The following is a 288,358-nucleotide window of genomic DNA, read 5'->3' as shown; positions in this document are numbered from 1 at the left end:
GACGCTCACGCTAAAACACAGTACTTTTAATTAAACAAAACAGAACCATACAAAACAGACTTCAAAAGAAAGGAAACACGATAACTGAAAAACAAATCCCGACAGAGGAAACGAAACGAGGCAGACTAGACTTGGAAACGAAACGACGACGTGGAAAACAATGACGGAGAAACAGCGGAGACAGACAGACTTGATAACTTGACAGAAGTAACAACATGGACCGAAACAGTACAAATGACCGACACACGGAAGTGACACTGGGGAGCTTAAATACATTAATAGACGAGACACACCTGAAACAGATAACGAGGACGGCGAACAAGGAGGCGGAACAAAGGCGGGACAAGGGCGGAGACATGGACAACAACAAACAGAGCCATGTGCTGAGAGAGCACATGGCGGGGAAAACATCATCATGGGGGGGCGTGACATCATCAGGAAGGTTTAACATTTTGTTGTTGAATTTTATAGCTTCAGTTAGACAGAAGGAAACCTTTCTTTGCTGGTTAACAATACTTAAAATGTAGGATTTGTTAAGGTGAAGTGTTTACAAATGCAGTGTTTTGCTTTTGTCATAAAGCAAATCCCGAAATCTATTGTTCACCTATTTAGCATGCATTAAAAGAATGTTTACGATTGTGGGGAACTGCAGTTCTCTCTGGTTTGTTTACATTCAGAACAGATAAATTAATGTGGAATGGTATGTTTGAGGTGAAATATTACTGTTTGTACGTTTCTGAAGTCTGTGAAGTTTTATTCCATTATAATTACCACAGAAATTAATTTGTAACTTGAGTTGTTTAATTTTTTAGCACTTCAGTCTGTTTACTTTCATGCAGTAAGTGCTCTCCCGAATTTAGAGTCGTTTCCTAAATAAATAATCTGAAACAGCAAAAAAGCCAATATTATCTGCCTATGGAGCAAAAATTAGGTAACATTTTCATCTCTTTTCATGATTTTCAATATTTGGATGGCTCTATGCCATTTTTTCGCCATAAGCAGATAGAGAGAAAGCCTAGCATGTCTGACCCACTAGGGCTTTACAAACATATTTGACTGTTTTGTTTGACTGGAGGGGTAGCGAAACGGATTTTTGTTTACAAACGGGAACGTTGCCTTCAAAAGTAACTTCGAAGATTGTGGGGAAAGATTGTACTCTGATTTGTTTAAATTCAGAAGCTCCATGTCTTTTAAGGTCAAACAATAAGTTTGAAGAAAAAAAGACTATTGTTTTTATATAGCTGAAGTTTAACTTGTTTGTTTTTCTCACTGTTTGAATTACCACAGAAAAGTATTTGCAATTTGGGTTGTATAGGTTTGTAGCACTTTTGGTCTGTGTTTACTTTCATATGATCATCACTGTCCTGAACTTAGAATTAGTTCCACCTACAGCAAAAATAAGTCAATATTTCCCACCTATGGAGCAGGATTAGAGCAGTATCTTCATTTTGTTTTTTTCTTTTCAAAATGTGGAGGTTTATTCTTTGTGTAAAAAAACCCATATGCTGTTTCTTTGCTATGAGCAGAGAGAGATAAAGCCTAGCATATGCATCGTTCCTTTTGTTCCTTTTTTTTTTCTTTACCCATTTACAGATAATAGGACTTTGTAAACACATTAGACTGGTTTTGAGCATGCAACAGCCTGGAGAGCTAGTAAATTGTGAGGAAGTGACTTTACCTTTAAAACAATCATACAGTTTTGCAATGTTACTCAACTGCTGCCTTATAGACAGCTGAAGAAAAATTGGTCCAGTACAAGACATTTCACTTTTGAAATAATGTTCACTTTGGTGTTATAAGACCTTTATGTCTTATTAATAAAAATGTTGTGGTTTCATAACATGACTTTGTTTTGGGCAGTGGAGAAAAATCTAAAGAACAATTTTAGAGATGTTTGAATCTTTTTTTATTTTAAAAAGAGGTGGCAGATCATTTTCTGATTTGTGAAACAATTAGGAATTAACCGTACTAAATGTGACATGTAAAAACTTGCAGAGCCCTAATTGGCAAGAGAGTCTTGATTACACAAAGAAATGCAGACATCCTGCTCCACCTAGCAACTTGTAAAATCTCCAAGTCACAGCAACTGTCACATTTGTTTTTATCTGATTCAAAAAGGCAGCTCATAAATACACCGATGCCATGCAGTGGAAAAGCACCATAAGTTAGTATACTTAAAGCGAGTCATTCTGATTGGGTGCTACTTCTGTCAAGCTATCTGCTATCTGTTATAAACTGATCCACCTCCTCATCCAAGTGTCTTCAATCACAGCAATGGACCTGTGTTTATGTCAGAGTGCAAACACTAGAAGTATGGAGAAATAAAAGTACTCAGTGAAAATAAGAATAGGTAAGAAAGGGAAACAAGCAAAAAAAAAAAATCACTTAAAAAGACAATCAATCAATCAATCAATCAATCAATCAGTATATAAGTTAATCAAAAAAGCTTTTCTCCTTGTTCCTCACAAGATTCCAGAGCTGGTTTGGAAATGTATTTAAAGATGCAAACATGCACGATCACCAACGTGTTAAAACAGTATAATAAACAGTGTATAAATTACATTCTTTTAAAAAAAAGAAAGTTCTAAGCTTACTTCAAATCTTATAACAATCCACAGCGGTTTCTGTTCATTCGTCCACTGTAGAAAGATAACATTATTGGTTTGAAAAAATTTAAGTTTGGAGTTAAGTTTGGAGACATTTCAAACTGTAGACACAATACTGAAAATAATGTTATTTTTAGTTGCTGAAGTTTATTCACAGTGCTGAAATTGTAATTGATTTATTTAAGTATATGAAAGGTAGTCTCTTCCTGTACTGCATTCCTAAAAAATGCATTGTGTTGTCCAAGAGTTGAGAGCTGCAGTATATGGAATGGTTAGAATACTGTGTGACTGATAGGATTCTGATGTAATGTGCAGTCAAGATTTCCACTTTGGGATCCAGGCAGGTATGTGTATGTGTGTGTGTATGTGTGTGTGTGTGTGTGTGTGTGTGTGTGTGTGTACTGATTTTCTGCCCAGACTAGGCTACTGTTGGAGCATCTGCTGTGTGTGATCAGTAGGATGCATGTGCCTCTAGTTCAGTGAGTTTATTCTGGAATCACATTCTCCACAGAGACAACACTTCAGTGGTTTGCACATATGCTTTCCTCATCTCGCAACCTCTACTTGATCATATCAAGGGCCGTGAGAGGTTATTCATGCTAATGCACATACAAGATTCTTGAATCTAGTTATGACTGATCTAAAAATCTGTTAAACTGAACTAAATGTAGCCTAATGCAATTTTGTCCATCATACTTTTGGCGGGCAAAACTGCACATCTGTATTCTTGGATTTTTAGATTTAGACAATTTAGAGTTTTTCCTACCCTTGCACACATTATTCGACCTCATCACATGATCAACCTCTTATAATCAGAAGCCATTCTCAGCTCTGGATTTTTATCCTTAAACTAAAGTTTACTGTGTCCTTCCACAACTTGTGTTCGACTTTTTTATTTACAATTTGTCACATCATGTATCTTGAGCCTTGTAGCTTTCTCATCTGTGAAAAAGACAGATTGCTATCCAATTACTTCAAGAGGTGGACTGAACTGTACTGGAATTGTGCCAAGTTAATTTATCTGATCCTTTGTTATCTCTATTCAACCCAAACCAAAGTAAGTAATTAATGAATAAGAATCATGGAAAATATAAATAAATAAATAAAAATGCTGCAAACAACAACATACCTAAGTGCTGTTAAAATGTAAATAGAACTTCAGTGGTAGCAAACCATTTTTATTTATTCATCTTAAATAAATGAAACAATACAAAGCAAAGAAATGACCACAAGCATTTCTACATCAGTTCAAAATCAGTTCAAAATATAATACATTAATAAAAAAGTTAATCAAAAATAAATGCTATGTTTCACTTTTTAAAATGAATTAGACAAAATCCAAATGAGCATGAGATGGCCAATTTCTTTCACCAGTAACATCTCGTTAACAGCTACATGTCCCCTTCAGAGCCAGTGTTGTCTTCTCACAATGAAAACATGGAGAGATTTTTTTTTCTCCCAGACTTAAAGAAACAATGGAACTTGAAGTTCCCCTGTCTCTCACAGGTAAAAGTTTGAAAGATGAAAATTTATCTAATGAGACAAGAAAATTAATTTATCTACTAAGTCTTGAGGTTTTTATACCCAAAATACTGTTACACATTTTCCAGAACTGGTTATTATTGTGCTGTACAGTAGAACACACATTGTGAATATACTGTACTGTCTCATAACTATAACTATAAGAGCAAGCCTACTACAAGGTAGTATTCTAAGCTCATGTCATTTTTAATGTTTCCTGCTGAGATGAATGCTCACAGTGTTCTATTTCTGATTTTAAAAAGAAAAAAGGGAGATGGCTCCTTGCTGTAGCTGTTACTCAAATTGTCATTTGCTTTCCCTGAAGACTTTTTAATACCTGACAGCATCACCAGAGAGTGTGATAACACGTTGGATAAAAACATTGTCACTTCTGAAGACATAATAATGCTCTTCAGGGTTTTGGAAAGGGGAGGTCATGCAGTCATTTTCTGCAGACTACTAGCCATGATCATAACGCAGACTATAAAGAGAATGATCATTATTTGATCATCATCACTCTCTCACATCCCAAAGCATTACTCATGTACTCATCCATGAACACAGCAAGAAGCAAGTTTTCATTTTGTTTGTTTAGTCTTTTTCTTTAATCGCTGTTTTGATGCAAAGCACCTGATGAAACAAGCTTGTAACTCACTTGCTCACTCACTTTTAGCACACTATAGGTTCCACCAAGCCTATTAGCAGCCAGATAACTTTTAATGGTCCATAAGTGTAGTAAATTTTTTCAGCATCACAGATAACTCATCAGTGATTTTGTATTTTATTTTAAACAGTTCAGTCCCATCAATGACATACTTCTTGTCCATTTGCCTATTAGATTTTTCATCTTCATATAGAAGTATATTCATTGTAATATTGGTTAAATTTCAAAGGCGCGGCACGGTGGCGCAGCAGGTAGTGTTGCTGTCACACAGCTCTAGGATCCTGGGGTCATGGGTGGAGTCCCACTCCAACTGCCTGTGTGGAGTTTGGTGTTTTCTTCCCATGTCCGCGTCGCTTATCCACCTACCCACACAGGTTGATAAGTGGATAAGCAACTCAAAAGTGTCCATAGGAGTGAGTGAATGTTTAAGTGTATGTCGCTCTGCGAAAGACTGGCATCCCCCTCCAGGGTGTGTTCCTGCCTTGCGCCCAGAGATTCCAGGTAGGCTCCGGACCCACTGCAACCCTGAACTGGATAAACGGTTACAGACAATGATTCAAGTTCTGAGCCACAGTACATAACATAGCATTAATTGCATACAACACTCAACCAACCCTGCTGTTATTTTTAAGCTTAAAAACCCTTCAAAAGAAACTATTAATACCTTTATTTGATACTGGATTTAGATTTAAAATGTGCATTTGATAAACATATCCCTCATTCACCTAACTCAACTAACCTTATACCTGTATACCATTGAACATTACTGCACTAGTGGCCTTAAAATGACTAATTTGAGCCAAAGGTATGTTTCTGCTTTTCAATCTTAGAGCTATCCCTTTTTCATCCAACAGAAACAACTGATATTGTAAGCTCTTCATTTCCAGACTCAGGCATCAAATTTGGAATTAATATTCAACTCAGAGCACATTATTACAAATGCATTGAATTCACTGCTGATTGAATTTGCAAAGTATATCCAAAATGGTTCATATTTAAACAGCATTTTATACTACTAGAAACTACTTTACAGGGTTGCATTTTTATTTTACTATATTGCATAGAATCACGTACATTGCCACATTCAGTGAATTTTCAAGTAAAACACATCTTGCATTCTAAGATTTTAAGCAAGTCAAATCAAAGTAAGTTTCAAAACAGCTGGCTTTTGGGCCTCTGAACTTTCCTGATAGCTGTTTAAATATTCGACAGATTTGATCCAAAGCAATATTAAATGCCTTCGCTGTGTTGCCTATTAGCCCGCCTGCAATGCATGATCAATCACTAAGTTGGGGTATTGACAGGGGTTTAATTTAACACTGTGATGAGTGAAATAATTATTTGATTACACTGTGCACGAGAGCTTAGGCAAGTGAAAAGCTGCAACAGTAAACACAATTTTCTAACCTCCCAGTTGCTCCCATGTCAGTTTTAGATTTAATAAACTGCAAAGACACCTCCCTGCATTTCTTTTTTCTTTTTTTACTTTTAAACTTTTAAATCAAGAATGTAAAAAACTCAAGGCAGATGGTAGTGTGAGTTTTGCTTTGAGACTATACTGTAATACTGTTGATCCTTTTGGGAGAGCAGATCCCGAATTGTTAGAATCTGATAGTATTCTATTGGGGGGAAATGACATGAGCTGCTTATCTTGGTGGATAACGTTCTCCTGCTTTGACAAATTCATCTGTCTTTTAGAGTGCAGCAATGTATTCATTCGGGATGTGAACTCATTTTCTGCAAGTCACAAAAGCATACAGCTAAAAGTGCTATTTTGAAAATCTTTTCATTTATTTCTTTATTTTCCCCCAAGGTCCATTTATGATGTGTTTGTGGTTTCATGTTCAAAAACAGTCATAATTCATATTTACAGGAGCTTTTCCCACACTATTTTTATCCCAGGTTGCTGCTTTGATTTTAAGTATGATAAATGCAACTGATCTTTGCTTTGATAAAATACCCTCCCTTTAAAAACAATCCTAGAGCAGTAGACAGTATAATTTGATGTATGTAAATGTGCCTCTTTTTATGAAACCACACAAACAACACAGTCAAAATGTGTGATATTTGCAACTTTCCAATAATTCCAAACACTCAAACATTTTCAGGCTTAAAAGACTATTTGAATCATGAAAATTTCCTTCAGATTGATGGAAAGTGTTTTGTATATGTTTCCATATTATACCTTTTGAAAAAACCTTTTATACATCACCAATAAAGACTCTACTCTACATTACTAATGATGTCCATGTTGTAACAGAGAGAACCATTTTTAAGCTTCAATATGGAGCCATATAAAATGCATTTCCGTCAGTCTGAAGAATACTATAAGCATGCAAACTGTTCTTTCTTCTGATTGTTCATGGTGCCTAATAGAAACTATGATGTTTGAAGACCCCATGAAAAACTACAGTTTAAGAGATGATAAACAATTTTGTTCCTATAAGAACATTTAAATGGATGCTTCTTAAAGAAGGGATTTTTGGAAAAAAAACTTTAAATGAAGGACCCCAAATAACATAAAGGTTATTAGAAAGACTTTTTCAGTTCATTACTGATGATTATACATTTAAATTTTTCTGCACATATTCTCTCACAAAAATGATTCCACCCATTAAACCGGTTTTAAAAACACAGTTCTTTAAGGAACTATCCCCCAGCTGTATTGTTCAAACCATTTGTAGAAATTTGTCAAAAATCCCTTTGTCAAAAAGAAAAAAAAATAGGGCTGTGGAGCAAATGATCCTTTTTGAAACTGTAACAAAGTTTACACCTCTTCAAAAGCTGCTATTCTAAAAAGTAAATAAATAAAATAAAATCAGAACAAATTGGCACTTTAAAGCTACCAGAGCAAGAATTCTGATGCTCCGTTGCATTTAATCAATTCCATGACCAAGGGAAAAATATATTCTTGGCCAGAAGCTTGGCTTTGAAAGTGCAGGCATAGCTTAGGGATGTGTTTGTTGTGTTGATGTGTTTGTTTGGTTGTGAAGGCAGTGGTTCGCCTCATCTCCAGCCGACGTAAAACATAAAAGACATAAAACTTGATGAAGAGGTCAGTCAGTCTCTGATCTCCAGAGTGGACTGCAGTGGGTTGAAGTAAACAAAGCCTTCTCTTCCTCTTCTCTGAGGATGACTACGCTGTATTCTTCATATCCCCTCTTTTTCTTTCCCACTTCTGACCCCTCTTGCCTAAGAAAGGGAGTTTGGTGATGAAGTGCAGCTGTCAGCATTGTGACTAAATGACTCTCTGCCATCACCTAAGATTTATGTGACAGTCGATACAAAGCTTTGCACTGAATTATTTAAAGAACAAAGGAGGAGAAAGAAAAAAATGCACAAACACACAAAAATACACAAGCAGTGATGCATGAAAAAAAGGCAGTTTTTGCAATATACTATACGCTATATTCTGATTTATAGTCAACTATGGAATATCACATACTAACACACTGAACTTGCTGCTCAGCACACACCAGTCTCTTGATGTATCTGCTTGCCCTTCTATGCATTTTTTTGCTGGTTAGGGTGTCTGCCTTTTGGTCTGAGTAGCTGCCTGTCTGTCTGTATGTATGTACATTTATTTACAGGTGTGTGTATATGTATGTATGTATGTATGTATGTATGTATGTGTGTGTGTGTGTCTGCTTGCTTGTCTGAGTATCTGTGCATCAGTCCGCATGCAGGTGTTTCTCTGTCTGTGCCTCTGTGTGTCTATCTACCTGGCTGGGTCACTGACTGCATATCTGTATCTCTGTATTTGCTTCTGTTTGTGTGTCTACCTGGCTATGCTTCTGATGACATGTTTGTATTTCTGTATATTTGCCTGGCCTTTTTTTGTGTATACCTTCCTGCTGAGTCTGCCTCTTTGTGATTCTGCCTGTGTATATGCTTTTGCCTGTTTGGTGGCTACCTGCTTTTCTGTGCATTTGCATCAGTCTGCTTGTTTGTGCATTTGTCTGTCTGTTTGTTTGCTGCAGTCAGTGCTAACAGAGAGGTAACTGTTAATTGGAGAGATGAACCAATCAAACACTCTGGTCATTTAAGTTCAGAAAGCATTTGATTTATACTGTTTGAAGACAAGCTTATGAATGATACCATACATATAGCAACCCAGGCAACACAAACATTTTACGCATACTATATTCATTCATTCATTCATTCATTCATTCATTGTGTGAGACTGCTTAACCAGTTCAGGGTCGCGGTGGGTCCAGAGTCTACCCGGAATCACTGTGCGCAGGGCGGGAACACACCCTGGAGGGGGCACCAGACCTTCACATGGTGACACACACTCACACATTCACTCACACCTATGAGCACTATTGAGTAGCCAATCCACCTACCAATGTGTTCCTAAGGCATAAAGGACAGAACAATGGAAACTATAATTAAAATAAATCCACTAGAGCGTATTCTTTAAACACTGGTTTTTCAGCACATTCCAACACTAATTTTTAGTTGTACCACCTCCTCACCTGTGCATCTCCTACCACAGTACCAAACCCACTTATGTGAGAGTGCAAATGCAGGGTTAAACTATATACAGTAGATACAGTGAATGTGAGTAAATAGCAGAAACGAATAAAAATACCAATATAAAAGACCTTTTGTGCCAAGCTTCGTGTGGCTCAGTCACATTTAAAAGAACCAAGCATTCTGAACATGGCTATTTGGAAAGGGTAAGAATAGTTCTGTGGTGTTTGTTCCTTGTGATGTTTTTACCAATGCTTGTCACAGACATTTGTTTAAGAACCCAGCAAACTATGTTAACTTGCAGAAAAGGGATATGTAGTATGTCTTTTAACATGTATAATGCCCAGAGAAAATGGGTGAGAGGTTGGCCAAGTTTATTCTGGTATTTTTCATTTCCAACATAAAAGTGTAATATGTACTTTATTTCCGTGCTACATCTGTTTCCTACCTGCTGTTATAGAATCCACCCCAATTTCATGTGAATAATCATGTGAAAATGCAATGAAACCCAAGATCATAAGAAAAGAAGAAAAAAATATGAACTGTGATTATATATTTTTTTACTTTGTGTTTGTGTGCATGTAGTTAAGTCACATCATATGAAATAATGAAGACATCTCCTGTGATTGATTTATTAATATTAAAAAACAAAAAAACAAACATCTGTAAAAACAGGAAACAATTTTTTGCATTACAACAGGACAAGTATTTGTCCTGCAGTTGCTGTGAATCCTGCAGTGGCCGGTGCCATAACTGACCTTCACAGATTTGTGGACACATAGAGAGTAGTTTAGACTAACTGAATGCAGATCATAAAGGACATTCTATTTAAATTTCTGGATGTGGTCAATATGCACCTGTCCACCTCCAAATGAGGCTTCAGTGATATGATTATATTCAAATCATGTTACAATTTACACGTTGGACGTATCCTGCAGTTTAAATAGAAAAGCGGTCTGATCACTGATAAACACATTAATGTAAGTTGTTAACATTCTCAATTGTAAGATTGGTAAGATTAGGTTCTTCTATGGCAAAGCTGCAGGACTCATTGTAAGGGGTGGTGTCTAGCATTAATCAGATTTAATGGGTAAATCCAAGTAGGGAAACTTCAAATCTGTGTTAGACATCAGCCTTCTAGAATTAGAGTTTTGCATCACTCTATAGCATTAGTCCAAGGGACTCTTTTGTCATGATTAAGTTGTATTGATATGCCTGCCTTTTCTATATAGCTTTCTACGCTTGGTTATCATATACAGTATGTATCCTACTCATAGCTTTTGGTGAGCCTAATTGGTGGGGCATCAAACAGAAGACGATGGGATCTAGGTGAAAGTGTTTTTGTGTTGGGATGGTGAGAAGTGGGGTTGGGGGGGTGTCATTCCAGCCAATATAATTCATCATCATCCAGTGCAGCCCCATTGTCCCTAGGCATTCTGCCCTATTTTATTTATGGCACTTTGGTTGGGAGAGTCCCGGCAAGGTGTAAATGGGACATGGCAGGAGGGACTGGCGTGGTAATAGCAGCATAATGAACACAGAGGCACTTTTAATGGGAGTTGGCTGTACTGCCTTGGCCCACTGTCCTTCAAACAAGCCTCAGCCACTCAGAAATAAGAGCTTCAGGAGAACACATGCCCAGGTAACATAGACTAAAATAAACTTCAGCTTCTTGGTAATATAACAAACAACGCATAATCAAAATGCACCATCTGCAAAATAACAACTGTCAGTCAATTCATCTCCAAGTGTTACTTTCTCTGTCGAGTGTAAGTAATCAAGACAAACCTGCATTGGTAATAATTTAGTCAGAAATATTAGATTTCTGATGTTGATGAAAAATGTATAATTCAGACACATGATTCCTTGATCACTTAGAGTGTGGTGTTTTGTCATTGACATTTGTTTATATTTAAGTAAATTCTCAGACAAAACATGATTTTGTTAATATTTTAATTTTATTTTAATGAACATTCTATCAGAGCTCTGAGTGCTACCAGGTGTTTTAAAGCTTATATTTCAAAGACATAGCAACAGTCATAACAACCATTAAATTAAGACAGGCAGAACAAGTGTAAGTACGGAGGATACAGTCAGGGAAAACAGTTGCTAATTTTAACTCTGAAGAGGTCAATTAAAGTTGTAGAAGATAGTGATAGCTATAAAATTATTTTATAAAAGGTAAAGGACTGCTTTCAAAAGAATCATTTAGAGAGAGACCGTTGCTTTATTTACATTATGCTGACATTATGTGACATAATTATTGAACACCACAGTAAATAACTGATAGTACCCAACAAAGGCAGTTTCAATACAGAATGTATACGAGACACAGTGAAACAAACAGGGATGACTATATTGACCATATATCTGAAACCTGCTACCAATGGTCAGTATTACGTAATATTCTTATGCTGATTACTGGCTAATGGATTTATTGAAGGTGCTAATATTTTAATACAACTGTTTTATTTACATAAGTTTGGAAGGATAGCTTGCTGCAAGTTCAGGCTTTAGTGTCAAAAACTTGTGTGAAATACCTTAGATTTGCCATGTGTTCACATGATCTCCTTGGCCACTATTGGTTTACATACAGTTATACATAAATATTGATATTGAATATAGATTTTTTTTAAATGGAAAAAAGTTAACATTTCCTTATAGGTTAGGTTCCTTAAGGTTAGGGTCCAACTTAACCTTTTACTGAAATACCACTAGATACAAGAGTCAATATTCATTCTTAGAAAGGGAATACAAAACTAAATACAAGTGCAATAAAAGACAATATCAGTGTAGATTAAAATTTATAATTTATTTAATAATTTAAATTTATTCAAATGCAATGTGCAAATGTCCAAGCATTTTATTTTTGTAATATGCAATGGAAATGAATGCTGCAAATACATTGCTCAAACATTTTCTCAGACAAAGCTAAGAGAGAGCTATGAATTTTCTCAGGACTGACCTGACAGTGACACATGCACATTGTATGGTCAAAAATTTGAAGACATGCTTTCTAATAACTGGGATGAGTTAAAGTGTTTTTGTGATTCAGAACTAGTCATCCAATATCAGTATCTGACCTCACAAATACAGGTTTTGCTGAATGCCATCAAATCCTTACAGTATCTTGTGTAAATTCTTTTTAGAAGGAACCATAGGAAGGGGCTGTCTACAAATCTTTGGCCATATTTTGTAGCTCCTACACAGTGTAGAATGCATTAAAACATGTAATGTACAGTCCTAGACACATTCAGTAAATGTATAGTATTGTCTTATGCTTTTTAATAGCTGCTCACAATAAATGTTACCACTTAACCCTGCAAAGTCTATATTCACTGTCAATGAAGGGTATCTCTACTGTAAAAATTGACAAAGAGTTGTGCTACAGCAGTAGGTCTGTTATTTTGTGACTGTGGCAGTGTGGACAGCACATTCAGAGGCACAGGACATATCAGAGGTTTCAGATTTCTTTATAATAATAATAATAATAATAATAATAATAATAATAATAATAATACAGGGATTATAATACTGTTTTGAAGATAAATGCTGTGGGAATAAAATAAAAAAACACAAAATTTACAGTGTGTACATTTGAGACCACTCTTATTGGAGACCATCGCTTGGATTAGTATTGTATATTTGTCTAAGTTGCATTTTTAAATGCTGTAGGTAATCCATATCATGTAAAAGAACAAAGAAGGCACAAGAAAATGTTTCTCCTTTGAGGTTTTCCTCTCTTGGGGGCATGTATATGTGTGCCCTGTGTTCTCTGTGTTTTGACTGACTGTGAAAGAACCGAGGAAAGTTACAGTCAGTCAGCAAAGCCCCATCCAAACACAGATGAATAAACATGGCCTTGCAAGTGTGAGCAGAGAGAGAGAGTATAGAAAGTCTTTTCTCTCCATTGTTCAAAGGGGAAGTGAGATAAAAGGGATTTGGGTCTTTTTTGTGTTCTGAACAGTTGACCCTCCTACAACCAGATGTAGAATAACTGAGTATTTCAGCACAGAATGTGTCAGCAGTACTTTGGAGTGCACTGTATAATCATCCATAGGTGAAGAGATCCAATGTTATTTTCAAAGTTATTTTCACAGTTCCTTCTTCTTCCAAATGTTGTTGTACTCATACAAACCAGAGACATATATAGAGCTGAACATCAGATAAACACATTCAAGTGTCACATTCCAGCCTCAAGAAATTTGTTTATCACTCACACTTCTGATACAGGGCTACATTCAGTGCAGCAGGAGGTCACCTGTAAATGCATGAATGTTAAATAATGCCATATACAACGTATTCCTATTATGTAAAGATAGAAAAAAATATTTAGAAACTTAAAATATCACAGAGTTTTCAAATAATCATTCACTCAATTTTATAAATTGTTTCCTCATTTTAACAATGTAGTCCATATATTTTATAAATCATTTCCTCAGCTAAAGATAATGCCACAATTGGTTGAACCAGTTTAACAATGCTTCCCACAACAAAAAAAAAAAACAAAAAAACAAAACAAAACAAAACTAAACTAAAAAAAAAAAAAACAATTCCCCACTTTAACCAAGTGGCCCCAGAATAACGTCTCATTCCATTCATTTAATTGAATAAAATAAATTATTATATCAAGGGAGTTATTTAATGCATTGTGATGACACTTTACTTAAACTGAGCTCATGATTTCTTAAATTGAGGAAACAATGTTATACTCACATTGTTTATTAAGATGAACAATTGCGTGTTTTAAATTTGTAACTCTCCTGTCTTGACACTATATGTCCTCTGTCCAAATCCAGCCTGTAAGTAGTAATACAATATAAAACCCTGAGGTACACCTACCTCAATACAGTTCAGATGTCCCATAACCAACTTATGTGGTAGGTTCTGATTATGAATGGTGTAATTTGCCATAATTATTTGTAAAATACTGATATTCATAAAGTAGTTTTTATTATACAAAATTTTACTTTCATCATATCAGTTGATAAAGAAAGGGGAAAACCTATTCCTGAAAAGCATGATGATGCTTTTTTCTATTCATTGCTTTGCATATCAATTCTACAAGCATTGGCTTGAGTTTTTTGTACACCATGTCCAAAAGATCTTATATGTGATTTTTCCAACCATTTCTGATATATGTTTTTGACTGTGCACATAAAGTTTGTACAAATAATGGAATAGCAGCAGAACTGCACATTAGCCTGAGGTCACCATGCCCAGTGTCAAGCACTGGCTAGAGAGGTAAAAAGCCTCTCCTCCCAGCATCGGGCTGTGGAGTCTTGGAACTGTGTTTGCTGGAGTGACTAAGCACCATTCAATATTTCTGGGATGAGTTGCAGTGATGTTTATGATCCAGATTCAGTACCTGACCTGTTCAATGTTCTCATTGTTAAATATGACATAATTCTCGCTACAGTGTTTAACATTTAGTGCCCACTAAGACAAATAGAAGCTGTAACCACAACATAGAGGGAAAAACTACATAATAATGCCTTTGATTTTAGGGACAATATCAACCCTACAGATTTTAACAAACTTTTGGCCATATACTACATAATACTGATGTTTATGATAAACTTTAAAAAGTGAGTTACTTATGGCTATTGTAATTTGACAGTCTATCACACATTAGACATATTCTTTACATTATGTATGTTATGCTATGAATCATTCTAACAGTAAAATATTACCATTTCACAGTGTTGTCAAAGGAGATGTCCACACAATATATATTAATTAAACCACTTCAATACAAGACTAATTCTCCAAAAAGTAGGGCTGCAACAATTAATGGACAAAAAGGACAATGTTGATTTATAAAAAAAAAATGTCCACTCTCAATGGACCACTTGCACAATGTACAGTGATGTATGTCTGCTTTTTCCGAACAACACATCTGTTTACATCCACCTAACACCTATCAACTCTTACCCTTAAGATCTCCTCACCTGTTTCATTAGTTTACATAGATTTTGTACATAATCTCTTCATAACTAGCGTTTTTATTTTTGTAGTGTATTTTATAACATTTGTTGTTGTTGTTTAACTTGTTAACTTGTTTAAATATTTTATTGTTTTCCCAGAGTGACAGCACACTCAGTGTAGCACTAGCGTTGGCCTAACCGCTTAATCATCACTTTCAGCTAAAACCAGATCGACTACAACGGGCTCAGGGACTGTATAGTAGTTGTATTCACAAAATACGTCCATTTCAGCCTTGCCATTCACGTTGTCGTCTGTATGACCTGTGCAGGTAGGCAGTAAACTTTTCCTTCTCTCCTAAATTCTCAAACGTCAGTTAACTTGACACTCATTCCATTGTATCAGCACGAGTAAGGCCCTGTTTCTTAGATATTGTCCGCTTGGTGTTTCGATTAGATCTTTGGGGATAAAATTCCTGCTACACACCTTGGAACACTTGGTGATGGTGAATTTCTCCCTACGACTGATTAGTGTCCACTTTGCCCTGATCTCTTCATTGGCTGGAAAGAAGTGAAAAGCAAAGAGCTGACCTCTGTTGAGTTGACTGCCCTCTTCATAAACTTCACTGTGCTCTTTTTCATTTTTTCTTGCATAGCTTCCTTGCTAACGTCACTATAAAGGAATCAAATACAATTAAATATTTGAACACCAGTATATACAAAAGCAGTGTGTAAAACAGCAAACCCAACAACAAACTCTATAAAATACACTTCAATAATAAAAACACTAATTATAAAAAGACTATGTACAAAATCAACACAAACTAATGAAACAGGCAAGGAGATCCGAAGGATGGGTGTGTAAAGGTTGCTAGGCGGAAGTAAACAGGTATGTAGTTCAAAAAGCAAATATACGTCACTGTACATTGTGCGGTCCATTTCATAGTCAATGTATCATTAAACCCCTTCATGCAGAAACACCTTCTAATCAAAATTTATTGCTTGATAAGATCAAAAGTTCTTATCACAAAGTCTACTAAAATCTCTGGAAAAAACAAACCAAATGCACTTTTCTCTGTTCTGTTCTCTGTTCATATTTTTCACTTTAAAAATCACTTATAGTCACAAGTCTTGATAAAGCTCTGTATTTACTGGCTCACCATGCCATGGTAATGCAAAATTCTGGAGCTCTTAGCACCCAGGCTTTACTATCAACCATAAGCATTCTGCCCACAAGTTGACTGAGAGTCTAAGGCTGTTTCTCAATACAATATACATCAAGTTTGAACTGCCGTAATTGGTAGTACAAACTTGGCAATTTCGTCTCACGAGAACAAACTCCTGAGGACGGTACAATGTTGTATGGTTGTTCTGTAATTGGAATGCCAGCGTACTAGATGAGTCACCTTCTGGCGGGAAAAAAGCTTTAGTTCCCTCAGGCCCATACTATCAGCTATTATTCGAAGGGATCACCATAGAGCAGTATTATTTGGATCGTGAATCCTTCTCATCACCACTTTGACTGATGTGATGGCTGTGCCTGATCCTCTCAAACTAGAACAACACACACATACACACCACTACCACATCAGTGTCACTGCAGTGCTGAGAATGATCCACTATTATGCTTTCTCTTTGGTGGTACTGTGAGGGTCCTGACAAGAAATATGATTAACAAAGTATGCTGAGCAACAGACGGACTACTGTGTTATTAAAAAATATATATATTTAACCACTTTAATTGCTGGTCTAAGATGCCTGTTGACCAGATGTTATACAAATGTAAAGCAGGTGTAAGCAGAGACCAAACATTATCCTGTTTTATGATGTTGTCTTTGATAAGGTCTGCAATGGATTGTCATCTCTGGGCAGAATACTGATGTGGTGATGTTCTTAGTAAAATTCATTAGCCATGGCCTGGAAATGAGTGGACATCTCCGTTCATCTGTCTACATTAATCTATATTAGCACTTCATCTCATTTTTATTACAGCTGAGATTATGGAGAACAATTAACATGCATTTTATGAATTCTGAAAACATCCAGTAACATGTTGAACTATCTGGATCGTGCTGGTCTTGCCTATTCTAGTGCAAAAAAGAATATCAAAATCAATAGGAAACAAACAAGTTCCTTTTTGTCTTTAATTGCACCCTTAATAAAGAAAGGGTTAAGTTTATGAGTGTCATCACACTTGGATGGAAAATCAACTTATTGCTTCAGAAAAAGGATACAGGAAGAAGGACAGACTGAATGCTACTGCTTAATTGATGCTGATAATACTGAATGACAATCATTGTCTAAAAGTTTAAGGAATAAGTGGTTTGCTCCTGTCATTACAGGTGGACAAAAATGAGAAAAGGGCACTTCCCATTTGAATGTGAGTGAGTTATGTGCTACATGGGGCAGACTTTATTCTCTGGGATGGGCAGCTGGGCATAGGAACTGCGGTCACTCTGCTGTTCATCAGACTTTTGGGGTGCGTTCCTAGCAATGGGGATCCGGGCAGCGATGGCGGACATCTCTCCGGTGTTACTCTCTCCAGTCATTCCTGCTCTCTCTGTGATCTGGTTCACCTCCAGTGTGTTGTCACTGCAGCTGAACAGTTGGATCAGGCACTTCCTGAACTGCAGACAGGAAGAAACTTCTGGGTTTTAATGCACTGATCAGCATTGATGCTGTGAATGTGAAGTATGGAAAGGCTATATACCAATCTTACATAACATAAACATATCAGCATTTTGTAGCTTTCACAACAAAACATAAAAAATTAATGTCTTAGAAGTGGTATGTATACAAGTGACAAAAAGGCATTCTTATCAGGCATTATAATAAATTTAACATTCAATTCTATAATTCCTCTCAGTGTGTAGTTGGTATTGGTTGAGTACATATACGGTACTAGGCAAAAGTCTTAGGCACCTAAGATTATAATTATAATTATTATTATTTAATATTGATATTTTCTCAATAAGCCAAAATTACAGTTTAATTAAAAGGATTTTTCTTTTTCTAAAAAGTAGAACAAAGTGTTTTTCCATATATCCTCCTTGATCGTATGCATTTAAATCAGCAGCATACTTTTAACATAATTAAATATTTATTTACTGGTAAAACTATGTATTGTATGACAATATGATAATCTCAAATAATATTGGACTGTCATGACGAGAGATTTGGAAAAGGTTAAACCAACACATTCACACATAATATTACACACAATTATTGATTTTTATACTAATATTGGGGGTGAGGGTGGGAAGAACAATCACTGGATTATAAAAACTTGTCTTGTATCTATGCTCATTGTTCATTTTATTTGATCTGCCGACCATACAGGAGCAATTTGTAATTTTGGTGTTGTCCACCTATACTTCTGCATACTTTTTTTTTATCCCCGTTTCAACCTTCTCCTCAATGGTCAGGCCCACACAGGACTCTCATAGAAAGGTATGATTTGGGTGATGGATCATTCTTAGCACTGCAATGAAACGGACGTGAAAGTGATGTGTTTGTGCGTGGTGTGCTGGTATGAGTGGATCAGACAGTCCTCATTGGTCCAGCTCATAGATGTAAAGTCAGAGACAGTAGCTCATATGTTGTCCTTCATCAGTGGACACAGAACCAGGATTTATGTATGGTTGACTCTTCTTAGTGTCTCAGGGCTTTAAAAACTCCAGCGGCACTGCTATGACTGATCCAGCACAACACACAACCACAATATCAGTGTCACTGCAGCGCATCATACCTGCTCTGTGATGGTCTTTTGGGGGATCTGACCAATTAAGTGCAGTGTGTGTGTGTGTGTGTGTTTATTTAACAACCAAATAATTTTATCAGGAATGTGAGTTGTTCTTTTGCTACTTTTCAATTCATAGTATTTCAAAGCACCTCTTATTCAGATTCTTTCAGGACAAACTTTGCTATTCTGAGTAATTCAAGCAAGATCAGAAAGTATTATGTTTTATGTTGTATTTAGACACATTTTTCATGTCATCTATCACCTAATAAATTAACATTCTTGCCTGAACCCAAGATTCCCATGAGGGAACTACAAGACCTACTTTCTGAAGATCTGAAGGCAAAGCTAGAGGTTCTAATCTTGCAACTACATAAATAATGTAGGTTTATTCTGAAATTGATATTTCTCTTTAGCACTTCAGGGTCTCTCCTTACAAGGTGAGTCATTTTCCTCTTAGGGATGTACCTCTCTATAAGTGGCTCTCAAGACAAAAATGAAAGTTCACTTTCTTTCTTTATTTTAGAAACCAACACACCTCAATCAAAAGAACCCTTGAGAATCCTAAATACTCATTTCATGGAGGTAGGTTAGAGCGAAAACATGGACATCTGGTAGGACCCTGGGGGGAAATACTGTCCTTCAGAGTTTAATTGCAACTGTTTAATTTAGTGTAATTCACCTCTACTGATACAAAAAATGGAAGTCTTCCAGTCAATTAGCTGGATAATTAATGCTGGATTTGGACATTAATCCAGTAAATTACTTCTCCAGAATTCTTGGATTCTGACATCTTGAGTTTTCACATGCCCTGTGAAGGACTGGCGTCCCCTCCAGGGTGTATTCCCGCCTTGCGCCCAATGATTCCAGGTAGGCTCTGGACCCCCCGCGACCCTAAATTGGATAAGCGGTTACAGATAATGGATGGATGGATGGAGTTTTCACATATATATCTGCACCCAGAACTAAAATGTAATATAGAGATACTTGGTATATAGTGTTCAGTTAATTCTGTTTATTGTCCATAAACTGAAAATTCAGTACCAGAAATCTTGAGATTGTATTATGTTTGTTGATGATATTTTTAAAGAAAATTAACAGATTATTTTCCATTTCAGTGTATTGTATCTACATTTTTGTTCTCATTTGAACAAAATACATCATTTGAACGCAGCAGCTATCATTCATTTTTTGTGAAAAATTCATGATAAATGGACCAGTAGAAATGCTCCAAAATTAATTGGAATTACATTGACTTGCTTAATTGATTTACATTGAGTTCCATTGAATGTTAAGAAGGTTTTATTCTTTCTCCTATAAAGTTACTCTTTTGGCGATACAACACATAGTCCCCCTAGCAATATGTATCAAATCTAAAGAAACATTAACTTCATCCCCCAGTGTATGAAAAATATACTTAATTATTTAGTTAGATTATGTTTGAACACACACACACACAAAAGGAGACAAAACTGTATCAAAGCAAGAGAAACTCCAATCATATCCTGACTAGATCTGCATTTAAATAGCTTTTCAAACAAGCCAGGAAATCCATTTCTCATGTTGATATTGTACCTTTAAAAAGCTTTGTGAAAATGGGCCCAGACTCAGATCTAATCTACACTGCCTGATGTATTATTACTGTTGAGGATTCAGAGGTGCAACATTAAGCTCAGTACAACAAGCGGAGGGGTATGGGAGTGTTACATAACAGCACAGTAAAAGTTCCACAAGAGCTTCAGTCGATAAGAATGAGGTAATTAAACAAAGTAATCATTAATTGTTTCCACATTTTCCATCCTAAATCCCAGCTGACGTAACTCTGTCCGTTAACCTTGCGTGCAAACCTAGACCTAAAACTGTTTCCAAATAAAACCACACATCAAAGCCATTTTCTAAGTACTTTAACTTTTATTTCAGGTCAAAATGTAAGTTTAGGCATAGACTATTTCTCTATACCTGAAAAATGGAGTATACTATCAATGTCAATGCAAATATGCAAAGAAAAATAATCAACAAAAAATGTTTTAATTTGCATTTTTTTAGTTATTATAATTATTTTCATTTTATAATATATGATAAGGAATGTTCTTAGTTAAAAAAAAAAACATCTTAAACATACTCAAGTTTTATCAAATGTAATTTTTAAAAATGGCAAATCACTGCTTCTGTTTAGAACAATATAAATGTTTACTTTAATTGAATTATTGTTGTTTTCAATGACAATAATCATTCTTGGCTCAAATGAAGGCTCTGGCCATTACATATTTCTTACTTAAGATTAATGTGGGACTGAAACATGTATGAATGAATGTGTGCATGCCAGTTTTCCTGCTTGTTAGAATGAACTAATCAAAATAGTGAGGGTCCAGTACAAAGCACCGACTCCAGAACGCAATATTTATTCTGACCTAGCTCTATCTTCATCTCAGGGTCAGAGTTCAGCACTGTTGGGGTCCAACAGCAAAGGAGAACATACATCATCCATTATGCTAGGATGCTAGATGAGGGAAACAGAAGGTGAACATGAATAAAAGATAATAAACAAAGTCAAAGTGAGAAGAGGACATGCAAAACATGAAAGTTTTATCAGCTGAGGTAGTGGCTGAAATGCAAGCAGAGTGATTCCATCCTGTTCCTTTGTCAGTGTCATTCAGTTCCTGCCTTATCTTTTCTATCATTCTCTAATGGTGCTTTTTTTGCACTGCATGATCCCTACTCGACTCAACCTTGCAGAGTGCTGATTGGCCAGAGAGAGTTAACAATCATGACAAAATGCAAACACCTAGCACAAACAAACCATCTGTAAAATCTCCACCCTACAATAGATCACATTTATTTTTATCTAACACACAGTGGCAGCCATTAAAATAAACCATGATCTTTTGATAACATTCAAACACTCCTTGGATTGGTGCCTGACAAAAACTCCAGTGAGAGCTGAGAGGTGCAACTAAAATAAACTCTACCAATCTGTTTTACTGATGCATGGAGCGTTGTTCAATCTCATTCAGTCATTGTCTGTAATCGCTTTTCCAGTTCAGCGTTGCAGTGGGTCCAGATCCTACGCGTAATCACTGGGCGCAAGGCAGGAACACACCCTGTCCTACGCGTAATCACTGGGCGCAAGGCAGGAACACACCCTGGAGGGGGCACCAGTCCTTCACAGCGCGACACACACTCACACATTCACTCACCTATGGACACTTTTGAGTCAGTCGCCTGTCCACTTACCGTGTGTTTTTAGAGTGCTTTCTTACAACCTGAACACAGCTAAGATTAACATTCAGTAACTCAGATCCCCCTGTGTTTCCCTAACAGTTATCCATCCATTCATTATCTGTAACCGCTTATCCAATTTAGGGTCGCGGGGGGTCCAGAGCCTACCTGGAATCATCGGGCGCAAGGAGGGAATACACCCTGGAGGGGACGCCAGTCCTTCACAGGGCACCACACACACACACACACATGCACTCACACACTCACACCTACGGACACTTTTGAGTCGCCAATCCACCTGCAACGTGTGTTTTTTTGGACTGTGGGAGGAAACCGGAGCACCCGGAGGAAACCCACGCGGACACGGGGAGAACACACCAACTCCTCACAGACAGTCACCCGGAGCGGGAATCGAACCCACAACCTCCAGGCCCCTGGAGCTGTGTGACTGCGACACTACCTGCTGCGCCACCGTGCCGCCCTAACAGTTATTTAGTTAATTGTAATTAATTGTCATTGTTATCTGTTGTGCTCTTGTTACTGACCTCAAGCCCAGAGCTCGTAAAAACCAACGTTATAAACCAGACTCTGACGAGGTGAATCGGAGGCAAGTGAAGCTGATGATTGGAGCAGCTTTTTATTTGAACAGGACGCCTTAACGAAAGCTGAAAGAAGACCCATTCGCTGCTAAAACGTGGTAATCTCAGTGGTGCATTTTCAAAATAAAAGTTTGCAAATAAAAGCATATCTTGGTTCCAGGCAAGCTAGCTACATTTTTCTGGTCTCCTATTTAATGTTCTTTTATTATGTTTAAGGGCTATTAATGAATCCAATGTGAGTGGGTGCTTTTTACTGAGTAAACTGAGTAAACAGAAAGGCCTTAATAAAGACAGGCTCATTAGTAAAGAAATGCTCATTTTTTCAGATTCCATGCGCCACCCCTGCAATACCTACACACCCCACACTTTGAGAAACGCTGTGTTAGAGACAATGTTTTGTGACATTATCAGTTACATTTCCAGGGAAGATTTATAATGGAAAACCCACCAAGAACCAAGCAGGTCCGAGTAGGGTCAAGTGGTGAAACTGGCTATACATTGGCTCGTTTATCAGGAAATCAAATACAAGTTAAATCCTCAGTGCTGTTATTGCCATCTATGGCCATCATCATTCAGCAAAATGCAAGCAAATGTTAGATATACTGAATAGATAAATAAGCTAGATAACTACAGAATTTAGCAATTAGTTTCTCCTCCTGGCTAGTTAAACTATCTAGTTTCACTAGTATTGCAACTTCAGTGTGAAAAGGAGCACTGCATCAGGCTCTAGAGATTCACCCAGGATAGAGCGACAATCCATATCTGGGCAGACACACATTAATTCTTTCACTCACACACAGAGGCATTCATTCCCCCACATACTCATTGACTCACACCAGGAAAGTTATTAGAGAAGCCAATTCTCCTAACCTCTATGTTTTTGGGCTGTGGGAGAAAATCCACTATAGGATGAGTTAAAAAATGAATGGACTAAATGAGAAGTTAAAAAATTAGACATTCATGGTTGTCAAATTCAGTATTTTATTCCTAAAGTATAGTGTGTTAAAAATGGTTCTCTCTTTCAAAATAATTGTATTCCAGTGAAATAAAGCCACAGTATAGTGACCCTAATAGTCCAAATAGAAGACTGGTTCAATAATTTAAAAGCTTTTTCATGTAAATGCTGAACACTGATTGAAGAGTTCAGGAATTTTAGACAAATACAAAAGAGTGGATTAAATGTACACTTAAGATTTTTTGGGAATTTTGAATATTAAAGGAAGAACAAATAGATTTTAGACACTGTACATAATTCTTTGGAACAGGACACCCAGAGAAAGGGAATTTCCTCCAGACCCAGCTACAACCGTCTGCCTTTTTCCAAGGACATTTCAGGATATTTTTGTCCCTTGATGTGATCTCAGCTTTCATAAATACATTAACCCATTTATCAGCAGGGATCCTTAACTGGGGCAATCTTAACCACATGCCTTCCTAGCGTACTCCAATATATTTATTGCAGTTATATGAATAGGAGCCTGTAGCAGCATTTAAATAAATATTTTATTTTGTTTGTTTGGTTGGTTGTTATATACAAAACAGATTTATTTATATTTGAGGTTTTGTTTTATTGAAACTTTTGTAAAGACCATGTCATCAGCTGCTTGAAAGGCAACCATTCAATATATTTCTGATCTGTTATACATAAATATTTTTTACAACATAATTAACAAATGCATTTATGGCCAGATTCCTTTCCATTCAACATTTGGCCCTAAACAAAAAATAATAAACTAAAAAAAAGAATTTGTCTGTTACTGACAGTTTATGCTCAGGGAAAGCCTGTTTTTTTCTGCTCATACCATACTACACATCTGTATTGAAATGACATTCATGAGACTCACATTAGAAAACATGACAATGACAGAAAGATTACAATTTTAGTGATGTTTTTAACGTTACTAAAACCAAGCACTACATTTTATCAACCAGAAGATATTTAGTAAAGGAACAGGACATCGCCAGGATCCTGCAGTTTATGTAGATATGTATGTAATTCGTAGCCTTGTTCCTTGCTCTCTGATGTTCTGGCTTTAATAATTTGGAGATTTGAACTGTTTTCTTGTAAAGTTATAGCTAAACAAAAAGCTGTGGATGTGTAATTTACTTATAGGGACAGATGAGATTTTAGTTTTTTTTTTTAAAGTATTCATTCATTCATTATCTGTAACCGCTTAAGTTCAGGGTAGCAGTGGGTTCAGAAACCTACCTGGAATCACTGGGTGCAAGGTGGGAACACACCCTACCAACGTGTGTTGTTGGACTGTGGCAAGAAACCAGAGCACCCAGATGAAACCCACGCAGACACGGCAAGAACACAATAAACTGCTCACAGACAGTCACCCGGAGCGGTGTTTTAACCCACAGTCCCAGGACCCTGGAGTTGTGCGACAACGACTCTACATGTGGCGCCACCGTGCCGCCACTCACCTACAACAATGTTATCAAATATCTTCAAAGTGCACACTTCAAGGAAGGGATTCGGGCTCAGGGCAAGAATTGGGATGGGGGAAAGACTGCAAACAGCAAAATCCAGGATGTTTTTGGCGATTTAAATCCCAGCCGGATGCATATCAAATCTTTTGTAAACACATTCCCAAAACACACTCAAACTGTCTAGCTCTTCACTGACATAATACAGAGTTTGTCACTGAGGTTTTGATATAATATTGGCTTATTGTGAATAATAAAAATAAGTAGAATATTACTGGAGAGACAAATGATGCAGGCAGCCCGTTTACACAACTGTTGTATCCAAATCTTCTTCTCCCACGTAATCTGCTCTCCTACATATTCACATAGACATCTTAATATCTTCAGATGGAAATGTCAAGATTAACAGGTACTTATAAAATATATAACAGAAACTGTGAACATTAACTCTGATATTCATATTACTACATGACAAGTGAATGCACATGGGGAGGTGCTGACCACAATTTTCATCTAAACATTCAGTTCACAGTAAGTCTTAAACTAAACTAAGTAGATCCACCTGCACAAGCTTAATGGAGAACTGGAAACAGGTAAAATGGGGATTTACTTGTGGAAAAATTAAAGACGTACATTTTGGAATGGAAACTTGAACTGGTCAATTAAATGTGGGGTAATTGGATATTTATATTTTGACCAACCAGTTCCTTAAAGACAATAAGATTATAGAGTTCCAAGTAAACAAAAACAAAAAAACAAACAAAAAAAAAGGTCTGTCACATATGGATATAGCTTAGCTGCTTCAACCCAGTAATATACTGAGGAGCTTCTTCATGTTAGACACAGGTAGATCAGGGTCAAAAGTAAATGTGGGATTCTACCACTGCAGGGAGGGGATTTATAACAGTACTTTAATGCAGGACTCATTAGTTCTGCTCCTGGAAGGCTGGAGTCCAGCAGAGTTTAATGATATTTCTGCTCAAACATACCTGATTTCAGATGTAGTTTATATGTGAACCAGCAAACATCAAACTGTGCTGGACCTCCCAGAACAAAAACGGATGATCCCTGGTTTGCTAAGCATGCTACTCTTTGTGTCAAGACTCTACAACTTATGAAGGCATAATGGATCGTCATAATTGTCAAAAATGGACCATTCAAACTATGTGTTACCAGGAGGCTTAAACATTATCCTTTTGATCCCCCGTGTATAGTGAGTTTCGATTTGGGATCAAGCCACATTGAGACTACCTGTGGGACCTTTGGATCAATTTGGGAAACTTTCAATCGCAGAGCAACACAGACAGCAATGCACGAATATAAATGCTCACAATGGTGTAAGACTCTTCCGTCACAATTCGTATAGGCTCTGCGGACTCTGAGGATTTTAGCCTGCTGTTATTATGATGGACTCATATCATTTGCAAACTTCACTTTAAGTGATTTACATATTTCTTTGAAAAATAGCTCTGCATGTCCACCTTCTTTCTTGCTGCCATCCTCAATCCCTTTTGACACCCAGTCTTGCACAGTAATACTTGCTTATGACTAGAAAAACTACTCACGTGACAGCCAATCACACTAGTCATATGTTAAGGGGAGATAGGACTTGGGTAGAGAAGATGATTAAACTTTATCTGCACCTTAAGGTTAATGAGATGTTGACAGATCAAGTTTTTTTTTTTTTTTTTTTTTTTCGAGGGGATCAAATTATTGGTGGGGACAATACAAATAATCGCTGGATATTGATGGGACATGTGACCTCCGTCCTTGCTAATTCTATGCCATTGGTTGAGTCAAAGCAGAAGCATAAATCGGTCTTCAGGCCCTAAATAAGAGATTTTTTTGATCGTGGAGCAGTGAAAATCTGTGAAAATTGCTATCTGTCCTCAGCACAAGCTCATGACCATTTGAAGAAAATATAAAAAAAACTAGTCGGCATTTAATCCCCAAACAGGAATGGAGTTCTAAATCATAAGTGTCTATGCCAGGGGTCGGCAACCTTTACCACTCAAAGAGCCATTTGGACCCGTTTCACACAGTAAAGAAAACACTGGGAGCCGCAAAATCCTTTTCATGAAATAACACTGCATATTACAGGGTTTTTTTTTGTTTTTTGTTTTTTTTTTGCCTTTGTGCTATGTATAAACAAACTATACTGTGTTACATTTATGAAATCAATGAACGACTGCAGAAAAATTAAATAAAATTTCTGCATGCAACAAAACATTTTTAGCTGTAACTCCGAAAAAAAAAGACGTTGTGTTGACGGTAAGTAAAATACTCAATGTCTATTTGAGTCCTTGTAGTAATGGGGAAGAAAAACGCCAAACTTAAATTATCCACTGGCAGCAAACAAAAATGCTGTCCTCTCTCTGCGTGCCGTCATTATTTTACTGGCGCCGTGCAGTTAGCTGTCAAAAAGTTCAAGAAACCGACAAAATTAAGAGCGACAAAATATTTTAAATATTAAAATATTTTAGATGTTACAAGATCGCCATAATCTTCATAGAATTACATTTTGAAAATGAACGAACTAAAATAAAATACATTTTAATTAAATACTCAGTAATTATTTTCAAAAGCTGAGCCGCATCAGAGGGATCAAAGAGCCGCGGGTTGCCGAACCCTGGTCTATGCTCAGCTTGTTACTTTTAAAACTCAATCTCACAAAGAAAATGTGTTTTCAGGTTGGGTTTTTTACAACATCCTACCTACTCTATTGTACACTTATTTTATTCATTAACCTGTGTTTTATTGAAGAAGGGGCTAGCATCCAACAAGAACTGTCACAAAATAAAAAATAAATAAAAACCTGTCGACTGGAGCTCCTTCAGGATGTGATCTCACAGTAACCTGCTGTGATGTCTCTCATCCAGCTGTCAGACAACAGCTGGAATTCAACCTTCAGGAGTCTGCTCCTATATTGTAGTTTCTACTATCTATTATGTTCCTGCATTAATACAAATGCCGGATCCACACCATGACATAGTTTAATTAGTGCAAACAATGTAAGCAGGCTAGTTTATTATATTTATTAAGAACTGTCTATTTTATTTGTGTGTAAAATGTTCATTCACTGATATATTTTTGTTCATACAGTATTTTGGTATAATTTTACGATTTTTAATACTGCTATGAATCAGCATGTACAGTGTTCATTTAAAGGCAACATAGATAATTATGGAGAACCACTATTCTCACAGCAAAACAAACTCAAGGCAAAACAAAGCAGCAAAATTTACCTTGCTCAGGGTTTATGATTTTATTACCAAATTACCAAAGAAACCCATTTGTAATTGGAGCTGTTTAGTTTTTTATCATTTTGGTATGTACTAAACTAAGACACTTAGTTTCTTTCCCATTTACTGAGCAAGGGATATGTATAAACACTGGATAAACAAATATCACCTTTAGTCCAACAGGCAACAAATGTAATTTGTAAAAATTAACTCCTTCTTCTAACCATTTTTCTTCCTCCTATTCCAATTATTCTTTCTTCCCTTGTCCTCATTCTATATTATGTACTATTCTTTTTAACTTTATTCTTTCTTTTTCACTATTTTTCTTCAGAAACATAAATGTATTCTTACATTGCAAGCACCGTACTTCCTTTGAAAATACTTTAATTATTTTGAATATTTGAGACCATCCTCAAGTCTTACCTGTTTGTTCATGAAGACATAGATGACTGGGTTGTAGACTGCAGCGGTTTTAGCAAAGAAGGCGGGAACTGCAGCCAGTCTGGGGTCCATGTAAATGAAGGGATGGGCAGTGATAATGATGGAGAAAACAGCATACGGAGTCCAAGCCACCATGAAGGCCATGATCATCACCACCACCATCCTAGACACCTGCCGTTCAGGCTTCCTTGCATTCCCCAGTCGGCCATGAGTGTTAGACACCTGCACAGAGATGCTGCTGTGTGTCTTGAATACATAACATTAGAATGATTTAATATACGACATGATGCCATTTTCCATTAGACATCAAAAACCCTCATCTGTTAATGGTAGTGAAAACACACTGTAAACCTGCTCTGCCATTGGGAGGTGTAAACACTGTTATCATGAAAGTGGTAAATGGTAGTATATCACTGTTACACTATCACCTCTCAGAGCAAAGTATATCACTTCCTCATCATAAACTTTAATACTTTTTAGATAATAATAGCATGTGCTAAGCTTAGATAATGTATCTGACGGAGCAGATTAGTTCAGCAGACAGCACAGCGGTGGGAATTCTCTCAGTGCACCAGACTAACCTTCCTTAGCTTCCTCAGGAGTTTGCCATAGCAGACTATGATGACACCCAGAGGCAGAATGAAACAGGTGATGAAGAAAGTGATGATGAAGGTGTGATCATGAGGGTTTCCAGAGTACCTGTTGAGAAAGCAAATCAGTCTCCATATAGGGAAACTAGGGAAAAAGAAATATCTTCTGATATCTATAATGGACATGCCCAGGTTTTTTTTAAAAAAGCAGACTTAAAAGCAAAGGTAGCAGAAAATAAAAAAGGTTCTTTAGAGTGAGGCCATAAAATAACCTTTGAATGTACAGCGCTTTAAGATCCATATCAGTAAAACAGTAAGAGGTACCTTATTAACCCAGGGGTGGCACCACACCACCAAAAGCGGTGGGGCAATATTTATGCTACTGAAATAAAAAAATCATGTCCCTGTGGCATAAGTAGTTTGAAAGGTATTTATATGCATTTTAAAGTGAATTCATGTTGAAATTTTATTTCTAGTTCTTTCTTCATATCTCCAACATAGGAAAAACACAAAAGACACTGGTGGTTTAGGACAGGAAATAAAATGTGCTAAGAGTGGCTCTGGAGCAGTTCAAGGGAGTATTTTCTTTTCCCAGCGGCTGCTTAAATGGAATCAGAAATAGTGGGGTGTCATCCCTGGTGTTCAGCCAGCCATGTATTGACCCTTTCAAATTTAACCCATCACTGACAATCTAGTCTAGAGAACTTAATTCTGGTCTTTTAAAATCATTTAAATAATTTTGGTAACAAAATATATAAGCATTTGAAATCTGAGATTTCGCTGTTCTACAATATTCTCCATCACTATATGAAAAGTGCAGGATTCCTTTTTTCATTCAATGGCAAATCATTATTCATATATATATATATATATATATATATATATATATATACACTGTTAAAATACATATTAGGTATGATTTTCCTTTTTATTCATGTGCATTCTAAATCAAAAATGTTAAAACTGATAGGTTAAAATTTAAATTACTTCCATTTTTTTGACCAAATCAAGTTATTCCCAGAGGGATAAGGAAAAGCATGGGGGCTTTATGTTTAAAAGTGTATATTTGCAATTTGCCATAACAGCACTTTTTTCCTACCACTCAGCATAAATTTTGGAATTTCTGTAATATTTTTGGCTAAACAAGAGCAGAGGTTTTCTAAACAATCCGGGATGTCTTTTGTAGACACTTTAAAAGTGGAAGTCAGTGTTGGACTCAGTCCAAATGTGAACAGATCAAAGATAGAGATGAGGGGCTACAGGGCAAGGGCCACTAAGGAAAACAGACTGAGTGCTATGACCCATGGTTCTGAGAGATGGAGGAAAATTCCACTTGGACCACTCGCTCAATACAGTACCAGCATCTGGGACAGAGGCTTTCAAACAGATGTCAAAAACCCTGCCTATTGGATGTTATCCAGGGAACATAGGTCTGTTATCTCTATTATGTTGTAGATAGAGTCTGGCATTTATGTGAGTATAGGTTCTCAGCATGGGTTTTCACTTTAACATGGTGTGTTCAGCTAGTAGCAGCTGGCCCCATTGCATTACTATCACTCAAGTGTGTTTTTTTTTAACTAGAATCTCTCACACACTGTGAAACTGGAACTAAAGTTGCATAAATCACTGGCAATAACAAAAGCTTGGTGTAATTCAACATTATGTACACCCTTAAAAATGAAGGTTCTCCAAGTATTCTTTAGTAATTTTCTATATAGAACAATGAATACGTAAATATAAGGAAATATATGGAAGGTGTGCTAAAGGGTTCTAAACTGCACCAAAAGAGTGCTTCTATAGTTAAAACACAATGCTTGTTACAACAGAGAACCATTTTTCGTGCCATACAGAACCTTTTTCTAAAAGGTGCTAAATAGAACCATCTGTAGCACATTCTCTATCAAACAAAAGAACACTTAAACTGTGCAAAGAACCCTTTAACCATGCAAAGGTTAACCATGTTCAGGGTTCTATATGAAGAACCAAATTTTTCGTTCCATTCGTTGTCTGTAACTGCTTATCTAATTCAGGGTCATGGTGGGTCTGGGGCCTAACCGGAGTCACAAGACCCTTTTTTTGAGTCACCAATCCACCTAACAACATGGTGGTTTTTGAACCATGGGAGGAAACCAGAGCAACTGGAGGAAACCCACAGGGACACAGGGAGAACACACCTCACAGACAGTCACCCGGAGCGGGACTCATACCCATGACCTCCAGGTCCCTGGAGCTGTGTGACTGCTGCACCACCCTGCCACCCTCAATGTATATAGTATATCATTACTTTTTCTTCCATTTAAAAGCAGTAGAAAATCAAAAAGAAAAATGAAAAAGAAAAAATAACATTATATTGTAAATATTGTTAAGCACGTTTTATTTATTCGTTGTAAACTGCTTATTCGGTTCAGGGTTGCTGTGGGTTTGGAGCCTACCCAGAAACACTGTGCATAAGGCAGGAACACACCCTAGAAGGGGTGGCAGTTATTCTCAGGGCAACACACATTCACACATTCACTCACACATTTGCTTTGCCAGCTTTTGGACTGTGGAAGAAAACAAGAGCATCTGGGGGAAACCCCCACACAGAGAGAACACACCAAACACTTCTCAGACTGTTGCCCAAGTTATGGCTTGCACCCATAACCCCAGGACCCTGGAGCTGTGTGACAGTGAAACTGCCTGTTGCACCGCTCTGCAACCCCTAGATATTTTATTATTATGATTTGATATTAACAGTGTGGTGTTAAAGAAAGAAAAATCTTTTGTGCAAAAAAATATGCTGTGCACACTGTTTAAACAGAAAGGAAATAAAATGTTAATCTAATTTATTACTCTTCATTAAGTTACTCATAATTCAGTACATTCATGTAATTAAGTAAGTAAATATGCAATAGTGCATTGGTTTGTTTTTTTTCACAGAAATCTTCCAAATCTTTTTTGTCCATTTCCTTTCAGCCCAAACAACTCACAGACATTGAATTGACACTGTTTTGAATTGTGGGAGGAAACCGGAACACCTATACGAAATTCCTGTAGACACAGGCAGAACACACAAAACTTCTCGCGGTGGGGACTGAACCTACTGCCCCATGACCATGAAGCAGTGTGGCAGAGACACTAGCTGTTTTGCCAGTGTGTCACCCCTCTCAGAGATGAATGCTTTTAATATTGTTTAAGTTTTACATTTTTCTTGGTCTAGCAAGTGTCTCATAGTTGTTAGGTTCTTTTTTTATAACAGTATATTACAGTATCTTGGACTTCAGTACAGATTATTGGACTCCCCCCTTGCTTATGCAAGTGAGTTTCCTCACACCTAATCCCTTCAGAAATATTTTTAGAAAAGAAAATAAGTTGTTCTTGAGGGCAATTTCAATAGGGAATATAATAAATGGAGGGTGTTCTCTAACTTTCCATGCATTTTGGTGGCTGCATTTATCAAAGGGAAGCGCATGTGGGAGCCAAATACTGCATCAAATGTTTTTCAATGGAATATACTTTACTATTCAAAGATTGCTGCAGTACAGTGCACCTAATGTGTATGTGAGGACCTTCTGTAAATACTCACTTTGTGTGTGTGTGTGTACATGTGTAAAATATCTGAGAGAGAGAATGACAGAATGACAGCAAGGACAAAAAGGAATAGGCTACAGATATAGACAGAAGACAACACAGAGAAGCAAGATTCGTCTCACACTGTGGGGGTTGTGTTTCTTTGTTTGGTTTAATATAAAGCATGACTGTAGAAAGAAACATACCAGTTGGGTTCACAGGTGGTGCCGATTTTGCTGACAGTGTAGCTGCTCCAGCCCAGTACAGGAGGGATTGTCCAGACAAAAGAGAAGGTCCAGACAAACAGCAGTCCCAAAGCTGCATGTTTTCCTCGCAGTCGGATGTTTCCCAGGGGCCGGCAAATCACAAAGAAGCGCTCAAATGCAAGGATTGCCAGAGACCACAGAGCCACTATACCTGAGTAAGAGAAAACCAGCTTTAAATGACCCAAAGATTAAACAAACTTTGTAGTGGGAAAGGTTTTAATATTCTTCTCAGGACTACATAACCTACATAACACTACTTTTGTCTTAAAGATCTAAAATGTTGACAGATATATATATAGTGCAGCTTGAAAGTTTGTGAACCACCCAAACATGGTCATAAATGTAAATAATCTTATGAAATGGACATCCAAATCTCAATTTGTAAAGCAGACCTTCCAAATAAGGGAAGGTTTTGTTGTTATTTATACAACAAAAATAATTTATCTCTCAAAATACTGAAAATATGCTCAGTGCAAAAAGTATGTGAACTCTTTTAGTTAGTAGCTTGTGGCACCTCCTTTTGCAGTCATTACTTCAACCAAACATCTTCTGTAACCACAAACAAGTGTCTCACGTCTGCTTTTTTGAGATTTTTGCCCACTCCTCCTTGCAAAACTTGCGTCCACTTCAGACCTCGCCACAGCATTTCAATAGGAATGAGGTCCGGACATTGACTGGACCAATCCAGAGTGCAAAGCTTCTTTCTCTTAAGCCATTCCTTGGTAGTTTTGCTGAAATGCTTTGGGTCGTTGTCTTGATGCATAATCCATTTCTGTCCCAACTTCAATTCCCTGATTGATGGCTGGAGATTCTGGTCAAGAATTTGTTGAGAGACCTGGGAATTCCCTGGATAATGTGGAGTCATCCAGGTTCAGAGGCAGAAAAGCAGGACCAGACCTTCACATTTCCACCACCATGCTTCACTGTTGGGAGGAGGTTCGTCTCTTTATTTGCAGTTTTGACTTTTCTCCAAACATGTCGCCTGTGATTATGGCACAATTATGAACGACTTTCTTCTTTCTTGAGAACAGAGGGTTCCTCTACTGATTTTTCGCCTGATTGTAGACACATGTACATTTATCCCAGATGCTGCCAGTGAGGTCTGTAACTCTCTGGAGGTGATGTGTGGGTTGGCCTTTACCTGAATTATTATTTTTCTAGTGCTTCTTTGATGTATGTTTTGATGGCCGTCCACTTCTGGGCAGAATGGCGGTGATGCTGACAAATCATTTGTAAATTATTTGTTTTACAGTGGCTCATTTCATTAGTCTGCTAATTCGATTACATGAGCACTCACGTGTTTAACCTGAGTCTTTTAGCTCACCAACTCTACCAATGCAGCTGTGGTTCATTTACTTTTGCACATGCTCTGGTTCTATGTTGATGTAATCTGCTGGCAACTCACTCATTTCCCTCAAAACAAGTAAATGGAATTGATGAACAATAAACCCGACATTTCATATTCAAAAACTGTTGATGATAAAATAAGAGAATCATGGTAAAATAACAGAAAATTTAAACTACTCAAGGAGTTCACAAGGAAACTTATTATTAATATAAAACATGAAGTTACAGGCAATAAAATAATGAATTTGTTAAAGGCCTAAACAAAACTGGGCTAAAATTACAGGAAAACTGAAAGTAGGTATGACCATATTTATTGTTTTTTACACCACACAGACCCTCCTAAAAAATATCTGTACTCAATCTGGTCTTTACAAATACGCACAGGTTTAATACACTCATTTAAAACCTAAAAAAAAGGTAGCTGTTGGTTTAAAATGCAAAAACAGTCAAGACTTTTTGATCGAATAGGAAATGCTTTGCTATTTGAATATGGAACATATGAACCATGATCCCATTCACATGATTTATGCATTAGGATGAATTTATTTTTAAATATGGTGAATATATTTTAAGGCAGCCTGTTTAACTTGTAAATGTATCTGTTAACCAAATTTACATGGCCTAGGCAGAACGTTCTCTCCTCCAGAATGACTTCAATACCCATAAGCACTTTATTGAAAACACTACATGTTTTACCCTTTAAAATTATTATTGAATTTTATTACATTTGGCTTATAAAAGAGGCTGAATAATTACAGATTCATAATCCCAGTAATGTAAAATATGTAAACGCATACATGAATGTGTTTTTATGTATTTATTTATTTATTATTTTTTAAATGCAAAATATCCAGAAATAAATTGGTTTTAGAGGATTAATTTGAGGTGTAAATATACATTGATGAGGATTTTTTGCATGTGTACATTGGGGATTCTGAGGACTCTATTTTTGGACTCCACACCACTGCTGTTTTGTTAATTTGATCATTTACAGTTCACTGGGTGATCGGCCTGCAAGCTAGTTAATGTGCTTCCTAATGATCATTAATCGAGCCTTAAGCTTATCCAGGAATGCTATGGCTGGACTGCTGTATTTCCTCTTGGACACCATGACTCTGAAATAATAGAGCATGACCCTGGATATTTTTCAGTCCAAAATTATGAATATATAACCACAAGAAGCAAAAAGTAAATCAAAGTCAAAGGCTACCTCACACTGATCCATTCTACATTTATAGTGGACTACATATACTGAATGATTAGGAACACCTTCATTGTATCTACACTCGTCCATTTTTATCAGCTCCACTGACCATACAGGACCACACAGTAGTTCTACAATTACAGACTGTAGGTTCCCTGTTTCTCTGCATACTACTTCGATCCAATTTCACTCTGCTAATCAATGGTCAGTACCCCCACAGGACCACCACAGAGCAGGTATTATTTGGGTGGTAGACCATTCTCAGTGCTGCAGTGACACTAATGTGGAGGTGGTATGTTAGTGTGTGTTGTGCTGGTACAAGTGCATCAGACACAGTGGTGCTGCTAGAGTTTATGAACTCCTCAGTGTCACTACCAAAAATATCCAACCAACAGTGTCCTGTGGGCAGCATCCTGTGTCCACTGATGAAAGGCTAGAGGATTACCCACACAAAGTGTGCGGCAACAGATGAGATACTATCTCTAACTTTACATAACTTTACAAATTGGACCAATGAGGTAGGTCTGTCTAAGAGTGAACAGTGAGTGGGCACAGTGTTAAAAAGAAACTCTAGAAGCACTGCTGTGTCTGATCCACTTTTACCCGTGCAACACTCACTAACACACCACCACCATTTCAGTGTCACTACAGCACTGAGAATGATCCACCAGCCAAATCATACCTGCTCTGTGGTGGTCCTGTGGGCGTCCTAACACTAGCATAGCTGAGTGAAATTGATACAAGGTAGTGTGTGTATATATATATATATATATATATATATATATATATATATATATATTACACACACAGAGTTATTAAATGAATACATGATTTACCCAGTGCACCACACTGGGAACAGGAAGACACAAAGACTTCTTATGAAATAAACTAGTGCACACATTCCACCCAGTCCTGTAATATCGCTTTGAATTCATTACTGTTGTCATTTAACTCGGGAAGCTCTTCCATGCCAAGATTATTGGCCAGGTTTTTGATCCAAGAAGGAGTTATGAGATATTGACTTACAGCTAAATAAAAAAGAGATCATCAGAAGAGATCAGATGGCAGATTGGATTACATCAAATCCACTCATGTTGTGCTCAGTGTTCCTCTTTTAACTTTTACACCCTGGGCTTTGATACCAGACAAATCCTGTTCACAAGTGGCCCTCTTTAATCCTTCTCAATAAGCTACAACTGCATTAGCTTGTTCAGGAGTTTTTCCACACGTTTTTACCAAGTGAGCTTGCTGCACCATTTGTTAGTATTCCATCCATCAATCCATTATATACTGCTTATCCAGGTCCAGGTTGCAGGGGAAGCAGTCAGAGTAAAGAAACCCAGACCTCCCTCTCCCTAGCCACTTCTTCCAGCTCTTCCGGGGGATACCAAGGCGTTCCCAGGCCAGTCAAGACATGTAGTCTCTCCAGCATGTTCTGGGTCTTCCCCAGGGTCTCCTCCCCGTTGGACATGCCCGGAACACATCACCAAGTAGGTGTCCAGGAGGCATCCGGACCAGATGCCCAAACCACCTCAACTGGCTCCTCTCGACATGGAGGAGCAGTAGCTCCACTACGAGTCCACTACTAACCCTGCCTCTAAGGGAGAGTCCAGACACCCTACGGAACTCATTTCAGCCGCTTGTACCCGTGATCTCATTCTTTCGGTCACTACCCAAACCTCATGACAATAGGTGAGGGTTAGAGAGCTTTACGTATCTGCTCAGCTCTCTCTTTACCACAATCTCCCACTCCATTTTTCCCTCACTCGTGAGCAAGACCCAGAGATACTTCAACTCCTCCACTAGAGGCAGGAGCTCACTTCCAACCTGGAGAGAGCACTCCACCCTTTTCCGACTGAGTACCATGGACTCAGATTTGGAGGTGCTGATCCTCTTCCCTACCGCTTTACACTCTGCTGCAAACTGAAAAAAATTCAGAGACCACCAAACCGGACACCTTCCGCCACTTGGCTACGCGGAGAAATTCTATCCATAAAAATTATGAACAGAACCGGTGACAACGGGCAGCCCTGACGGAGTCCAACTCCAACTGGAGACCAGTCAGACTTACTGGCAACCTTACAAACCAAACTCCTGCTCTGTTTATACAGGACACTTAGAAAGAGCCCTATACTCACAGAGCACCCCCACAGGATATCCCCACAGGACACGGTTGAATGCCTTCTCCAGATCCACAAAACACATGTAGAATGGTTGAGCAAACTCCCACGCACCCTCCAGGATCCTATCGAGGGTAAAGAGCTTTTTTTGTTAATATTATATTTTATTTTATTTTATTTTTTAATAGAGTCTTGTAAATTTGTATTTTGTGGTTGTTTGCGGTTTATAAGCCTGTGTATAGCAGGAGGTAGGAAAGATCACAGAGGTAAACAGTGTCTAACTAGAATGTGTCAATAAGCTGCTAATAAAGTTTTTTTTTTTTTTTTGGTTAGTTGTCTATGAAGTAGGGCTGAACAATTAATCAAAACTGAATTGAAATTCAGAATTTCTAATCAACATAATCTTGCCTATATCAATTATATTCATTTTTCTTTTCATTCTGTTTATCCTTTTGTTAATGCTGTTAAAGTCACCCACCGTGTTCATGTACTGTCCCCTTAAAACCACACCACTGCACATGTAGTCAACCAATCTGCCATATAAAAGCAACATGGAGGAAAACCTTACCAGAGAGTCCAGCAGCTTGGACCAGAGAAAACTGCTGTGCCTGTTTTTGGTCATTTTTTTACTTTAGTGAAGATGACACTGAAGATACAGAAGTCAAATGTAAACACTGACAAAATAACAACTTGATCCTTGACCTGCACTGCTCTCAAAGTTAAAATACAAAATTTAAAAAAGGTAAAACACTCATCCATCAAGTCCAATATGTCTGTGCTTTAACAGAAAACTTAGAACTTAGAAGTAAGTTAGTTTTCTTTAGTCCTTAGAAGGAAATTTTGAGGCACTGACCTGAGGTACTAACCTCATGTTAAGCTCAAGTTAAAGGATGGGATGACAAATATACACTCTTTGGTCAGTGATGATTCTGAAGGTTAGTGTCACCTGCAATAGTGCTAACGCAGACATATAAAAACCCTCTCCATTTCATCATATAGCTAATAAAATGTAATGAGAGGACCCTGTATAAGTGGAGGTCATATCTCTGTTAACTGTGACACCATCTCAGCACTCTAAGTTAATCTTGGTTCTTTTATACACACATCTAGACACTTTTAGCACACGTGCTTAAGAAGCTGAAGGGAAGTACCTCCGTTCTATTGTGCAACTGCCACAGCTCAGTCTACACACCCCCAGAGACTTTAATCATGATTATTATCATTTCTACATTTATATAATTCTTCATGCTGTACCAGTTCCAAAGAAAATATTCGGCAGGTAAAAACTGGGTTTGCACTTAAAGAACAGAGCAGTGTAATCAAGCTTTATAATATCAAAGGAGTGAGTGACATCAAATTTCTTTTCCATTTCAACTTTGTAAAAGGCCTTTAGAAAAATCTCAAACAATACTTAAAGCCCAGCAACTTACCCAGGGCAAATGCTGCTCATGAGTAGCACCTTCCAGTTTTGATATCTTAAGTGAGTTGTGCAAAATCTCTTTAAATTTTTAACTCTTGTGGATTCTAAGGACTTTCTTGATTTTTGCATATCTTCACTATAAATGAGGTCCTTGTGACCTAGTACTGTGTAAAGAGACAATCTCACCCGAAAAATGAAAAATAGAAGGTAGATTTTCTCTTTGAAAGCAAACTTTAATCATGTGGAAAAAATGTTCACAAAAGTAGTGGAATGTATGAATAGTCTAAAATGTCTAAAATGAAATTTCCACAAGTCATTTTTGATCTCTCTCTGATGTTGACGTGGAGTACCTGAGTGATATCCTGATTTGTCAGAAAGTTATCGCCCACACTTTTAAAGAAAACGTCTTATACAGTTCTATAAAAATATATATTAATTACAGAAAAATATATTACATCTTTGTAATAAAAATATATAAACGAATATATATTTATTATAAAAATAAAATAGCTTTTGTTTATAATAAATATATATTTTTGTAAGACTTTTTTATTTCTTTAGCAGTGGGTGGGCAATCATTTTCTTACTTCATATGGAATATATATATATATATTTATTTTTTATTTTTTATTTTTTTTTTTTTTTTTTGCTTTATGCACCTTAAGGAATATTTAGCACTTGACTGATCAGAACACTGATCTAGGTCATAAGACTACATAACACCTACAGCATGAGAACATTAGCTGTCATGTTTCTAGTTTGAAAGTGCCTGAAAGAGCATTTATGACAAATGGCCCTTTGTGGACTAAGTTTTATTTCAATTCTCATGTGGCATATAGCCCTATGAACAATCACAGTAAAAACTACTGGATGTTCTGTACTGATGTATGAGTAGTTAAATAACTTGTAATATAAAGCCTGTTCATTTCCTTAGAAGTTAAGGGACCATATATAGTGTTCTGACCCTTTGTTTTTACACGTAGCCCCACTCTCGCGATCAAACACATCTAAACTAGCCTCCAAACTTTCACTCACCGAAAAAAGTGACCGCGAAGCCCTCGAGCACGCACGCCCACCTTCCCAGGAAGAAGTAGCCGTGGTAGTTAGTGGCAACGCTGATGGTCCCTCCGATCAGGGACACGAGGAAGTCGGCCAGTGACAGGTTGACGATGATGTAATTGAGAGGCTGCCGAAGTGGTTTGAACTTGTAGGTGACAAGCATGACCACAAAGTTCTCGGAGAGAGAAAGTGTCGTGACCACGAACATCCACGCGGCGAGCACTTTGAAGTTCCACTGCGGGATGGACTGCACAGGTCCTGCGAAAGGGTCTTCCGCGGGGTACACGTCGGCCACGTCCGTGTAGCTCACACCGTTCACTGCCGTCCCAAATGCATCCATGCTCCAAGTGCACACTTCGTTATGAGTTCACTACAACGATACTTGAATTACAGTAGCACGTGCTACACTTGCGAAAAAAACAAGTGTTTACAAAGCTATGCGTGCACTTTCCTTCAGAGAATCTGAATCCGGGTGATGCTTTGGACATGGGATGCTTTACTAACAAAGGCAGTTTTATTGTTATGCACGTGGCAAGAGTTTTCGCAGCGGTCGCCGCAAGTCCATCACGGCTCCTGTGTCTATGTAATCCATGCGAGTGCAGTCCTCAGTTTATGAAGGAAGCAGGCAGTTCCCATTTACTTGTTGAGTCTGCGCACTCGCGGCTCGAGCTGTAGTCTGAGCTGAAGTGGCGTGCGTTTCTGCTGACTGCTGCGCGTCTCCCGCCTCTTTATAGAGACTGTTAACGGGCGACCTCGCGACATCACTCGTGCTTTCGAGGAACAGCGACGTACACACACCCCCTCCTCTGGCTGGGGCGCGAGGAACGCCCGAACGGAATGACTGCGCGCGGAGTGCATACATTTGCAGAAGAGGAGTGCACATGGAATACACCAGGCAGTGCATTCAGTTATGCAAGGAGACTGAGGCGTCAAGTGCATGCAAAAACGCAGCTAGTGTGTGCAGAATGGGAACACAATAGAGCGCATGCAGCTGCGCAGGAACTGCATGCATTTACGCACGGAGCTGAGATTAAAAAAAAGTACATGCCACTTCAAGGAGTGTGTGCAGAACCACGCTTAAAATGTATGCCACCGTGGTGGGAATGCATGCAAATATACAGGGCGCGTGCACTAAAGAAACTCCGCATAGTTTGTGCTTCGTGAATTCATTCATTTTCGGCCAGGGCTGTTTCATTGTGTTTTAATAATGCAAATGCAGCCAAGTGAGTCCAAACCCTTTATTAAGTGCATGCCTTTTCTGCCACTCGTAAGCGCACATATGTGAATGATTTCTCTGAAATAAATACTTTATGGGTTATTAATTAATGCTCATCAACTTTGTATCAGCTGGACCGCAGCACGTGAGATCTAAATCAATTTGGCTCGGAGACGTGCAGATTCCAGTAACTCTGAATCATGTGGAGGCGAAGGGCGGAGAAATCGATTCAGTTTTATGAGTTTACAACTTAAACAACAGTACGTGGACTGACTGAAGAAAGTGAGATCTTGCACAGCCGGGTAGATGATGTTATTCCACCGATTACGCGCTGCTGGGGAGAGAGAGAGAGAGAGAGAGTCTGCAGTGTTTCCCAATGATGTCAGAACTAGAGATCTAAATAGTATTTTGTGCCGTTTGTCAGTATTATAGCTTTGCTGCTCTTTTGAGGTCAAGGCAAGGTTCTTGTGTAAAACATATATATATATATATATATATATATATATATATATATATATATATATATATATATATATAATCAAAACTGAATTACTTTATAGCATACTTGGCACTGAAAGAAAGGCAAGGAGAACATTCGGAAAACAGCCACCTGCAGCCTTTATTAAAGTTCAGGTACATGACAGAATCTCAGATCTTTTGGAGCTGCTCAGCAGATATTCTTGTTGTTTCTTATTGTTTTATACTGTTGTTATTTTGAGTGTTCTGCAGTACTGTAATGCTGTGTGGCTCAGCTCTTTGTCTACATCTGTAAAGTTTGAAACAATTGATCAAAATCTGTTCAGAGGCTTGTGGGTCAGCCTCTAGAAAGCCTGCATGAGGTTTATTATAACAACACGATGCGGCTGGCTAGAAACATTATTTCTGCTACTATTCATGTTTTGAACAGTGAATATGTACGTCTTCCATCTGGATGACGATACAGCGTTCCACTGGTTTATAAAGTTAGATTGAAACATTCTTTTGTACATCAGTCAATCCTTAAACTTTTTTGTATAATGTCTGATTTTTAATGTTAAATGTTGTGATATTAATATATTGTGTCTTAACAGAGCTTAACAGAGCAAATTTCAGATTTTGGATTTGACAATAAATTATCTAACCTAATCTAATCTAAGAATGTAATGCCACACAGCTCCAGGGACCCAGAGGTTGTGGGTTCAAGTCCTGCTCCTGGTGACTGTCTGTGAGGAGTGTGGTGTGTTCTCCCTGTGTCTGCGTGGGTTTCCTCCGGGTGCTCCAGTTTCCTTCCACAGTCCAAAAACACACGTCGATAGTTTGATTGGCGACTCAAATTTGTCCATACGTGTGAGTGGATGTGTGCGTGTGTTTTGCCCATGTCATTCATTCATTCATTATCTGTAACCGCTTATCCAATTCAGGGTCGCGGTGGGTCCAGAGCCTACCTGGAATCATTGGGCGCAAGGCGGGAACACACCCTGGAGGGGGCGCCAGTCCTTCACAGGGCAACACAGACAGACACACACACATTCACTCACACCTACAGACAATTTTGAGTCGCCAATCCACCTGCAACGTGTGTTTTTGGACTGTGGGAGGAAACCGGAGCACCCGGAGGAAACCCACGCAGAAACGGGGAGAACACACCAACTCCTAGCTACAGACTTAGTTTTTTTTAAATCTATTTTTTGTGGTGTAACAAAAATATATCTGCCCATTCAGCCTGCATTTTTATGCTTACACTTATGGTACACTTTTATGGTTACACTTTTTAGCTTTGTTCTCTTCATTCTATATTCTCATTTTTGCCATATTTAATAAGTACACATGCCTGTGTTTGTTAAGTTTTTTCTTAATATGTCCCCTTTAACAAAAACAGACTTTTTTATTCAAATGGGTAAAGAGAGATTGGAAAGTGATAATGTGAAAAGGAATTATGACAGTTTTTGGCACGGGCGTTCAAGCACAGGGGAAAGTGCAAGGAAAAAATGGGCTCTTTGAAGAATTGTTTTCCTGCTGGAAAAGCTGCCTCAGCTGATGCTGATCAGGGCTACCGGGATACTGACCACTCACATAATAACGGGTTACGCCTCCTGGTTTAATCTCGTGTTACTTTTCTTTAGCCCTTTTATTGGCATGCTACAGTGTAACTGCTTATGGGCTAGCTTTGCTATGACATGTTTACCTCACTTTGACCTTATTCTTACATCACCAGGGGCCCATAGCCTACATTTTTCAGATACACATATCTTACCTATCCCACAGCAACTGTGTCGCTTCTAAAGTGACCCATGGACAGAGTGGAGAGGGTTTTTGTCTTTGAGTGAGTTGTCCTCTCTACTTTTTGACCCCTAGTAGATTAAGCCTTCCACTAACTCTGAACATTTAAACAGATTCATTCTCAGCCACAGTCAGTTATTATGTATTCATGTTTGTTAATAATTGGTCAGGTTGACCACCTCTAACCAGCAAACAATATTTATAAAATTCATCCTTTTTCTATATATATTTTTAATGAAAATTGATTATATACATTAAATATGGAGATAGAGGTATAGTCCATAAAATAAACCAATTTATGCTCTACAAAGATTGCCCCCCCCCCCCCTTAACCTTGAGGCGTCAGTATACTGGTGAAGAGGAATTGTTTACAAAAGTAATTTATTGCTCCTTCAAATGGGACTGCCAGGTTACTTTAAAATAAAATAAAATAAATTTAATTTTGATAAATTAAGAATTATACAAACTGCAAGATGAAATGCAAGTGAGAAATGCAAATACTGCAAATTACATGCAAATGTGAAGCACTACTGGCACAGTTTCAGGAGCTGCTGGCCCACTGGGGGCAATGGCAAACTAACTGCATGTGAACCATTAGTGGCCCACATATTAAAATGTTCATTTGGCCCTTATGTCACAAAATAGATAAAGATGTGAGCAAAAAGTAGCTGGACAGCAATTTTGGCTTACAAGTGGAACTAATCTGAATATGGCAAGTGTGAACAGTCCGTTCCATGTGGTATGTGTGCCATGAAAATGTAGGAAGTAGGGCAGCCCTGGGCTAGAATAATTTTACTATTTGAGACTTGTCTATGGTTGTTTTTTTGACATCAAAATTTAGTATAACCTAGTCAAAGACTGAATGTTTGCGGACGTCTTACATATTGTAGTTTTACATATATTGGCATATCTGTTTTGATCAAATTATTCATTAAACCTTTAAACTACAACCACCAGCAAGTGGAAATTCTTGCAAGAAAATATTTATTTGTTATCAGTTGGTAGAAAAAAAAACCCACTCCTTCCAATTAGTTATTTCAGCTAATCTAAGTTGGTCTTAGTGCTGATATAGGAGATCACCAGCTTGACCTCCATAAAAAAAGCACTATTAACAAAATTGGGATGCTCTGAAGCCATTTGACATGAGCCTGAAGACATGATGCCCAAACCATGCATCAGTCTGATAGGTATAAAGCTCCCCAGGCACTGGGCTATGGAGCACTAGAACTATGTTCACTGGAGTGATGGTGCATTATCTAATACCTTTAGGATGAGTTGAACCGGTGTTTGCAATCCAGCAATAGTCTAAGATCATCAGTCTATTGTTCTTGTGGTTGAATGCAAACAAATTCACAAAAACATCTACTTAACAGTCTTCCCAGAAAAGCAGAAGCTGTTGCTGCAGCAAAAGAGTGTCATACTATATATATACACTTGATTTCAGATGAAACACTAGGTAAAACTGTATGTAAAAGTGTTTGTCTATTACATATATGATTATAACAACCTATTTTCTAAACAATTAAGCGTAACATATTGATTGTAGAAGCCTTAAATTGTAAGATTTATATTCCCCCATAGCATAAAGTGCTAAGGTTTTTGGCATCAGTTTCGTAGCCGTAAATAGTATTTAACAGATTACTAGTACAATGCAGGGATATAGAATGGAGCAGCCTGTCAATTGAGTCCAGCATTCCCAATCTGCCAGAATATATGCTGTGGGAGTCTTAGCCTTAACCTCTCCCAGGGATAATTCATCTTCTGTAGTTCAGAGAGCTCTAAGAAATACAAGTTATGATTATAAAGCACAGCACACTGTACAGCCCACTTATTCAGCAGCATGAAAATGCAAGATTTAACAAAAACAAGACAAAACAGATTGATTGATGGTCAGTTATCATGACGAATGAAGGGATGTGCCTCAAAGACCATAATTAATGACTGCCCAATATATATAATATATATATACAACAAGCTGCAGTAGATTTTATAAAAATAAAAAACATGATAAATATACAGTTTGTATAGAACATACTTCTTTGTATTCATAAATTATATATTTCTAGTCTAAAATGACATATGACAGTTGTCTCTGCAATTTGTTTACATAAGGGAATATCTGAACTATTGCATGCCAAAAACAGCTCATTAATCCATAAAGCATTGCTAGAAAAAAATAAAAAATATAAAAATAAGGTTTATGAGACGATTAGGTCTTTTTGAAAGGATAAAGTGACAGTGAAAGGATAAAGTGACAGAGGGAGAAACTCTGAAATTTTGAATTTGAATTTGAGGTGTGTGTGTCACTAGGTGAATGTGTGATGCTCTGTGATGGACTGGTGTTCCTGCCTTGCACCCAATGATTCCAGGTAGGCTCTGGACCTACCAAGACCCTGAACAGGATGAAGCTGTTACAAAAATGAATGGATGGTATGTGACTAACATAACGTAAACAGTATATGCCTAAAATAAGCCTGAGTTGGTAAAATGTTTTAGACATGTATATATGGTGTGTGACAATACATAAGCCTACTATGTCACAGCATTGGCAACCCAAAGAGTCTTTGGTACATTTAGTTAGGACACACAGTTTACCATACTGTATTGCAATCATGTATTTTTAAAGAATTGATTCCATTTATTTTTTTACTATAGGCATTTTATTTCTTCTGTGTTAATAAACTGTACAAATATACACTCCCCCCCTTTGAAAAGTGAATGAATGTAGTGTGATGTTAAGGTATGTAATTTCAGATTCAGTTCAAAAACAAATTGAATGCACTGTAACCTTTAAGTTACATAACTGGAATGTAGGACCATTGTTGTAGATTCGAGGACAAACTGAAACTGCTCTCACCAAAAAACTGTCCTCTTGAAACTGTACAGAAAATATTCAGGCTCAAGAAAAATGCTATTTTTGCACTGCAATGTCAGATATTCGCCCAACTATTAAATTAACTATACTAAGATTGCAGGCCTCATTTAACAGATTCTAAAGCTCTTTGGTTCCGGCCATCACCAAAGGACAGAAGGACACAGTACTTTTCCTGCCTTCATCCCTTTGTGGATGCTCGCTCTGGCCCTCTTTGATCCCGGCTCCCTGTCACAGCTCAGCACAGTTCAACAAAAATGAAGATTTATTGCCTCCGATGGCTCTGTGGTGCACACTGGCTCATTTGCAGGTGTTCAGTGTAACCTTTAAAAAGTTAACCGTGCTCAGTACTCTGCCACTGTTATAGAGGACACCATTGCATATTTAGTCATCATATAACATCTCATAAATTATAGTTGGAATACAGCTAATTTCTGTAATGTAATTCTGTTTTAGTCTACATGGCACTGCTTCACTCCCTGAAAAAACAGAAATAGTGGTTTACATGTAATATAAAGTTATAATTACAATCTGTAATACTGAACAGTTTAAACACCCAGTGGTGAAATATTCGTTCATTCATTCATTGTCTGTAACCACCTATCAAGTTCAGGGTTTTGGTGGGTCCAGAGCCTACCCGGAATCGCTGGGTGCAAAGTGGGAACAGACCCTGGAGGGGGCGCCAGTCAGGGTGACATACATACACAGTCACTCACACTCTCAGTATAAAAGGTACGATAGAGGTACATTATTGGTCACTAAATGTACAAGCCGTGTAAATGTACCTTTAAAAGTACAATTGTGTTCGCTAAAGGTACATTACATTGTCTTCTCCAGAAGGAGAGGTGAATATTTATAAGTTTTCATTATAGAACTGTGTCAAATAAAAAAAAATAAAAAAATAAAAACACGTGGACATGAAATGGGGTGAACGAAATCAAAACAATTTTAATCTACAGTTATAATAGAATAAGGTACAAGTATAAGAGTAAACCATCCCTTCACAAATGTTTGTAGAAACAGTCTGCATGCCTAGGTGCTTAGTTTTATACACCTGTTGGCATGGAAGTGATGGGAACACTTGAATCCAATGATTTGGAGGGGTAAGTAAATACTTTTGGCAATATAGTGTAGGTTCATCTAATATGAACTATTCAATATTGAACACCTCTGAATGATTTTATTTACATCTCACTGATTTATCTGGAATGTTTAAATTGCTCCTTAGTGAAAGATGAAAACATTATTTTTGTTTTTAATACAAGTGACTACTATCATGCAGGGTTAAGTGAAACAAAACACAAGGAAGACAGAAGTGCATATATGCTTTAGTAAAGTGAAGGACCAAGGAAAACAATCAGGAATGAGACAAAACAAGATGGCAAATTACAAGACACAAATATTACATAAAGTAAAACAACATCTAACAGTTAACTAAGATCAGTTACAGAATTAAAAAATAGAAAATCATGACTAATCTAGGACACAGACCAAATTTCTAAGCATGCAAATAAAAACAATTGGAGGGATTAATAAGAACACAGAAGGGAAAAAAGAGAAAAATTTATATTGTTTTTTAAAATGCTATGATGCAGTGTTCCCACAGAAATTAGCTTAAACCCAGAGCTCCTAATTTGAGCACAATTTTAATAGTCTGAAGAAATCAGACTATAAATGAACAACAAACACTCATGATAAATGAGTGGTATGACTGCGTCAAATGTAACATTCTGATTGAATGCAGACACATCACGGTATGATACATGCCCTTGGGTGATGTCCTTAATTTCTCACATTTCACAACTTCCTCTTTTTTAATTATTATATCCACCTGTACTTTGCAACAACTGGTGGTTTTATTATTAAAAAAGAGAAACAGTAGGGTACTTTCTTATTTGCACAGTTTGCTTTCACGCATTTGGTGGACCACATTCCAGTTCCACCCATCTGTCCATGTGTTCATTCCTCCATCAATCTTTCTACTCATCTATTAAAAAAAAAAACCTGCTGTGGAACACTAATGAATTTCACTCCATCCATGTCTCTTAAACAATAAGGAATATCACATGTCCCATGGCTCAGGGTCAAGGTCAGGGACTTTTCTGGTTTCTTTTATTGTTATAATAATTAATAAATGTATTAATTTAATTGGCTACAGTTGTCATATTAATCATTCACCTATTTCCAACTGCAGATCCCAAAACCAGTCCAATTGCTTGTGGTGTGGTCCATACACTGGACTGGACTGCTGTAGAGAGGCAGTAAAGATGCTGAGGTTGTGCTTGTAGAGAGGGAATTCGGTGCAAAGGCAGTGACCTGTAGAAATGGCTGATTCAGGACAAACCCAGGATTGGTATGAACTTCTGTGTTATGATGAACATGGGAAAAATGTCAAGATGGATAGATGGTGGGAGCTTGTTTATCTTCTGATTGTAATGTCAAACTCTCATCACCTGTAAGACAAGCAGCAAGCTTGTCTGGCAGAGACACTATTCCATACCCTCTCCCTCAGCAATGAAAGGTTACAGCAACCCTCAACATACTGACAGTTATGTCCAAAAATGTCTCAGGCAGGAAAAATGTTAGATGTTATCAATTTACAATTTCATAGCATCAATTTATATATTTTTGCCTTTTTCCATCTTCAGCAGTTTGGTCAAAAAATCGTTGGGCGTTTCTTCTCTACATATGCCTTCCTTTGTCCACACACCATATTCTGTATTACAAATTGGTCATTTATTTAGGATGCACCAAATTCTCTTCTAATTCAAATGTGATAACTAGCCAAACTTATCATGTGCTTGCAGTTAATACATTTAGAAATGCACTTTACAACCCTTTTCCCATCCAGATTCTAAAGTACACGTGTGATTATGTAGGCTAGTCCAACATCACCATCTCTCAAAAACACCTTACCAAAGATGGCACCTTTGAAAAGAACAATCAAATATAGAAAACTGGTACTTACCTGTGCCCTTTTTAGGCGTAGCACTGCACGGGTCACCCAGCTTTTATAGTCCTAAGTGGACTAGAGTAAATAGCTGGTCCAGGGGGAGCCAGTAAACCTGTAAATGGGATGAACATTGATTAATACATTGTTATATAATTGAATGACTATATTTACCTTTAAAATCTGGGATAGTATGCATGCATCAAGATCTAACCGGTTATCTTCAAACTTAACTGTGTTTATATTTAAATGTTCTTAGGAGTACACCCCTGGTGCTAAATACTCATTTTGGTTTAGTTCAGGGCGGGGCTAATGGGGTATATAAGGGGGTGGAAAACCAGAAAGGGAATGAAAGGAGTTTGTTTGCTTGGTTTCTGCATTACTGGAACTTAGTTACTGACTCGGGTAAAATATTACACCATCCAGTGTAACTAGTGGCAGCTAGATCCACCACCATTAGCTTTCCTTCCTGTAAAAATGTAATTAGTGTATATATTTTGTAAATAGCATAAATCTGACAACACCAGTAAAAAACCTCTCCATAACTTTATTTCTAACCAGAAGTTTCTCATCAAAAAATGTTTTCAGAAACTTGAAAATCAAGTTTTTCCTCAGTTTTCTAGTTAACCATACTGTCAGCCCATGTGGCAGGACTTTTGAGGTGAGCTTGAACTTCAGGTCAGTGATAGAGGGGTGGGTGGAGACAGAGGTGAGAACAAATTGCATATTTATAGATCTGTGCATACTGAATGAAGGCAAAGGTGTAGTGTTACATCGAAGCAACTTCTGAGACGTTAAGTTACATTTTCTTGGTAAAAACTTCTAAATTTGGAATTGTGATGAACAGAGATAGACATTCTTAAGGGTTACTCAATGGCCAGAGGGAGACTTTAATGACTTCATGCACTAGAGCTGAATGTAACCAAGAATTTGTGCAAAAGCCTCTGATGATTAGATGAAATCTTAACATGCCTTAGTTTATCATGTTTTAAATTTCCACACACATTCCATCATAAGTAAATTGACTTTCTTCGTATAGAAATAGGGTGGCACGGTGATGCAGCAGGTAGTGTCACACAGCTCCAGGGGCCTGGAGGTTGTGGGTTCGATTCCCGCTCTGGGTGACTGTCTGTGAGGAGTTGGTGTGTCCTCCCCGTGTCTGCGTGGGCTTCCTCCGGGTGCTCTGGTTTCCTCCCACAGTCCAAAACACACGATGCAGGTGGATTGGCGACTCAAAAAAGTGAATGTCTGTGTTGCCCTGTGAAGGACTGGCGCCCCCTCCAGGGTGTATTCCCGCCTTGCGCCCAAAGATTCCAGGTAGGCTCTGGACCCACTGTGACCCTGAATTGGATAAGCGCTTACAGATAATGAATGAATGAATTAATTAATGAATGTATAGAAATAAACAGGATGACTACTGCTATTAAAAATCTAACATGGTTAAAATGTAATTCACAAAAGAATAAAGTGCTCTTTGAATGCAGTGATTTTATTTTCTTTGATAAATTCTAATTTAACAAAATACATCATAGCTGTCCAATTAAAAACATGCATATCCAAACTAGGAATTTTACAGGAGAAGAAAAAACATTTTTATTGGTCCATTCATCATTAGGTGGTACGGTGACACAGCAGGTAGTGTTGCAATCACACAGCTACAGGGACCTGGAGGTTGTGGGTTCAAGTCCTGCTCTGGGTGACTGTCTGTGAGGAGTTTGGGGTAATCTCCGTGTCTGCATGGGGTTCCTCCATGGTTTTAAAACACACGCTGGTAGGTGTCCTCAAAAGTGTCTGTGTGTGAGTGTGTGTCACCCTGCGAAGGACTGGCACCCCTGTTCCCACCTTGTGCCCAATGATTCCGGGTAGGCTCTGGACCCACCACGACCCTGAACTGGATAAGTGGTTAAAGACAATTGTTAAATTATCACACAATTTGAAGGAGAGCTGCTGTGTATGATTTAGTAAGCTAAAAATCCACAAAAATGGAGATACATGTTTTTCATTGGACAGCAACGGTATAGTGAAATATATATGTAGACACTTTTAAATCCAACTAGTCCACTGAAATCAATGCTATTAAGCATGGTAGCAGCATGTTAAGATTATTAAACATGTCTTAAATTTAAATAATCAGTCACACAGTATAGCGAGAAGTGAAGCTTTGAAATGCTGTCAAGGGGCAGTGACCTAATAAGAATTGTGATGTACCAGAGCAGCAGGTCAGTATGGCCTTAAATGTGCATCAGTTGCTGAATTATAGGATGTTGGCCTCACTGACTCATCTGATGTTGTTACTATGGCTTGTTTCTGCATGAAATCAGAGAAGACTTCAGGTGGATGGCAGGCACTTTTTACAGTTGTAGATTAAAGCAAAATTATGTGCTGATTTTTTGCAGAGAATGTGCATCTGCTAAACACACATTTATACAGTCCTAAAAAATGTAACTAAAATCTAGCCTATAAAACTATAGATATTTCTAATTATGAGCTTGTTGGAATTATTATAAAAATATTCAACCTATATCTGGATGGTTTATATACGGTTTAATCCACTCATACAGTGCACCACCACATCAGTGTCATTGCAATGGCGAGAATGGTCTACAAACCAAATAATACCTGCCTCTAGTTGGTCCTCTGAGGGTCCTGACCTTTGAAGAACATAAATGAAAGGGGCCAAACAAAGCATGCACAGCAACAGATGGACTTTAACTACACAACTGCAAAGTGTTCCTCTATGATCAGTGGACAGTAAGTGTAGAAACAAGCAGCTGGTCATAATTTTATAGCTGATTCATGTATCAGTCACCAGAGATAATGGACCTGATGAGCAGGACGTAAGATGTACTGAAATGTAACATAAAAGTTCAGTCCAAAGTCCCAGCTATATCCACAGCACCAAACAAACCGTATTCTTTAACAGGATATTGATTACCTCATTTTAATTGCAGTCAATATTGTAATCTAATACTAATTAAGTTCTTATTCAGTGTCACAGGCTAATGGCAAGTGGGGAAACCTCGAGGAATTCAGCAACCATACTTACGTCTTTCACATGTCTACCGCTTGAAAGTAAATGTATTTGACTTTGTGAAGGGAACATCTCTGCGGGGTTGGACCTGAAAAGCACGCTTGATTATGTTCAGAGTTGAGCTAAAAAAATCCCCCTGAGACTCTCTGCTGCCTTCATCCTAAACACTGCAAATTTATCAACCACCCGCACAGCCCCCCTTACACACATAAAAACAAACTGGTTACCTCTCACTATCAAATTGTTGATATGGTTTAGGCGTCACAGAACAGTTCCCCTTAATGGGGGTGGCCATTTTAAACAAGTTTAGCACAAAACCTCTGATATATTTAGGCCACTACACTGTCGGGAAAAATGGTCACAGTGGTGATACCCTCAATGGTACATTCAGTACATTAAGTTAGGAAACATAATTGAACCATATTCTATATTAATTGTAAATTTTAAAATTGTTTTGATTTCATACACCCCGTTTCCTCTCCAGGACTTCTATTATGTTCTTTTAATTTACAAATGTCTATAATGAACACTTACAAATATCCCCCTCTCCTTCTGAAGAAAAGAATGTAATGTGCCTTTAGGGAACAAAACTGGTCTTTTAAACCACTGTTGTATCTTTAAAGGTCAATTTACATCTTTCTAACCTGTAGTCCTGATAATGTACCTGTAACATACCTTTAAATATAACAGTGTAGGAGTGCGTATAATGAACATTTATAACATGAAGCTGGCTCCTTGGAGAAAGTACAATTACACACTATACACTATTTGAGTTATACCTTCACTTTAAACTGTTCACTTCTCTTCTCTAAATTTCACTGTTTCAATCTTTTGTTTCATTTTTGGAAATCATATCATAATCATATCAGCCTCTTTTCAGTAGTTGATGGAGTTTTTTTTAAAAAAAAAGCATTACATCAATTGCATTAGGATTGTAAATCTCAAACCAAAATTCAGTTTCTTTGTGGCAAAGGATACTTCTCATAATCCAGTGAATACAATCTACTTAATTTTGACATATATTTTATCTTAAATTATTTTTTACTTGAGGGGAAAAAAAGTTTGTTTGTAAATTCTGGTAATTTTTCAAACAATTTTCTCAGAATTTGTAAAAACAAAAATGAGAAAAATGATAGCCATTTTACAATGTTAACAGCAAACTGAGCCATCTGTCTCACCTTAGTGGAGGTAGATTACAGAAATGTTATTTTCTCGGCCCAGCAGTTTAAGGAAACTCAGGCCTTTAATTGGAGCCTCTTGTGGCCATAATGATTAAAAAATCACAGTATATAGAATAGGGGAGTCTTGTGACATTTCCTGGTACTCCCTCAGCTAGCATTTCAGAAAGGTTAATCCCAGATGCATGCCATAGGTGCACGTGTTTTGGTCTGAACAACTGTGCTACATGCATTCTATAAAAATGAACAGTGTGGCACCCACACTCGGTTTTGGCATCATCATAAAGGTTACAGTGCTTTTTGTGTAATCATCATGTCATAGTGCACATGGAGTTATATAGATAATTAAAATAAAGTCATTATTGTGAATATAAATGGCCTATGTCTCAGTGGTGTAGATAAATAGTATTCAAATGCCACTGTTAAAAATTTGTATTGTTTAAAATAATCCAATTACTGCCTTTTTCAGAGAAAGATAACTTGAGAATGAGAATGAGCCTTGAAGTGTTGACAGTACAATAGCTATTTAAATATGTTATTGAAAAGGTCTTTTCTTCAGCACCATTAATTTATCGTTATGGGTAGGTAATGAGTGTCTCCTATCACGCTCTTGAAGGAACAGGTTGTAGTCTGTGTGTGTGTGTGTGTGTGTGTGTGTATGAGGACACTGAGGCTAGAAGGCGTTTGACTGTCTCATGTAGCACATTACAAATGTGCAAATAACCAGCAGTAGCATCTGTTGTGCAGGTAGGGGGGAAATGCTTAATATGAACCTGAGATGCCAATAATGACAAAGGCCAATCTGGATGGGGGACATCAGTATACACAGAAGCAAGCAAACTCTCTCTCTCTCTCTCTCTCTCTCTCTCTCTCTCTCTCTCTCTCTCTCTCACACACACACACACACACACACACACACACACACACACACGCACACACACATACAGAATTGTATCTACATGTGAGCAGGATGTTCCCCAAGCCTTCTCCAATTTATCAGTGTAATCAAATCAAAATGTATTCCCAATTTAGTCATTTACTCATTGTCAGTTTCACCCATTTACTATCCCCCATGCAGACACAGAAAACACATCCCTCACAGACCTGAAGTGAGGATCAAACCCATTTGCCATTAGATTTCGGCACAGTGTAGATGACATTTTCAAATTTATGTTAATGAAAATTCAATATATAAAGTTTCATTCCAAAACAAATGATCTAGTTTATTTAAGTCAAATCAATTGGGGAAGTGATTAGTTTTTGTACTTTCTCTACACTGGTTATTCTATGTTTTCCTTTTTTTTATGTACTCCAACATTCACTATGCTTCATGTGCAAAAAATAACTAAATACGTTTTTAAAAATAAAGGAAATAATATAAACGTATACAGTCCATTCATGGATTATTACATTCTTTCACATAATCACTCAAGTCTAAAATTTAAATGACCTAAATGGAAACACACACAATCTCACACACACACACACACACACATATTCTGCCTTGCTAATGATCATATAAAAGCAAGCGGTGAGATCAATTGCCTGAGGCTGGTGTGTGTGCACATTGCCATTTGTTCTGTAATAGGTCATCTTTGCAACACCTGCTCTGCAAGATGAATATCATTGTAATTAAACATCTTGTGGAAAATGTATTCCTTGAATTATCAATATATATTTAATCCATTTTTTGTTTCTGTATAAATTTCTAATTAAATATGCAGAGGGTGGCAACTCCCATACATCACGCAAATACAAATGTAATAGATGTCATATGTATGATTGCTATTCTTGTGCAAATTTTAAAAAGATTTTTTTCAAATTATGTGAATTTGTTTCATTTATAAAGTGCTATAAGGCAATATTTAATATATGGGATTTTACAATTCTTTTTAGCTCCAGTCAATGTGGTGTACATTTTAGGCCATCATTAAGAAAACATTTTCTGTGCTTTACGTCATATGCTCTGTGTCATATGCGATTCATTCAGTGCTCAGGGATAACAGGAAGTCTGCCTTTTTCTTTCAAAAGGTCAAATTATGCAAAGTTATTAGAGAGAAGATATTCATAATAATAAATGCCAAATTCAGTGCAATCCAGAATACAATACATAAACTTGCTCCAAAACCAGACAGGGAATAAGCCTAGTCCTGGACTACATGGCATTTTGTTTTTGTGATTTTCCATTGAATTAAAGAAAATAGTCCAGGACAAAGCTTAATCTGGGAAACCAACCTTTAAGTGACACAGGTTCCTGTTATAGCTATACATTAAAAAGCCTGGTGAAGGCGGACTAAACCATTTTGTGCAAGGGGTGAGGCCTGTCCTCAAACACTATATGAAGGCTAAGACACACAATTCAATCCAACAATCAACTGATTTATTTACCCAAATCATACAATGTACATTAGGTTAGCAACATTTATTGTGATCTTTAAATTATTTAAATATTTAAAGGAAAAATATTATTCCAGACTCCTCAAGGGCCCTCCCCTCATATGGGGCCCTGCTAACTCAGTCCCACTTTTCACCCCACTACGACGCCCCTGTGTTCATGATTGTGATCCAATATTTACTTGTTGTTTTGTGTAATTTTCTATTAGACTTGTCTTCAATTTTTTTTACTGGAGACGGTGAAAAAAAATGTATTGTGTACTTACAGAATTGAGAGGATAAATAAAATGGCAAGGCCTGTCACAATAATTACATTATCGACTTATCATAAAATATATTTCGTCAGTAAGTATTTCTAGACCTCAGTATCGTCCATTGTGTTTACAGTGTGTTTGTTTACATAAGAATGAATGTCACCAATAATTTTAACAACTATTATTATTATTTTTGTTTGCTTGTGTAAAATAATGTTATAGTGCAGTTCTTATATCTGAACATTATTTACAAAGTATGTTTTTGCTAGAGGGTTCATTGCTATTTAAAGGAGTGTATTTGCATAATTTTGCAAAATACTGTTGCATAAAATGGCTTTAAAATGAAAATAATACGGTTTATCTCAATTATGTCTGGGAAATTATATCAATCGCACACTAATTGACTATTGTGACAGGCCTTAAAATGGCAATCAATGATTTTGCACAAAATAATACCTGTGGTTCTATTATTCTGCTGCATACATCTGTTTATCTCCAACATTGTCAACCTCAGCCGAGTTTGTCAGAGAGCCAAGGCAGGACTGATGAGTGTCTGGTTTTAGCCTCTTCAGGGCTCGCTTGTATTCATTTTGGTTCCAGCTGGAATTTCCACAATCATTAGTGAAGCATCTATTAGCTTGTGTCTTCAGTATACATCCAGTCCCACTGGAGAACCCACAGAGAACAAAGTGAATTATATAGATTTTGGAGTGTTACTTATAAAGCTCTATGACTCCTAAGCTAATAAAGCTCAGTACTTGGGAATTCAGTGTCACAAAGCCCAGCTATATTTAACCATAATGAAACACCAGCATCAGTGAAGGCAAACAAGGAACAAGTGTTTGCAACACTATTTAATAACTTTTCCTCAATAAAACAGGCTAAAGGGACACTTAAATAAACCCTGGAACCATAATCTTAAAAGCAGCCACATGCCTCAAAACAACTGAGTCATAATCCAATTATTAACCATATGTGGAGCAATTATCATATTGTAATCTTGTTTGGTCCATGTAATGGTCATCTTTAGTGCTCAACGTGACTGCCCAAATATGATCCAAATTGTAAAGAAAATCTGGATCTGTTTTCAAATATTCATGAAACCTAGTACTGTGCAAAATCAGAGTGCACTCTTTGTTTTTATAAAACCTAAAAAGCCATTTAGTACAAGTTATTACTTTTTTCTCTACCAGGACAAAAAGAAAACATTGATAGACGATCATACAAAAGTCTCAACAACTAAATATGACATGATTTACTGTACCAGGCTTGACATATATATATATATATATATATATATATATATATATATATATATATATTTATATGATTAGTGTTCAGATTACTCCACGGCACTGTGACAGTTTTCCAGATGAAGTGTTTAATCCAGTTCTAAAGATATTAGCAGTTTCTTTAGTAGGAAATGTTCTACCTTGTAGCAATATGTAGCTGTCAATAATCTTCATACATTTTGTTTAGAAATCCCCTAAAAATGCCAACTGCCAAAATGTATTCTCAAGATAAAATCCAACAAAAGAAAATCTATGTGCCGGTGCAGAAATAGGTGCTGGTCATTGCAGTGTAGAATGTGTGTGAATTACATAAAATAGGAAAAGTTAGAAAGAGGAAGGAGAGAAACAGTGCTGAATATTTGACAAGTACATATATACTTCTCTCCAGGAATTCCTCATGCCAAGTGGACCTGCTGTCAGTCAACGTATGAAGCAGTACCTTATGAATATCATGTGATTGGTTAGTGTATGTGTGTGTGTGTGAAAGCCTTGACAGAGCAGAGACAACAGCATGAGAAGCAGAGCATAGGTTGGACACAACAAAAGTGAAAATCAACTTCATGCCTGAGAAAAAATAAAAAACGGAAACTATGAGCAGAAACTATTTTCCCTTTCAAAGGACAGAGTCTAGACAATTTAGGATAATAATTTGAAACTTCACATTAAATATTAATTTAACTGGTGTATTAAATTGCTGGCACTGTTCGTTGAGCCTCTTAAAATGTAGCTAGTAAACCATGCTGCAGATAAGCATGAAATAATTAGGGGTGTTCTTGAAAAGCATCACATGTGACAAGGAGGACCAAGTTCAATGCCTGGTTATAAAGACCACCAACACTAAGCAGTGGAGCAGGGGAATTGCACTGAACAAATAGGAAGTGCGTTCAACAAATAGAGGGACACTAGGATTCCATTGTGATGAGCTGGAGTGGCATTTCTGATATATAATCAAACATTGTCATGTCATTGTCTGTATCCTCATATCCAGTTCAGGGTCGCAGTGAGTCCAGAGACTACCTGGAATCACTGGGTGCAAGGCAGGATCACACCCTGGGCGCCAGTCCTTAACAGCGTGACACACACTCACACACACCTATGGACAATTTTTGAGTTGTCAATCTACCTACCAACAGGTGATTTTGGACCATGGGAGACAAACAGTGCACCTGGAGGAAACCCACACAGACAAAAAGAAAAAAAGCAGCCATAATGACTTTTTAAATCCTTTGGCTTTTTGTGAGGTCGTGAAAACTGAGCCCTGCCTCTATTAGTTCTCTTCATCTCAGTTGCAAGCAGTGTTTTGGTAGTTTACCTACATCTTAACGGAAGACATTCATTCATTCATTCATTGTCTGTAACCTCTTATCCAGTTCAGGGTCACGGTGGGTCCGAAGCCTACCCGGAAACACTGGGCACAAAGTGGGAACACTCTAGAGGGGGCGCCAGTCCTTCACAGGGCGACATGCACTCACACACACACACACACACACCTATGGACACTTTTGAGTGGCCAATCCACCTACCAACTTGTGTTTTTTGACCGTGGGTGGACACTGGGAGAACACACCAAACTCCTCACCGACAGTCACACGGAGTGGGACTTGAACCCACAGTCTCCAGGTCCCAGGAGTTATGTGACTGCGACACTACCTGCTGCTATTATCAAACATCTAAAGTCTATACCTAACTTCACAAAGCAATATTTCCAAATCTCATGTAGAAGCCTCCTAGGATGGCAGATATTGATGCAGCAAACTTGTACCAGATTTTGTTTTCAGAAAAAAATTCTTGAATGAGCAGCTTTCCATAAACGTTTTGCCATATAAAGTATGTTCAGTAAAATATCACTGCTGAGATGCTAAGATTTTTAAGCTTTCAACAAGTAAATATGTATCTTAGAAGTCCACTTGCCAAATTCCTGAAGAAATAAAAAACACAACAAAGTAAAATACAGTTCTCACCGGATATAGCAAATTTAATGTATTTTACTTTCACCTTTTATAGAAAATAGACTCTATACTGTAGTTACTCTATAATACATTATTCATTCATTGTCTGAAACCAAAATATCCAGTTCAGGTTTGCGCTGAGTCTGGAGTCTACCCAGAATCACTGAGCAGAAGGCAACACTCTAATGGTTAATTTTACATGGACAAACCACCAACCAGTGATTTGGACTGTGGGAAAACTGGAGCACCTGGTGAAAACCCACACAGATATGGGGAGAATGCACTAAACTTTTCAGAGACAGTTACTCGAGGTAGGGTTTGAACGCACAAACCCAGGACCCTGGAGCTCTGTGAAAACAAGGCTACCTATTGCACCACCATGTCACACCCTGTATTATACAACATCTGTTTATGTGTGTATATTTGCACTTCACAGATTCTCCTTTGTGAGTTACTTCTGTCTCTTGCTCCAGGTGTTATTCTTTGGCCCATCATAAAAGGCATCCAACTTCATGTCCAATCACACGATGAAAAGATATAAACTGCAAAGTATTTTCTGCAAATAATAGGGCTTTTTATATAACAGTTATTTTCAAAGACCACTGAGACCACTATGTGGCCAGAGAGATCATGTGGTGAATTCCAAGTTTACACACATACCTAAAAAACACCAGACATACAATGAGAATCACTGTGTGAGGACACCTATTTAGGTGAACATAGACATAAGAGAACAATCTGAGGAAGGCACCTACAAAGCCGTATTGCCTGCAAAGACAAATCAAAGATATGGCTGTGGTGAACAGGCATTTATTTCCCTTTTTCCTAATTGGACAGTACACACTAGGAGGATATAATGGTTCAACTTTACTTTACTAAAATAATTTTCTAAATGACCTGACAATACTTGTGCAAACAACATCCTGTTGTAGCTTGGGTAATAACACATCTAAATGCCCAAATGTCCTGCTATTGCTGCTTAGTCAGCATGTTCTCTTGTACACAGTCACCAGAGAGATTTATGCATTAGGGCTTGCAGCAACGCCAACCACAGGGTTGTGTGGAGAATAAATAGAGAAATGAATATTAGCTATTAATCCTGGTTTTACACTCATCTAAACTCCTCCTGGTACTCCAGTTTCCTCTGAGTCCAAAATCACACGTTGGTAGGTGGATTGACTTAAAAGTGTCCACAGGTGTGAGTGTGTGAATGAGTGTGTTGTCATGCGAAGGACTGGTGCTCCCCTCCATGGCGTGTTGCTGCCATGTGCATGTTGATTCTGGGTAGGCTCTGGACCTACTGTGACCCTGAATTGGATAAGCAATTACAGACAATGACTGAATGAATGAATGTTCAATTAATGGTTCCTTGTTTTTGAAAGCTTTTGCCTGAAGTCTTCTAGGTAAGTTACAAACATTGTATCAGCGGGATGAAAAACATCAGCACTGTGTGTGAAGCTAAATGTATGTAATCAAATCTCATGGTTTGGAATGCATATGAAGTGACTTGCTCACTTTGGCAGAAGGGAGGGAGAAATATGGCCTCAGTATCAGTCGGTATTCTTCAACTCAGCTAGCCCAAAGTAACTCATTATTTTAGAAGGTGTTAACGTTTGACTTTGCCAACTTCCTCCAATATATGGACCATAGTATGGACCAAAGATGGTGTTAAATCCTATTGGCAAAACAGATATTTCCCAACGTCTCTAATGGGGCATCTGACACAAATAACACTCCTTTTTAAAAACAGTGGCAAAGTCTTAAACTCATCAATGAGTTATAACTTACCAGGTCAGATATGTGCAGTCAGGAGAGACAGGTGAGTCAGCACCTCCCGTGTCATATTCCAATAAAAAACACACGTAAATAAATGTGAAATTTTTTAAACAATACATTTTCATCACCAATTCACCCATTTGCAGTTTGGCTTTAATTCCCAGCAGGCACAACATTAAGTGTGGCAGCTGAGATTGCCTCACCTCAAATCCTATTAAAACTGAATTGAGCGTAGGGAATAAGTGTGACTATTTGTGTGAATTTTACCAATATACTGATTGTAGACTTTGTATTAACTCAATAACTCAATCAATAATGAGGGCATGCAAAAGCAAGAGCCCAAGTACAAATTACAAGAACCCATTCTAAAACAAAGTTTCATATGTCTTTCACCAGAAGGAGAAGTTTATGGATTTGTAAATAAAGGTAGAATCATGTCATTTATATTTTTATTTGTTGAAGTGAATATCTAAACCTTATTGACAAAAAGTGCCACAGATGCAAGTCAGAGCAAATTTAACATGTTCTTTTTGGTCCATCTCTCTACCAATTGATAATCAAAATCATGCTTAGAACAATACACAGACCACACCAAAACCCAAAAACCTGCAAATAAAACACGGATAGTTTATGAGTTAATTAAATATGTGACATTACATAGGAAAAATACCATTGTCTTCATGTTGTTAGTGCCTGGATCAATTATAATATATTAGCTTAATTTGAAGTTGTTAAAATGCATTTTCCAGCACATTTGGGTTTCAGACGTTGTCACTACTAGAGTTTGGATGTTGTGCTATGCTGATGTACAGATTCATTATGTAATTTATGAATTTAGTTGTGCAGCCTGTTAATAAAGATCAATATACCTGATATTGATGTGATTATTTAAGTCTGTACATCTATTCACTTTCTTGCAGACCACAAACCAAAAACTCCTACCTGTTGTAGTAAATCCCCCCACAACAACTGGCGTGTTCAGATGAGACCTTCTTCAGCTTTTTTTTTTATTCCAGGTGAACCCTACACACCTTCATTACTAATTAATTGTACTACCGGTTTATGGCTTAGATCAAATTTACATCTTATACAAGACACAATAAACATATCTTGCTTGCATATATAATGCTTTATTTATGAGCTATTGTTGTACTGGACAGCTGGAGAAGGTCGCCTCAATGCAGCTCCGGCTTGCAGAAAGGAAAACTTTAACTGTTGTGTGTGTGCACATGCACCGAACAGCAGCTCAGAGTATTCTGCCCTCCTGGAGGTAGTGAGTGGAGTGCTAGAGAGGATTCCATTCACTGACTCTATTGTTTTGCTTGGGGACTTCAATGCTCACGTTGGCAATGACTGGGAAACCTGGAGAGGAGTGACTGGGGGGAACGGCCTGTCTGATGTGAACCCGATTGGTGTGATGTTGTTGGACTGCTGTGCTAGTCATAGTTTGTCCATAATGTACACCATGATCGAACATTAGGTTGCTCATAAGTGTACTGGCAGATGTTTTTGTCTGCATAGATTTTTAACTCTCGCCTCCAAGAGAACTTCTCGCATGTTCCGAAGAAGGTGGGGACTTCCATTTTGTAAGCGGATGCATATATCTGTGGTCAAAAACTTGCCGGTGCCTGTTATGGTGGCAACCCAAGAACCTTTGGTGGATACTAGGGGTGAAGCTGCCAAGCGGAAGAAGGAGGTTTTTGGGCTGGGTTGGCTCGGAGAACTTCCGATTCTGCGGATGGGTACCGGCAGGTGAAAAAGCTGCAGCTGTGGCAGTTGCTGAAGCAAAATCCAGAACATGGGAGGAGTTTGGAGAGGCCATGGAGAATCATTTCCAGCCTCAAAGACGTTCTGGAAAACACTCCGACAGCTCAGGAGGGGAAGGGGGGACACTGTCCAAGCTGTGCTCAGCAAGGATGGTGATACTCTGAACTCGACTGAGCATATTGTTGGGTGTTGAAAGGAGCCCCTTTTGAGGAACTCCTTAACTCGAGAGACATGCCTCCTGTGCAGGAGGTAGGGCCAGAAGTGTCTGGGGTGTCGATTTCATTTCCTTGGCCGAAGTCACTGAGGTGGCGAAAAAGCTTTGCAGTTGCAAAGCTCCAGGAGTGGATGAGATTCACACAGAGTTACTGAAGGCACTCGATACTGTGGGGCTGTCTTGAATGACATGCCTATACAATATTGCATGGATCTCAGGAGCGGTGTCTTTGGATTGGCAAACAGGGGTGGTGGTTCCTATTTTTAAAAAAAGGGACTGGAGAAAGTGTGCCAATTATCATGGCACCATACTTCTCAGCCTCGTTGGGAAAGTCTATGCCAAGGTGCTGGAAAGGAGAATCCCTCCGATAGTCCAATCTAGGATTTTAGAGGGACAATGCGGATTTCATCCTGGCTGTGAAACTATGGAACAACTGTTTACTTTTTCACAGATGATTGAGGGGGCATGGAAATTTGCTACTCCACTTTACACATGCTTTGTGGGTTTGGAGAAGGTGTATGACCATGTTCCCTGAGAAATTCTGTGGGAGGTGCTCCGGGAGTATGGGGTGCCAGGGTCACTCCAGCGAGTTTGAGTGGTGTTCGGATCCTTGGCAGTAAGTCAAGCTTGTTCAGTGTGGGCATTGGACTCTGTCAGGGCTATGCCTTGTCTCCACTCCTGTTTTTGATGTTCATGGACAGGGTGGCGAGGCGTAGCCTGGGACAGGAAGATTGAGAGGTGGCATCTCTGCTTTTTGCGGACGATGTTGTTCTTCTGGCTTTTTCGCAGGGAGGCCTTCAGCATTCACTTGAGCAGTTTGCTGCCGAGTGTGAAGCGGTCGGTATGTAATGCGGTCACTGTACCAGACCCTCATGGTGAAGAAAGAGCCGAGCTATAAAGCAAATCTCTCAATTTACTGGTCAGTCTACGAACCCACTCTCACCTATGGTCATGAGTTCTGGGTAATGACTGAAAAACGAGATCACTGATACAAGAGGCTGAACCCCTTTCTCTGACGGGTTGCTAGGTGTAATCTCCGTGATCAGGTGAGGAGCTCAGTAACTAGGGAATAGCTTGGAGTAGAGTCACTGCTCCTTCACATCAGTCAGTTGAGGTGGATCGGGCATCTGATGAGGATGCCTCCTGGACACAGCCCACTGAAGGTATACCAGGCATGACCACCTGGAAGGAGGCCCCGGGGTAAACCCAGGACATGCTAGAGAGATTATATCTCCCGGCTGGTCTGGGAATGCCTTGGGATCCCTCAGAAAGAGCTGGTGGATGTTGTGGGGGACAGAGACATTTGGGCTTCTTTGCTCACCCTCTTACCACCGCGACCCTGAAATGGACAAGCGGAAAAGATAATGATGATGATTATGATGATGTTGTACTGGTTGATTAATGCTGTGTCACAAACCACACCTGATTGAATATTATTGTCTATACTATTGAGTGCCCTTGTAATAATAATGCAGTACTGTTTTTATACCCTATATATTGCACTATGATACAGTTTGGGATAAAGCAAATGTAATGCAGTGGGAATCACATTTGTTCAGCTTTAATTTTCATTTTGTAGAGTAACACAGTCATTCAAATACAGACTATCGATGTGCAAAGCTGGAGAGAGGTATTATACATTATGCTTTTTCATGTGTATGAATCTGAACATTAAAACATGTATAACCACATCTCATTTTTACTTATTTCTTCTACTGTTTACTATTTATACTAGCCTGCCTCTTCTTCCTGTATAATTGTCAAATGAATGAATGAATTAATAAAAGATTATCTCTATATTAATACATATTTTTAATTAATTACAATTTTAATATCAAACTGATTTTTTTTTTATTTCCACAGAAATCACTGACCATACTGAAGAGGCTTGTCACCAGGAGAATCTTTAATTAATAATGTATTGCCACTGTCACATGGCTGTCACATGGTCTCTGGGGTTATGGGTTTAAGCCCCGCTCCGGGTAACTGTCTGTGAGGAGTTTGGTGTGTTCTCCCCATGTCCGCGTGGGTTTCCTCCGGGTGCTCTGGATTCCTCCCACGGTCCAAAAACACACTTTGGTAGGTGGATTGACGACTCAAAAGTGTCCACAGGTGTGAGTGTGTGAATGAATGTCACCCTGTGAAGGACAGGCGACCCCCCCAGGGTGTATTCCCGCCTTGCACCCAATGATTCCGGGTAGGCTCTGGACCCACTTCAACCCTGCATAAGCGATTACAGACAATGAAATAATGAATGAATGAATGAATGAATATATCTACAGAACCTTAATGTTCCTTGGGTTGTAGATAGCTGCAAATGAAATCAATGCTTTCTGTGAAGGATTATGTAATTCTGGAGGAACTGGTAAAATAATATCAGGAGCTAAATGTCAGTTCCAAAGTATATGTTTGCCATTGGTTTTAAAATTAAGGTCTTGTACTGAAAGGTATTTTGAGAGCACAACACAAGCATCTCAGTTTATTAGATCAGCACCCTGTGCAGTGTGTGTTTCTGCATTGCCTTCAATGATTCTGAATAGGCTCTGGACCCACTGCGACCCTGTTCACAACAAAGTGGGTACAGGATGCACAGTGAATGAACAAGAACATCTCAGAATGTGTTTAGAATGGTCCTGAGGCTTTCCCCTGCTGATGGGTAATTGTGTTACATGCTTTTACAGCATTGTGTTTACAAGGAATATTGTTTTGTCATCAATTTTAATTTGTAAGCTTAATTAGAACATGTAGTACTGTATAATTAAGCTTGTCCCTGCATAGATTGTAGCCACTTTATGTGAAGGGTAACACTAAATATAAAAGGAAGGCAGGAAGGGCCTATCTGAACTTGATTGATAAATAAATAAATAATATAGATAGATAGATAGATAGATAGATAGATAGATAGATAGATAGATAGATATTAGCTCTGTAGGATATAACTGCTCTCTGTATGGTGGGAACAATAAAACAACATGGTTTTCAGATACAAGATGAATCAACACAGCTGGTCTGGAAAGAAATGTATGTGCATACACCAAGCCTGTGACATGTTTATTCTGACTGTGGACCGATTGCATATTTCATGAGCAATAAACGTCAGTCTTTCCCAAGACAACGCAAGCTGAGGAATCTAGGGGATATTTTTACCTCTCTCAGAGAACTAATAAGTCTTCATTTCAAGGCTGAGTAGAAGAGGTGGCATGAGAGGCGTTCTCAGCACACCGCATTTCTAAATAATGAGTGAAATCAATTACTTTGGAGATGGAGGACATCCAGGTTCAGCCTTAGCCTGAGGTCCCAACGCTCACAGCTGGACAGCCATTGCGAAGGACCTGCAACGACCAGTTTTCTATTAAGGAACAAATGAGCCGTCGTCTGTGCAGAGAAGCGTCCAGATAGGGATGAATGGGATGTGATTCTTGGGCTGCCCTCTCCACCAGTCCAGGAGCTAACAGACACCACAGAAAGAGTGCGGTCTTCACTGCTGAGGCTTCTTAGCAAACAGATTACCTGGACACTAATGAGTCTCAAAACAACAACTGTGATGCAAGACATTAATTATAAACCAAGGCAGCACAAAGGAGTTAGCTAAAAATTAAACTGTTAATGGGAATGAACACACTACATAAATAGGCAGTTTAGGAGGAAAAGTGATGGAAAAGGAGGAAAAGGAAAAAATGGTTGTGCTGTCAAAAGTTTAGAACACCAGATGATTGTGTACTGGCTACAGCCTTTGTGCTATTCCACCCTGACTCACAGTTCTTAATGACAAACAAATGAGCCGTTTCCTTATAGTAGGGAATACTTCATATGTATTCATATACATCATGCACAGTTTGTGTTGGCTGTCCTCTAGTCCTTCATCAGTGGACACAGGACGCCACCCACAAGATGCTATTGGCTGGATATTTTCGGTTGGTGAACTATTCTCAGTCCAGCAATGGCACTGATGGATTTAAATACTTGAGCCATCCTGCTGTGTCTGATCCACTCATAGCAATGGAAAACACTAATAGAATACTACCACACCAGTGTCACCGCAGCACTGGGAATGGTCAACCACTAAAATAATATCTGCTTTGTGTTGGTCTTGTGGGGGTCCTGACCACTGAAGAACAGTGCAGCAGGATGCCAACAATTTATGCAGAGCATTAGATGGACTACAGTCTGCAATAATAGAGATACAAAGTGCTTCTGTATGGTCAGGGGAGCTGAGAGAATGGGCTGTGAGTGTGTAGAAAAAACGAGGTGGTCATAATGTTATGGCTGAATGTTGTAAATCTAAATCACAGCTAAGGAAATCTCCAAAAGACACTTCTTTTCCCAGTAGATCAGAAAATGCCATCCTTCATGGGTAAAATGGCTCCCATCTCACATCAATGTTGTATCAGAACCTAAAATGCAAAACATCCATTTTATCTTTTGTAGGAATTAAACAAATTATTTACATAAGAAAAAAAACAGTGTGTGGAATCATCTTACCTTCCATGAGTTACCCTAGGGTTTACAATAAAAAAATACATAAAGACAACATCCGTGACAACATATGATTTAAAAAAATATCCTAATCTCAATCGATACATCAACATGAATTTATTTAGTGCTTTTCACAGCTGCTGATGTCACTGAACACTTTTACAGATTTCCAGTAATCAGAACAAAACAAATGCAAAAGCCCCAAATGAGCAAGTCAAAGGTGACAATGGCAAAAAAAAAAAGGATGAGAGGAAGAAACTTGGAAGAACCAAGACTCACAATGGGGACCCATCCTCTGATCAAACCTCTGAAAGAAGTTAATAGTATTAGTACATACGTCATTATGCTCAAATGTACTGCTATAATCATAGTTGTGATGTCAGAATAATGAAAATAATGAATGTTTATACCGCGACCCTGAAATGGAGAAGCGGAGAAGAAAATGATGATGATGATGATGATGAATGTTTATGGTAATAGCTACAATAGTGATCTTGGCATCATTGAGGATATAATTAGAGAATAAATCTATTACCAAGAATGTTACTAATTAATGTACTATATAATATAAATACTAAATATATAAATACTAATTAATAGGCAAGTAGTCTGAGGCATGTAACAGCAGAGCGGAGACTCCAGTAGACAGTGTTCCATCAATGTCACACAGAAAGCGTGGGCAGTTATTTTCACAGAAAAAAAGTGTAGAGATGGAACTAGGTTAGATGGAGGTTAGTTGAGTGCAGAAAAAAACATATGTACATATTTTGTGTGAGCAAAATACTTAAGCAGAATCCTTCAAAAACAAGTGCATGTTCACAGCTGACCAGTATAAACACTCTAACTTAAACTCAACTGCAAATGGAAGGTACTTCAAGGACAATGTAAATAGCATATTTTCTCATAGCATGCTTTGATTTAGATCGAAGACATTAATAAAATACCAGAGAGCAATCCTAAACAATGCTGAAGAGAAAACAAAAAGAAAGAATGGAAAATAGCCAAGTGTGTTAGCAAGCCACTTAAAACAAAGCTGGCCTTCACACTCAGCTTCAAGATATCCATCACATGGACGTGTGCATGTCTGAACCTCATACTTACAAACAATGGCTGGCATACCCTTGATGTCTGCTTTACAGAATGCATTACATCCATCTTAGTGCCAATATTAGTATCCAATATTCATGCATTCTGAAGGCAGTGGAATAAAACTGCCTGGTCCTCGCCCTTGTTTTCTATATATATATATATATATATATTTTTTTTTTTTTTTTTTCAGGTTTAACGCATTGGCCAACCATGTTGTTTTGTTGGCAAAGATGAAAAAAGTAAATACCAAATTTGAAGTATGAGTACTGAGAGAACAATAGCATCAATACTTATTTCAGCAAATGATTTGCAACTTGATTACCCTCTGCCTTCTGAAACAGTGATTCACGTTGTTTGGATCCACCACTATTTTTCGTAGTGACTCAAAATGTAATTCTATACTCCTTACCCTTTTATACATAATTTACCTGTTCAGCCAGCCATTTTTGATCCAGATCATTTATGTATGAATATGATGTGTCTTTTGAATCATAGTAAGCAAAACAAACATGGGCAACATGTGCTTTTTTGAAGAGGCAATTCCAAATACATCACAACCACTATGGTTGCTCAAAGAACATCACAATGTTCAAAATGTGATAAAGACACTACACAACTAAACAGTAACATACTACAGAATAGAATACTTCCTGATGGACTCTATACAAGATGGGAATGACTTTGAGAGCCTGTGCCCCTGAAGCTCTTAGTGGGATCCCATGAAAATGCCACAATACATACAAACATAAGTACACTGCATGAAGAGAATGTCATGTAAACTACATGTCTGCTTTTGTCGGAGGTCATTTACTAACTGATATAATATTCACAAATATAGCCACATACTATATTTTCACAGAAATATCACATAAATCCTCAGTTTTTATGCCTATTAGATCATTAAAATAACAGAAAAGCATTACTGAGATTTGCATTACTGTAAACATAATTCACTTCTGTATTCTAATAAAAATAAAAAAGTGACCCACTAAAAATTACTGTAGTATAACAGCTACTGTCAGAGATTACTCTTGGGAAAATATTCAAACAGTATCTGCCATGTGACTCTTGTCTGACGTGCTGTTTTCTACTGATTCAGTAACAGCTGACAGGAGTAGGTGTTTAGGGTCCTCTTACAGCTAAAAGCACCCTAGTAATGTATCTCGACAAGAACATCTGTGGTTGTTCTTTCTGTACACTAAAGCAGTTTAGTTAAATAACAAGCAATTAATGCAAAGCAGGTCCTTAGCACCATTAAATACACTTTTTTTATAAAAAATAAAATGGTCTTCTAATATCTCATTAATATTTTAATGTCAATGCTAATTAGTTTAATGTAATATTGAACCATGTCTCTGTTATAATTATAGCAATTTTAAAAAATACTGATAATGATAGAGGTGAATGGCTATGTCAGATAAAAGAAGACAGGTGCATGTGCTATGTACACGTGTGTGTGTGTGTGTGTGTGTGTGTGTGTGTGTGTGTGTGTGTGTGTGTGTGTGTGTATGTAGAAGTGTAGACATCGACTTCTTAGATGGTAACTATTCAAAACTAATTATAAATGTATATAACTGAGGATTTCATATTGACATTTGTTGTGTTTCTAACCAACTTCACACTGGACAATTTGGGCTTGCATAAAGAATTAATAATAATAATTTTTAAAAATATTGCTCTGTATATATTTTTGCCCCCTTTCACCCTATTCTTTAACTGTCACCCTGTTCTTCATATGGTTTATTATATTTTATAAATATATGGACTTGTTTATATACTTAGCAATCGCTGGATGAAGAACACCTACCTTGTATTTACTTTCATTGTCCATTATCAGCTCCACTGACCAAACAGGAGCACTTCTTAATTTCCGCCTTTTTCTCTGCATACTCAATTTCACCCTGTTCTTCAATAGTCAGGTCTCCCACAGAGCAGGTTTAATTTGGGTGGTGGATCATCCTCATCACTGCAGTGACATTGATGTGGTGGTGGTGTGTCACTACGTGTTGTGCTGGTAAAAGTGGATCAGATACAGCTGTGCTTAAAAACTCCAGCAAAAACTTGTGTCTGATCCACTCGTATGAGCACAACACACACTAACACACCACTACCACATCATGGTAGAATGATCCACCAAGAAGTGTAGTGAGGTATATAGTGAATAGGGCACTGATTAATTTTGGGCACAACCCTGTATGGATACCTGGAGCAGCCAGAGCTGTGTAGAGAGAGCAGCTAGCGATCTGGTCAGTTTGACTAACGTAAACTTTGCAATGCTCTTTATTCTAAATTCTAATGCTCTTATTCTATACCTAAAATAAAACATCTAAAGACTGAAAAGTGAAAAATGTATTGAATTTTACATGAGCAGTGATAAAGCTGGTCTCTCTTTAAAATATCTGTGAGGGCAACTCAATGGCAATTTATTTGTTAATGACCACAGATGATTCACTGTAGAGGCAAAATAACTTTATTAAAGAAGACCTTTATAATGAACTCCGGGATAAAGCCCTCCACAAATACTATACAGTATGTAGACAAAGAGAAAACATAGTGGTTACTTGTGATATTTCTACATGAGTACATACCAACGTGTGTTTTTGGACCGTGGGAGGAAACCGGAGCACCCAGAGGACACCCACACAGACTCGGGGAGAACACACCAAACCCCTCACAGACAGCCACCTGGAGTGGGGCTTGGACCCATAATCCTAGCCCCAGGACACTGGAGCTGTGTGACAGCGACACTACCTGCTACGCCACTGTGCCGCCCAGTATGTATCAAATTTCATTACATATTTCCTGTTTGGCTTGCCATATCCATACAATAAAATATATTTTATTATATATAATAAAAATATATATAAAAACATGGACATATTAAAAATTATTCAGCCGAAATAATTATGCTTTATATATATATATATATATATATATGTATACATTTTTTTATGTACAATTATGGCCATATTTTGGACATTTCAGCATCAAGTAAAATGTGCTATTTTACAACTTGACCATTATATAGTGAATAGTTTCCACTGTCTAGTAATGGAAAACATGTGCTCCAGGAAATAGATACAAGAAAACTGGAGAAGAATGGAAGACAAAAACACAAAGCCAGTCAATAATGAAATTAACTTCCAAGATATATAGATCCATTCAGAAACAGCTGGCTTAGTAGTAGCTAATCCATGTTATTGCAGAGTATAGACAGATGTCAATGTGTTGTTTTCTTGAAGATGAAGTGATTCTGTTCACGCAGGCCAAAAGCATTTGTGTCTGACATGAATTTGACCATTTTCTAATTTGCACAACATTTCAAAAAGCAAAATTCAGTGCACATTCATGATAACATTTATATGATCAAACAAAAATATTTTGCATAGGAACCCTACATAATTTATGTTTTATCACTTGCTACATATGACAAACAACAAACTAAATATAAATATAACTAATAAATAAAATCAATCATTCATTCATTATCTGTAACCACTTATCCAGTTCAGGGTTGCGGTGGGTCTGGAGCCTACACAGAGTGTGAGGCAGGAATACACACTAAAGGGTGTGCCAGTCCTTCACAGGGCAACACAGACAAACACACGTTCACTTACACCTACGGACACTTTTGAGTTGCCAGTCCACCTACCAACGTGTGTTTTTTGGACCGTGGGAGGAAACCGGAGCACCCGGAGAACACATCAACTCCTCACAGACAGTTACCCGGAGTGGGCCTCAAACCTACAACCTCCAGGTCCCTGGAGCTGTGTGACTGCGACACTAACTGCTGCACCACTCTGCCGCCCTAAATAAAAATCAATACATGAACTGAATAACAGCATTAGATCATTAACAGAGGAAAAAAGGAGCTTTGATTTCAGTAAAGAGAAACATGTTTTAACACATAAGAAGAAGGCAGAAAATCACTTTCCAGGTTGGTTCTAGTGAAAGTGAGAATGGGCAGAGAATCTTGCATTTAGAGAAACTGCATTAGAGTATTAATCAACACAGGGGGGAGCTTTGAATTAAGCATACTGAAGCATCTTTTGACTGACAAGAAGACTACAGAATAACACTTTCCAAATTGTTTATATTGAATGCCAGAATGAACAGAGAGTCAGAATATGAGCTGAATAACTGAACTAAATCATTAAAAGCGGAAACAAGAGCTTTGATTTCAGCAAAGGGAAACATGTTTTAACACACAAGTTTCGGCTGCTTTTTCTTTTCATTTTTACATGACACTTATTAATTACTGGATGAAACATCATGTTTCTGCAAATAACAATGAAATTACATTATGTGGTGGGAATTACTCTTACAAAAAATAAGTTAATTTGTTTGTACTATTAATATACATCTTTTAAACCAAAATAATTTGGTATTGTTTCAGTTGACTTTTTATGTACTTATCAGTGATATACACAATTATACTTAAGTATACTTGACTTATACTGACAGGTATACAGAAATATTATATTCTGTGTATACTTGTACTTAACCTTTTGATTGAGGTACATTAAAGGAAAGTATAATTAAGTATTTTTGCCTTAAAATTTAAGTATATTCAGCTTGTAGTTTGGGGTGAAATAGGTGAAAGTAAATAGCACAACGGTGGAAGTGTACCCAATGTACACTGTGTTATTAATCAACACAATAACAGATAAAAAATTATCTGTTGTTATTGACAATATTCATCAAAATATTCAAGTTTGGGCAACACAACTTCCTGCGTAAAAATGTAAATAGACTGCTAAATAAACTACATCACCTACTAAAATATTGTGATTTGTACTTTGAGGACACTTTTCTTCATTATATTTTGTAGTCATTTTATGTTCATTAAATGAGCCCCCATCCATTGGAGGCGCTGTTTCACTGCATACACTCAAAATCTCTGTTGTTTACCAAAAGAGGAAGAATACCAGTAGAGTTATCTGTCAAGGATAAACATACAAAACACTGCTTTCTAACTTTCTGGACTCTGCATTTGAATCTTCAGGCAAAGTTTTAAAGTTAGGGTTAGGTTTACAGTTAGGCAAAGTTTGAAAGCTTCTTTTATCACCCTGGGTTGCCAGATATTCACATTCTTTCCTACACAATTTACAAACTTTACAGTCTCTTTGTAAAACATGTACAGTTTCTCCATGACAGGCTGACAGTATTGTAAAATGCTTAATTTATATTATAATAAATAACAGCTATAAGTGGGATAGAAATATATAAGCAGTGAAGTATACCTATACAGTAATATACTACAAGTAACATATACTTGTAGTAGGGTTGCAGTACCAAATAAAACATTTGCCCATGCAGTCTTGAACAGAGAAATGAACCCCTTCCCATCTTTACTTCTGAGATACTTAGCTGTTCTTTTTATGAATCATGTCCCTGACCTTTTGCCATTTAAGGTTTTTTGTTGTTGTTGTTGTTTTTTGCCACATTCTCATCTTCTGCTGGTATCAAATTTAAAATGAGCATTTATAAAAAACAACATTCACAGTCTCATCATTTGAAATATATGTTTGCAGTATTTGGACATCATTGTATTCTTTTGTTATTTACATCTTCCCAGCTTCTAGAAATGGGATTTGTATTTCATGGGCAATGACGCACCAGATACCATGACAGATACTGGGTTTTGTACGTTTTGCTGAAAATATTCTGGATGACCATTCTCTTCTATAAAAGGAGCTTTTCCAAACTATATAAGGCAATATTTATCACATTAGCATAACATTATATTCTTATGAAGGGCAATCTGAGGGTTTGAAAGTCATGCACATTCAACAGTGGATTCCAGTCTTGCTTTCCATAGACTAAGATTTCTCCAGATGAATCAAAAAGATTTTGAACTGTTTGACAATTCTCTCATAAAGTTTGGCATAAAATAAGAAGTAAAAACCCATCCTTGTTTGTAAAGACTAAGCAAAGACTAAGTCTTTTTTTTTCAGAATGAGTATAACATGAATATTCTATAAACTTTTCTTTCTTTCTGCTTAATGATCTGATGTGTTCTATGTTCTATTGTGAATATAATATGGGTCTATGAGATTTGCAAATAATTGCATTCCGTTTTTATTAACATTTATTTACATTTTTCAAAGCATCCCAACTATTTGGAATTGGGGTTATAGATGTCTCCAGCCAGCACACCTTATTTATGGTCATTCCACTGTCAATAGCTATTCTTAACTGATCCCAGAAGCTAAAAAGAAGGGAGTAACTAAAGCCCACTGGCCAAAGAAAAAGAAAACTTAAAAAGACTGAGAATATTAAATCTGTTCAGTAGTTTAATATTTACTAGCGCCTAAAATTATAGCAAAGGCTCTTGGTTCAGGAATTGGAAATATACCACTCCAGCCACCAAAAGTCATCACAATACCTGATCTTGGCTGGTCTCTGAAGCTAAGAAGAGCCTGCTCTGGTTAGTCTTTGGATAGAAAAACACAGAGAGAGTACCCATAGGCAACCTATGGATCATAAAAGGAGATATCTTACAATGTAGGGACCCTAGGTCCTGTAAGCTCTTCCCTAGGTAACAATTCCCTTAGACTTGCATTTAAAAGAGAGTAACCATAGAAGTATATTAACCGAAGAAGGAAATAATGTAAAACAATCAAATAAATACATTTAAAGGAATAAATAAAGAAAAAATGAATCTTGCACAAATGCCAAATATCTGCACAGTTCAATCGAGGACCAGAAGTGGAACAGCATCAGTGTTTTCAAGCCAGCATGCAAATATAGGATTGTTATCATGGGATATGTGGATCCAAATTAAGTGTTTAGATTTACTTAATTTGGTTAATGTGTATAGTGATTACTACATAACACTTTGTTCCTCTAATTATCTTGCAGGACCAGCTTGTGAAAACTTTTTTAATCTGCACTGCCAGATACACCAATAAGAAATAAATGTGTGAAAATAGTTTGATATTTGCTGCCATCAAGTGGCTGGCTTGGATATTTCTATGTCTAGGTAAGGGTTCTTCTAACACAACCTTGTTTTTTCCTGTTATTTAGTCCTGTGTTTGATTATTCGAGTAGAGAAAGAGTAGCTTTCAAGCACAAAACAGAAGCTGCACACTTTCACAGCCTATGTTTTAAGAGTTCACTCCCATCATTCAGTCTCTTTTCATTTAGCAACACGTTCACTAACAAATATTTGACTTTATTTGCTGTTTGAGAAGATTCAGCCACGGGCTCCTGATGGAGCAGACAGTAGAAGCAATAGATGAGAACTGAAAAGATGAGCTTTAACTTGTCTGTAAGTTTTTATTCACTGTTTGAATTACCACAGGAACTGATTTGTATCTCGAGTTATTTAGTTCTGTAGCATTTACATTAATGCAGTTAGCAGTCCCCCAGATTTGGAGTGATCCGAAACAACAAAATTATGTCAATTACTCACCTATGGAGCAGGAATAGAGCAATATCCTCATGTGGTTGGGCTGTTTTTCATGAGGGCTAGAGCTCTGTTCAATTTGGTTTCTGCACCTCTGTCAAGCCTGCTGTCTCACTGATGCCAAAATGAAATATATATATATATAAATTAAATGACAAATAAGTTATTGAAGAATCAGTGTATTGTATCCTCTCATTAATGTGGCAATCTGATCATTAATTAAAGCCCCATATTTAGAAGTTATTCCCAAGAAAAGAAAACCCCTAATGCCTTAAAAGCAGCTTAGATGTAACCATACACATTTGCCTTTGTTCAGTATGTTCAGACCTAATAAGCAAATAGCCCCTGCTTCTGTCTCTAATCACACTTCCACCATTCTCCTGAAGCCTGGCCAGCATGTTGAAGGGACTGGTTCCTTAGGTATATGACATTAGAGGCAACACTGCAACACTGAAATGCTGAGCCTTGGTTTTTACTGTATATTTTGCACATTATGTATATATATATAGCTGGTTTAATTCAGATTAGAAAATGGATTCATACAAAAAATAAATAAGTAGATGGGTTTTTTTCGCAGTCACACAGCTCCAGGGACATGGAGGTGGTGGGTTCAAGTCCCGCTCCAGGTGACTGTCTGGTGACTTGGCGTATTTGACTCCCCGTGTCTGCATCGGTTTCATCCGGGTGCTCCGGTTTCCTCCCATGAGCCAAAAACACACATTGATATGTGGATTGGTGACTTAAAGTGTCTGTAGGTTTGAACTTGTTTTGCCATGAAAGACTGGCGCCCTGTGTGTTCCTGTCTTGTACCCAATGATTCCAGGTAGGCTCCGGACCCACAACAACCCTGAACTGGATAAGCGGTTACAGAAAATGAATGAATGGATGAATTAATAATTAAATAACTTGGAAAGTTGTTTTGTATGTGGCGCAGCAGGTAGTGTCGCAGTCACACAGCTCCAGGGGCCTGGAGGTTGTGGGTTCTCCCCGTGTCCGCATGGGTTTGCTCCGGTTTCCTCCCACAGTCCAAAAACACACGTTGCAGGTGGATTGGCGACTCAAAAGTGTGTGTGTCTGTGTTGCCCTGTGAAGGACTGGCGCCCCCTCCAGGGTGTATTCCCGCCTTGTGCCCAATGATTTTAGGTTCAGGCTCTGGACCCCCGCGACCCTGAATTGGATAAGCGGTTACAGATAATGTATGAATTATTTAATGTTTGTTTGTTTTTTAATAAACCATGAAATAAACCATGCTAAATTTATAACATAATAAGAAAAATATGTAATTTTACTCACGTCACATGAGTACACTCACATGAATAGTTGAGTCTCTGACCTTGAGACTTTAACTGGTGTTTGTAAGTATAATATAACTGGTATTTGTAACTATAGCGAATGTGTTGAAAGTAGAAAAATAGTGCACATGCCCAGTCTGGCCACTGGATGTCACTCTTGTAAAAATTGTACTCGTGTCTAGGACTGTAGTAATCACTTTAATCTGTTAGAATGCAATAAAATAAAATAAAATAAAATAAAATAAAATAAAATGCAGGTCGTTTTATTAATTGAGTTTAGTAAATATATGATATATCCTCCTGGGATATATGACACTAAATCTACTTTGTAATTTCCATCTACCTCGGTACCTAATACACAAAAAATATTCAAGAAATCCAGAGAAACCACTGTTCCATCATCTGTACACAGCAGTCTTCATTTGGGTGAGAATGTCATTATAAGGGGACCAGTAGAAATGCTCTAAACTTACTTTGAATTGAATATTTTACTTTCTTCCTTTAAGCAATCCATGGTTATTTAAGCAAGGTCATGCCAGGCCCGATGCAAATATACTGCATGTGCTTGACTGGCCCTCCCTATAGGTCACTTTGTCAGATAAATAAAGGTTTTATTTTATTGTATTTTCAGACTATCCCCACTTTTCTGTAAACAGGATTTGTATGATTTTTTTTGTTAATTCATCATCTAAGCTAAATATAAACAATAGGATATCACTTTCAGTTCAACACTGACTAAAACAATTAGAATCAGGAAACTATCATGAGGCTAAAAGCCAAAGAACCAGCTCTTATCTCAAGCTTTTGGCAAATACCACATGATAGCCTATGCTTCACCTTCAGCACATTTCACGCAAGGTTAATCACACAAAACAGATTTCAATAGAATGTCTACTACAGCACTACATGACACAGTCTAAAATATTTGGACTTCCCCGTAAAATGCAAGAAAGAATAAGAATAAAAATAGACCTGTTTGTGTTTCTGTTCAGTGTACACACATTAATTAATTCTCTGTGAATCTAAACAGCCTTCTCAGCTGTATTTATGCAAATTTTTTTAGGGTATCCGCTTGTAAAAAAAAATAATAATAACAGGACATTGACTAAGATTCCTTATTTCCTGATTGCACGGTTTGTTCATGTTATTTATTTATTTGTTGGTTTGTTTGTTTGCATTTGCATTGGACTGCCTCTATTCCTAGAGTTGCCTCAGGCCTAGTATTCTGAAGTCCCCAAGGGTCATGACATTAAACAACTCTTGGGCCCTGGCCCCACTGGACAAGTCAATATACTATCCTTGAATTGGTGGGATATTGGAAGCTAAAATAAGGTGCATGGAGGGTCTGTTGGGTGTAACGTAAAGGATATGGAATCTACTGTTTACCTATTGAACAATTAAATTACGGTGAGTTGATTCATATTGTATGTGGTTTCTAAATTTCTTTGTTTCATATAATGGGAGTGAACCTTTTTGAAGGAAGGAATATTATTTATTTATTTTCCTCCAACTTTTGAAGTCAATTTTCCTCTTACTGAATGTTCCCAGCACTAATGTGAACAGAACCATTAACGTGTGCTAAAAGTTCTTTTAAATGTGGTGGTCTAAATAATCTGAAAATTACTAGAAAATCTAATTTAAAAAATGATAGGCTTCGGACATTTTAACGGTCCATGTCTTCAAGATTTTAAAATGACGTTAGTTAATCCACTTCAAATTACTCGCACTGCACACTCTTACAACTGGGGGGCTCCAAAAACCAAGAAATAACTTACAGTAAAACACTAAGGCACCAGTAAAAGCGCCTATCTGGAACATGATTTACAGGGAACTGCTAAAGTCAATAAAAGCCTTTGTTGTTTCAGCTTAAGACCATATAACTTATTTTCTGCACTTCAACTTTAAAATCACAATACATATGTTATTACTAATACAATGATTATTGTGGTGATCTATGACGATGACGATGATGATTGTTTGGCTGTTGTTAATAATAACTGTAAGAAGAAAGGCCATGTAGTTGTCACATTTGTTGGTATTAGATTTAGAGAGTTACACTATTGCAAAATTGCATACAATGTTTATGGTTTATAAATAATATTGTTCGGTGATATAACCTGTTAATAAAGGGTAATGCAACAGAGGCTTATACAGTCGTACACAAATACTTACTTACGGTGCACCGTATGTTGAGCGGGTGGAGTTAGAGCAGGGGCCCAACAAATTTACTGGAACACCGTGTGATGGGGCCCAACGTAACACATTTTCATGGTGCTCATGATGTCTGGTGGTTCTCCTACTGCTACTACTACTTCTACTACTAGTGCTACTGCTACTACTACTACTACTACTACTATTATTAAAAATAATAATAATAATAATAATAATAATAATAATAATAATAATAATGTCGTTAGTTAATTTACTTTAATCCAATTGAATTCAAATGGATTATTGAAGGAATAAATAAATAAATAAATAAATAAATAAACTGTTCAGGTGTGAATGATCAATTCAGGTGTCATTTTTCGACTCTTATCTGTGATGATCAAAATGTGATGTGAAATTGCAGAGTGAATAGAAAGTGTTTTGAGTGTTATGGGGCTCTATATTTTAATTAGTCTCGACATGTTTTCGTTAGACTCTTTATCATCGTCATGATCTTCATAGTCATTATGATAATTGTCTTCATTTTCAAGTTCATAAAACTCACCATGCGTAGGAATATAAAATCTGTGAAAATTCATTGAATTATATATATTTATATTTCTTTATAATGTATGCGCGCATCCTGTTTGTTTCACTGTTGAATTGTACCAGAGCAGATATAATAGATGCTTAATTATGAATCGTTCTACATGTCATCTCTCTCTCTCTCTCTCTCTCTCTCTCTCTCTCACACACACACACACACACACACACACACACACACACACAGAGACAGTATGTGTGTAAGTGTTTATCTGTGAGGCGTTAAAATAAAAGCTACAGTAACATAAGCACATATATATATCAAATATTATGGACGAACATATAACAAGTCGGATGAGTGAAAATGAATAAATCTTTATCATATTAATCTCACAGTTCACACCATTGATATTATATTGACTTTAAAAAAATCAACGGCGGAACAAATAAGCGAATCCAAATACAATGGAGTAAGCCCGTTAATTATTGTCATACTTCGGAAAGTAAATGCTCCTCTCTTTAAAGTTTAATGTATTTATAAATTATTTCTGGTTCGTTTAAATTCGCACGTGACCACATTTCACTCTTCTGTCAACTCAACTTCACAGAACGAGATTTCAGACAGCTGCCATAACAATAATAATAATTAATTAATTATTATTATTAGGATCATAATTATATTGTGCTGAAAGGAAAACACTAATGTTGTGCGTCAGTTGCTGCAGGGTGTTTGATCCCACTGTGATGAGGAGAATGAAATGTATATATAACATTTATTCTATTTTAAGTGTACGTGTCATATAAAACTCGTTGCTTTTCCTCGCAATGTCTTGCATGTACCTCTCTGCCATGGCTGGATTAAAATTAATCCCAATTCAGGTCAAACTTTTTCTTTAAACTATCGACCTTCAAGCAGGAATGAGGCTGCATCTCACTGATTTCCTCTGGTTCCACTCGCAACCGCTGTAAAGAATTCTGACACGGTCCAACAGAACGCGTTTCACGTTTAAACACCCTTTGTTTTGTTTAAACTTTATCCAGGTCATTACGCAGACATTTTGGAACATAATTTACAGCCCCTTTAAATGAGAATATTGTTGGTCCCAATCACTTTTGAAATGGTATTTTCATTAGAATAAGCGACAAACACGTGCATTTAATTCCAAATAACAAATAGAATATATTTTACTTCTTTGTCTAAACGAATTCTCTTCATTTGCTGAGGGGTGTCTTCTTTAAATGGTCAGATAAATGAACGGAAACTTCTCTGAACAGAGATGAACTCCACACTCTTTCTGTCTCCCTCACTTCATTAAAAACAATGAAACGGTCACACGGCGCGTTGGCGGCGAGGTTAATGTACTTACATTGTCAGCGGTAATGGCTCATAAAGTAAACCTATCTCTCTTTTTTTTTTTTTTTTTTTGGTTAAACCCTGAAACAGTGAGGTTTTCCAGCACCAGCCCGAACAAGCCGCGCTGACCGCTTGAGTGACGCGCATGCAAATCATCGCGCTTTCTATCAACCAATCAGAAGGCATGTAAAATGCAGTTGCGACCAATGGCAGGCGAGCGCTCTCGGCTGTGGCCAATTGGAGGCGGTTATCAACGCGAAAGAGAGAGAGTGAAACAGAATGGGAGAAGGGTCCGAAAGGAGAGAGAGTAGGAGATCTAGAGAGTGGGAGAGAGAGAGAAAGAGAGAGAGAGAGAGAGATTGTGTTAAATGCTCGCGGTTAAACAGAGAGTAAAAGCACAGGCTTGTTTCTCCTTCAGAGAGGACACGAACACCGGGCTTTTGAAACTTTTTCCTCCGGCTCATTGTTTCTTGGATGATCTCGAGAAGTTCTGCTGCATTCTCCGGTGTAGTTTCTGTTCGTTTGTTTGTTTGTTTACTTCTCCGCGTGCTCGCTCCGTGGCTCATGCTTACCAATGTTAGCGGTGGGGCAGATGGACGCTAACAGGCAGAGCGCTTTCGTTCTGGGCAGCACTCCGCTGGCGGCGCTACACAACATGACGGAGATGAAAAGCACTCTCTTCCCGTATGCGCTGCAGGGACCCGCCGCCTTTAAGGCTCCGGCGCTTGGCGCACAGATGGCGCTGGGGACGCCACACGGAATCAGCGACATTCTGGGCAGACCGGGCGTCGCAGGGGCTGCTGCCGGGACCGGGGCTCTGCTGGCGGGATTCCCGCGGCTCGGTGCTGTGGCGGGCTCCGCGGGGCTGTATCTGAACCCCGCCGCCGTTACCCGCTACCCTAAACCCCTCACACAGCTGCCCGGCAGAGCACCTGTCTTCTGGCCCGGAGTCATGCACAGTGGGCCCTGGAGCGACCACCGAATGCAATGCGCTTGTAAGACCTACACTACACTCTTCACACACTGACTAACAGCACATATTCACTTATTCTACAGCTCTTTCTGTTAGTCCTTTGAAAATAAAATTGTTCATCGGTTTAACCAAAGGAAACAAACCCCCGTTTTTGCTCAGACGAAACGACCCAAATATCAAGTGTTTGGGCTAAATATGTGAGAAAATGTTAAACTTCCAGAGCAATAACTAACTAGTGTTCCAGCGGAAATTATTTTACAATTAACTCGATGTTTATTTATTACTCTTCGTCGCCGCCTAAATCATAAACAACAGAAAATATCAGTTCTTCTTCTCAGTTATTTTTCTTCTCCATTTGAACACAAAAGCTGTTATTTACATCGTGGGAATTCTAATAGAATTCTCTCATTTTTTGGAATAATATCACTGTATCTTAGCTTACAACACACGTTTAACTTGAGATATTTTTTTGTCTGCTGTGAAGTCACAAATCTGGAGACAGCACTGATTGGTTATTAATAGGAATGTTTGTGTCGATGTGAAAATATATTTTATTTGAGGAAAGTTTAGGATTACGAAAATTCAACCTTCATTTTCTGAGGAAACTACTTTCTACAGGGACAATAACTTCTAGAGTTCACAAGTATGAAGCGTTTCTGTGGTCACTTTTATAAATCTCTTCAAGTGAATATTGCAAACCTTTTCACTTTCAGTGAGCTTTGACAAATCTTTTAAATAGATAATAATCATTTAAAAATAAATAAATAACCAAACTGAAGTTGAATTATTCTGAAGAGCTCTGAAAATTTGCTGCGCTCTGAAAATAACACACAGAACATGCACTTTGAAAAACCGTGGCCGTTTTAATAAAAATGATTATTAATCAAATTATTTTAATCCCAGGCAAATGGACACACACCTGCACAACTCAGATAAACACCTATTTAGAATGAACTTTGGTGTGAACTGATTAAAACCAGTTCAGTTACTTGTTGATACGTGAAGACCTTTCGTTAACTGTTTCGTTAACTTTACGAAGTGTATGTGTTGACTCTTGATTTGTTATTGCGTTGTTTTCTGTTTTAAATATGTTTAGAGCTCTGATAATAATATTCACAGAGCGGGGAAAAGTAGGGAATTGATTTCATTTGAAAGTTTATACATGAGTAAGACATTTCAACAGTGTTTTTCCCAAAGTAAAGTGAACGACAGTAATGCTTGTGATGGGATAGATGCTGTTCATGGGGGAACACTTGTATACATTTGTATCAAATCTATTGAAAGCAACATTTATTTTCAGTGTGCACTGGATACAGAGGAGACCTGACTTCTAGAGAGAACCATAGATTTTTAGAGAAACACAGGGACTACTTCGAATGTAAACAATACATTTTAATGGAAACAACAGGGAATGTGTGAACACTTTTCTACTTACTGAATAAAAATGCTTTAAACCACAGTGTGTATATCGGGAGAACTGGATTATACGTGCGTTTCGGTTGGGAACTGGGTTGAAATGGCGTGAGAATATTGGAGTAGAGTGATGTTTATATTTGTAGCATTTCAACGTGTGTCGCTGGTGGCGATTTTTATGGAACGTAATGATCCATTCACTAAAACTCGGTGTGCTTGCTCTCCTTCAGCTCAAGCGAACATAATGCTGGATAAAGACGGCAAAAAGAAGCATTCGAGACCCACGTTCTCAGGGCAACAGATCTTCGCGTTGGAGAAAACCTTCGAACAAACCAAGTACCTGGCCGGACCCGAGAGAGCGCGCCTCGCTTATTCACTGGGAATGACCGAGAGTCAAGTGAAGGTACAAGTCATTTACAGTCATTCCACATCAAATTAACGATATTATTCGTTTGAGAACGATAATTTATTCGTGACTATTTGGCTTTTTGTGACCAAGCTTTTTGGCTTTTTCTTAGCTCTTACCGTTGACATGTATTACTATTATTATTATTATAATTATTATAATTATTATTAATATTATTATCACCGAGTAGAAGTTCCAGTCTACCAGGCGTATTTACTGTGTTTGTTGCTTTTAAATAATAAAAATAAATAAAATAGAAAAAACAAAGCAATTATTTTTGATGTACTGCTGTTTTGTGTTAGATCTTTTATCGACGAAGTGTAAGCACTTCCAAGCACATTAAACGAACCCTTCTGCACGAGTTTCAGCTGTGGATTGGGCTGTAGGTTTAGTGCAGGTGGAAATGTGCAGAGCTGAATAGTAAGTAGATATATTATTGAGTGATATAACAGGTGTATTGAGTAAGGCATTCTAATATGTTAGTTGACTTGATCTCTGCTGTTTTGTGAATGGTAACACCAGTGAATTTGGAACTCTAGGCCTACTTTATTTTGACATAATCCAGAAGAATATAGAAGAATATTCTGGTATGTAGTAAGTCGTTTCACAGTAGTTCTGAATGCTACTCTTATTTTGTCCTTTTACCCTTTTACCACCTGTTCCTCTGTGTTGTGGTGTGTATTTGGGGAAACCCTGCTGCATTACCCTGTTTTCAGCTGTAGATAACTGAGGGTAACTTTCGCTCCTCTGTTCCAGGTGTGGTTTCAGAACCGCCGGACTAAGTGGAGGAAGAAGCATGCGGCAGAAATGGCCACAGCCAAGAAGAAGCATGACTCTGAGACGGAGAAGATGAAGGAGAGTTCGGACAACGAGGACGATGATGAGTACAACAAACCTCTAGATCCCAACTCAGACGACGAAAAAATCACGAGACTGCTCAAAAAGCACAAGGCCACGAGTGTGTCCCTCGTCAGCCCGTGCAGCAACAGCTCAGACGCATTGTGATTCACAGCTGAGCAGAGACTCTGATCCTGTCTGAGGCCGAAAAGCAGGACCTACACTGATCTCCGACTGTAAAGCGGGACATACACTGCAACTACGTGCAGGCCACGCTTTACTGCCCTGAAACAGAATATGCACTGCTGCTGATCTCGGCTCTCTCTCAGTAAAGCGAGGCATACACTCCTCGCCTACAGTAAAGCAGGACATGCTTTAGTGTCCATGTACAGAATATACGCTGCTAAATTTAAGCAGGGTATACGCTGCTCTCCTAACGAAAAGCAGGGTATACACTATAAAGTACAGCAGGGTGTACACTGATCTCCTATAGGAAAAACATGGCATGCTTTATTGTTCTAAAGCAGAATATGCAATGCTGATCTGAAGTAAAGCAGGGTCTGTGCTGTTTTCCAAGGGCAGAGTTTCCACTGCTGTTCTTGTAAATTGAAGCAGGGTATGAGCTGTTTTCCTAAGGCAGAATATCTACTGCCTAAATTAAAGAAAAGCAGAGTATCCATTGCTTGTGAGAATTAAAGCAGGGTATACTGCTTTCTTATAACAAAGTACGCACTGCTGATGTACAGTAAAGCAGATTATACACTGTTTGAAAAGTAAAGCAGAGTATCCACTGCTGGTGTACAGTAAAGCAGATTATACACTGTTTGAAAAGTAAAGCAGAGTATCCACTGCTGGTGTACAGTAAAGCAGGGTATGGACTGTTTTCCCTGCTCAAACAGGCGCTTGTCTGCTGGTGCCAATGCAATGTGTTGTACACATGCAAGTGTAAGTGAGATGTATATATTTTGTACGGAGTAAATTATGTTATTAAACCTCCAAAAACGGACATGGCGACTTTATCAGTCACACCACTGTCAGCAGTCTAATTTCGCGCTGTGGTCGAATAACGGAGCCTAACTACTTGGACAAGTTCCCCCTGTCTGTCCCCTCATGTCCAGTGTTGTATATGATGAATGTAAATAGCCTTTGTTTTAACTGTGTCCTCTACACCCGATTAGTTTCATTTTAAAGGACTTATGTTTTACCATCCTCCACAAAAAATAAAAAATAAATAAAAAATATAGATACAAATGGAGCGTTAAATATTGAAATAAGAGAATATTATTGCTTCCGTGCTTAAGGAAGAACACATTTGTATGATCAATAAATTATTTAACATATTTTAAATGTGTATTGGTAGATTTCATTTCATTATGTTTATATGTAAACATTTTCCCGGATATGCGACTGAATTGAATCTGCTAAAGTGGGTAAAATGACGCCTCAGTTTAACGAGGGTTAGCTATGAAGCTAAATCATTTTTGAAAATTATTAATTTTATAAAATGTGTAATACGTAAAAGGTCATACTTCATTTTAATCTACAAGTTCATTACAGGACATTTTGTGCAATGTGCGAATGGTTATTCTGTAAATTATTAAAAGAAAAATAAGATAATTGTGTGATGAAAGACCTACAGGCTAATTTTGCATGGAAAATACTTTACTTATTTCAGTAAATGGGTTTCATCTATATGTACAACACTTACAATGGAACATTTACGAAAAATCTTCTGCCATTTCCTTTAATGTTTAGTGATGATGCCATTCACAGCTTGACTAGCTTCTATTTTGAGTGCGTTTTTAGAGCACCGGAAACTTTGTGCAAGTTTAACCCGTTCACATCCATCAATTAAAATTAAATAAGTTACGAAACCGTTACGTAAATATCGTTGAGATTAATTGTTTTAGATTGTAAACCACGTTTATATTTCATCCCAAATTTTAAATAGTTTTGAATAACGAAATAATAATAAAAGCTGTGTAATTTCTCTATTTATAAGTTTGTTTTCGAGCTAGCTCAAAAGACATTAACTTTTTTTGTGTGAAAATAAGTTAGTTAATTACATGGACATCAGCCCTTGTTTATCAAATGTTCTCAAAATTAATTCAACATTGTATTATTGTTAAAACACGGTCTTAGAATACCAGACTGCTTGTTACATTGTAAACGTCACCTGGGCTAATAAAATTAACACTTTATACCACCGAATCTATGCATAGGAACGTTCAAAAACAAGGTCTCGTGAACACGTTATTCTGTGCTTCATAGTTCAGGAAGACGGTTAGCGTTTTCGTTTCCCACACAAAAAAATCGTTAGATCGATGATAAGCGATACAAAGTGCGCTTCACACATTACGCTGATTCCACACCGCGGATTAGTGACCGAGGGCACGGACTAGCCCTGGCTGGTCATGTTATTAGTCTGAACCGAGAGAAATCGGGACACCAGGCCTGCACACTGCTGTTATACGCCGCAGATTAGAGCACGTTCATTGCCCAGCAGTAATAAGACACATGCAGTCACTCAGGTCTAATGGGCTTTTATTGCTTGAGGAGGTCACGGCACCCACGGAGCTCCGTTTCTATGTGCTTTACAGGAGGCAGTGAGTAGAGGAAGAAAGAGCAACGCTTAACGAGAAGGTTCGTCTAAGTACATCACTGCCAAGACCACACAACATATTCTTCTCAACTCGTGGTGATTTAAAATGAGAAAGAGTAAAATAAAAACAACACAAAATCCATTATCAATAAAACGGCTCCACTGGATCCGTCATGTCTGTAGTGTAGTGAAGTGAAATCAATAGAAAGAAACGTGGCGGCCGTTTCCTCAGCAGTCTTCGCTACTCGGAGCACTAACAAGGCGATAATCTGAGAACTAGAGCAAGCCTGCGGCCTACACAGAACCCATAAAGCATCTCATCTATGTCTTTTCATCAGAGGTGGGTAGTAAATACTTACACGAACTCCCTCATTATGTTCTACTTCGATGGATTTGTATTTTCCTGAGTATTCTGCAATTCATAATACTTTACTTCTAAGTATATAGATGTGGAAAAGGATTCTTCCCCCTCTGTTTCACTTTAGCTATTAATATCCAGTTGCTAATTCTCTGAGTGTTTATTTTCATTCTATTTATGACAGCACGTGAACTTGCTTCTGATTTTAGGCCAAAGAGAATAATAGAGTCTGACAATCTTAATTTACTCTGCTTATATGCTCTACTAAGCAGTTCATCCGCAGCTCTTCAAGTTACTCAACAGTGTTTACAGAAGTTGTTTTGGTATATGATACTTAAACACACAAGTCTAAGTTGTATTACTTCTGTTTAGTCATTATTTGTAAACAGAAGTAACAATACTTTTACTTGAGTACAGATTTGGGCTGCTCTACCCACCTCTGACTTTCATTTAGAACCTTGTGCTCTTATCCCTCTGCACAAACAGCATGTTAATGCACACTAATATTTGTGTACAATACTTGGCACCATGACGCAGTAACAAAAAGAAGAAAAATAGGTACATTTTTTCAAGATACCCAAGCCTACCTAAAACATCACATTCAGAACCATAATATTATTACATAGAAATAAGTTAGAATAAGAATAATAATGAAATAACCAAGTGAGACTGCTATATGAAACAATATCTTATATACTTTGCATGGTCTTATGGCACTGGTTAAAATAGGTTTGATAGGCTAAATAAGTCACATGACTGAAAAAGGTGCACTTCAGATGACTGTTTTGCTTTTTTTTCCTTTCTTGATACAACTATTCTGTTGTGTTGGCTGACAGAACACCCAAAGCAGCTGTCTCCTATATGTATTTCAGCATAACAATTTTGGTAAGAATTATAAATTATCTCTTTAAAAATTACAGTATATAAAATGAGACTCTGTGGATATCAGAGGCATTGCAGGGTGTGTTATACACAGGAGTCAGCAACAAACCATCCCCAAAAAAAAAAAAAAAATAAAATAAAAAAAAAATAAAGCAGAAAAGAGAAAGGATATATAATTAATTCAAATGAACTGAAAAAAAAAAAAAAAAAAACGAAAAAAAACCACCGTATCTATTCTAACAGAGGGAGGCTGCAAAATCTGGTCACAGAGAAAGAAAAACAGCACTAAAAACCATCAACACCTCTATGTAATAATCCAATGTACAAATAACCCTAACACTATACACATACAACTTTTTTTTTTGCATTGCACTTTTTAAAACATCTTAAACATGATACGGAAGTAGCTTCTATAATGTAGAGGCATACCTAAAAATCGCAAGTATGGTCTTTAAAATATGTAGTACTTCTCAATTTCTATTAGAGTTTTGGCAACAAGGCTATGACATGTAAGAAGTGTTGTCCTTTGTGTTGTCTTGTTACTTTCAAAGAGGCCACTGGAGTTGGAGGGGATCGTTCGTCAAGAATGGGTCCCAAATTGAGAAAGGCATTAGAGAGTCTTGAGAGTGCATGATAGTGTCCATGTGTGTGTGATGTGAGTGTTTTTGATGATGGGTCTCGAAGAACGCGGCCATATATATAGGCATGACGGCATGCATTTGTTTCACGATGGCTGGTCAGCCCTGCTGAAATGTCTTATATGAGCCTTCTTTGATTGTGTGTGTGTGTGTGTGTCCGGCTGTCACAGGGGCGCTTGTCGTGAAATCCTCTCCACCCTTTGGCACCATTTCCCTGATCAATCACACAAACACAAACAGTGAGAACTCATGTCTTATTTAAAGTCTTATAAATGTAGTAGTATTAAGTGATCTTGAAAAAAATGAAATTAAAATTAAATAATAATAAAATAAAATATTTACCACATCACTGCACGACACAACACTTGTGCTTATTTGCATTAGGTTTACCTGCCCCCGTTGTTAATCGAAAGGACAGGAAAACAGGCTGTAAAACATACATACACATATTAAACATGAGTAATGTTACTTAGCTAAACCCAGACAGGTTGACAGATACACACCATCATTTCCCCACTTGTAAAACTGACATAACCCTTCTTCAGTGAGATACAGCCACTAGAAACAAAAATCTAAGGTACGACTTTGGTGTAGTCTGTTCTCAGTTGTGCCCAAAGTAGAATTAAACTATTTAAAATACTTAAAATACTATTTTCAAATGTAAAGAAAGGCTGGACTGTATGTACAGGAAGGACTGCATGGACCATCCTTTTTGTCTTGTTCTGCTTCTCTGTTATCAAATGTTATTTTGCATTACTGGAAAAATCAGGGGAACTTAAGGAAAACCCAGTTTGTTCTTCATAATTAAGGTATTGTGAGGGGAGTTCATTTGCACTCATCTTAATTATATCAAATACTGACAAGACTTGAAAAGCATCATAAAACCACTGTGAGCGCCCGCCCCTTTGATGTTTATTTTTTTTTTTAATACATATGCAATTACATTTCTACTGCATTTTTCTATATGTAATAATGAAATACAGATCTATTTGGACTTGCGTCTTGACGTCCAAATTATTTATATTTTTTAATTTCCTAAATTAATTGACTAGAAATCAACTAATGGTAAATGACTATAATGTTAAAATTACAACACATTCAAGTCAATCATAATCACATTTCTTGAAATTAGTGATTAAAGAATAACAATAATACTCAACAATATTCACCAGATGACATCTTTGGTAGCTACAACTCTGAATAAAACAGTGCACACATATAGACAAACTCTCTCACACACAAACACACAGCTACAAGACCCATCCACTCATAGTATTCCTTCCGATTCTGAATCCACCAATGAATACATCCATTTGCCCTGTCTGTGCTACACTAAATGTAAACAGCTAACTGTGTCATTGGTGGCTGTGCTTGGCTAATGCTATCTGCTGCTGAAGTCTCTCACGGTGCCCAGGTCTGTTCTCACACACACGTTACTGTTCAGCATCCTGAGAGCTCTCACAGCTGCCCAGCACACTCCTGGGTGATAAATAAAAGCTGATATAGGACCAGCTTTTCCTTTCGTGTAATCAATGCAGAGTCCAGCAGAGTTGGAACAATATTTCCTCCCTTTCCCAGCATGGATACTGAAACCTTTGGTATCAGCCAATACATTTTTGACACATTTCCACTTTAAAATTACTCAGCTTTTAGAAACCCTCTCGCTGTCTCAGTCTCTCCACTACACATTACACCAGCCAATCGTGCAGACAAGTATGTGCTTCGTCTGAGCTCTGTTATTTATTTATTTATTTATTTTTTGAAGTGCTGCTCACGCAACATCGTTTGGACAGCTGAACGAGCTTGGAAGAGAGCGTTGACTGCCCAATTCAGTGTATGCGACTTGGCAGATGCCCAGGTCTGGCGAGTATAGCTGTAGATGAGCAAAAAGAAAGAAACTAAACCATCCTCCCACCATTAGGACAACAGGGTCAGCCCGGCTCTTTTGGACTTTGTCATTCTCTCACACAGACTCACATATAAAGCACACAGAAATAGGGTATACATACCTTGTGGTCCCCCATACAGACATTGGATCCAATATTGTCATATGCTACTGATTTCTCATCAGTCTCTGGCTGTGAACAGTAAGAAAACCAGGTTGAAAATATGAAATAAAATGTGTCAGGTGTAAGTAGTAATTCAGGGATGAATAAATAAAGCACATCACCTATCATTTACACAGGGTTAAAAATTCACAGTCGAAACAACACAGAGTATATTTCCTTCCCTGGTAAAGTTGTGTTTTTGGAGTTTACAGTGATCTTAAAAATTTACAATATCATTGAAACTTGGTTTATTATATTTCTTATGTAACTCTGTGTGTATTACAATAGCTGAGAAAACAAATCTTGGTCGTGGAAAAAAAAATGAGGCACATTTAAAATACATTAGGCTTTATCGGGCAGTCTATCTATGACAGTAGATCTGGTTCTCCAAAATGAAATGAAAGAATGCTTGCATGGTCTAGATTGGGGTTTTCAAGCTGAACTAAAGGCTTTTTGAATACACACACGCTCAGAAAGCAGAGCCTTACCGCCGGCTGTCTGAGTTAGGTGAGGTGTGCTCTTGCTCAAAAGAAGTGATAAAAGACCAAGAGAGCTTCAAAAATGTTATGTTTCAGGTGTGAAAAATACTATCTGAATGAACTTCAAACCAATAACACGGAAACGCACAGGTCATCCTTGCGCACAAACCCACAGACTACCTTTCCATCTCAGGGTTACGTTTCAACTTCCCCATGTGTGCACGCCGTCCTGAGCCTCAGCCTCCCACAGCACAGATACATTCATCAAAAAGAGACTTGATAATTTACAAAGGCAGCATAAAATTGTGGATTTTCGGGCTGTGTAATCTTTAGACAGATAAACAAATGACAGCGGGGGCTGAGGCTGCGGCGGTGTGCGCTTGACTGAGCCTTCATTATGGTGTGGAGCGGGGAAGCTGCTCGGGCCGCCGCTGCTGGCAGACCTGCAGCGTGTTAGGGCTCGGCAAGCAGAAAATAACACGGCAGAAAGTTAACGGAGCACAGCATGATAGATAACGCTGTGCACAGCGCTGTTTACGGGCCCATGTCTCAACAATCTGTAATGCTTATGCATTAGAGAGGGAGGGAGGGCAAGCAAGAGAGAGAGAGAGAGAGAGAGAGAGGGAGAGACGCAGAGTCCCAGTCCACCGTAAGATTATTGAAGATATCCAAATGAAGTATTTAGGGAGTGTGTCCAGGTCCCTTAATGAGTGTTAAGAAAACAAAGTGTGGCATTAACTGGCTGGTACGTTCTGTGTTCCCGCGGTCTAAACCTCATTCCTTTTGGTAATATTGTGACAATACACACAACACACACCACCTCAGAGTATAATAAAGCTTATTTAATGAGGCTTAGCTGTCCTCTCTGCTCATTTAAAAGCTCTGTATCCAACTGATCCACTAATGACACCAATGCGGATTTATTTACCAAAAGCTGACATAACTATTTTTACAAGGCTACTACCCAACTTCACTCTAAGTAGCATTAAACAGGCTTTTTAAGCTATTGCATCTTCAGTTCAGGTGGCACGGTGATGCAGCAGGTAGTGTTGCAGTCACACAGCTCCAGGGACCTGGAGGTTGTGGGTTCAAGTCCTGCTCAGGGTGACAGTCTTTGAGGAGTTTGGTGTGTTTTCCCAGTGTCCACATGGATTTCCTCCCACGGTCAAAAAAACACAAGTTGGTAGGTGGATTGGTGACTCAAAAGTGTCCATAGGGGTGTGTGTGTGTGTGAGTGCATGTCGCCCTGGCGCCCCCTCTAGGGTGTGTTTCCACCTTGCGCCCAGTGTTTCCGGGTAGGATCCGGACTCACCGTGACCCTGAATTGGATAAGAGGTTACAGACAATGAATGAATGTCTTCCGTTAAGATGTAGGTAAACTAACAAAACACTGCTTGTAACTGTGATGGAGAGAACTAATAGAGGCAGGGTTCAGTTTTCATGACCTCACAAAAAGCCAAAGGATATAAAAAGTCATAATGGCGTTTTTTTTTTGTTTTTTTTACACAAGTGGACTGACATACATAATCATATGACGGCACTGCATACATATGGCATATGCATATATACATATGGCTTAATTAAAAAAAGTTAAAAGCTATGATTAATTCCACATTTGTTAAAACATTTATTTGTTTTTGTTTGATAAGAAATGTTTTAAATTACTTAATATAATAATAGAAATTTCATCAATATAACACATGACCCTACACACTCTTATAATGATACAAGGGAAAGTGAGAGCATAAGTGTGTGTGTGTGAGACAGAAAGAGAAAGAGAGAGAGAGGGGATAGATAAACAGACTGGAGTTTACTGTTCTGGAGAGGCTAAGAGCAGCCCTTGCCTGGAGAGAGCAGCCAGAGGGACACAGATCTGCCCAGCTCTATAGAGACTTATGAAGCTTTATAAAGCAGACATGCACGCCTGGCACTCTATAAGAGGAGGCCTGAATATACTGCCAGTGTGGACTATGAGCTTAGGATGGCAGATGAAAGCTTACACATACAGCACCAGCTCCATCTGGGAGCCTGGCACAGTATGGAAAACCAAAAATCGGAGTGTTTCTCTGTTGAGAAGAGTATGGAAAATCACAGGGATGCAATTAGAAAGAGCTGGAGGTTGGAGAGGTTGGAGGTGATGTTCTGACATATACTCACAAAACTACGCTCTGTAAAATCACCCCTAAAAGATACTTGAATTAATGTAAAAGCAGATGAGAAATGTAACCATGTTGTTAATGTCGGGTGTTAAGGCAAGAAATGTGTGGCCAGATTATTTTGTTAGGCATTATTTAGACGTATAGATGTATAAACTAAATGTAGAAATAAATGTATGTGATCCAGGTGTCAGAAACTCCCAAATATCTTAATATACTTAATATATATTTACATATGTTAAAAAAAACAATATTTACAATACTTTACTCATAATGACACATTTAAAATAAGTTAGTCAAAAGACAAACATGCATCTCCATTTTTGTTGATTTTTTAGTGGACAACATCATATGAAAAACGAAAGCTGCCCTTCACATTGTGTGAAAATTCTATGAATAAAACCTTTTTACATTGACTGCCATTGAAAGTTAAGGTTTTTATTTCCCCTTCTCCTATAAAGTTATTTTTTTGGGATTCATGTTTTACCTTGGACAGCAATGATATCCAGACCTGTATATGTGGTTCATTAAAATGAGAGTACAGTTGTGTTTGGATAGTTTGATAGGTTGCATTTATATAGCACCTTTATGATTATGCAAGTTCGCTTTACACAAGGAGACAAAAGTGAGTGAGTAAGAGACAGATGACATTTATACATGTGGAGAAGTGCAGAAGTACTGAGAGAAGAGGTAGGATTTTTTAGTATAGTTTTAGTATAACTAGTACGAGTGCATGTGTAATTCAGGGGACGTTTAGAATGGACTGACCTTTAAGACCAAATCTCTCGCTGAAGCTGACATGAGGATTCGGTCACACCAGGCAGGGCATCGCGTATTCATATATTGCTTCCCCTGGCTGCAGTCCTCACTGTATGGATAGCTGTGTAAGCACAGAGAACAGTGCTGTATGAATAACAGTAGAGACACAAACCACGGTGATCACAGATATCGGTGGACAAAGAAAAAAATGACTGTATGAATGCCATTTGCACAAGCCACAATGTAAAATATAATTCCCTTTTATGATAGGTAAGAATAAACAAAATTTTTGTTTTATTTTACTACATATTTAAGGGGTATTTCATTTAGAAATAAAATACTATTCTTCTGTCTGTTAATACAGTATTATAAAGAAATAAGAGTTAACAGGCAGGAAAAGAGTGAGATTTCCGGTTTGTAGCCAGCAGGGGGAAGTAAGTACAGGGACCAGTTGCTGTAGTTGAATTGGGGCAAAGTTTAGTCAGAGGAGAGCATTAGTTTGTTTTTTAGTCCTAAAGTCAACATTCATGATTTTAATAATAGTAAAATAAAAACTTAGAAAATTCAGATGATGTTCACCCATCCTCACCATTTGTTAGCTCTCCAGTCTGTTTGTGTGCTGGAAACTGATCTAATGTTTTTAGGAAGCCCAGGCTTTAAAAACAAAACAAAACAAAGAATCTCAGCCCAGTATGCTAGGCTTTCTCTGTCTCTCTATGCTCGCAGCAGAGAAAAGGCATCTGGAGTTAATTAGACAATGAAGAGCCTTCCAAATTTGGAAAAACATGAACTGAGATGAGGATATTTCACTATTCCTGCTCCATAGACAGGTCATATTGATGCATCCTTGCTGTTTCTTAAGGTGGAACAGACTCTAAATTCAGGAGACTGCTAACGTAAACACACTGCATTAAATTAAACACCGACCTAAAGTTCTACAAAACTAAACTTGAGTTACAAATGAGATTCTGTGTTAATTAAGACAGTGAATTAAAACTGTTAAAAGACATAAAAAAAATAAAATCTTTCCCAGAATCGTCAATGTTGCCTTTAAAAACATTTAGACCAACAGCCTTATACTTAAATGTTTAGTATTATACAGTGTCAATAGTATTAAATATAGTAATAGTAACAAAATGTAAGGAAAGCCTGATATATCACTATTAAAAAGGGATAGTTTATGAACTCTAATAGGGCAGTCTGGGTTTCTCTATGTGTAATTTATTACAAACATGTCTACCAGGACACTGAACCTCAGGATGTTGTGACCAATCTGCATTAAAATGCACCAAACATGAACAGCACCGACCAAAATATAAGCTAAAGTCTGTAAGCAGACCAATAATCCACTTGATTAGGCCAATTGGCTATAAAAGGCACACAATATCACACGGACAGCTACGTTAGCTAAAGCTCCTCATTTAACTAAAGGGAATCCTCTTCACAAACAGCGACCTGGCAACAGCTCATCTGCCGCAGCCAGGCTCCCCAACAGCTGCCGCTAACGCTCCGCAATGTTGGACAGCACCATGGAGATAGCAAACTCAAAAGGGTCAGGGGTTTGATGAAAGTAGAGACTGGTGGGAGGAGGCCTTGTTAGCCCACATCCGGCTAGCACACAGACCCCTGACTGGGTGACCAAACACAAGCCAGCGAGGGGGCTTTGCGGAAGGCCTGAGTGCAATTAGCATTGATGGCACTTTAAACATGTGGAAATGAAGGAGGGTTTTGGTATGTTAAGGAGCCAGCTAAAGAGATGATTCCCTGGATGAAAGACATGAGGAAGAAAGAGAGAGTGCATGATACAGAAGGATAGAGTGAGGGGAAAGGAGGATAAAAAGGGATAGAGATGCAGAGTGTTGGATTTGGCCTGTATGGGATGGGAGGGGGGGTCTTCAAAGTGACCATAGCACAGCCTTTCTTCAGGTTGGACCACACAACCTCCACAGGAAGTTTTAGCTGCGGTCACTGAGGCTGATCAAGTGCATCTCAGAAATGTTAAGGTTAAAGCTGAAATTCCATTTGCTGAAGGTATAATGACTGAGTTTGAAAAAAAAATAGTGTTGATTTCATGAATATGGAAAATTAATATGTAAAAATTATATTCAAATAAAATATTTTATTGTGAAATAAAAACAGGGGGTCCTCGACTTATGACGTTGATCCGTTCCTACGTCACGTCGTAAACCGATTATCGGTGTAAGTCGGAACATACGTACATACTGTACATAAATAACATACTGTAATCACTTATCCTATCCTAACACCTATCCTCCTCGGTCCCGAGCCGCGTAACCGTGTATTTTTCCGCCGCGCACACCTAACACGAAGTTCACGTTACGACGTTTACGACGCAAAACCACTTAAGTCGAAACAAGGCTTTATACAGTAAATGGGAGGTGTGTCGTAACCACGAAACATCGTAACTCGGGACTGAAGTAACCCGAGGACCTCCTGTATATTGCTACAAATTAAGTTTTAGATTAAGGTTTTTCAATAAAAAACTGTTATGATTTGAAGTTGTCAGTAAATCAATAGTTATGCAAAATTACAGTAAACTGTTATTTAACACTTGTTAGATTCGATTCAACAGTGGCACATATATTGGATGATGATAAATCTAAAAGCAAAAGTAAACACTTTCCAAAACTGTATCAGTTCAATAGGTACATCTATAAATGGATGTTTGTTTGTGTGTGTGTGTGTGTGTGTGTTGGAATTCTTATTATACTAGCTTGCTAGAAAGAGCTACACTGATTTGTAATGTAATACAAAAATGAAAAGAAAAAAAGTGCTTAAAAGTCAACAGGCCTTCAAATCAATAAAATAATCTGTATTCATACACTCCTTTATCAACAGTCTGTGGCAGCGTTTCCATTTGACTGTCCATTCATAGGCTGCCCTCTTGTCTTGCTTCTCTCTCTATCTCTCTCTCTTAAACACACACACACACACTCTGACAGAGCTGATCTAGATTACAGTTCTCTAATGCAACAGCAAACAGCAGTGTGTGGTGCAGCAGGGCGAGGTGATGGATGTGGGTGATTAGCACACACAAACGTATCTGCCAGAGTAAACTCCAAGCCTGGGCGTGCAAACCGGAGACCGTCAGCCGCTATCAGGCCCTTATTGCCCATGGCAAGACTAATCACGCTAATTAATGGGCTCGCTGCGATAAACTCAACAATCACCCACCTGTGTCTGTGGGGCTGACAGAAAGAGAGAGAGAAAGCAGACAGGGACAGAGATGTAGAATGTTATATGGAGCATCAATGTCTGCCAAAATACGCACAAGATCACATATTAGCTTTCAGCGCCTTTCCACCGCATGGTCCCTACTTGACCCGACTCGGCTCTTTTGCTTTACACTAGAACCGGAAACTTTTGTACATGATCACACATGGTCTGCAGGGAGCTTTGTAGGTACTGAACAAGACTGTTTATGTGGCGAAATGGAAACATCCATCAGAAAGTAGATGCTTGCAAAAATCTCCAAGGTAGAGAAGCGATCACATATGTTTTATCCAACTCACAATGGCAGTTTGTAAAAATTACGTTTAAGTAATCCATCCATCCATTATCTGTAACCGCTTATCCAATTTAGGGTCGCGGGGGGTCCAGAGCCTACCTGGAATCATCGGGCGCAAGGCGGGAATACACCCTGGAGGGGACGCCAGTCCTTCACAGGGCACGTTTAAGTAATTAAATTTTAAAATTAAGATTAAGTTTTTTTTGAAGAGGCTCAAATACTCATTGGATTGTTGGAGGATGAAAAACTAGTGAGAACACTGTTGATTTGTGAGAACTGGGGCAAAAAAAAAAAAAAAAAAAAAAGGGAAAACACTAGTTAACAGTGCTTAATATTGCTCCAGCCGTTATTGTAATTTTCAAAGCACATTGTTTTCGTAAGAGAAAGGGTTTAGCAACATTACTGGCTACATTTCACTGGAGGGTAGGTTGTGGTAGTGGAAAAGCAACCAGGGGAAAGCACGTTGAACAACGCCGTGCTGAGCCAATGCCATGCAATGGAAAAGCGCCATTATACATGGTCTGTTCTCCATACCAAATCAGAACAGATTTCCTTAGCTGATGAATGCCACCCTCAAAGATAAGGATACAGTCATGTCATGGAAAAGCCTCTTTCAGTTCCTCTAAGATCATTTCAATCACAGCTGAGCTTTTGAAGAACATCCAAGCTAACAGGTTCTTTAGGAATCCCATCTATAGAGGTCTCAAAATCGAGCACTTAAATCCAGTTTCTGGTCCTACAAGTTAAAGGCATAGTTCACGATTTTAATCAAAAGGCACTTTTTATAATATTCAGAAGATGTTTCCACAGAATTCGCTAGCCCTCCAATCTGTTTATGTGCTTGAAACTGGTCTAATGTGTTTACAAAGCCCCAGGGTCCGGTATGATAATTTTTGTCTCTCTCTCTTTCTGCTCACAGCATCTATGAGTTGTTTTACACAATGGAGAGAGAGAACTCCAAACATTGAAACGAATGAACCGAAATGAGGATCACTCTATTCCATTCTATGTGGTTAATATTAACTTATTTTGGCTGTTTCGGCTCTCTTAAGGTGGCTAACTGCATTACTGTAGGTTTTGTGGTAGGTTTTTACATAGTTTCTGTGGTAGTACAATGAATAAAAACTTACAGACAAGTTAAACTCCAGCCACTTACAAACAGTCATTATTCTACCTCAAACATACCATTCCATCTTAAAAGATGTGGAACTTAGAGCTGCGTTTTGCCACAATTGTAGACATTCCCTTTAATTAAAAGGTAAACTAGGTAAGATTGGGTATTTTTGCTCCTGAGCTCCCCCTACAGTTACAGAGAGTTATTCACTTTTACAGCACTGTCCTGAAATCGAGAAAGAAATGACTTCTTACCCTGCTCCAAGTAACACATTGCTTTTTTCTACAGTGCACAGCCTGGAGTACCACAGATAGAAGCTCTGTTCTCCATATTACAGGTAAGTGAAGAATCACAATGACTTTGAAGCTGTAATTTTAAGGTAAAAAAATAATAAACTAGTGTTCCTTTAAACTGATTTATAAAGCATTTAGGCTCATACTACTCCAATCCAAGTCCAGAAAATGAATTTTCTAATGCATATATCCACAATCCTTTTTCTTGCACCTTAAACACCTTTATGTGGTAGGTATGGATGTAACACAGCACGCATGTGTCCTAAGGGAACCAGTGTAACCCTACAAATATCTTCGGGCTTTCAGTCGCTAATGAGACCAAATTCTGGACAAAGAGGAGCCTCATCGTCTTCCCTCAGTCCCCAGAGCACTTAGTGATTCCTCCCTCACAGTGATTTTAATGTTTGACTGACTCCTGACATTATTCTCCAGATTTGCTCTTAATGTCACTGCCTTAGGCCTGCATGTCTGAGCAGCATGGGGATGAGGAGAGTCCTGTGAGAGTGTGCATGCCCGTTTGTGTGTATACACCTCCACAGCCTTTTCTGACGCTTTTGTCCCTCAAGCTCTGGTCATGTGACTTTGTCATGGTGACCAAGCCCCTGTCCCACATCTCCTATCAGAGTCCTGAGAGCTGTTATCTTGTTCTACATAATGACAAATAAGCGACAAGCCAAACACTGGCACATTGAGACAGGTTGTGTGTAATGAGGGCAATATAAACTGGTGAATACAGACAGGGGAAAGGGGGGACTGATAAGAGACAAGCTATTAATGAACCAAGGTCAGGGGTCATGAACTGTACTATGAGGCGGAAGTCACCTGATGAGTCTGTAGCATTGGGATTGGTGGGAATAACTAATGCTATAAATATAAATCAGTGCTGCAGGATGAGACTGGAACACAGTTTGTTTGCTATAGCCAGAGGAGTGAAGAGAAAATGGGAGGGTCATTGGGCAAATACTCACACATTCATTCATAAAAATGTCTGTGCTTTGTGTACCTGTCTGCAGAAGCATGTGAGAAAATACATCTACAAGGGGTGTTTCATAATTTCTTGGAATGGATATAAACTACTAATTCTGCAGGTAATTTTATAATTGTTCTAGGACATCACAATTTCTGTGGGTATGTAAAGGAAAACTTTATAAATCATTACTATTGCTGCAATATATTATCGCTGTCCAATCAAAAGCATGTATCTCAATTTTTTTTGTCAACCCTTAGTTTATTATATAATTTAAAAACCACAGCTATCCTTCACATAGAGCAAAATAGAAATGCGGTTTGACTTGGTTTTATGCTTCTCCTGTAAAGTCGCTTTTTTGGAGATACATGTTTTTCATTGGACAGTGATGATATACAAATACTAAAGCGTTATAAGTAACACAACTATGTGTGTTTCGAAAACTGAGCATTGTGCTGTGTATGACTGGGTTCCAAGACATTAGTCATCCATACTACAAACTGGACTTGGTCCAGAGTAATTTCTACTTGTATATTGTTGATGTGTATTGTATGATAAGTCAATAAAAGAATATTTTCGACAGGCCTAAATTATAATGGCTTTTTACCATTTACGTTTTACCATCGCTCCAAAGCCCAAAAACAAATATACCCTTTTTTCCTGGGTTTACCACAAATGTATCCAAGATATTCTTTAATTTTGCACAGTGCCTAAAGGCTAATATAGAAGACAAATATGGACACACATAGTCCCATGGGCTCCACAGTGGTAAAACTGTTTAAACACTGGTACTGTTTTTGAGAGACTGCAATTTTGAGCCTTGGTGATGCCTCAGTCATCAGAGGCTGGGAGTCCAGCTTAATTGCTTTGGGTCCCCATCTCTCACCATCACTCAGACACGCTAGGTGTCTGTTTGCTAACTGCCTACTTCTACTATGTTAGTGATCTCTTCCCAAGCAAGTACAGGGCATTGTGTTAGCAAACCTGGCTATACAGGCATCAGGAAAACCATGTTCTAGTTTTTGCCATCCCAGCAAGGTAGCAAGCCTGCTTAAGGATCCTACAACATTTTAATCAGTTCTGGATCTCACCATTTTTTTTCTTTTTTTGCAGTTGTCAGAGATACATCTAGACGGGTTAAGAATGCTGAAATGAGCTCCCATGGAATATTTTGATAATTGTATTAATAAACTAATGCATCTAAAGTCAATAAAATGTTTGGAAGAATTTTTCACAGACAAAGGTTTGTAGGGGTTTAGTACGGCGTAAGCATCTAAATCCATCCATCCATCCATCCATTATCTGTACCACTTATCCAATTTAGGGTCGCGGGGGGTCCAGAGCCTACCTGGAATCATTGGGCGCAAGGCGGGAATACACCCTGGAGGGGGCGCCAGTCCTTCACAGGGCAACACAGACACACAGACATTCACTCACACACTCATACCTACGGACACTTTCGAGTCGCCAATCCACCTGCAACGTGTGTTTTTGGACTGTGGGAGGAAACCGGAGCACCCGGAGGAAACCCACGCGGACACGGGGAGAGCATCTAAATCATAGTAATATTAAGGGTACAATAAGTTTTACAGCATAGAACATTATTTTAATAATAAAAAAAATTCTCCCACTCTTTTCTCAATTTGTATTTTGAATTACAAGTATTGGTTACACACACAAAGAAAAAGTTATTAAAAGTTTAAAATCAAGTATTTCTTAGTTAATTGACACACTTCTGATTACTCATAACACAGCTAGGCTCAGTGTGCTCTTCATTAACCCTCCCCCCATTTTCCACATGCTAGAAACAAAGGATGCCTTTCAGGGGTGTCAGTACAGAGAGGCAGATATAAATGGACTCGTGCCTATTTGACCCGACTTGCCATTGTAGAACTTATAGACGCCTTAATGTTTCATACTGACTGTAATGATTAACGTGATGGCACTTAGGATTCAGCGGTGTCACTCTGTGGTTGATGGCTTTCCAGCTGCACCGATACAGTAGTCCAGATCATATCTCGCCTCATTCTTTCTGCTGAGACAATACTTAAGCCACATCTAAACAGCTTCATTAAACAGCTGTGAGATCATTGCTCTTGAGTGAAAAGGAACATTGCAGTATATTGTGGGGAGACTAAATAGTCTAATTCAGGTCCCACACACCCATACAGGCAGACAGAGACAGAAACACTCCATCTAACACTCAGCACTGTAGAGAGCAGCCCATCTAAATGGTGACATCATTCAGTAGTGTAAGAAAGGGCCTGGAGGGAGGGGTAGGACAAAAAAAATAAATAAATAAAAAAATAAAAAAAGAGAGAGACTGATAGATGGAGCTTGGGATGTCACATGAACAGTGACCACCATCATGGTGACATCACCTCCCTCTGTGATCTTCCAGCATCAGAATTCACTGTAGCACATGGTAAGCAAACTATACAGACACATTCTGAATATATAATTGGAAATTACAGCATACAGTCTACATTCCTGATTTGTTCTGCTCATACCCACTAACATGCCACAAACCAAGTGTGCCCCTTTATCTACACTTTGATTCTGAACATAATTCTCTGATCTCAGCCCTGGAGTTTAGATTTAGCCCCTGTAACATTTCTTAGGATGTTATGTTAAAGTAAGTAGATGACTTTAGAGCTGTGTATAGCACAGAGACAACATGCTCTGTCAGGAATGTTGTTGGGCACTGACAAATTAGTAGAATGAAACACTTTTTAATTCTACAAATACAGATGGTTGTCCGCCAGTTTTTTTTTTTTTTACATACAAACCCCATTTCCCCCTGCTCTTCAATGTTCAGGACCCCTCCCAGATATGATTAGTGTTATGGATCATTCACAGCACTGCAGTGACACTGATGTGGTTGTGGTGTGTTGTGCTGGTATGAGAAGATCAGACACAGCAGTGCTCCTCGACTTTTTAAACACTGTGTCCATGCTGGTCCACCTTGTAGACGTAAAATCAGAGATAGTAGCTCATCTGTTGCTGCACCGTTTGTGTTAGTCATACTCTAGTCCTTCCTCAGTGGAAACAGGGCACTGCCCACAGGATGCTGTTGGCTGAATATTTTTGGTTGGTGGACTATTTTCAGTCCAGTAGTGGTATAGACTTTAGCAGCTCTGCTGTGTCTGATCCACTCGTACCAGCACAACATACACTAACTCACAACCACCATGTCTGCATCACTGCAGTGCTGAGAATGAACCACCACCCAAATCATATCTGCTCTGTCATGACCCTGACCACTGAAGAACAGGTCGAAATGTAGATCAAAATATGCAGAGAAAGAGGTGAACTACAGTCTGTAACTGTAGAACTACAAAGTGCTCCTGTGTGGTCAGTGGAGCTGATAAAATGAACAATGAGTGTAGATACAAGGTAGGTGTTTCTCTTCCAGTGATCAGTTTATAGTCGAATCCAAATATAAATATGAAATATGGTAAATATTCCCGTTATTGAAGAAATTAAGTTCTTCCCTAAAACTCCTAAAAAGAATGGAAACCAAAACCAAATTCTAGTCAGGAATACTCCAACTTCAGCATGCTCTGGTTCCTAGCATGAAGCCGTATCTAAGCCTGTACTGAGGTATGAGGATTGAAGGATTGCTGTCTCTTGCTGGTTCAGCAAGAGGCATTCCCTTACCATGGCAGCACACTCCACTCTGTTAACTACACATGTCTCTGCTCCTTTTATCCAGAGCAGAGTTACTCTCCAGCTCATCCTCATGGAGCTGAGCATTTTGGGAGATGTGCGCTAAAGTGTTGTCTTAACACTGACAGCACTTAAACCCATTTTCTTTATCAGCAAATTGTGAAGAGATAACAGTACGTCAACTCTGACCCCTCTGGTCTCACTTTGTGACCTCTAACCACCAACCCAAACCTTCCAGTCTAGACTTAGAAACACATACACACGTCTGGAGACTTTGGTTAGGTAAAAACACATTTTTCTTTCATTCTGTACATCTTTCTTAGTTTCTCTCTCTCTGTGAAGAGGCCTTCAAATTGGTAAAAAGCACCAGCCGCACCCACAGGTCAATGTTGATCATCTCTCTCTCTTTCTCCCTCATGTCCATTACCAGTAACTCAGTTAGTGTGAGAATAAATAGAAACTCCTTCCTCCAGTCTTTCATTGTCCTCTAAATTCCCACAGGCCAATTTTTCCATTCAATTTCACTATTGATTTTAAACAGAGAAAACAATAAAATCATACAACGTCTCAGCTAACAGCACTGCCTTTAGATCAATCAGAATATATCACTACCCGCCCAACAACACACTTATAAAAAGATAACATGCTCCACAACATTGGCAGTGCCTGAAACTCGTAATTCAGAAGACTTTTTGTTAATTATTCACCTTTTTTTATTGACTGATTTGTTTTGCAGGTGAGAGATATCATGATTCATTATCTCATCTGAATCCAAGGAACTCAACTAAGTATGGAGTGGAGCCACTATATCACCATCCATTTCCAGTGGGCGATGCCATGGCTTGGCACTTGTGGAGAATGATATACTAAATTATACTGTAATCAATGCGTGTTTTAGAGAGTGTGTCTACAGTCATTAAAGGACTTTTTAAAAGCCAGTTAAAATGTAATATAAGACCTATATGACCATGTGACATGAGGAGGAAAAATTTAAAAGTTTAATTTAAAAGTCATGCAAAGTGCAACATTTTCATGAATAAATTATTAAAACAAGGCTCTATTTTTGTTTATTGTGTCATGGTTGCCCACTCCTTTGATCCCTTTACTCCCTTCTCATCATTTATCATCATTATTCATTTCCTGCATTCTGAAGCAGTGAAATTAATGCCACTGTTCAATAACACTGCAGAATAAATGCTCAGAAAATATTGTATGAACTGTGACTTGTCAGCACATATATTAAATTCTTTAATGTTTAGCAACATCTATCATTTTTAATATGCATCATCTTAGATATGGCTGAATCATGTATAGTAAACTGTTAAAAACAGCAAGGAGATGTGTAACTTCTGAAATATATCCTGATCATCAGATAAATCAGATAATGTTATATTATATGATTTCTAATATATCAAAGAAGTCATTTCTTTTGTCAAATATCTTATATGTCAAATAAAAGTGGAACATTTACAATAAGATGATATATATATATATATATATATATATATATATATATATATATATACACACACACCATCTTACTGTGAATGTAAAAATATAATGTAATTCCAGACAAATTAATACCCTCAGGGTCATCCTGTGTGTATGGATATGTTTACAAGTGCGCAGCTGGTTAGTGCAGTCGGTCTGGCTCCAAGACCAATGTTGGCAAGTGGGGGCCAAATTTCACAGTCTCATGCCTTAGCGCTTAGCCTTGTCAAAAGCCGAACTCACACACACTATTCTGTAGTGCCGGGTCTGCGAATTTACAGCATGTAGCACATTCTTTAAACAAAAATCACACACAGTGTGTAAATGGAGGAAGACAAGAACACACATCTTATGGTCAGAGGTGTCAGTGCTATGAGGACAAGAGTATTCTTTGACCCAGAAATGGGTCACATTACTGAGATCTGACAGTGGATTGTTCAGCACCTAAACTTTTATTTGGGTAAGTAGTAGGAAGACTCCACTGATTAACGGTTCGTTTGAGCTGCATGGTATCTACACTACATTACATTATTTTTGGACCTGGTAAATGGTTTGTTTTACACTACGCAGTAGTGCCTGAAGTGTAGCTCTAAGAAATGTCTCTAAGAGAAAAAGTGTTGAAAACCAAAACAACAGCAGTGGTAATGTAAGCATTGTTTACACATTGTGTGTTAGGACTGAACACTGTTCCATGCATCAGTTCAAACAGAACAGTATGGATTTTTGGTAACATTTTACAATAATGGTACATTTATTAATGGTATTTAAGACAGTATTAAGCAATGAGACAGCAATGAATATTATTAAACGATTAAGTAAAGTCACAGTTAATCATTATGTAATGACAGAAACATGAACTACCCTTATTTTAGGTAGTTAAAAGAATGCATCCTAAAAGAATTCTAGTTCATGCTAGTTCCTGTTTCTTATCATTATTTAATTATTAATTTTGACATTACCTTATCATTTAGTAAGGCTTATTATTGTCTTAAGTATAATGAATTAATGTACACCTATTGAAAATTGTTACCATTTTTACATCCCTTGCACTGTCCATGGTGACAAATCCAAGGAACATTATTACTTATTCAAAAGTACACAGCATAATTTTATGAGTTGCTATTGTGAGTGGGAGTAAACAAATATGATTGCTACACTTTCAGAAAAAAAGGCACTGTACAGGTATATTATTTCCACTAAATGTAACAGTGTGTATATAACTTTAAAGGAACAACAGTGGTTTTAAAATGTTTCATAATGGTACATTACAACTTCTCCAGAAGGAGAGGTGAACATTTGCAATGTTTCCCTATAGAACGATGTAAAATAAAAGAACATAATATACAGGTGCATCCCAATAAACTAGAATATCAACAAAAAGTTAATTTAGTTCAGTAATTCAGTTCAAAAAGTGAAACTCATATTAATGCATTACAGAGTGATCTATTTCAAGTGTTTATTTCTTTTAATGCTGATGATTATGGCTTATAGCCAATGAAGACCCAAAAGTCATTATCTCAGAAAATTAGAATCAATACAAAACACCTGCAAAGGTTTCATAAGCCTTTAAAATGGTCCCTTAGTCTGGTTCAGTAGGCTACATAATCATGGGGAAGAGTGCTGACGTGACAGATGTCCAGAAGTGACACCCTCCTACTGTATCCAAGCATATTAATGGAAAGTTGAGTGGAAGGAAAAGTGTGATAGAAAAAAGTGCACAAGCCACAGTGATAACCACTGCCTTGTATGGATTGTCTAGAAAAGGCCATTCAAAATTTTGTGGGAGATTCACAAGGAGTGGACTGCTGCTGGGGTCAGTGCTTCAAGAGCCACCACACACAGGCGTATCCAGGACATGGGCTACAACTGTCGCGGTCATTGTGTCAAGCCACTCATGATCCAGAGACAACACCAGAAGAGTCTTACCTGCACTCTCACATAAAAGGTACGGTAGAGGTACAATACTGGTCACTAAAGGTACAAATTGTGTAAATGTACCTTTAAAGGTTCAACAGTCCAGTGTTGTTCCTTAAAGGTACATTACATTCTCTTCTCCAGAAGGAGAGATGCATGTTTATTATCTTACATTATAGAACTGTGTCATATAAAAAAATAAACATAATGAAAGTCCTGGAGATAAAACGGGGTGTACAAAATCAACACAATTTTTAAATCTACAATTACAATAAAATAAGGTACAATTATGTTCCTTAATTAAAGGTACAAATATGTACCCTTGAGGGTACCACCACAGAGACAGCAAAAGGTACCACCACAATGACAAAATTTCTGACAGTGTGGGCCAAGGAGAAAAAGGACTGGACTGTTGCTCAGTGTCCAAAGTCTTGTTTTCAGATGAAAGTAAATGTTGCATTTCATTTGGAAATCAATGTCCCAGAGTCTAGACGAAGAGTGGAGAGGCACACAATCCAAACTGTATGACATATAAAGGTTCCACACTCAGTGATGGTCTGGGGAGCCATGTCATCTGCTGGTGTCGGTCCACTGTGTTATATCAAGTCCAAAGTCAGCGCAGCCATCTACCAGGAAATTTTACAGCTCTTCATGCTTCCCTCTGCTGACAAGCTTTATGGAGATGCGGAATTCATTTTCCAGCAGGACTTGGCACCTGTCCACACTGCCAAAAGCACCAAGACTAGGTTTAATGACCACAGTATCACTGTGCTTGATTGTGCAGCAAACTCGCCTGACCTAAACCCCATAAAAAATCTATGGGGTATTGTCAAGAGGAAGATGAGAGAAACCAGCCCCAACAATGCAGACGAGTTGAAGGCTGCTATCAAAGCAACCTGGGCTTTCATAACACTTCAGCAGTGCCACGGGTTGATTGCCCCCATGCCATGCCACACTGATGCAGTAATCCATGCAAAAGAAGCCCAGACCAAATATTGATATATGTACATACTGTACATACATTTCAGTAGGCCAACATTTCTGCGGTAAAAATCATTTTGAAAATTGGTCTTATGTAATATTCTAATTTTCTGAGATAATGACTTTGCGTTTGCATTGGCTGTAAGCCATAATCATCAACTTTAAATATGAAATAGGTAACTCTGGTTGTAAATCTTTGTAATAATAGGTAACAAATGTGCCTAATAGTAAAGCAAAAATAGCCAAGAAGAATAGTGTATTTACCATACAGCAGAAAAAAACAATAACATATCATAACAAAACAATAATAATTGACAGTTTTGTAGGCAGGTTCAATTTAAATGTTTGTAATCACTTTGATAAGTTAAATTTACAAAGCTTTTACAGTTGTTTATTTTTGTTGTTGTTGTTGATAAATTACAGTTTGAGTAGATGCCTATTAAACATAACTATAATGTAAAAGAAACAATTACACACCATTAATATATGAAGGCACAAACAGTTAAAAAGGCAATAACTGTCAGATCACATAGAGAGGCTGTTTACTAATTGTGTTTTCTAGAAGATCTAAAGCAAGTGGGTGTCAAGCAAACCTGATCGGCGGGGGGAGTTGGTGTTAAAGTGATGAGGGTGGATGGGTTGCTTGTCCTTCCATGGCCCTATGCAATAACCCCACAGATGGTCAGGGGTGTTTCAGGGCTGTCCATGTGATTGAGAACAATTGCTGAAAGCTTGATTGCTCAAGAAGCACAAGGCATATCTGACAGGGGGCAGGGGGAGTGTGTGTGTGTGTGTGTGTGTGTGTATAGCCTGTTTAAGTTTAACTAAGCTGTGCCTTTTCTCTCACCTCTGACAATAATGTGGCTTGTAGCAGACACTACTTGCATCAAATCAAATTTTATATACTCCTTAATGGCTTTAGATTTTTGATTCATCACAGGTGGCAGCAGGAGTGCATGGTTTGCCTCCTCTCGCCATGCTGCAGCTCAGCAATATCTCATAGCGTACTGGACGATTCAGGATTATATACTGGAGACAGATGAGAGCAAAAGTCACGCAGTGTAAAAGCCCAATAAATCCACCTGTCACTTATGCAAAGCCATGTAAATGGAGATAGCTGATTAAGACGCAGTTATTTAAAAACAGACACACACACACACACACACACATACCGTGGTCCCCCCTCACACCAGCCAGTGGAGCAGTTTATCAAGTAATTATTGTTTGATTACAGCGTTTCATTATCTACACTGATTGAGTCAGCGCTGACGCCAAAGGTCAAGCACCATTAGCACGGGCCACTCTGTGGCCTCCTGCTGGCTTTCTGAATGGCCTAATTGTACATTCATTTGTTTGAAGAAGAGAACACGGAGAGGAAAAGCTGCTATGGAATATTAATGCTGTCCTTCCTTGCATAAGCATGAGAATCTGCTGGTGTCCCTACATACAAAATTCTAATGGTAGAAAATGTCAATAATATTAGCCCCCCACCAAACCCCACCCTTAGAAGAAGAGAAGCAGGAGGCCATACCTGGGTGGAAAGGATATCTCCAGCTCATGCAGACGATCCTTAAAGACAGACAGCTCTTTGTCAAACTCTAATAGCTGTAAAGCCAAAGAAACAAAGACAAAGGTTACATATATATATATATAATATATATTAGGTAGTATTAGTTGTATAAGCACATATGGTCCATCTTAGTCCTTTAAAGGTTTAAGAGAAAACACTTTGCAAAGACTGTGGGGTGTTATAACTGCTGAGAGACCTTAGACCTTACTAATCCCTGTCTGTGCCTGTATTTCTTTTGCTCTTGGGACAAAACCTTGTCCAATTTGCCTCCAAAAGTATTACATTACAGGAGAAAGATTATATAAATTTAAATGGAAGGCAAAGGGGAAAAATTGGTTTGTTCATAAATTGAGAAACAGTGTAAAGAGTACTCGCTATTTACAGACTATTACATAAAATAAATGAAATTTTGGTTGTTTATCCTGATAGAGACAATGTTTGTAAAAAAAAAAAAAAACGTAAAAAAAATCCCCAAGTATGTTGTGATGTCCAAGTGTGTGGGTGTGTATATATTTATACTGTGCTCGATGAACACATGAGAGTAAATGTGTTCAAAACACTACATTTGGGGGGTGTTTCTGAGTGTGGTGTTCATCAATCATGCTCCGTCCCAGCTGCACACCCTCTAAGGGAGTTGAGCTGTCTGAGACGCAAGGATGACTGAGAAAGACTAAAGCCATTAATCAAAGCTGAGCAGAATAATTAGCCTGTGTGTGTACACATTAATTATGAGGAAGACCAACAGGTACAACTGACACCTGCATCACTGCCTTGTGTGTGTGTGTATATATTTGTGTGTATTCGCTTACGACAACTACTAAAAAAAAACAAATATGCACTTGTATTTGTTTGCATAATGGTTGTGCTTGTCTGCAGCAGTTATATAAAATGATGTATTCCGTGTTGTGTGTTGTCATTGTGTGTGTGTCTTATTATTTGTGAAGGCAGTGAGGTGTTCAGGCAGTCTGTGTGGTTCAGGAGGCCAAATAAGACGCATTCATCACATTACCAGAGTGGACACACACAAATGCAAGTACATGCGCACACAAGCTCTCTCTCTCTCTCTCTCTCTCTCTCTCTCACACACACACACACACACACACACACACACACACACACACACACACACACACACACACACACACACACACACACACACACACACACACACACAAACACGGTATATAACCTGAACTTTGTTCCAACTGAAAAGATGTGACTTCTCACTACAGGTCTGGGCATTTGTAGACATAATTTCTTAAACGTCTTGGCCTCTAGTCGGATTTGAATTTCAAGTACAATTTTATTTTGGCATGTTGGTTTGGCATCCACCTGTGAAATGAACAGCAATGTGCGCAAGGCTCCCACTCAATCAGAAAACAGATGTGTGGGAACTAAATGATTTTCATTCATGATTTCAAAAAACACTTTTTCTAAAATTCTGAGGATTTCTGATCATTTACTGTCTGCTTGTGTGCTCAGTGTACCTGTCGAATGTGTTTATGAAGCCCAGTGTCAATAAATGCGTATATTTATTTAAGGAAAAAAAAAAAAAAAAGAATCTCAGTCCAATATGCTAGGCTATCTCTCTCTGCTCATGGCAGAGAAACAGTTTAGAAAATCAACTGAACTCAAAATGTTGAAAAGCATGAACCGAGATGAGAATACTGCTCTGTTTCTGCTCCATAATTGGGAAATATTGACTTATTTTGGCTGTTTCCCATCACATAAAGGGCTCACTAACTGCATGAAAGTAAATAGGCCAAAAGTGTTACAAAACTTATCTTTAGTCACAAATTTCTGTGCTAAACAGTCAATAAAAACTTGCAAGTTCAAATTCAACTGTAGACAAACAATGCCTTTTTTCCCCTCAAACATCCAAGCTCCACCTTGAAAGTCTTATTCTTCTTCTTATCATTATTGTCTTCGTGTTTTCCAATGCTTCTCCTCCTAGGGCTTTCAAGTTACAGCCACGAAACTTCACAGAATCATAGAACCTATAGCCAATTACATAGCTTGTGCTCTTTGGAGCAATCCAACTTATGGATTTTGGAATATGAGATTCCAAAATGGGAATTTTTGTCATAGGAATACATTGGCCAAAATTTCAACCTGTTCTAACTCTGTAAAGCTACAGAGACCCGTCGCGTCAACTTTCAGACTGATCACACATCTCATTTTATGGCTAGAGTGGGTCATGTCAAAGTCTGTCACTTATCCACTGGCAGGGCTCCGCCACAAAATGGAGCCAGTGATGTTGCAACATCCTGCCTCAAACAGGAATCGCTGGCTTTGAAAACCACAGCCACAGTGACAGTAAAGTTAAGTGCTGTTTACTCATAGTGTATTCGCATGTTGTTTTAGTTAAAACACGGCTAAGTGCCCCAGTTCTCACGGATCTGTTTTACTTGTTACACATTCTGCTTTCACTGGAACTTTTTGTCGGCCATTTGCCCAAGGAGCATATAAACCTCTTAAAAACACCTCGAGGTAATGTTAAGAGCTGCCTTGTGAGTCCGATAAAAATTATATGAAAGCTGCTGTAACTTAAGAGATTACACAAGCGACCAGCTTGTGCTGGATTTGAATGAGCTCTGCACTTCGTGGTGATTGTCATGGCGTTGGCCAATCAGTGCTCTCTAGGGTTTACACCATTTAGTAAACGGTTGGAACGCGGAGCGAGCAGGGACCGAAAACATACCCAGTTCCAGGGTGCAGGTACCATATTTGGCCAAAGGAAAAGCAAAAGAGCCGTGGCGAGTCGAGTAGATTCCATGCAGTGGAAAAGTGCCAATAGAGCCTAATGCATAGGAATAACAGAATAAGGCTCTGACTTTAGAAAGCCCTGAATAAATGTGGCTGAATTTTTAAGTTGGAAAATGAAATTCGAGCAGCAGTTAATTGAACAAGGTAGTCTAAATATAATGGAGTCTTTTTAATGTTGCAGGGTTTTTAAAGTTTCCATTTATTTGTCATTTATTTAATGTGGAAGCCTAAATAAAATTGATGATTATTTTAAGGTGAAATTTTTTTTTTAATGTGGCCAGCAAAATACTGGGAGACTTTTTAATGTATTTTTTTTAATATGTCAGTTTCTATGAAGTGGTCATTTACTTAAGGTGGAAGCCTAAATAAAATGACTGATTTTTTTAAGGTTTTGTTCAATATATCTTAGCAGTCTTTTTAAGGTTTTAAGGGTCATTTGAAGTCGTCATTTATTTAATGTGGCAGTCTAATTCAAAAATTCATCAAAATAATGGTCATTTTTTCAATGTGGATTTTTTATTAAGGTGGCAGTCAAAGTATATTGGCAGTTTTCTTAAGCTGGTGGTATTTTAAAAGTGATATTGTATAGATTATTAGACATTATAGATTATAGATAGCTATTAAGTAGCATATAAGCTAATGTCGCAATGATGCTAGCAATACATGACAAGCCAATTCAAAGTTTGTTCACAAACTTTCCCCCTCTAATTATTATTATATTTTTGTTTATTATTCTGCAATATTGATTATTCTCTTTTGTTATGCTCTATTATATTTTGGATATAAAATGTTAGGTTTGGACATGATATGTTAGATTCAATTCAACCAGATTTTTCTATGGTATTGAATAGGAAGACCAAAATTTAAGGCCAGATATAATCTAACAGTATTTAATCTACAAGCTTGAGTAAGTACATTAAATTATCTCTGTATATGTTTCAAGCCTGGCACATAACTGCAGGATGGTTGTGTGAATTTTTATATAGATTTCCCACCTGACAATCGCAAAAGGCATCCCAATTTCATGCAGATCTTAAATGATTCTCCTCCCAGATTATGTTGTGGTGTGGTGTGTATATAATCCTTTATTAAGCTCTCTGACAGTGTTCTGTTGTGGCAGCCCTGATTTCACATCATATATTTCAGGCAAGCAGGTAAGTAATGATGTGGAGTGTGAAGCAAATGTTAAGCAATTCATTTAGCAGCAGTGGGACAGACAGGGGAACCTGAGGGTTGAGATTTCACACTACATTTCATCGCGGCTCAATTAACCAGAATGATTTGCTGTTCTGGTAGGTCAGCAGTAAAAACTGAGCTTCATACAAGTTCAAGGGCCTGCAGCATTACAGAGCTCTGACAGTTTGTCAGCTTGCAATGACCTTGAGGTTCTAAAGGGCTGCAGAGAGCTAAGACAGAAGTCAAGGGTCTAGATAAAGACCAAAATAAAACAGTCTGCATATTGCCTTAAAATTTTCATGATGCCACAAAAGGCTCCTGAATGTAAATCACATGGATTTGATTACTCTACAACTGTGACTTCCTTGAAAACTGCAAGTAAAACATCCCCTGGCTCTGAGTTGGATGATGCTATGTCCCTTGCCATAATTGTGCTTTGATTTATACTTTGTGGAATACAGCTTTGACAACACCTGCTGCTATTAAATGGCATCAATAAGAGCAGGGTGAGAGGTCATTTAATTTTGATTTTTACAGTGCACACTTTTGCCTTCTCTGCAGGTCCAACGTTTGCCCCACTTTATGATATATTCATGATTCAGTGTCTAAACGACACTGAAATATATTACAAACTTATTTATATATTACAAAATGTTACAAACACCAGTATCCTGCATCATTATTAATGTAATTTTATATAACAACTCATTTTGACACATTAATACACAAAGTCAACAATGCTTCAATCAGTGTTGATAATTTAAGTAAATAATTTTAGGCTCTTTAAAATTTAATTTTAACAATCTTCACACAAATTTATCAGTTTCTGCAGCTATGTGATTAGGTTCACTATTGGCCATGGAAACTTTAAAAATATTATTTGCCTGTTTCATTTTTAAAGACATTTTTCTATGTTAAATAAGAAAGGGCTTGACTGAACTAATTAAAATTTAAGACTAGACAAATATAGTATGTCTTGTCACTAAAGACTGAAAACACTTTTCTTATATATAACAGGACAGAGTAATGTTGTGTTTACATGTTGACATATGTGACAACATTAATCTATAAAAATTCTGACACGGTGAGAGCTCACTAACGAAAATTGATAATTATCAGAGGAAAGGTTTTTCCTGTATTAATTTTATTTGAGGAGAAAAAGCAAACAGGATATTTTTATAAACTATGCTGTAAAATACTTGGTGTATCCAGGCAATGAAAACAATGAAAAAAAATATGGAAACCCTTTAATCAAACTTGGAAAAATTACCTAATTTAAAAAATATATTTTCAATGTTTAATCTCTTAAGATTAGTAATCTTTTATTCTTTTCATACTTACGATGTATTATCTAATGGACTATTCAGGGATGGAGGAGGGTAGCTAATTTGTGGAGCATTTGACTTCAGATCAAGAGATGTCCAGTTCAAATCAAGGGGATTAATAAAGTAATACTTGTTAATACTACGACACTCACATTTATCGTATGCAGTTACATGAGTGAAGAATTAAAAGCTGTATCCGGTAAAATATTGTTTACATTTAAAGAAACACAAGGTAAGTTTATGGATTTTTGCTCCTGGGCCCCCACTGCAGTAATTCACTTGTACAGTCTGCACTGAAATCAAGGTGGAGGTGGGAGGAGGGGAGGTGGTTTTCCTAGCCTCCTTCAAAAGTTACATAATGCAGTTTCTGCAGTGATGAGCCCAGATTAGCTACCACAGATGTGCTATTCTCCTTACGACAAATAAGTGAAGCATCACAACGATTTTAAAGCTGCAATTTTAAGGTAAAAATGTACCTAGTGTTGCTTTAAAAGAATTTAAAAGGCAAAAAACCTGCTCGCTTATGTACTAGGATTATTACTTTAATCAATCATGTGCAAAAATATTTCAGGAGCAGTCTTTAGTTTTAACTCAATATCAAAAAACTAACCCAAATCTGAATGTCCACTATATATTTCTATAGTGTTCAGCCAGCAAGACATTCATAGAGTGTTTTAGCCTCTTCTGCTTGCAGCTTATGCTGGGGTCACATTAGATTAGCGCTAAAGCTGCTCTGCTGCTTACACCGTCTGACAGGTAAAATATGGATCGGCCTGCGCAGGATGGGCCGTGTTATTTATTTATTTGGATTCTTAAAAACTCTTGCGGTTTGAGCAATGCAGCGGTCGAGGACGCGAGGAGCATGAAGAGTGTGACAGAAAAGTTCATCACTCACTCCAGTCCTCCGCTCTGCTCTCGTCCTCCTGTCCCGCCGGCTGGCCAGCTACAGCAGATAAAGTTACAATAAAGAGATACTGAAACAAAATCAATGGCAATGGGACAGGGTGGGGGAAGATGAGAGATTGCATGGGGGGTGGAATAAAAAGGAGGGGGGCAAAACTCAGTGCAGTCTTCGGCTCCTGAATGCCTCCGCCAGCCACTGCTGCACACACACACACACAAAACCCTCCCCCTCTGCTACAAGCCCTGCGCCCCCCTCGACGCAGCGGTCCCCGGAAAATTTAATCTTCCCAAATCCTCATCAGAGCTCTCCATCCTCTGCGCCTGACAGCCACCCGGATAATTAATTATACAATTTCGATGGGAATATCGACTAAACAAAGCTATTAATCATAGCAAAAGTCAATAGGCATGGACACATTCAATCATGTCCCCACCAATGATTACTCCTCTCAAAATACAATAATTATTTTCAAGAGCTGCCTCGAATTAAATTTCTGTCAAGCTGGTACAAGTCTAGTAGTTGATGAAGGATGCAATGGACTTTTATTTATTTATTTATTTTTTATTTTTTTGGGAGGTAGAAGACATTTGTCGTTTTGGAAAGGTAGTTTGTTTTATAAGGCTCATAAGACAGTGTGTTTAACTAGACCATGACCATCAAATTATCTCTCATGAGCCATTAGGTCATTCATCTAACTGCTCTCCATTCTTGTGGTATAAACACACATATGGCATGTAAGTGCACGCGCACACACACACACCTACAAATACACACGCTCTCTCTTTTTCCAACAGGTGCAGGCGAGGACTGGCTTCAGTCAGGGTCATTACTAGACCCAATGTACTGGGGCAGTTAATATTGCTGTGCCCCTGTAAAATCATGGTAGAACTACAAATTATGAGCGCAAATTCAGTTCAGGAACTACATTTCCCATAATGCCCCAGCATCTTTCCAGAAGCCTGAGTGGCTAACACTTTTAGTCAGAGCCCGTTTATTTTTCTTTCCTTTTTTTTTGGCACAGAGAAATGGAAATTGGTAAATATATAAAAGAAAGGCAGCTACGCAACAGACAAGGTAATTATTGCCCTTATTAATATATTTTGGTTAGAGATTAATAGTTAATTGTATAACCTACCAAAAATTCATAATACACTACTAAAATAAATAGTCAGACATTCTCTTCCCCAAGAAAAAAAAATTGTAATGGCATGTAACCCCATCTAACATAATTACTCATGAGCAGTGTCATATTTAATTTGGAGCTACAGAGGGTTAGTAACAATTTTCACACATTTTCAGTACCCTATGTGTATGTCTGAGAAAATATGGGTGCAGAAAGTGTACATAAACCGAATGAATGCAATTGAAAATTATTTAGTGTTTATTTGTTCTTAATTCCCCATTAATGTTAGAGTAATACCCACTTTAGTTTTAAAACTCTAACTATGTAGTGGTTAACAGACTTTTTACTAAAGGTACATTTGTGCCCTTACGGAAGACTGACAAACAGAGGGGTGCAGCAGTGCCCCTTTAAATTCTTTGTTTGCCACGGTACAAAATGTAGTCTAAAAACCCTGGCTCCAGCACTGTAGTGAGGTCAGGCAAAGTATTCACACCTACAGCCATTTTCTCATAACATAACACACACTGTAAATATTTATCTAAACCTACTTAAAACCTTATCAAATATGTTTCCTCAAAGTCTCTCTTTCATTTCCCTCATGATAACATGACAGGTCTTGGGGGTGTCATAATCTTTTCTCTTTGAGAAACATAATAAAAATATAAAGAAAATACACAGCTTACCAGCATTCCATTGTTTTCCCGGAAAACATCCTGGTTAATATAGTTAAAAAGCTTCTTTTCGAGTTGTAGCACAACCTATGAAAATGCAAGACCAAGACTGAGTAAACAGCATACCAGATAACAAGACCAGCATCAAAAAAAAAAAAAAAAAAAAAAAAAAAAAAAAAAAAAAAAGTTAAACAATTTGGGGCATCTCTGCATATAAACAGAGGCCAATGAAACACATGTATCTCCAAAATAGTAACTTTTAGGAGAAGAAAAAAAAACTTTTGCTTTCAATGAAAATTGTATTCCAAGTAATTTGGAGAAATTCTTTGAAGAACAGCTGCTGTGTTCAAACGGTTTGGTAAATTAAAAATGGACAAAAAGTTAAGATACATTTATTTCATTGGACAGTGACAATATGAAGTCAGCCATACCATCATACAGGATTTTAATCATGGATGTAAATCAAGGCGATTGTGAATGCTTGAAGCCTTTCAGATGGGACTGTGATTCAAGGCCATTAAACAGATACAGGTGTGACATGGTGTGTGTTTATGTGATTCACCTTGCGGTCATTGTCCGATTCTCTGAATATGAGTTGGTTCACCTCGTCGGTGTCTGCAGCTCGAACTGTTTGCATGGTGGCAGAGGAGCACAGACTCTGCATGGAGAGAGGGGGGGGGGGGGGGGGGGGTGGAAGAAAATAAGAGAGAGGTTAAACATTGAATAAAATAAACCAATTAAACTCTTTGGTTGTATTGGATATTACATGATGTTATGACATTAATTTGAATTTGACACATCTAATTTGCTAGCCCTCCAATCTGTTTGCATGTTGAAACCATTCTAACGTTTTTATGAAAAGGTAGAATCTCATTTTTTTTAAATGTTTAAAAAAAAAAATAAAAGGCAGAGAAATGGCATTCATATGTAGGTAATATTGACTTATATTTGTTGGTTCAGATTACTTAAGGTGGGACATACTCTAAATTTAGAAGATCACTAAATGCATGAAAATAAACACAGACAGAATTTCTAGAAAAATGAAACAAATCCAACTACAGAATGAGTTTCTGTGGTAATTCAAACAGTGAATACACAAGTTAAACTTTAAACACATACAAACTATTGTTGTGTTTCATCAAACATACCATTCCCCTTTTTAAATATGTGGAGTTTCTGAACATAAAAGAACATCATCATCATCATCATCATCATCATCATTTTCTTCTCCGCTTCTCCATTTCAGGGTCGCGGTAAGCTGGGCCTGTAGATCCTACACACTCATAGGTTGCCAAAGCTGGTCCCATAAATAAGTGTATATGTATAATAAATCAATTTAAATTATTTAAGAACTACATAAAAGAACAGCAGTTCTTAAATAATTTAAATTGGTTTATTATACATATACACTTATTTATGGGACCAGCTTTGGCAACCTATGAGTGTGTAGGATCTACAGGCCCAGCTTCAACATCTGTCAGCAACTGTGCTGCAGGATGACATACAGAAGCTGTAAACCTCCATGCTCAGCTGAATCTCACGTTGTATTTAGGCTAGAGGCAGTCCAACAGGGTGCTAGAGGCAGCCCAACAGGGTACTAAGAGTGCACTCACACTAAGTAATCTGTACCATGCCCAGGCCTGCTTGAGGAAGTGTGCAAAAGTGCTTTTTGTTTCAACATAAAAGCCACTGTGACATGAACATGCTCAGGGTCTGAACATTAAAATGCAATGTGAGATTATGCCAGAGGGGCTGGGGTTTTGGGGTGGAAACCATATTTTAGCATGGTTCAATTGGTCCGAGTGACAGTGCACCCTAAACCAAATGCTGTAATCACATATTATCATAACATTTACACATGTACTGATCAACAATCATATTACGACCACTTCCTTGTTGTCCATTCACCAGCAGCCCTGCTGTGTCTGATCCACTCAAACCAGCACAACACACACTGACAGTACATCAATCGCTGCAGCGCTGCAAATGTTCCAACATGAAAGTTATACCGGCTCTGTGGGGATCCTGACCATTTAAAAACAGGGAGAAAGGGGGGCAAACAGAGTATGCAGAGCAACAGCTGGACTACAGTTTGCTCCTGTGTGGTCAGTGGAACTGAGAGAATGAACACAGTAGAAAAAAGGAGGTGGTCATAATGTTATTGCTGACTGATGTATAGTTTTGGTTGATTCCAACACCTCCTTCTGGGTGTGTAATTTTTTAGAGAAAGATACTCTTCTCAGACATCTTAACTTTGCACACATGATGGAGTAGGAACATACTTTAAGTTGTTACAGCTATTCTCTAATGAGCCTTAGACACATTTTCTTCCTTTCCTAATAAGTTAATTATAAAGAAAACTACCCAGGCCAAGGACCTTTCTGTATCGCAGTCACTCACACATATACAAAACACAGAAAGCACCATAACTACACCCAGTGCATTTTAATCATTCAGGAAAAGTACAAAAAAAAAAAAAAAAATCATCATCCCCCCCCCAAAAAAAAAACATCATCTGCTTTCGATCTTTATGTCTTAGAATTGTACTGACCCCCGAAGAAGGGCTAAATTCCCTTTTGTTGAGTCTTTTAACAATTAGTTAAACATTCGACCATCTGTGTTTGAAGACAGTTGAATGAGGTAAAGCCAGTCCCACTGGTTCCCATCCCACAGGCCTGATTGAAATTCAAAGCACAGATTAGTTAATCAGGTCAAGCCAATATAACGGAGAGAAAGAGGGGGAAAAGGACCCTTTAGAATGAAATGTCACAAATCAGGCCAGAAAGCACACAAGAGCCGCACTGCAGATTAAAACAAACAGCAGCGGAAAAGAGAGGAGCAAACCTCCTTCCCTCACTTATTCCCCTCCCTCCTCTCTCCGTTTAGCTGCTTTCTAAAGCCCTAACAAATCGCTCCATCTTTCGCTCATTTGGGTCCAAGCGGCAGCTCTGGGCGCTCCCCTGGCAGCCTCATACTAATGCGCTTTACAGGACTTAAGCTGCTTTGTGTAATGAATAAGGCCAAGAAAGAGCTCCGAAAAAGGCCAAAGACAGAGATACTGTCCCCATTAGTAAGTCATTGTAGCCACACAGGCTGAGACAATGCTTGGAAATTCATTTTGGTTTCCAAAATAACTGCTGTTATTCATGTATTTATCTCAGCTGGATATTGGTTATTAATTATGTCAAGCCACTGACTGATCATTGGAAACAAGTCTGAGGAAGCCAAGCTCATTAAGATCTTATTCAAATGAGGTGCTTGTGTTAGTGACTTCACCAGTGGTTTGGCCTTCTGCTCTCAACAGAAACCCTCCTCCTGTTGATCTTACGACTGGAGAGTCAGCCAAGCAGAAAACCCTGGTGATTTGAGAGTGGCCAGGCCAACACAACCTTATTGAAATTGAAAAAGAGCATCCATTTATGAGTACAGAAGCACAAAATCCATTCATGTTTAAATTATTTCTATAATACACGGGGCAAAGGATCTGCCGGTTGCTGATGACGTTCATTCACAGTCACATATAAAGAGTTTGATGGACAGTGCCCCCTCCCCAAATGTTTGCACACACATGCATGCACATACACAGACAATCGAGCACTCACACCGTCTCACACCCTCGCACATGCACATATTCATCCTCTCTTAAACATGGTACAGTCTATTGTTGCTTTCTCCAAGTTATTGTAATTAATATTATCATTATTTATATAACTGTTGATGGTAGTAATATTTGCAGTTACACATAGACATATACATAAAAATTCAGCTCCCAATACACATTCAAAAGATTGGAATTACATCCAAAGACATATTTACTGTCAATTTGACAGTGTAGCACCTTTTACATGCAGTACACCAGAACATTTTTACACCAGAGGAGCTAGGGTTAGGGTTCATGTGCAAACGTCCTCAATATTTATTCTGGACATTATCCGGACTTTATCTTGCTAGCACCCTAGTACGAAGTCTGAGTAAAATCTTAGTGAGTGCATGTGTGAACAGAGCCTCTAATGTTCCGGAGAATCCTGTACGTGCTGCACAGTTGCCACCCCATGCCTAAAGCACATGGAAGATTTCCAGCTGCTAGAAAGTGTCAGACACCAAAAATCTCCCGCTGTTTGCTGTGTGTGTTAAAGGACCAATCCTAAAAATCTCCGGATATATACACACACAGTACGATATCTGCTTTGATATTTGTTCTTCATTTTCTCACAGAAGGCATTCTGTTCCATTCATCCATGTAGGTAAGATCACTATTTAATTCTAAACTAAATTATTCACAATGCTTTCACCATCCTTGTGAATGGAGCTACAGTTCTGTACCTCATTTAGGATATCCCAAACATTTCTTTGATATTATGACTTTGTCAAATTTTTGTTAAGCCATTTATGATATTAAAGAGCTTAAGCATCATATTAGAAACACTGTATACATGTACTTGCATCAAGTTTTTTTTAATCTCTCTACAATAGTGCATCCATTAATAATACATAATATTTGTGAAACGATATTTGATCTTCTGTAATCGCTATTGTAAATTACTCTTTTGTGGAAACACTTAGCACATCACAACCTGAGTGCTAAGAGGTTCTTGCCTTATTTGCAAAGTGAAAAGTGAGTTCTTTCAGTATGGAAGAAGATTGATGCCCTTATTCATGTGTTCACTGATGAAGACTGACCAGCGAGTCACAGGACGCTTCGCTGTCACGTCCAGCTGACTGAGCACTACTGATCAATCATACCACACACACACACACACACACACACACACACACACACACACACGTGTGGGCAGCTCAGGGTACACAATCCCATATTGCGAATCTACAAATTTTGTTTAAACACTGCTTATCATGTGATTCTCATTTTTATGTAAGTTGTATAAATTAGAAACCCATGCCTCTGCTTATTGTCTTCTTTAAAACAGGTCAGCTGTGCTCATGGGCCAATACAGGGTATAGAAACAGCGACCACACTGACCGTAGGACAGCTGCTGACCACTCGTTAACCCAGGTCAGGCGGCTAATTGTGGATCATGCATGGGTAACAGCTATAGAGTGTAATGTGACCAGGGGGAGAAGAGAAGGGTGGGGTATGCATCTTTGGGCCTCTCCAGCAGCAGTACTAAGAGAGTAAACACAGAGAAGTCTCTTTCAGCTGCTCCATCAAAGGGCAGTGTCTAAATAAATTACATCTGCACACACTCACTGACCCCTTAAATGATATTAAAGTAAATAATTTGAGGGCAGTTGGGCTTTTCATTTGATACTCGAGGATGAAGTGAAGACCAGAGGGAGGTGGGAGAGGTAAGAATAGAAATAACTATACTTAAATGTATGAGATGTAAATTTGTTCTACTTTACATGTAGTCTATGCCTCCAGAAGACTGGAAAATAGTAACAGGCAGCTCAGTACACTCCCCTCAGAAACTGGACAGCTGCAGCTTATTCAAAATGCAGTGGTTATAACGTTCATCAACAGAAAGAAAACTGACCACTTTACCGTTAAAATGAAAATGATACACTTGTGGTCAGTTTAGGTTTTTAAGTGTTGCTATGTGTCTACAAAACACTCAGTGGCTTATGAGTGCACAAACCTGACAGATTTAGGAATTGTAAACGAGTCATTTATATAGCTAGAACCAAGTATCTTGAAGAAGCTTTAAGGTGCAAAAAATCTGAAACTGGAATTAGAACAATGTTCTATGACCTTTACAGTGCCAAAATTGTCTCCCCAGATTTCAGTGGTGGTGTGAGTTATGGCATTTCAACCAATGCTTGGTATTACACACATTGACCTTATGGCACTTTTCCACTGCATGGTACCTACTTGACCTGGCTGGCCTCTGTTCAGTTTTTTGGGGTTTGTTTTTGCCTTTCAATTAGGCAAATTTGGTACCTCTTTTATTACCTGCTCATTTGTGTTTCCAAGCAAGCAGAGTAGAGACTTAGCATGATGTGTAAACCTGGCAGAGCACTGATTGGCCAGAAAGACTTGTCAATCACAACAAAATGCAGACATTTTGCACAAACGAGCTGCTTGAAAAATTGTTAAGTTACAGTAGAAATCCCATTTTTTATTTCCGACTTACAACAGCAGCTCGTAAAATTACGTCATGGTCCTTTAAAGAGGTACAAATTTTTCCTTGGATTGGGGGCCGGTGACTTTGCACCAAGGTAAGAAAAAAAACTACACTGATCTGTCTGATTCTGTGTGGCGAAAGCTGTGATCAGTCCCAAAAAACAAAGCAAAAAAAAACAAAAAAAACAAAAAACATGATAAACAATTCTAAACTGTTGTTGTGGTTTCCAAAGCCTGCAAATCCTGTTAGAAACACTGGTTTGTGACATCACCAGCTAAGTCCCAAAAAGGGAACAAAGCCAAGTAGAGTAGGTACCATGCAGTGGAAAAGTGCCAATAGGCCTGTCTTGATGTATTACTTTTGTAGTGCTTTTATTGGTATTTTTTTCCACATGCTTTAGTGGCCCCATTCTCTGGGGTTATTTGATTATCACTTTTGTTTGAGCTGTCATTGATTCAACATGCTTAAAGTTCACAATAACAGCACATACAGTTGATCACAGCAAATCTAGAAAGCAAGTAATTTCACTTTTTCCCCTGTGGCATAGGTGGCTCATCTCTGACCATCTCAGACATCTATTCATATGCCAATGATCTCTAGTGCAGTTCAACACAACCCCTCTTCAGAAACACACAAGTTAAAACTGTTTTCTCAGCACCTGACATCAATGCTCTTAAGATCTTACAAATGTGTGCAAATGAACAGTTGACAGGAGTGTGTGGGGTGTGTGTGGGCCAAGCTGGAGGATGGCTGAGAGGCAGGTTTGGGAGCAGCCTGCTGTGTTTAATGCTCTTAAATAAGTTAATCCCATCAATAGGAGAGAAATCACTGCTCAGTTACAGATGCTACTACTTCTGAACTACAGAGAGAGGTTAAAACCATGTGTCCCAAAACAAATCCTTTTCTCAGAACACACACACACGCACCTTCTGCTCCCACAAATATACACAGCTGGAGAGAGGCTATACTGAGTCCAGCTTAACCATACTGCTCATGCAAGGGCCCATTTTAAGCCATGCTTGTTGATACACAAGCATAGCAAAGGCTAGCCCATCTGGCCCAACTGGCTAATTCAGTACAAACGGCAATGCACTGTCTGTTCTAACATCTTTTGGGCTATACCATAGGTCTTCCTTGTGATTGGACGAGCTCAGCTAGCCTTCATTCCCTATGCAAATCAATGGCCTTTGGGCACCCATGGTCCAGTTCAACAGTTGACCTTCCGTGGACAACTTTTTGTAGGTACTAACTGCTGTACCATGGGAACACCCTTCAAGACCTGCTGTTTTGCTCTGACCAAAATAAGACCATCATAATTTGCCATATGTCAAATTAACTGTTCCCTTGTTGCGTAGTATCTTCCACGCCAAACTCAACCAACCATTCCTTTATGGATCTTGCTTTGTGCACTGGGACACAGTAATAATGGAACCCGCCCACTAAACTGTTCCCACAAATATATATTTCCCAGTTTCTTTGCAACAAGTCAGTTTAGGAGCTTTCTACTCTTCTAGATATTCCACAATCAACTGAGTGGTACTGTTAAAAAGTGGAAAATGGATGTGTTTAACTGTTTAAGGACAGCAACACAGCAACAAAATGGCAGATCATGTAAAGTTACAGAAAGGTCTCTGAGTGCTGTGCACTGTGTGTAAATGTTGCTTGTTCCAAACTTCCTCAGGCATAAATGTTAGCAAAAAAATTGTGCTGGGGTTTTCATGACATGGATTTCCTTGTCCAAACAGCTACAGGCAAGTCTCATTTCACCAAGCACAATGCCAAGCACTGGATGGAGTGATGTAAAAAACATAGTCACTGGACTCTTGAGCAGTGGAAATATGTTCTCTGGAGTGATGAAGCATGCTTCCCTATCTGGCACTCTGAGTCTGGGTTTAGAGAATGCCAGGAGAATGTTGCCTGCCTAACTGTTTTGGCCAACTTTAAAGTTTGGTGGTGGCGTGATAATGCTATGGGGTTGTACTTCAGGGCTTGGCTTAGGCCTCTTAGTTCCACTGAAGGGAAATCTTAATGTTTCAGCATAATAAGATATTTTGGACAGTAATGTGCTTCTTAAAATTTGTGGGAACAGTTTAGTGGGGGGGGTTCCATCATTACTATGTCCCAGTGCACAAAGCAAGATCCAAGCAAAAGGCATGGTTGACTGAGTTTGGCGTGGAAGATATTGACTGGCCCACAGAGCCCTGACCTCAACCCCATCAAACACCTTTGGGAGGAAGTAGACTGTGAGTCAAGCCCTCTCATCCAACATAAGTGTCTGACCTCACAAGTGCTCTTCTGAAAGTAAATAATTCCCAAAGAAACACTCCCCAAAATACTGTAGAAAGCCTTCCCAGAAAAGAGGAAGCTGTTATAGCTGCAATAGGGGGAAACCATACTGATGCCTATGAATTTATAGTGGGAAATCTTAAAACCACCTGTAGTTATAAGTAATGTAAGTGTCCTAATAAATTTGTCCATGTTGTATGCTACATCTTAACAGGTTGTTGGCTAATCAGAAAAAAGGAAACAAAAGGTCTCAGATTTCTCAGTATTTATATTTGTTTATTAGAAGTGCTGAAAACACCCACCCACAATTTAACTCTTGCTTTCTAAGTACTGTTGAAATAATGTCTCTCAAACCTGATATACATTGCACTTTTAACAGTTTGGAATCTGAAACCTGGGAAATGTGAAAAATAAATATTCACACATGAAATGGCTAGAGATAATTCTACACATGAGTGAAAATTATGGGCAAAATAAATTATATAATATAATAATAATTTAATATAAATAATAAAGTAAACATGATAATCTAATTCTGGTGTAGATAATGCTTTAAAATGTACAATAACAGTACATCGTTCATTATTTAACAAGTGCTGTTTACACAAAAATATCTCAAAACATCTATTTTAGTTTAGAATGATGATTCTAAAACTGAAGCTAAAAATTACATTTCACAAATTAGAAAAGGAGTCTTCTCATTCCTTTTAGTCAGGTTCATGCATATTGCTCATGTACCCAGGTGGTGAATATGATCTAAATTTGTTCACGATATATTTTTCACAGTGTTTTCAAAATAAGTTATAGCAACAATAGCTTTTTGCTGGACCGACTACCAGGCTGGCCTAGAAGAAGCATTTTTGCTTACTGACTGACTGACTCTTGAAACGTGTAGGAACTGGTAGTTCAGCCATATTTCATAGAGAGAAATAAGGTGGCGCTACTACACCGTCTGTTGTTATTCATTCATTCATTGTCTGTAACCGCTTATCAAGTTCAGGGTTGCGGTGGGTCCAGAGCCTACCCAGAATCACTGGGTGAACACACCCTGGGGGGGGGTCGCAAGTCCTTCACAAGGTGACACACACTCACATATTCTGTCTGTTGTTAGTTCAGCCATATTTCACATTCCAGTTTGTGAACTAAATATGGAATAGTTTAGAATATTTCCACTGATTTTTCAATCCAGAAAAAATTGTTCCCAGCTGGAACCAAAGAACAGTAAGTTCTTCAACGCGAACCGTGGCTGAATAATAGGAAATAAGACCAGGACATGCTCTGTTTGTGTGTGTTTCTGGGTTTGTGTTTGGCGCACACCATGTGCGTTGGCTAGGGCCTTGGCTCAGTGTTGGTTAGTTCACAAGCTCAGCAGGATGGCTTGGAACTCTGCAACATTTACACACGTGTTATATCTCACAGAGAGAAGAGGACTGCTGAATTTGTCTTATTTCACATGAGTGTGTATTTTCCTGAAATATTGTAAAAGGAAGTGGTGGGGAGGCATTTTGTGGTATTAGTGTTTTTTATAAAACTCCATATAGCTGCGCACAGTTTACGTTCGTTGTCTTCTTTGTTCTTTGGTGGTAGATCATGTAGTATTTATTTTTAAATAAAATGAAAATTTTTTTTTAAATATAATAAAACTTTGTGCTCCTTTTTCATTCCTGCATTTATTAACTGCCCTCCATATTTTCTGTACAAAACACACACATAACAAAATCCACATGTAAACAAAGACATTGATATGAAGCACCAAACCTTCCAATGACAAGGCTATGTATTTTGGGCATTCCTATTCTTGAAATGCAAGAAACACCTCTGAGACAATGGATATATGGCTAACGCCAGCCTGGCAACACTAGGTTTACCTAGTTTCTCTTTGCTCTTGTTTTTAAAGAATGCAACAAACATGCTAATTTTGGTGCGTTTCAGCAGAGACAACCTCAGAAATTGAGATTTTCAGGTAGACAACATCTCTAGCCATGCTTTACCTCCTACAGAGAGTTTCTTCCATTCTATAAATGCTCTCATATATGAGAGATATATGAATCATTCATATAATATATTATAACATATAAAATTGACAATGTTTGTGACAAACTCACCAAACTATATAAACAATAAACTCTGGATCTCTTTCTGGAATGGTTAGCTAGCGTTCAGGCCTACACTAAAGAAGGCAGCTAACACGGCACTAAGCTGACCTCTGAACCCTAAACCTCCTCTTAGAGTTTCCTCACATCACTCAGACCTGACACTATTGATTTCCAGCTCATAATCTTTCATGCCACTGCTCACTGGTCTGCCATTACACCAATATGATGAGCCATTGTGAGCGTTTAGGGAGTAGAGCAATTAGATCTCGATTAGATAATAAAGACAGCTAGAGAGTGAAAGGTTAGAGTGGATGGGATATTGTTCCTTAATCATTTATCCTTAAGGAAATTCTGGAAACGCTTATATCACTATAAAAACTGTAATATGGAAACAGGGTTGGAATACATGGATACAATTTTAACCACAAAATATTTCTTAATTTTGGTAAATATAATTCCAATATCAATATGAAAAAATGACACTATTACAGTCCCAGAGGGTCCAGACAAAGTCAACACAAATAACAAATCTCTCCAGTCAGCACACACCATAGCCATTTATATACAACAGTTTCTGCACACATGCTTATACCTAGCCATCAAACTCTGTGGCGAAAAGCTGGAAATGCGCTCTGGGCAGCCATGTAGGGGGTATGTGGGTGTAACATGGAAAGCAGGATAAAGGGGTGTGTGAAACAGAGGGGAATGCTGTCTATTCATCTTGGCCATTGGAACATCTGGGAAACCTCTCTAAAACAATGGCTGGCAGCGCAAGGGGTGGCAGCGTTTCTCTCAGCAAGCTCAGGGTCCAGGACGACCACGATGGGCCTCCCCGGCACAGAATGGACAGGCCACAAATCATCTCAGGACAACAGGGACTGAGGGGTGGGGGACAAGCCAGTGAGGTGGTATGTGTGTGTGTGTGTTCCCTCTGGTATTTAAGTCCTAAACAGGCCCATTCTCTAGGGCCCGGCAGGACAAATTGGCCAGCTTGGTTGTCTTTGAGAAGCAGTGCAGCACGAAGAGAATGGGACAGGCCTGAAACACAAGCAACAGCCCCATAAAAATTCATCACTTTGACCCCTCTGACCTCCACACACACCCCCAGTGCAATGAGCAAGCATCTCATTAACACACACACACAACATATATATATATATATATATTGCATATTCAACTAGATAAGAAGAGAACTTCAAGCGCTTTCTTGAAAATCTCCAGTTCAAAACCATTAAAAAAAAAGCCACACTTTTTTCATAAATAACTTGAAACTATCATAATTTATCCATCACAAGTTTTTCCAGTAATAAACTACGAGGAAAAAAAAACATTGTCACCAAATGTACAAAAAACAGCTTAAATGTACCTTTAAAGGTATAATAATGTTCAAAATAAAGTCCAGTTGTGTTCCCTAAATGTACATTACATTCTCGTCTTCAGAATAATTGTAAGCTTTATTTATAGAACTGTGTGAAATAAATGAACATAATATAATTCCTGGAGATAAAACAGAGCTTATGAAATTAATACATTTATATAATCTACAATTTATATAGAATATGATAAAACTATGTTCGCTAACTAAAGTTACTGAAAATGTACCCATCAGGGCACCAGTTCTGAAAGTGTATAAACAGACTTTGCTTTTGATTGTTGATTCAACAGAATATTTTAATAAAAATACAAGTTCAAATGAAAATAATGTCACCTAATAATTGGTTGCAAAACCTTTTAAATAATCACTAAACTAAAATCAATTTGTGTAGCTCTCATTTAGACAACTGTCACCGGGGAGAGTTTGGCCCTTTTCTGCACAAATTTTTTCAGCTCCATCCCTAGATCTGATGGGATTCAGAGATCAGGACTTGCAGAAGGCCATTCCTGAGTACTTTTAGCTCTTGGTTTTGGGTCATTATACTGTTGGAGGACCCATGATCTGCGACTCAGGCAGAACTTTGACACTACCTTTCGCTCCAGAATGCCTTGATAGTCTTGAGTTTGTCATATTGCCCGGCACATGCCACTTTCAATGGCTACAGCAGTGTCAAAAAGTCTTATTAGAACACCCTTTTTGACCTGCACAGATTCAAGGCACCTCATGCTGCATGACGAAATGCAGCCCCAAAAACATAACAGACCTTCCTCCATATTTCACGGTAAGTACGGTGTTCTTTTCTCTGAATGCTTCATTGTTTTAGTCTATAAAGGCAAAGCTTATGTGACTTAACAAACAGCTGAAGTTTTATCTTAGATGTCCAGAAATGTGCATAAAATATTCATATTTTGGGGGGACAACAAATCTTTCAAGCCCTTTGTAGAATATCTATGTAGACTAAATATTGATTTATCTCTTTTCACATTTGCATTGCTTTACCAAAATTAGTCAAAATTGCCTTTAATTTCTCCACTTTTCATATGGAGTGAACCATTGTTTCAATAAGCTGTAAGGGCACCAACAAATTTGTCCATGTATGTATGTGACAGATACACTCACACATAAAAAAGACAAAAGCTAAGTGAAAAGACTTCTTGACAAGAAAAAGCCACCAGATGTTTCATTGTACCCAAATAGGAGCAGAGGGGTGTGTGCTCTCCTCGGTGTATTAAGCAGAGTAAGAGAAGGCATTGTTACACACTAGGCTCTTGACACATTTGTGCCACATGTACAAAGAGTGCTAACACAAGCTTAAACATGGAGAGGCCCTCTCCACTTCTGGTACTCCAACCTACAGCTTCTAAACCAATGGCCACAGATGTCCACAAGACTGTTTAACTCTCTCTGCATCCATAAAACCAATCTATAACAATTAAACAGAGCCAAATTAGAAGTGGTTTTCAATGCATCTTAACAATGTTTTACCATTATGTTTTATTTTATTTTTATTTTTTTTTAAAGAAAACAGAAAATAAAAAAGTGATAATCTCTCAAGTGCTTGGTGAGATTTTGAAAGAACTTGAGAGATATTGAGGATGATAAGGAGATGCAGTTACCCAAAACATAACAGATTTAATCCAAAATATTTTTATAAAATTCAGAGAATGTTTTTTCACAATTTGCTGTCTCTCTGGTAAAAAATAAAAATAAAAACAAATCTAGGTCCAAAGGGGCTCAGGCTTTCTCTCTGTACCTTGTAAACTGAGCCATGACATCTAGAGGCATTAGGACCATAGAGAGACATCTGAATGTTGAAAGTCATGACAAGAGATGAGGATGTTGCTGTATTTCCGCTCCATAGTTGAGTAATATTAACTTAATTTAGCTGTTTCAAAAGTATTCCTTAAGGTGGAACTGGCCATAAAGGTAAACACTGACTGAAAGTGCCACAAAACTAAACAAATGATCTCCTGTGGTAATTCAAACTGTGAACAAAAACTTACAGGCAAGTTCAACTAAACCACAAACACCATTTTGCCAGAAGCGTCTAGGTTGCTCTATACTCAGACACTTATAAATGATCCTGTGAAAGACATTAACTCACATTTCTAGCTCACTATCAATTTATAGTGAAGGACACACTGCATTCAACCGCCCCAAGCTCTTGTCATGAGGTGGGACAGTTTTGATTTCATCCCATCTATTCTTATTACTCTAATCATACACCACATGGCTTCATATTTCCTGTATTCCTCATTATAAAATGCACATTATAGGGAACTAAATTCAGGAGAGATGTCAGTTTCTGTCTGATAACACCTCATGTGGGTTTTACCAAACATTGTAGTGTATTATGGGTATCCTAGTGTATATGGGTTGTACGCCTATTTTTTGCAGTGCATTGTGGGATTCTTTGAGCGTACTGAAAATTGTCCACTACTACAAAATGGCGGAAACCCCAAACAGTGCACTATATGGTGATTAGGGTTTTGAACACAGAACCTTTAGCAAGTATGAGAATATTATTTACATCTCGCGTATTTACAAAGTTAACATAAAACAACATATCCTTACAATTGCCTGTATTGTTTTCCTCAACACTTCACCATGGAGTCTTAAACAGACAGCCACTTTCTACTGTACAACTAAGAATTACAAACCGAAAAATTCAGACTTCACTGATTAAACTAAGCTGTTTAAAGGCATAAGTGTGGTCTTCCACTAATACACACCAGCTTTCTTTAATCAATCCAATAGCCTTCACGCCCAATCCATCAGCAGTCAGGATGGGTGCGGTTTGGTGGGTCACTTAGTGTGTATCGAGCAAAGATTAACAATTAGAGGTTTTGTTTTAATGAGCGGCTAAGCTCGAGTTCATTACTGTGGTGATCAATGCAGACCAACAAGCAGCAATCAATGGCTGTTAGCCATTTTTAACAGGAAAGACAAGTGCTTTCAAGTGTAATTCAGCAGAAGCCAGGAGCAGCTCTGAACCCTAAAAAGAGCCACATTGAAGACAAAGAAAGCAATGGGTTTTGGGTTGTTTTTTTTTCTGCAGGAAACAAAGCAAATGAAGAAGAAGAAGAAGAAAAACACATTTACATTTTTACATTACACTTTTTCATCATAAACATTACATCTGATTTCAGTCATTTAGGCTTCAAGCATTTTCTGTTATTAGGGCCTGTATGATAGGAAAACAAGATTTTAAGTGGCTAAATATACTAATAACCAATAATAGCAGCCTACAGTTTTACTCAAACATCATTTAGTGAACTACTTTATGAATTCTCAATTGCTCTACTCCCTAAATTCAAATAAATGGCTGAAAATTGGGTCTTTAAAAAGTGATGATCACTGAAGCTGATGCTACTTTGAATTCTTTGCAGTGTTGATTTTTGTTATTTACCTCTTTTTTGTTACCATCTGATGTTTTTTTTTTTTTTATATAATGTATCTGTTTTGATATTTAAACCTTTATGATGTACATCATTTATCAGGTATCAGCTCAGTATATACTGCTGTAAAGTGGCCATGATTCATGCAGAGTGCACTAGCGGCATAGCCACCTAAGATTTAATCACATTCTTAAAAGACTGTGAGCTTGAATGCTAGCAACACCATGGGAAATCAAAGACAGTAGTTATATGTGAATTATGTGCACCATTAAAAACATAGGTCATCAATTTCAACCAAGATTCATTTCCAATAGTAACTGAAGAACCAAAAAAGCAGATACTTAATATTTCTCAGAATAATATTAAGCCCACAAGGGAAGATTTTCTCATGAATAAGGTTGCTAAGCAAAATTTAAAAAACTTTCAGCTGTTTGCAATAAACCAATCAAACAGTAACAATTTAAACACTTCAACATGAGTAATATAACAAGTGGTGTTGCCAAATACAACGCAAAATGCCACTTCCAATGACTACAGCAGTGTCAGTATTCTTCAGTTCTTTCATGAAGTGAGTCTTATTGGAGCACACTTTTGCTGTTTTGACCTGCGGCCAACATGATGCATAACAGACACCTCACATGTCACACCAGACATCTTTTGCCAGCATTTCTGAGGAATCTTAGCCCGTTCCTCACAGGCACTGGCATCCAGTTCACTTTATTTTTTAATTTCTGCCCCGCAACCACCTTTTTCCAAACCCACCAAAAGTTTTCTATGATGTACAAGTCAGATGACAGCCACTCCATAATCTTCCAGGACTTCTGAAACCAAGCCTTGGTGGATTCTAAGGTATTTTGTCCTGTTGAAAGGTCCAATTATGTGTGCCCAAGCTTCAGGTCCCTCACACAAGGCATGACATTTTCTCCTAGGATTTCCTGATACTTGATTTAATTAATCTTGTCCTGGTTTCCAGTGCCAAAGGAAGCAAAGCAGCCCCAGAGATTCACAAAGCCACCACCATGTGATTTTTTTAAAGCATACACACATTCCTCCTCTTCCTCCAGACATTCCGCTGATACATAGGCACAAAAAATGTCAAGTTTTGTTTTGTTGCTCCACAAAACAGAAACCCAACACATCAATGGCTTATTTGCATGATTTTATTTTACTGGAGCAAACTTTTCTTGTGATTTTGGGTCAATGGAGTTTAGGCATGGAGAACTTAAATGTTTAGTATACATTTTGCTGTGCCCACTGAAACTTCAGTGCTTGTTGCCACCTTTAGCAGGTCTTATGCAGTCACTCAAGAGTCTTTGACCACCTGCCTCCTTAGGAAATGGTGGCAGCCAGTGATAGGTTCCTTTTTCTGCCACATCCAAGTAGTATAGCTAGTGTTGCTTTGACTTTGAACATGAGAATTATGCTTCCAAATGTATCTTTAGGAACAGTCAGTGTCTTTGTACTGTGTATGTATTCTCTTCTTTCTTTGTGCAATGTAATGATCTCAACTCTATTGGCCCCTAACCAATCCACATATTTAATAAAGCCCTTGGTTTGTTGCATCAGATTTACTTGGGACAACACCTGACTTGCACCTGTGTGCTCTTATGAGGGATGCTATTCAAGAGACTTAATAATTCTGAGACCGCAGTAGTCACTATAAGTTGTATTTTGTGTATAATTTGGAGAAGCTACTACTTGCATCTGTAGTGTTATTTAAGCTGTTCTTATTTAACTGATTTATTTTAAATAGCCAAATATTGCTAATAAATCTAATTTGCAATGGGAGTTGTATAGTTGTGATTGCAACTGTAAGTGTTGGTGAATTTCCAGTACATCGAATTAAGTTATATACTTCAGCTATTCAGAAAGGAAACCATCATTCCCTTTTGGACAGAACACTTTTAAAAACACTTATGCTCCAACAATCCTCATTAAGGTTAACTTTTTTGTTTGACTGGACAATGATCCATGTCTCCCCTCCTCTCAGATGGCAGGCATGGTGGCAATCTAGATCTCAATAAGAGTACAGTCTGAAAGGACACCTCACAATGCTGTCCAGTGCACAAAGGCCCATGATTCATTCCCTGCAACACCCTTTAATTTGTTTGCACCATTTCATTTAAATGATGCTCTCCAATCCTGCTGGGGGATCCAGCTCAGGAAAAGGGGGTGGAGAAAAAGTAAGAGAGAAAGAGTGTGTGTGTGTGTGTGTAGTCTGGGCTTGGTGCTCGGTGATGCACTAGGCAACCATCCTGTGGGTGGGCTTTGTGATTCTTTTTTTAAACCAATTTTTCATGCCCATCCCTCTTGATGTGACCCCACTGTGGGTCCTTTATGGAGCTGACAAGTCAGTGTAGGGGAACATGCTGCCCTTCTGATAGCATGAAATCAGGAACAAAGGCTCTCCCCACCAAGGACAGAAGGGAGAGGAGCTCAGTGCAGCCCCCGTCTGCACGGAGCTCACTAGATCCATTGCTGGCTCTCCCTCTCTTTCTTTCCCACCCCCTCACGTTCTCTCGCTCTACACCTAACCAGCTGTTATCTGAGGCCTGGGCCTTAGTTTTCCACCTTCGTCAAGATGAAAAAAGCCAGCACCTTCTCAAAGTGCCTGGCAATATGGCCATCATTGTAAATCAAGAGAGACTTTACAGAGGAGAGGCCATGAATCGCCAATGTGCCACTTAATGGGGCCTTTTAAATATGATGGCCTGGTTGTGGGAGGCTTGTGAATGGGAGAAGAGCGTGTGCTTAATGTCAGTCAGCTAGACACGCAGACAGTGGCCAGTGCAAGCTTTACAAATCCATCCCAATAAGATCCAGTGTGGTTAAATGGTAAGGGGTACTCCATTTAAGCTCTACCTGGTAAGTCATAGAACAGTAGTAGAACAGCAGAAAAACATACTGACAAATAAATTCTCCCCTCATCACAAATAAGATGACCACTTTTGGTGTCTGGGGGTTGTTACTTCATTTCTGCACTCAGTCAGTCTATAGTGCTCATTCATATTACAACAAATGGAAGCTTAGGGTTAAATAATTTGCACTGTGCAAAATGCACAACTAATCACATACTTGTTCCAGATAATGTAGTTGACTCAGACCCTGACACCTCACAACTTACTGTAATTCATTGTTAACTGATGCAAAGAACTGAATAGCACTCCCTTGTGGTGGAGTCCTTAAATGTGTGTAAGTACGTATATGAGTGAGTTACAAGCAATTTCCATGAGGTGTTTTGCATCGAAATATGAATAGAATTACAGAAAATGCAGGCTTCAAGGTAGCATACAATTACTGTTTACAGCTATGCATTGCACATTTGTGCTTATAATGTGAGCATGTGATAGAATGACTGAGTAATTATTTTAATGCTAATGGGAATATTGTGAAATACTTGTGCCAGACAATTAATCAGGACTTATCTGTGGTTTTTATTCCCTACTCTTGAGTGACAAATGCATTTCAGATATCCCTTGTAGTTTTGAGAGGAAGTACTGGCATTTTAACATGTGATTAATCATGATTAATCACAAAATATTGTTGTGATTATCTCAATTAAAATGTTCAATCGACTGCACTACCTCATGTAAACTCACTTTATACAGGATTGAAGTCCACAGAAAAACATGTATACAAATTTTTGTCTGTTTACCTCATGCATTGAACACAGATGTTGTCCTTCAAATTGTGTGAAAACTTCATAAATGGATCAACAGAAATGCTCCAAAACTACTCTGAATAAAATCTTTTTGCACTGACTTCCATTGAAGATTTAGATTCCCCTCCAACAAAATTTCTAGACGAGTCTTTACTACGTTAAGCACCCACATAAAGTGAAATATAAACAAGGAATTTCCTCTCTGATCCTGCAGCAGAAAAGGTCAGCTTGTTACAAAGAGAAGCTCTGTCTCATTGCCCTTCAGCCTCATTGTAATAACCCACCCCATGCTTCCATATTCATAACTAGCCATTAGAAACACTCACATTATTCTTACCTCTGCACACCACAGTGCACTGATCAAAAATAGCCGACGGCCATCCCACAAGTGGCCCACTATTCCATCTACACAAAGAGTTCTTTTTGTAGGACTGCAGACCTTTACTGCTGCCCAGCCAGAGAGAGAGATTGAGAACATAGCTCCTTCCGAAACTCACTCTGCTCTCTGCCAGTCAAATGACCCCCCCCCCCCCAATTTGAGAAAGGTGGTGCAGAGACCATGAACTCAGCAAAGAGTACAAAAAAAGCGAGGATGGTGCTGCTGAATGGAAAGTAAATTTCATTTTCACTTTTGGAGAGGTAGGAGTGAATGTACTTCCTGACAAACTAAACCGAGCAGTGATTTGTTTCATATTCACTGAAGTGTATCTAACATCTGATAGCATCCCCATGCTAAAATACACAGTATTCCACTATAGGGAACTGCATGCAGATGTGAAATTCAGTCTTTGGAACAGATGAAAAACATCAAAACAGAACATTCAAGTTTGACATGCCTGGCTGTTTGCAGGTACCTAAAAGTACAGTGAAGTTTTCTAAAATCAAAATGGAGGACACAATCTAGAACTAGGCTTAATCCCTGTCTGGGAAACCACTCCAAGAATATGCAAATTTTGTTTCATATATTTATATTATAATTGTTTAATGTTTTACTGTATCATTAAAATAATCAAATCAATGTAAACATAATGGAACTTGACTTCTTTTATATTGATTTTGTTTGCTTGTTTATTTACTATTTCTTGTATATTTTGATACAGTAGCAAGCAGTGTTGCAGCCACACAGCTCCAGGGTCCTGGGGTTGTGGGTTCAAGTCCCGCTCTGGGTGACTGTCTGTGAGGAGTTTGGTGTGTTCTCCCTGTGTCCCTGTGTTTCCTCTGGGTGCTCCGGTTTCCACCCACTGTCCAAAAACACACGTTGGTAAGTGGATTGGCGACTCAAAAATGTCCGTAGGTGTGAGTGTGTGAGTGAACGTGTGAGTGTGTGTGTGTGTTGACTTGTGAAGGACAGGCACCCCTTCCAGAGTGTGTTCCTGCCTTGCACCCAGTGATTCCGGACAGGCTCCGGACCCACCGCGACCCTGAACTGGAGAAGCGGCTACAGATAATGAATTAATTAATAATATAATGTAACTCTGTGAAAAGACAGCAAAATTTGAAATAAATTTTTAAAAAATTTAATAAAACAAAACTACCACTGAATAATATTTATGTATAAAGTAGTGATTACAATATATTTCAATCTTAATAAAATACAATAGCACATATTATAGTTTTGAGAATGTAACACCTTTGGAAAGTTGATATGCTCATTGTATTCTAATTTCATTCTCAAAGCTCTTTTCCACATTGTTATCATTTCATTATTTTTTACAAAATATCTGTCCAACAAATGATGTCAAAGTCATGCATTGCTAATCTAGAAATGAGAGATGGAGAATCAAAGAGCTCCCTCTTCACTGGCTGAGTGGGTTCATATGAGCGGGTGCTCTATAAAGTGGCACCATACAGTCATAGGAAACTCTTGAAGGGTGTGTGTGTGTGTGTGTGTGTGTGTGTAACACTCTGTGGTCATAGTGGCAACCAGTGCCAGGCACCCCCTTCGTCCCCATCGGCTGCCTGTGGAGCCCAGCACAATGGGGCCAGGCCCCAGGAGCGCTCGACCAGCCTGCTGGGGACCAGGCTCCAAGAGGAACAGAGGCCAATAGTTGTTCTTCATTCTCTCTGCTTTTTTAATTACGTCCTGATCAAAGCAACCACACTCTCGTTTTCTCTCTGTGGCACTCTTTGTTTTTGGTATTATTAGATGGAGAGAGATAGGAAGGGATGGAGTGGGAGGGAAAGAGTGACACAGAGCCAGGGAGGGAGGGCTGAGGATAGGGAGGGAGGGAGAGCAAGAAAGAGAGAGAGAATGTGAGAGAGTGAGATAGAGAGAAATAGAGATGGATAGAGCAGCATTTGTTTACTGGTAATACTCTCCATGTATCAGCAGAGATGGTGTGTTTATCTAAACTAAAAGCATACCATGATGCTGATTATAAAGTGATGATGACTATATCAGAAAATAATGAGGATTCTTTATTCTGTAAAAGAACGTTTTGCATATTTTCTATATGTTATATTTTCATTTATCGTCTTTGTATCATGTTAATTGTAATGATGTTAAGGCATTTCAGGGGTGCTAGATCTCAGGAATACTGTAATGCTTTGATTTTTTAAATGTCATTTTAATCATAGTCTGATCTTTTAAATGTCTTATGTTTTTTATCCTTATTCTCAATTAATTGTTCTTCAGTTTTTCTTTTGATTTTTTAAAGGATATGCATTGCCTTGATGAACTTACATTGATAATCCCCTACTTAGTTTATTTTGGTAATTTTTTAAATTAAAATAATATTATAACAGTTAAAATAAATATTAAACTATGAACCAAATATACTATTACTCACTATATTTTAATCCAGAATCATCCATTCATTCATTATCTGTAACCGCTTATCCGCTTAACCGCGGACACAGGGAGAAAGCCCCAAACTCCTCACTGACAGTCACCTGGAGCGGCACTTGAACCCACAGCCTCCACTGTCTAACTCCACTGACACTAACTGCTGTGCCACTGTGCTGTCCTTTGAGTATTAATAAATAATTGTTTCAATATTTTGCTTTACTAGTTCTCGTATCTCTGTAAAGGGATGCACACGTCTGGCCAAGACTGAATCAACAGCTATTTGATCAAAATACACAGCAACTATCACACAATCAATTATATTTATGTTGCAATTTTGAATGTCATTTTGGCACCATTAAAAACAAATAATGTTATTTAGAATAGAAACCCAGAAAGTTGCTAGTGGCTTTAATGTGTTCATATATTCCACAGAATGTGAGCTACAAGACCATACATAAATAAGCCAAAATAGGTTGGTGTATAAAAAAGTAGAACAGAATAACACTACAATTATTTATGAGTGTGTGTGTGAGAGAGTGTCTGTCTGTCTCAATTGGTTTATCAGATGTGGATGAGGGTCACTATGCCTGGTGTCAAGAGTCTCGTAGAACAGAGGGCCGATCAGTGCACGCCCACTGACTAATGGATGGATGCATCCCAAAATTAATTAGCCTGACTAATGTAGTGTACACTTAATTTCGCTGCCTGTCTTTTGATTTATAGCAGGCCATGTGCACAAACACAGCGTGAAATGGAGCCTTATTGTGGGAGGAAGAGCTCAGCAGTAAACACTATTCTTCCCCCTCACCCCATCCCACCAGAATGATTGCAGCCCACCACCACCACACGCCATCCAGCCTGCCAATAGCCATGCAAACACATGCATATGGACACACACAAACACAGAGCACAGTCACTGATACACAAGCGCTCTCTTTCTCTCTCACACACACACTCACCCAAACATTTTTTTCCCTCTCCCTCTCTGGTTCCAAAAACAAACAATGACTGAGTTGATTTTGGCATCGGGAGCGCGCTGTAAACCTCTTCAAACGGTGAAAAATGAAATCTTTATTACCCCGTGCCTGTCATTAACGAGCAGTTTACAGCCGTCATTTGGAGTCGGGGACTGTACAATGCTCCACCTTTAATTTCATGCTGCTCAGCCCACATAACAGCTGGGACAAAAGCAGGAAAGATTGATGCATGCAAGGGGTTCCTCCTGCACTAACCCACTGCGGCAGACAGGGGGCACTAGCCCTTGGGTGTGCCCCCTCAAATCACTGCAGTAATGACAGCGGCCTGTGAAAGCAGCGGATAAACTCCAATTAAAACAAGCACAAGTTATGTCACAAGGACAGTAGATCAAGTCAGTAATTAACCTTCCCGCTGGCCTCTATCAATCCTGAAATTGGAAGGGCCTGTGCGGACCAAGCCATTTTTGCAGAAATTAAATTTACATTCTATTAAGTTTAATTAGGAGAGATTTTAAATATACTGGCAAGCAGGCACTCAGCCGCACCGCTGTCACTGCGTTCACTGATTCACTACCAGCAGAACCTCGGGGTCCCCTTCAATCCCAGCATGCACTTTAACTGCTCCTCTAGGCTTAGAACACACAGAATGTAAGTGGACACTGACCAACCTATTCTACAAATACTCAGTTTTTGTCTTTCTTTTCCCAAATATGTCTTTTCTCTGTTTGACCAGATACTATTCTTCAGAAGTTTGAAATGGTGTTCAAAAGTTCAAAAAATGTACCTTAAATATGACAGAGAAATATATTTGCACTTTTCTATGATTTTGCTTTATTTATAGACAGCTAACATTACGGTAGTAAAGATGAATGTGCTCTAAACAGGTTCAACCATGCCACCTGTGTTAAGAGCACACATTTCCATAATTATCTTCAACATTTAAAAAGCACTCTGTGTCTGAGAGAGAGAGAGAGAGAGAGAGAGAAACATAAGAGACTCGGAGTGAGAGGATGCAGCATTAGGACCCTTGTGGCCATATCCTTTGTCCCCAGTGAAAAGTGCTGCTAAATGGGGGTCAATTGAAGCCAGTTCCCTCTGTCTGACACAATTACTCGAGTTCCCTGTTCACAAGTGCATGTGTATACGAGAGAGAGAGATAAAGAGAGAGAGAGAGAGAGAGAGAGAGAGAGAGAGAGAGAGAGAGAGAGAGAGACAGTCAGTGAAAGAGGGAAGGGCTTGGCCTTACGCCTCTGGTTACTGATCCTGCCGCGCCAAGAATGTCAAGAATGTGCCACCTGTATCCAACCAACCAAACACCCACCCACCCACCCACATACACAACAACCACAACATCACATTGGCATTCTTCCCAGACAACCACAGAGCATCCTGGGAAAACAAAGCATTCTGATGCAGAGGACAAGGCTGGGGTGTATAAAGAGGGTGTTAATTAATATAGAATATTTAGATAATAAAACATACATGCAGGAAATAATCACTCTTACAAAAGCAAATCCCAAGCAAGTCTGATCACAACTTATGTCTAACTTCAAGAGAGAATTATCAAACAGGTCAAAAAGAACATTTATCAATGAACAGTTGGTCTTTCATCATTTACCACATGTAATATTATGAATATTCAAGAATTCCAAAGATATTTCAGTTTGTTTAAGGCAAGGCCAGAAACCACTGCTGAATATGAATGATTCTCAAGCCCTCAGACAGCAGTGTACACTCTCAGAAAAAAAGGTACGGTTATACGGTCATATTGGTCACTAAAGGTACAAACTGTGTAAATGCACCTTTAAAGGTACAACAGCGTTTAAAAGTCCAGTTTTGTTCCTTAAGGGTACATTACATTCTCTTCTCCATCTTCTAAATCTTTCACTTTAAAACTGTGTTATATAAAAAAACATAATAAAACTCCTGGAGATGAAACAGTGCATATGAAATCAACACAATCTTACATCTACAATTACAATAAAATAAGGTACAATTATGTTCCTTAATTAAAGGGACCCCTTGAGGGTACCACCACAGAAACAGCAAAAGGTACCACCACAGCGACAAACTGTCTGACAGTGTATGAGCAACTGTCATGCTGCAGTGATAAATACAACCACATGAGCTGAGGAGTACACTCCACCGTGGCGTCAAAAATGCACCCTGAAAATTTCAGCAATTTCTTCAGTTTATAAAAAATTAAACTGTGTAATCAAAAATAAATGTGATGTAAAACAGTGGTAAACATGTTTTGTTGTTTTTTTTTCTGTGCATTGCAGGCATCCCATTCTAAATGTGTTTATACATTGTAGCTGTCCAGTTATAAACATGTATCTTCCAAAATACTAACTTTACTGGAGAAGGAAACAACCTTCTTAACTTTCAATGGAAGTGAATGCAAAAAGATTTTATTCTGAAAGAAATTATGGAGCATTTTCTATTGGTTCATTCATCATGAAATTTTCACACGATGTGAAGACAGCTGATGTGTTCAAATGATTTAGCAAATTAAGAATCGACACAGATGGAGATACGTATTAATAATTGGACAGCGACAATATACAAAATACAGCCTAGCTGGTCAGCGAAAACATTAGAAATCTGTTCAATATACTTTTATAAAGATGGATTCAAGAGAGTTCCATAGTATAATTCAAAAGTTCATCAATTAAAAAGTACAATTTTATGAATTCATGTTCCTGTTCACATTAACCCTGGATCTGAATGGTTAAAATACTGTTCCTGTTTGGTAAAAGCTTTTGAACTGAACGGATGGTCGCTCCCTGTAATGACTGTTAGTCAGTGAAGGTTGGTGTAAATAATGTATATTGAAATATTGAAAATGTGCATATAAATCATATCATTTTTGTTGAAACATTTTATATTGCGATATATATTGATATTGAATTATTGTCCAACACAGCTTTGTGGTAAATCTATCCATCCATCCATCCATTATCTGTAACCGCTTATCCAATTTAGGGTCGCGGGGGGTCCAGAGCCTACCTGGAATCATTGGGCGCAAGGCGGGAATACACCCTGGAGGGGACGCCAGTCCTTCACAGGGCAACACAGACACACACACATTCACTCACACACTCATACCTATGGACACTTTCGAGTCGCCAATCCACCTGCAGCGTGTGTTTTTGGACTGTGGGAGGAAACCGGAGCACCCGGAGGAAACCCACGCGGACACGGGGAGAACACACCAACTCCTCACAGACAGTCACCCGGAGCGGGAATCGAACCCACAACCTCCAGGCCCCTGGAGCTGTGTGACTGCGACACTACCTGCTGCGCCACCGTGCCGCCCCGTGGTAAATCTAGCGAATAAATAAATATCTGTATTTGTATTATTATTTGAATTATTAAGTATATTATTTTTGTCATTTGGCAGCCCCCATAAACCATAACCAATAAACCAAACTGAGTTTGTAAGGCCAGCAATGCTTTATAAATGAGATATCTTTAGGGTGAGTGTCTACTAAAAACAAGCCAGAAACTGCAGAGTAGCGCTCCCTGAGGCAGGCTGCCCAAACTGCACTCACAGTAGAAGAGAATAGAGGAAGACTATTATCTACTTTACCACACAGGATGAAGTCCTTCCTGCATCATTATAGTGGAGCAATTCAACTGTTCAACAATTCAACAAGAAAACAATTCAACTATTCAGGAAGCCCTCCATTCCTTCTCCTCCCCCTTCAACTTTAACAGTGAGAACCTCCTCAGCAAGGACAATGACATGAATCTCTCTCTCTCACTCCTTCTCTCTCACACGTATTCACACACACACACCCTCTTTTCCATACTGAAACTTTCTGCAGTCATCACACTATAAGAATTTATTAAGACAGCCAAGTCCAATTAGTGTTTACAAGAGAAACAATGACGGTAAAACTGATTAAAACAGAGATGCCTTGGAGAGAGAGGGAGAGAGACAGAAGAGACAGGGTCCTGCACTAATCTGAATGAAGGACAGACAGTGTCCTACTGCGGGCATTGCTGTTGCGTTTTACAACTGCGAGATTTATGACTCATTAATGTGCTCACTACTGCCCCAGCCCAGCTGTGTTTGCTAACCTGCCTGCAAAGTGCATTGTTATGTTATAGGGTTGTTCTCTCTCACGGATGCATGCACACACACTCACTATGTGCTAATGAGGGCCCTTAGAAAACTAGCTCCTGTGTGGGCTTCTATAGTGAATAGCTGAAATGTTGATTAAGATGTTGTAAATGTGTCTAATTTGACCACACATACATGTGATGTAATTTATATAGTAAATTAGCAAAATACAGTAGTATATATGTGGCAGTTTTCGGGCATGTATTATGTTGATAAACAGAATTCTTACCTGTATAACTTGCTTTGAGTCCAGCCTGAAGTTAAAATCGCCAAAGAGGAAATATGGCACCTTGTCATAACGCTGGTCTGTGATCCTACAAGGAGAAAGAGAGAGATAGAGGCCATCAGCAGGGCGAAGAAAGGCTCCATTTAAAACCATACTGGGCTTGATCTTGATGGCAAGAATTAAAAAAAGCAGAGTGTTTGTGAGGGGAATAGCCCCACCTAGTGGAAGAGTCAGCTTCATCCTGCATGCGCAGACTGACAGCTCAGTGACAACTGATTAGAACGTTGGGTTTCACTGTGTTACAGATGTCAAGAATGACTGTGTGTTTTGTAAGTGTTGTTTAAGCTGCTGGAGGTTGTGCATGCACAAATAATCAGAATGAGTTACTGCACACACATGACCACATAGTTCCCTTCTATCTACAGACCCAGATATGTGTTTGTTCCACAGAAGCATCAAAATACCGTGCTATTTGCCTGCATTTCCTGCAGCACACCCTACAACTTGTACTTAGATAAAGAGGATTCATAGAGTCCAGAACTCCAAGAAGTCATGGACTGCTTCCAAAGAGCAGCACAGCATCTCCCCTCTGTCCTCTGTGAAAAACACTCTGAAAATGAGAAATAATTAACTCCCATAATTTTAACTCTCATTTATTTTCTGAGAGAGAGAGAGAGAGAGAGAGAGAGAGAGTGTTGCAGACTCTCTTCATACAGGATTAATGGTTGAGGATGTTATCATGGCTAATCGCTGGGATCAATCTCGCCCCACTTCCACTATCTGATAACCCTCTATTTGTGAGGGTGTAAAAGATGGCTGCCTCCCAGGCAGCTCTGTCCCATGAATGTACTCAAACGTGCTGCTGAAACCTGAAAACTACCACTGCAATTAATGATTCATTTTTTTCCATGTGCAATCAATATCTCATCTATCATGTGATCCTTCTGCATTACAGCACCTATCCAAAAGTAGCCCACACTCACATTGTGTGATGTAATGCTGTTAGCTGTGTATGTCTTTGTGCAGACTGGTAGAGTCTGAGTATTTTGAGCTTGAAACTCTACATCTATGCTGTTCTTAAATGTGAGGTTTCAATGTGAGGATTTGAATCAAAAAAACACTTTTTATAAAATTCTGAAGATGTTTCTTCGCCATTTGCTAGCTCTCTAGTCTGTGTGTGGAACCCACCAGACACCTGTCTAACATGTTTATAAAACTCCAGCGTCAGTAATCGGGGGGGAGAGGGGAAAAAGAAAAGAAAAAAAAAAAAAAAAAAAAAAGTGGCTCAGTCACATATGCTAGTCTTGCTCTCTCTGCAACAGGAGACAGGAGACTGAGGGAGACCTCCAAACATTGAAAACCATGAAAAGAAATGAGGATATTACTATATTCCTAATCCACAGATGGGCAATAATGGCTTACTTTTGAGATTATTTAGGTTCAAACTGACTAGGGAAATTACAACTGCATAAAAATAAACAAATGAAGTGCTGCAAGCTCAACCACTTGAGTTACAACTTCAGACTGTGAATACAAACTTAGACAAGCTAAAATTCAGCCATGTACAAACAACTGTGATTGTTTCTCCTCAAACATACCATCCCAACAAACCAGCGAAAACTACAGTTCCCCATAATCATAGGTGTTACCTTTAAGTGAAGGGTCACAATAGTTATAAACGATATACGGTACCAGTATTATGTTTGGACACACCTACTGAGGGAAGGTCTTTGTTGTGGGCCATTTTTCACATATTGTGAATGTACAGTGCCAGTCAAAAGTTTGGATATCTTCTCATTAAATTTTATTTTTTTTCTACATTGTAAATGAATACTGAGGACATTACAACTATGAAACATGAAACACATGGAATTATGTAGTGAACAAAGAACTCTTAAACAAACCAGAATATGTTTCATGCTTTAGATTCTTCAAAGAAGCCACCTTTTGCTTTTGATAACAGTCTTGGGGTTCTCTCAATCAGCTTCAGGAGGTCGTGACCTGGAATTGTTTTTAGTGAACAGCTGTGGCCTTGTCAAGAGTTAATCTGTAGAACTGCTCGCCTTCTTAATGTGTTTGAGACCATAACTTGGGTTGTGCCAAGGTAGGGCTGGTGCACAGTTTTATAACAGTGAATAGCCCTATTCCACCAATTAATAATGAGATATGTCCAAACTTTTGGCTGGTACTGTATATTGCCAAATTATATACATAAATCTCATAAAATGCAGTCAATTTTGAAAAATCAATCTCACATCAGAATCAGGTGTCAGTATCAGTACTAGAGAAGAAAATGTGGTAATAACTCAAGTCAATGCATCACTGAATTGTATTCGTTTTGTTGCTATTGTAGTGTTCTTGGGGGTCTTGAAATGTGCTAAATAAAAAAAAATGTATTATTATCATTTTATTACTATTATTAATAATATTATTGAAGTAGACTGAAAGCTACTAGAATGACTGCATGCAAAATGAATATTACAGAGCATAAAAGGGTGCTTCTGTTTCATTACATCAAACAACACAATGATACACCAATATTTCTCTACATTGCTAATGTCTAATTTACTTCACTCATGAACCAACAAGGGCCTGCGGAAAATTTCAGTCTCTCATACATGCAGGTATGGGTTAGTAAAATCCTGTTTGTCAGGGTGATGGCAGGATCTGACATTTCACATCAGTCTGGCAGCAGTTTAACACTTTCACAGAGAGTGGTTGAGGTTTAGATGGGATTAGGTTTAGGAAACTTGTCAGCCATAAGCTTGAAGTGTGACCTCAAAAGAATGGAAGCATGTGAATGCTCATATGTCTGAGGAGTTCAGAAGCAGCCCTCTAGGGTAAGTGTAAAATAAACAGTGAAACACTATGTCAATATATTGGATCTGTGTAATCAATAAAGCTTGTAAGGCATGTAAAATCTGCTGTTTATTGCATACTTTTAAGCCACAATGTCCTTTGCACTGGACAAAGCGGTAATACAGTAAAGTACTCTTTTTTTCTGATTGGCTAGAGGGTTATGAATCAGTAGGGACAGTTCATCCCCTCTTAAACTAATGACAGACAGCCACTCCTTCTCTCACTTTAAAACCACACTCAGTCACTCATTCATTCTGCACATAAAGCATTGCTGTGAATAATGATATAGTAGTTAAGACCCCAAGAGATTTGTTAGTGTTCTCTTCCAAGCAATCTCTTATTGCACAATATATTAACAGTGTTAAAAATAAACATCATACAAGAGACAAAAATTAACCCTCATTTTCATGGGCAACTATAGTAAATCCCAAAATGTTTCTAGACAGACATCCTAAACTGCATGCATTAATGTATCTATTCCCTAGAAATGAACTGCCAGAAGGGGATACTCTGGAGTAGGTCCAGGTCAATTTGGCAAGAGGGGTACAATGCATTGTAACTGCTTTACCTGGAATGATCAAGCTCTAATCAATGCCATATGTGATACTGAACTAATCGTCCAACATCTGTACCTGACCACACAAGAGGTTTTTTATCTAAGAATTACCACAAAAAAAAAAAAAAAAAAAAAAAAAAAAAAAAAAAAAAGTCTTCCCACCCCCTCACTGTTTTCAGCTTTTAGTAAAGAGTCAGTAGATTCCAAGCAGTGCTCAGCGTGACTTTGTTTTGATGTGCCTCGTCTTGAACCACTCATGAGTTTTGATCAAGCTGGCGTGAAGATCAAACAACTTTTACTATAGCCCCTTTCACAAATGAACTCCAGAGAAACTCCAGAGCTTCATGTCCAGAGATGTCCTGGAGCAGTCCTTTCACACATACAGCACGCAGCAAGAGAGATTTTCTGCATCATACATATTCTCGCAGTGAGAAATGCTCTGTGTGCTTCAGGCACCTAGGCATCATGTGCAGGAAATACAGAGGATTCTCCGGGACATTAGCAGCCCCTTTACACATGCGCTGATTTGGACTTTACCTGATAATGTCTATGACAAATGTTATGGGTGTTTGCAGTCGAACATAAAGCTCCTACAGGTAAATTCTGGAACATATCCGGGTTACAGTGCATGTGTGAAATGTATCATGCCAAAAAGCAAGACCCACCACATGATTTCACTTCTAGAACATTGCAAATTGAAAAACAGACATAGAATACTGAAATTCTCTCTCCTTTTCTGTGCTGCAGCAGTCGTGACCGTAAGCATGTCATGGCAGTGGAGACCTGAATACAGAATACATCAGGAGGCGAGATAACGTCACTGGCCCGGGATAAGCTTATGACTCACCATACAACACAGACACAGCAGTGAACTTCCGGGAAAGAATGAAAGAAAGAAAGAGGGTGACAGTGATATGGAGAGAGAGAAAGAGAGAGAGCAACAATTAAGCTGTAGCCTAAAACCACGATGGAAGGGGTGTCTGAGAAAGTGAGAAACTTCTTCACTCTCTCCCTCTCTTTCTCTCCTTCCTGATGCTAAATGGGGGAGTGGGGACTAGCTTTATCCTGCTAACAGCCATGTCTAATGCGACAGGCATGAGCGTTTTGTCTTCAGTTCTAGGTATGAGCAGAGGGTCAGAAGGTAAAGCTATGTTTGCGTGTCCCTCTGCTAAGCTCTGGCTCTGACCCCCACTCACAGCGCTTGACTTTTACCCCCGATCCATGTGGGGCCCCCCCTACACAACCCACACATTAGGCACACAGCATTGGGTGTGAATAGGCCGTGAGGTGGGGGGTCCCAGAGGCTCCTCAAGATATACCCCCCCTCTTTTCCCAAGCCCCACATTAACTGCATCATCAAGCTTCACTTGGGCTGACTTTACCAGTGTCACACACACTGGCACACAAAGACAGAGTCTTTTATACACACTCTGAACATATTATTGCCCAAGCAGGGAAACTGTTCTAAAACAGCTTATTTACTGTGGAGCTCCAGGAAGGAATGTGTCTGTTGTGTTGTAAGTGGATTTATTCAGGCTGTACTGAGGCTGCACAAAGACTATGATCAAGTGCTAATTTATAACTAGTCCTCAAGTGTTCCCAGGCGAATTCTAAGCAAAATAATCTAATATTCCTTTGACTTTAAAGAAATAATTATATAATGCTTATAATGCTATTAGAAAATGTACACTGGGAAAAAAATAGCAAGTTAATCATCTCAAATGTAGTCAAAATATTTAATATTTCTTGCAAACCCATTTCTAAAAAAAAGTTTGGACATTGTGTAAAAAGAAGTAAAATCTAGGACTGGTTCAATCTTCATTTAACTGACAAACATGAAATATATAAAAGAAGCATCCATCAAACAAATTCTGCCAAAGAGCATACTGAAAATTATCAAACATTTTCAGAACATGTTAAAGTAAAGAATTTTACCATCTATGATAGATAACAAAAAATAACAGTAAATCAGGAGAAATATTCATTCATACAGAGCAAGGTTGGACACTACTGCTGACCGAGTCTGACCTTTGAGCCCACAGACATTATTTATTTTCCCATTTCATTCTTATCCAGTTTAGGGGCGCAGTGGGTCCAGAGCCTACCTGGAATCATTGGGCGATGGCAGGAATACACCCTGGAGGGGGTGCCAGTCCTTCACAGGGCAACACACACACTCACACCTACGGACACTTTTGAGTCTCCAATCCACCTACCAACGTGTGTTTTTGGACTGTGGGAGGAAACCGGAGCACCCGGAGGAAACCCACGCGGACACGGGGAGAACACACCAAACTCCTCACAGACAGTCACCTGGAGCTGTGTGAGTGCAACACTACCTGCTGCGCCACCGTGCCGCCCCTGCAGACATTATTGCATGATAAATATAGCCATATGAACTTAAAAGAATTTCTGAAAGCTTTTGTCACTTCAAAGTTAGCTGCTGCACCAAGAAATGCATCCTGACATGTTATGACAGAAGGAGAAATACGACATCGCAAAAACCCTGCATAAACTCATCTTAACATTAAGTTATGCTTAAGTTTATATACGAATAACAATACTTACTGAGCCTTCTGCCCATGCACTGCATTCAATTTTTCTGTATTTGTGGAGGTTCTCTGAATGCTTACAGATACATATGGAACAGAGCAGTATCACTGGAAATTATTCATTCATCGTCTGTAACCGCTGATCCAATTCAGGGTCACGGTGTGTTCGGTGCGTACCCGGAATCACTGGGCGCAAGGCATGATCACACTCTGGAAGTTGTGCCAGTCCTTCACAGGGCAACACACACTCACCTCAGGGCAACACACACTCACACACTTTTGAGTTGCCAATCCACCTACAAGCGTGTTTTTGGGGTCATAAGATGGTACCAAAAAGAGTTGAAAGAGCAAGGCTTTGTAGACACTGTGTGTGTGTGCGCTTGACTACAATGCTGTGCAGTCTAGACCTGTCTCCCATTTTGCATCATGAAGAGGACAATAAGACAGCAACCAGGGACTGGTATTGCATCAAACTGCAAAGAATGGGAAAAATTTTCACTTGCTAACCTTATAAATTGTCCAGTGCCCACATAATTAAAAATTTAATTAAGATAATTGGTGATGTAACACAGTGTTAACAATTTTCATGAGTGCCTTTCAGGCATCAAATTCAGATAAATTAATCCACTGGAAATCTTTTTTTGTCAGAATGAACATATCACACATTTTTTTTTATTACATTTTACAAAGAAATCTCAACTTGAAAAGCTTTTATTGTGAGAACATTACTGGATTTTAAATAGCTTGCTTTATCTAGTGGAAGTGACTTAATTCATTATCTAGAAATTGAACAAGATAGGGCAGCACTATGGTGCAGGAGTTAGTGTCAGTCACACAGCTCCAGGGACTTGGAGGTGGTGGGTTCAAGTTCCGCTCCGTGGATTGGCGAATCAAAAGTGTCCTTTGGTATGAGTGAGAGTGTGTGTGTGTGTGTGTGTGTGTGTGTGTGTGTGTGTGTGTGTGTGTGTGTGAGAGAGAGAGAGAGAGAGAGAGAGAGAGAGAGAGAGACGCTCTGTGAAGGACTGGCACCCCCTCCAGGGTGTGTTCCTGCCTTGCACCCTGTGATTCTGGGCAGGCTCAGGACCCACCGCAACCCTGAACTGGATAAGCGGTTACAGGTAATGAATGAATAAATTAACAAGATTTTTAATAAAATACGTTAATAAAATAAACAGCTAAATTTGGCTAGAAGGAAATGCAACACAGTTTAGCAAAAATATGTTGGTATTTCCCAGTCAGCTGAATCAAAAATGTGGTGCATATATTAATAAAAGGAAGGTTACAAAATGAAAACATAGGGGAGACCAAGGAAGACATCAGACATTTTCATGAAAACAATATGAAAAGTGAAGCCAACTCAAAACCAGCAATAAAACCTAAAAAAAGTAAACAAGGATACAGACGGCTAAAAAGCGGATCATGTGCGGATGATTAAACGAAACATGACAATGACTGCCTGAGAAAAAGACACAAATTTCCGCAATCATTTATATATATGAGATATATGTTAGATAAAGGACCATAGGTGATGGCAATCATTAATATAAATGTTCATTGAAATTGGACACTATTCACATGCCATCATTAGAAAACATGCTAATTAATCTGGCCCCAGAGAATAGAGTGTTGAAGCTTTTCTTAACAATCCACCTGTCTATCTGACTGAAAAATTATCTAGCAAATGATGTACAATATTGGTCTATGTCAAGGTTTCATCTTGTAAAGCTGAACGCCTATTCAAGTAAGTTGGAAGCAGCAAGGTATAGAAAGTTGCTTTAAAGCAGCGCTTCTTACATTTTTTAGACCATACCACCCATTATCAAACTGAAACCTCCAAGTACCACTTATGAATCTTATCACAGAAACGCATGCACCCTTGGTTCTTCCTCCGAAACGCAAAACTTGGATATCACACCATCTCATAGTGGTTTTATCAGTGCATATAAATCAGCATCAGCTCTCTTGAGGAAAGGCGATGAACTACCTTCCTCACACTCAACAGGTGTGTTTGATTTAGCAGGTTTGAGGTTAATTACTCCTTGCATCTACCACATTAAGCCATGATAATAGTCTATTTATTTGAGGCATTCATTTTAACCACTGTTGCTGACAACTTAATCAGCGTCTTGGAAAATCTGAGATTCGGGAAACACACACACACACCACACACACACACACACACACACACACACACACACACACACACACACATACACACACAAAGAAGATATAATTATGAAAACTGAGTTTACACATGAAAATTCAAGATATTGTTTTTAAATAAAACCTTAATTAATAAATGTCAACAGGTGTACCGCTTTCTGCTACTTCAGGTAACACCAGTGGTACATGCACCACAATGTGAGAACCTGAATAAAAGGCTTTTTTCTGTTAAAAAAAAAAAAAAAGATATATATATATATACAATTTTCAGCTATTAATTTTTTTGTGTCATATCTGAAATGTGTGTATTTGCTCCAAACATCCTCTGTGTGGTGATTCCATCATTTATGCCAAGGGGAGCATAATCATACTACTCCATTAACAACCCTTTATCAGGGAGCTTTAGGTCCCTTCAGTGACATTCTGCCTGATGTACATGCCAGGCACCAATCCTGTGCTGTGGAAACACAAGTCAAGGCTCCAAATGTAGCCTTCTCCCTGATTCAGCTATTGTGTTGGATTTTGCAAGGAATTGGAGGAGAATGTTAACACTCTAAAGAATGTGATTGCTGCCAGTCATATCAATGCCTTGCTAGAGGCCCCACAAATGACCCCTGACCTGTGAAAGTGACCACCCTTTTGGTTTTCTTTGCTCATTAGGTTCACCCAATGGCATGAGATTGTATGTGTGTGCATCCAGTTAAGACAGACACAGAAAGGGGAAGGGATCAGCCAAAGCAAGGCAAAAATGACATTTCCTCTAAACATAGCAAGACATATTCTCTATTATCTAAGCTAAACTACCCCCCACAATCAGCTGGACAGATGAGGTTAGGAAGCATCCCTTAATGCAGAGGAACACTTAAATATGTAAAATCAATAGATTGTGTCCTTCTCTATCTTCAATATCTCCGGGTTTCTTTCAAATTGTACTCCCTTTTTCCTTGAAGTATCTGTTACAAAACAGTCAGGATATATATATATATATATATATGCGCCCTGTCCTTAATTTCATTGTTAAGTTTAATGCATCAAAAACAGTGGACACCTTAAAAGAACACTAGGTCATATTTTTACCTTAGAATTACGGCTTCATAATCATTGTGATGCTTCACTGACATGTAATAGTGATAATATAGTGTCATTGCAACTCCAGGCTTAGTGGATAGCACATTCGCCTCTCAGTTCTGGGATAGTGGGTTCCCAAGTCCCATCTGGGTGGAGTTTCCATGTTCTCTCTGTGTCAGTGTGGGTTTCCTCCAGGGTCTCCGGTTTCCTCTCAAAATTAAAAAAAAACATGGAGGTTAGATGAACTGGCTACCCTAAAACCTGCCCTGCTGTGAATGTTGCACTTATGTATGCCCAGATATGTACGTGGACGATCGTTCCTAGTTGAGTGGACACTGTGGGCGTTTGGCTGCCACGTCTCGCCAGTTTGTGTGTGTGTGTTGATGAGTGTTGAATGGAATGGTGTCCTGTGCCTTGTTGATTGTAAAGTGTACATGGGAGGTCCCGGAAGGCACTATGTAAGTGTAACTATAAATAAACCATAAATCCAACTACAGCTAACTTTGTTATTGGGCTGTTGCTACCGACATTGCAAAAGATTTGTTAGAGAATTGTAGTTTAGTAGCTCTTTGTTTTGTTTTAACTTTTTTTTTTTTATATAAATAAATACACACACACACACCATAGAAAACACTGCAGGACTGAAAGGAAAAACAAAATGGGGAAATTGGGAGGAGTCCTGCCTGTAGTATAAGATGACCTGGGTAGCGGATGATGCTGCATGTGAATTGTGTATTATTCTGGTGTGTATGTGTGAGAGAGAGAGTGTGAAAAGGGAACAGGGTGGAAAAGGGGTTTGTCTGACTGATTAACCTTTAACCCCTGGGCCTCCCAGGGTGAGGAGCCAGTTCACAAAGTCATTGCTGATAGACATTAATACCACACAAACACACAGACACCCCAAATACAGCTACAGTGCCCTGCTAAATGCCCTTCACGTCCCCTAATACCATCACACCAATGGGCACAAACAGTTTAAAGGCTACAACAACATAATCAACAGTTTAACTCTGTCTCTTGCATTACACATTTATAGCGCACACAAGACAGAAATGCAACCACTGTTACTAAGAGTTCCCTGCAGATACTGCGGCGATCTTCCTCCAAGCATCGAACAAAACTTTAAAAATCAAATCAGTTTAAGAGTGGTGACAAGTCAGACACATGATCTGTCTTACTCTCCTCCGCGATCTCCTTCACATACCCTCTCGCACTTTAATCAGCTCATTCCCTCAAATAGCTCCCTCCACAGCTTCCAATGCCAACTGCCTTCCCTATCTCACTAGCTCTCTCTCTCTCTCTCTGTCTCTTTCACCCTCTCTCTCCCTCTCACTCTGGCTGTTGTTGTTCTGGGAAAAGCCAAAAGGGAAACACTTAGATTGGAGGGTTCTTTGAATTTGCTTGACAGTTGACTGATGACCATCCATAAAGTGACAAAGAATAGCTGTGTGGCAGCCAGAGCAGCCCAGCGCTTCCCCCTGGGAAACTAATTGCCCTGAATTGTTAACGGCAACATTATTTTTCTGCCAATCACTGCATTTCAATGCCCCGAAAATGAGCATGAAACAAGCCTTTTGACTGAACAGAAAAGTTAAATGTCTCCAATGTTGATCAAATTAACTTCAGCCTCCTGACAATGGACTATATTTGTGTGAAAATAATGGAGAGGGACAAAGGGGGGCTTTTTTGCCAAGATTTCACAGTTGTGATGTAAAACTGTTGTGCCCTGAACCCGAGCAGCTTCTCTGAAAAGGAGAGCAAATGGAGACACATCCACCAACACAAAGGCAAAGCCTATTTGGACAGAACTTATTTGCTCGAACATGAAAATGTGTGGTAGAAGATTTAAAAAAAAAAAATTCAATTCATAATCAAATCTGAACATCCATGACTAATCATTCACACCTCATAATACAGCTTTTTTTTTGTTTAAAGATATATTTAAATATTATATATATATATATATAACCTGGTCATGACATCTCAGTATTAGGTGTTTTAAAGGAGGTGGTAGAATGAAAAAATATTAAGCAAATGTATTTCTCTCTTTCTCTCTCTCTCTCTCTCTCTCTCTACTGAGATGTCATGACCAGGTTTCACTAACCCTAAAAATTTGCAAGAGAGAGAGCGTGAGAGAGGGAGGGAGGGACAGAGAGAGAGAGAGAGAGAGAGAGCGAGAGCGCAAGTGAGAGAGAGAGAGTGCTAAATGCTACAGCCTCTCAGTATTGTTCCCCTGGGGCCTGAAGCAGTGGGGAGATAAACAGTGTTTAGCAGTTGAAAGGGACAGAGGAAAAGAGCTTATCAGATGTGTTCTCAATGGGCTGGAAGCTGCACTATTAGGCCTTGGGGCAGATAAGGGCTGAGTGAAGGGGCTCTATTAGCTCTAGGCTGGGGACTAAAATCCTGGAAGCTCTCCAAGCGCACCCTAGCAAAGCTTCTGGAAAACAATCCACCCAGATTTAGGAACCCTAAAATAAATAATAAAACAAAAATCAGAAAAAACATTGCCACAGTTCCCTGATTATCATAAATGGACTTATCCAGACAGGCTTAGTGTAGTGTTAGAAGTGTACTTTTATAAATTTGCACAGGATCTATGAGGTTAATGTGGTCAGAAAGTACATAAGAAAAATGTCTGTATATTAAGTTTAGGACAAGTATGTGACATATAATCATGCACAATGCTGATGGTAATTTCCAACCACTAAAGCGAACCCATAATGTCAAACCTGTTTTAAATTAATACGTTTGGATTTATGCAAATGTATTAAAGATTTTATATTAAATATCTTATGTAGATTTTTGACCAAGCCATTATTTTATATAACAGTACATTTTATATAAACAGTATAAAATTAAATAACAGAGATAGAGTGAGTTACTTTGATAGGTGGTGGTGGGAGGTATATGGAAAAAAAGAAAGAAAAAAAAAGGTATGGTAAAAGAAGTACTATAGCAGAAAGGGAGAGCAGGGGGAGGCTTGACTACATACTCTCCACTCTCTTTTTCGTGCTCTCTCTCTCTGGGCTAGAAGTCAGAGGGAAAGACAATGGGTCAAAAAGATGGTTCCCAACCGACTGCTGAATGGCACACTGTTGGTGGTAGCTCTGCGTTCAAAAGGCTGAGCCGCCACATTGTCCTCCCCAATCGCCACAAGAGAATAGAGTTTGCTGGTGGCTGCCAAAAGGTTAGCGGTCCTACTGAAAGGAGCTGAACATTATTCACTGGCTCTAACAGAGCCTGGGGGAAGCTTTTGTATGTTACCCTCCCTTTCCCTCAGGCTTCTCCGGATCTACCCTAGTAAGGTTGCTGCTCTGTGAGTGATGCAGTGTTACCCTCCTTAAAGCAGGCATGATGGGACATCCACCCACCTCAACATTTAAGTCCCACCCATACCCCTAAAATACAACTAGGACCTCCTCAAAAAGCAAACAATTATGCACCAGTGACTTTTAAATAAGTGTTCTACAGCCACTGCCACCCAACACACACACAAAAACAACAGGTTTCAGCAAAACAAAACAGAAGTATAGCATAATATCCTCCACTACCCCCAGCCTTTTCCTTTTGAATTATGTACCATTAGTGATCCAGCTTTAATCTTTTAATGTAATATAATCTACAAACTCCCATGACAGTGTAAAAACCCACAAATTATAATGTAAGCGATAGGGTCATATATTATTGTTATTATTATCATCATTACAGCACTCCTAAATATACATTCAGTGACCCAAAAGCACAAGCGTTAGTGAGTTCTCACTGAAGTATGCTTCCAAAAGAAAATAAATAAATATTTAAAATTAAGAAATAAAAAAAACTGCTAACTTGCCTGTTAAAAATAAATCAACTTCAGGAACACATAAAAAATATACACGGTCAGAATCCTCTGTGTAAGCAGTGAGGGTTCCTTTTCATACTTCATTATATCCATAAATCTAGGTAAAATATGGCTTAATAAAAACTGTAAAAAGGTGCTGTATTCCTAAAGCACTTCCAAATGGCTGTCCATTAAAGCCAGTCCATTCTTTCATCAGATGAGGAATCCAGGAGGGAGTGAAAAAAAAATATGATCTTTGAAACATAAAAGCAGATCATAACTCACAGTGTGTCAAATGCAAAAAATACGCAAAGCATATGCAGGTAGTTATTCTAAGTGGATTTGTGGTAATGCCATAGAAGTCGCCCTGTGCATTCAGATTCCACGTTGGAGTGTTTCATAATGGAAGGGCAGCACACACTCAACAATATTCATAAAAACGCAATGATGAGCAAATAATTTAAATGCTATTTTTCACTGAACAAAGTACAAAGACAATATTTCAAATGTTGAAAATGAGGTTTTTTTTTTTCTTTTTTTAAAAATATATGCTCGTTTTGAATTTGATGCCAGCAACATGTTCCACAAAATCAGGTACAGGGGCAACACAGATTGATAAAGTTGTGTATATAAAAATAAATAAATAAAAAAAAGAATTTAAAGAAAATAAAACTCTATGAAAGACTGCGTGAGTAAATAATTTTAAATTTGTTTATATTTACAAAATACAGTCAAAACTGTTATTTCAATTTTGATGAGAGAACACTGCCAAAATAACAAGAAATGGTGTGCCACGGTCCAGTTACTGGCACAGTGAAATGTATTTAATGTACACATTAAACTTCAACAGGTGTGTCATCTTGAGTACCTCTGCCCCTTTCTCTTATAAAGATGTTTCTTACCTGTCCAGCACATAGCCAAGAGCTTTTTGCCGCGTGCCTGAGTAGACAGAAGGGCTATTCTCCCAGGCCACCAGATTGGAGGCATCGTGGAACAGGTGAATATTCACCAGGTCAAAGGCACTATGGGACACAGGTGGTCATATATTATTATTGTAAAGATTTTTTTCAATTATTACACAGAATTAAAAATGTACATAATCATAATTTGACACTGAAGAGTAATTGAACACTTAGAACATAGCTTTTATACCATAAAGGGTCCAATAGCTAATTTTCAGCAAAATGTTTACCATAAACGCAGGCTGAAGATAATTAACCACCCTAAATAAATATAAAATCAAATCACATTTATAACGACAAGTTTGCAAAGCTCACAGACACTTTATACATTATTGTCTCACCCTTCACAGTCTACTTGAAATTTATGAGACACCTGACACGAAAGTGTGACTGTACATGCACAAGTCTCTAATCTCTTTAAAGGTGGCATATGTGGAATGCTACAGATGCTTTCACAGCGACAGCATGGCTAAGCCTGTTATTCCTGTCACCATTTCATTCCCTCACTCCCTCCCTCCACCATCCGAATGTCATCCCTCTCTCTGGACCAGAGCCCTGTCCCTGTCTAGGATCATCCCTCTCTTCCAATGCTCTGTTTCAGCTCTTTTGTTCTGTTGTTTTCTTCTATTAGATTACCATGATCCCTGCCCTCCCATTCGCTCATCTCCCCATAGAGGAAGGGGTGGGGTGGGGTGGGGGGGGACCTTCAGGTCCAGAATGTGCAGGTTCAATTGCATGTAATGTTTTCTGTCATCTGTCAGATGGAGCTGCTTGACTAACGTGATTAGGTTTAATCCAATCCTGTCCTTCTCTTGCAGTCCGCTGGCCTGCCCACAGCACTAAGACACACACAGAAAGTAGCTAACCGCCGGCCTGGCAGCAGTACACACTCACAAAGACCAAGAAGACTGTGCTGTAGATGGACTTGTCTTGTGAGTGTGTGTGTGTTCAGGTAATCCTAGTGCACTCACCAGTCCTCCAGAGTCCAGCGAGTCCTGATGAAGCCTTTTCTGGACCATTTGCACTGCAGATAAGCAAAACACAGCATCTGAATTAGCACTTCTGAAAAGGTAGATTTAATGTATGACCAACTGTAAACTAAGACCTCTTTAAAAGAGATTGTTGTAATTATTAATAAATGAGGCAAAGGCAGGAAAAAAAATGGAATTTTTATATACAGACAAATCAGTTATAGTTCTTGTGATCAAAGCACACCGATATTAATGTAGATTTTAAAAAGAAAAGTCTTGTAACACTATATTAGCCGATATAATTTAATAAGATCAAAACAGTTTTACTTCAGCTGTCTTGTGTGATTGTCAGTCAAACTTACTTAAAGAAATCAGGATCAAGCCAACCCTTATTAATTTCTCATCTGATCACACATCCATGAACATTAAAGGAAACACTAAGTAAGATTTGGTAATTGCGCTCCTGGGCTCCCCCTACAAGGCAGAGTGTAATTCACTTTACAGCACTGTCCTGAAATCAAGGGGGAGGAGGGAGGAGGTGATTTCCTATTTTCCTCCATAAGGTACATAGTGCAGTTTCTGCAATGCTAAACCGGGAGGAGCTATGACAGAGACTCTTTTCTCCCTATATCATGTCAGTGGAGCAGTTGAAATACTATGTTGCTTTAAAATGACCTTCTTGTCCTAAACTCATTGCCCATTTTATCAGCTCCACAAGATATACAGGTGCACCATGCAGTTCAGCAATTAAAAAGAGTAGTCCATATTTTGAGCAGCATACTTTGTTGCTTATTTTTATATAAAATGACACAAAATTCAGGGAATGTACACTCTAAAAGTGGCACGATTCACTATAATTATGGGTAAAATACACTAAAATGTGGGCTGTATAATAAATTTTTGCCATAAAGTGTTGGTCAGAAAAAAACTGTCACTGTGGTGGTACCCCAAAGGTACATACTTGTACCTTATTCTATAATAATTGTAGATTTAAAAATTGCCTTGATTTCATAAGCACAATTTTATCTCCAGGACTTTTATTATGAAATCTCAAATATTCACCTCTCCTTCCTGTACCTTTAGAGGAAAAAAAACTGGACTTTAAAACCCACTGTTTTACCTTTAAAAGTATATTTACACTGTTTGTACCTTTAGAGACCAACAATGTACCTCTACCTTACCTTTTTTTCAGAGATTGTATAAGCATGTAAACAACACAAACGTTATCATAGATCAATTTTCTTTTATAAACCTTTTACGGCCACAACCTCTTTACCTTGTTTGATAAAATTCCTTAAACTTCTTAATGACATTTTCAATTTTCTGGAACATTTCTCTACATCATATACTGAGTGAATGACTGGATCAGGAGTCTCAGATGCACACACACGCACAAACACACACACACAGCACATGATTTACCACACAGCTCATTATTAAATGAGAGACAAATTGATACTGCAAGCGTCCTCATTTCCAACGCATGGACAAATAAATAAATAACTACACACTCTCCCTCCTATCTCTCTGCCTCTCCCTGGGCTCCTAATGGGGAGTTAACTGCTACCGTGAATAAACTAATTATGGCCTGGGTCACATAATTACAAACTGACTAATTTTATTTAAAAACTCTGATGCAAATTAAAAGCCTGAGAGGTATTTGATTGCACCTCACATCTTTCAGATCACATTAGGACAAGATTAACTGTATCAAGCTGAATTACATTAGCATAGTTGAATTAATCTACACGCTACTGTGAGTGGGATGTATGATCCTGATAAAACCACAGTGCACAGAAAGAACTAAGAATGAAGCTCAGGGCATGGGTTTGACTTTACAAATCCCCAGCTATCAGAATGCTCATGCATGCAGCAACTATGACGTTAAATATAAAACTCAACGTAGGGCATTTTAATCAAAGACTACAAGGCAAATTTTAAATTGGAAGTACCAACAGTGTAATTTAGTAGACTGTAAGTGAGTTGGGGGGGTCCAAGATCCAATATCCAACTGTTTACTTCATGTACAAAGGGCAAATTCAGTCAGAGTGCAATACGCCACAATAATATTCTGTAAATAAAAGTATTGATGTATCCATGACGTATATGAAAAATAGATTTTCCCCCCCAGAAAAGGCAGTGTAAAATAAAATTATTTTCTTAAAACCAACTTGCCTCAAGTATTAAGTATTTGTATAGTTTTAAGTTGGATGGACATTTTACCCTAAAAACTTACCGTAGATCTGTACTCAAGCACTGAGAACATAAATCAAAGGAACATTTATATTGTATAGCATGGACATTAATAAGTTAAGCCTTTTTTTCCTATGTCTAACAAAATACAGCTACCTACAGCAACCTACTACAGTACTTTCCAAAACAGGAACAGAATGTCAGGTGTTGGTTTAAGTTCAAAATCTGTGGGTCCAGTCACTGAGTGAGAGCAAAATAAGGATTTGGACCATTGACTCTAATGCTGATGATAAAGCACCACAAATCTTATCTTGTCATATCAAATTACCTCATAGAGAAACTGTCTGGCTGCTCTGACCTCTCTCTGTCTCTCTCTCTCTCTCTCTGGCCAAAGGAAGGGTCATTTTGTCAGGGAGCAGATGTCCGTTAGAAAGGTCAGTGGGCTGGAGGTGAAATAGGATGCTCTGATAGCTCCCGAGCAATGACAATGATGAACGGTTGGTTATGGTGGGTCGCCGTGACTACCGGCTCGTGCAGGGAGACAGAGGACCATAGGGAAAGGTACTGATGTGGAAACAGGGGCACTGGTCTGAAGAGAGAAAACTGGGTAGTCCATAATCTCATATCTACCACCCACTAGATGACTCAATCTCTATCTACAGCCAGCCATGTCACAAGCCCCTCAGAAGAGGTCTGGAGGTACACAGCTGCAACACTCCCTTGCACTGACCTTTGTGATGCTGTGCTTGAGACCCCCAGCCCACTGCTTCATAAAAACTGCCCCAGCTGGGGCTGAGGGAAGGGGGGTTACTATCCTGAAGAGCTGCGCAAAGTTAAAAATACACTTTGACTGATAATTTATACTCACTAACTAATGACTGATGACTGGACTAATCAGTACCACACTCTATTTTTCATTTCACATGCCAAGAAATTGAAGAAATTCGAGTCCCGCTCCGGGTGACTGTCTGTGAGTGTTCAGTGTGTTCTCCCCGTTTCCGCATGGGTTTCCTCTGGTTACTCCAGTTTCCTCCCACGGTCCAAAAACCCACACAGGTAGATGGATTGGCGACTCAGGTGTCCAATGGTGTGAATGTGAGTGGATGTGTGTCGCCCTGTGAAGGACTGGCGTCCTCTCCAGGGTGTGTTCCTGCCTTGCGCCCAGTGATTCCAGTTAGGCTCTGGACCCTCCGCGACGCTGAAGCGGTTAAACACAATGAAGGAATATCAACAAATTGCTCAACTAAAACTGTATTGGATTTTCCAGCAAAGGTATTTACTGTTGAAATTTATATTGTGTTTAATTTTGCACTGGGATTAAGTTAAAACAAATGAAAGTTCATACAAAAACTTTAGTGTCTTTGAAGTCTAAACAATCACTCGTCTGAATCCTGATTCAAAAATTTGTAATCCTTCTTATATTTTTCACATATGTAATCATACCTACATAAGTAGTTAATAGCAGGGGAATGTTACTTCCTTCCTTCTACAAGACATAAATTAAAAATATACATAAACACAGATACTAAGCCAAAGTAGAGATAGAAAATAAGCAGTTAAAAATATAAAATGCATATAAAATATAGATCTAAAAAAAAAAAAAAAATAGAAGAGATCTAATACAGCTCTAAAATAAACATAAAAAAGAACACAAAGAGTTTGAAAAGTATAGCAATGAAATTTGTACAAAGAATTGCCTTTCTAGGCCCAGTTTCCAAAACTGGTGTTCGAGAGAGAGAGAGAGAGAGAGAGAGAGAGACAGAGAGAGAGTGTGATGGTCACTCTACAATTTAAGAATATTCTTTATTTTAAGATGCTTTTGGGAAACCCAGCCCAGTAAAAAGCTGTGCTAAACAAATGTGCAAAAACATAAAACTGGACGTATTTATGTGTTATTATTATCTAATGAACAGATAATAAAATATAATGTGTGATGAATGTGTATGTTCACATTTTCTGTTCAATAATATTAAATCAAAATTCCATTACTACTGCATAATGCAACAATGAAGAAGCAGACTTAGGACAAGTAAATTTAGCATCTTTACTCTAAGCTGTCATTACAAGACAACAAAATTACCTTGCTTCACTGTATGAATACACAGTTGTACACTGTTGCTCATTTATAGCACCTAGACATAAAGTCCTGTTCATCCAAATATGAAAAGCTTTGCTTATAATTATTCATTCAACCACCTCAAGCATTTGTGCTAAAAAAAAAAAAATATGGCAAACAGCTTTCGAAGGCACATAAGTACGCAAGAAACCTACACAAACAAATAAAACAACCATAACAAATGACTTCATGGCAGCACAACTTAAAAGAATTGAGAAATGCCGGAGAAATGACAGGCTGCCGAATCCATCAGCTCGACCTTTCACAAACAATGCGCCTGGCGTTTTGTCCAGTTCCTTCTGACTTGGCTTTTCAATTAATATTGTCCCATCGCTCGCCCACCACTTAGAGCCATAACTCACGGCTGCAGTGTTTTGCATACGGGGAGGGGAAAGTCATTTACGTTGGGCCACCCAGCATTTTGAAGGGGATACAGGGTCATATAATAGCACTGTGTCTATCCACTAGGTAGACACACATCAACCATAACATTATGACCACCTGATTGTTTATAAATTCACTGTCCTTCACTGTCATTCACTGTTACGCTCACCATACAGGAGCACTTTGTACTTTTATAATTACAGTCTATTTCCTGCTCTATATACTTTACTTCCCCCGTTTCACCTTGTTCTTTAATGGTCAGGACCCCTACAGGACTACAACAGAGTAGGCGTGATTTGGGTGGTGGATCATTCTCAGTGCTGCAGATACACTGACATGATGGTGGTGTGTTAGTGTGTGTTGCAATGGTACAAGTGGATCAGACACAGCAGTGCTTTGGGAGTTGGTAAACACTGTGTTCACTCACTGTCTACTCTGTTAGACAGACCTACTTTGTTGGTCCACTTTGTAGATGCAAAGTCAGAGAGAGCAGCTCATTTGTTGCTGGCCTTTTTTTTCTTGGTTGCTCTCTAGTTCTTCCTCAGTGGCCACTGAACACTACTCACAGGACGCTGTCGGCTGCATATTTTTGGTGGACTAATCTCAATCCAGCAATGACACTAAGGTGTCAAAAACTCCAGAAACACTGCTGTGTGAAAACAAACAACAATCAATGAGTAGTATGTGTCTGTGGTCAAAATATTATTTAAATTTTGGCACATCCAAACATTTTACACTTACATTTATATACAGACTCACTCACTCACTCTCTATCTCACACACACACACATTCTCATTGTTGTGCTGCCAGTGCAAAACACCCTATCAATCAAATGGGAGAATGATTGATATCATCATTGATATCATCAGGACACATAATAGTGACAGTTCATTGACGTTGCTGGAATGTGATGCTTCCACTTCTTCCTAAGGCAGGCCATGGTCTAATTTATAATGCCCATTTACACACTCGATTCAGCCTCATCACAGACTCTGCATTGGAGTTAATTTAGAAGCACCACATTTTTTAAGGTGGAATGGCAAATTTTTTTGAAATGAGGAAGAAGCTGACTGTTGGAGGCCTCCTGAACTGGCAGTCAGTTTCACCTTAAGTAATGTAATTGGTGCATCTTTTATGGTAGAACTGTAAGTTTGACTATATGCTGACTGTACTATGTGGTTGAAGTTTAACTTGCCGGTATGGTTTTATTCACTGCTTGAATTACCACAGCAGCTCATATGTAACTGGAGCCGTTTAGTTTTAAGTAATGTTGACTATAAAAATAAGTCAATGTTATCCACCTATAGAGCAGAAATAGGAAAACATCCTCATCTTTTATCATGCTTTTCAATGTTTGGAGGTCTCTCCACCATCCAAACACCTCCAGATGCAGTTTCTCAGCTGAGTATTTGCCAGAGATGGAGTGAGAGAACCCCAGAGTCATTTTGGAGCAAGACACATGGTCTGGTTCCCATTTACTGAGCTAGAGTTGTGTACAAATACTAGATATTATTTCCAGCCAGAACATCACTGTAAATTCAAAGTTAGCAAAGAATAAAGACACCTTGATTTATTTATTGTTATTGTGATTTCTGTCCCTTTCAGTGGCTACAGAGCTGGATCTCCCTTCCTCTATCTAGAAATATTTGAATTATAGCAAAAAAAAAAAAAAAGAAAAAAAAAGTTTTTCCAGAAGGAGGGTAGGAGGTTTGATGGTGACCACAGTTGTATAAGTTTCTAATCTGGTCTGCAGTTCTTACTCGAGATTGACCTCCCTGATTCTGGCTTTGCTGTGCTTCAGACCCAAAAGCCAGAGGAAAGCTCCAAAATCTCTTCTGGTCTCTGTGTCTTGCACTGGATTCACCATTAATAGGATTCTTTTAGAGAAGCAGATGGATGGCGAATCCAGCCTGTTTCATCTACTAAAAGAGGGCATAAATCACAGGGTGGGGAGCCGGACGAAGCTGGGGTTATCACCAGCGCAGCCACCTTACCACAGCCCTGCATTAGAGCATTAGTGAAATTAATTCATCTTTCATAAGAGGTCTGAGCCGTGCTGGTGATCTATGATAACAACCAATCTCTCACTACGAAGTGCCCTGTGTGTGTGTGTGTGTGTGTGTGTGTGTGTGTGTGTGTGTGTGAGAGAGAGAGAAGCACGAGGGAGAGTCCCGAGTCCCCAGTCCCAGCTAGACTACAAAAATCTGCTGGTTTTAAATGGGATAACATTATCTGGAGTGCTGCTCTTGAGAGAATCATCTGAGATTCATAACCCAGCTGCGGAACACACATAAATCAATGCGCAAACTTTGTTTTCTCTTTCCTTCCACCCCTCCCTACCTTGCTCTCCAGTCAACCTTGCTGTTTTTGTTTTGCTAGCGTTCTGTGCAATTATTGTGAATAGTGTAGTGCCTGAATCATTGTAATTGCTTTTAGATCATGTGGAAATGTCACATTTGGATGCCGGGTGGGTGGGGGGGTGGGGAGGTGGTATGGAAGCGAGATGCGTGTGTGTGGCGTGTGCTTGAGTGTGAAGGATGAGGAAATTGGGAGACGCCCGTGAAAGGCCAGCTCTGTCTGCTTTTGCATATATTTGTGGGTCCAGTCACCCGAGCGTGGGTAACTGATGAGCTCAGAGAATCGGGCTGACACACGAGTGGTCTTGCTCTTTATTACTATATCAGCCTCACACACACTGACACTTCCACACAGGGCAACACACACATACATACACACCACAGTAAGCATGAAAAGTCAAAGGACTGCTCCACACATGAAGTCATACAACCCTGTCAGAGCGGACATGTGTTTCTGGCAGGAGATTAAGTAACACATCATGTCTGACACACTGGCAAATTAGTTCCTTTACAAATAAAGCTCTGTAGAAAATGGAACAGACTAATTGTGTAGCTAACGTTTTTTGAGGGCGTGTTCAGAAAAATTGGGCATGGGTTGAATATAAAGATAACAAAAACAAAGCTATTTAAAATTTCTTTACATCCCCATTTCTACAAAAAAAAAAAGAATAAAAAAAAATAAAAAAAATAAAAAAAATAATAATAATAATATTTTTTTTTTATTTGTCGAACCACAAGGCACTTCCACTTCACCTCAACCCATCTTAAATGACCTTAAGCCTAGAGAAGGTAGGTGTTTATATATGGTTTCTTCTGTGCATTTGTGAGTTTTAACTTGCAGCAAACAGTGTTCACAGACAGAGGTTTTAGAAAGTATTTGAGCCCATGCAGTGATTTCCACTACAGAAATATGTCTGTATTTTATTCAGTGCCACCTGAGGGCCCGAAGAACACAGCCAGCCAATACAAGTTTTGGGTGTTGTCCCTTGCATATAGAAATTTCTCTAGATTCTCTGAACCATTAAATTACATTATGTGCTGTAGATGAAGAAATCCCCAACTTCTTTACTATTTTTAAGTTGAGAAACATTATACTTAAATTGTTTTCATTATCTGCCTCTGCTGTCTTTACAGAGTGGTGAACCCCTCAATATCTTTATTCTGAAAAATACATGTCACTCATCCTTCGCATTTTTGTAGCATTACACAGTCTTTTGATCCTGCCCCAACACTTTGTGGAACATGCTGCTGCCAAAATGGGCAAATACTTACTTACTAACAAATTGACTATTTTTTCTGTATTTCTAATTATATTTCATATGTATATAAAAAAAATTTCAGCAGTCCAGCATCACATTGGTAAAACGTTATTCATAATCTGAAGCCCTTCAAAGGAAATATCTATGATTGTGGGGAAACACAGCTTTCTCTTGGTGTTTACATTTGGAAGCTCTGCATTTTTTTCAGGTGGAACGTTATGTTTGAGAGGAAAAAACAAAACAATGGTTGTTTGTACTTGGCTGAAGTTTAACTTCTCTGTAAGTTTATATTCACTGTTTGAAATACCACACAAACTCATTTGTAACTTGAGCTGTTTAGTTTTGTAGGACTTTAAATAATACAGTTAGCTGTCCACTGAATTTGGAGATATTTACAGACATTTAAGTGATCCAGAACAGCAAAAATAGGTCAATGTTACAGAAATAGAGCAATATCTTGGTTCATGCTTTTCAACATTTGGAGAAATGGATAACTAATCACATATTTTGCATTACATGCAATAGACAACTCCTGCAGTAATGCACTGAAATAAAATGAACGGTTACAGTCATTTTGGGTCAGTTATTTTAAAATCTGTGTGTATAAATTTACACTTGGCAGATCTGGAGCAGCTTCAGGCCACAGTGCCAAAGTGTTCTTAAGCTGCAGTGTAAGAGGCTTAGGTTTCATCTGGTTTTGCACATCTCTGTTGATACTGCAACCCTGCTTTATATGCTTTGTGATACTGGAAATGTGACTATATCCGACAAGGCCATAACTATTTTATATGTTGTGAATGGCTTTCACTGTTAAGTAAGACATTCTAAAATTGTCAGTGGCATTAAGCTGATTTCAGGAGAGGTCCGTAAAATGTTAAGCCGTTGAATAAATGCCATCTCTGAAATTACTTTCAGATTTAATTCATATTCAAGAACTGACTACCTCATGTATAGACAATTTCACATAGAGAATTCAGCGTTAATGTAGACTGGCAAAGTGTAGGCAGGTAGCTTATTAACAAACTGTTAAGTCAGAGAGAAGGAAACAAAAAACATACACACCTCAGGAAAGTAGTTTTGAGGAAACTTCTCTTTCTCGAGCATGGACGTGCTCTCTAAAGTGTCCGAGTAGATCTCCTTGCCAACCACCTTCTTGAATTTCTTGGCTACAAAAAATACACATAAGAGTACATTTTCACAAGGCATTATTTAATGAAAAATTATAAACCATGTTTCCAGAGTTGGGAATTTTTTTGGAAAATTAAATAAAAGTTATCTGTGAGCTCGAAAAATGAAAATAATTGATTTCCAATGTTTTGGCTGTCCAACTTGAAATGTAAACACACACACAAATTTTGAAGCCTGCAACGCACTCAAAAACTTGAGACATCGGTAAAATAGGTGTGAAAACTTTGGAATAAATACAGCCACTTGGGTCCGGGAGCACTTAAGGAAAATATTGTCACAGAACACAATTCTCCAAATGTGCATCAAGAAATGCAACCCAAAACTATGACAAGGACCAAGCCATATATTAAATCTATGCAAAAATATTGCTGAGCTCTCTGGACCCAAGCTCTTTGGTAGTCCAAAAGACTGTGGAAATATGAGCTCTGGTCATTTTTTGGGGAGAATTAATAATAATAAAAAAAAGCCCTTGACTTCTCTGTGACAAAGACAAAAGACTTTCATCCATTGTGAAAAGGAGACGTATAAGGGATTTTTAAGAGACACATGCTGCCATTAAGGTGACATCTTTACCTGGGAAGTCCATGGTTATTTCAGCAAGACAATGCCAGGCCTTATTCAGTACATGTGGAGAGTGCTCAGATAGCAATGAATATCTGGCCCAAATGTAGCACACTTTTTCATGCCCCATATTAGGCCTTGAATGAGGGCACTGATTTAGGTCTGGTTGCCTCAGCTTAACCACAGATCCACTTTATATGGACCAGATTTCAGGTCAACAGGTGTCACTACCCAAGTCCACGCTTCTCAAAATAAAAGCTATATGTGCATCACATCACTTTGTTTTTTCCCCTGACTTTGGTTCAATTGTAAAAGTGTCAATATGAACTTGAACCAAAACAGGACTATAACGTAACAAAGTATCACTTTCTTGTTTGGTCCGCAACCAAAGGGAACCAAACTATGCCTCAAAGCACCATAAAAGTGATTATATAATAATGTTACAGGAAGCAAATATTAAATGTTTGTATATTTACAAACTTCTATCAAGTTGGCAGGTGAAAACATTGGAAATATTTCCTTGTACATATGTCTGAAAAATAAAGTTTCACAAGAATATACAAATCATAGATCCAGTTTTTTTTTTATTTGCATTTGACAAATATTCCCAACAAACAGGGTTTATAGTTAGATATAATAAGCATGCTGAAATCTTTCATTTCAGCTCGTTCCAGTGACAGTGCCTTCACATGCCTGGTTCAGGCAACTGCTCCACCTACTGGGTGAGGAAAAAAAAACATTTAAACTGAGAGATGCCTTTATTCATTGATAGAATTTCTAGATGATGAATGAACTATGAATATTCAAACTGATTAAATTTATAAGATTAGCATTGCTTGCAAAATAAATTTTGTGAAAAATGGAAGGTACATACTTTTCACTTCAGGCTTCATTCAATTATACAAGGCTAGTTCTATGTTTGGACCCTCTTCACTAAATGTATCATAATTTTAAAGATATTTTGACCCAAATATCTTTGCTCAAGTGTTTGAAGTATGTACCTGTTTCTTAAAAAGGAATATAATAAATACAAATATTCTGGAGAATTTGGCGATTACAATATTTCCAACAGTTATTGATAGACATTTTTTTGTTTCCTTAGTTTTGGGACACTGTATAATAAGTCATATTGTAAGTATTTTTTGGGGGGGAAGGTCATAAATGAGACATAAAAGTCATTTCAATTATATTAAATTTGCAGAAATTATGTACATTGATAGAGTTTTCAAACTTTGAGAATTTTTACTTTCCTCTTAGATAGAATGCACAATAAAAAAATTTAAAAATCATGCTTACATTTTTTAAATGATATATTTTACTGTAATTGAATCCACAAAGCCTTAAACCCTAGCCACAGATAGCTTAGATTTCTTTTCATTTTTGTCCACTGAACAATCAATCCAATGAGTTATTTCACAGTTTTGTTTTCTTAGCTTCCATCTACAATCCTGATAACTGTTAAAATAAGGAAAACCTTAGGTAGGTATGTTCAAACTTTTCAAAGACTCCCTCTATGCCACTGTGCGCTGCTCATTCAAAATAAATCTTTGTGAAAGACCATTTTAAGAAAGGTGATCAAGAGGCCATCATGCTTGCGACAGGCCATGATTTGATAGAGGTCAGTTTTATCTTGGGAAATGGTCGAAAAAAAAAAGCAGCGTGTGAGGAAGTGTGGGGGTCCCCCAGCCAATGCTGCCCCCTCTTCCTTGTCCTTCACAGGGTGACAGCAGCTAATGCTGACGCTCATGTAATAGGAGCGGCTTTAATTATTGTGACCACAGGGACCCGTGACCTCTGACCACCACCGCTGATGAGGTCACCACTAACTGTCCACTACTTGAGCAAACTATTACCACAGCCTGAAAATCTCATGAATTAAATTCTAATATTAATAAGCATTGCTATTCCTTATTACTAACTTCATTTCTCCAGATTGCTTTTTTTCCCCCTCCAGCCCCGGACGATCACACTATTCTAATGGAACCAGTTAGAGTGATTGAGATGAGTCTCATTATCAGAGACTTGGATTAAGATGTGGAAAGACTTACCTTTGAAATCAAACTGGTGGATGTTTTTCAAGGATTCATGTACAAAGTAGCAACTTCCTAGTGCCTAAAAAATAATTAAAAAAAGAGAGACACATTAGAGAATATTGGAGTGTTTGCAGACACAAGAGCAGACAACTTTCACACGCTCAGTATGGGACAAAGCTACATTTTTGGTTACTGAATGTTATATTCTTTACAAGCTGATAGACCCAGAATGACAGGAAGTAAAAGAAGGCCTTTCCTTTCTCAAACACTTCCTCCACGTATAGAGGGCCACAAAAACCACACACTCACTTCTCTAAAGTGATCAAAACTCCAGCCACCAAATGACCCTGAGCTCAGTGCAGACAACAGGCTCTCCTTTTCTTATGTACCAAATTCAGCACACAAATATGACATGTAAATTATAGATGGGCCTGATTCTGTCAATGCAATCTGAGCCTTTCACAGCAGGCACAGTCAGACGGAGTTTAGCATGACCAAAGATTTACTTCAATAGGATTATATTCTTAATTTTACTGAACAATCAGACAGTTTCCCAGTCTGTAGACAGCCCAAACAAACTCGGCAAGATGGATAGATAGAGTTAGAGAGAGAGAGAAAGGGGGAAGAGAGTGAAGAGGGGGAAGAGGGGGAAAAGAAAAAAAAAAAACTTAGGCTGAGGGATTTGATCCGGTTCACAGTTCACTAGCTGCTTTTGGAAGAGCTTTCTCCCCTTACGCTCTCCAGGCAGCAGATAAAGCCAGGGGAGCCGACTTCTTTGCTCTGAGGCCTCAATGCCACCGAGCCCATTCTCTCAATTGTCCTGTAAACCTCTAGAAGTTCCACGGCTCCACAATAAGGAGGGGGTCACTACAAGAGGAACCCAGCAGAAGGGGCAGGGTAGAGAGTATGAGATGAGGGCAGTCTGTGCAGCTGAACAGCTGATAAAAGGCAGAGATTGGACCATTGACACAGAGAGTGATATAAAGGCAGGGCAAAAAGCTCTGCAAGACGCGTGTGAACATTTCTGAGCAGGTGAGCGTGTGGGTGACAGGAAAACAGCCAAGGTCCTGAGAGCGCCTGGTCTGGACAGAGATGGTCATTAACTATTGGTCATTAATACATAATTATGTATAATTACAGCACATCTAGCGCTTATGCATTTGCTGATTTGGGAAAAACAGGGCGAAGTCCTGCCCATCTCCTTGAAATATCAGCCTACCCGATGGAAAATGTAAACAATGGATAAGAACAGACAACTTGTGGCCTAAAGCATAAAGCTGGTGTCCTCCACTCTCTCTGATTTTTGAAGAGAAACAGAGTGGTATGAAGAAATGGACAGATGGAGAGACAGAATGAGAGCGAGAGGGGAGAGTAAATGTATGTCTTGTCCATAAAAACTTTTAGAAGAACATTTTTAAATGAATTAATATACATTTAAAAGTATACAACTGGTCTCTCTCATTTAAAAATGAATTTTAAACCTACTTCTATCATTCCTTATCTAAGCACTACTCAGTGTGTCTTTGCGTCAGAGGTAAATCAGCAACAGCTAGAGTCTATCAGGCAGACCACTGTCCAAGAACACTGCCAGCCATCCTTTGTTCTGCTGTCACAGAAAGCTATAACCAAATAACCTCTCGGAAAGCAATCGCTGCAAATGGCACTGTCATGATTACTTTGAGCAAATTCCAATTAATCATTTCTCAAATAAATGGTAAACAATTGCGCCTGAGCAGCAGCCTTAGCCATCATAAAATTTCTATATGAGAGCTCTAATAAATTTTTCACATCAGAGTTCAAAACGACTGCCTCGTTTTTCCCCTCTTTGCCGGTCTCCTCCTCCTCCAGAGCCGGGCACTCTTCATGAAGAACCTATTATATTAGCGGCCTGCAATTAATCCATTTGTCTTGAGGCATGACAGCCTCAAAATATTAATTGGAGCCAGAGCGTGCTGACAGGAAGTGCTTATCTTTTATCCCACTGCTTCACAATGGGCCGTGTCAAGCGTATGTTTGTCACGTCCCACGTTATTGATTACCTGCCAGATTCACTTGAAATAATTAAAAGTATATTTTACATATTTATAAACCAGATTGTCACTGGCACTACTTAATTCTCCATTAGTAAAATGCACTCTATTAAGTGCAGCAGGCGGGCCAAGGGATAGGAAGGGAAGTGAGTAATCGCAGTAATTGTAGACAGAAAGACAATAACTAGGCCATAAAAGGCAGATTTTACAGCTGGCCCTAGTATGTCTCTCTCTCTCTGTGTGTGTGTGTGTGTGTGTGTATAAAGACACAGGTAAACTCTCACAGAGCTGTGACTGCATTAGAGGCAGCTAAACAGAAAATTCAAAAACCACAGTGAGCTCTGGTTCTTGCAGAGAGTCCTCAAAGTCGGCACAAAGTTTATACTTTTTTTTTTATTTGTATATGCAATACTGTAACATAAGACTTTCCCATCAGAATGTAGACATTTAAGCAATGTTCCATTTAATTGTTTATGTGCATTTAAAACCAGGACTGCAACTAATACTAATACTAAGTTTAGTTCGTTCTGTGACCGAGCTCGTTACTCAATTCGCTCGTATATCAAAGTTTAATTTTCCCATTAAAACGAATTGAAATGCTATTAATCCGGTCCAGCCCCAATAACCACACCATTTTAAAAAATTACTTTATAAATAACAAATGATGTATATGAAAAAAATAATACTTAATAAAAGAGAATGTAAAGAAATAAACTGGTTTTATTAAGTGTATTTACATTGAAGATCAGATGAAGACACTATCTCTTAACTTACTCGCTACACACTTAATGCTACAAAAAACAGCGGTACGACAGAAATGCTTATACGACAAGATAACCAAATGAACTGAGTGCTCGCTGGGCTACCTAGTGGCAGGAGGCATAAGCTTGCTTACTTGCAACTCAGATCTCGGCTCAAAAGAAGAAAAAAATAAAATAAAATAAACCCCACCTAGCAATGGCTCGTATCTTGGAAAATTCGTAAGTTGAGTCACTCGTAATTCAAGGTTTCCCTTGAAGGATTTCATGAAATGGCTCAGAAGTTTGATGTTGGATCTTGGAATGACATCCCTTTTTGACACAACCACCTGACTAATACAAATTAAATAAAATGCAGCTGGAACGTTGTAAAGAACACAGATTGTAAACCCAGTAAACAGTGCTTAAATGTACCATTTTTATATAAAAAACAATAAAATTAGAATAAAAATATACATGTCTGTGGTGTTATAATTTTACATTGTAGCTACCATAAAACAATATAAAATGTCCTCAGAGTTTAAGTGTTGTTACAATTAAACTCATTCATTAATTAATCTTTTTATAAAAATATCCTTACCCAGGGTCAGCCCTGCAGATATCACCAGGCTTAAACAGTCTGAAAAATGTTTGAACAACGCAGTCTTCTCCATTACAGTATGCTACAGAGTAGGCTCTAACTAAGCTGCACTTATTGAAGAAAAAAGAGGCAGAAATCTTGTGACCTTTAATGGATTTTCTGCATTCAATTTGAAAAATGAGCCATAAAGCAAACATAAATGTACTCATTTTTCTGCAGTGCTATGGTTCTTGCAGAGTGCTGTCGTCAGTCCCCAGAAAGCAGGCACACACTCTGCATTGACATTAGTGGGTCAAAAGCTCAAGACAGGGGTCATGCTGCTAGTAACATGGGATGGTGTCTATAGGTAGCTAATTGGGAGGTGTAATATAACATTGTGTACGGAAAAAAATGCACAGTAGACAACTAGAGGACACAGATAGTGCTGAAACTGTGAAATGTTAATAGTTGATTCCAGACAGAAAGGCTGTAATGGCTACTGTTTATTAATCTCAACTCATAATTAAGAAGATGTGAGGCATTTGTTATAAAGCTTGGGACAAAATTGTAAGTGCAAATTCCATGATTAAAAGACAGCAAACTTTTTACTCCAACTCTAAATAAAATAATAATTTAATTAATTAAAAATTGTGAATAACTGCACACTGAGGTGCTATATAACTCATTTTATATGACCGCCATCTTAACATCCAGAGGGAGCATTAAGTGGGCAAAATATGGAAACAGCTACAGAAGGTGACTTACTGGACTAGGGCTGGGGTATCCACTTTTTTCATACTGTCGTACCTTCTCAAAATATTAAGACAGTATACGACATTACCAGGTGTTGGGGGTGCACCAACTGGCTGCTCTGGGTCTCATATCTCTCAGCAGAAAGTCGGGTGAATGGATTGCGCTGCGCCTTGCGGCCTGACAGTGCACACTGATACACATGCTGACAATAAAAACTGGAGAGAAAGTGAAGACCAGCAACTGGTGCTGAATGAAAAGAAAAAAAAATGCAACATTAGACCATGACATAACAGCCACATTCCAACACCATTTCCACAGTGATGCTGGTTCTAAACTCAATGTTTCTATGGGCCTCATCAGGCCGGGTTCTTGTAGCAGGCCTGTAGTGTGCACCCTGTCTTTAATCATGAATTTAATCATGAACCACAGCTTATGAAACAAGTTCTCAAGACTAAAAATCAGAAATATCTATCATATATTTAAACATGTATTTTCATTTATGCTTACACTCAAACACCTTAATTTGAGACACACACTGTAACCTGAGCACAAGTAGCAGTGACATGTTTAAAATGTAAAATTGTAGCTGTAAGTCCCACACCGACAAGGGCCCCTTCAGGTCATGACACATCAGTGGTGCATCCAGTCTGTTTGCAAATAAGAGCAAGTGACAGAGGAACTTTAAATGAGAGTTTTCTCTGTGTATCTAGTCAAGACATCCTGCAGCAGATGAATAATAGACAGAGTGGCTCAATACTCTGAATACTCAATCAATGAGTGAGGGCTGCTCTGCAAACACATATGGCCAAGGATGGAATGGGGGCAAGGGCTTCTCAATCTGATTTTTTCTGTGGAAAAGCCACACCTGGTATTGACATGTTCTTTCTTTCTCCCTCCTTCCTTCTTTCCATTGCTTTCTTTTTCCCCTATCTTTGCTTCTGTGTCTTGTTCTGTCTTGCATTCTGTCTCTCTCTCCCTCTCTCATGATTGCTGAGGATGACAAACAGCCTGTTTGTGCAGTATTGGCGGTTTGTCCAGGTCTGCTCAGGAGGTGCTGGCTTGCTCTAGATACAGAATACCAAGTGTTGCTCTGTGTACTCATGTTTTTTTTTTTAGCCAAAGTTCTCTTCAAGGCCAGGCTGTGAAGCCTAACTAACTTTAGACTGGCTCTAAGTACCTCCAGTTTAGGATGACGTTAACAGGACAATGTTTTATTAGTTAGTTCACAGCCATAAGTATAAGTGAATAAGATTTCATGTTGTACAATGTAAATAACTGTGTGACATGTAGTCCAAAAGAGGACGACACTACAACTTGAAAAAGTTTTCAGCCAAGAATGTAGAATTGGGTCGGGACAGCAGTGACATGTCCCTGTAAATATCCAGTGACTGCTGAATTGTCCATAGCAATGATTTTGGAAAAACAATAAAATACAATGTCCCACACTGCTAACAGGGTTTGCCATGTGTTAGAGGCTGTTGCAGTAAAGAGCTAAAGTGCTATACAGAACTGGTGGCAGCTCTAAATACATGTGGTTATTATTATATTATTAATTATTATGTGTGTGTGTGTGTGTATGCGCGCCTAATCAATCAAGATACAAAAAATAAATAAATAAATACAAATCTAATCTAAGCCCAAACCTTCCCACAGATTGCAAAGTTCAAAAATCGCAAAAAAAAAAAAAAAAAATTTGCAAAGACAGGTATAAAAATGTAACAGAACAGTGAACCACATACATACAAATATCGCATATGACAAAACAAAACTTCGGCTCAGACACAGTTTTTAATTAAATGTAAATGCAGATCTTAATGTTTAGTACGTTAATAAATGGTATTTCTTTTTTTAAGCTGGCCTAGAGAACTATTGTATGTGTCTCTTCCAATGTTAAGATCAGATCTACGCCCTTTGTTTCAGCTATCGTTTTTCAAAGTCACTTTATCTGAATCTAACTGCAAGAACTACTCAGTCACCTGAACTGCACACAGAACAAAACTTACTCAGAGTTTCGGATAAGAGCATCACCTGAATCTTCACATCACTTTGAATGATTGCAGGGTTAATCATCACTGAGGCTGTTTAGACATTCTGTTGTAGTCAATATACAGAAAAAGAGTAACATACTATAAGGAGGGGGGGGGGGGGTGGAGGGAGAGTAACTGAGCAGAAAAACAGAAATCAAAATTGGGATGGAACTGGGGCAGACTGAAAGAGTGCCTCTCTCATTTTGTTAAAATGTCTCCTACACTCCAGTGGCATGCTCGTATGATTGATCTGTAAACCGCTGATTTTATTTCCCCTTTTTGCGGAAAACGTTATGGATGGGCCTAAACAAGGCATAATTGGCCAAACCAGCAGCCTGCGCAGGACCTGCCAACAATTCAACCCACTCCCAAGGTTGGCCGCCCTGGCGGGGAAATATTGTGCATTAATTTCATTTAGTCTCTCCTTCCAACATCCAATGGTAGAAGTTAATTAAATTGCTTGTCCATTGTGTTCATCCACTTACAAAGTTAATGATATTGTGCAGGGGGATTAAAGAGCATTTTATAAAGCGCACGGGATGGGAGCTGGCAGCCTCTACATTGCCCGGCTGAACCCTGTCAGTTGTGGAGGCTGGCGGCCCCCATAATTAGCAGTGAAATGGATGCTTCCATCTGCCAATTTCCTGCCATGCTCATCAGTCGTGCCGAGGGCCCTCCAACCTGGCCGCTCGCAGGGGTCTAAAGCAATAAAGCCATCATGCCAATGACATTCAACCAGGAAGAATGAGAGGAGGAAAAATCATAATACAACTATACATAATGTGAGTCAGACTTTTAAAGAGGCATTTTAGAATGCCAGGGTCTCTTCCTTCCTTTCACTTTTTACTCTCCACAACGCATATACTTTTGCTCTCAAAACTGATTAAGTGCTATGTCACGTCTTGTTTGAATAATTTTGGATTATAATTTCTGGCTTATTATATATGATAAAGTTATATAAAAGCAGACCTGTGGTAGAGATACTAAACCAATTTCACTTAAGGGCCAGTACCTAATGGCTGAGATTGTGGCATAAAATATCAAAATTAACATGGTGAAAGCAGCAATATAGTCACAATTACAACAGGTTCCACAAAACATTTTGCAGAGTTAAGAAGACTCTTGAGTGCAGGATGCATTTCCCAACATAAAATATAGTTAAACTGAAGCAATGACTGAATGTTTGAAGCCAAGAAGGTTGAAGAGTATGTATTTCAAATACACCCAAGCCCGCAAATTCAGCATGTTTTTACGATGGCATAAAAACAGCACATCAGCCTAGATGAGATTTCACCTGTGGGGCCTGTTCATGGTTCGGTATCTTCGCTTATAGTACATTCTGTGCGGGCAAATAACAACATACATCAGGGGTGTAACAAATCCATCTGCTCCGATCCCGTTTTTATTATGGTATTTTTTTGATCAAAACCTGATTTTGTCAATTGTTTGTACAATTGTACACAACGTACAAAGAAACATGTCTTCCCATTAAATATCTCCTTAGCAACAAGCACATACACACGCTAGTGTACTAGGGGCAATGAACGCACACTTGGAATGGCGGACAGTCATCCCCGGCCCCCAGGGGACTGTTGGGGGTTGGTACCTTGCTCAAGGGCACCTCAGCCATGGATTAAGAGAGGAGGATAGAGCTGTTCCTTCTCTCCTCACACCCAATTTTCCTGCTGGTCAGGGGGATGGAACCAGCGACCTTCCAGTCCCAAGCCGCCTTCTTTAACAGACTTGGCAGCCCCTTCTAGCACTGAAATCAGTGAGTCTAAATTTCCATCCCCATCTTTGTTCTTTTGCGGATCACATACCTGAATGAAAGGGAAGTATGTGTAGAAGTTTATTCTGTATGTAAAATAATGAGGAATATTTTTGCATGGTTTGCTGGCTAGATTAAGCATTGTCAGCTTAGTGAGTTTGGTTTAATTCCCTGGTATTTGTCGTGTTTTGGTGTGATCTGTGTATAAGATCTAAGCTTAATTTTAATTGTCACTTGGTAGAAAGATATGAGATGTACGAAGAAGAGCTCTCATCTGTGCCAGTCACTGACCTTTTTGCCAACAAATTTCAAATATTCCCTTTAACACAAATGAACATTACATTGGTTTACTTTTATTTATAAATGAAACCCATACACATACACTCTCCTTCAGGAGAAAAACATATGTAACTTTGTTGTAGAAGTATGTATTCTCAGGCTCTTGTGCTCCCACATTACTGATACAGAGGTAATGGCTGCCTCATGGTGCTTTTTTTATATTGCAGTGTGATCAATAGCAACAAGCCTAAATATTATTTGCATATATATATATATATTCCCAATCACATCCTGAACTGAACACACAGATCTGGTTTCAGCCAGAAGCATTACATCACTTACTTATATGTTACATCATGAAAGGGACAACACTTGACAGTTGTCTTGGTGTGTCGATGCCCTAATAGCTAATACATAAAGACCATAAGACTTTGCACATATCAGCAATCAACGGTTAGGTGTACCACAGAAATATATCATTCCATCTTAGAAAGCAATCAGCAGTTTCCATATATTAAAAGGGCAACTGCTTCAGAAACCAAAGATTGCCTCTGAAACCTCAATCCTCAAATAAACCAGTACTTTAAGCAAGTGGCATGGTGAATAACCACTCTGTCTAAGTAAATATGAGCCACTCAGCTAATCTCATCATTCCCTGAAGGCCCACGTACATGATGAATATTATCTGTGTTATTAGATTTGCCAAAAAAGAAAAATCAAAGGCTGAACAATGGAGGGATCCATTAGTAATTAAAATGACATTACCTCGCTCCCTCTGTCCACTTCATGTGGGTCTGCCAAGGCCATCATTTAATTGTTTCAAATGCCAGGGATAAAATGCTTTTAATATACTTAGGCTCATTAATGTAAATCATATTCCACTATGGATGTCCAGTAATTAAAAAGAATATTTCAACTTGTGTCATTCACTTTTTTCCACCATCCCAAAGGTATCCTCAATAGATAAGGACTTTTAGAAATGACGGTTTAAAAGGCCATTGATTTTCTTTTCTTTATTTTCTGCTTTTGAGGATATTGTTAATGTTGACAATCAATGTTCATCAATCTAAGTTATCGTGCTATTTAATATGTGCCCTGCTGCTATGATCGTCTGCATTGTATCTGATTTGATTAGAAGAAGATTGGATCAGACTGAAGAAAAGCAACAAAGCCTTCCATGGGCAAAGGAGATATGCATGAGACATGACAGGCAAGATTCCCACACAAATATGTTCATATTAAGCTGGACTTAAATTATGAATAGGTTCATATCTATAGGTGTTTATAGGACAGTATCTAGATGACCCTGAATACTGCCCACAGTAGATCAATCTAGCCATCTGTCTGACATGATCTTGACAGGCTGTAGACTAGGTAGGCCACTGGTCACGCGTCCAAGAAAGAGCTTTTGATTTGGACCTTATGTGCTCTTCACTGAGGTCTAGTGTCCTTGCTATGACATACTGCCCTCCCAGGTTGTGCAATAGGAAACAGCTTTATAGCAGTAGTCCACAATAAAATATACTTCAGTGAGACATCTTCAGGCCATACATCAGTCCGTTCTGGGAGGGATTTATCTGTATGTTCCTCAATTTTTTCTCCGCATGTCCCTTCTCTTCCTAATCCCTCCATTCACACAAGGCTCCTGCAAAATGAGACAACATGCCCCCTGGACAGAACGGCTATCAAACACCATTTTTATACGACCACGTATCTCTACGATCAAAGTATCAACTGTGGAGCTGTTTTGGCCTACAAATCGGTCAGTTTCGACCTCGAGATGCGGAGCATAATCTACCTCTTTTCTGAAGGGCACATTGAATTTGGGAGCTTTAAAGAGTCCGCTGAGAAAAAGAATCAGTCTGCGAGTGAAGTAGGCCTCCTTTCCACAGATACTGCCAGAGGCGTTTTGGGGACACAAACAGTGAGCACAGAGCCGTGAAGCTTTAGAGAGAGCCGAGAAAAAGCCCAGTCGCTCTTTCTCGTCCCGGCTAAGTCCCGGCTCTGGATGGTATTTGTGGCGTCTTTGTCTTTATGTAAAAACGGATGCCTGCCAATGATGTGTTATGTAAAGTTGGCCAGGCTTGATTGAAATGGCAGGATATCCTCCATGCTAGCTTAGTTATACTTCAGTGCATCGACAGAGAGAAAGAGGGAGAAAGAGAGGGCATGGGGAGGCTGCATGAGCAGTTGGTGGAAAGGTTTCTCAAACAAAATTTATTGGGGGTGGGGGTACTATAATAAATGTGATAAATAAAGAATAGAAGAGTTTCTGTACGCAGATGTTCTTTCAGTTCATTTGGAGAATCATAAATTGAAGCCGTTCCCAGACTTTCTGAGAAGAAGGCCTAGAGAGGAGGACCAGTGAGAAGGGTGGCAGAAATGTTCAAAAACGTCTGTTTGGGCAAAAAATAAAAAATAAAAACACCAATTTCATAAGCAGCTGACTGAAATATAATTTTGAGTTTGTGGTGTAATAAATAACCTACCTTTAATCATGTTTATTGTAGTTTTAATATTGCAAAATTCATACCATGTATATTACATGTACTTACAAGTGTCATTAACTCATTTCCAGTTCGTGTATCTACATTGCTCTTGCACATTCTCAGCACGTTACTTTATTTTTAACTGATAATTATTATTGACTGCACATTGCCATGACTACAACAATCAAATGTTTTGTTTCAGAAGCTCAGAAGCAATTCTTTAGAACGACCATTTCCCAAAGGTGATGTTCGTAAGCGTCATTCTCCTTCTGCCTCACTGACTAAGCCACGGCTGAAAAAAAAAGGCATTTGGGAGTTTTTTATATTGTTGAGAGACTACTGAAAGTTTAAAAAAAGCATGAGGACATTGCTCTTTCCTTCTCCATATTGTTTAATATTAACTTGTGTTTGCTGTAACATATTACAAAAGGTGTAACTGTATCCAAATTCAGGAGACTACTAACAGCATAAAAGTAAAAACGTGCTGAAATTGCAACAAAACCAAATAGCTCGGGTTACAAATGAGATTCTGTTATATCTCAATCACTGAATGAAAACATACAGACAAGCTAAAAGGTCAGCCACCTACAAGCTACTTCGGTTTCTTACTTCATCACACAGTTCCACCTTAAAAGATGTGAAGCTTCAGAACAAACACATCCTGGAGGTGAAGTTTGTTTTGCTGTGATAACAGTTCACCAGAATGGCAGACGTTGTCATTAAGTATCAAGTGATGAACTTATGGGGAACTGAACAGAGCTTGGGTTCAAACTTGAACAATTTAATTGCCTTTCTTTATTATTGACACTGATGGTTACTTACTGGTAAAGTGTCTCAAGGTTTTTGATACATTTCATAACAAGGGGAAAGAAGCATGGCAAAAAGCAGCTTTCATTAGGCCTATTGAACCCAAAGCGGCGGCAAATGTTAAAGCCCTGCATCTTCAGCCAAGAAAGGAGATTGGCTCAACATGTTGAGCAAAAGCACAGGAATGCAATTAGCCTGTTAAAATTAAGAAGCTGAATTTAAACTAGCCAGTAAATATTTTGGAGTAAAACATTCAATCTAATTACAGAATGCTTTAATGAGGTAGTAATTAACCGAGGACAACCGTGAACAAGAAAGCCATTGTGGGTGAAACTTGCACATGAGATGTGGTGACCCGGGGAGTCTTTGTGCATGATTAAAGCCCACTTGGAAAGCATTAGAATCTGAAATATGGTTATGTTTACTCTATGGCCTCATGAGCCAGCGTTTCCCTGTGCCACAGAAGTTCACACTGAGGTTTCGAACCCTCTCAGCCAGGTGGCCTGTGAATGACACCCATTCAGTTCTGTACTTCTCCTTCACTCTCTCCCTATTTCTCCCACTGTCAGGTTCAGTCAGTCTTTTGGACAGTATTCTGTAAGTCACATGGGGTATCGTCTAAGAAATTAAAGCCTCTGCTGACTGATGTAGTTTCCTAAACCACCTTCAAGAGGGCATAGCAATATTCTATGCATAATATCCACCATAAACAACAGTCTTCCGGCTTGTTTTTGACCCTTTTACTGGCATGCTTCATAAACAAATCATTTCTTATGAGGTCTTTTCTCAATCAGTAGGTCACTCTCTAAATGACCCTCATAACCTTGAACAGACTGTATTAATTTCCCTGACAAAAATCAATTTGAGAGGGTACGGGCGAGAGAAGAAAGAGCTCATTATGGGTCTCGGAGACGCCATCCTCTCTTATTAGGAGCGTCTAGTTCATTTATGAGACACGCTTTACCGCTGTTAGGATGAGGTGGGAGACACGGTCATTGTTCATTTCCCCGACTCGGGTTAAAAGCCACTTAAAATCAATTGGCCTGTGTATGTTTAATACTGTTAGAAAATGAGAGGCTAAAACCATTTTGGTGATTTGCAGCATGTTTATCTTCCAGTAACCACAAGAGGAAAGCATAAGAGGCTGATATGGTTTTAAAATACAGCAATAATTATGTAAGATATATACACTAGCTCTCAAAGGATTAGTGACAGATAACTGTTCAGAACAAACTGCCATGTTCTCTTTACTGTTTTTTTTTTAAGCATAAAACTTAACATATTTATTGTAATAGCAATTAAGCAAGTACATAGTTAGCTGCATAGAACTTGACGTTCATTAGAAAAAAGGCAAGAGAAGACACTCAATCCTTTCAGTTGTGTGCATCTTGTGTAGACTGATTAAAATATGCTTCAACCCTCGGGGGTCTATGAATGTGCCCATGAATCAAGTTCAGTATTTATGTAGTTTTTATGAAAACCTTTATAATAGATTAATAATATGTGATAATACAATCCAGAATATTTTTTTCGAACATTTCCTTAATCTGCAGAGCCTGCCCCTTCGATTACATCTTACCATGACATCGTACAAGTTATGAGGCTATAAAAAATGGGATGAGATACACAAGATACACATCGTCTGCCTCTTAATGTGTATATTTGGTGGATTCATGGGTCTGTCTACAGTTTGTGTAAAACTGATAAATGGGCATCCCCGAGTAAAGATACATTTTCACAGGAGATTTAAATACATTTCTAAAATCAGTGTTTATTCAGATTTAGGGCCAAATTATCTCTTTTCACTGCAATGTAGGTCAAATGGACATCATTATACAGAGGGTTGAGATTGTCATAGGGCTGGACAATAATTCAATATCAATATGTATGTCAATATAAAATGTTTCAATAACAATGATCTGATTTTTAAACACATTTTCCATATACATTATTTACAGCATCTATCATTGACTGACTCTCATTATAGGGTGCAGGGTTCAGTTCATTGCACTCAATTTTAAAGTGAGTTTAAAAACATATATATTGAAAAAACAAGTAGTCGGATAGTGATGCTTCTAGTTTTTCTGTAAATCTTATATAATTATATATTTTGGCCATATCATCCAGCCCTACCTGAACATGGTGATATGAAACATTATCATTAACAAGTGCATTTAAATCTGACATTCAGAATATTAATCAAAGAATATTTTTGGATAATTTTATACCATTCTGAGGATGTTTCCTCACCATTTGCTGGCTCTCCAGTTTGTTTGCATGCTGGAAACTATTCTAATGTGTTTACGAAGTCCCAGTGTGAATAAATGGCAAAAATAAATAAATAAATAAAAATTAAAAAGTAAAAAACAAAGGGTCTTGTTCCAATATGTTAGGCTAGGCTTCTCTGCTCACAGCAGAGAAAATGCATCTGGAGGTTTTTAGACAATGAACAGACTTGAAGAGACGTAAAAACAGCCATTTTTTTCTTTAAAAACACTGTTCCCCCTTTAAAGATGCTGAGATTCTGAACGAGGAAAAAAAATAATATGCACTTCCCCAGAAATGTCAGCGTTGTCTTTTTAAGAGAATGTGACAGAATGCCTTCTCAAATTTTTTTATGGAATGTATTAATTCTCCAAATACTGTGTTTGGAGAGATAAACAAAACACTATATAACTTCATTAAAGTGTAAGCCAAAAAAAATAAAAGTATATTAATAATAATAATAAACAGCTGAAAGTTCAGAGCGCAACTAGCAGATGGAGAGTCAGTGGTACAGAGAAAATGAAAAAATGAATGACAAAAGCATAGGTTTTATCAGAATTAGAGAGTCAGTGAGTTGTGGTAGGCAAGCAGGAAAGGAGTCCAGTCTGGTATGTGCTTTAAATTTGATGCACAATACCTGCTAATTCGATTAAGTGCCTGTCGCGAGTGGTGCCTGGTTATGGTTGATGTAAATGCATGGCTGTTTGACTAAACAATGCAGGAGCATTAGAATAAGGTGATTGGATAAGAGAGGAGAGTGAAAGGCTCAAGTCAGAACGCACAGGGCCCTGCCAAGTCCATTATGGGTATTGAAGACATCCCATGATCTGAAAGCGCAAGCTTCCAGTGCCCGCAGAGAAGGTGGTGGTGGTCAGGGTTCGGTCTTCATCGCTGAAATTGGTCCACCTTAGGTCCCCACGGTGCAGGTAATATAATAAAATGCTGTGATGGAAACAACCTGCTTAAACAGACCAGCCAGGTCTCATCAGGACATTCACTTCTCACCCTCTTAAATAAATGCATCTATTTGAAAGTAAATGAGATGGAGACAGAAAATGAAAAGCAGGACTGCTGAGTGAAACCAGCACTTCAGAGATGCACAGCTCCTGCATGATTTTACCTGTTTTTGTGTTAATTCTTTCCAGTTCACCATCAAAGTGAAATAATCTCACCGTTCTCACTTATTAAATTCCCATATTTCTGCTCTGAATCTCAGAATCTGCTCATTTTATTGTATTTTTTTTTTAAAGCTGGGAACGTATGTGGGGTCACTACCTCTGGCTATAATTACAGCCTACTGGTCCAGGTAGAGAAAAAAAATACCATCATTACTTCTTTTACCTGCCGAGAAATGAGTGGGATTTAAGATAACGATTTCTCTGCACTATTAACCACACGTACGTGACCTATCACTGCTGGGCCTCGGGGGAGAGCTCCTCTCACTCGCCTCAGAATCACGAGCAAGGGATAAGAGTAGGATGAGAGAAAATGAGTGAGGGAACACACTTTTCCTCTGTCCAGGTTGTTTGGATTAGTGGCTGATGGCTCCCTGAAGATGTTCCACCCTCCTCCTCCTCATGCTGTCCCCACTGCTTCACTCCCCCACACTTTCATCTCTTGTATAAGACACCTGTGCAGGTTTCCTGCAGGTTGTATCTCTGTGTGTGTGTGTGAGAGAGAGAGAGAGAGAGAGAGAGAGAGAGAGAGAGAGAGAGAGACGAATAGGACGGAGGGGTTGGTGGGGTGGGGGGGATATATACACTTTAGCAGTGAAAAGGTCAGGCAGGCGGGACGAAGCAGGCAAACATGGCCAAGCAAGAGCAGGGGTGTGCGGATGAATCACAGGAGACTTGGTGCATGGCAGTGAATGAGTAACCCAAACCCCATTATTGCCCTCTTCCCCGGCAGGGCCCAGATTCATGCTGCTGCATGCTGCCAGTTCATTAGCGGGAAATATTCTTCTTCTGCAGAGCCACAGGCCCCTTGAGGCACCCCAGAGGGCCCAGAAACCCTGTTTAATTCCACATCATCTGCTCTACAGTGGGCTTTAATCTGGGCCTGTGAGATCAATACTATATCAGTGTAAATTAAAATGACAATTTCAAAGTAATTAAGCTGCTTAATGCTCAATTCAAATGTCATTATTTGCACAAGAGGGGAAGCAAAGGCTACCGACTGCTCTGAGGGGCATGTGTGTGTATGTGTGCCTGCGCCTGCGTATAAGGAATGTGATGGACAAATATTTTAACTGGTGCTACCTGCTTTTGGTCCCTTCAGCTGTTGGAAGAGATATGAAGAGGGTCTTAACAAAAGCAGATGAAGTCCCCACCTATGACAGGCAGGGTACCGCTCCAATTCCACAGCAGGCTAACGCAATCACCGCAATCTGATTTAGAGAAGCAAACCCAATTAGAACAGTATTGGATGAGAAGTGGCAGGGAGAGAACACTGGCTGAAGAGAGGGGAAAACAGCCACAGAGAGAGAGAGCGAGAGAGGGAGGGAGAGGGAGGGAGGGAGACCGCTTTCTATACAGAGAAAGAAGAAATTTTAGACAATAAAAATGCCATTAAGTAATAAATGTAAGTCCAGTGTAATTGAATTATTCAATTACTACTGTTCCTCTCTGTGAAGTTTTGAAAACTGCACTAAAGTTATCACACTGGTGTAAAATAAAGGACCTGTGGCTGTAAGCAGTCCTATTAGAATATCCTGGAAATAATGACATTATCTGGAAAACATTATGAGAGGCTGGAAATGGCTGATTTTATTACCTACTCTATGCTGTCAACATCCAAAACCAATTCATGACTATGTGGCCACAGACATGATATAATATGTATTAATGACTTTTATCCCCTAAATTTTTCTAAGTCTCAAGTCATCCCTATTAAAGCTTTAAAGGCCACTGATTATTCTCTGGAACTGCTACTCTTTTTGTTTACGTTTAGGAGCACTGCGTTTTTTTAAATGTGGAACTATGTTTGAGGGAAAAATTTTGACTTTCAGTATTTCAAGCTGTGTTTACTTTCAAGCAGTTACCACTCTCCCAAATAGAGTCAGTTCCACCTTAATTAACAACTACAGTAAAAAATAAGTCAATATTACCCACCAGAGCAGAAATAGATCAATATTCGCATCTCTTTTCATGCTTTTCAAAGTTTGGAGGATTCTCACGGCTGTCCAAACTCCTCCACATACTGTTTCTCTTAGCTCAGCCAGTGAGACGCACAGAGGGCCATATCCGAGGGAACCACCTTATTTGTTTACCCTTTTACAGAGTTATGTATGTGTACAAACACCTGAGGACTTTCCATCATACAAAACAGAGAAAAGACAACTGGCAAATGGTGAGGAAAAATCCTCAGAAATGAATAAGAAGTGTTTTTTATTAAAATAATGGACATTGCCTTTAAGTGGTAAAGGACTGAAACTCATGGTATTGAGGATGTACTTTAACATTACATTTACAGCTGCAATGAATTCACACCTTATCTGTAAAATAGGCCTGGAGTGCAAACAGAACTTTAAAGGCAACAAAATATAACAGCAATTTCATCTAGCATTTTATGTAAAAAGAGCTTAGCAAGCCAAAAATTACATAGTACAAATTACAACTTTGCTGTAAGTTGTTTTGTCAGCAGAGTAGAAACAAGAAACAAAAGCTCCAGTATAAACAGTACATATCACACATAAAAACAAAAACAGAAAACACCCGTTTTCAAAAAACATAACCAGAGTAGAGCAAAATGACGTTCATTATTACATAAACAAACATCCAATTAACCACAATGAGCTATATCGAGGTCAGCAAAAATTGTTCATATATTGTTAGATAATTAGGGGTTCGAGCACGAAGTGCTTGAAACCCTATTGTGTTTGTTCTGATTTTAATTTGTTATTATTATTATTATTATTCTTTTTCTTTTTCTGCCATAAAACGAATCGCACAGCCCAAACCGTAAGGCCTAGACACTTGAGACTTGGTCAATAGGTAGTAGTCGGTCTCGCTACTCAGGCGCAAAATATCAGCCCAATTGGCCTCAAGGGGGCGCTACAGCGAAGGAAAACGCTTTCATTAAAAGATTTTCCACCCCGTGTGGCGTAGAGACGAAATCTTTTTTTTCCCTGATTCCTTGGGTCCTGCCGAATCAAAAAGGTACATACAACCACTAAGCTCTGCCTACTTAGATTTTTTGCTATTTTGCATAATTTGCAAAACCTACTTTTGTGTACTCCTCCGTGGATTTTTGTCCAATTTTCTTGAGCTTGGTGTCAAAATGTTCGCAGGAGCCTGTAGTTTAATAATTATCAAAAAAACGTTGAAATTTCGATTCAAGATGGCCGCCATATGCAAATGAACCTCTTCGGCTTATTTTATGTTTTACTTAAAAATCTATAACAAACTCATGGTTTACTCAAATGTGTTTACATTTCATATTCTACTTTCAGACATGATTCTGAGGTAGCTTGTCAAAGGAGAAGCCAATATTCATATAGGGGGCGCTGTAAATGCTTCAAGTTTATATCTCAGCATCCGTAAGGCGGATCGGACCGCCGCTTGGCATGCTGCTTCTATGGGCAAGGCTGTAGAGGGAAAATTAAGGACAACTCGATTCGAGCAAAATTGTGATTGTCATCGACCAATCAGCTGTCATCAGCTGTTTGACAACCTTAACAAGGTCCAATCATCATGGGATTTGACTGGTATGTCCCTGGTAGGCCTCCCTAAGAGCAGAAAAATTGTCATAACGATAGCCACTAGGGGGCGCTATATCAAGAAAATATTATATATCTCTGTGAAAATTAAGCATATTGACACGCAGTTTGCTTCTTTTTATACTCTGCAGAGGGCCTAACAACTTTGTAATTGCAAGTGTTGTCAAAAAATGCTTTGCTTTTTCACAGTTTCCAAATGTTCAAAATTGAAGCTTTTCGAACTAGTCCGTGGAATTTTGCGATATTCACAAACAGTTGACCTTGTTGGAATCTGCAGAGTCTGTAGGTAAATAATTATCAAAAAAAGTTCAACATTTGGACAAACTTTTGTTGTAATAAAACAATTAATTGAAGTGTGGGGAGCTTTAAACATTCTTTTAGCTATAACTCAAACAAATTAAGTCCAATCAAGACCAAACGTGACAGAAGTATGTATAGTCTTGTCCTGAAGACGTATGTACAATATGATCAAAATTTACCAAAAGGGGGCGCTACAATTGGACAAAAACTGATTAAATGGGCTTTTTTATGTTATAGCGCCATCTAGGAACGCAGTGGCACCCCAACTTAATTATGACATCTGGTCCTCAGTCTGATCAAGTATGTGACGTTTTAAAATTTTTGGGGAAAGCATTTTTGAGTTATAGGTGTATATTAGTGTACACATATAGCTTATATTAGACTTGAGGAATACATGCTAGATCTGTGTTATTGGGAGTGGCCTGTAAGCTACATAGTAATAAAAGTGCAACAATTTTTTGTTAAAGTTCAGATCCTTAGGATTCAGCTGATACCGTACATGCCCATGTTAGATAAATATCCACATAGGAGTACATGCTTAAATCTTTCTGTATGTGCTTTCATGGCTGATCTAAAAATATGGGAAAGTAGTCATTTCTCACCAGCAGGTGGCAGTCTAAGACTATACATTGTGCTGTTGAACTACAGTGGCTCTGAGACATTATGCAAAATGCAATGTGGAGCAAAGACCATAAGGCCCAGAAACACCTCCCTTGGCAGCAAGGTCCAGCAGGTGTAAAATGACTCAGCCAAGGAAAATGACATTCTTTGGCCAGATGGTGGCGCTATAGCAAATGGAAAAGCATTGAGGTCTATATCTCCTACGCCGTAAGGCCTAGAGATGAAATCTTTTTGTCCCTTATTCCTTGGCTTAAGACAAACTAATTTGCTGTTGGATCATAAAGCTCAGCCCACTTAGATTTTGAGCTAATTTGCATAATTTGCAAAACATACTTTTGTCAATAAGTCTGTGAATTTTTGATCAACTACCTTGAGCTTGGTGCCAAAACGTTCACATGAGTCTGACCCTAGGTAATTATAGAATGAATTGACATTTTGATTCATGATGGCCGCCATATGCAAATGAACCTCTTCAGCTTATCACAGGTTTTACTTGAACATCTCTAACTCCTTCATACTTTGCTCAAATGGGTTCAAATTTCAGATTCTACTTATAGAAATGCTTTTAAAGGTAGCATGTCAGCGATGTAGGCCTATTGCTTCCAAACAGGCCTGTTAAGCGAGAACCCCGTTAATTGCCGCTTGCGGCTATATTTCAAAAATGTAATTATTGTGACAGGCCTAATTACAAAATACCCCTAAAATTAGTCAAAATAGTTAGCTTGATCTGACACGTTCCAAGAGAATCAGAATCTCCTTGGTTCAACCCCCTTTCCTACCTCCTACAACGCGTTCTCTGGCCAATGAGTGAATGAAGCTTGTTTAATTTTTACTTTGTTAAACGCCCTTGGCAAGTCTGCATTAACTATGAACCAGCATTTAGTCATTTAATGCTTCGACTGTAAGGTCTCTCTCACCATTTTTGTACACACATCTCAAAAAATTTCTTAAAAACAGCACCCTAAACATTCTGACTGATTAAAATGGCATTATTTTAAAATGGCTATTTTTAACTCTGAATGAACTGAATATGGATACATTTTGATAAACCGGTGAAGAAAAAAACACGAGAGAGCACCTTATGTTTGCAGACAGGCAGAGGAGAACGCCTTCATCTCACACTGAGGGCATTTACTGCTCACCCCCTTGTCTCTCAATCTGTCTAGTGTGTCTCACTAATGGCCCATATGCTAAATACAATTGGTTTCACTGATCTGAAAGGTGAAGTGCAAATGACTGATAAACATTTAAAAGCATGACCGCAATGCTGAACAAGCCTTAGTCCCATCACCACTGACAAAGACAAAATGTCTAAATGTCTCTCTTTTTCCTTCTCTCTGTCTCTCAGGTCTGGGAATTGCTGTCTGCACTTGAGGGCTCTTCATCAAGCTCTAGAACAATGGTCTTACGCATCTGCTTAATGAATTATTAAATGTAAGTCAATAATGAATAAGAAAAACAAAAGCAACCTTTGGGTATTTAATTAGCAGAGGTGCTGTAGTGCATTGCTAATGAGGTAAGCTAATGGCCACCATGGGGATCACTCTGGCCCATGTGGGTGGTTTTTTTTTTCTGCCTGCTGTACTAAACACAGAGCGCACAGAGCACGATCCATCACTGGAGCTGTTGACTCAAGTTTCTGCAGCCAAACGTATTAATTATCAGCTCGTTCACAGGCCTGAGGGCGATGGAAGGGTACTCCTAATCAATGCTCACTGTCGCATTTGCAGGCTTTTATGCAGTTAATTTGAAACTGGTGACAATAAGAGAATAAAATGCAAATCCATATATATATATATATATATATATATATATATATATATATATATATATATATATATATATATATATATATTTATTTATTTCAGAGGCAATTGCAAGGGACTGCAAGGGAAGCTCAGCTTCCCCTAAAATGTAAAAAAATAAGTGATCAAATATTTACTGTTGTGTGTACGTGTCATTGAACAAATATGCACTACATTTGAGTAGGCTTTCCTCTCAATCATTCCCGTAGCTTCAGTGCTTTAAACGGTGTGGAACGGGTTCCTCTGAGAACGGTGTGTCCACAGAGTTCAGTAGCGAAGCAGCAAAGTGCAGTGAAACGAGACGAGCCATTGGATAAATGCTGGGCTTTGTCCCGCCCATCGGACGCTCAGCGTCTCTGGGGGTCAATGGGGCAGTGGGCTGGCCTCGGCTGGCCCGGACGCTCAGCTTCTGCATGATGATTGAATGATCTGTCTGAGGCTGAATCCCTTTTTGATTGACAGCGAAATGAGCGAATCAGCAATCCTTTGGTGTAGAGATCCGTGGGAGCACAGGCGGACACACTTCACATGGGCCAAGGCCGTTTAAGCAGCCTAGCTCTGCTGGCCATTGAGAGGACACTAGTCAAGTCCCTGGAAAAGACGCCTTGTTGGTATGACAGGGTGAAAGATCATTTTCTTCAAAACGAATGGAGGGTAGAATTTACGTATAAATAAACTGACACATTTTATGATGTAGGCCGAAATTAAGCTTCCCCTCCTTGAAAGACCAGCATCCGCCACTGATAGACATATATATATATATATAATTCTGATGTTTGCATTTAATTTAGTTAAGTAACACCAAGGGTAAAGTACACAATTTTGCAAACCTTAACATGACACCCAGGTATTAAGGTTGACTGTGTTATTAGAGCACATTATATATCGTCAGTATCCAATATAGAACATGTATCTCCAAAACAAAACATTTTCAGAAGGAAAAATCTACTTAACTGAAATGGAAGTCAATCTATTTATTCCTAGTAATGTTGGAGCATTTCCTTCACACATTGTGAAGGACAGCTGCTGTGACTGTAGTAATATGTAGAATGTAGTAAATAAAAAAATCTACAAAAATGTAAATACGTGTTTGTTGTTGGACGGCAATGTAATTCTAAATACTGTAAATGGATAATGGTCAGAGTGATACCGAGCAACCATGACCCCCTGCAGACAAATATTTGTGTATGTGTGTATATTTTATATATATTTAACGTGAGACACATCATGTACATATACAGACATATCAATAATGTGAATGGTATCCACACACATACATGTCTTTCAGTGTATTTGAGTGTTTGGATTTTTAAGTGTGTGTGTGTGTGTGAAAATGAGGGGAGAGGCACTAAGGCCTCCAATGACCAAGGGTAAGCAAAGTCAGCCTCATATAATTAAACAGAGCTTTTTAGAGGACACTGCAATTTTATGACATCCATGTACACACAAAATACACACACCTTTATACATTAATGCTCATACAGGCCTGATAAAAGTGCTAGGGATTAATAAGTGTGTGTGTAATATTGAAGGGTGGCATAATGAGAAGTGATCAGATTGGCTCTCCAGTAAGGTAGTTTTGAGATGATCAGACTGGCTCTCTATGTAGTAAGTCAGAGTAGATCAGACTGGCTCTCCAATAGAAGCCCATTCATTCTGACTGACTGTACAGTCACTTGCCAGAACATAACAGCAAAGCCCATGCTGTGGGTGATTCATTTCATTTCTAACCTGGCATGTGAATCTGTAGCTTAAATATCTTCACTGTCTAATTAAAAACATGTATCTCTCAAAATAGCAGTTTTACAGGAGAAGGGAAAAACCTTCTTATCTTTCAATGGAAGTCAGTGTAAAAATATTTTATTCCAAGTATTGGAGCATTGTAATTGGCGCATTCACCATTAAGTTTTCAGACAATGTGTTCAAATGATGTAAACTAAAAAGCCACAACATTTTTTTCATTGGACAGCAACGATATTCCTTCTGATAGTGTCTTGAAGGATTTTTCTCATTGTCCTCAATTTTATGCATGCCCATATCTAAAGATGCTTGTGGAGAAACAGAACCACCTGTAGATGTCTCCTCTAAACGTTTTTTTTTTTGTTTTGTTTTTTTCTGGAGCCACTGTCCCCTTTAGTTTTTTACCATTTTAAGTGTTCAGTTTGTTTTAATTGTTTTCACTCCCCCCACCGGTTTCCATTTTATTAATGAATTTATTTATTTATTTATTTATTTAACAATACAGGAATGCACTGAGTTTGTGTAGATGGGGCATTCAGTCAATTTCTTTATTTTGTAGAATAGTATAAATACCATTTTATTGTGCATCTAAAGCCTGCAGAATAGTTCTGAAAGTGATAAATTTGAAATGTAAAAATACTATAAAACAATTAAATACTACTACTACTAACAATAATAATAACAATAATCTTGTGACCCCTCCCATTTTTAGCAACCCACAGAGGAGTTAGGCCACACTGTTTAAGAACTGCTGCAATTGAGCAAGAAAGATTAGCACTTTTTTTTTTTTATTATTATTATTGCAAGGGATATACGCTATTATACGCCACTCTGCTCACTTTCTGGTCCCTGGTTCCCTTGGTCCCCCTGGAAATGTAGAAGGTAACATCACATAACACATTCTCTAATGGGCCCCATGGGCTTTGGAAATCACAATAATGATGGTGGTAACGTTAAGCATTATACTCATTGTGTATTTAAAGGTTTATGTTGCTTTTTGAGACTGAACATGGCATAGCCGTGCATCAGTTCAGATAGATTAGTGTAGTTCCCTCTTTTTATTGGCCACCAATCCAAGAAGTATTTGAACCTCTTCCAAAGCATAATTTTAGAAGCTGCTGTTGAGAGTCCGTTAAAAACAAAAAGTGATCTGTAAGATTCTCTCTGGACAAACATCGCACAAGGTTTACACATCAAAGTTTAGTCCCTACTCGACTCGCCTGGAACAATGAGCAGGCAGAACCCAGTGCCAGGTACCACATACCAAATTAGGGAAAAGCAAAAAAGCAGTGTTGTGCAGAGTAGATACCATTCAGTGGAAAGTTCCATAGGTTTCTTGCAGAAAACATGTTTGGGTTGATCACAGACTCACAGAGTAAACTTGAGTTGATCAGACTGACCCTCTCATAAAGTAAGTTTGATTTGAACACAGTGAGTCATTTATACTACTGTTGAGTTTATTAGACAAACCCTCCTGCAGAATGAGTTGATCTGATTGACCCTCTTGCAAAATAGATTTCATTTGACCAAACTGACTCTCCTGTAAAAAAAATCTTTGAGTTAATCAAGCTCTTGTGGCAGCATGAATGAAACAGCAAAGATCTCTCCAAAAAGATCTCCACAGGTTTTTAAACAGCTCCAATATAAAAGCCACTACAGACAGCTGCTGAGAGTTGAGGGCTGTGCACAGTCAAGCTCTTCATATGATGAACGCCAGAAGTATCCATGCATGCATTTGCTGGTCCTGTGTGTGTGTGTGTGTGTTTATGAGAGAGACCATGTGATTTCATCTTGCTCTTGAATGGTTTCTCTGTCATTGAGACATGACATGAACGACACTCTGTAAATAAATTTTTGGGATGTTATGCTATATATAAATATATAGTGAAGTATATTAGCAATGTGTGAGAGATGGGGTGTGTGTATGTGTGTGTGTGTATGGTTCAAGGGTCCCAAAGCGAGTCAGTCTTTTCTCTAGAGAGCAGCAGTGTGAGAAGCTACAATAGCAGGGAGATTATGGAAATCAAACCAGAGAGATTAGCTAATGGGAATATAATGGGCCTGGGAGCTTGGGTCAACCCTACCAGCCCTGGCATGCAAATGAAGAAGAGCGGGAATCAATACGCTTTGGGAAAACATACAACCCTGAAGGGACAGGATCAGAGGAGGAGAGGCAGAGAGACAGAGAGAGAGATAGAGAGTGAGAGAGAGCATAAGAGTGAGAGACTCTACCTTGATTGAATTCATACTAAACAACCACTGCCAAGTCTCACACAATACCTTCATTATATCAATAAATTTGGATATTATACGTAGTAGTAAATATTTGCATAGTACAAAGGGTTCAAAGAAGTGTGTGTGGCCCTAGAAGAAGAAGAAGAAGAAGAAGAGGAGGAGAAAGAAGAAGAAAAAGAAGAGAAGGGAGAAGAAGAAACACAGTTATCTGAATAATAAAAAATAATATTAGTAATAAAAATAATAATAATTCACTTTCATTGTCTGTAACTGCTTAACCAGTTCAGTGTCGCAGTGGGTCCAGAAAGCAAGGCAGGAACACCAGTCCTTCACAGGCTGACACACACACGCACTCACATTCTCTCATTCACTAACACACACACACACACACACACACACACACACACACACACACACACCTATGAACACTTTTTTCTGGGAGGACACACAAGTGGACACTGGGAGAACACATTAATTATAATAATTATAAAAATAATGGTATTTATAAACTGTTTTTTTAAAAAACGTGGATTAGCCTATTATAAGCTTCAGGAATGAGAGGTTTTATGCAACCGAAAATAAATGTGTTTTAAGCTTGCATTTAATTAGAATAGAGGTGGGAGAGAGTTCCAGAGGCATGTAGCATGTCTGTTTCCAAGACTGCACTGGTTGCAACAGGGAATACCAAGAAACCCAGCTGAAGAAGATCTGAGTGTGTACTTTGGTGTGCAAGGGTGAAGAAGGTCAGACAGATAGGAAGGAGCTAAATTAAAGAGAATGCTGTAGGTGAATATGATATGTAACAGTAAGCCAGTGGAGGTTTTGGAGAGCTTGGTGATTTGGTGATTTAACCAAGTGTGAGTGAGAAGACAACAACAGACTTCTGAACCACCTGAGGTTTATGGAGTAATTAGAAGCTAATGCCAGAAAGAAGGCAGTTACAGCAATAAAGGCGGCAGGGGATGAATGCATGGATGAGATGTTCGGCAGCAGACACAGAGAGACGGGCAGGTTTTTGCAATGTTGATCAGATTTTTTTTTTTTAAACAACAAAACCAACACGAAAATCAAAACTGAGAGTTGGGTGAAGAATGACAACCAGATTCCAGACGACAAGGGAGAGAGACAGAGTAACATCAGTTCAGAGTGTGCAGGGAACTGTGTTTATTAGCAGTGGATTAAGAATGGAAAAAGAAAAGAAAAAGAAGAATAAGTCTGACATAGTAGCATCACTCTTCAATCGGAAATCTGGCTATAGAATCTATATAGTACAGTAAAACCTAATTAAAGATTGGCAACGTCCCATTAATCAACCATCAATATAACTGCATTCAGACAGATGTATTCTGCTCAAAACATGATATTATCCTACAGTAAGATGCAGACTTTGTAAGATCAGCTCAATCTACCACAGGTCCTCAAGTATCAAGTTGAGAAAATACTTGAGTAGATTAAAAAACTTGAGATTAGCCAAGTGCTCATTTTGTATTAATATTTTACTGGTAAACATTTGAGAGAAGTAGCTGCAAGCATAAGATTTTTTTTTTGCCTTGTATACTTGATGTAAAAAATATTAATATACATTTATTGTCACGTACCACTGAAATTTGACCTTAAGAAGCTGAAAATGAGAACCTTATCTTATTTATCAATGAGTAGGTAACTTGTTGATAAATCAACGTTAACTGAAGTCACGTTGTTTGGTAAGTAGTTTAAGTTAATGTAAAAATTTTATTTTTTGTTTTATTTCATTGTTTGCTGGTTGGGGTGTAAGAAAATTAATAAATAAAAATAAATCGACACAGGCAGCTCTGTCACATCAGATGCTCTGGATTGACTGTATTTTAAGTATTCACCATACACAGTGGGTGGATTCCTTAAATTAATAGACGACTGGTTCTTCTGTTGATTCTCTCCTAAATAATATACTGTTTGCAGTGCATATCCAATGCCCTTGCCTCATTCCACTGCCCTGGTTTCACATGAATAACTCAAGGCTTAGCTCTGATGCTAGGCCTGGTAGCAGTTTGGAAATCCCACTTTACACACTAATCTCCCCATGATTTTCCTTATTTGCACACATTTGGTCTGCAAAGTGTGTAGAGTGTGCAGTAGATGAGGAAAATGGGGTAGAACTGGGTTTCACATGCATGGCCTCCCCTATATCCTCTTATTCTCATTCCAGCCAGCATGGCAGGCACATCCATCAGGACCCGGGTACAGGACACTTCCTGCCTGATCACAAATGCATGAAGCCTGCAATAAAATTAACCTTGTGGCAATTGTTTTCTCACACGTGTGATGGGCCGGTGGCAGCTCATCCGTTAGTGAGGGGATATAAAAAAGTCAAGCGCAGATGTGCAAAAAATTATGACCAAGAGGCCACAATGCGGCCGGGCTAGCATGGGATTATTGAGTCAAGACCCGATCAATCAACGAGTGAGGAGAAAAAGAACAAAGCATATGTCTGAATGATTATGTTCACGTGAAGCATGAAGGCTAACAACATAGCTCCTGGAGAATGTATGTATGTATGTCTGAGAAAAAGAGAAGTCTACCTGAGTGTGAAGAACAGGATATAAAGCCAGTCGCTGATGACTTTTGTCCAAAGAAAAGATTTTTTACCACAACAGAAGATTTACATGTTGTATTCCTTTTACAGTTTGGTATTTGAGACCTATAAATGGCATTTGCATTTTCAGTGTGACTCTCTGACTTGCATGTGGAAGGAATCTCACCAGTATTGGGTGGAAGCAAATTTCATTTATGTACTTTTGCACCAGAGTATCTCATGCAGAGGGAACAGCTAATTTTAATCTCACTGGGGTATCTTTTGAACTATGTTTGTTCATCAAACCTGTGAAATTTGGCCCAGAGCACAGCCAGAAAACTGTGCAAGGGGAAAAGATTATATGATCCGTTTGAGTGTATTTTACCACATTTTAACATTGCATTTACCACTCTGCGGGATATTAAAACTTGGATTAGCACTATAAACGGCAATGTGTTTAATGCTGAGTTAGTGTTACAGTATAAATTGTCAAGTAACATTAACAGCTTGTCTGCAGCATCAAAGTTCTAAAGCTTTGCACAGCCCTCACTTAACTGTAGTATTTGTTTTTCATAGCAGTGTCATTCTCTGTGTGTATAAGTCATTCATTTTAATAATATACAGAAATAAATGAAATAAGAATAAGAAATAAACAGATAGGTCTTTTGAAGGTGATGTTCTTGGAATGGAATATTAAGCATACATTTCTTACTCAACAATTTTTTATTTTATTTTATTTTTTTATAAATCTTTGAATCAGCTGAGCTGATGGGAATGTGGCATTTCTTGCAGTTTATACATGTATTTAATATTAACTGTTTCGACTAAAGGGCTGCATGGTGGCGCAGCAGGTAGTGTCGCAGTCACACAGCTCCAGGGACCTGGAGGTTGTGGGTTCGTTTCCCACTGTGAGGAGTTGGTGTGTTCTCCCCGTGTCCGTGTGGGTTTCCTCCGGGTGCTCCGGTTTCCTCCCACAGTCCAAAAACACATGTTGGTAGGTGGATTGGCGACTCAAAAGTGTGAGTGTGTGAGTGAATGTGTGTGGTGTCTGTGTTGCCCTGTGAAGGATTGGCGCCCCCTCCAGGGTGTATTCCCGCCTTGCGCCCAATGATTCCAGGTAGGCTCTGGACCCACCGCAACCCTGAATTGGATAAGCGGTTACAGATAATGAATGAATGTTTCGACTAAAATGTTAGGCAGTATTAAACAATGTAACGTCACAGTGAAAAACATTTGATGAATGTCTTGTTGGATTTTATGCTAATAACACAGGTTATTAGAAATGGGTCTAAATCTCTCTCAAAAAATAATTAAAAAACAACCCTAATAAGAAGTACACTTTTAGCAACATGAATTACTGTTTCCTCATTTGTGAACCATAAGAGATGCTTGTGCAACCAACGCTTTGCAGTTAGATAGTGGTCTCTCAAAACTAAGCCATTTCTGGTTGTGTTTCATTCTATAAACAAATCTATGACATCTCATCTCGTCTTTTCCACTTAATCCATGTCAGGGTTCGTGGTGGCAACAGAGCAAGCAAAGAAACCCAAACATCTCTGTCACCTGCAACTTCAGCTAACTCCTCCTGGGGGATCCCTGGGGGCCTTCCCCGACCACTCGGAGCATATAATCCCTTCAGTGGGTACTTGGTGGGCCATGCCTGATATACCTCCAGCAGGAGACACCCAAGAAGCATCCTTATTAGAGGATCGAACAACCTCTCAACACAAAAGGAAAGTAGTTCTACTCCAAGCTCCTCACCCAATCCCAGAGAGCATCCCTAGCAAGCAGCCAGAGAAAACCCATTTTGGCCTCTTGCATTCACAATCTCTTTTTGTCTTTATCCAAAACTCATGACCAAAACCAAGGCTGGGGACATAGATCTACCACAAAATTGAGAGCTTAGCTCCCTCTTTACCATAAGTTATTTAATGTTAACACCTGAACAAACCTCAGGCTTATTCACAGGACATGGGCGTATATTAGCTCAAGTAAATGAAGCCAGGGTCTCCTCACATTCTGTACTTTCTAAACTCTTCATCTGCACCTCTGTGTTAACTTTATGGTTGTTTACTTATGGGAGGAAGTTATGGAAAATTATTTTTCGTTAAAACAAAAAATAGTATGTTCAATTCTCCAGATTAATAAACGTGTCAACATGTTAATGCATGCAGCACTAGTTATTTTCATATTTTAAATATACTTAATAAAAAAAAATAACATAACATTTTTACCCCTCAACTTTAAATTATACTCATCTCTACTCACAAACAATAATGTGATATTGATTCATCTTCTGCTTAATTTAAAGTGCTACAAATATGCAAGGAGGATTGTTGCAAGGTCTATATGCCATGGGGGCCCAGGATTCTTAAACAAGTGCCTCGGTTATTGTATATGAATATTTCTTTGTAAGTTATTAAGATCTAAAGCGAAAATGTGTGCTCTCCTTGCCAAAACAAAAGTGTTAATGTGGGCTCCGCTGAGAGACAGAGTAGAGTGAGTAGGGTCAGGGTAGAGACACAACCACTGTGCATCCATCCTCTCACAATATTTACACATCCCTCTGCTGCATCCTGACCTACTGTCGCCCAATAGAGAGATGGCCTGAGTGTGTATATATGTGTGTGTGTGTGTGTGTTTGGAGGGAAGGGTTGTTGAAGACATAGAAAGATGGGGGGAGGGGTGGAAAAATCCTTCAGTGGGTGTTTATTTGCTCTCAACACCTCCAAAGCGATCAATATTTTTAATTTGGGACCGAGTTATTATTTTTCACATCACTGGGCTGGGGAGCAGAGTAAAGTGGCTCATATTTTAGCGCTAAAAAGATCGATATGACAGGCTCACCTTCACTGTGCCCCGCTCTCTCTTGCTCACACCACACCAGGGGCCACACAGACCATAATGTACACACAGCGGCAGGCCCCCACATGCACCAATCACATCATTGTCCCAGCACCAAACACACACACACACACGTCTGATTTACTTTGCACCCTACATCCTGCTACCCCCCTCTAAACTCATATAACCATACACACACCACTTTATCAGGTTGATTTTTATGAGGCTTGTAGTCCAGTATCTGGGAGTGTGTGTGCATGAGAGAGAGAGAGAGAGAGAGAGAGAGATGGAAGTTATAGCTTCAGCGCTGCGATAGGGCAAAGGCGAGTCTGAACTCAGATTCTCAGATTAGTCTCCCTATAATAAATGCATCCATTTTTTGCAGTCCCCTGTACAATCTATTAATTGTGCATATGTTTCAGCCTAAATTTTTCCAAGTGAGCCCCAGCCTGCCTTCTCCCCTTAATAATTCTCTTCTGATGGCAGACTCATCGATTGCCGCTCAACATATGTCTGAGGAGAGAGACTGTGTGTGTGTGTGTGTGTGTGTGTGTGTGTGTGTGTATGTGTGTTTATATGAGAGAGAGAGAGAGAGAGAGAGAGAGAGAGAGAGAGAGAGAGAGAGACAGGCTGAGCAGTGGTGTGTATTTGCACTCTTGAGAGCTTGACTGATGGCCTGGGAGAGTTATGGTCCTACAATATTGCTCCACTGACATCTCCTCCATTCAAATAGCCTCACTGTGCTCTGCACTTTGCACCATATGGGAGGCCATGGATTTAGTTTGCAATATTTTAAGCCGGTTATGCACGTGCCAATGTGTTAAAGAGCAGGGGAAATTAGTGTGTATGGTGGGGGTAAGGGCAAATACTTCTCCCTACGTACTAGTTACACAGTAAGCTGTGATCTTACCACAGGAAACACAACACAATTCTACAAATGTTACAGGGAGAAAGAAAATACAAAAGTAAGAGTAAGAAATAGAGGGAGGGAAAGAGAGAGAGAGAGAGTGTGAATGCAAAAGAGAAATGTAATAAAATACATTAACAGCCACACAAAAAAAAGCCACAAAGTGAGCAAAAAAGAAGCCTACAAAGCTATGTAGCCTCTGGTATAATCTGCTAGTAGCACGTTTGTCACTGCACAGCATCAAGCCTGAGGGATGCATGTATCAGTTTGGCCTTACTGTGGATAACGTGTATAGTGTGTTAATATACACTGAAGTATCACTAAATTAGAACCACCTACACACATTGTCCATTTTATCAGCCCCATTGACCATACAGGAGCACTTTGTAGTTCGAAAATTACAGACCCTAGTCAACCTGTTTATCCCCATTTCCCCAAGCTCTTCAATAGTCATGAGCCCCACAGGACCACCACAGAGCAGGTATGATTTGGCTGGTTGATCATTCTCAGTGCTGCAGTGCCACTGACGTGGAGGTAATGTGTTAGTTTGTCTTGTGCTGGTACAAGTGGATTTGACACAGCAGGGTGACTAGAGTTTTTAATGCTCTTATTGTCACTACTGGACTGAGAATTGCCCAACCACCAAAAATATCCAGCCAACAGTGTTCTTTGGGTGGTGTCATCTGTTTGGCGTCTTGTGTCTAGAGCAACACAAACTGACTTTACATCTACAAGTTGGACCAATAATGTAGGCATGTCTACCAGAGTGGACAGTTGATAGACAGTTTTTAAAAAATTGAGCAGCACCGCTGTGTCTGATCCACTGGTATCACACATACTATTATTAAATAGGCTAACTACTTAGTATGTGCACAAATGAACTGTTAATATATGTGGTATGAAATTTGCAGTTATGCTGCAATCTAATTTTTTTGTAAATTGGATGTCAGAGCTGGGAATTACGTCACACCAGAGCCTACCACGTTCCAGTTAAACTTTCAGAAAAATATTTGCTATAGGTTGTCATTAGTAGCGTCTTCCTTTTTAGCATTGTTAGCAATACAGTTGATAAAAGCACACAATACAGTATTTTATACATCCAAACACCATGGAAACATGCCCACATACAGCAGTTGAACAGAACTCTTAGGACTTTAATTTGATGAGACACAAATAGATAGATGCACTATAAACTATATGATACTACTGCTTTTAAACAATGTATGTGTTGGCAGCCATCTTGAATTCTGAACAACTAGGGTTGTTGAGGTCCCCCCAACTGGCCAAGAAGGAAATCTGACTTGCAAGGTCGTTCCAGTTAAAATTTCCTACTTGAAATTTGGTAAATCCGTCATCAGAGGCCAAATGGAATGTAGCACTAAAACAGAGGTAGCTTAAAAACAGACAATACATTTATATTTTGACTTCTAACTGAGGTTTTTGTCCATCTACACACCATTCTGGGCCTTTGTCATGTGTATCTCGGGATGTACTGCGTTTTTTCCTAAATTGCTTGTTCCAGACAGTCGTAGTGGCTTGAGCTCTATTTCACACAATTTACAAGCCCTATCTTTTCCCAACACATCAAAGTATAATCTCGATAGTTAAAGTATTCAGTTAAGTAGATGGGAAGCCAAAGCATTCTCAAGCTAGACCATCTAACTAATAAGATTTACTGCCAAAAATTTTATTGGTAACTTGTTGTTGCTCTAAAAATAAGCATCAGTTTCCTTTCCAATCATAAACACCCAGAGAATGTGCTCGATTTGCCAAACTCATGGAATATGTAAAGATCTAAGGACAAATTATACCATCACATAGTGCTTCTCTGAATAGAGTGGAACAGGATTCATTTCCAATTAAAATGTCGGGTAGAGACAAAAGCTTATGTGAGGGGTGATTGAGGAGCTGGCAGCAGTACAAACATTCATATTAGTTAACAATATATATATATATATATATATTTATACATAAGTTTATGTAAAGAAACACACACACACACACACACACACACACACACACACACACACACTCAAAGGGGTAATAAGAGGCAAACATTAGTGCACATCATTACCCATGGAGCTCTGGAGCCCAGGGGCAGAGGTGGATGATAAATATTAATAGCCTGAAACAAGTGGACAGGGAACAGTGTGATCAAGCTGCCTTTCCCTAATTGACATTTTACCTGCTGTATTACCTTAAATAGGCTGTAAAACAGCAGCCACATAACCCTCTGCCATTCAACTCTTCCCCCTCTTCTCATCGCTGTTTTAATACAGGTTTATACATGACATTCAGGGGCTAAAGGAACTACAGCCACTGCATATTCTAAAAACAGACTCCAACACTGCAATTAAGCAAACAGAAGGGTGTTCTTCGGTTTTTCAACTTCTCACTTTTTAAAAATATGGTCAGTTTTTAATAATGGACACCATATTAAAAATTTGGAGGAAAATGGGGGAAATAAACAAAACAATAGTTTCTTAAATAATAAAGTTTATGTAAATCCAATTAAAACTACACTGCAAAACATTCTAAAATAATCTAATAATCTACAAATAATCTAAATCATGCATCTCTTCTGAATGAGAAGACATCGCAATCACAAAATAAGGCAATTTTTTTTCTGGTATTTTTTTTTTAAACAGACAAAAGCTAAACAGACAAAAGTACCCAGACAAAGCCCTAGAGCCATGTTTACAGTTGGTAGAATCATTAGAATTTGGACACTCAATCTGCCCACAACAAAATCTTAAGACAGGCATACACTGAACCATTTGAAAACTCAGTCCAACTGACCTACCGAGATGAGGGAGCTCACCTTGCATGTGAAATACAAACTGTAAGAACAGCTCTGTCTATGAACAATTTACAGAGAAGCTGTTTCATCCAAAGCAACACATTGCACACCAGAGTACTAAAGAGAAATGATGAGTAAAAGAACTACAACATTGTTTGTGGGCCCCACAGTGTAGTGTAAATGCATTCTGAAGAGCTGTTCCATTCAGTTCCAAGACAGCAATATTTGCATACAGTCCATGGACAGTAATTTGTCTTTGTGACTTTGTTCTACTGTCTCTTTGTCACCTGTTATGAAGCTTCGGTTGTGATTGTGTATATGTGTGTGTGTGTGTAGCCTGAATTCAGTTTGAGAGTGAGCAAAATATCAGAAAACCAGCAGATTGTCCTATTTATGAGTTGGATCTCTTTTGGGCAGTTCATCTGGCAAATTACTGCCCCTCAAACTGCAAGTCAAACAATAGCAGATGACTGCGAAGTGTATGACTTGATTTAGACAGCTTTGCCATTCAAATGACTTATTTCATCTATTTATATTAATACATGAACAGTGTTTTTTAACATATTAACTATATCCATTTTAACCATATATTCAGGAAATCTGTTTTTTTTTCCTTCATCATCCATTCTAAACATAGGGGGTACACATTTTTCTCATGCATATTTCTATTAACATATGAACTTTTCATGCCTTTTACTTTGTTGCTAAAGACCGAAGGAAGCTGGAGAGTGAGAGAACAACATTCTGCTCCTACACTATCTCCTCTCAGGTTATCTGAAAATTGACAGGTTGAGCAGACAACAAACAATTACACAACAGCAAAAAAAATCGAACCTGGGAAAAATAAACGTCACGTTGTTGCAGCTAAATGGCAAAGGCTTTTGTATGACTAGACTATTAAAAGATTTATTGACTGTGTGATACACTGGAAACTTGGTTTTGTTGAACATTACGTGAAGGAAATACATGATATGCACATTTTCAGAGAACTGTCTGTGCAGTAAGAGAAGCTGACAGAACTCCAGTGGCCATCAAAGCAGTTTAATTAAAATTGGTTTCGGAATATACGGCACCAAGGTAATTGAAAATGCATTTCAACAGTGTGATATTAAATGAATACATTATGTTTCTTGCATTAAGGTTGCGTTGTGTTGTTTTATTTGTTTATTTATTTATTAAACTTGATTGGATTGTGCGTACCTATATTAGGATATAGCAGTGTTTTCATAATAACATTACAAACATGTTGTCAACCAATACACAAGCTACTCCGTTCTCAAAAGTCCAGAGATGAAAGCATTAATGATTAGCAGTAGTATGCTGCCACCTTCTGGACACAATTGGTAATTGCCTTACTTTATTGCCAATAGGGCAAATCAAGCTGGACCAAAATAAAAATGTTAAAATCATAAATTTATATATAGATTTGTCCAATCATCAGCACCTCCCATATCCAAAAATATTGTTATAATATTTTTTTTTATAAAAATACCCTCTAAAAACCAACACAGTATTTCCATCTTTATGAATGTTCACATTATGTCCCTGAACTTCCCTGAAGGAGTCTTCCCAAGAGATTAATTAAGTTAATAAAGTTCTATCTAATCTTTTAATTAATCTAATTTGTTTAAACTCATATAAAAATCTGGGCTAATACAAAATCACACACAAGTTTCAGAAAACGTTTTAATGTGTGCATGTCTTTTAAACAGTAAGCTCATCTGTATATTAAATATGTTAAAGTTGCATAAATTCTATATCCCCGTGTTTATATCATTACTTTCATTAAGATGTTATTAAAAATCTCACCAATTGTTTCACCAATAATTTTCACAACAATAATTGTTAAATTATTAATTACTTCATATGTTTTTGTACATTGCGTCCTATAACTTGGAATAATATTAATCACTATATGTAATATCTATGCAGGAAAGGCTCAGCCCTCCTCACAATCCGCCTGTCTATAGCAGCTGTACTATTAACACTCAAATCCCTATACCATTTGTATCTAAAAATGTATTTAAAAAAATAATAACTAAGATCTGTACGTAGGACTACACATATTGATGCTTGTCCTCCTGAAAACCACAGAAAAATCACGCACTTTTTAAAAATGTTCTTAATAAATGATTTACCGAGACTGTAAAAGACAGAACATCCACAAACGGGGAAGATAAAGCATGCCACACTTACTGTAAAATGCTCCTGGGACTTGTAGTTCTCATCGAGGTAGACACGGGCTCTGTTATACTCCTTCATTGCATCACTGGATAGTAACTCTCTATCAGGGGAAAAGACAGGGTTCATACAGTTTTTCCAAGGTAAAATTCAAACACTTTTCCAGCACCTTACAGCTGTAGTAAATTGCAGATTTATTCAAATACATTAATTCACTCATTCATTCATTGTCTGTAAGTGCTTATCCAGTTCAGGGTCACGGTGGGTCCGGAGCCTACCCGGAATCATTGGGCGCAAGGCAGGAACACACCCTGGAGGGGGCACCAGTCCTTCACAGTGCGACATTCACTCACACACACACCTATGGACACTTTTGAGTCACCAATGGGAGGAAACCCACACGGACACAGGGAGAACACACCAAACACCTCACAGACAGTCACCTGGAGCAGGACTTGAACCCACAACCGCCAGATCCCTGGAGCTGTGTGTCAGCGACATTAGGATAATAATTAAAAAAAGAAATTGAAGTTCAGAATTCCCATCATTATCACACACATAGGTGCTATAGCGAGTCCATGCTGAGCAGATTTTGTTTTAGGCTCTGCTACTTATTTTATTTCCCCATCTAATAAGCGAATTATTCAGTTAGATATTAGCTATTTGTTGTGGGTGGGTGGGTGGGGGGGGGGGGGTTCAGTTACAAATTTCAGCACTTTTCAAACCTGGAACATACAGCATTAATATTCAAGCATTTTCAAGGATGTCAAGCACCCGTACGAACCCTGAAAAGAAAATGCTTAGCTGTTGCCTCATCTACAGTTAATATTACACACATTAACAAGTACACTCATAAAAATAAAGGTGGTAAATTGGGTTCTTTGAGCCAAGGCATAGAAGAACCACTTTTGGTTTCATAAAGAAGCATTTTGCTAATAAATATTAAATCGTAAAATAACCTTTACATCAAGTGAAGTTTCTTTAAAACGTTTTCTTCACACTCACACGTCTCTTTGACAATCATGGTCCTTTTACAGAAACAAAAGAGGTTCTTCCATTTGTAACTACGCTCAGTTGTTATAGTTCAGCAGTTTAGCTCACAGACATTTACAGCGTCATTCAAAGATTTAAAGATATTATGGCTTAGAACATGTGCAATAAAAATCAATAATAAATCATTTATTTATTTAAAATAAACGGAAACAAATGAGATTGTTACAAACTTACTGACACTGTTAGAATACTTTACACAAAAGTAGCAAATTTCTTCCAGCACAGGGTTTCAGCCTTAGAACACTAAGTTATTATTAATATGTTTCCCCTAGACACTGTAAGTCTTTTCTAACAGATATTACTGTTCTTGCCTACCTCATGACCAGGAGAGGGCTCCACTAAACTCTCTAAATGAGTACATTTCTTGGATGGGAAATGCCTTAAATAATGCGTGATGATCCAGAATACCAATCAAGCAGCTGAGTTCCATTGAGGGTAGACCTTATTTGCAAGGCAACAAATCATTAGAATGAAACTAAACAAGTTAATAAGTAAAAATGAACTCAAAAGAATGAAATAATTAATAATGGACAATTAAATTATACAATTCTTAAAATTCTAAAATAACTATTAATCTAATTATAGGGGGAAAAAATACTACACTGTGACCCAAGATATTCCCTGATCATAATAATTTTTTTCTTTTTCAAACCAATTGGTTATTTCATTGCTGGGTAATAATCCAACAGTGCTCCTGCTTAAATACAAATAACTAGTAAGAGGTGCTTCTGGTTCAGAAGACTGACCCATGTTGTTGCAAGGAGGTCAGCAGACATCTGGACAAGGTCTGTGTTTTACATATCATTCATTTCTTCTTGGCACAACTGTAATACACCAACGATACATGTAGGACACCAAGAGGGTTGAAAGCTCATGGAAAGTTTTCTTTTTACTGTGTATTTGGGTAATCAGGGCAAGCTGCCGTCAATCATTCTGCAGATAACATGAATAACACTCTCACACTAGACCACATTTGTAGCACGGATGCAACAGACAAACTTACTTGACGAAGCTGTCCACATGCGTCATTGATTCTTCATAATTCTTCCCACCAACTTCTTGACAGTGTAACGCTACGAAGTGTGGTTTGTGCATGTGCACTGTCTGTAACAAGGAAAAAATAAAAAATTAAAAAAGACATCACGGGGCGGGGAGTGCATCAACGAATAGAATGTTGATAATAAAAATATTAGAATAAATACCAATCATTTTTACAACATTAAATAGTGATACTGTGTATGAATGTGTCGGGGTTAACCTTTCCAAATCTTACCTCTGGGCACTAATGTCTTATTTGAGGTTGTCTTCCAATATCTAGTTTTACAACTTAATAAATACTTCATTATGTTAAACTAAGTGTGCTGGTGATGTAACAAATGCATACGGTCAGGGAGAAAATCACACCAGCTCACAAGACATCTAATTCTTTTAAATGTGTTGAAATGATTTATAAGTGGTACAGAAGCACCAGGCTTAATATTTTTACTTATTATTTTAAATAATAATTATCTCAGGTGATTAGGACTTTGCAGAGTACTACCGTAAAGTATGTCACAGGAACATTCACTCACCTATGTGCAGTTTATATTATGGAAGATAAATAATGCAATAGCAACTCCATGCAGTGTATGGACAATACTGCTGTTGTGTTCATCTTACTATCTTTGTATGTGTGTGTTTACTTTTAGAGTGCCCCCCAGGTACAATACCCATCATACTCATCTATTATTATTATTGTCTATCATGTATCATCACTACACATTCAAACTCTCACACACACACACACACACACACACACACACAAAATCCCGCATATGAAGGCAAACGTAGAGCAGGCTTCAGGAACTTAAGACACCGCTTAAGAAAGCAAGATGAACTGTTTTAACCAGGATAATAAATTAGAATGTCATCAAAAATTTAAAGTGATTTCAGTAATTCAATTAAAAAAAGTTAAACCCGTTATATGCATTCATTACAAACAGAGTGATCTATTTCAAGTGTTCATTTCCTTTAATATTGAAGATTATGGCTTACAGTCAATGAAAAACCAAATATATATAAAAAGGCAAGTCCATAATAAAAGCAAACCTTTGAGTGACTGAGGAGACCTTGAACATGGCAGAGGGTGGTCACCATGGAGTCACATGACTGAGCTCTAAAAGGTGTTTGCGTGTTCGGGGCGAACGTGTCCTGCTGTTTTGAGGTGTGACCCAAAACAGAAAATCTATACTGCAGTGAATTACAGTACTCATAGGCACTCATGGGTCGGGACTTTAGATGCTGGGCAGGCCATAGATCGTAGTCACCCAGGATTTGTGAGTCCCAGGGGGCTGTAAAACCTAGGACGGGTGTAGGCTTTTAGGTCTCCTCCACTTGCCAGCCTGCATTATTCCCACTAAAAGCCAAATCAAATAAAGGTAATGTATAGCAATAACACTATGGATTTTCCATCAGCCTATGGCGTGCCACTTAGTTGGATGACCCTCTGTAGACCATAGGACCTAGATTTCAAAACTGCATTAAATTAGTAGACCTTTCAGCCAATCACCTCTCTCTAGTCTTTTTAAAGCTACTGCCTTTTACAGTAGTGCACACCCTTGTGTGAGTGTAGAAGAATGGTTTGTTCAGGTGAGTGAACCGAATGGACTGAAGAAACCAGTGGGAAGTGGTGTTACGTGACTGGGGGTGTCAGGGTAACACTTGCCAAGGCTTCACAAACATTCATCTGTGTGCTTGTATGTGTATGCTTGCGCATGCGCGTGTGCGCGTCCAACATTGACTGCCAAGGCCAATAAACAGACCACTCTGTCCACAGCAGCCAGACCTCACTTGACTTTCCTGAAATGTACCGATAATAAAAAACCTAAATTACAACACACCATGTTGTGTATTTCTCCATCTCCTTTGGATATAGCTGCTTTTATGCGCTTTTATATATATCAGTACTGTGCAAAAGCCTTAGCCACATAACAGTATTATTGCTAATAATTGCGGTGCTTGTATAAAATTATAAATAATTACAGTTAATATTACATACAGTAAAAGTAGAAAGAGCTATTTTCTAAAAAGTAGTATATGTTTTGTGAGGCGTGAATTGAAGAACAAATTTTTTTTCCAGATACTGATCGTATGGATTTGTTAAATTAACAGCACACTTGATTTAACATAATGAAGTATATATTAACCTGTAAAATGAGGGACTGGATTACAACCTCAAATAATACTACACTGACCTGAGGAGAGATTTGGAAAGGGTTAAACCAACTTATTAACAAACAGAATATCACTACTTACTGTAATGATGTTATTGATTTTTATTCTAAAACTGGACTTTTTTTTTATTTAACTGCATTTTGTTTTTTACAAATAATAGCTTTTTAAATCTAATTTTCTTAGGTGTCTAAGATTTTTCACAGTACTATATAACAGTAACTATAACTTCTTTAAACCGAGGCCTCAAATATAAAGCACCTATTCAGCATGATTTTTCCCTAGACCCAGAGAAATATGAGTCAATGTCCGGAAAAAGGGGGAAAAAAATAATACTACGCTTTATTTAGAGTGTGGTGCCTAAATAGCCATTTCAGGGCATGAACATAAACAGGGCTGTATGACAATGAAAGTAACCATTAAAATATATGTATGAAACCCACCATCTCAAATCATTATAGTAAGTGATTTTTCTACATCACTTGAACAGTTGAGTTTCAAAGCTATTTAAAATAAAATCTCTTTACATTCATCTAGATTTAAACGTTTAAATATAAATTACATGTAATGATGTGTTTTTAAAATATTATTTAAAGCTGAACATCTATAATCATTCAATGCAAGCATGAGGGATATGGCACTATATATTTTTAACCATCATGAGGAGTTCTTGAGCTTTTTTGACTGTGATAACTGTCGGCTGACTAATTTACAGTAACCTTTGAGCTATTAACTAAACTTTAGCGTACATATACAAAATCTTGAGCAACACTGCTATTGTATTATTTAAACTACACATTAGTCATATTTATAACTTTTTAAGTTTACATGGTATCTTTGTTCAGGGCATACACAGACAGAAACCAGGGGTCTGGTGTAAAACGTATCACCCTCACAAGCACTGAACAGCCCAACACTGCTTTTATAATCCCAACAGAAAGAAATTCCAATAAAATGGGACACTAGAACAGTCACACATGAGCCTAGGGTTACCATGCGTGAGCAGAGGGGTATATAGCCTCCCAGCACTGGGTTGTGGAGTACTGTGGAGCACTGTTAGAGATGAGGTGAATTGATTAAATTCAATTAATTCCTCACAATTATGTACTAATATCTTTTTTTTTATTTCCTCATTAAAATAACTGATTCAAATGAAATGTCAACAAGCATTGTTTACTACATTTATTCCTATATAAAAATTATTTTAACATGTCAGTAAGAAGACAAATACATTTTTATATAAATAAAGACTACTGTACAAATAATACTACAGAATTCGTGATCTGTGTTTACAGATGAGAACTTCAAAAGAAAAACTGTAAAACAGAACTGAGCTAAACTGTTGATCATAATCCGTTACACAACGACACACACACACCCACACACCACCTCAGGTAGTGTAGATCACGGATGCAAGACAGTAGGAATATTTGCCAAAGAGGAGTGTGTTCTCTTTCTCTGGGTGTAAAATGTTTATAGTCATATTCCTATGCATGGCATTTCTCACTAGTCAGTGTTTACATTGGGTACTGGGTACATGATCTGTTAAATGGGCAAACAGATGAATAAACGACACAGAATCCACACCATGACTTTATCATCATGCCTCTAACTGAGGCCTTAGTGACTTCACAAGTAAATTTGTTTATACAGGAAACACTGTCATTGTGTATTTTTGTTTCACATTGTATACAGTTTCTTTCATTCTCCTTTGAACAGAGGGAAGCTGAAATTCAGTTGAGTGAATTGTGTTAACCATATGGTGTGAAAAAAAGAAAAAGAAAAAAAAAAAAATTTCACCCCACCCCAAATTTCACACAGACATAGTAAGCACTGTCACCACCTGTCAGCGTTATGCTTTAACACTTTCCACTTCATCTGCATGGTCATGCTTCTGGGGGAAAGGCTAAAACAGCATCATAGAATGTGTGAGGTAATATGCACTTCAGTGGTTGAGCTCCAGCAACAGGTCAATAGAAAAGGGAAGTTGCCTACATGTGTGTGCTTATGCTGGGGCTGTCAGCTGTGCTCAAAAATTAAATAAATGCATTCCTTCGTTTGTTTTTCATTCAGTACTTTTTTCACTTAAAAAACATTTTTTAAAGTGTGAAAAAAATTATTAGGACCCAAACTGCAATAGCCACATTTTTAGGTCCATGTCTCTCAAATCCCCAAGAAGATGAGTACTGTTGTGTTGTAAAGTTGAGGGTTGCAAGAACAGCAGACAAATAATAATAAAAACAAAAATAAATAAACAATATGCAGCTTCATTATTGCTTGCACACCTCTGTAAATATTTCCATTTTTAGATGTCAATATTTATATTTTAAAACCCTTTTAAGACACATGGATATTCCATAATTTCTGGGGCAAATCAATAACCAATAATCATCATAGTGTTGTTGACAATACTGAGGTCATAACCAAACCTTAATTTGTTCCTCTTTTTTCTATTTTACATTGTGCACAATATTTTTACATCATTTAGCAGACATAAATAATGTCATTCATCACTGTAGATGACTAAAAATAAATAATTAAATAAGGCACATTGACAACTAACAAGTATTTAATTATGGGAGGAAATACAGAATATACTATGAGTGAAAAGGGCCATGAGGCAAAAATAGCTAAAATGTGAGAGTGTAGATGAGTAATAATAATACAGTAATATATAATATAATGTAGATATAATATGTCATATATGGCATTTGTGTACACATACTATAAAATGTGCTATAAAATATTTTATACAGGGAAATGCAGAACGATATGAATAAATATAAAATATAAATACTGTAATGTTGTGCAACTAAGCATTATGTTACATTCATTATCATAGCGTAAGGAAGGTGTAGGTTCATAATTGTAGGTTCCCAGGTTCAAGTTTAAAGTGCAAGGCGTCCAAAGTTGGTAATGAGTGCTAAAACTCTGGGGAAGAAGTTGTTGGCATGTCTGCTTATGGCTGGAAGAAGAGATATCCAGGATGAGAGGGGTCAGCTGTTATTTTGCCAGCATGCTTCATCACTCTGCTGTAGTAGATGTCCGTGAGCATTGGCAGACTACAAGCTGTGATGTTCTCTGCTGTCCTGATTATTTGCTGAAGTTTGGCTTTTTCTTGTTAGTTGGAAAAACCAGTCCAGATGGTTAAGGATGATGTGAGAATAGATGCAATTATCGCTGCTTAAAACTGGATCATCAGACTCTGAAGCAGGTTGAATTTCATCAACTCAGGAAGAACATTCTTTGCTGTGTTTTCTTGACTATGGAGTGTTCCTCTCCCACATCAGATGGTCCTGGGTTTGATCCTCGCATCATGTCAATGTCTGTGTGGAATTTCATATGTTCTCCATTCCACAATCCAACAATACAGGTTGTTATTTCAGCTGGCTATGCAATAATGCCCCAGGTTTAAGTGTGTGAGTGACTGGGTTAATGCGTGATGCATTGTGCTTATTCTTGATATAGTCTGCACTACACCATTTTATTTTGCTGCATTCCATTTGAACTCAAATGATGAAATGTCCAAGTTACTAGTAAGAAATTTTAACAAGAACACTGTGGAGTCAAAAAAGGGTCAAAAAGATTTTGAGTGTGTAAAACAATACTCACAAATGTAACAGATTTTCTAACTGCGTTTGAGCAAATACATACACGTAAAACGAAATCAGTGTTCTGATTGGTTAAACCAGGGGTGCACAACTCCAGTCCTGGAGGGCCGGTATCCAGCAAAGTTTGGTGATTCCTCTGCTTAAATACAACCCTTAAACCTGTCAATTAACAGATGAGTTGAATCAGGTGTGTGTGAGCAAAGGAATCACCAAACTTTACTGGATACAGGCCCTCCAGGACTGGAGTTGTGCACTCTTGGGTTAAACAAACCTCGCAATGTGATTGGTCCAGCTAAAGCTTTCCTATTGGTCCATCAATTGGCCGTCAAAACAGGGTCTTAAATCCACAACTGCAAAAAAAAAAAAAAAAAAAAAAAAAAAAAAAAAAAAAAAAAAAAAAAAAAGATTCACTCACGCAGCAGAGAAGGCGAATGTGTGGATTTTTTCCACCTCATTCAAAAACTCCCACTGTCACATTTGGAACATTAAACAGGTCTGCTCTTGCACATTTTAAGCCATTTGAGAAGGTACTGATTCACAAATTCATGACATTTGATTTACAAATGCAAATTTTCTTTTTTTTCATATTTGTGAATTTAAATTATTATTATTGTTGGGTTTTTTTTATTTGTGCATTCCAATACATTTGTGGATTTTAGTTTTATGTGTATGTAGTTGCTCAAACACAGTTACAAAATCCGTTACACTTGTGAGTATCGTTTTACAAACTCAAAATCTTTTTGACCGTTTTTTTTTGACTCCATAGAACACCCATGCAAGTTGGATTTCCTACTTGGAAAGTTGGGAGGAGACTCATCAACTAGTTCAGAATCCAAGATGCCCATCCACACATAAACTGTGTGTAAAAGCAATAGTATCATGCAGTTTATTAGCACTCCTATCTATGTGTCTCATTAAATAAGCTTTACACACAGTACTGTCCAACTGCAATATGTGGGTGTGTTTCCATAGTGTTTGTATGTGTAAAATATCACACAATGTAGTTATTAACTAGTATCGCTAACAATGCTAACCAAGAACAAGCTAATCATGAAAACCGAGGGCAGGTATATTTAAAGATAATTCATTATGGTCCAGTTAAAGAAAATTTCCTCCAAGCAAGGTCTGCAACCTCATGTCTAACTTGCATTATGATCAGTGCCATATCCTGCATACTTAATTGGCTTAGTAGTTATATCAACATTTTCTGTAGTCAACAGCTGAATTTCAAATCAAATTTCTATTAAAGTTACAATTCAAAATATTTCAATATTAGACAGTTTTTACACTGATTTGAACAAATTATATATAACAAATACTTTAAACAAAATTTTATTAAAAGTAAAATTTAGAAGTCAAAAATACTTTGAAAAAAATGTACATATTAAAAAGTGTCTAATGACTTGTGTTGTAATTGCAGTGGGTGGGAGAGACTTTATCCGTAACAGCAAGTTAATTGGCTTTTTTTGCTGAAGTGCAGTTCTTTGTCCATAAACAAACCTCATGTTCAATGTTAAGAAAACTCCCATTCATATTTCAAATGGTGATCTCTCTTTTTAATTACAATATATCTGGTTTTACAGTACACAACACTGTCCTAAAAATTTTTTTATCTCATCCCCTGGGCTATCTTTATTTGCCCCAGGGGAACAGTGTCTGGTGTCCTGCCCTGTCTGTGGAGCCCATTCACTCAAGTCAGTGCTCATCACACTGCATAGATCTGATAGGCTGATTAGTGGCATGTGTGATATGAACAACACAGCGATTGGTCTGTGAATTTTCTGAAACTCTAAACCTGTACTGTTATGACTAGAAACTTACACCAGTTATAATAAACACTCAATTCAAAATCAAATCAGTTATAGGCCCAGGTCTGGACAGAACAGTGTCTGGGGCCAGACATGGACCACGGTTTGTCCATCCACTTGTTAAGTCGTGACCTATCAAGCTTGTGAATCATCACATCCAGGTCTAAACCACTACTCATTACTGCCAACTTGGTGATATGCCGCTAGATTTAGCAATATTTTAGACACACTAGAGTTTTTCTTTTAGCAACCTTTTGTACAAACCTTGGCTTCTTCTCATAGAAAATTCATAGGATTGACCGTGAGTGGGAGACATTCTACTGCTCCCAGAGATGGAGCTGTGGGAAGCCCAACTGTCGCTCTGCAGCTCCTCTGTTCACTGAGATGGAGCAGCACAGTCAGTCCACACAGCCTCTCACACAGATCAGAATGAGCTGCGAATGTGAAACTAGTGCTGCCCAAGACATTTTTTCTTATTTTTATGTTTAATTTATACATTTTTCTAAGACATTCAGCTTTATTCAAACAGTAATATGTCTTACCAATATATGGCACAGGCACAAAGGTGCAAACCGGGAAATGATGAAACGTCGCGTGTGGAATCACACTTTGTGACAATTTGTGCCACCTGACCTAGGATACAGGGTTAAATGGAAGGCTTGAGTGTGACCTCATTCCTAGCTCCGACATCAGACAGGTAAATAGTAGGAAGCATTAATCTCTATATCTATGATCAAACGCAGTTTTGTTTGCCGCATCACACCCAGAAACATCATACTCCCAGGTTTATCACCTTCAGGGATCTCAGAAATAACAACCTTTCTGCTTTAATGAACTAATTTCATCAGTATTCCACCCCTCAGTCTTTGTTATCTCCTGAGGTAATTCAATATGAAAACATTATCACAACTACCCTAAATATGGATCATGAATGATGGATCATGAGGCCTTTTGTAGTTCTGCCCTATGGTTTAACTTCTGAGCAGAAGCTTCTCAGTAGGAAACTCGGTTGATAGTGCATACACTTGCCTATAAAGATCAATGCCAGGCTGCATAAAACACCTTAGGTGAAAATATTCCAATAAGGTCCCCCTTAACCCTTCCTTTTTTAAGAAAATGTTCCCTAAATGTCAACTATTGGGGGGAAACGTGGTTCTCGCTGGTTGCTTACATTCAGAAGCGTTGTGTCTTTTAAAGTGGAGCGGCATGTTTGAGGGGGGAAAAAATGACTGTTGCTGAAATTTAACGTGTCTGCAAGTTTTTATTCACTGTTTGAATTACTTCTTTTAAACTCACTTACAGAACATTGGGGCTTCATAAACACTTTAAACTGGTTTTGAGTATGCAAAGAGACTGGAGAGCTAGCAAAATGAAAACATCTGAATTTTATAAAAAGTATTTTTTGAGTACAATCATCAATATTGTCTAAGTCCTATAATTATTAGCTGAAACACATTTAAGCAAACTGTTGCATAAAACTCCTTTTCCCTTAGAATTATTTAAGGGATGTAAAAGCTCCCCTTAACTTATTTTGTGTTTTGGAGGTTTTTGAAGCTGATCGTTTGCCTAGGTGAACTTTGAGATAGAGATATACTCCAGCAACTCTGAGTTTAAGACAGTACAGATTTGATCGTTGTTAGATATATGAAGTCACTAATGAGCTGGAAGACCACCTCAGACACTCAGACACATACGTTACCCATAGTTTACAGCTCCTGATAGCGTCAAGCTTTTTTTCTTCACTATTCTTTTAAAAGTATACATTTTTCCTCCTTGGTCCAGTTACTTTTTCTTTTCTTGTTCAGCCCTCAACCTTCCCTTTTGTTTATTTTAAAAGCCATAAAGACAACACTCAAACAGCAACATCCAGTGAACTACTTTTTTCCTGAGGCATCGTTGTCATGGAAACAGTAGACATTTACAGCCACAAAACTTTAGTCACTGCAATAAATCCCTTAAAGTTTTTCATTAGTCAAGTGAAATGTCTCAGGGATTTATGCAACACATCTAAAATCTTCTTCTACTTAATGGGAAACTTAAGGTGTTTTATGCAAGGTCAAGAGTGACTGTCAACAGCAACTGCCAATGAACTCAAAGAGCCATTGTCACTACTGTCAGTAAGCAGCCTACCAATAGCTCTCAGTTTGCCCTATCACATGATCTCTGCTTTAACTTTTTGACATTGTTTAATAAAAAGGCTCTCTATATTTATTTAAAACTTCAACAGTCTGCTGGCTCTGTGGACACCCCAGAGTCCTGCCCTTCTGGTAACATTTATTTATGCACGTTCATTCCAGTTGATCAAAGTTCTGTGGCTAGGCTTATCAAGGGATCTGGTTAAACTGTGCCATTCGCCTCTCTGCCCTCTCATAACCCAAGCTCTCCATTACTCCCTTAGGTCTGATTCAGTAGCTCCCAATCTAAAACTGTTTGCAAATACCTGAGTTCTTAAGAAGCTAGGACTTGAGCCTGAAGATTTTATAATGGTGCCCTTGCTACGAAGAACCATAAACATGTTTTGTTTGTTGTTGATTTTGCACATTTGCACCAAGCCCTCTTATAGACACCCACATGCTTTGCTGATTAGCTGTGCTGTTAGGCTTAGATTAACAGTTTGTAATCGCCTTGGATCAACAGGTTAGATCGCACAGGATTAGTATCACCTGTGGACAAGGGATAATTTTTTTATGAGCATCTCAGAAGATTTTATCTCATCCGAATAGACCATTTCAGTCAGTTTTTCCTGTGTGCACTCTCCCATTTAAGGAAAAAGTATTTTACCTACAGTAAAGCAAATAGCAAAAATAATCCCAGTTATAACAACCCAGTGCCAATAGTCATGTGTGGAAATATTCTGTAAAATCCTGTGATAAAGGGGTTTTTCACTGGTTTTCTCAAGAACAGAAGCGCTAGAGGTATTTAGTGATGTAATATACGGTTAAAGAACTAGGCTAAGCTCAGCTGCTGAACGACAAGCCACAATCAAATCCAGAAGACAGCCTAACGGTCACACAGAGAAGAGAAATTTCTGGAAGTGCACAGTAGTCCTACATGTGTATCTTAATCATTAAGTTACTATCATTAAATGACTTAAAATTATCAGGTAGATTAATTGTGTGAAGATGTTATGTAAAACACATCTCCTTTTGGCAGACTCCTCACTCATTATCTGTTAGTTGATTGAACATTTATTGCTCCTAAGGGGATTTGTCTTGCACATAAAAAAGCCACTTTAAACAGACTAAAAACTCCAGTAGCTCTGCTGTGTCTGATGCACACTGTGTGACAGAAAGTGTGAATCAAACGGCCACTCCCATCTCTGTTACTTAAACCAAAATTTCTTATCGAATGTGAATCCATCATAAACATTACATGTCCTGCTTATATATTAAAAAAAAAAAAAAAAAAAAAAAAAAAGGGGACATTAATGCAGCTCCCTCATGGAAAATATTTCTGGCCTGAATAAGGCTTAAGAATAGCATATTCTGGCTATTTAGATATTATTATGTCTTAGGTTGCATCTAGACTGGTCTGCTGTAATGTTGTTTTCTTTGGGCTCCCTGTCTGTTGTCCAAAAGCAAGAATATGCTCTGAACTCAGTGACTCAAGTAGTTTAACATTCCAGAAAATGGAAACATATAAGCCCTACACTCAGATGCTTTCAGTGGCTTCCTGTCAAATTTAGTATACAGTACAAAATATTTGTTCTACTTCTCAAAACAATTTTTGCGAGAGGGCTTTGAGTAGAGCAGGCTCATGACACTGGAACTATATTCCACCATATCTTGGTGCTTGCATGTCTTTTTCCTCTTTAGAAAAAAAAAACTTGTACAAAAAAAAATATTATTTATATTTAATTTACTATTTTTAACCTTTATCTAGTGTGGTTTATATGACACCAGTGTTATTTTATTTGTTATTTTAAAAGTTATATTTTGATTCTGTTTACTTTCCATAGAATTTTGTAGTGTCCTTGGGTATTTTGAAAGATTAAAAAGATCGTTAGTACTAATACAAGACAATATTTTTATGTTTTTTGTTCTGATCCAAAAAAGAGAGAGAAACCAGGCAAGCCTAGTTTTGTCAGACCACATTTAGCCATATTATAGAGGTTTTTCTGGCATTTAAAAAACAGTAAACCCAAAATACATACCATTGTCACTGGAAGGTCTGGAGAAGCTTCATATCAATGTGTTTGTTTACAATAACAACAAACTATAAAATAATTTATCTTATCAGTTGCTGACAGTGTGTGTGTGATCATAGAAAGCCTGTTATTTTCTGTTCATACAAAAGCTAGCTACAAAACAGAAGCACCGTGTTGACATTAAAGCAAACTCGTTTACCAGACCCAAACCAACAATAACATTTTAACATTTAAGTTTTTGAACAGTTCTAAAACCAAGCAATTTAATATTTTATCAACCAAGTAATCTATACTTGATAAAGGAACAGGGCATCACTGGGAACTAGGTGTTTATTACTGACTTATATTTCTATGAGGGTCCGACTGATAAAACGGTGCTGCCTCTAATTCACAACCACGTTTATTTTGAGTAACACCTGCTCTGGTGTTCTGGCTTTAATAATCCAGAGATTTTGCCCATTTTCGTGTAAAGTTAAACAAAAAGCTGTGCAGATATAATTTACTCGTCAGAAAGTCAGTAGAGGTGAGATGTGTCTGTGTTTTCATGTCGTTATTGGGACAGCCAAGATGACTTTCTGTTTGTTAAATATATAGTAGAAAACAAAAGGTTGGGTCACAGAAACGCTTCCAAACATAAAGAAGAGGCTATGATAAATATTACCTCAACAACATTCAACACATTTCTGTTTGAGGCTCCAGTAAAACACTGAGTGGTGGACAGTAGACCGACAGTGCTGAAGTGGCACAAGTATTCAGCTCTTAACTCTGGCCCCTTGAACACTTCAACCTTCGCGCCTTCTGTTCACCTTTCAACGTCATCAAAGTGTACAATTCAATGTAGGATTTAGGTCTTATGGCAAGAAATGTGATGGGGGAAACCTGCAGATGGCAAAATCCTGGACATTTTTAGCCATTTATAAATGGGTGTTCTGACGAGTTGTGCTACCTTGTCGAAATGTGCTGCGATACAATACTTTTATATGTACAGTTATTTAAATAAAACAGTAGGTGAGATAAATGTGGGGTATCAGAATTTGCCTACAGAATTATAAGATATAATATATGATATGAATATAAGATATGAACAACCCAAACACTAAGCACATTTAGCCAATGTAGCACTATTCACTACACTCAGTACAGAACACTAGAGGTGGGCAGATCAATCCAAATATCGATAATATCGATACCAACTCTGGTATTGATATTGAGTCTTTTTACAATTATATTCCAAGAAGAAATTAGTAAAATATTGGGGCTATCAGTAAAGTGTACACAAGCATGGTGTCTTGGGAGGTCTAAATCAGGCAGCGGCGCAAATCAGGTAGCAACACACCAGACACATTTTTTATGCCCCACAAAAGAGGACTTGTCCAGGGAAAAGAGCATGTTTGGTCACCGCAGAAAGGTTCAAAATCACGAACTGGAACTTGAAATATGGCTGAACTAACAACAGACGGTGTAGTGGTGCCACCTTAAGTTCTCTAACGTTTCAACATTAGGAGTCAGTCAGTAAGTGAAAATGCCTCTTCTAGGCTTGCCTGGTAGGCGGTCTGGCAAAAAAAAAATAATACGATAAAATATTACTATTATAATACTATTACCAGTTAAGAAAATTTAATAAATCATTCATTTTCTGTAAGTGCATTGTCCTGATCAGGGTCACAGTGGGTCTGTGAAGACGCAATTCACACTTTTAGAGGATTTCACAGAGCTAATCCACATAACACATGCTTTTGGACTGTGAAAATCACAATAAAGGCAAGGTAAACACACCACACATTTCACAGTGACCAGAGTTGGGTATTTGAACCTCATCAGAAGCCAGATGAGCAGCAGCAAAAGTACCTGTTGTGCCACAAGCAATGGAAAGAATTTATAACCAAATATGATATGCTATTCAAAGCTTTCTATTAAATCCTAATCACTGCATTTGAATCACTGCTTTTGCCTACAACTCCACGCAAACCAAAATGTAAAGTGCATGGCTTGAATGACTCACAGTGCTGGCCGGCAAAGTCCGTGGCCTCTGGGTGTGTTCCCATGAAAATCAGTTCTGAGATCAGCGCTCACACTACTGACCATGAAAGGATGCCAAGCTTGATGCAAACCACAGTTTATAGTACAGCCAAGTCAACACAAGGTGAAAATCGTTTCAAGTATTCTCCCATGCTTATTCAGACAGGCATCCAGTGTATGTACTGTGACACTACAACACACAGAGGAACAGACACTTCAAACACAATCTCTGCTTTAGCTTACAGTGGCACAATAACAGAGCTTAAGCCTTAATTAATCCCTCTGAATGACACACAACACACATAACAGTAAAAACCCAACAGTAAAACTCGCAGCAATAAAACTTTAATAGATATTCACACACAGAAAATGCACTATGGATAATTCTAGTGCTGCCTCTGAATGGGAACTAGTTTCATACAGGATTTGACTACAAAAGATTCTCTGAGCAATGTCATAAGAGAACCACTTTTGGTTGTATAAAGAACCATTTTTGCTAATATATTTAAATGCCCATTAAAGAGCATTTAAAACCGGGTGATGGATTTTTAAACTTTTAAAATGTTCTTCACACTCACAAATTTCTTTAACAAATTAGGTTCTTTATGGAAGCAAAAGTGGTTCTTCTATAGTATAGTATCTCTCAAAGAACCCATTGTAGAACCTTTTTTTTTTTTTTGAGGGAGAGAGAGCATGGATGCAGTCAGTTGCCCCAGAACATGATTATGTATGGATCGCATATCCTGAATAATCCAAAAAAGATGCAAAACATTTTCTGTGGATTTTGAAAAAGATCTGTGGATCTTGATTTATTTTAAAGAGAAGGAGAGACACTGTCAAATATTACAGGAGATTTGGAGTGAGGAGAGACTTTACTACTAGACGCTAGATCTTCCTCACCCCCCTCTCTTTTTCTCTCTCTCTCACTGTCTCTAAATTCATTGACTGGTAAATATTGCTAGGAAATCATACTTAATCAGGGCACCTTAGCCAGTGTTTATCAGTACCATCAATGAAAACTTTCATCTCTTGCATGTTGACCATTAACATCCATTATATGTGAGAAACTGCTGGAATATCCTGATGATCTCTCCGCTGTCTCTCTAATGTCAGGCAAAGTCTAACAGTACTACAGAGGGAAATATGTGTGCATGCTCGTCCAAGCATGCACTTGCACCCAGATCATAGTTTAGAGATCTACCAGTCACCCGTGGTGTTCTCATCAACAAAGGGGGAGAAAGAAAGACAAAGAGAGAGAGAGAAAGAGACAGAGATTGAGAGATTTCCATGACGTCATTCTTATGAGGCCTGGCAAGAGGTTACAGGCCTTCCCCAATTTCTCTGAATACATACACAACAGTCATAAGACAAGAATCGCTGTCAAGCTGTTCCTGCTCGACACTGCTTATTTTGAACTATAAGATTTCTGTCAAGAGCCAAGGACAGACCAGTTCACTGCAATGTACAAAAACTAGTCAGCACTGTACTTAAGCTCCTTCAGCTAAAGTACTAGCTGGATTGATTGTAGTTTTTCAAAAAAGCATTTTATAATTGTATAATAGTGCTGGGCGATATGAGCGCAAATCAACATCACGATTAATTGTACATTTTACCACAATTACGATTAATGAACGATTATTCTGTTATTGTATTTTTGACCATCACACTTCAATGATGAGGCTTGTACTGTAAATATGCTCCAGTATTAAAGCTGGGATATTTCTTCTAATGTTGCAGGGAGCTTGTTCCTCTCTGGCTTTTTGAGCACTGTTTATATTTGGTGTGTGATTGTGCTTTGGTTGTTTACATTCGACTTTTTTTGTTCAGTGTCGTCTTAATTATAATCAAAACAAAGCACGTAGAAACCACAAAGGCAGTGTTTTTCCAGTGGTATGAGCTGCTGAAATCTCTTGACCGGCCTCTTCATTTAGGTTGCTTTCATGTGGCAGATATGAGCAGAATCATGTAACTACAGCTTGGCCGTGTGGTCTTAAAGGGATAGTACTTGAACATACTTGAAAAATAATCGATATAGACAAGATTATGTCGATTAAAAGTTCTGAATATCGATTTCAATTCATTTTCGATTAATTGCTCAGCCCTATTATATAATATTTCTTTTGCAAAAATGTTGGGTATTAAAGTAACAGGGCACTTGTCAATTCATTAACAATTTATTAGTATAGTGCAAGCTGTCTAAATTTCCATGTTTGTCATAAAACAAGTTGAATAGTAAGTAAATCTGTATGATATACTATTACCTACGAAATTTAATTCAAGTCTGTCACAGCCAAAATCAGCCTGCGTGTAATTCATTATTAAAAAAATTACTCACACACACACACCTACACCTATAGAGACTTTTGAGTAGGCAAGCCACCTATCAACGTGTGTTTTTGGACCGTGGGCGGAAACCGGAGCACCAGGAGGAAACCCACCAAACTATGTTTGATTATAGCCTTGTAAAAAGCAGTAAAAACAAAGGTTGAAAATGTTAACGATCATGTAATTAATCTAGGCAACATAGATTACGATCTAATTTACCAGAATTTAATTTTGCAGTCTAAACAATTTGTAGGTATACCTATACATACACACACACAAACTTTTTAGACATATATCTTCGGGATTTAACCCACCTATTGCAGTGAAAAAACTGCACACAAAAGTACACTAGGTGCCATGAACACACACCCAGAGCAACAGAACCATCCCCAGTGCCCAGGAAACAGTTGGTGGTTGTGTGTTTTGCTCAAGAGCACTTCGGCCATGGATTGAGGTAAAAGGGCAGTGCTGTTCCTTCATTTCCATGGCCCCCTATTTTCCTGCTTATTCTGGGGACTGAACCAGTGCATTGTTGATTTTACAAACACAGAGGATGAGGAGGAGCTTCTTTCCAATGGTTTTTTGGACTCTGAACCAGGTCTAAAACGTTAACTCCCATCAGTATATTTACACACTGCTTAATTTTTATACTTTTTTATAGTTTTCATACTCTTTACATTGTGCACAGTTGAATGTTGAACATTATTCTTCTTAGCTATAGTTTAGTATTATTTATTTTATATAGAGAATGTCTTTATATTTTATCCTTTTTCTATTTCCTATTTCCTTACTGTTGTATTTAACATATGCAGTTGCCAAAGATGTCACTTCATGTTGTACCATGTACAACTATGTATGTAACAAATAAACTTTTGATTTGATTTTGAATTAGGGGTTGGCAATATGACCCTAAAATAATATCACAATATTTTAGGGTATTTTTGCAAAAATATTCTTGGCAGAATGACAAAAAAAATGTATTATTCTTATCTAGTCGTAACAACATTTTAAGAACATATTAATGCAACAAAATAAATGGCTAAGATTTATAATCTTAAGTGTAACAATTACAAACATTCAGTAGAATTAAACAAACAACATTTTTTAAACCTTTGTTAATTTTTTAAACAAATTTAACATATAAATAAATACCCGTAAATAACAAAAATACAAAATATATGCCATTCTGAGTAAGGGTAGTCTGGCAGCTTGGGTTAGAGCTCACTTTGGCTATTCAGCTCTCCTCGTGGCATTTTTGGTGGGTGCTTCTGATTCCGATGACAAAACAGATGATAGTTGTGTTTCCCCACTTTGTTGTTACTGGATTCTTGTGTATTTTACATATAAACATGGTTTGTTGTACCTCTGATATTGTGTAACCAAACTACCTCCACACTACTGAAGTTCTTCTTTTTGAAACAAACTGTTCCACTGCATAGCCACTTTCCACCATACATGTTAGAGTGGCTAAATGACTCTTAATTTCATGCAAAACTGCATGACGTCATGACTTAGTAAGAATATCAATATTACCGTAATGTGGAATTTTTTTTTGTTTGTTTTAAAATTTATATTGATATAATCGCAAATGTTACAATAAGGTACACCCTTAGTGGCAATTACTGCTGAAACACAAAAGCCTAGATAATATTGTCACAAGGAAGAGATCAACATCAAAGCACTTGGGAAATAAACACAGTTGTAATGTTATACTGGATTTTACAAAGGTTATTTCTAGGCAGATAAGATGACAAACACGTGATTTATTAGTTCACTACACTAATTACTTGTATATGGCAAAGGCTAACTATATAAAGGAGTAAGAATCATTGTTTGTCCTAGTGGCTGTAAATGTAACATTGAATCTTGTGACAATCACTGTTAATTCGTAAAATATTATAATTATTTCAATATTAACTGCTTTTTGACATGATTATAAACACAAACACAGATGGCTCCTATATGTGAGGACACTGAAACTACATAAAAGTAACACAAAATGTCCTTTGAGACAAGAATGTCTTGTTTCAGAGCCTGTTCCTTTAAGTAAGAGTGAGCCTCTGCTCCAAATGAAAAAAAATGTACCCAGCAGTGAGGTACAATTATAGTCATTTTCACTTTGTTCTCATGTTTGCCATATTTAATTAGTATGCTTAATTTTCTGAGCTATTTGTGTTGGTTTTGCTTTGTTTAACCTTGTCTTTTCACTCTATTAAACAGAAACACAGAGCTGTGATTGGAGACACTCAAGACGAGAAGGCAGGACAATTCTGAAGTGTGTGCTATATAGGGCTGGCCCCTACTATTTGGCTATTCGTTTGTTGGGTTGGAATCCGATTTATCATTTTGAGATTCGGAAATTCGTTTTTTTTTTTTTTGATAAATGTGGCAATAAAGGCAACACTCCACTCCACATGTATTCAGCCTTGTCAACATAAAAGTCTTGAGTGAAGCCTAAAACAGCCTAACACACTACAGCAACCTACAACAAAGCATATCAAAGCTATAGTTCGCGTTATCAGCTTTACACGTCAAATTAGAACACCTCCACGAAGCTCTGGTTTATTTGTGTACACTCTGTGCCCTTAGTGGCACCGTGTATACATGAGCTGGCGAACAACTCGGCGAGCAGAGCCATGCTGGGTGTCGCAGTGCAGCCTTAATTTTAAAGCAAGCACAGAGCGCTAATTTTCTGAACAATAGGGCTGGCCCTCAAGTATTCAGGTATTCAGACATTTGTTCAGGCTCATCAACATAAAAGTCTTTGTGCAAATGAAGCCTAAAACTGAGTCACATAAAACAGACTAGCATGCTAAAACAACACAATTACAATGAAGCGATGGGACCCCACAGTTCATTTTGTCAGCTTTGTGCCTGAAATTAGAGCACCTCCGCTCAAACTGGTTAAATTGTGTATACTCTTTGCCCTTAATTAGCAACCTAGTTAGCAGGTTAGCAAGCATAAGTAACGAGCAAAACCTGGAGAGAAGGATATTAAAGAAGGGATCTGAAGTGGATTTTGTTAATGACAACAATATACACCACCCCACTCCCCGAATATTCTGGCTGAATCTCCAAAGACCTAAAAATGGTATTCGGGACAGCTCTAGTGCTATGTACATGAGATGCAGCACAATATCAGAAAAACACATTTTATCACACTAGGACACTATGTATCACAGGACTGGAAGGAATTCTAAGAAATCCAGTAAGGAGAGAGGCTGAAAGTCAAGAGTGGGGGATTTCCAAGTGGAAATAGATGAACAGGCCTTTGGGAATAGAAACTGATGAGACAGACAGAAGGAGAACAAACAAGAATAAATGAGGCCATTTCAGATGATGCCATAACAATACCTTGGAAAAAGACAAGTGGATACTGCAACCAGTAAAACATCTCCAAAAGTTCTCCAACATCTACAGCTTCATATGTTCTACTACATCCTCCAAGACCTCGAACCACAATGCCCTTCATTTAGTCTGCTTACCACAACTCAGTTTCCTATCACACTGTGTACCCTAAAAAGACGTTCCTTATGTTCTTTTATAATGTGGCCTATGTGGTACAAACTAAATGGAAAATGACCAATGACACACATTGAGACTGTCAATCAGTTCTAAGTGGAAATAAATGAAAGTTTACAAAGAATGAATACAAGCTTGCTCCTGTGTTTGACATGTAAATAATGTGGTGGCTGAGGTTAACAGCTGTAGAGATGCTGCCTTTCATAACATGCAAAAACATTGTTTGGCTGAACCGATGCAGATTACTACTGAACTAAGCATTTAGGAAGGGAATCATTGTTCTAGGAAGTTCAGGACCATAACCTGCTACAGAAAACCAGCTCACAGCACACAAACTATTATTAGTAGTTTAATTTTACAAGTAGTCATTACTTTACACTATATATAAACATCAAAAGCTAAAAATTATTTATTTAAAATGTTACATGTTTACATTTTATATGTTACACATACTGTACTAAGCAATATCCAGTGAAAGAAGCCTGATTATGTTCTATGATAGTCATTCAGTTTGAATTTAAATATACTGTGGTGCAGCTGACAGCTGTAAAGGAAAACAGAACATATATTCCCTGTCCCTGTTCCTTGTAATTAATATTCAATTAATCTACAATCTACTGATATACATAGCTACAGTTATTACATTGGCAGTTCACTGGATTAGAAACACATATTGCATACTTCTGCAGCCCTGCTGTGTCTGATCCACTTATACTTCTCACTGCAGTGCTGAAAATGATCCACCACCCAAATCATACCTGCTCCCAGGTGGTCCTGACCATTCAAGCAAGGTGAAATGTGGTTACAGCAGAAGCCAAAGAAACAGGTGGACTACAGTCTGTAATTGTATAAGTACACAGTGCTCAGTGGAGCTCATAAAATGGACAAAATGAATGTAGAGTATAGAATAAAGGAAGGTATTCATAATTCAGTGATTGATCAGTGTAAATTGAGTTTGTTGATGTCAGTACTTAATAAAACCTCTGAAAATATATAATAAACTATTAAAATAAATATATTCATATTTAGTGGAAGCGAATTAAAAGAAAATTAAACATGGACTTTATACTGTCTTAGTTGTACATTTGTAATTTTCAGTACATTATGAGAGTGAACATCAAGCCCTGTCTATTCCTGCTCTGTTAAGACAACTCTACATTTTCTCATTAATAGGGTTGGGGCATTGACAGTATTGTTCATGTACAAAATACATATGGCTGATTAAAAAAAGCAAGCAAACAAACTAAACAAACAGTTCCAAATAATTAGGTTTTGATTTACTGTGTTAAAAATCAACTTTTCAAATTTGGCCACATGGTGACACTAAAAAACAGTGTCCTGCAGCGACTGCTAGTTGCCAAACAAGCTTAATACCATTTAGAGGCATTATATGTTTGTATATTCCTTCCAATAGAAAACATGAACAGCTTCTTTCGCATTAAATAATTTTTGCAAAGATGGAAAAATAAGGCAAAAATACTATGATTCGTCCCATACATGCACAGTTCAGTGTAGCTGTGAAGCAAAGGAAATATCAGACAGAGTATTCTGTCACTTTTCTGACAATATTTTAGTTCAACTGAAACATTTTGTGTCTGTCACTGCGGTAAGTTACTGGGAAGTGGTCAAAGAGTGGAAAAGACATGGACTTTGTCTAAAACGAGCAGACTGCTGTCTACTATAGCAGCATTCTGAGGGAGGAGTCATGTCTGAAATGAATGCTGCCTGTTTCTGCTCCAATATTACTTTGTCAAGCACTGCAGGTGTACCTGTGTCCTGATAACGTGTTGAAATATTTCTGCTTTTAAAGCCTGTCTCTGAAGAGATTCAGTTAATGTAAATTTACTGCCTTTTAAGGCACTGACTTGTGAAACATCAAGGTTGCTGCCTTATGTTTCAGGCACAGCCATGGTGTGCTACAGTGGTTTCAAGGTCAGGGCTTGATTTGGTGATCTGGTGTTTCCTTGTTTAGGTAACGTCCTGCTAAAGACTACTGCACGGCTCACTCACACTGAAGCAGCACTAGACCACACACACACACACTGCACCCTCCCCAGTTTCTTAAGCTGTGGTCAGAGAGAATGAGAGTTAAATCTGCCCAAAGAAAAAGCCCATTCACTTAAGCGGGAAAGGAAATGGGGACATGAGATAGCAATCTGCATCAGATAATTTCGCTTTACATCAAGTTCATCTATGTGAACCCACAAATATGCAAACTTCAGAAATGTTAGCCAGTCGAAACAAACCAAAAGACATTTTTCTTCTGAAAACAATAAACTGACTAAAGGCAATATAATGTCAGTGGCAGGTTTTGCTTCAACTTCACAAATAAAATTGTGAGGCAAATGTTCACTGAGACTTTTTGCCTCAAGCCTTCTCAAATATGTTCAATATCACCTTAAATATTCAGGGCCAGTGCTGGCCAAATTTGTTCTAAAACATTATTTTTTTAAATAACCAAAACACTCCTGTGTTAAACACTTCTGCTTGTGCTATAAATGATAGAATTCTATAATTATGTCTTTCTTACTATCAGCATTATTATCAAGCCATGCTATGGTACTGTTTACACACACCCTTACACATACTCACAATTCTCTTTTGCAACCAACTTCCCCCAGCAGCCAGTGGAAAAAGCTGTGGTTTCTCAGACGCTTGCTACCAGATCAAAGGCAAGATATGTAGTGTTAGTGTGTGTGTGTGTGTGTGTGTGTGTGTGTGTGTTTTAACATGATATGCAACCTGCTAGAATCTCTCTTGTCTGAAGAGAGAATCTGAAAGTGATCCAAGCTGAGCTTTCTGTAAAGTCAGACATTTGTCACAAAAACAAAAAAAAATTAATTTTGAGAAATTTCTAATTCAAATTTCAAATGTACACAGCCTGACAACTAAGAAGAAATAACCCTCTCTTCCAAATATTCAAGCTGTTCCTCTCAGCTACCACCTGGAGGAAAGAGCAGTGATGTCATGAAATCCAGTGGTGGAAACTTGCATCACAGCCAAAGAGAAATTTCAGATTTAATGGGATCAGCTCAGGCTACTGGGCAGTAAGTCAGGAGCTCCTTCCTTTATTGTATTCAGTGACTTTTATCCTACAAGCCTTATAAGGCAAAAGCAGGATGTACACTCACCTGATAGAACTCTTTCAGCCATGTTTTCTGTAGGTTTGTGGGCTGTGAAAAAAAGAGAGAAGAAAATAGAAATAGTTAGACTTAAAAAAAAATAAATGAATTATTACAATATGAATTATATATATATTTTTATATAAAAGATTCAGACTCATTTAGGTTCACAGAATCTGACTCATTCTGGCAGCGAGTGAGACTTCAGGAAATTAATAGGGCTGTGAACTGGGATTAGAAAATCCATTTGAATGAACATATTTATTTCCAAAGATTTTAAAGAAAAAAAAGTTTATATGCCAGACATAAATGCCAAATTCTTAAGTCAATATCATTTCTCTTTCAGCCACACGAGGGCGCTTTAAATGTCAGTAAATGAGCACTAAAACTCAGGGAATAAATGAGGATTATTGCAAAACATTTAACAAAAGTGCAATATGGTAAACTGAAAATGATTCTTAATTCTAAAAAGCTACGCTAACAGTTAAACTGCTCCATTAACATGCTCTTATACATAAGACCAAATGGAGATTAAGTAGAATAAAAGTTGTCTGTGTAAGAAAGAGGAGAGAAAGAGATTTGATTATTACAGTTCTATTAGACTGCTGTTTCATTATTATTATTATTATTATAATACATTTGATGAAAGTGAAATTTGTAATGTTCTTAATGCTCCATGTTGTTGTATTAATTATCTGAATATGGTCATGCCAATAAATCTTATTGCAGTGAATTTTGAGAGAGAGAGAGAATTATTATATTGGTACTTTCCAAAAATACATAGTCTAGACCCTTCTGCAAATGGAAGCATTTAGATAAACACACATATGAGAATGATAGACATCCCTGAATTTAGACAATTGAATTGAGATTTTTTTTTTTTTAGCTTTTAGTAAATGTATTTTATTTACGTAAAGTACAGTTAATCAGAACATCATGATGCTTAATAGGATACAATTAATTTTATATATAAACATTATAAAAAAATTATAATGACTCCAATAATAAAGCTGTCGCAGCTGAGAGAGGGCAGTATTTAAGCCAACATTTAACCACCTTTATACCAGCACTGTCAGAACTGACCAACTCTCAACAACTTGTTACAGTTAAGATCTAGATAATAGATCATGCAGCCATATTTGGTCCACTTCAAAGCCGTAATTCATTCCATATGGGGGCCAGATCTAAATGCTTAAATATGGCCAAAGCCTGAGCCATATCAATCATGCTGCCTGCGTTAGTAAAAAATGCCATTATGTACAGACACTACATACAGAAAAAAAGCCTATGAGACGGGCTATGATGTGGGACTGAATAAATCTTGCCAAATTATGCTGAAGAAAACGACTCATTAGTAAGTTTATTTACTCTACATTTCCACTTCCACCTTAAATGGTGCAGTTGTCTAGGGCCTCAAAGGCTGGAAAACTACTGCTACATCATTTAACTTGTAAGAAAAAAATATGAATGAGACAGTGATGAATAAGAAGCCAAATTGTTGATGTGAAACAGCGAAAGATTCTGAACACAGCCTATTCATGCCATTTTTTCTAGTCTGATTTATAACAAGATTGATTCCCAAACATGTTTAAATTAATATAAATTACAGATACTGGGCAAACTCAGCATTTCAACTTCAATTTCAACTAAAAAAATAAAATAAACACGAAACAATGTTACTCATAGCATACTGTCATTCACATGTCCTTTGAGTAAAACAAGTAGTGCTGAATTACACATATACAGATACAGTTACACAATAAGTGTAATTAATGAATTCCCACAGCAACTGTGCAAACATACCTACACACATGGACATTCACATTGTATACTGGATATTGGATGCTCTGAAGCAGTCACACATGAGCCTAAATGCTACCATGGGCTATGCCAAGGAATGCAACACCTGGAAGTGGGCTATGGAGCGCAGGAAATTTGTAAGATCTGAAGTCACTATCCCACATGAGTATCTCACAAATCCTCAAGACTGAATGCTTTCAAATCTTAAGGGCAGTGTTCAGAGCTAATCCGTTTTATAAGATATTTTTAAAAAAAAAATTACACTACATATTCTATATCATCGCTGTCCATGAATTTCTTGAATATACCTGAATAACGTAAACCTCAAGAACAGTTCCCATAGCAACCAACTCCAAAACAAACTCATGTTCAGCACAGCAGGAGCAGCAGCAGGAACGATCCTGTACAACTCCAGCGTACAGGGTCCTATAAATAGAATAAAAGCTGGAGCTTTACTCAGTGCAAGGCTCTGGCCTGATACAGTAAACTATTTCCAGGAGTGAGGGAAAACTAGACACTGAGCAATAAATATGAGAAAAGGGGGACTGTGTAATAGAAAATAAGACAACATGGTTCCCATGGGTGCCCATGCAATTCTTGATACACTCTCACTCTCTCTCTCTCTCACACACACACACCCCACTCAGTGCACCAGGCTATATAAGGACATGAGCACTGAACCTTGTTATTAGAGAGAGAGAGAGAGGGAGAGAGTTAAATTGGCTATACACTAAATATGGAGTGTAGTTTTTAAAGAGTAGAGACAAATGGCACTGGTGTTCCACCTGCACCTTGTGTGTATTTGATGTGGGATAAAAAAAAATCACAAGGTGAACAAGCCTTCATCCCACAACTAATGTTTTCCAAACCCCAGATGATTACAGAGCTTTACGATAAATGAAACTTCCTAAAGCCGGAGCGAAATTTTGTAGCACTTCTAACATATATTTTAAATTCAGAAACAGTTAATTTACAGGAAAGGGGAGAAATTGTGTAAATATCATCTAGTAACACAAGTTTTAAAAAAAGATTACAAATGGTTTGATTTCCAAAAAGACTATAATTTGTCATAAAATGTACAGCTGCACTAGGAGAAAAATTAATCATAATTAAATAAATTCAACCTAAGAGTCTTTTTTTTATATTTTTGACGATTAAAGCTCATTTTCAAGCCATAAGCCCAGGAATGGATCTTAGGAAGTTAGCATAAGCAAAATATATATTTAAAAATACAATATATAAATAAATACAATATCTCTCATGTTTCATATCACAAGTTTTGACACTGCAAAGCTATGGTAAATACCACAAGAGGCCTATGACGCTTTCAGCAATTCCAAAGAATGTATACCTGGAGAGTCAAATATTTTCTTTGGACATTTGAGAATGACAGGATGTGCATATAAATATTTTTGCTCAGTATGAAGCCCAGCATATAAAAAAAAATGTGGAAAATTACACTTCAAAAAAGCACTTCAAATCACTGACCACTACTAAATGTAATTCAAGACTCCACCATGTAATTCAAACCCGAAAGAGTTGTGCTAGACTGGAAGTCGCCAGAATAGTGGGGTTTTGATGCCACTTAGAAGCACCCGGCAAAATGGGCCTTTAGAGAGTCCTAGAGAGTCTAGTCCTAAGACCAGACCACTTGGATTTGAGAGTGGTGGCTGAAGCCATATCATACTCCAAAGGTCAAGAAAGTGGATGCGATCATATGGGGACAAATATGGAATAAAATATAAAAAGAAAATGTGAGAAAATGCCTCAGCATAAGAGATGCTTATGAGCTTAATTTAGTCACTTGATCACTGACTGGCACATCAAATATTTCTGTAGGTATAAGTTATATGAAGGGAGCTGCAATCGTCTTACTCTAACGTTAACCATAGCTTTTAAAGACGTCTGAATATACTTCCCGCCTCAAATCTGCCACATGGAAACAATATGGAGGAAAACCTAAACACAGAGGTCAACCGAGCAACTTGAACAGCTTGTACAAAAAAAAAAAAACCTGTGTCTGTCATTTGGATATGTTTTGGCCTTAGTGAATATGACACTGAACATAAAGTAGTCAAATGCAAACACACACAAAAAAATAGTTTCAGCAACCAGAAGCATGGCTCAAAAAAGAGATTGACAACAACTCCAGCAAAACTCATTTTATTCCAATATTGGGAATGTGTCTCTGACATAGAAAAAACCTGGGAAGTCCTTTAGCGTAAGGTCGACATGAGGCTCCTAAGAGGCCGGTGATAAAGTAGGCTTGGCCTCTCTGGAGTACCCTTCAATACCAGGATTGAACCGCTACTCTTAGAGCAAGTTAATTTTCAGCTAATTAGAGATGGGGCTCCACTGAAGATAGGGCTAAAAATACTGCCACAACTCAGTAAGGTCTCCCTCTATTCTACTGCCATCTATCTCCGCCTTCCTCCATGTGACCCAGTTTAAAAAAATAAAAAACACATACCACAGGGACTACAGGATTGATCTCAATTTGAATTCAATTTCAGCTCAAATATCTCAGAAGACAGTGATGAGAATATCTTCAGGAATTACACTGGAGGGCCAAGCATATAGGTTGCATTCACCACACAAATGACACAGATTTAGAACACAGCCATGTAGAGTAATGGGTTTGTAACCCTGCACTTGCAAAATAAAGTAAAAATGATCAAACATATACAATGATTCAAACTTATTGGATTCTTACCCAGTATTCAATAGAAAATTAAATAAAATTATGCATCATGCAAAAATGCTTAACGGAACTATAATGATCTGGTCCTGCTTACCAGTGCATTACTGCCATCTGATGTTACTAAAGGTGATGTTTGTCATTTTAACCCATTACACCTTTATAAAATTCCAAGAAAATTTCCTCAACATTTGCGAGCTCCTGGTTTGTACGCCCACTGGAAAAAGGTCCAATGTTTGTACACAGCCCTGGCTCCATAAATGGTAAACACACTAAGTGTCTCAGTCTGAACTAGCTCAGGGGTTCTCTCTTGTCGCTGGCTGAGCCATGTCTGGAATACAGCATCTGGCAGCATTTGGACTTATTTTTGGCTTAGTGACTTTTTTTTTTTTTTTGCTTTTTCAGATAAATTACTTAAGGTGGAACTTTCCATGAAAGACAACGCATACCGAAAGTGCTACAAAAACAGGTTGAGTTACAAATGAGTTTCTCTGGTAATTTAAACGGTAAATACAAACTTACAGACAAGCTACAAGGTACAGTCAGCTTCTTACTCAAACATGCTCTCCCACGTTAAATGATTTGGGCCTTCTGAATGAAAACAAACAGAAGGGGAAGTTTGTGTTTATGGGAGAACATTAGATGTCCAGAATCATCCATGTTTCCTTTAAGCCACTCAAGGTTGATAAGGAATGTAAAAAAAAAGGTGACTTGTGAATTTCTGCATAAACTAATGTGTGATGTAGTCAGTGAATAGCAGTGTGTGTACCTCAAAATGTAGGAGGTATTTGAAAATAATGATGTGCGTGGGGTGTCAATTTTTGAATTTGGAGATATTTCCACCTTAAGTGATCCAAAACAACAAAAACAAAATAAGTCTGTTTTACCCACTTAGAGAAAGAGAGAGACCTAGTAAATGATGAGGAAAAATCAGAGTTTTATAAAATAGGTAATATATTTAATAAAAATACTCATATAATATATTTAATAATATAATATAATAAATAACTATGACTTTGAGTACAAGTCCACAGAGATCAGGTGCATTTAAAAGAGTCAGCTCTTCATTGCTTTATTTATGATCAATGAGTGAACAACACCAGACCTGGCACATGTCCTGCCTTTTGACAGGCTGACACTCAAAAAGAAAGAAATATTAAACACACAGTTGTAGCTCTCCATCACTTTCCAAAACATATAGTACCTACCCACTGCTGCCAGGCTACCTGAGCACCAAGGTGACCCCAAAGGCCAGCTTGTATATAGAGGGGGGAGGCAGAATGAAAACCAAGTAGAGTGCAAGTTCGATAGGAAAAAAATAAAATTTGTGTAACGCGAGAGTCAGGGAAACAGTTCAGAAGATACCACAAACCACACTGCTATTTTTCTGATGAACCCCATGCATATCAATGGAGTTCTGACAACCACACACATGGTGAGTCAGAATCAAATCCTGACCCCCACTCACCCCAGTTCCCAACAAACAAACACAATGTCACCTCTGCTAAAGTCATTGCTCTGAGGGAGCTCACAGTAAAGGTCTAGAGGGAAAAGTTTTAAATTCTAAACATAACTGAACTTTTACTTTAAGAAACACTAGGTATTAATTTGACCTTAAGATTGTGGCTTCTAAATCATTATGATGCTTCACTTATGTGTAATAGGGAGTACAGGGTGCACCAATTTTCCCTTTAATATGGATCCTATTGCTTTAATTTTTTTAAAGAAATCCAAATGTTTTTCCATACCTTCAAAGTTCAGTCTTAGAAGTTGCATTTTCCGCTTCATACTATCCACTTAATTGCAAATGCAGTAATGCAGAGATAGATCACAATGAAATGAAACCTATAAACCTTAAACGCCTATGTGTGGACTAAATCTCTCTCAATTATTGCTATTTTCCTACATGTTATTTATAACAAATACAAGAACCATGTGTTATTTAGCATGGAAACACTAGAAAAGTCTCCACATTGACTAGCTAACCCCACTGACTGCAGCATCCTATCACGAAAAAGAGGCTATATCCCTCAGGAGCAGCTAAAAATACTGACAGAGCAAGAACAGAAAGTATTAATTGAGGCAGAGAGTGAGAAGTGGGTGGCCTGCGATTGGTGTCGTTCCGTGTTTGGTTTGTGATGGACTGTCAGAGCACTGGAGTGAGTGAGAGATACTACATGTGCCGTCCTTCAGAGGGGCTGGTTGTTACGTAATCCTCAGCGAGGGTCACTCTTTATAGAACTAATTAGGTCAAAACAACAGAGGCCCAGAGAGCAGCCAAAATTAATCAGTGAACTTGACCCACACCTACAGAGAGACAGAAGGAGAAGTTTTAGTGTGGGTGGGGAGCACGTTCGATAAGAATCTGAAGACTAAGCGCGCACACACACACATTAACAGGACTGTTATCAGTGCACTCTATTTAGTGTCATTAGTACATTATGTGACAACACATTTAGAAGTGAGCATGGAAAACTAAATATACATTTACTCATCAGCAAACACACAGGGTAGTTATAGTGCAGGACACTCTTTAAGCGTAGTGCATTTCTTAAATTGTCAGCTCTAAACTTTATGTTGTGGTTTGCACACACTGAAGAAGAAAAATATGGGTTGTACAATATCAACAACTCTTGACAGAGGGCAATCTTACTTTGACTCCTACCACTTGTTTTCAAGTGTTATCTTACGTACAAGTTGTACTGGTTAAAATCTTCCCCTACGAAACAGGACAGCCTTTTAAGAGTCTGATATGCCAGTCTGCAGCAACATCAGAGCTTCTGAACTTTATTAATGTAGTTAAATTTAGGGCATCATGAATGTTCCACAATTATATATTATCAACCACTCTTAATTCTCTGTGATATGTAGCTGAATTCAGAATGTAATTGCTTTAGCATAAAGGAGAAAATGTGTTTTCAGCTTCTGCGGCTTTATATCCTCATTCTTGCCTTCATCTTGCCAGTGATTGTCAAGGCATTGATGGTTTAAAGTGTGCCCCTGAGAAATCTCCATTTACAGAGGGGTAGGGCTAAAGAGTGAAATGGGATACACCCTTAGTGTAAGTGAGATCTATTGAATTTTAAAAGTTTTAACTCATTAAATGTTTATATTAATTAAAAAGTTAAATTTTATTTAAATGTAAAAAACATAAAAAAAATCTCTAAACATTTGCTTAAATTATTTGTATAAAAAAAATAATGTAGCATGGGGGCACAGTGGCGCAGCAGGTAGTGTCGCAGTCAGACAGCTCCAGGCACCTGGAGGTCGTGGGTTCGATTCCCGCACCGGGTGACTGTCTGTGAGGAGTTGGTGTGGTCTCCCCGTGTCCGCGTGGTTTTCCTCCAGGTGCTCCGGTTTCCTCCCACAGTCCAAAAACACACGTTGGTAGGTGGATTGGTGACTCAAAAAGTGTCCGTAGGTGTGAACGTGTGTGTGTGTGTGTGTGTGTGTTGCCCGGTGAGGGACTGGCGCCCCCTCCAGAGTGTATTCCTGCCTTGCGCCCAATGATTCCAGGTAGACTCTGGACCCACCGCGACCCTGAACTGGATAAGCGGTTACAGATAATGAATGAATAATGTAGCATATAAATCTACCACACAACCAAAGTGCAGAAAATTATGTGCATATAAACAGCAAACGTAAACAATTACACAAAATGTAACCTTAAAACTTTATTGTTTTAAAAATTATGACGATATTATCGTGAACGATACATTATGGCACAGCACTAATGTAAACAACAGTAGCTTACCCGTCCCCCTTGTAGAAAATTCTTCTACTGTAGTGTGACTTTCCACCATACTTGTCGCTATGCCTAAATGACTCACATAACAAACCTACACCATATTACTCGTAACAGCATGACGTCACTGCGTAAAGAAGTCAGAGCATTATTATCGCAATAAAGACGTTTTTTTTTTTTTTTTTTTTAATAGTTTCAAAAATTATACTAATATCAGCCCTCTCAGCCCCTAAAGCTTTCTAGACTTTACATGTTTAGCAGCCCAGGAAACTCTCAGACCAATTGCATTCATTGTACATATCATACAGACAGCTTCTACAAACTTTTTGTGAAAGAAATTGCACTTCTTTGTTTGGCAATCTGATGATGGACAAGTCTGGGTTTGCATTGTGCATTATGCAGGGAGCATTAAGGTGAGGGGTTGTTTTTCAGGAGTTGGGCTCAGCCCCTTAGATCCAGTGAAAGGAACACTTAATGCTTCAGCATACCAAGAGATTTTGGACAATTTCAGGCCCCCAACTTTGTAGGAACTGTTTGGTGATGGCACCTTCCTTTTCCAAGATGACTGTGCACCAGTGCACAAAGCAAGGTCTTTAAAGATATGGATGAGCAGGTTTGCTGACTGACCTGCACAGAGTCCTGACCTCAACTCGACAGACCGCTTTAGGGATGAATTTGTGGTTTTTTTGAAGGTTTTGCAGTGATGGTTATGAAAACATTACTTCTGTCACAACTAATTTCAACATGCTGCTAAGAAGAGATCACATCTGAGAGATGACTAGAGCTGACCATTTCCCCCTTACTCCTACTTTCCATAAAGAAATTTTAAAAAAGCCTGAACAGGAATGTCCATTTCAATAAATGTTAATCAACTTAATACTGCAATTGGAAATTTAAAACTCTGCCATTTTATATTTGCAAAACCTGCAATTTTGTGACAGCTCACATAATCAATAAATGGTGTCTTAAGATTTTATTAGGTAAACTGCTTAGAATTAAGGTCTTTCGTCATCAGCCAAACATTATATTGTGAAAACATTCACGCAACCCTGAGAAATCTCAGTCCTACTGGGGCAAAACTAGACAGCACTGTTGCTACTGTGGAAAATGTAAACACAATTTGCTGCTGCAAATGCAACCTGAAACTGCACAAGGAGAAGTCCATAGACCAATTCTCTGCAGAAATGCTGTCAAGTCCTGTGTCCAAGATCAACTCAAATGGAAACATGTGCTGTGTTCAGATGAGTCTACATCTCATGTTCTTTCCTTGAGTAACAGGATGTTAAGTTCTCAGTGAGCAGATTTACATGCACTTACTAATCTGATAACGGCAGAAAAATCTAATTTTTTGGAGCAATCCGAACAAAAAAAGTCGTTTACTTACTTACTTAATCAGATAATGGGAAAATTCTGAGTCCGAGTTACATGAGTCCGGCAATAATCTGATTTCTGCTTTGCAACAGCATGTAATATCACAGAAAGACATGACAAATTTCGTTCTGTGGCTTGCATATATATATATATATATATATATATATATATATATATACACACACACACACACACACACACAGGTATATACATATATATATGTCGACTTACGACGTTGATCTGTCCCTACGTCGCATCGTAAAACGATTTTCAGTGTAAGTCGGAACATACGTACATACGTAAACATACTGTAAGCACTTATCCTATCCTGACACCTATCCTCCTCGATCCCGAGCCGCGTTACCGTGTATTCTTCCGCCGCGCACACCAAACACGAAGTCAAAACAAGGCTTTATACAGTAAATGGGAGATGTATCGTAACTACGAAACATTGTAACTCGGGACTGACGTAACCCGAGGACCTGTATATGGAGTCACTGGACATGTGTTTGTGGTAAGGACTTTTGGAAGCAAGTAGTACTAAATTAAATTTCAGGTACAGAATGACAAGAGAACACGGAATGCATGTCCAAGACATCGCTACAGTTTCACTGGTTACATTTGCGCCGCATGTGCAGGCAGTGAAATACAGAAGAAATCTGGGTGTTTGTATGCACTGAGAAATCAGATTACTGAGCTAAAATCCATCTTTCCTGAATGGGTTTCTTAATCTGATTTCTAGACCTTACTCCAATCTCAGAAATCAGAGTATGCTCTTTGCATGGTCACCTGAATAATCAGATAACTACAGTTATCTAAAATCAGTGCATGTAAACGCACTCAGTAAAAAATGCAAAAGACAACATCTCTCATGGTAAGGGTGCACCAGTGCACAAGGTACTGGCGACTTTTCATTGACTTGGAAGTGAACACTGGATTTTTGGAGACACATAAGCAGCCATCTAATGATGTCTTTTCCTTGGAAGTCTATCATTATTTAAGCAAGACAAGGCCAGGCCTCATGCTGCATGTGCTATAAAAGCATGGCTCCATATACACATGTGCGTGATTGACCAGCCTGCCTACAGTCCAGATCTGTCACCTGTGGCACATCATGAAGAGGAGAATCAGGCAAAAGCGACCTTGGACTGTATCAAGTCAGAATGGGTAAACAAAATATCCACATGTAAAACTTTAACATTTATTCTCATTTCCCAAACAATACAGAAAAATGCAACCACATGGAAAACAAGCCTCTGTTCCAAATTTCGGAGTGTGTTGTAAGAATCAAATATTTAATGTGTTTTATTTATAAATTGCAATCAAACCTATAAGAAAATACATTGGAAATATTTTCTTTGCACTCTTGACAGTTCAATAAATAATCAGTAAATGTACAAATCACAAATTCTTAATTTTATTGCATTTTACAAAATGTACCAACTTTTCTGGAAATGAGGTTTGTAGTTTCATAGTTTATGCCAAAGCTGTCAACACTATTGTAAAACAATGTCTCAGACACCAGGCAGTGTATTCATATTCATGTCATTTAATAGCTCTGTGAGAGCTTTTAGAGGCTTTAAACATCTCAGATCCCTGGTTTCTGTCACCACCGCTGTGACAAAACAGTGGTGATTTCCCTAGAAGAAGGATTTAGATCTTTTTTATTTAAATCTTATCAGTTCAATTATACACACATCTACAAAAACTGTAATGTAAACTGAAATTTAATTACCTTAGAACTAATTTCTTTAATAAAACAAGACATGCTTTAATCTGCTTCTTTCAAATCTCTGCCCAAATCCCATAATAATAATAATAATAATAATAATAATAATAATAATAGTTTGCCCATTAATAATAGTTATGGCTCTTAGAACTGACAAGTGTTGTTTGCAGCTACAAATTTGACATTTCTAAGTTACAGGTTTTACAGAGGTAGGTAAATGCAAATGAATGCTAGAGAAGCAGGGGTACATTTTTTTGACAGACATTATTATAGTTACTACTGAATGTGGGACAGTTCTGATTTTACAAACAGTTAATTGGTCACTCCATAGCAGCAGTGCTTCCATGAAGCTGACAAAAAAGGGCAAAACTTTAACCATGCAGGGATAAGCTAATCCCTTTCTTTACTATACTTAGTAATTTGTCTTCAATGGAGCAGGTAACACACTTCCTGACCATTGGAACAGATAGGAAAGTTTGTTTGTTATATTATTACTTATGTTTAATTAATTAATCATTGAGCCTACCCAGAATCACTGGGCACAAGGTGGGAACACAACCTGGAGGGGAGTCAGTCTCAGTCAAAACTAGGTATTGGATGATAACCTCAAATAATACGGACTGCCACGAGGAGAGATTTAGAAAGTTAAACCAACACATTCATACACAGAATATCACACACTTATTGGAATAATGTTATTTGGTTTTATTCTAATGTTGGGTGTTATTTGTTGTTTGTTTGTGTTGGTTTTTTTAAGCAAATAAACACTCACTGCTCAGATAAATAGCTTTTTAAATCTCAATCTCTGATGCCTAAAACTTTTGCACTGTACTGTACATTTTGGCCAAATTATCCAGCTGTGTTAAAAATACAGCAAAATGGATTTCATGAAGGATTTTTTTTGTAAATTCATAGGCCTTTTAAAATCCCCAAAAATACCAAACTGAACAAAACAAGTTCTACTTTTGGTTAATCACAGCAGGCTTAGTCTAATCCAAGATTACTACAATGCCACTACGTGACAAAATTTAAAGGCTGTGCACAGCAATGAAATAACTCAGGTTATTAGACAAAGACCCTTTTATAGCCATGTACACACAGCCACTCAAAACCAAATACTGTTTAACAGTAGTAGTGGCTCTCCTCCATTCCACAGTGAAAATGTACCAAATTCACACGTCACTACTGACCTCATGAGGGCTGCATTTATCAGGGTTCTCTTCTGTGATCTCACTTTAAACACAGCACAGTAAGGTTCAGTTATTGTGAAAAGATGTTGCTCACTGGAGGAAGTTGTTCTTGGGCAGAGCAGATAAGGGAGAAGGAAGCAGGAAAAACCCGGTGAAGGAATTTCAGTGCCAGCTGAACTGGCCCTTCTCCTTCATCACAGAGTCAGGGACAGAGAGAGAGTCCATCATACATATATACAACCTGAACCTCAGTGGCCTCTCTGTACAAATATTTTAAGCTTCTTTTTATTGCCATGCAACCTAATCATAGCCACAAAGCTATGAACTTCTGAGTAACATTACAGCCGTTTTGGGTAAACACTGGTTCAATCAAAACAACTGCAAGGAGAAATAAATCAAGAAAGATTCCTTGAAGATTCTGTTAATTGTATTTTCTATTTTATATAAAAGTAGTTATTTACAAAAAACAAAAAAAACAAATAATAGGTGAAGTAGGCTGCCTTTCCCACCTCCATTCTCCCTCAGTAAAGTTCACCGCCTCTCTGAAAAACACTGATGGTGGTTTCTCCAACTTTGGACACGTTCACCCTTATAAGAGGTCACTTCTGAGCTCACAAGGCCCAGCGGACATGTATGGGACTCCACATTTAGAGACATTAACCCAAGGGTCAGGGACAATTTTATTTTCCTATTCAACAAGTGCTCCCTCAACTCAGTATGACTGATGATGTGTCTATTTTGAGCTACAGCATAAAGATAAGCTCCAAAAGCTATGCATGGTTTCAAACATATCATCAGAGCTGATGCGCACAGCTGCGGGTGTTTATGACAGTTTCCTCAAGCAAAAAATTCAGAGAAATGACACAATCCATTAGTCTTCAGACATTTAGCTCGGGTCAAAATTGACACAGAAGTTACAGGAATATATAGCAGTCTTTCTGTTGATATGGAAAATGGCATTCACTTATATATTATTTAGAATCATAAGCTTGTATCATATCAAATGTGATTGTGTGATTGAAGTGGATGACACTACAGGCTTGTCATGAGCCCTCTCTAAAGTCATAACGCTTTGTCTATTCTTATAAGAAAAAAATGTCTATATTAACTGACATTAACTTACAAAGAATATCCGAATTTTATGGGAATCATGATAACCAACATGTTGAGTTTATATTAGGTGTGAAAATAAGTTTTAAAGCCTTTTTGGTAACATGAAATTGTAATTTAAAATTCAAAAATTCTTTTGTCATTTGATGGTAACTGCTGCATAGTATTAAGATGTCATTTTATTTATTTAAATAAATAAATAAATAAATAAATAAAGAATTTGCAAGCAAGAAGGATTTATTCTTACTGCATTCATTATGAGTTTCGTCAAGAAAAATATGCTTTAGACCATTTAAAAGAGGGTGATTTTGATGTTGTCGATCATGATACACTGATTATTCGTTCTATTTAGGGTTTTTTTTTAACGGCAACTGTCATTTTTAATAGTAAGTAAACATTATCATATAATGAGTCAGTTCACTAAACTGCAGAATTTCTTGGTATTCACAGTAATTGGCAACAACGTCTCAACTGAAATATGTCTTAAATAATAAAGACTACATGAAAACTTTCCCAGCCAACACTAAGGGCAAATCTTCATAGAGTATTAGTATCAGTACTTCTGATCATGTGTGAGGGTGACAATGTAGAGTAACAGGTAGTGCTGCTGTCAGAGTTCCACCATCCTGTGGGTTCAAACCCTGCCTCAGGGGCCCACTGTCTGTGAGAAATTTAGTGTGTTTGCTCCGTGTCTGTGTTTGTTTCCCCTTGGGGGCTCTGGTTTCCTCTCACAATCCAAAAATACATGCTGTTAGGTGGAATGGATATTCAGAATTGCCCGTATGTGTGAGTATGTGATGTCCTATGAAGGATTGGGTGGGTTCCTGCCTTCCACCTAGTGACTCCGGGTAGACTCTGGACCCACCACGACCTAAACCCGAACGGGATAAAGCGGTTACAGAAAATGAATTAATGATTATACGTCTCACATTATGAGTGTATGAGTGAATGTGTGTGTGTCGCCCTGCAAAGGACTGGGGTGTGTTCCCACCTTGAGCCCACTGATTTTGGGTGGGCTCCGACCACCACAACCCTGAACTGGATAAGCGGTTACAGACAAAGAATGAATGAATATCTCACATTGAAATCTCATTTTTAATCTAGAAGTTGATCACAACTTTCTCAACACTGCAGCCAACTGCAGATAAAACACAAAAATAAGAAACTTAGGGAGTTTGAAAAGCTGAAACTTATCAGAAATAAGGGCATGCTGGGCCCGTTCTGTATTATTCATAAACCCAGCAGAAAGCAAATCAGGCCGGCAAAGATTTACATTAAAAAGCTGCTCCACTTTCACTTATTTTAGAACCTCAGAGACAGCCAAACTATTTGAACAGAGTTTGGTGATGAGCAAGTTCTCCTTTAGAATTCAGGCAAAAAAAATCACTGGATTAGGAACACCTACATTGATCCATCGATCATTCAGTGACTGAGAAAGTCAGAGAAAGAGAGAGAGAGAGAGAGAGAGATGAAAAAAGGAATGACAAACACAGAAAAAAGTTGTTTTGCATCTGCATTGTTCATTCTGTTGCATTAGACGTAGGGCTGGACAATATGGCTAAAATTTATAATCACAATATATTTCTTAATTTTGGCTGAAACCTCATCATTCTGATAATGATATGAATGGTATACAATCAACTGAAAAAAAACATAAACCTACTGGCTTGGTAAATATTAATAATTTTAAACTAAATTTGAAACTGAGTGCACTAAACAGACAACAGTGCCCTGTAATGAACCTCAGTCAGTGACAGATGTTGTAAATAATGTATATTGAAATATTAAAAATGTGTTTTAAAAGAAATATTGTTTTTGAAACATTTTATATTGTGATATAAACTGATATTGAATTATTGTCCAGCCCTAATTAGATGTCAGGAAAATACCTATCCACACATCAGCTCGGCAAGGAGCAGCACACATTTAAACGCTTTGTCTTCAACAAACTCATGTACAAATACCCTGCCTCACTGAAGAACAGGCAGTAAACAGGAAATGGTTATGAGAGACGTTACACCCCGGCAGAACAGCTTTATGCTTCCTTTGAGTTACAGTGAAGCACCTTCCCTCTTTAGACAGCTATTCATGTCTTACAGTCAGCATTGTCCTCGTTACACTGACACCTGCCCTGATGCAGCTCGAAATGCTACACTATATGGAGCACGCTCTCTTTCCATGCTGCCCTTCCATCCTGATCCTCCAAACTCATTCAACAACTCGTCCACACATCTTCCTCTCTTTCTTCTCCTCCCTTATCTCCTGGCCTTCTCCCCAGCACAGCATCCTGTTTGCTCTGCAGCAGGACAAAACATTGTCTCAAAGAGCCACGGAAGACATTTCACAGGCTATCACGTTTTCATAGTAGCCCTGATATCCTTGTAATTGGACTTTTCCTGTCCAGGAAGAGGGACAGAATGACACAGGGGATGAGAGAATGGGAGAAAAATACAACAGAGTGGTGGAGAGAAGAAAATAATAAACACTTCACTAAGAGTGTACTGAGTAACACAGCTGCAAAATATTATATATATATATATATATATATATATATATATATATATATATACACACACACACATATATACATATATACACACACACACTTTTTTCTGAGTGTGTAGAGTAAATTCCTACAATACATATTTAGACATTTTACAGTTCAAGTAAGAGTTTAAAAAGTTATAATAGGTGAGTCAAACAACAGGGCAGTCAAAAAAGTGTAAAAGTCCTCATGATGATTAATGAATATGTGTAAATATTTTTGCTATATCCATTTTTTCTTCCACGAATGATTATATTAGGTGTACAAATACTAAATACTAAAATTATTACCCAAAAGTTTTAAAGTTTCTTTGTATTGTATCATTATATTACTGTAATTCAATGCCATAATTTCTCTTGTTCTTTTGTCATTTTATGGCAACTGTTGCACATTGATAAATATAATTGACATTATAATAAAATAAATAAATAAACAATATTAATATACCAGATTAAAATGGATTAAGCAAAAAAAGTAGTTGATGATGATGATGATGATAACATTAATACAATACCGTCACAAACACATCGAAAACACCATCTTTAAATTGTCAAAACCAAACATCACATCTACTTTTGCATACAATACGCATGCATTCACAGGGCTTTTTGCAATGACACATTCTTCTCGCTTGCCATTTCTTCATGTGTAGTAATAAAACACAACATTTATTATAAAATGACAAAAGAATTTTCACTTACAATTATATCTTTCAAATCTAATACCAAATCAACCCATTGGTTATTATCATTTCTGCAGATTCATTCATTTTCTGTAAGCGCTTATCCAGTTGAGGGTCAAGAAGGGTCCAGAGCCTACCCAGAATCACTGGGTGCAAGGCATGATCACAGCCTGGAGGGGGCGCCAATCCTTCACAGGGCAACACACTCACACACGTGCACACTTTTGAGTTGCTAATCCACCTTCCAACGTGTGTTTTGGGACCGCAGGAGGAAACCCACTTGGACATGGGGAAAACACACCAAACTTATTTCTGCAGATTCATAAGTTAATTAACTACATTTTTCCATTTCTTTTTTAATGTCTTACAAGAATATACACAGCATTTAGAGATGACTCAAGACAAGCCTGCCTCTAGTGTCAGGCATTTTAAAAATCACACAATTACATCTGAAATAATACAAACCTATGATTCTAAATAATACATAGATGTAACTCTCTTGATCAAAGGAACACAGCAGTGACAAATTCTTCAGAAAAAAAGGGGCAGATAATATTTATATGTTACATAAAACATTTGACATTTTAAGGCTTATTAGTATGCCTTATAGTTCATGATTATGGACTTTGAAGGCTAAACCATGCAAATGAGCTGCTAACAAATTACTGCTTTATGTTCTGTGATCATTGACTGAACAAAACTAAATAGATCTAAGCCTGACAATCAAAGAATTCTGACTGAAGAAAGACTAGGTAATTTCTGCTTTTTCAATACTTAATGGCTCATAACTGTATCTAGTGTACACTTTCCATGCCATTAATACAGAGCAAAAGTCATTTTACATAGCAAAACTAATTTATGAGAAAGCATTACATCTATCAGAACAGCATTAGAACTTTATGGCTCACATGGACGACATTATTTTCAGCTACTCAATACAGCTCATTAACAAGCTCAATTTTTCATGGATTCTGAAGAAACCTCTTCCTGCTTCCCATTTTCCTGTGAGCATTTCAACAAATCAATAATGGTCTGAAACATTCCACTTGCACTCCTAATGCAACCGGATTTCTCAGACCACTTCTGAGGTAGTGGAAAAGTTCAAAACCAGAATAAAGTGCACGAACAAGAGTGTGGTCAAACCCCAAAGTAGCCACAGGGAAACAATCCTGCTGTTAAAGACACTTTCTGCCAGACTGGCTGGCTGGCTTAGGCTGGTGAGGTTTAAAAAGCCTTCTACACTGGGCAGCCAAACTTTCATATTGTTTCCTCATGTTATTAATTTGACATTGTAAAACTGTCTACATTACCCCCTTGCTTCACTACACTCACCTAGTTTGGACTTCCCCATCCAAAAAGATGCATTTCTTTAAAAATTTTACTTAGGGAACATTTTTCACCTGCACTTAGTTAAACTTAGTTAAATAGAATTGTGCTTTATTTTTTTCACCCTTGGTTAGAAATGTTTGGGTGGGTGTGAATAAAGTAACCACACTTGAACGAGCACCAAAAATTTCAAGTATGAAATTTGAACCATGAATATGAACCAAAACACGAAGAGGACATGTCCCAGGATGTAACAAAAATCATGTTGCGAGGGGGAATATATATATATATATATATATATATATATATATATATATATATATATATATATATATATATATATATATATATATATATATATATATGAGTTGGTAAAATTACATCCAAGTAAACACTACGACTCTAACGCTAACCGCTAACGACTCTGCCTGGGACACAAAATAAACTTATACATGGGTCATGTCACTTTCTAAAATTACTTGTGTCACTGTAAACTTGAACCAAGCAATGATTAAAAAGGAACAATTATTTCACTGACAAAGAGAACCAAAGTATGAACACACCCTAGACAGCAGCAAATATTCAAAGTCAATACGTCATTTATAAGCTGTAGTTGTTTGTAAAATTTGATAAAAATTAGAATCTGTTACTTGTACTGACAAAATTACAAAGAAAAGACTTTGTTTCACCAAACACCCTGATTGTACTTTCTAAATATGTTTCCAGTTTGAATTTTTCTGTTTTGTTTTTTGTTTTGTTTTTAAAAATCCTGGACCACCAAGCGTGTTAGACTTTTAAAAACGTATAACCTATTTCATTATAGTCATTGTGATATTTGTATTTCCATGATACCAATATTTTCAGCTGCATGCATGGTTCAGAACCACACCAAAACCAATAGCAATTTAATTTCAGAATTCAAATCAGATAATGCACAGCAACAGCTGCAGACGAGGAGCACTGCTCAGGGATCTAGGCATTGTGTTTCAGCCAACGCATGCTGCAAAATCTCTCACAACTTGGGGAAATTTAAATATGAACCACATTCACCCAAATATTCCTCATGAGCCCAGTTCCATGGAGCAGGAAACGGCTGGCACCAAAGACACAGTGACCGCCCTAATATACAAAGCATGACAAGATACACACAAAGTCGAACTGGCTGTTCTTATTCACTCAGAGCGCATGCCCTCCTTTATCACCTACTGTAACATAACCACACTCAGTCATAGAAGGCCAAGGGACAGGTTATTACAGAGGAATGAAAACAGAGACAAACACAGTTACACACAAAATAACACAACTGACAATCTCACTTGACTCATTTAGAAAAGGAAAAAAATATATATTTAACAATTTAAAGTTTATGGTTTTCTTAGGGAAAAGGTTTCCTGCCCCAGCAAAAATGTCACTTTTACATTTGCTTGCATTTGTTTGCCTCTGATACATTAAAAACTGTAAGTCACTCCAAATAAGGTCCTGCATCAAATGCCAAATACAATTCAACATTACTTTTGTAGCTAAAATCTGTAGCTACTATATATTCTCTTTCTGTACAGGTTTTTCCGGTCCCATTCAATGAAACAATGTTACTGTTGATTATGGTTTTATTATAGTCATGCTATAAATAAAATAAAAGTTTGTTTTGTTTTAAAAACACTGGCTATATTTTATTTTATTGCAGAGTCAGATTATTGTTTATAATTAATTGTTGATTGCTTTTTAAATGGGTGTCATTGCATTATTCTGATATTATTACCTTTGTATCATTCATTTCTTTATTATCTGTTTATCTATTTCAGGGAGCATACCCGGAATCACTGGGAACACACCCTGGAGAGGGCACCAGTTTTTCACAGGGTCTCACACACACACTTTTAGAACATGGGAGGAAACTGGAGCACCCGGAGGAAACCCATGTGGACACAGGGAGAACACACCAAACCCCTCACAGACAGTCACCCAGAGTAGGGCTTGAACCCACAACCCCAGCCCCAGGACCATGGAGCTGTGTGCCAGCGACACTGCCAGCGATACCACCTTTGTATCAGTGGTATAAAATTGTCTTAAAATGACAATGTTTTTTAATCACAATTCTCTATTATACGTGACAGGAATTACAATCATACATGCTTATCTATAGTGGCTCATTCTTGATTATATCCACAATGCAAATCAAGGATCATACAAGTTATTAAACAAATGGACCTTCTGTCAGGGTTGAAAACTCTTGATTTGTAAACATACCGTCTCAACACTGGTTCTTGCCATAAGAGGCTGCTGCTGCATGTCCATTGTTATGGACTTTAACCAAACTGTCACACCAAAGAACCACATGGACAACTTGCAGCTTTGTGGGAACATGTAAATAAAGGACCACGAACCTGCCAAGGCCCTTTTATCCAGATACAGGAACTGACAGGCACTGAATTTTAAAAACAGATGGTAACAGTTTTAAATAGTTTATTAATAATTGTTTAGTTAATTATTTTTAAAGATTAAAAATATTGTAAAATACAGATGATGTGCAAAATACACAAATTTAAAACTCAACCACACCTAAACACACACACACACACACACACACACACACACACTTAAACACAGCAGGATGTGGAGCATATACTAAATGGCTTTAGACAGGCATAAACAGGAATTGAAGGACAAAGTGCTGTCTAATCTCTGAGTACCAGATGAGTGAATGGACATCCCCGGCCACACATCAGCACTCAGCCACCCCCGTCTCACCCCTCCTCCACATTTTTCACAGCAAGGAATTGAGATAGACGCTCTCCACTGTGAAGGGCTCCTTCTCAATAAGAGCCTTGTACAAGATGAGTGTTTGTCACATAACAAACACAACTACGTTCGCTATCATTCAGCCTTTGTTTCAGCTGCAGCCAAATAAAGCACAAATACTTCGTTCCCAGGCAGACAAGCTTAGTACAGCTATGTTCTAATGTTCAATCATCTGATGAAGGCCTTGAAACATGAGCCAAAATGTCATAATTTAATTTTGCCTGTTGTAGAGCGAATGCTGGGCCTTCCTTCAAGCAAAATTAAACAACATGGTCAGTGTTTTGTGATCTGCACAAGTCTTAAATTAAGTGGTTCTGTTTTTGTGCCGCATCCTATGTAACCCACAGCCATTCCACAATTGTCCTGCCTCGTTGAGTCTCTCCAATCCCAGCACTGGACCCACATTTATGTGAGAGGACAAAGATGAGGTTAAACTGAGCAAAAGACACACAACCAGCAAGGCAATAAACATAATATTTAAATATGAAAAAAAGAGAAAATGAATCAAGCAAAAATGACTAAAGCATTTCTGCAAAATACTAGTTTCAGGGCTTCTGAGCTTCGGCAGTGATATCCAGTGAATATTCAAATTTTTTGGGGGGTGAGGATGCCGAAATTCAAAAAAAAATAAATATCTCAATCTTAAAATGAAAAACCAACTACTTAATTCAGTGGGTTAATATCCAAATAGCTAAATATTTGGGTCTAGCCCTCATTTCTGCCTACTGCAACTCACTGCTCCATTCTGATGTTTCAAGTAAATAAAGGCTCGTTCTCATTAAAAGGTACAGGTGCTGAGCTGGTTCACTGGAGAGCACCAAGCTTCCTGACTTTTGATTCAAGAATCAGAATTCTTTTGGTGGAAAAACATTAATAAATAACACTTTGTGTTCATTCTTGCCCTGTTCCCCTTGCTTAAGTGTAAGGCCTGCAGGTTTCCCATCAGGTGCAATGCATTCCCTGTATAAATCAAGTGCGCAATAGCAAATACATATGCTTTACATATTCATACACAGTAATTGGTACACTGTTACTTTCAGTAACACAACCTTGTTTTTGTTTTTTCATTAGGTTTTGCTGACATCTTGAGCAGGCTATTTTGATTTCAATACCATTATGTTTTATTAAGCAAGACTTTAATACCTACATATGTAACTTGATCAAAATGTAAGTTACTTAGAATTAGAGGGTCTGCAAGGAGCAATGAAATGTAAGGGGAAATCTCATCATCAACAGTCTCTAAAGGTTTAACCACTGGAATCAACTGAGTTCTGATTCTGAGGTCATCATAAGCAGATCTAATCTAATCGCTCACCAGAAGGTGCTTATTGTTCCAACTACAAAATGATTTACTAAATGGCTTACAGTCACAGTAATGCCAAACTACTTTGTAAAGAAAGCAAAGCAAAGCAAAGTAACACCTCAAGAGAATCAGGATCATTTTTTCTCTTCAACTTTAACCAAAAAAAAAAAAAAAGCTCTAGACCAAATCATGGCCTAATCCAGTTTAAAATGTGTGGTTGCAATCCCAAAATATTAATATGTTTAAAGACGTACTTACACTATGACATTTGAAGAAGCAGCTCTAACTCGCCTTACTATAAAATTTTGAAAAAGTGAAATGCAGATATAAAGAATTGGCTCAACAGTGGAAAAGAAAAGGAGCTAATTAAGCAAACGGAAAGCTGCTGGAGAAAGAGAATGGGAAATCAACAAACCTGCAAAAAGGAAAGTTAAATTATAGCACTCCCATACAATTAATGAATTATTTCTAATGCACATGAGATGTTTGCTTATCTTGATGAAAGCTTAAGAGCAGACAGGCTACTGTATCTGCGTCACTGGGAGATGTTGGTATTAGAAAGCACAAATGCCAGGCTCACCGCTGGACTGCTGCTTGCTTCACAGTGACATTTACCCACCTCTTGCACCAATAAACACTGAGTGAATCTAATAACACTCAACTCAAGCTCTGTAAACAAAGCTGATCAGCAATGTGACATAATGTAGCTTTGTTCTACACTTCTTTTACAAGATGGATGTCTCATTTAGACCTGAGAAGGTGCCAAAGCTTGTAAAATGCTGGCAGTGCTTTGATTCCATGAGCATTTGGCATTTACATTCAGAGAGGCAGAGAGAAAACAAATTCTCCATCTGTCTAGCTGGAAAACACCCCCTAAAATTACACAGATATGCAGCCAGTCTCTTCACATTCACTGTTCTGCATAGTATGGTTCTGTGCTTCACTGGCTTGAGCAGTGAAATTACCATTCCCTGATTTAATTAAATGAAACAGGCTGTCAGTGTATATATATATATATATATATATATATATATATATATATATATGGACAATGAGTGTAAATTCACAGCAGGTGTTCCTAAGCCACTGATCATTCAGTGTGTGTGTGTGGATCCTACTCAGTGCTGCATTGACACTGACTTGGAGGTGATCTGTTAGTGTGTGTTGTGCTGGTAGAAGTGGATCAGATACAGTAGGGCTATTCAAGTTTAAACTCCTCTGTTTCACTGCTGAACTGAGAATAGATCACCAACCAAATATATCCAGTCAACACCATCCTGTTGACGGCATCCTGCATCCACTGTACCTCTGCAGGAATAAATGAGCCACTGTCTCTCACTTCACATCTACAAGGTGGACTAACAAAGTAGGTGTAGTAGGAGTGGATATGGTGTTTAAAAACTAGTCCTAGGATTTTCACTTATATGTTACATAATCTGTCAAATTTCAATCCTTGGGATAGTATTTGGGGAGAATCATTTGTGCAATAATGCTTAAGAACAAATTTGGTGTGGTGTGGAACAACAAGGCCCTGAAAGTTTGAAGCCAATTGGCCAGAAGTTGGAACTAAATATAAATTGTTTCACCTCATGTGCTCCTCTGAGACTGTGAAAGTACTACAGTGATGATTGAATTATTTGTGCTTCAAAACATCTCTATACCTACAAAGCCGGCATAGTCTGTTTGTGTGGCTCACTCTTTAAATGTCTGCTGCTGGAGCAGAAGCTGGTCTCAAACCTCATTGACCTGTTAAAAATCTTCATTGACCTGTTCTTATAAAACATGTTTTTATTCAATAAAGAACAATAGAAAGCCCATGCCTTCTACGTTTACTATGTGTACAGTGTGCCTGGATCCCTATTTCTGATCTAATTTCTTTAAGCATTTAAGCATATAACACTGCCTTGTACACAGCAGACCAGGGTTCATAGTATAAACATTAAGAGTAATACCACATTAAACCACTATGAATCCTTAGGCAACCCTGACCCTAACACTATATTAGCTAACCTCTCTGAAACATAATAAAAACAGCAAGTTGCTCTGGTTAAGAACATCTGCCAAAGACCATAAAAACTGAGGGAACTGCTGTAGACAAATGCATGATTAAACAACAGATTTCCAGTCCAGAATCACTGAAGCTTCCATAAGTTCTGATATGATGATGTTTTTATAGTGCTTGGGGTGAATGCACTCACATGTGCAATGCTGAGTCACTACCACTTCTGACATGTGCCTTTAAGAAACTCCTATAAATTGCATAGGGCTGAACCTTCTGGGGAAAGGCCCTACAATCTGTTGCAGAGTCTTTTGATGCTTTGGTTAGGAGTTAAATAAGCAGGTTATCACTACCACAGCTGGCTTCCACCCTCGCCTTGCGGAAGGGAGGAGGGCCCCTGGGGAGTTTCTGGGGAGCAGATGGTTAGAGGAGCACTTCAGAGAGACTGGGCCCTAAGAGCAGGCTGGCAGGTGGGCTGTCTAACACAGAGAGATCGCTGTGGCATCACATAGCCCAGAAAAGACACATGCCGTTAGGGAATCAGGGCTTTGTTCCCATTTCACAGGCCAAGAACTACTTTCGACCCATGTCCCATAAATACTTAACCAGCTATGGGCTACAGCAGTGAAATCCAGACGGGATACCTGCTACATCTCATTTAAACACATTTAAGCAGGGCTTTAAATCAGTCATTAGATTTTGTGAAGGAAAAAAAAAAGATATTTAAATGTAAAGTAAAAGAAAGTATATAAGATCAACAAGCTATATTTACATTAGTAATGTCTACTGATTGAAAATCACAAAAATAAAGAAAAGTAATTTGTTATTTTTGGGAATGAGATAAATGTGAAGATATTTATGTATGACAAACTGGCTAGAGGAAATCATTATTTTTTTAATTTATTATAATATTGCTGTGTAGTTTGAGATATTTTTGATTTTCGAGCCAAATCAGCATTAGCATCGAACTTGTTCTGCATGATTTTTTTTAAATTGTTCTTTAAAAAAATGTGGATAATATGTAGAATACTCAAACACTAATGGTGACAGCCCTAGGTTTAATCAGTGCAGCTGTTAAGGCAATTCTGTTCAACAAATCCAGTATCGTTACAAACAAACTTTAGCATTGGACATCAGGAAATTAATGCTACAGTGCAGCTTGTGAGTGAAACAAAAAGATTAAGCAATATAAGTTGAAAGAGGAGCTCTGTCTGCATGTGTGTGTGTGTGTGAGAGAGAGACAGACATCAAAGGGTAAGTGTGAGATAAATATGGAAAATGCTTACTAATTATTTTGAAAGATAAGAAAGACTAAATATTAACTGAAATATGGCATGGAACAACACATTATTTTAATAAATACAAAAGTTGGTCAGTATGTGTGTTAAATTCCAATACCTTCACCTAAATGCCTTTAAAATTGGTAGTTTTCACAATGAATAAAATAAATTTTAATGTGATAAGATCACTGGCCACATAAATACACTCTAATATACACTCATCTCTAGACGTGAGGCATGCACTGCATGTACTTACATGTTTCATATGCTAACAGGCATACATATTTTAGATTATTAAATGAAAACCAGAGCTTCCCAGCTGCAGGAGGAGCTGACAGTAGAGGAAAAATTACACATAGCTAAGAGGGAACCTCCCTTCGCTGGAATCCACATGGCTATGTTTTTTTCATTCTTACACACCAAAATGTGTATATGCAGGGGCCTGTGTGAAACCGTACGACTGTAGCAACAGCAATAGAGAAAATCCTGCTCTGGTTCTTAATAAAGTCACAAGAAACTTGACCAAGCTAACAAGAGTCAGTCTTCAGAGTTTCTGGGTTTTTTTCCCTATCTTTCTTAAAATAAAGACAGGGACTGTGTCATTAGTCAGAGTGACAGAGTGGAAGGGTGTCTCCGAGGGCAAGCCCAGGGTCTTCTTGTGGAAAGGATGTCTTTAGCTGCGGAACTCCGCTAGGGTGGGCTAAAAATAGCCCCCAGGAGGGGGAACAGGAGGCTCTACAGCTGCTGTATTGTTCCAAAGTGGAAAATGCAGTCACCAGTAAACAGCCTGTTGTTGATAACCTTAGGCAGAGTAACAATTCCTAGTGGTTAGTGTGGAAAATTCAACGCACTCAGGACTCAAATTGTACTTTGTCCCTATTCATTAATCAAAAATACATAAATCAGCAGTATCCTGCTCAAAACACATTCCATTTCACAATTAATTCAGATGGAAATTTCTGCAATGAAAAACAGGGAAAGCAGCTAAACAGCAAGTTCAGAGGTAATTCCTCACTAGCCTGTTAGGCTTGTGACTGCTGATAAGCCTGAGACAAGAGAAAAAATGTCTATAAATACAGTAAAGACACAGACAATTTTTGTTAGATTGGTGCCTCAAAGCAAACTGGTTTCTCAGGACGGAGATCAGGACTAACACCATTCACTCTGATGAAGACATAATAGATTCAGCATATATTTCTCCTACAGAGCCACTTTAGATTCAGTCACAGTGCATTTGAAAAATGGGGTGAAAAAAGTGGGTAAAAAAAAAAAAAAATCTTAATTTAGGCTGTAAAAAAACAACAATTACATAAGTTCCTTCTCAAAAAATTTTGCAATAATCTGATGACTCATAATATAATTTCCCATTTTGTTCCTTGGTGTTTGGAAGTCTAGGGCACGTGCACAGGCTGCGTGTCTGTGTGGCCTACAGGACTAGGAAAGAGGAAGGCTAAGCACATAGTGCAGTACTGCTCTGTTTCTGCAGTTAGTAGGGAGCCTGTTTATCTGGAGAAGACGCTATCATCTGTCTCCATGAGAAATGCATACTGTGATTATAATCATGAACTGTGTAATGACTCTGAAGCATTATTTGGGTTTTTATGATATTTTAATTTATATGTTAAATACAAATAAAGTACTATTGCGTGTGTGTGTTTTACTTCCAGGTGCTCTGGTATCTACTCACAGTCCAAAAACACATGCTGCTAGGTGGATAGGCTATTCAAAAGTGTCCATATCCATGAGTGCGTGAAGTGCCCTGTAATTGACTGATGTCCATCACCAGGGTGTGTTCCTGCCTGGTGACTGACCAATAATTCCAGGTAGGGTCCAGACCCACCTCAAGTTGTAGATAATGTGTAGACTACTCATACACTAACAGTGAGAGTCCTGGACCTAAGCAGTGCAGTTGTTGTAGCAATGTTGTTCAACAATCCTGTAGTGTATCAAAAAATCTATTTAAACGTTAATCTTACTGCTGAAAAGATTGCCTTTAGGTCATGGACAAGCAGCAGCAGAAGACTTGCCTTGTGAAAGATCTGGTAGAAAATGATCCACTGCAGTCAAGGTAACCTTAAGGATTTAACTGAATGTTTTACCATTTTCTAGGAACACATCCAAAATTACTGGAAATCTTTTCCACTCATCACTGCAGCACGACATAGAGGAAATGGAGGCAACATGAGTCTAGGTGGAGCTGGAGTGTGGAGAAGGAAACATGCTGATTTCAGGGCTGTAATGACGTGCTAATGAATTGTGGCGCCTGCATGAAAACAACTGGGTAAATGTAGTCAAAAATATTCCCCTGCACTTCCATTTAATTCAGGCCTCTTGTGTTGTTCAAAACACCCTTCTTTCTCCAATAACCACACTCTACCGCTCTTTGCTCCATCTCCTTTGTAGTGCATAATGTATGGAGGGCCACACATCCAAAAGGGAAAAGGAGGAATATTATATTCCTCTCATTTGACCAGAGTATAAACCAAGCCCCACCCCTCAGTATCCCAGTCCACTCAGAATTCCACACAGTCCTACCTCTTAGCCGAATATCACCCTGACACCTCTCAGACTCTAACGTTAATGCTCTTTTCTTTGTGCTGCAGAGCCTTCAGTTCATTCTCTATGGGTTCCAGGAGGGCTCACCCCAATGATGCTTTCATCATACGCAACGTGAAGTGTGTTCCAAATGGCACCCTACACTTTTCTCTACATTGCTCACTCTATGTAGTAAAGTACATATTGAATAGGGCACGGGTTAATTTAGTAAAATTGCATGCAGATATTAACTGTTCAGATTACAATTATGTAAACATTTTGTAAATATGGACACATTTTCCTAGTGCATGCTAACAAAAAAATTAAAAAGCTGTATCAATAGGTTAGTGTGATTTTTTTTAGTCATTGGAATTTAAAAAATGCACCATCACATGTTCATTAAGTCACTCCCTCCATTCATTCACCTTCTGCAAAGGCATCATACTGATCAGTGTTCAGAAGGGCCCAAAGCCTACTAGGAATCACTGGACACTGGGTATTACACACCCCTCCACTTACTTTCTCACTAAGGAAGGGCAGTATGGAAACATTGTAAACCATGGTATATGATGCTTTATCAATGGAAAACCATCTGCTGTGGTGTGCTAAACCACAAGTGCCTGTTAGCTGGCCAGCTACGTATCTAAACAGTGTAGAACCATCTTATTTTGTTAACATTTTTATCATCAACACTTGAGTTAGTGTGAGCTGTGGCGCTGTGCTGAGCTGAACTGCACAACTCAAGCACTCAGAAAACCATTCACTCAACTTTGTGCTCACAGACCTTGGTGTTGTGTGGCAGTGACACTACCTGTAGAGTCATGCAGCACCATATACTAATATGTTGCAATGCATTAATACATGTAAAATTGCGCATAACAAAGGACAAATTATTAAAGATGTAATTTAATGCACTTGAATAGTTTGAACATTAAACCCTTTGCAAAGTATCAACACCAATCAGCTACTCATTCTGGCACTCCTCCTGCCTCCCAGCTCTGGTGTCATCAGTAAGATGAGTAACAGGATTATAGTTCATACCACTTTTCATCAAGATTTTGTAAAAACACTTTGTGAACTCAGTATCGTAAATTGAAACAATTCAAAGACTGAGTAATAGAATATTATAAATATATATTGGAATTATGAGTGTGTGAGTGAATGTATGACTGGGTGGTCCTATGTGGTGCCGGTCCATACAGGGTGTGTTCCCGCCTTGCGCCCAGTGATTCTGGGTAGGCTTCAGACCCACTACGACCCTGAACTGGGATATATAAAATTCTTCTAAAAGACTGATTGTATTATTTTTTATACTGAGGTTTAAATTAAAAAAAAAATAAATAAATAAAAACCCTTCTCGCTGCAGTCCTATTTCAGTCCATCGTGGTGGGAAAAAAAAGCATCTATCTGTGGGCTTCACTGCAGCCCAGCACTCAGCACAGCCTCCCACACAATTTGAGTGTATCACAGACACACAAACACAAAAAAGAAAGAAAAAAGGTACATATAGGGGTCAACATTTCCAACTGCCCAGTCTCCTAGTTAATGCTGGGCGATAAAATTATATCAATTTGTTTCGTGATTCATTTTTGCTCGATAGCGATGATAAGTTTGAGTAATAGAGCTCAATAAACCTTCTTTTCTATTCCCGGTTAGCACTGCCAGCTGCACGCTCTCAGGCGTGTATACTCCTGCTATTACGTAAATGAACGTAGGAGACTGCATTAAATCGAGAAGGTAAATAAGACTATAGGTTTAGTTCAAGTGCTTGTGTGTATGTGTGTGTGTGTGTGTGTGTGTGTGTGTGTGTGTGTGTTATAGCCTCCAGTTTACTCTGTTTTGGGGTATATTTGTCCGGTCACAAGAGCAGAAACATTCCCTCATGAACAGGGAGAACCTCAACTATCCTCGCACAAGGTGGGTTTTTCTTCAATTAAAGTGAATTTTCATTTGGGAAATGTCTTCCCGTTTGCGAGAGCACTATTCTTTGCCTGATGCTGTTTTTCCTTGCACAAAATTATTTTCTCTCAGATTTTAATTGGATCCGACACCATAGATCAGGCTGGATAAGCAGTTACATACAATGAATGAATGAATGCACTTGTGAAACTGAGAACGTTCTGGCTTTCTCATTACACGCACTGTTATAAGCCTTCTAATGGGTTAAATGCAATATGTTTATTAATTTATTATTTGAAACTCTTCTTAATTGATCTCTTTACTCTTTCTGCTTCTTTAAACGTTTGAGGTGGTAATGACCTAAGAATGTTTTCATGACACAAGACATAGATATTAGTTTTTTGTGGTAAGAAAATGTTATTGTTCCAGTGAAATCTTTCTTTGTGAATTTGAGTAATGTGCACAACACACTCACTGTATTCAATCTATATATTTACTAGAATGTCCTTTGGCATAGCGTGCAAAATATTAATACTGTGATAAATATCAAGATCGAACAAAATAGAAAACCTTATCATGATAAAAGTTTTGGCCATATCGCCCAGCTCTAGTCCTAGTTCATAACATTTCATATTTTAGCTAATTAACATGCAGGAATTTGCCATGTGGCAAGTCCTTCCTTTCAAACAAGTCGCCAACTGCATTCGCCAACTGCAAACACCAAAATATCACGTCAGGGTCACTGCAGCGCTAATAATGATCCATTTTCAAAATCATGCAAGCCCTGTATTGGTCTTATCAGGATCCCCACCATTAAAGAGCAGGGTGAAACAGGGATAAGAAAGTATTCAAAGAAACAGGTGAACTACTATCTGTAATTATAGAACTACAAAGCGCTCCTGTATGGTCAGTGGACCTGATAAAATGTAGAGTGTAGATACAAGGTAGGCTTTCCTAATCCAGTGATCATTTAGAGTATATTAGGTGCAATCTGTCTGCATTTTTAGAAGGATGTTCATACATTTTATATTGTGATAACATGTTTTGGCTACACTTCCCAAATCTTCTGAGAAGTTCCCCAAAAGTATTCTCCTATAGTTAATCATAGCACTTTTTTATATTTTCAGACTTTTATATTTTCATACAAAAGATTTTTAGATCATGAAATATACTTCGCTCAATACATTTCTTCTTTTCACATTTGGAGCATGCATGCGTACTGTAAACACTGTATACTGCTGAAATGACAATAAACTTCTTGAACTTGATTTGAATTTGGATGAGCAGTGACACTGAAATTTAGAGAAACGTAGGCTAAGTTGATCCCTAATAATGATGTCTGCCTTTTGTATTGCTGTATACACATTATTAATCACAAAGGCACACAAAGGATAATGTATTGCCATATACTTTACTGCACATTGGCCATAAATGGGCACCAACTTGTGCCAAACACAGGAATACTGATGCTGGTCCAAGAGATCTCTGTTATGGTTCTGCTAATGCTTCCCATGGGTGAGAGAAACCAGGACCACGGCAACACACACATACAGGCAGGCGAGCATGCATGCATACATACATGGTTAAAACTGGACGCATTTCACTACATTATATAAAAGAATATCTGCCCACTCGTTAGTACCTTTTGCCATAATCCTTTGCATCTTTTTGCACCTGTCTAGTGAGTGAGTAAGTAAATAAATAAATAAATATGCCCCTCATCCCCCACTCTAATGCTGCTGGAAGGGTTTGCGTCACTTTCAGACTCTGGAATTCTCAGAAACAACCATGGAAAAGATGAGTGCACCAGACCCTCTTTCATGATTTGGCCAGGGAGTCCCATTACACACTTCTGGCATGATAAAAAATAAAGTCCTCCAAATATAAAGGACCCGATTCAAGTCCCTGTGAAAGCAATAAAAATAAAACAGGTCTGAATGAACAGAGGAAAAAGAAACCTTGGCGATTAGATGGCAGTACAGCAACTGATCACATAAGGTCAGGAAAACATTATTGAATTTTGAAACCATGGGAGATAAAAACAAGTAAAACAGAAGGACACAAATGCATTGGTATGGTTTTAGAGTCTCTGAAGACATGTAAACCAGGCCACAGGCCTGTGAGGCGGATGGAAATAGACCAAAGTAAGCTCTAGGGTCCAGTCCCCTCTACCAGACACACCCACACGATAACCACTCCAACCAATGTATCCACACCCACAAAATACAACTTCTACTGTAGTACAAAAAATATTTTAAAAAATACCATAAAACATTGTATATAATTGATCGCGTGGACTTGTTAAATCAGCAGCACACTTGGTTTAACATAATGGAGTATATCATCCAGTAAAACTAAGTATTGGATGTAAAATAATACTGGACTACACAAGAAGAGATTTGGAAGGGATTAAACCAACCCATTCACACACACACAATATCACTATTCACTGTAATAACGTTATTTGTTTTTATTCCGATATTATTTTGTTTGTTTGTTTGTTTGAATGGATGCTTGCTTCGAACAAATAAACTCTTGCATCTCAGATAAACAGCTTTAAAATCAAATTTTATTCAGGTGCTCAGCACGTTTGTACAGTTTGATATTCAACAGTTCACGTGCTTAATCCAAATAAGCCATGCTAATTATTCTCCCCAACGATAAATTATGTAGTTGGCCCAGTACTGAGGATACAAACTACATGACCAGATAAGTATAAGAAAAACATATGACAAATTATCATGATGATGATAACAAATAATCATACCATTTTCAAACTTTACCGCTCTAAGTTAATAATAAGATTTAATCATCTCATGGATCTCACGGTGCGAGTTTTAATCACCCTACAGAGCAGTTGGAGCAAGCAAAAGTGATATTTAATCAACTTCTTGTATACTTTAAGCAGGCCAAGGGAGTTTTAATTGCCCTGGAGTAAGCAAACTAAGTGAGATTTAAATGCCCCAAGACAGGAGATTTATCACTAACTAACTAACTATCGCTAGTTTTATCACCCCAAAAAGCTCTTAGAACTGGCACAGAGAGTTTTAATTGCTCCATAGAGCTCTTGGAGCAGGCATGTCGAGCTTTATTACCACATGGATCTATTCAAGAGAGCATAGCGAGTTTTAATCTCCCCATGAAACTCTTGGAGCAGGCATAGCAAGTTTTGATTGGCCAACATTCTCACAGACTGCGGTTTAAATCGTCTCGCTAAGCACTTGGAATGGAGTTTTATCCATCTAAAATAGCAAACACAGACTGACAAAGCTTTACTAGTTCTCTTCATTCTCTTCTTTATTGGACATCACCCAGAGGAACTGTATGTGGATCTCAAATATCATGCCAGCTCCCTAGAACAAAGTCCAGTTAATGTCCGGGTGAGACACTGTGTGAATAGGTTCTGTAATATTTCAGAGAGTTTAAAGTGTATTTATGCTATGCACTTTCTACACAGCCCCATGCCTGAACCACTCAGGGGTTTTCCAGCTGTGAGATAGCATTTGACACTGTCCAGAAGATCCCCAGCTGTGAAAATGTATTTACTGTGAGACAACAAAAAATATATATTATATTGGAAATGCCTTCACAGCAGTTTACCAGAAAGAGATAGATCAGAAATTATGATTATTGCTGCCTTATGACTTTTGCTTCATTCTCAATTAGAAGCCACTTATTCCCAATATTAGTATATGTTATTACCATCATAGCCCTCCAAACATATTTGTTATATTCATTAAATATATTACCTGACCTTAAAAAAAAATAATATTAAATTAAATAAACAAAGTTCATGCTCTACTTAATATTCAGGAATTAATATTTTCCATTTTTATCCATGTAATCAAGAGCCAGCTCAGGAAAATATACAGTTAAATTCAAGATATTTTTAAGTGTTGGCTCATAACATTTCACCCTGTCAAAAAGAAGGTTTGCTTGCACTCTCACATGTTCTATAGTAAACCACAATGCAATATGTCATTCTCAAAAAGCTTGAATTTTACTTTTGGCCATATAAGGGTTGCATAAAACCACATCAAAACTTTTTTTCAATTATTCTTTTGCATGCAGACCTCTTTTAATATTGTCTTATTCTGACAAATCAGCAGCGTGGTTAGTTTCTAGCTACATACCCTACAGCTACAGCCTACTCTCTTGCACAGTCTCCAGCAAGAAGAATTTGTGATCTGTATCAAGGAAGAAGTAACATTGAAATTTAAAGCTTCTCAGCTTTAATTCTGTGTTTGCTGTTTTAACTATATGTTACTGAATGCACATTAACATCTAAAATAGTAAAAAAGAAAAAAATAGCTCAATAGACTAACTTTTAAAAATAATCCCAAAAAATATAATGTTAACAATTTTGCTACATTCTAGAAAGAGTTACAATATCGTAATACAGTAGAAAATACTGCATAAAATCACTCCCACACACACATACATAATACATAACTTTAACTTATACCGATGTCATATTAAACAAATAAATAAAAATATTTTAACTAACAATTGCTATTTGTTACAACCTTCCTTATACAACCTTCCAAAATAGCCACATTTCATTACAAATTTGGTTTAGATTTACATTTAATACCATTAAAACATTTTGAACCATTAAAAACCACAATAAAAATTCAAAAGTATGCAGACACCCCTTTCTTAATAACGATTATAAATTACACCCATGATGTTATGTACACAAACAGCTTTATAATATAAAGCAGGCACAGAATTAGATGCTCCGCAGCAGGCACACAAGGCAAAGTTCACCATGTCCAATGCCAAACGTTGGTCTGTAAAGTATAAACATCCCCCTCATTAGATTGTTGAGCAGTGCCACTGTGTTTTCTGATGTAGGGAGATCTCCATTCAACTCCGTTCAGGTGAGCCTGAGTGATGTTTCTGATCCAGACTAACCATTCAACATCTGTATCTGAACTATACTGAATGTTTTCCTCTTGAATACAAATAAATCCTCACAGAATGTCCCAAAATCTACTATTAAACCATTTCCAGAATATTAGAGGCTGTTACTGGATCAAAGGAGGACCCATCTCTTATTAATCTCTCGATTTCAGAGGGTCAGCAGGTGTCCACAAATTTCTGGCAACATAATGCACCTCAGGATTGCTGAAGTATTTTTCTGAAAACCATTAAATAGTTTGCAGCACCTTGGAATAGTTAGATTGAATATGTGTGTTCAAATGCATAATATAAGTAAGAGTATAATCACTTAATGCTTTTAGCTGGTAAACCTTCTTGTTCACAGTAATATAGACTAATGATTATTTATTTAATATAGTATTCTGCACAGGTTTAAGACACACAAACACATACACACAAGCTCATGAGCCACAAGCTGTGCTCTAGTGTTAACGTTCTCCATTAAAGCTTCTGTGTCCAATGCTAAAGCTATTCCTGAATTTTTACTCAGCATAAGAAATTCTAATTTAAAAATCATCAAAATTACACTGAAATAATAATAATAATAATAATAATAAGTAAAAATTTTGCAGGTTCCTATAGGTTTTCGGGTAAAAAATGTGAGGCAGTTCTCCCTCCCAAAAATTCATTCATTCATTATCTGTAACCGCTTATCCAATTCAGGGTCGCGGTGGGTCCAGAGCCTACCTGGAATCTTTGGGCGCAAGGCGGGAATACACCCTGAAGGGGGCGCCAGTCCTTCACAGGGCAACACAGACACACATTCATTCAGACCTACGGACACTTTTGAGTCGCCAATCCACCTGCATCGTGTGTTTTTGGACTGTGGGAGGAAACCGGAGCACCCGGAGGAAACCCACGCGGACACGGGGAGAACACATCAACTCCTCACAGACAGTCACCCGGAGCGGAACCCACAACCTCCAGGCCCCTGGAGCTGTGTGACTGCGACACTTCCTGCTGCGCCACCGTGCCACCCCCTCCCAAAAATACAAGAATTAATAGGGCTGGGCAATTAATAGTAAAAATTAATCGAAATCGACATACAGAACTTCTAATCGACATAATCTATATCTATATATAATCATAATCTATATTGATTATTTTTATTCTGTTATGTCCCCACTGTGTATTCAGGTACTGTCTCTTTAATATCACGCTACCAAGCTGTAATCACACGATTCTGCCCCATCTACCACATGGAAGCAGCCTAAACGGCGAAGCAGACCTAGTGACACGAGCAGCTTGTACCAAAGAAAAACACAGCATCTATGGTCTGGGCGTGCTGTGTTTGACTATAATTAAGACGACACAGAACAAAAAGGAGTCAAATGTAAACGCTGAGAAAAAAAAAAAAAGTAATAAGCTCCCAGCAACATTAGAAAAATATTTAAAACTGGAGCTTATTTAGAGTACAAATCTTATCACTGAACTATGAGGGTTAAAAATGCAAAAACACAATAATTGTTCATTATCATAATCGTGGTAAAATATGAAATTAATCGTGATATTGTTTTGCACTCATATCGCCCAGTACTATGCACTAGTAATTAAATTTATCTTTGTGATTTTAATTTTAAGGCACTACTATTATAAATATAATTATTTTGTGTTGATTTGCATTTAAATATTAATTATCAAAAGCTACAGTCCTAAGAAGGGACAATGTAATGAATTTCAGCAAAATTGTGTGATTATTTAATTGTTTTAATCGACTGACAGCACAAATTATAATATAATAAAGTCCTCTTGTAATTTATTGATTAATGAGGAATCCCTAAAGCAATGGACATGTATTTTAGGCAGTAATTGTATTTCCAACTGTGAGATGAATAACTTTCACTTCTTTTGAAATGCCCAGATGATATCCCTACTCCTGGGGGTGCAACAGAAGGGTCTGCAGTCAGACATTCCTTAACAGCCCAGAATCTAAGAAGGCCTATTTTTAGAGAAATATTCCAGAATGCTAAATAATTTGGTAAATCTGAACTTGACATGCGGATATTATAGATATTATAAACTGGAACAGGCAAGAGCAGAATGTGAACATTTCAACCAACCAATTAGGAAGTTACAAAACAAAGTTTCCTACTTTAAAGATAAGATCACTTTTAGGTCTGAGCAAATGACAATATTTAGGTGCTACTATATTTCACAACATGCTTTTCAGAGAATGATGTGTCAGTACTTCGAAAACACTGCCCAACTTAACATTTCATTGTAAAGAGAGTATTTCATCGTAAAAAGATGATTAAACAAATTCTTCTTAACCAAACATTTTATTTTAGGCTTTCAGATTAAAATAAAAATGCAGAAGCAGGGTGTATACACCCTGAACCCTCTACACCTGCTCAACAAGTCAAATCGTAATATCTCATCACCATGCCACACACAATCATTTCTGCTCTTCTCCAAAGCAGTCATCAAGTGGTAAACACCTTTAACCTACACTTTATTTAAATACGCATGTTCTGATAGTGCTTTAAGGGAAAATTATGATTTTAAACAGATTTACTTCTATCTGCCTATGATTTTAATGCTGTATTTAATCCATGAAATAAAAGTGGCTTGACAAATATTCAACAGAAATTTTCAGTGCATATGTTTATTTCAAATTATGAAACCAAAAATGCCTCAAAAACTGCTAACAGAAAAAGCATTCAATAACTTCAATTTATTCATTTTTTCTTTTATGACAGTAAAACTGTTTAAGGGCTGTTTCTATAGCTGTAGTGGTTATGTCTCCAGAAGTGGAAGATGAGGAGAAATAGTTTGGAACAAGAGGCTGTAATGTCTCACTAGAAGCACCAGGAACCAGTCATTTGAGCATAGCACAAAATTGGCAATGGATCAAATTCCAGAAAACCCTCCCTTTATTACTTTTCCCTAAATATTCCCTTTTTATAAACTTGGATCCCTAAATGCTTGAAATCATTTAGGTGATTTAAATCAATTTAATTCCTGAGTCGTGTCACCTGCACTTCAAAGCTGTAATTCTCTTTTCTACAAGTGGCTTCTTCTAATCCTTTGCTAGGCTGGGGTTACACTACATGACTTTTAGACCAGATTTTAACTTCAATTTCCATCATGTAGTGTGTGCCTGACATTTTTCTAGGCTTTATTCAGACACACTGTAAAGATATTAAACACAATACACAACAGTCCAGGGTACAGCTGTGACGGAATTCCCAACTTTAATTCCTAGTCATCCCCCTTCAAGATGAAGATCAACTTTTTCTCTTTTTCCCCTAGACACTGTTGCTTCGTTTAGCGGCACAACCTGTAACACTCAGAAATCAACAAATAACCTCAGAAAGATAATGCTTACAGAATCAGAGTGTAGTCCAAGAGTGATAATATACAGTTTGAGTGTATTGTGCTCTGTTTCACACACACCTCTGAAAGGCTGCACTTGGCCCACACCTTTTTTTTTTTTTTTTTTTTTTGAGAGTTCTGTCTTAGGTCATTCTTTTTGCCAAATGTTTACATTCCACTGAAACAACAGGTTGGAACAGGTACAGCAGGTGGAATGTGTGAAGCAATGTATATATATCGCGGTGTCATTCACCGCAAGTGTTTCAGTGGATGACAGCTTTATACCCAGCATATTGTGAGCAGCATTTCTTTGGGGAGTTTTTCTGAACAATACTGGGTTTGTAAGTTGAATTGCAATTATATCAAGGCCCCAGCTTTCTGTTTTTGGCCAAGATGCTACTTACAATAAGAGAGATGACCACTTAAGTTACGGTTGTGCTGTCACATCACAAGTTTGCTTCTGATAGGATGAACAGGACTGCCAATCATTGAAAAAAAATGCATGAACCAAGAGGAGGATATTGCGCTGTTCCTGCACCATAGGTGGGCAATATTTATTGTTGCTATAAAGGGAACTGACTATGCTAAGAGAACAGTGTTTCCCCACAATCATAGATGTTCCCTTTAAATTTCAATATTATAAATTGCAATTTCAATATAAAAAGTCAATTGAACTTTTAACCAGTCAGCTTAGTGTACTCAAACTTACTGTACACTTTGTTTATCAAGACTAATAGCTGCAGTCACAGTGGATAATGATCTTGGATTCTGACACACACATCACCGGTCCATGCCTGAAAGACAACAGCAGTGTGAAAGCTAGGGGATGGCTCTAAGACAGGGTGTTCCCCAACATGCCCCAACATGGAACATTTTGAGGAAATTTACTGTTCACAGAGCACCCTGAGCAACACTGAGACCTGCAGAATAACTCTCATGTGCCTCAGGACATAATGTACTTTCTATGAGAGACACAACCTCCAAAGTAGTTGTAACCACTTGTCATATTAATCATTTTCATTCTTTTATACACAGTAATAAAGTTTAACACATTTGAACATTATAAACTAGAAACCAAAGTTACTTGGTATTCAATATCAAGTATTCTATAAACAATTTAAAAAATGTTAATAAATAATATGCTGTAATTACTATTAATATTTAGTTTACATCATGAAAAAATGTATTGTCAATTATTTTATTTTATTATATTATTATTTTCCACCAGCTAGGTTCTTCATTCATGACCAAAATAAAATGTAATTATGATATAAATAACAAATATAAAGCAACAAGCAACACAAAAACAACAGAAAAAAAAAATCTTTTTTTTTTTTTTTTTTGCAAATCTATGTGCCACACTCATATGGAGGCATCCAGCTCATCACATTATTTACATAATAAAGCGCATGCAAAAGGGTCTAACTGACATAAGTAAGTGAAATACTTTTCAATAATGTGTGGAGTTAACAGTTGATCAATTCCAACTAATATCTACTTTTCAACAAAATCTACAACCACATTGATTCTTTTTATCGCAAAGAAAGTTTTATGCTGAATAACAGCTCTCTGGAAGTTAACTGGAAAAAAAAGAAAAAAATTACAATATCTTTTTAATGTTACTTTTGTATGACTGTATCAGAGGGAAAATTTCTGATCTTTATGGGCAGAGCAGCATGCTTACTGACTCAACCAGCAATTACGTTTTATCACCACGTTGGTTACTGTGATATACTACATTATAATGTAAGATGAACCAATACTCTTTCCTTCATTAATAAATACCTATTGTAGAAAAACAAGAAAGTGTCAAGTTTAGTTATACTCTAGAAGCCCGAGCTCACTTAATAAAGATAACCAATTACCATTTATGCTGTTTTGTTATATTTACACTGTAAAGGAAGCCTGGCTCTCAGTGCTGAATGGGCTTTGAGAGGGTGTGTGCCCCACTGGTTTTGGATCTAACCCAAACACTGGTGAATTTCATGATATCTCAGTTCCTTATCTGGCACCAAAGGGGCAAAGGGCTTACTGTCATTCCATTATCTGAACATAATCAACACTAATGATATAAGTACACTCATTCATTCATTATCTGTAATCGCTTATCCAGTTCAGGGTCGCGGTGGGTCCAAAGCCTACCTGGAATCATTGGGCGTAAGGCAGGAATACACCCTGGAGGGGGCGCCAGTCCTTCACAAGGCAACATAGACACACACACACATTCACTCACACCTACAGACACCAATCCAGTCACCAATTTTGAGTCACCAATCCACCTACCAACGCGTGTTTTTGGACTGTGGGAGGAAACTGGAGCACGTGACCACGGGGAGAACACACCTCACAGACAGTCATCCAGAGCGGGAATCGAACCCACAACCTCCAGGTCGCTGGAGCTGTGTGACTGCGACACTACCTGCTGAGCCACCATGCCGCCACAATTTCTAACAGACATAGGTAAACTGTTCTATTGTAGACTAGAATATTTTGAATCCCACTCACCACACACACACGTAATCTGTTTCCAAACAAAAATTAACTTTCAGTGAAAGTGGAAGATTTTTTTCCATTTTGGTTCATTCATCATTAAATCCAGCTGCTATGCTCAAATGATGTAGTAAACTAAAAATCATCAAAAATGGAGATTTTTTTGGGTTGTGATGCTATTTAGAAAAACCAACTTGACACTCTAAGCTTTTAGATTCTTATTGTCAAACATTGTTTTCGAGGGTTACATTTTCAAGGGTTGGTGTGGCCTGGGGCGGCACGGTGGCGTAGCAGGTAGTGTCGCAGTCACACAGTTCCAGGGACCTGGAGGTTGTGGGTTCGATTCCCGCTCCAGGTGACTGTGAGGGGTTGGTGTGTTCTCCCCGTGTCCGCGTGGGTTTCCTCCGGGTGCTCCTCCCACAGTCCAAAAACACACATTGGTAGGTGGATTGGCGACTCAATGTCGCCTCATGTCCGTAGGTATGTGTGAATGTGTGTGTGTATGTGTTGCCCTGTGAAGGACTGTATTCCCGCCTTGCGCCCAATGATTCCAGGTAGTCTCTGGACCCACCGCGACCCTGAATTGGATAAGCGGTTACAGATAATGAATGGTGTGGCACAGTGTAATGTCTTTCCCTGGCAGCACCCATGCAGGAAACAGTAAGGTTTTGTAAGATGAGAGACAACAGTGAGAACTTGGCAACACTATACAAATCAACAAAACACTGTGCATTTACCACCATATGTAGACTGCCACATATAAAATATGTGAAAATGTTATGTTGAGGGTTGTTGTCGGGTAGTAGCCTATTACATTCCCATTCTCTATATGTAAAAATATTAAAGTGTTATAATTACTGGAAACATCAATTTCCCAAGATGCCCTGCATTCACATTAATATAGATTAATCTAAGTGGTCTGCTAGAAGTGGTAGACAATATTTGCCAACAAATTGCTCTGAAACAACTCAACAAAGTATGGGAAGACTCCAAGAAGAGCACTTAAGTGTTAGATGAGAATTGATTTGATGTCAGGGTTTTCAGACTGCAGATGAAGCTGTTCAGCAACGAATTATATGTCTCAGGGTTTTAAGACAGCTGCATGTTTCATTGTCTTCTGAAAAGAGCAGCTTAAATGTTATTTGCGTCAATATAGCATGTGAGATGGCACAATTAGGACTGACATGTTTTGGAAAACTCCTTTAATGAGCTAGCAAGGCTTTGGCCTTTTCACTGAAGTGCTTTCCTCGTGCTAGGGAGCTGTCTGAAAAGTGTGGCATTGGCCAAAATGCTTCACTGCAATTTTCCACAACCCTTCTGATGTGCCTTAAGGACCAATCAGATAAGAGTATGTGTCGACTCAACAGCAATTAACTTTCTAAGCCATGAAAACAGAACATGACTAAAATTAGGTATGGTGCTATGAGGACAGTTTTGGTGCAGTAGCTGAGAAAAGGATTCAGTAAGACTATGACCTAACAATAAAAAAGAAATTCCATATCTATGTCTATTACTGGTAATCCACTGCTACTGCTTTTCAACACTTAGAGTTCAATAGGTGCAGGAGTAGAAAGAGCGTGTTGGTTCAATAGTGGATTTACTGGGTTCGTATTGTCCTTAAAATGTAATTTGGCTTAATTAAATAGTTCAGATTTACACAAAGTAATTTAAAGTGTGTTTGATATTAAAAGAGCCATTCTAAGGGAAACTGCTAATTTAGAATTGTTTACGGCGGTGGGGATCGGAACCAGACATCTGAAGCATGTAATCCCTTTAAAATCAAATATAATTTGAAGCACTCTGTAATTATCTGTAACCGCTTATCCAATTCAGGATCGCGGTGGGCCCAGAGCCTACCTGGAATCATTGGGCGTAAGGCGGGAATAAGTTTCCATTATAGTTTATCATTTACAATAAATGTGAAAAGGACTAGTAAAGTTTTTACTTTTTAACTACAAATTTCTTGCTCATTATTTGGTATGAAGGACATTGAGGGCTAGATATTTTGGTGGGTGAGCTCAAAACAGTAGTGTCAGTCTAAAACCCCAGTAGCTCTGCCACCAAAAATTATCCATCCATGAACCACCTTATCTTCTCTTCCTTCAAAAATGTTACTAATCCTTCACACAGTTATCATCACTGATATTATAAACCATTTAATGAAAACTTACTGAAGAGGATACACATTCATAACATGTATTAAGGCTGCTATTGTGCCCAAAACATACCTCCATCTAGAAATTTCACATCTACCTCTACTAAGCAGCTGAACATCAGCTCCTCCGTTGTTAAGAGAACCAGAGATATGATGGGATATGACAGAATATTCACCCACATGTCTTTTCTGAAACAGGAGCTCTGGAAAAATGACTGTGTTGTCTATTTGGATGGGATTAACCCTACTGGGATACTCCAGTAATAGTTATTTTACCTGTCCACAGGTAAAAATATTCCAGTCCAAATAGTGCTTTGGACCTTTAGAAATTGGTTATATTTGCATTCCTTATTTACAAAATGGTCTTCCATAAATTATTATACATTAATCCAATTTAAACTTATCATCTAAAGAAATACATTAGGCTGACTTTCTGAAATTCTATGAAAACTATGGGCCTGTTCATTTAAATCTGAAGTCCTTTTTCATGCTTGTTTTTCATCAAGAACCATGTGAATGTGTTCTGTGGAATAAATCAGTAGTCAGCCACTCAGTTTCACCTTTTAAATCTCTACCTAAGAACTGCATGCACACACTCCATCCACCATGCAAACTTTATGCTCACAGCATGTACATGCTGGGGTAGTCATAATGTGCTCCATCCTGTGGCTAAAAATGAAAGACTCTTGTGGCAATGTGAACATGCGAACATTCTTTCAAAAGGGAAACACAGCTATGTTTTCACAAAGGAGTTATTCATCACATCGTACATGGTGAAGAGATTTAGGATACATTCGCTGAGAAAGACCTCCTTTCAGACTACATTTTAGTTATGGGGCTGAGTAAATAAAGCACTCTGCTGGCATTAGACTGCATATGAAATTAAAATGGGGCGCACAAGCACACAGAGATAATGAGATACCCAGGGAAATCAAGAGCGAAATAAATTAATATAATTATTTTCTTCTAGCAAATATGTTATACACTGAACAATCACTGGATTAGGAACACCTACCTTGAATTTACACTCATTTGATCAGCTTCACTGACCATACAGAAGCACTACAGGCTGTTGCCCACCTGTTAAGTCAGCATACTTTCTTATCCCCATTTCACCATGCAATTGTCAGCAGACCCACAGCACCACCACAGAGCAGGTATGATTTGGGTGGTGGATCATTCTCAGCTTTGCAGGGGACACTGACATGGTGGTGGTGTTTTTATCCATGTGTTGTGCTGGTAGGCATGGATCAGACACAGCAGTGTTGCTAGAGTCTGTAAACTCCTCAGTGTCACTGCTGGACTGAGAATAGTCCACCAACCAAAAATATCCAGACAACAGCGTCCTGTGTCCACTGATGAAGGACTTGAGGAGAACCAAAACAAACTGTGAAGCAATAGATGAGCTATTACCTATGACTTTATATTTACAAGGTGGACCAATGAGGTAGGTGTGTCTAACAGAGTGGACAGTGGCATTTTAAACAGTCTAGCATCACTGCATTGTCTGATCCACCTGTGCCAGAGCAACACAAACTAATGCACCACTGGGTCTCTGGATACATATGTTCTTTATTAGTCAAATCCTTTACTGAATATATAGGAAATATAGGAATTCATATAGGAATTTTAAAGTTTTACAACAAACTTATTCACAAAAAACTTTAAAAATAAACAAATCAAAAATAAAGTATGTTTCTCAAATAATGCCACTATCATTGCCTTTGTTTCTTTGCCTCAATAGACCTTTCTTGGTTTTCCTGGCATTGAAAATCACCAGCCACCTTCACCTCCACCAAACTCTTTTGTCCAGTGTAATTCTTCTGCAAATGACTAATCCTTAGGTCAACGATCAGTGCTGCATACCTTTCCAAAAATCTGGCTCAGACTATTTGGATTGTAAGCATGACGGGTACGATCAGGAATAACCTTGCAGTGCCATTGGTTGTCCTGTTTATGAGCACCAAGCAACCACATATGTACAGCACAAAAGAAACAAGTCTTTATGGCATATTATAATGTCTATAAGATTTATTCACTCATTCCTTGTCTGTTAAATAAAAAGTGTTTGCAACTGAAATGTAAATAATGTTGTTTCTAGTGTTGGGCGATATGAGTGTAAATCAATATCATTATAAATTGTACATTTTACCATGATTACGATTAATTATATTTTTTAACCCCACACTTCAGTGACGAGGCTTGTACTGTAAATATTCTCCAATATTAAAGCTGGGATATTTTTTCTAATGATGATGGGAGCTTGTTCCTCTCGTTTTATGAACACTGTTTATATTTGGTATGCGATTGTGCTTTGATCTCCGAAACTGTTTTTTTCTCAGTGTTTACATTTGACTTCTTTTTTGTTCAGTGTCATCTTAATTATAGACAAACAGAGCACATCCAAACCACAGACACTGTGTTTTTCTTTGGTACAAGCTGCTCGTGTTGCTTGGTCGGTCTCTGCCTTTAGGTTGCTTCCATTTGGTAGATGGGGCAGATTCACATGACTACAGCTTGGTAGCGTGATTTTAAAGGGACAGTACAAGAACACACATTGGGGACATAACAGAATAAAGGTATAATCGATATAGACATGATTATGTCGATTAGAAGTTCTGAATGTCAATTTCGATTAATTTTCAATTTATTGCCTAAGCCTACTTGTTACCATAAGTGTGTCAGGAATATCCAGAAGGTCAGACTGTTCTTTTTTCTTTCTTGTCACAACAGTAAAGTCCACTGCAACATAGTTCTAATTTGTTATAAAACTAGTTTTCTGAATACATTTAATATGGCTCTTGCTTCTAATGCTACTGGAATTCTAACAAATGTATATGTAAATGTATCATTTTTCCCCATTTCCAATACTTAATATGTCCATGACCTGTGTTTCTTATATACTACACATTCAGTAATCTTGTACTCATAAATGTTCATCTCTAAAGAAAAATAGTCTTATAGACAAACTGAAAGGAGACTTAATGTGTTGCATTTCATGGCATTTATAATGAACTCAAGGTAACATTATACATTGCATTCAAAACTACAGCTTAATGAGTCATGTGTCCATATTTCTGACTAAATACATCACCTGGACTGCGTCTTGTGCTATCAAAACACTCAGTGACACTATAATCAGAGGAAAGCAAACAAACAGAAACAGCTGCTATTAGCTGAATATTTATAGGTACTAAGAAATACTCAGCGCATATTGTTCAGTGGCTTCTAGGTAATGAATGAATGAAATTCCTGAGAAATGTTACAGTCTCTCTGGCTTCATTTGCTTTGTATTTGAACAGGCAAAACATCACGCTGCAGGCATATGTTGAGCACAGATCCACAAGTCTTGACCACACAAACCAACAACCAGCTGAATAATTCTGTATCACAGTTTAACAGTAACTACAAGCTAAGGAAAATAAAGAATATGCCTTCAAATAGCCCAAGAGGTGTCATTAGTCCGATCAGACCAAAAAAAGCTGATGGCAGCGCCAGATGGAGGCCAGATATGAGGGTATTTGGGCTGCAGCTAAATCAGCTGATTTCAATAAACAAAAGCACTTTTTTATAGTTCCTGAAGAGCGTGAAATTTATGCTCATCACAGGATCCAATTTTCTGACTACACTTTAGTTTACAACTCACATCCTACAAACATGCAGTCACTCAGTAAAAAGAAAATAAATCTGTAATCCTTTGCAAAGTAGATGAATGAATAAACCACAGAGTTTAGTCCAATTTGTTTTCTGAAATAAAAATTCCTGCATTGATATTATGATCAATAACATATGCATGCTAAAACGCTGACCTATAATAACACATACCTATTAAATTATGCCTGTTAACATAATGAAAGTTTGAAGACATCTTTAAAATGTATGTTTTCATAGCAAGTGTCTTAAAGACTTGTCTTGAATTTCTGTCTTACTATGAATGGGTTTGTACACATTCTGTACAGAGGTCCCTTTCACGGTCCGTCTGCAATGTCTGGACACAAATGCCTTCACGTAAGAGTGCATGTAACCACACAGCAGTGTAAGTGTAAAAAATGTAGTTCACCCTTGTGTACACAGGACTGTTTTAAGCCATGTTCACTTGTTAAATTTCTGAAGAAAACCAGTCATATCTATAAGACATCCAAAGTTCAGCAGCCATGACAGTGGGCCTATTTATAACTGGGGTGGAGTGGTAGGGGTGGGGGTTTACTCTATGTTTGGGACTAAAAGTTCACACAGGGGAGGAGAGAAAGTTCTAACTCTTACACTGTTTACACAACATTCATAAATGATACAAGGTGCTCGAGCTCCACAGTGCAACTCGGACGAGAAGCTCTATAAATACAAATGACTGAAAAATCTCACCAAAGGAAGGAAGAACAATAACAGAAGATGTAACTTTTAATTAGACACAAAGAGGAGGGTAAACTAAAGTTTAGACGTTATTAGCTTACATTTTAAAGAGCTACACCTCAAATAGAAACAATATCCGACACTAAACCTACAGGTGATACCATAGGGTCTCTCAGTCACAGTTAGCGTCAGCACAACTGCTGTGATTCTGTCAGACTAATAGATGATGTGTTCATGGGTACAAACCTCTTGAAAATCTACCAAAAGGTTACATTAAAAATAAAACTTGCTACTGGTGTCAGTGCTCAGTACAAATTTTCAGATGTAGTACAACAAAATGCCTTAAATTCTGTTAAACCTCAACATTGTTATGTAGTGCATTAAGAACAGGGCAGTATTCCACAAAGCAAAGTTCTCAGTTAGCTAGATAACTTAAGCCCAAAGTTAAGAATAAATTCCTCCTAACTTTTCCTATTGGACAGGCTTCACTGTAGGCTTAAGTTATCAAAACAAAGGCTGAAATCCTTCCATGTGGAATACACCACAGATTTGCCTTGTACGTTTATTCAGTCATGTCAGTCACCCAGGAAGCAGACATCACTAGCTATCCACAATAATCACAATTTCAATGTGTTAATCAGATATATCTCATAGACAGTTTCATTAATCTCACTGGGTGAAAATAAATACAACAAACTAAAATCCTGAAAATCCACCTCACATACATCAGTTCTGCATGATGAATATATACTTAATACACACACACACACACACACACACACACACACACCAGAAACACAGTCTTAAAATGTGCAACTTACAAACTAAGAGCTGCCATTACACTTCAAGGGAAAGTTTGGGGGGAAATGCAGTTCTAGCTAGTTGTTTACATTCAGAAGCTCCGCGTCTTTTACAGTTTGAGAGGAAAAAAAGCAAAGCTTGTTTGAACATGGCTGAAGTTTAACTTGTCTGTGTTTTTATTCACAGTCAGAATTACCATAAAATGCATTTGTAACTCGAGTTGTTTAGTTCTGTAGCACTTTCGGTAATGCAGTTAGCCATCTCCAGAGTCTAGACACATTTCCACCTTAAGTGATCCGAAACAGCCAAAAAAAAAATCTATATTTCCCACCTATGGAGCAGGACTAAAGCAACATCTTCATCTCAGTTTGTACAATTCAACATTTTAAGTTCTTTCTGTTATTTAAAACTCCAGATGTTTCTGCCAATAACAGAGAGAGAACCTAGCATACCAGACTGAGACCTTATTCTTTTTTTTTTTTTTTTTTTACTAATTTAGGAGACACTGGGGCTTCATAAACACATTAAACCACTTTCGAGCACGCAAACAGACTGGAGAGCTAGGAAATGATGAGGAAACATTTTTTAAAAAGTGTTCTTTTGATTATAATTGTGACCGTCAGCTTTAACTTCCTTGACAGGTTTAAATTGAGGACGTTGATCCTGATAACAGTTTATGCACTGAAATTCTTGTACATTACACTTATTATTTATTTAAATGGGAAATTGAAACAGGTAAATTAGAAACCAGCTTTGTGTTGGAATAAGCATGTGCCCAGTAGCCATGGTAGCCAAATTAAAGTTTTAAAAAGCCAGTACAAACCCATTGTCTAATAAAAAAATGTCGTTTTCCACTTATTAGCCTCAACTTTGAGAACCCTTCCCTTCTGTTTTGGGATCTAGCACTAGGTGTTGATGAGCACTGAAGATGAGCATTATTAGGTTGTTTAAAGAGTTGGGACCGTTCCCAGCAGGCCCTGCTGCCCGCTGCTTCAAAAAGCGTGCTGTGAACACAGCTGCTGGACTAAAACTTTTACAGAAAGTCAAAAATTTGAAGTTTGCGTGAGTGGGGCCCAGCGCTGAGGCTCAGAGCTCTGGCAGCTCCAGCTCCAGGCTATACGCTTCCAATCGAACGCCTCCACACATATACAGTGAGCATGTGGATCAAGCTGAGCGTGAGAGAGGGAGAAAGAGACAGAGAGAGAGGGGAGATAGAAAGAGAGAGAGAGAAATTGTGGAAAGGATCAGCCACGCTTTAACAAACTCCAGGAGAACACAAAAACACAAGCAAAGCCTGAGAGCGAAGGAGACAAGGCGTAAGAGAAACTCACATCCTCGAAGAGTGATCCGACGTTGGCTGTAACCAGCAGTATTCCAGAACCTTGCGATGTTACTTTCCCCGCCATAACTACTACTGCAGGGTCAGACACTGGTTCTTGGAGCGCGTGCGACAAAACAAAACCGAGAGCGAGGCAGAACTCAGGCGTTTCTCAAGGTTGTCAGCTTCAAAACGCGGGCTGTGAGGAACTGCGAACGGCTCTGGGTCATAACTCGCCGTGTGTGTATCTGTGCATCTAGGAGCGAGTCTCGGCTCCGTGCTGCCGTTAATGTGGTGCTCCGACTCCACTCTTCTCTACACTGTCTCGTGCACGGCCATGGTCAGAAAGTTTCCGTTATTATTGTTTAATCCGCTGCGAGAGTCGCGCTGTGCTTCATCTCGGCGCGGAGCGGTGTTTGTTTGGCGCTGTGTGTGTGTGTGTGTGTATATCTGAGACACGGCGCTCAGGAGGATGGGCTCCAGTCCTGCACCGTCCTGACGTCACGCGGCCGAGGGGAAGATGCAGCTCTTAAAAGGGCAACGCACCCCTCTCTCGGCAGGGCCAAGGAAAAGCCTGCTTCTACCCATCCCTCCGTGCGATTCCTCAATTAACAGCGCCCTTTAGAGCTTCTAACGCATAAAAACCCAACTTTTTCTTTAACATGTTTCAAAACCCCAAAACACTTACAAGCAGACCCAAGTTTAAAGAAGATATCGACGCATTTGATCAGCCTTGATACAATTATTACTGATCAATCTGGAACTTATTTAAAAAATGTCAATATCTTATTATCTTTATATTACATATTTGCTTTGTATTCATGTTGTCCTAGTGTTGTTTTATTAGTTGTAGGGTATTATATTATTGTAATTCAAAAAATCAAATATTACCTCCCTTCTCATTTGATGGTAACTTGTGTAATAGTAAAAAATGACAATTGTCATTTTATTTTTGAAAACACAAAAAAATTTGTATAAATACACTACCTTCACAATTGATAACATATAAATCAGCAACTTTAAATAATCTAAACCAAATCTCACACATATTTTTGGATACAGTATTTTCCCAAGAGCAAAACAATTAGATGCACATGCTTTTGCCACACGTTTTTCATTGAATTCATAACAAATGCAGTGATAAATGCATTTTCTTCACTTGTCAATTTCAAACTTTATTTATTTATTCATTCATTCATTCATTATCTGTAACCCTTATCCAGTTCAGGGTCGCGGTGGGTCCAGAGCCTACCTGGAATCATTGGGCGTAAGGCGGGAATACACCCTGGAGGGGGCACCAGTCCTTCACAGGGCACCACACACACACACACATTCACTCACACACTCACACCCAAGGACATTTTTGAGTCACCAATCCACCTACCAACATGTGTTTTTGGACTGTGGGAGGAAACCAGAGCACCCGGAGGAAACCCACGCGAACACGGGGAGAACACACCAAACTCCTCACAGACAGTCACCCGGAGCGGGAATCAAACCCACAACCTCCAGGTCCCTGGAGTTGTGTTAAATACAATGATCATTTTCATATGTAATCCTATGCAACAGTTACCATAAAATGACAAAAGAAGGGGACTTAGTCTGAATTTTGAATGACCATTTTTGTCACAAAAAAGCCTTAAAACTTATTTTACAGCTAATAAATACACCAATAAATACACAAATACAATAAATAATATAAAAATGACAATTGTTTTTAAACTCCAGCTGCATTTGTGTGTCTGATCTACTCCTATCAACACAAGAGACACTAACATGGCATTACAATGTCATTGTCCCTGCAGTGCCCACAGTGATCCAACATTTAAAAATTATACCTGCTCTGTGGGGGTCCTGACCATTGAAGAATAGGTTGAAAGGAGATAAAATATAAAACAGTATGCAGAGCAACATATGGACAACTGTCTGTAATTGTATAACTACAAAGTGTCTATTTATGATAAGTAGAGCTAATAAAATGGATAATGAGGTCAAATACAAGTAGGTAATTTTAATCTTGTGGTTGGATAGTGTATGATGCCAAATTTCTGAGATTTTTAAAATAACACAAATGATACATGTTGCTGTTTACCGTTGTCTATAGCACTGTGTTTACTGCAGGACGTCAATTTTTTTAGATTTGTTACTTAAAGTTTAATGCGCAAAACAAAATAAAGTTATTAAGAACTAACCTGCCCTGCCTGCCTAATTTAAATCATTTGTAGGGTTTATTTACTGTTGATTACCATTTGCTGAATACATAATCAAGAATATCCTATATGGCCAAAAGCATGAGGAATGACGATCACACCTATATGAGTGTATTGAACATTCTGTTTAGTCAGAAGAATGTCTGCTCAGTTCCTTGGGGTGTAACAGTGCAAGTATGACCCTATCACAAGTTTGATCCCCTGGGGTGTCTTATACATCTGAGGCCAAGAAACCAAGAGAGTTCAGTTACTCTTGGTCCTCGGAGTTGGGGTGGGGGTTGGGGTGTGTGTGTGGGGGTGTGGGGATTGTTCCTCCCTCTCCACATAAATCAACATCATGATATCCTAAATGGACTTTTGCTAACATAAAGAAGCAGGCAAACAGTGTTTTCCTCTAACTTTGTTGAACTATTGTAAGATAAGTGGTGGCTGGCTTCACATTTGTCAGAGAAAGTGTTAGCTTTCACCATCCCAGCTCGGTAGTAGAATGTGATGGGGCAAGTCTAAAGTGTGGGTTTGACAATGACTTTGAATGGATTTGAATTGCTGCATCTAAGCTTTAGATTCTTGAAGTTGGCTTACACTAAACGTCAGGCCAAATATGCTCCCAGACTCTTGTCAGGTGTAATTCCTTATGTCTCAGGCCACGTTATGGTATTTCAGATATCAGAGGCCAAAGAGACCTAGACTTTTTAATTAATCTATCAGCACTCAAGTAGAGTTAAGAAACTCAACCTCACTTTCAGATAATGCTATTTAGCCTATTATTTCTAAAAAGGATTAAGCAAAAACTATTATAGAGAAATTCCTTTAAAATTATTATTATTATTTAAAATGTGTTTAGAATATTTATGGGTGAATATATATTTTACAAAATCTCATTTTCATAAAAGTTGAAATGCTATGCAAAATGCAAATAACAACAGAAAGTAATTATGTGCAAACCATTTTTTAAATTAAAAATAATAAAAAAATATTTTGCAATATTTCAATTTCTTAGGCAACACTTCTCAGAACATTTCATCATTGTATCCACAATGATTGTATAGTTGGTGAATTAGTGAATATGGCATGGGTGACATGGACGGGGCATATTTGTTAAGATACAGTTAATGCTGAATGATATATACAGGTTTTGTAGCAAAAGGATGCCACCCAGACAAGATCTTTTTTTTATATATATTGCATATTTCAATAAGATATGGCCAATCCACATTCTGCATATATTGTAAAAGTATGGCCCCTCAGTAAACAAGTACATGTGCTTATACTAGTCCTGACCTGTCACTTATTTAAAACAATTGTTGCATTATTAAACATAAAGCACTATAATGGATACCCTGAATTGCTGAGCAATTGAAATCCTATAACAACCAAGAATAAGAAAGCATTTCACTTTCAAAACTACAGCTTTTTTACAGGTTTCTTTAGTTCCCAAACACTTACTGAGTGTTGTTAAAAAAGAGATGATGCAACAGTGGTAAAAATGCCCCATCCCAATTTTTTTTGGGGGATATTTAGCTGGCATTAAATTCAGAATGGGCAACTATATGTCAAAAAAACAATTAAAATTATGTGTTTTAACATTTGACATACTGTCTTTGTGTTATTTACAATTAAATATAGGGCTTAAATTATCTGAGCCATTTGATAATTGCCTTTGGTATTTATTTACATTTTGCACAGCATCTGAACGTTTTTGGAAATGAGGGTAATAATAAAAAAATTTAGTGGATGGCACTATGACAAACCACGTAGTGTCAGTGTGACACAGCTCCATTTATCCATTTATCTATTTGTCAAATGTGTAATCAGATGAGTCAATCAGATTACTTTATGGTGTGCCTTATCTGATATTAGGAAGGGTTCATTAAGCCCAGAACCAAAAACATTTTCAGTGTTGTTTTCTCTGAGACAAAAACCTCTCATTTTCTTTATTCTTAATACATGTATTCTTAATATTTAATACATTGTGTCCTAATTACTTTGTCCTAAACAATTGAGAAATTTCAGGAAATTTTGTGGAACTTTGAATACCTGTGAAGGGCTTTAAGTAAAATAATAATAATGTGAGAGTGCAGGGCAAAGAGCTGATTTGTGCTACCTCATGTCTTTTCTTTGATGGAATAAATGTTCATAAAAGACATCCATACCACAAAATAACCAACAACAACAACAACAAAAAAACACTAGAACAATAGTAGAACATGCCTCCCAGGTGCCTTCTTTAGCTGTGTGAATCAAATCAGTTATATTTAAAGTGGGTTGCCATAGTGATGAAGGCCCTGAGTTGTGTAATTCATGAGTAAGAGTTGTGTCTCGTATCGCTGTGCCTAGGATGTATGCCTTAAAGCTATATAGTGACCAGCAGAATTAATTTATCACTTTTTGGAGCATATATCAATATATAGATATATAAACATATTTTTTATGCACAGGAATTTACAACTGGTTGTATGCACTGAATTTAATTTCACAAAACTCAAATACAGCCCACCAGCTTTACCAGCATTTCCCTGAC

General features: G+C 38.1%; 3 protein-coding genes and 1 long non-coding RNA gene across 6 annotated transcripts; 2 read left to right on the top strand and 2 right to left on the bottom strand.

The window, feature by feature from the left end:
• Positions 1-17,381: 17,381 nt before the first annotated feature.
• On the bottom strand, positions 17,382-41,216 carry valopa (vertebrate ancient long opsin a). Of its 2 annotated transcripts, none has more exons than XM_066678334.1 (5): positions 40,396-41,216; positions 33,210-33,420; positions 29,446-29,563; positions 28,847-29,086; positions 17,382-17,818 (listed from the first exon to the last, which is right to left on the bottom strand). In XM_066678334.1, the coding sequence occupies exons 1-5, from the start codon at positions 40,757-40,759 to the stop codon at positions 17,588-17,590; spliced, it is 1,164 nt and encodes a 387-aa protein (XP_066534431.1). In that variant the 5' UTR covers positions 40,760-41,216; the 3' UTR covers positions 17,382-17,587. The 2 variants fall into 2 exon arrangements, with proteins under 2 accessions (XP_066534431.1, XP_066534432.1); XM_066678335.1 differs by lacking the exon at positions 17,382-17,818 and adding an exon at positions 21,175-21,430 and having other exon boundaries at positions 40,396-41,210.
• A 40,992-nt stretch (positions 41,217-82,208) lies between these two features.
• Positions 82,209-86,541, top strand: nkx6.2 (NK6 homeobox 2). The gene is made up of 3 exons (XM_066679218.1): positions 82,209-82,879; positions 84,501-84,673; positions 85,433-86,541. Exons 1-3 carry the CDS (start codon positions 82,459-82,461, stop codon positions 85,679-85,681), a joined length of 843 nt encoding a protein of 280 aa, XP_066535315.1. The 5' UTR covers positions 82,209-82,458; the 3' UTR covers positions 85,682-86,541.
• Positions 86,542-87,858: 1,317 nt separating this feature from the next.
• LOC136705582 (uncharacterized) lies at positions 87,859-105,984 on the top strand. The gene is made up of 4 exons (XR_010804068.1): positions 87,859-88,455; positions 100,367-100,415; positions 101,385-101,459; positions 105,744-105,984. It is a non-coding gene; the product is annotated as an uncharacterized lncRNA (long non-coding RNA).
• LOC136705579 (inositol polyphosphate-5-phosphatase A) lies at positions 89,331-284,071 on the bottom strand. 2 transcript variants are annotated; one of them, XM_066679216.1, is made up of 16 exons: positions 283,641-284,071; positions 234,253-234,294; positions 211,483-211,583; positions 209,442-209,529; positions 173,006-173,069; positions 170,271-170,374; positions 160,899-160,951; positions 159,868-159,987; positions 145,951-146,035; positions 119,491-119,586; positions 118,941-119,015; positions 110,925-110,998; positions 95,445-95,556; positions 92,003-92,071; positions 90,336-90,420; positions 89,331-90,207 (listed from the first exon to the last, which is right to left on the bottom strand). In XM_066679216.1, exons 1-15 carry the CDS (start codon positions 283,713-283,715, stop codon positions 90,340-90,342), a joined length of 1,239 nt encoding a protein of 412 aa, XP_066535313.1. In that variant the 5' UTR covers positions 283,716-284,071; the 3' UTR covers positions 89,331-90,207; positions 90,336-90,339. The 2 variants fall into 2 exon arrangements, with proteins under 2 accessions (XP_066535313.1, XP_066535314.1); XM_066679217.1 differs by lacking the exons at positions 209,442-209,529; positions 211,483-211,583.
• Between the last annotated feature and the right edge of the window lie 4,287 nt (positions 284,072-288,358).

The sequence above is a fragment of the Hoplias malabaricus genome, chromosome 8, assembly GCF_029633855.1.
Source record: "Hoplias malabaricus isolate fHopMal1 chromosome 8, fHopMal1.hap1, whole genome shotgun sequence".
In the NCBI taxonomy this organism is placed as follows: Eukaryota; Metazoa; Chordata; class Actinopteri; order Characiformes; family Erythrinidae; genus Hoplias; species Hoplias malabaricus.
Note: the sequence above shows the minus strand (reverse complement) of the source record. Positions and strands in the feature narration are given on the sequence as shown.

Excerpts from the sequence above, each read along its gene's own strand:
- valopa (XM_066678334.1), bottom strand. The coding sequence starts at position 40,759 with ATGGATGCATTTGGGACGGCAGTGAACGGTGTGAGCTACACGGACGTG. Across the intron at positions 33,421-40,395 it reads CTTCGCGGTCACTTTTTTCG|GTATAGTGGCTCTGTGGTCT; the intron begins GTGAGTGAAAGT and ends TCTCTTACTCAG. Across the intron at positions 17,819-28,846 it reads ATGTCTTCATGAACAAACAG|TTCAGGAAGTGCCTGATCCA; the intron begins GTAAGACTTGAG and ends TCCTGTCTGCAG.
- LOC136705579 (XM_066679216.1), bottom strand. The coding sequence starts at position 283,715 with ATGGCGGGGAAAGTAACATCGCAAGGTTCTGGAATACTGCTGGTTACA. Across the intron at positions 159,988-160,898 it reads CGCTGGACTCTGGAGGACTG|TGCCTTTGACCTGGTGAATA; the intron begins GTGAGTGCACTA and ends TGTGTCCCATAG. Across the intron at positions 119,016-119,490 it reads AATCGGACAATGACCGCAAG|GTTGTGCTACAACTCGAAAA; the intron begins GTGAATCACATA and ends GCATTTTCATAG.
- nkx6.2 (XM_066679218.1), top strand. The coding sequence starts at position 82,459 with ATGTTAGCGGTGGGGCAGATGGACGCTAACAGGCAGAGCGCTTTCGTT. Across the intron at positions 82,880-84,500 it reads CCACCGAATGCAATGCGCTT|CTCAAGCGAACATAATGCTG; the intron begins GTAAGACCTACA and ends GCTCTCCTTCAG. Across the intron at positions 84,674-85,432 it reads TGACCGAGAGTCAAGTGAAG|GTGTGGTTTCAGAACCGCCG; the intron begins GTACAAGTCATT and ends CCTCTGTTCCAG.